The sequence below is a fragment of the Pseudomyrmex gracilis genome, unplaced genomic scaffold, assembly GCF_002006095.1.
Source record: "Pseudomyrmex gracilis isolate BER0280 unplaced genomic scaffold, ASM200609v1 scaffold_248, whole genome shotgun sequence".
In the NCBI taxonomy this organism is placed as follows: domain Eukaryota; kingdom Metazoa; phylum Arthropoda; class Insecta; order Hymenoptera; family Formicidae; genus Pseudomyrmex; species Pseudomyrmex gracilis.
The window spans coordinates 1-210,207 of NW_018020832.1; the positions used below are offsets into that span (position 1 = coordinate 1).

At 37.9% G+C, this 210,207-nt stretch overlaps 21 protein-coding genes across 32 annotated transcripts; 15 read left to right on the forward strand and 6 right to left on the reverse strand.

Moving 5' to 3' along the window:
* The first annotated feature begins 2,714 nt into the window (after positions 1–2,714).
* LOC109859223 (venom protease-like) lies at positions 2,715–6,459 on the forward strand. The gene is made up of 6 exons (XM_020437241.1): positions 2,715–2,871; positions 4,251–4,592; positions 4,870–5,172; positions 5,407–5,508; positions 6,018–6,169; positions 6,248–6,459. Exons 1-6 carry the CDS (start codon positions 2,811–2,813, stop codon positions 6,410–6,412), a joined length of 1,125 nt encoding a protein of 374 aa, XP_020292830.1. The 5' UTR covers positions 2,715–2,810; the 3' UTR covers positions 6,413–6,459.
* A 905-nt stretch (positions 6,460–7,364) lies between these two features.
* On the forward strand, positions 7,365–13,050 carry LOC109859219 (nuclear pore complex protein Nup214-like). The gene is made up of 5 exons (XM_020437233.1): positions 7,365–7,677; positions 7,821–8,123; positions 8,234–12,518; positions 12,600–12,771; positions 12,881–13,050. The coding sequence occupies exons 1-5, from the start codon at positions 7,645–7,647 to the stop codon at positions 12,906–12,908; spliced, it is 4,821 nt and encodes a 1,606-aa protein (XP_020292822.1). The 5' UTR covers positions 7,365–7,644; the 3' UTR covers positions 12,909–13,050.
* Positions 13,051–13,233: 183 nt separating this feature from the next.
* Positions 13,234–17,207, reverse strand: LOC109859221 (integrator complex subunit 4). Its single transcript, XM_020437239.1, has 7 exons — positions 17,115–17,207; positions 16,620–17,029; positions 16,068–16,394; positions 15,724–15,988; positions 15,004–15,466; positions 14,442–14,928; positions 13,234–14,316 (listed from the first exon to the last, which is right to left on the reverse strand). Exons 1-7 carry the CDS (start codon positions 17,163–17,165, stop codon positions 13,578–13,580), a joined length of 2,742 nt encoding a protein of 913 aa, XP_020292828.1. The 5' UTR covers positions 17,166–17,207; the 3' UTR covers positions 13,234–13,577.
* Positions 17,208–17,487: 280 nt separating this feature from the next.
* On the forward strand, positions 17,488–19,713 carry LOC109859222 (myeloid differentiation primary response protein MyD88). Its single transcript, XM_020437240.1, has 7 exons — positions 17,488–17,625; positions 17,725–17,921; positions 18,062–18,157; positions 18,243–18,370; positions 18,468–18,633; positions 18,727–18,886; positions 18,974–19,713. Exons 1-7 carry the CDS (start codon positions 17,510–17,512, stop codon positions 19,356–19,358), a joined length of 1,248 nt encoding a protein of 415 aa, XP_020292829.1. The 5' UTR covers positions 17,488–17,509; the 3' UTR covers positions 19,359–19,713.
* Positions 19,714–23,435: 3,722 nt separating this feature from the next.
* LOC109859228 (nucleolar protein 56) lies at positions 23,436–25,523 on the forward strand. The gene is made up of 3 exons (XM_020437248.1): positions 23,436–23,618; positions 23,861–24,456; positions 24,548–25,523. Exons 1-3 carry the CDS (start codon positions 23,616–23,618, stop codon positions 25,443–25,445), a joined length of 1,497 nt encoding a protein of 498 aa, XP_020292837.1. The 5' UTR covers positions 23,436–23,615; the 3' UTR covers positions 25,446–25,523.
* A 639-nt stretch (positions 25,524–26,162) lies between these two features.
* Positions 26,163–29,222, forward strand: LOC109859230 (succinate--CoA ligase [ADP/GDP-forming] subunit alpha, mitochondrial). 2 transcript variants are annotated; one of them, XM_020437251.1, is made up of 7 exons: positions 26,163–26,326; positions 27,165–27,400; positions 27,549–27,770; positions 27,832–27,936; positions 28,034–28,213; positions 28,349–28,483; positions 28,579–29,222. In XM_020437251.1, the coding sequence occupies exons 1-7, from the start codon at positions 26,290–26,292 to the stop codon at positions 28,663–28,665; spliced, it is 1,002 nt and encodes a 333-aa protein (XP_020292840.1). In that variant the 5' UTR covers positions 26,163–26,289; the 3' UTR covers positions 28,666–29,222. The 2 variants fall into 2 exon arrangements, with proteins under 2 accessions (XP_020292840.1, XP_020292842.1); XM_020437253.1 differs by lacking the exon at positions 26,163–26,326 and adding an exon at positions 26,440–26,485.
* On the reverse strand, positions 28,811–30,037 carry LOC109859231 (UDP-N-acetylglucosamine transferase subunit ALG13 homolog). The gene is made up of 2 exons (XM_020437254.1): positions 29,841–30,037; positions 28,811–29,694 (listed from the first exon to the last, which is right to left on the reverse strand). The coding sequence occupies exons 1-2, from the start codon at positions 29,925–29,927 to the stop codon at positions 29,278–29,280; spliced, it is 504 nt and encodes a 167-aa protein (XP_020292843.1). The 5' UTR covers positions 29,928–30,037; the 3' UTR covers positions 28,811–29,277.
* A 148-nt stretch (positions 30,038–30,185) lies between these two features.
* On the forward strand, positions 30,186–33,730 carry LOC109859227 (nuclear cap-binding protein subunit 3-like). The gene is made up of 8 exons (XM_020437247.1): positions 30,186–30,266; positions 30,530–30,657; positions 30,754–30,914; positions 30,988–31,139; positions 31,211–31,573; positions 31,720–32,114; positions 32,213–32,736; positions 32,817–33,730. The coding sequence occupies exons 2-8, from the start codon at positions 30,580–30,582 to the stop codon at positions 32,968–32,970; spliced, it is 1,827 nt and encodes a 608-aa protein (XP_020292836.1). The 5' UTR covers positions 30,186–30,266; positions 30,530–30,579; the 3' UTR covers positions 32,971–33,730.
* A 1,909-nt stretch (positions 33,731–35,639) lies between these two features.
* Positions 35,640–40,635, reverse strand: LOC109859229 (mitogen-activated protein kinase 1). 2 transcript variants are annotated; one of them, XM_020437249.1, is made up of 9 exons: positions 40,428–40,635; positions 39,052–39,178; positions 38,859–38,969; positions 38,494–38,745; positions 38,230–38,397; positions 37,921–38,109; positions 37,702–37,834; positions 37,375–37,616; positions 35,640–36,550 (listed from the first exon to the last, which is right to left on the reverse strand). In XM_020437249.1, exons 1-7 carry the CDS (start codon positions 40,553–40,555, stop codon positions 37,709–37,711), a joined length of 1,101 nt encoding a protein of 366 aa, XP_020292838.1. In that variant the 5' UTR covers positions 40,556–40,635; the 3' UTR covers positions 35,640–36,550; positions 37,375–37,616; positions 37,702–37,708. The 2 variants fall into 2 exon arrangements, with proteins under 2 accessions (XP_020292838.1, XP_020292839.1); XM_020437250.1 differs by having other exon boundaries at positions 35,640–36,553.
* A 633-nt stretch (positions 40,636–41,268) lies between these two features.
* Positions 41,269–48,021, forward strand: LOC109859224 (solute carrier family 23 member 1). Of its 2 annotated transcripts, none has more exons than XM_020437242.1 (13): positions 41,269–41,480; positions 44,052–44,183; positions 44,454–44,611; positions 44,706–44,911; positions 45,006–45,132; positions 45,341–45,461; positions 45,699–45,954; positions 46,070–46,198; positions 46,313–46,471; positions 46,556–46,635; positions 46,715–46,856; positions 47,149–47,299; positions 47,379–48,021. In XM_020437242.1, the coding sequence occupies exons 1-13, from the start codon at positions 41,448–41,450 to the stop codon at positions 47,431–47,433; spliced, it is 1,749 nt and encodes a 582-aa protein (XP_020292831.1). In that variant the 5' UTR covers positions 41,269–41,447; the 3' UTR covers positions 47,434–48,021. The 2 variants fall into 2 exon arrangements, with proteins under 2 accessions (XP_020292831.1, XP_020292832.1); XM_020437243.1 differs by lacking the exon at positions 41,269–41,480 and adding an exon at positions 43,759–43,775.
* A 383-nt stretch (positions 48,022–48,404) lies between these two features.
* On the forward strand, positions 48,405–49,849 carry LOC109859225. The gene is made up of 5 exons (XM_020437245.1): positions 48,405–48,659; positions 48,752–48,917; positions 48,996–49,125; positions 49,234–49,317; positions 49,427–49,849. Exons 1-5 carry the CDS (start codon positions 48,553–48,555, stop codon positions 49,654–49,656), a joined length of 717 nt encoding a protein of 238 aa, XP_020292834.1. The 5' UTR covers positions 48,405–48,552; the 3' UTR covers positions 49,657–49,849.
* A 768-nt stretch (positions 49,850–50,617) lies between these two features.
* LOC109859226 (CD2 antigen cytoplasmic tail-binding protein 2 homolog) lies at positions 50,618–54,335 on the forward strand. Its single transcript, XM_020437246.1, has 7 exons — positions 50,618–50,769; positions 50,853–51,110; positions 51,285–51,448; positions 51,687–51,861; positions 51,932–52,116; positions 52,187–52,298; positions 52,457–54,335. The coding sequence occupies exons 2-7, from the start codon at positions 50,975–50,977 to the stop codon at positions 52,684–52,686; spliced, it is 1,002 nt and encodes a 333-aa protein (XP_020292835.1). The 5' UTR covers positions 50,618–50,769; positions 50,853–50,974; the 3' UTR covers positions 52,687–54,335.
* A 71-nt stretch (positions 54,336–54,406) lies between these two features.
* Positions 54,407–78,261, reverse strand: LOC109859212 (carboxypeptidase N subunit 2-like). 2 transcript variants are annotated; one of them, XM_020437222.1, is made up of 3 exons: positions 78,178–78,261; positions 77,260–77,432; positions 54,407–59,780 (listed from the first exon to the last, which is right to left on the reverse strand). In XM_020437222.1, exon 3 carries the CDS (start codon positions 59,746–59,748, stop codon positions 57,844–57,846), a length of 1,905 nt encoding a protein of 634 aa, XP_020292811.1. In that variant the 5' UTR covers positions 59,749–59,780; positions 77,260–77,432; positions 78,178–78,261; the 3' UTR covers positions 54,407–57,843. The 2 variants fall into 2 exon arrangements, with proteins under 2 accessions (XP_020292811.1, XP_020292810.1); XM_020437221.1 differs by lacking the exons at positions 77,260–77,432; positions 78,178–78,261 and adding an exon at positions 74,980–75,547.
* Positions 78,262–78,331: 70 nt separating this feature from the next.
* LOC109859211 (leucine-rich repeat-containing G-protein coupled receptor 6-like) lies at positions 78,332–87,296 on the forward strand. 3 transcript variants are annotated; one of them, XM_020437219.1, is made up of 3 exons: positions 78,332–78,463; positions 83,346–83,740; positions 83,822–87,296. In XM_020437219.1, exons 2-3 carry the CDS (start codon positions 83,352–83,354, stop codon positions 85,458–85,460), a joined length of 2,028 nt encoding a protein of 675 aa, XP_020292808.1. In that variant the 5' UTR covers positions 78,332–78,463; positions 83,346–83,351; the 3' UTR covers positions 85,461–87,296. The 3 variants fall into 3 exon arrangements, with proteins under 3 accessions (XP_020292808.1, XP_020292809.1, XP_020292807.1); XM_020437220.1 differs by lacking the exon at positions 78,332–78,463 and adding an exon at positions 79,031–79,116; XM_020437218.1 differs by lacking the exon at positions 78,332–78,463 and adding an exon at positions 79,798–79,954.
* A 985-nt stretch (positions 87,297–88,281) lies between these two features.
* LOC109859215 (phospholipase ABHD3) lies at positions 88,282–93,062 on the forward strand. 2 transcript variants are annotated; one of them, XM_020437227.1, is made up of 7 exons: positions 88,282–88,526; positions 89,742–89,911; positions 91,410–91,620; positions 91,860–91,972; positions 92,065–92,296; positions 92,433–92,598; positions 92,705–93,062. In XM_020437227.1, the coding sequence occupies exons 1-7, from the start codon at positions 88,434–88,436 to the stop codon at positions 92,872–92,874; spliced, it is 1,155 nt and encodes a 384-aa protein (XP_020292816.1). In that variant the 5' UTR covers positions 88,282–88,433; the 3' UTR covers positions 92,875–93,062. The 2 variants fall into 2 exon arrangements, with proteins under 2 accessions (XP_020292816.1, XP_020292817.1); XM_020437228.1 differs by lacking the exon at positions 88,282–88,526 and adding an exon at positions 88,570–88,773.
* Positions 93,012–96,980, reverse strand: LOC109859214 (prolyl endopeptidase). The gene is made up of 12 exons (XM_020437225.1): positions 96,701–96,980; positions 96,244–96,467; positions 95,919–96,106; positions 95,585–95,810; positions 95,358–95,517; positions 95,078–95,278; positions 94,825–95,007; positions 94,586–94,699; positions 94,303–94,451; positions 94,005–94,217; positions 93,543–93,870; positions 93,012–93,316 (listed from the first exon to the last, which is right to left on the reverse strand). The coding sequence occupies exons 1-12, from the start codon at positions 96,767–96,769 to the stop codon at positions 93,251–93,253; spliced, it is 2,121 nt and encodes a 706-aa protein (XP_020292814.1). The 5' UTR covers positions 96,770–96,980; the 3' UTR covers positions 93,012–93,250.
* A 2,446-nt stretch (positions 96,981–99,426) lies between these two features.
* Positions 99,427–101,993, forward strand: LOC109859217 (lipoyltransferase 1, mitochondrial). Its single transcript, XM_020437230.1, has 4 exons — positions 99,427–100,131; positions 100,354–100,461; positions 100,660–100,873; positions 101,064–101,993. Exons 1-4 carry the CDS (start codon positions 99,619–99,621, stop codon positions 101,411–101,413), a joined length of 1,185 nt encoding a protein of 394 aa, XP_020292819.1. The 5' UTR covers positions 99,427–99,618; the 3' UTR covers positions 101,414–101,993.
* On the reverse strand, positions 101,991–104,100 carry LOC109859216 (leucine-rich repeat-containing protein 52-like). Its single transcript, XM_020437229.1, has 4 exons — positions 103,512–104,100; positions 103,135–103,368; positions 102,884–103,044; positions 101,991–102,626 (listed from the first exon to the last, which is right to left on the reverse strand). Exons 1-4 carry the CDS (start codon positions 103,746–103,748, stop codon positions 102,041–102,043), a joined length of 1,218 nt encoding a protein of 405 aa, XP_020292818.1. The 5' UTR covers positions 103,749–104,100; the 3' UTR covers positions 101,991–102,040.
* Positions 104,101–107,659: 3,559 nt separating this feature from the next.
* LOC109859213 (zinc finger protein 395) lies at positions 107,660–185,505 on the forward strand. 2 transcript variants are annotated; one of them, XM_020437223.1, is made up of 9 exons: positions 107,660–109,197; positions 135,490–135,573; positions 141,435–141,598; positions 154,513–154,727; positions 155,008–155,315; positions 157,710–157,781; positions 177,069–177,169; positions 177,736–177,988; positions 178,244–185,505. In XM_020437223.1, exons 1-9 carry the CDS (start codon positions 108,814–108,816, stop codon positions 178,454–178,456), a joined length of 1,794 nt encoding a protein of 597 aa, XP_020292812.1. In that variant the 5' UTR covers positions 107,660–108,813; the 3' UTR covers positions 178,457–185,505. The 2 variants fall into 2 exon arrangements, with proteins under 2 accessions (XP_020292812.1, XP_020292813.1); XM_020437224.1 differs by lacking the exon at positions 135,490–135,573.
* Positions 185,506–190,247: 4,742 nt separating this feature from the next.
* On the forward strand, positions 190,248–197,285 carry LOC109859220. 3 transcript variants are annotated; one of them, XM_020437236.1, is made up of 5 exons: positions 190,248–190,465; positions 191,465–194,474; positions 194,717–195,381; positions 195,635–195,753; positions 195,900–197,285. In XM_020437236.1, the coding sequence occupies exons 1-5, from the start codon at positions 190,343–190,345 to the stop codon at positions 196,858–196,860; spliced, it is 4,878 nt and encodes a 1,625-aa protein (XP_020292825.1). In that variant the 5' UTR covers positions 190,248–190,342; the 3' UTR covers positions 196,861–197,285. The 3 variants fall into 3 exon arrangements, with proteins under 3 accessions (XP_020292825.1, XP_020292826.1, XP_020292827.1); XM_020437237.1 differs by having other exon boundaries at positions 194,717–195,168; positions 195,900–197,283; XM_020437238.1 differs by lacking the exon at positions 190,248–190,465 and adding an exon at positions 191,100–191,373 and having other exon boundaries at positions 195,900–197,284.
* A 3,608-nt stretch (positions 197,286–200,893) lies between these two features.
* Positions 200,894–210,164, forward strand: LOC109859218 (probable histone-lysine N-methyltransferase CG1716). 2 transcript variants are annotated; one of them, XM_020437231.1, is made up of 15 exons: positions 200,894–201,133; positions 202,145–203,878; positions 204,391–204,996; positions 205,171–205,290; positions 205,418–205,546; positions 205,691–205,892; positions 205,980–206,077; positions 206,217–206,382; positions 206,491–207,151; positions 207,231–207,288; positions 207,405–207,766; positions 207,951–208,193; positions 208,325–208,773; positions 208,965–209,294; positions 209,368–210,164. In XM_020437231.1, exons 2-15 carry the CDS (start codon positions 202,170–202,172, stop codon positions 209,521–209,523), a joined length of 5,289 nt encoding a protein of 1,762 aa, XP_020292820.1. In that variant the 5' UTR covers positions 200,894–201,133; positions 202,145–202,169; the 3' UTR covers positions 209,524–210,164. The 2 variants fall into 2 exon arrangements, with proteins under 2 accessions (XP_020292820.1, XP_020292821.1); XM_020437232.1 differs by having other exon boundaries at positions 200,908–200,986.
* The last annotated feature ends 43 nt before the right edge of the window (positions 210,165–210,207 follow it).

The following is a 210,207-nucleotide window of genomic DNA, read 5'->3' on the forward strand; positions in this document are numbered from 1 at the left end:
TATTTTCCGTAGTGCTTGTTGACTCGATTTTAGAGTCTGGTTGTTGTAAAATTCTCTGTACAATTCAAATAAAAAGTACATTTCTACATATCGTATCTTTAACATACATATAACAAAGACATGTGAGTTGCGTGTAATTGTAATACATTGCTTTAAATATTTGTGATACTTTATTTTACAAAAAAAAAACAAATCTCAAAACAGCGAGGCAATAGTTTGATATACGTGAAATTTTTCATCGTGAATTAACGTCTAATATTATCAAAAGCGAAACTTTTAAAGAAAATATGAAGAAAATTCACTTAATCGCGCGTGTGTGTGCGTGGGAAAGTGATCGAATGCTAAAGAAGATACAATCTGGACAATATATATTCCTTTTGGACTTTTGGTGACGCTGATGGCGATGTTCCTGATGGCGGTGTTTCTGATGGCGGTATTTGCAGTACCGGAGGAGCCGGTTCGGGCAATAGAATGCTGGCGCGAAGGTATATTTCTGTTTGTAATATTATATATCTTACATATAAAAGTATTCAAGTATAATATATCTAATAAGCGGAAGTAAGCAAATCTTAGGGTACCCGTTTGTTCAGTTCGTTGAATACAACAAGTGTGCCAAGTTTCTAAATTTTCCGATCAAAAATACAACTTTTATTGCAAAAAACAAAAAAAAACACAAATTTTCTATCTCGTTTCCCTTACGCTACGTACATTTGCGCACCCATGTTCCTCATTAAAAGTTGTTTGTTTCAACGTCCTCTGAAACTTGGCTTGTCCAGTTTTCACAAAATTTTTGACTAGCCCGTTAATCTAGATATTAGTATTACTATACTTACTTACTATTTTTAAAAAAAATATTTTGGCTAACTTAGACTAGCTCTACTAATCGGTTAGGTACTAATACTTGGTTAGGACCTAACCAGATTTAGTTTACGTTAGTGCCTAATTCATTTAAATTTTTGAGACTAACTTTTTCGGGTGTTTTTGGTAGTGTGTGTAGGCCCAGTATTTAAAAAAAAATATTTTGGCTAACTTAGACTAGCTTTACTAATCGGTTAGGTACTAATACTTGGTTAGGACCTAACCAGATTAGGTTACGCTAGTGCCTAACTCATTTAAATTTTTGGGACTAACTTTTTTGGTTGCCTTTGGTAGTGTGTGAATTAGTCGACAGTTACTACTACATATATATATGTATATTCAAGCACATTTTCTGCATAACATCTTGCAAAACGGCCAAACAATTCGACTTGAATTTAATTCATTTCGTTATTCTTAATAATAATAATATCTATTATTTCAACAAACTAAACTTGTATTATATTGGAAATGTTTAATACTATAACAAGACAGATTTCTGTAGCTAAGTGTTTATTTAACATTTGTGGTTTATTTTTTGTCGAGTTATCGGCACAATACGTGAGATTTCACGGCGATAGACGAAAACATTGTATTGATATCATAATAATTAAATACAAGTAAACTGCAAAAATTTATAAGGTTTTAGATTATTGAAAAAAAAACATTTATCACATATAAAGAAAATGTTTAGTGTTCATTTTTATATATTTGTTTTGTAAATTATGATAGAGAGAAAGAATCTACGTTTTAGAGATGTATAATCATCAAATATTTAAATCATATTATACGAATTCATTAATATATTATATTCAGATAATGTTAAATAAATTCAATACTTTTAGGTTACGCATCTGTATAATGAAAATTCAATACTTTTAGGTTACGCATATGTATAATAAAGATTCTCTTTTTGTAATTTACAAATTATAAATATATTACAATTAATACTATAATATATTTGTATATATTACATATATATTAAATGTTTTTAAATTATATATTTATATATATTAAATGTATTTTCCAATATTCTCAAAACTTTCAAATTATCACTCGTATTAAAAATCACTAAAAATGTAATAATAAATGCATCTTCAGATGTTTAATCTATCATTATCAATGTTATGTACTTTTTACAAGACTGTAAATCTTGGAAAAGCGGTTTACGTTGTCGTATGCAATAAGCGCGCGTGGCGTGAACATGTTTCCGTCGCTTGTCTTATAGCGGGCTTGGTGCGAAAGAGACGGAACGTAGTATGTCCGCACTCTTCCGCAGAGGCGTATTTAACGTCGGTGCAACCGGTGCGATGCACCGACGGGCCCCGGGATCTGCGGGTTCTCGGTGCATGATAAACATTTATAAATTTATCATATTCATAACATTACCTATCGGATTTGCGAGTGCCGAAAGATCATTTAGTGTATTAAGGAGACTTAAAAGTTATTTAAGAAGTACCATGACACAGGAAAGAACATCTGATCTAACTTTATTATCAATTGAAAAAAATGTTTTGATTAATTTAAATTTGGAAGATGTTGCAAACAAATTTATGTCGGTTAAAGTTCGAAGAGGTGTTCGTTTCTAAATTTGCATACAAATAAAAAATCATTAAAAACTTTTGTCCAATTGCCTTTAATAAATAATAATAACAATAATAATAATAATGATAATAATAATNATNATTATTANTATTATTATTATTATTATTATTATTAATTAAAAGGCCCTCTCATCTTTGTCCTTGCACCGAAGTTTTACCAGTCTTAAAAACGCGCCTGCTCTTCCGCGAGCTCGAGTGCCGAGCGTGACGTCGCGCGCACGGACGGCGGTTCTCGCTTGTGTGCGTGCCCCCGCCACTTCGGTGCTCTTGGTGCTGGCCGGTCAAATCTTTCATTTCGTCACTGACTTCAGTATCCTTTTAAACGTAGTCTGTTACATTGATTTTTAAAAGATGAGATTTCCCGTCGTCGTCGGTTTGTTGTCTACATTAATACTGTCTACGCACTCTCAAGGTAAGAGGTTTTTTATATTACTATTGTGAATATAATCTATATTGTCACTCTTTACGTATAATCCTGTAACTCCAAAACGCAAATTTTAGAGGAGAGCGGTTTAAATGTTTAAAGCTTCGTATAGTTTCTCTAGTTAGAGCATCTTTCGGTTTTAAATTTTTACCTTACTTGTGAATAATTTCTTTTTTAATATTTGGTGACCGTAAAGAACGTGACTTTCTTAGTGTCACTGTGGAATAAACTGAAAATCCCGTATTTCACACTTATGTAATTATACGTAGGAAGTGACGATATGTGTCCGTAAATTCCATTACAGTCCCGTCATAAGTATGATTTGTTTGTCTCTCTTGTATACTTGGCGTGTAAAAAAGTGTGAGATTAATTTACATACTTGATCAATCGGTAATTACTTGTGCGTATATTATTGTTGCCGTTATATATGCGTGTCCTGTTTTACGTAATTATTATACGTACCGTTTTACGTAGTTGTACTCGAAAATAATCATAATCGCTTCGGTAACTTGTCAGTTTTTATTCACTTGTCTCACTTTACAAAAAGTATCGTTGTAGAAAGAATGTCGTAACATTTTATTTTATAAAATGTTATGACTCTTTTTATTGTATAAAAGTGAAAATTATCAAGTTTTTTGTAGATCTGCACATATGTAAAAATCTGAAATTTAAAACTTAGATCTGTAGTACGTAAAAAAAAATATTAATGAGAAATATTTTAATATTCCACTCTGCTTGTTGATCATGGTCGATGCGTGTCAATTAAATTAACATAAGAATTATATATATGTATATATATATACCTAACTATAGCATCCTGACTATAACTGTTCGAAGACGGTCAAGGTCGAGTCCTTTCAACCGCGAGTTTTCTGTCTCGTACGCACTCATCGGTGAAGGTCGTTTGGAGGCTAACTTGCTTGTTGTAATTCTGCATCTTCTTCTCAGGAATGTTTTTTTCGATCTGTAATGTGTTTCTGAGAAGAGATAAATGTCGTTGCAAGTTAGAGAAATCGGAAGTACGTTATCGTTTGATCATCGAAATCAGTATGACACGTACGATATGACGCGTTCGTTCGTTATACGTGTGCGTGTTGTAAAAATCCTCGAGTTTTCCGAACAAAAAATTCCCATCGCACATTAATGACAGTTATATAACTACAAAAAAAACAGACTGCTGCTGTAATACGTGGAAAAATTAATACAAAGATGATTGTTACAGAAATTCTCTGTTTTAACCGAGATTATTAATTGCGAGCATTTCGAATCAAACTTCGATACTCTCGCTGTACGTTGAACGCGCGCGGTATTCGAAACAAGTTTATATGTAACGTTATTTTAAGAAATTTAATTTGTACTAATTACAGAATGCGAAAATCCGGAAGGACTAATTGGTACATGTATCAATATCAAAACATGTCCGGTATTGCTCAATCTTCTCAAATCAAATGCTCAAGATCCATCGGTAAGAAATTTTCTCCGTTCTTCTCTTTGCGGCTTCGAAGGTAAGGATCCTAAGGTTTGCTGTCCAACTGGGAGGAATGACGAAAATATAGATAGCAATACAGGAAATAACAACGGCAATGCGGATGGCGATCGAGATCGCAAAGAAATCACGAACACTCGGTACGGTCCTTTGTATCCGCCTCAGTGCGGATACAGCAATGTAACGTTCCACAGAGTCGTCGGCGGCGAACCAGCTTCGTTAGGTGATTGAGTTTTTATTATTATTGTTATTATTATTATTCGAGAGAGAACACCAGGATGGTCTTACGTAACTGCCAAGATGATAATTGAGATGTTTCGGGTTTTAACGCGTCGTGATTTTGACTGAGAGACTGTTGAGAGTTCGGATCCGGAAGTCAGTTGACGCGAGAAGTGTAGTTTTTAGAAATGAGATGAGCATTCGTTCTTTTCTTAGCTCTCCTGGTGTGTCTCTTCTCGTGAAATATTATCTAACATCTTACTGATCGATTGATATTGCAGGTTCTTGGCCTTGGATCACCGCTCTCGGATACACGAACTCAAGAAACCCAAATGTTCCGAGATGGCTTTGCGGCGGGGCTTTGATTTCCAGTCGACATGTGCTCACCGCCGGGCATTGCGTACACGGGAGAAATGATTTGTACAAAGTGCGTATTGGCGATTTGGATCTCAACGATGATTACGACGGCGCGACTCCGTTTGAGGACTTCATTGAAAGGAAAATAGTGCATCCGGATTACAATCCCGCAACTTATACAAATGACGTGGCAATCTTGAAAACGACCTATGAAGTGCCTTTTACATGTGAGAACTTACTTTTTGTTAGAATATTAATTATACGCGATAGATTCAGTTGTTCACAAATGTATAGAAATATTGCTTTTATATTATAGTCGGAATTCAACCTGAAAAATATCATTTCTAAGCTCACAAATTCTCGGCTTGAATTATAAATTATAAGTACGGATTTTATTGGAATTGTTCAGCTTTTTTCGTCACTAATGCGCTTTATGCTGATATGTCTTCGTAAACTTACAGCATTGCTTCATCCTATTTGTCTTCCCGTGGAGGATTTCATAAGATATACAAATTTGAAAAATAAACATCCTTTCGTCATTGGTTGGGGATCTGTTTACTTTCGTAAGTAGAACATCAGATAAATTGTAAGCTTTCTGTACAAAATATACCCAAGCAACTAGCTGACGTTGTAATGACGTAAATATACGTGNTTTTTGTCACTAATTGGTGATTATGATCTCTAAATCTGACGTTATTTTGAACGTCGTAACAATGACGTCAGTATGTACGTCACACGTATACGTCATATATAATGTAACTATTGGTCTTTGGAGCAACGTCGGTTGAAATAAGTGAGTAAGACGTCATAATAACGTTATTTAAATAACACGGTTGTTAAAAGTATGTTTTTGAGTATATATTTATGTATTATATATAAAATTTTCCACATAACACGTAATATTACGGAAATACAATATCACAATTAACCTAACTTAACGTCATTGCAACGTCAGCTGGTTGCCTGGGAATAAGTGTACACACAAAATATAACACAATGATAATTGCATAAATGATTTATTTTTCTACGTAATATATATCAGGGATATGTGCTATACATTTATATGTTTCAGATGGACCCACAAGCAGTCGACTCTTGCAAACGCAACTTCCCGTGCGCGCAGAGGAAGAATGCAAAACCGCTTTCCAATCTTTCAAAACAACTGTGATAGATCAGCGTGTTTTGTGCGCCGGATATGCCGATGGCGGAAAAGACGCTTGTCAAGTGAGAGAACATATTTTATCTTCGAACAATTTTATAATAATATTCATTACGTATCGTGTAATATAAAATGATTTTCAGGGCGACAGTGGCGGGCCATTGATGTTACCCAATCCTAAAGATCAAAATGTATTTTATATTATTGGAGTGGTATCATATGGCTTTAGATGCGCTGAACCAGGTTTTCCAGGCGTGTATTCGAGAGTTACAGCCTTCCTCGATTTTATCACGCGTTACTTGATATAGAGATATCTAGTTCTGAGAGAAATAAATCTTTAATACTGTTTTATGTACATTTCGAAAAATTTGTTCCTTCTGCTTATTTGAAAAAAATTAAATCACTTAATTTTTTTACGAGCAAGCATTTAAAAAGGGTATCATATGACCAATTTAAGCAAGACAGCTTGGCTTTAACTTAGTATATTTTAGTTTATTTTATTTTTGTTTACTTTTTATTCCTGTTTTAAAATATTTAAAGCTTTTTTTAATTTAGCTATTTAGTTGATTAATTAGTATGTCAATGCTTTAAGTTTTGTTGCAATCCTCGTATTGCTTTGTATATTTCTCTTTGATGAGAATTCTTATTTTAATCTTATTTTAATCTACTTTTGGAGAATTATAAATTGTTTCAATAATACCATTGTTTTTTTGTCTGTTTTTGCAGATTGCGCTAAAATAATAATAATAATAATAATAGTAATATAACAAGTGACACATACTTGTTAGTTTTCAAGTAATTATTTTTGTTGGATTAATCATTTTTAAACATAAACAATTTTTCACCTTACATATCATTAACGAAGAATTTTTTATTTTCTTCTTTTTTTCTTTCAAGTGGCTACGTTGAAAGTTGTGCTAAAGTAAGATAATAAATAATACTAAAAAGAAGATAATTTACATATATTTCTGAAAATGCTGAAATAAAATTTATTTTGCTAGATTAATCATTTTCTAAAATATTTGCAATGTTTCGACTCAACAAATATGCAACAAATAATTGAAGAAGTTTGTTTTATTTAATGATTCCTCTTTAAAATAGATCGGACAAATGCGTGCGCAAACTGAGATGTGTGCGATTTATTGATGCGCGAAATATTTACTCGCAAAATTGCGAGTAATAACATTTTATTGGAATGGACCAGTCGCGTTATGTCGTTTAGCGGAATTGACCAATCACGATCGACACTTAATCGATTGGTGTCTTAAATCGTGGATTGGCCGTACAAGTTGCAATCCAGCAGTCGCATGCGCGGTAGCAACCAATTGCTACTTTCTATATAGAGAAATTGAAAACTTGTACGCAGCATTGTAATAGTAGCCTAATAATTGTGCGATTAACTGGTTGCGCTGCTGTATATATCGTGGTACAGGGTACAGTAGTTCGTGACAGTTTGGTTAAAGTATATTGAATAAATGTTGAAAGCTGCCTCTTCTTCATTGTTGTTAATTATTTATAAATATCATAAGGCTAACTGAGAATGAAGACAGCACCGGATCCATTATACGTACAGGTATTGCGCGTCATTTTTTATGTGACTAAAATCACAATTCACATTCACAGTGAATATGCACTACATATGTTGTAAAAAGTAACAAATTTTAATACATATTTATACAAAAAGGTCATATAGATTCAAATTCTTCTATTTTTTAGACGTTTTTATTTAAAGAGTCGAGTACGTGCCAAGTATTTGACATCAAAACATCCACATGTATTCCTCCTGCTTGCAATCTTCTTGTGGCGGACAAAAAACGTGGTTTGCTTTACATAGGACATGATGATAAACTCACTGTTTTCAAACCAGCGGAAGAAAACAACGCGGAATGGAAACTGGATCTTCAATTGCCAGGAATTATATCAAAAACTGCAATTAATTGTGATTGTAGTTATGTTGCTGTAGCACTGGCGCTAAAACCTACAATTCTGGTATATGATGCTCAGTCGCTAATTAAAAATGTATGTATATTTTTGCAAAAGTTGTTTAAAACATTTTATGTATATTTTCTATAGTGTGATATAAATTTGAACAAATTGAGTTATTATTGTGAACGCAAATAAATTTTCAGAATCTATTACTGTTACTTGAAATAGTATCGTCCAACAAACCGGACAGTTATGTGACGGACATACGATGGAATCCTACAATAGCCACGATGTTTTGCACTGTCACCAGTGATTATACCATTGGCACTTTCAATTTGAAACCAGAGGAAGGAAATTCCTTGTTTCCAAAATTATCCGTAGTTGCCAAAGTATCGAATGAACCGCAGGCACTGTGTGCAACTTGGAGTCCCAAAGGCAAACAAATGGTAGTCGGTTGCAAGAATGGAGATATTGTACAACTGAAGCCAGATACTCTGAAAGTTGCCAGAATCATCACAGGTCCTTCACCTTTCATTGGAGAAGTAATTAGCATCTTGTGGATCAGTAATTATCAATTCTGTGCTGCGTATGTGAACAGTGATCGGCACATCAATGTTCTCGTCATCGATGCGGTAAAAGGAGAATCGAATGCCACGTTTACATGTTACGAGGATATCACATATGGATTTTCTGACGCTGAAGGCGAAGGAAGTGTTCCTCGTTATTACTTCGAACACGTGCCAGAATGGGGTCTTATTTTAGCCGGTAGCAGCATTAGCAGTGAGATAGCTGTGTTGGGCACAACGGACGGTGGAACGAATTGGAATCAATGGCAATTGGTCGATAGCGGCAGGGCCCAGTTACCATTGATAAGAACCACAGAAATATATCCCATAGGTCTGGCTGTGGATAAATCTCCGACTAAGGTGTTACCGTGGGGTGCGGATTCGACATTACCACATCCGGTTCCTATCTTGCATATCCTTTCAACATCCGGAAGATTGTGCAGTTTTCACATGGTCAACTTGACGCCAGACTGTCCGGCCGTCAATTCTCCTCCAACGGAAGTTGTTACAGTTCCAGCTTTGGTTACGTCTTTAAATCCATCTCACTCCGCTGTTCCGTCTACAGAAATGTCATTCAATATAAACGCTGCGGCGACTAGTACACCGACACGTCCGAAACAAGCGGACGTGGTTATGCCAGATCGAACGCCCGCTCCGGTGGCAAACATATTCGGTAACTCTCTGAAAGTAGCAGGATTCTTTCAGCAATCTGTGGAACAACCAAAGTTGCAAGAAGAAAAACCAACATCGTTGGTGGTTACAAAATCACCGGTTGTGCTGAAAGAAACACCACCGGTTTTGGAGCCACCGAAGACGGAAACTAGATTAGCGGCAGATAAGGAAGTGAGCTCGCCACAAGCAGCGGAACAGAAAGCTTCCATAGATGATAGCATACGAATGCGAGCTTATCTGCAGGAGCAAGAGTTGTTTGAAAAAGAACTGCGGAATAGATTAGAATCTCACGTCTGTGAAATCAATATCTGGGAGTCGGATGAGGAGAAAAAACGGCTGAAAGAAACGTCTGTCGTTATCGAACAGTTTCTGAGAGATTTGAAAGACACGACGAACAGTTTGTCCAGCGATATAGCGTACTTAAAAGCTCTGTTGCTCCAATCATTCGCTTGGGTGGAAGAAACAAAATCGAAGAATGCAGCTAGCACCGATATCAGCAGAAATTGCAGTGAAAACACCAAAATAGCGGATCTACGGCGATGGTATTATTACACGCAGACGCAGCTCAACCAAATCGGCAAAGTCCTGGACCTGGAATGGTTAGAGCATAAAGATCTGTCGAAAAAGTTGAAGATGAAGATCCCAAGCTTGGAGTACGTGTATCAGAATCTTCTGTTACATCACAAGATTCTCACAAAAGAGAAGGAAAAAATTGAGCAAATCTCACGACAGTGGAAATCCCGTAATCGCTTAGGATACAGACCTGCCGACGTATCCAGTCTCAACTGTTCGATGGCGAGTCTACACGTAAGTTCGCCGAAATCGTCGGTGTCGGCCATACGAGAAAAAACCGATATCATAGACGCTCGCTGTAAAGCTATCGCCATGAAGACTCTGAGTTTCACGCACGAGAAACAGATCAAGTTGAAAGCGTTACTCACTGAATCATCTCCGAAAACCATTAAGTTAGTCAATCAATCAACGATCCAGGATCGTTTGGAGGCCACGCTCTTTTCTTTGGCATCTGTCAATCCCGCGCTTACCGAGGCTAAAACCAAACCCGAACCACCGATTGTTAGCAAGCAAACCACTGTCAAGCAGACACTCGAAAAATCAGCTAAATCATTAAGTCCCCTTGCTTCGTTAAACAGTATCGTTGCAAGAATCGGCTCGTCCGACACGAGCGGCACTATCGTGCAGAACAAACCCCAGCAGAAGCCAATTCCCGCAACCGTTTCTTTTCCCGTTGCAATTTCTACCAAGCAAACAGAAAAGAAGTCTGTTGTACTAGCAACTACCAAAGCGTCTCAACCAAAACTGAAACAAGATTTCAATGCCTTCCCATCGTCTATCACGTTTGGAATGTCAGTACCGAAGTCTCAAGAGATACTATTTCCGAAATCTCCTCTCATTGATGCAAGCGCGAGGAACAAAGAATTAATGACCAGTGATAGCATTTCTAAAGCTCCGGAGTCTGCTTTATTCTCAACTGGTTTGTTGAAGGAAGCATTGTCAACGAAATATCCGCTAAGTGCGGACACAGCTCGTGTGGAAGTCGCTCATAATCTACCGTCGCTTTCCGCAGCGTCAACTGTAAAAACAGATGCAGCTGCTACGTTCAGTTTTGCTGTACCTACGATTCCCCCAACTGTGACAAAAAGTTCTTCCGGCGCCGCGCTTGACTCGATGTCTTTTGCTTATTCGAAATCGCAACAGTCTTCTGTTATAGAAACACCTGTAATGACAGCTCCGACGTTGACTCAAGCGCCGATAGAATTGTCGGCTTTATCCTTGGGATCACCCGTCTCGTTAACTTTGCAATCAGCAAATCATTCGAGCAACGTCAACAATGGAAAAGTGAATGCGATTACTGGCATGAACTTTGCCATATCTACACCTGCATCCGTTACCACGCAGAGTCTCTCTATGACTCCTGTTGCTACAACCATTGCAACTATCTCTGGGGTTACTATCAGTCTCGTAGATGCAAATGCTGCTCGTAAATCGACGGAACCAATACCGTCTATCAATTCGATCAGCATCGAGAAACTTCCTGCACCTGAAATGAAAGCACCTAGTTTCGAAATCACGTCATCAGCTAACGTAGCCTCAACTTCGTTACCTGCGACACAGATATTTGGTCAACCTATTCTGAAGAACACACCTACGGTTTCAGAAGTGACAACCATCACACCGTCCACTGCGATTAACTTTGGCGCGGCTGTTTTTCCATCGATCGCACCCACTTTCAGCACGTCAACTTCGGCATCGACCACGTCGGTATTTAGCGGATTTGCGAACGCGCCTACCGGCGCCAGCTCTTTAGCTGCGCCTGTAAGCAGCACCGTATCTTCTTTCCAGAACTCCTTGAACAAACCGTTCGGTCAACTTGCCACCACCTCTAGTATGCCAGCCACGAGTTTTAGCATCAGCCCAAGTAATACTTCCGCGAGCACAATCTCATTCGGTTTGACCGCAATGACAACGACGACGACGACGACGACGACGACGACGACGACGACGACAACAACAATAACAACAACAACAACAACAACAACAACAACAACAACAACGACCGCGGTGTCATCGACGACAGCTTCGATCACACCGGCATTTGGTAAAAGCCCAATAACGTCTCCGACATCAAACGCGCAATTCCCAAGCGTGCAGACAATTTCATCGACGGCGAATGTTTTCGAGAAACCTATAATCAGCCCCGCTTCGACACCGTTTGGCAATTCTTCGTCCTCTGTGTTCTCCAATGTGCCCGCTGCATCCCCGAGTGCATCCTCTATATTTGGAGGCACCGGGAGCAGCAATACGAACTCTATCTTCGGATCAACTCCGTTGTCTTCTGCGAGCGGAAGTATTTTCGGCGGTAACGCGACCGTTGGTAGTGTGACAGGATTCGGCATGGCTTCCTCAAGATCTCTATTTGGAGACACCAGTGCTCAAAAGTCCGGTATTATGTTCGGTGAAACGACAAACACGGCGTCCACCTCTCCGTTTGGCAGCACGTCGAATAACACGACAGCCGGTAGTTCTGCTAGTGGCGCGAATGTTTTCGGATCTCCTGCGACTAACACGTCTCCGATACAGCAACCTATACTTAGCAATCAACCTGCTTTTGGACAAGCTCCCGCTTTCGGCGCCAGCCCGGTGTTCGGATCGGGGCCTTTCGGAGGATCAAAATCTGTCTTTGGAAGCAGTGGTTTTGGTTCACCTCCTACGTTCGAGTCTCCTGGTATAGGTAAGTGTAGCAGTTTGTGTTATTTTGAAAATTGTTTCAATATCTCAACACAATTATCTGTCAACAAACAAATGTCAACAGGATTTGGAAGTCAACCTATCATGCAAGGCTCAATGATGGAAAATGTGCCGAAAGTATTTGGAGAAGTAGCTGGTAGCAGCACGTTCGAATCTTTAGCTAATCAATCGGGTGGTCTCAGTTTTGGTAGCTTGGCCCAGAAGAGTCCAGAGTCAGAAAAACCGACATTCACTACGTACGTAGTTCATTTTTATCGACAGGTTTTCTTTTCGAATCGAAGATAAAAATCTATTCGAAAAAAAAAAGAGAAGCAACTTGCAACTAATAAATACTTCTTATTTCAGCGGCAGTTCGTTCTCTAGTTGGAGATAATAAAATACGGTCACACATCCATAGATTTCTTCGTAAAACTATCATGTCATCTCTCTTATATCGGCCAAATAAGAAGAAGAAAAAAAAAATACAATCGTGTGTACATTGTTTTATATGAAAAGTAATGACAAAAAAGAATAGGCTTTATATATTACATTTCTTATACTGCTGTAATAAATAAAAACAAAATTCTCTTTGTAATAAAAAAAATTTTTACTCAATTAGAGAAGATGATTAATAAAATAATTATTACACACAACGTTCTTTTATAATTTCATGTAGTAGATGTCCAACAAGTTTTGGAGGACGTAAAATAATAAAAATGTAATTATATAATTCATTTTATTGCTGAATCATTTACAAAACATTTTAATTTCTCAAATCATGTATACGTATAACTTCACTCAAATAATATAAAAAAAAATAAATGATAATAAAATATAAGTAGACGCAAGATTTATTCCAACTGTAGAAGCAAGATTTATTTGCAGTTTATTCGGATATGTTTTATACTTGTCGACTGTTTTTTAACCGATCAAGTTGGATTTGTTTACTTACTGCCAGTTAAAACGCAGACAGTTTCTAGAAAATAAACAAATTCGCTTACCGGTTAAGAAAATAAATGACGTTTACGAAGAACGCGGTATCCCGGTAGTCGACGATATAAATTTATATGCCTCTTTTAATGGCTTTTGGCGCAATTGATACCTTGGTAGGTTTACACAGATCAATCACGCAAGGATCGTCCAAAGGTGAGTGTATGCAAATCGAGGACGAAGGCACTAGCAGTGCTAAGGAAATCTCTACGTTACAAGGCTCCATCCATACTTGATGTGAGAGAAGAACCGTCGTCCTCAGCCGATAATCCTGACTGTTCGGATGTTGTAAGCGCAAGTCCGACTGTCGCGGCAAAAGTAATTGCACTTGTTGATCCGGATGTCTCAGTTTTATTCGCAGAGTCGCGGGATCGCGTAGATTTAATATTTTGGCATTCAAGGGAATTCCAAGCAAGAGGCCACCCGTGAATTTCAGCGCGGCGTCGGCATCACCTCTTGGTTCTTCAATATGTGCTCGACAGAAACGCGTTGTCACCGACGGTCTTGGCAATCGTTCTTCTCCTTGCGCGATCGGCGTCAAGAGCAATGGTATCAAAAGCCGCGTCAAGGAACCTGGTTTTATGTCCGCCAGGCTCGGTATTTGTAGAACAAGGGCTCTTGAAAACGGTGGCAATCTCGACGTGTCCTCGGGCAAAGCATCGGCTTCCGATAAAAAGTGACGAGCCAATGGTAATGCGCTGCCGGTAGCGCTCTTTGTTACTCTGACCAATTCTATGGCCAGCGCTTTCAGCCACATATCGTTAGCGAGTGTAATTTCGTTGTCGCCTAATCCGCTGAATAAACGTTGCAACCTAGAAGATTGATGGCATAAACGTTTTTTTTTTTCTCATTATGCACTTGACTATTTTTAGATTATTTATATTCAGCATATTTCTGAATGCGTATTAATTTACTCTGAAACTTTAAGAATACATACTTTTGCGCATGTTGAAGAAGAACGGAGACATTGTTGCTGGTAGTCGGTATCGGACTGACCGAGACTGACGTTGTCGACAGTATGGAAAATTCTTTGAGAACGGACTTCAACAACAATAGGCATCGAATATACAGAGCGGTAAAACGCACTGCACCCTCCATATGATGATCCATCTCAGCCAAGCGATCGAGATCAGTGGCAGCGGCTTCTAAGAGCTGCGTGTGAACTCTGCTTCCTGGTCTGGTGTTTTCGATACCGGCCACCATCTTTTCCAAGAACTCTCGACCACGTTGATTTCTGGCCTCTTCATTGTCCACATCTTCTATTTTAGTGCTCAAACTGCTGAGTGTTGGCCGCAATCGCGGAACCAGTTGTGGCATGGTATCACGCAGATAATGATAGTGCTTGGAAGCGTGTTCCGTGAAAAGAGCGTGCATACTTGGACAGTGTAACGCGGCGTTGAATATCAAAACAAGGACGCTTGCGTCTATTATTAAAAAGTTAAGGATGTCAAATGTGAAGCTTTAGAATTCATATTTGAAAATTGAGTCACAAAGGATACAAGACGGCTCGTCTACATCCGGCTCGGGTGTGTCGAAGAAAGGATGTCGGCCAAGAAGTTCCGGCACTAAAGGCAACGTTAAATACGGATGAGATGCGCCTAATGCCGCTAAACAGCTCCTGATGCTCTCCTTATCTTGAGGATAACGAGACAAATTATCCAACAAGCGGTTAACACACATGTAAAGACAATTCGTAGTGGCAAGATGACTAGCAGCCAACATAGCATGCAATCCTTCTCTCACTTCTCCTGAAAAATCCTCTAACGCGCCCAAGATTGTTTCTAACTGATCCTCTCGGAGAGTCACGCTTGCCGACATTGTCCTTAAAGATTCGATAGCTCTTAATCTAACGTCCTGAATCTCATCGTTGAACATGTCCACCATGAAATCTAACGAAATTCTAGCTATACTCGGCTGTTCTAACGAGAGTGTGCAAAGTGCTTCAACTGCTGCTGTTCTCACCTAAAAAAATTTTACTTGCAGTCGAAAACAATCGATTGTGACAAAAAAATGAGTAAAATGCAATTTGCGGTAAATTTTTGTAAATTACTGAAATATAACAGAATAAACTCCATATGATTTATAGTAACATTCTAAATATTATGCGTATATATCAAATGCACTTTTCTCGAAATATTGAACATTTATCACATTTCGAAATTGAATTACATTTAATAAATTTTACTTTTACACATTGCATTTGTGTGCTTGATATATACCTCTAAAAATTCATCTTCTAAACCGTGAATAAATGCTCCGCAAGAACCGCTTCGTTCCTCAACTTCAGGCCTATCCGCCTCAACTACTTTTTGTTTCTTATCCAATGCTTGTTCGATGTAACGATGTGATACACTCTTCATTGTTCCTAAAAGGGACATTGCTGAGGCTCTCACACGAGGCGATAAATCACCCATCAGACTGCAAATTTGTGAAAAAGCACAATCTACCATACGTATATCTTCTCCGTCAGATCCAACAACGATACTGTAAACATATATGTGCAATATTTATAATAAAAAGTTCATTGCCGAAATACATTTATATCTATGTTGCATTTACTGACTTTTCTGGATACTCTCTACCCAAGAGCCAAATAAGTTTGAGAACAGCTCGCCGTACAATCTCATAATCATCACGTAGAGCTGCACAAGCTTCTTTGAAAAAACTTGCAGGGAGTCTGCAACCTCTGTGAGAGTGCAATTCCGCCATAGTTTCAAAAGCTTGAGCACGTACTCTCGGATCTTGAGAGCGAGCATAATTGCTGATTAATGTCAAGATATTGTCAGCAACATTTGTTGTTAGATAACGCCCAATGATGGAAAGACACCGTGTTTGAACACCATGCCATGTATCAGGCAGATGTTCTTGGGCAATTTTCAATACCAGTGTCCTATATACGCACAGAAAAACAGTTAGGCCTATTAATTTATTAAATTATATATAGAACAAGTATTATTGTATTATTTGTTTTACAGTTAAAACAAGTATGTAAATATTATCTACACAATTATTTAGCTTAGGTAAATTCTCTCGTATTAAAGCTAGATAAAAATATATGAGACACAACTGTATTAAATAAATTTCACTTACTATACTAAATAAATATGTAACATACCTTTGATATTCTCCTAACTTTAATAGTGTTGCCAATCCCTGACTCTTTACTCTATGTGATTCTTCATTTTTCAAGAGTTCAGCTGTTTCATTTACAATGTTTGCTTTTTCTGCTGTGTCAGGGGTAACTTCTCCCAACTCAGCAAACACCCAAAAAATTTTTGTTCTAACTGCGGCTTCAGTTTCTACAGAAAATCTTTCTGCTAGCTTCTTTACGGCTATAGGAACGTCTTCTGGTGTTATGCATGCTATAGCATCTGAGATACGTACAAGCAGCTGTAATGCATCATTTCCACTCTTACATTTCTCAAGGCATTCTACGTAAACTAATGCCGAACTGCTTTCGCTTTTTACACCAGTTGACAGTAACCTGAGAGTCTTTAGTCGTTTGGCCGGTTGTTCATTGATAACCTATGCAACAAATTTATAGCTTGTAAAATGAGTTTTCACTCTTAAAACTAATAGAAAAAAAACGATAAAAACTATAATTTTGTACCTGGCTTTGAGTAAATTCAGCTAGTACTCGTTTCTTTATTAAAGCCGCCATTTAAAAAAAACACTTATTATTAATATTTGATAAAATAGCTATAGATATAATGATAATCAATATTTTTAAGTTATAGAGCCATATATGGCGCTTGAGTAAACTTGAATGAGCTCTTCTTATATGCTTCGCCGTCCTTTTATATCTATTTTGCGAGAGCCTACGAACCCCTCTACTCTAGACCTGAACAGAGTTAGTCACTACTTAACCTTAACTCTGCTTAACTCCATTTCTGACAAGTGGTGACCACTCATCAAATAAAACCAAGAAGACTAGTAAATAGGTAAATTATTCTGAAGATCCACTAGCCTCAAGAAATTAAACTAACAGAAGAAAACCTTGTCAAAATGGCAATTGATTTATCAACTGTGCCACTTGTTGCACTTTCTGTTATAAACAAAGAAGTTGTCACAACTATGCTAAATCCAAAGAAAGTTTTACCAAATGATAATGGCTTGCCAAGGTAAGTATTTATTAGTCAATGATTTTAATGAATATGCATTGAGAGAAAAAGAGAGAATAGCATATAACTTATAATTATTTATACATATACATATGTTAGAGACTGGAGAGGCTTTGCACATTTACTGGATCTGAAAGGTGAAATTATGTCATTACTTTTGTCACATTCTGATCCAACAATGCATATTTTCACAATATTGGAGAAAAATAAACAAAGTATTACTATGAAAGATTTTCAAACAATGATGGAACAAATGGACAGATGGGATATTATTGACGATACCGAAGAAATATTTGGTATGTATTATTAAAATCAATAAATATATTTCTTGCAATACTTCAAAGAATGTATGTGAAAGTTTACAATTATAGTCAAAATGAAGAATATATAAGAGACAATAAAACTTATATAATTATCAATTAACATTGTAATACAGAAAAAGATGCTGCAAAGTATCTGGAACAACAGCAAAGAGCTCAAGTGACTGCAAATCCAATAAATGAGCACATTGAACAAGAAATACTCACATCAGGTTTGATATAAGAAATTAATGTTCTTAAATTAGTGTAGCGATTGTAGATTTGTTTCACTTATATAAAACAAACTATTTCTTCTAGGTGATGTTCATAGAATAAACCAGGGCTTGGAAACACAATTGTATGATGCATTTCTTCTCTATGCGGATGAAGACATGGATTTTGCAAATGAGATAGTGCAAAAACTTGAAACAGAACAAAACTTGAAGGTAGTAACAGATAACTGATGCAATACATGTACACACATCGTGATGTGTATAATTTCTTCTTAGAAAGACTCAAAGTAGAACTATATGTTATTTTCAGTTGTTCTTGAAAGATCGAGATCTGATTGGTGGCATATTTGAATATGAAGCAATGATGAAGCTAATATCTGAACGATGTAACAGATTGCTCATTGTAATGTCACCCAACTTTTTAGGAAGCTCAGTCAATAAATTTCTCTTAAATTATACTCAAGCTTTAAGTATAGGTAAGTATTCACATTCATTAGCTTTTTTTCTTTTACATGTAGTACAATTAAAACTATATATTTTTAAAATATTTCGGTTTACTTTAATTTAAGAAAAACAGCAGAGAAAGCTTATACCGATTATATATAAAAAATGTGAATTACCAATTCAATTAAAATATATTTTTAACTTGGATTATAATCGTCAAGGACTATATGACTTCTGGAGCAAACTACATGATTCTATACAGGCTTCAAGTTCCATTACTACGAAGTAATGCGTAATCAATTTAATTACATGTACAGTAATGTGTAAATTAGACAATGCAGATTAAATAAGAATTATTTATTTTTTTTTTAGTGCTCTACCATCGACGTCGCAAAATATAACGGAGAAAAACGATGTAGGAAGAAGTGTCATGTCCGAAAAACATAGCAACGTGCCTGATATTAATAAAAACATAAGTGTCTTAGAAACAAGTGATATGAAAAAATTAAATACCGATAGCAAGAATAAGTTAAATATTGATAACGAAAACAAAGCTTTGAAGAAGCGATGGGGAAAACTCACAAATTGGAAAACAAAACCAAAGCAAACGAATCAGTTATTTACAGAGACAGTTCCGAATCTTCCATCAGTCGATAGTTTGGACAGCTTGAATCTATCGAGTACTGTTATATATAAGAATAAAAAAAAAAACTTATTCAGCAAATTAACAAAGAAAAAAATACCTGTAAAAGCCTGACACAAATTTCTCATGTAATTTTTGGGCAGTTATGGGTAAAGAGATAATTGTTTTGATGATCTAAAGATCAATCTTGTGAGATTATTGCGTGCTCGCGCATGAGAGCGCTTGTGTGTGTATTTTATGCATAAATGTGTACTTATTATGACTCTAATGCTGCATCAGAGCTACCTTTCGTAACTTTTTAACATACGCATCTTGTCTCTGGAAAAGTAACGTTTATGAATGTTGCAAAGACGAAATAGCTGTGCAATACCGAAAGTTTTGTTAATAGTTGCAGAATAACAAAGTTGATATCTTTGTATTGTTATAAATTTAAAGTTTATGTATATATTTATAAACTATCTCTTCAAAATATATGTGTACATACATAAATTTTGAAGATTGTTTATAAATACATGTATAACAATAAAAATGTTAATAAGTAAATGTTTAAATTGTTTATAAATACATGTGTATAACGATAAAATTATTTTAATTAAATTATTTATATTACATATTGAAATAGATTAAATATGTACATATTATCTACATATTTTATATTTATTTTATATATGCTATATATATATTATTATATATATATATTATTATGTGTATATACTACACTGGATCGAGGAGAAAGGGGAAAGAGGGAGGAGGGAGAGGAGGATGTAGGAAGGGAGGAAATTATAAGGGCGATTGGAAAATTGAGGGTAGGGAAAGCACCAGGGGGGGATGGTATACCAGCAGAGGTATCGAAGTTTGGAGGAAGAAATATGCAGGACTGGGTGTGGAATATATGTAGGAGGATTTGGGCAGGAGAGAGGTGGATTGATGAGTGGAATGAGGGGATAGTGGTGCCAGTGCTGAAAAAAGGAGAGGGAAATAAGGTAGAGGAGTATAGGGGTGTGACGTTGGCCGGGTCATTGTATAAAGTGTATGCGGAGGTGTTAGCGGAAAGGTTAAGGGAGGAGGTGGAGGGAAAGAATTTGGTTCCGGAGAGCCAGGCGGGGTTCAGGAGAGGAAGGGGTACGATGGATAACATTTATGTGGTAAATTACCTGGTTAGCAGAAATTTAAGTAGGAAGGGGGGTGGGTTGATTGCATTATTTATAGATTTGAGGGCCGCTTTCGACACGGTCAATAGGGAGACTTTGGTAAGAGTGATGAGGGAGAGAAGGGTGAGGGAGGGATTAGTGGGAAGGTGTGGGGACTTATATAGAGAGACGAGGAATAGGGTGGCGGCAGGGGGGAGGTGGGGAATGAATTTTGGACAGGTAGAGGGGTGAGACAGGGATGTCCGTTGAGCCCGTATCTGTTCAATCTGTGAACTTGACGGCGGATATGGAGGACTATTTGGGTAGGAACGGATGGAGTGGGGTGAAGGTAGGAGGAAGAAGAGTTTATGTATTGGGGCGTATGCGGATGATTTGGTGCTGTTAGCAGAGGAGGAGGAAGGGATGAGGGGAATGATAAGAGGGATGGAAAAATATCTGGCGGGAAAGGGTTTGGAAGTAAACGTAAATAAATCAAAAGTGATGAGGTTTAGGAGAAGAGGGGAGAGGAAGAAAAAGCTGGAATGGTGGTGGAAGGGGGAGAGATTGGAGGAGGTGAGAGAATTCACAAATATTTAGGGTATGTGTTTCAGAGGAACGGGGGGAGGGAGGCGCAGATAAAAGAGAGAGTGAGAAAAGGGACGGCTATTATGAGTCAGGTGTGGGGGATTGGAAAGAGGAGGTTCGGTGGGGATTGGGGTAGAAGGTTATGGTTGTTCGACGTATTGGTTTGGCCAGTGATTGGATATGGGGATGGAGAGAATGGGATAGCTTGGAGAGGTTACAAAATAGGTATATAAGGTGGTTGTTGGGAGTAGATTGGAGAACTCCGGGGTATATTGTAAGGGAAGAAGTGCAGAGGGATTTATTAAGGGGAAGGGCGGGGCAGAGGGCCTGGAGATTTGAGGAAAGATTGGAAAGAGGAGAGGATAGCGAAATAGCGAGGCTATGTTTAAAGGAGATTAGGGGCAGAGAGGGGAGTGGGGAGGGGTTGTCTGAGTGGGAGAATGACAGGATAAAATATTATGAGGAGAGGGGAGTAAGGATAGCGGAGACGAGGAAAAGTAGAGAGGCAGGAAAATGGAGAGCTCAGTTGTTGATAGAGAAGGAGAGAAGGATGCAGAGCGAGGAGAGATGGAAAAGGATTGAAAGTTCGAGGTACAATAGATGGTACGGGAAGATTAAGAAGGAAGGAGTGTATTTAAAAAAGGGGTGGGGAGAAAGCAGATGTCAGAGGGTGGCTAGGTTTAGGTTGGGGAACGAGATGAAAGAAGGTAGATACTGGAAAGGAGAGAAGGAAAGAGTGTGTAGAATGTGTGGATTAGTGGAGGAGGGTTGGAGGCATGTGTGGGAGGATTGTGGGGTATGGGGGGGCGGAGGGGAATTGGGAGGACATGATTGAAGTGGTGCTGTGGGAGGAGGGGGAGGGGGAAGGATGGTTAAGGAGGTTGGAGGAATATAGGGGAACGGAAAAGGAGGTAGGTAGGACAAGGGGAGGGAGAGGAGTGATTATGAAGGGAGGGATGAAAGTTGAATGAGTGGAAGTTGAGTGAATGGATGTGTGGAAAGAATTGTGTAATTGTATGTACGAGAGTGAAGAGAGAATGGGAACCAATGGCGGAGTAGCTGGATAGAGTTGATTGCCGGAAGGGGAGGTCCACATTGCGTAGAGTAGGGTAAAGCGATTGCGTGTGTGTGTGTGTATATAGGTATTTTAGTTTTAAGTTAGTTGTAAGGTTAGTTGTAAGAGTAGATGTAAGATTTTTTGTATAAGGTTTTGTGTAACCCTAAGGGGAATCAATAAACAATCTAATCTAATCTACTACACTGGATCGAAAGAAGAGAAACCAAATAAACAAAAACTTGACCATTTCGCGCATCTACTAGAAAGCTTCCATTTCCATAGTCATTGAGTATCCCGCCAATCCCGTGCGCAACGCTATTCCCAATTTGCTCTATTAGGGCGATGTCCCATTGAGCGNAAATCTATAGCGGAACGGAATGTGCGGAACCAGCTCGACCAATCGTAACCATAGAAAAAGCGAAGGAAAGAAAACGGAATGGCTATGATTGGTCGAGCTGGTTCCGCACATTCCGTTCCGCTATATATTTCCGCTCAATGGGACATCGCCCTTAGGATTAGGACGCTAGCTGTCGCCTCCGCTGTCCGCATCCGACCTGCAATCGTCGCAATTCTTGGAGCAGCTGCACCCATAGACTTAAGCCCCTTGCACAATGGATGGAATAGCGATAGCGATAGAAATAATACCAGTTGTAAAGAGTTTATATTTATAAATAACGGTAGGAACAGCGGAATCTAACATACAAAAATACACATGTATCAATGCAGATCAAAAAATCAGAATAAGCAACAGCGATAAAATTTCCAACGAGTTGGAATTCATGTGTCTAAAACTGTGTTATTTCTATCGCTATCGCTATTCCTTCCATTGTGCAAGGGGCTTTATATAATAGACGGAACATTCGTGTAAGAAGAGCTGAAGTTTCGTTAAAAGAGACAGAAATAGTCGTGGAGTAATTCTCTTCTTTTCTAGCAGTTAGTTGATTGGTGGCCGCGGCAGGCCGAGAGCAACGGAGATAGAGTTCGAGAGTCAGTTGAGAGAAAGTAATAGTGAAAGGTGATAGCATAGACTTGTGAGATGATTGGTCCCCTACCATCTTATTGTAAGAGAGAGAGACAACTACTCCAGCACTATTTAATGTTGTTCTCAACTTCGTCATATAAATGTTCCGTCTATTATATAAGTCTATGGCTGCACCTGAAGGTCGATTCTGTATCCGTACAATGTAGTGAAAATTAAACCTATGTCACACTACGGATTGGGATTGAGATTGGATTGAAATTTAACCAATCAGAAAAAAGAAAACCAATCCCAAGTTTAGTGATCTTTGCTCTGATTGGCCAAATTGCAATCCAATCTCAATCCTAATCCGTAGTGTGACATATGCTTTACAGCATGCTGAAGCGGTGGAAGAGATGCGCACAACAGCAGCAAGTTCATGCAGTTAGAACTCGCTGCTGTTGTGCGCATGCCCTCTACCGCTTTAGCATGCTGTAATAGAGCCAAAACTGAGAACACTGATGGCCGCTCTCATTCTTACTTCTGCTTCCACTTGCTGTTAAATGGTGCAAGCGTCTTAAAACTGGCATCTCTTTCTTTTGTTATTTTTTTTTGTTTTCTGGACGACAAATTGTGAAAAAATGGTATGTACAAGCAACAAGTTTTTATATAGCATTTAGGTTTATTTCTTTTTTCTTTCCGCATAAACACGTGCGCTCTTGAGCGTGTATGGGCGTGTGTGCGTACACGTGTCTGAATACATAGATATTTTTCATATTTTATTGTGTAGTATATATTATTGTATTTATTTAAATATAAAATCGAACAAAGTATATATGTTGCAGAATATATGTATTAAGAATCATATTATTTACTTGCTTTACAGACGAAGACGAAACATTACATTTTGTTTGAACATGCAGTTGGATACGCTGTGTTTCTTACTAAAGAGGTCGAAAAAATTAAACTGCTGTCATCTGAAGTGCAAAACTCTATAACAGATTTGTCACGTTTTCGTAGTGTAATAAGCCTTGTTGGAGTCTTACCTTTCAAAACAGCAGTAACAGCTTTACACAATATGAACTGTATATCTGAAGGAATTGTTTCAAAAGACTTGCAGCTTTTTTTAGATAGTTGCATACCAAAATCTACTGAGGAAGAGTCTGTTTTTCTTGGTATTATAGACCAGACACAAGACAAACAGTTTACTAAAAATATTAATGTAACTTTGGGTATACAATGTATGCCCGATAATGATACTGTTCTTGAAATTATACGAGGAATAAGATATCATTTTCATAATTTGATAAGTGATGATGTCACTGAGCAGAATGCAAAAATTGCTCAACTAGGACTTGGACACAGTTATTCGAGAGGTAAAGTTAAATTCAATGTAAACAGAGTGGACAATATGATTATTCAGTGCATAACTTTATTGGACCAGTTGGACAAGGATATTAACACATTTAGTATGCGTATACGGTATGTTCAAGTAACTTTATTTTAAGTACACTGGAAATAAAATTGATGATAGTGAAAATAATAATGAGAGATGTCTGTTTTGTAATTTCAGAGAATGGTATAGTTATCATTTTCCAGAGCTTGTAAAGATCGTTCCTGAAAATTACTTATATGCCAAAGTAGCAGGATTAATAAAAGACAGGAAGGAATTAGGAGATGAAGAAGCACTAAAGCAGCAATTGGAAGACATTCTTATGGACAGCCAAAAAGTTAAGGCAATTATTGATGCAGCGAAAATATCGATGGGAATGGACATAACTGAAAGGGATTTGACAAATATCGAAAGTTTTTCGGGACGCATTGTTGGTTTGGTGAGGTATAAAGAAAAAATGGTCGAATATTTAGCAAAAAAGATGGAAACAATAGCACCGAGTCTTGCTACTTTGATCGGGGAACATGTCGGCGCCAAATTAATAGCTCATGCCGGATCGCTTACTAATTTAGCAAAGGCTCCAGCGTCTACTATTCAGATTTTAGGAGCAGAAAAAGCCTTATTCAGAGCATTGAAATCTAGACAGGGAAACACTCCAAAATACGGATTGTTATTCCATTCTTCGTTTATTGGCCGTGCTGACCCCAAAAATAAAGGTCGAATCGCGAGGTTCCTCGCGAACAAATGTTCCATTGCTTCTAGGATCGACTGCTTCTCAGAAAGACCGTTGAACATATTTGGCAATAAATTGCGAGAACAAGTAGAGGAAAGATTGAAATTTTTTGAAACTGGGAAAGAACCGACAAAGAATTTAAATGTGATGCAGACTGCGTTGGAAGAAACTAAACAGGCGTTAGCTGCATTGGAAAAACAAGAGAAAGAAAAACAGAAAAAGAAAAGGAAGAGACGAAGTAATGAAGGTGAAATGAACGGATCCATTGAAAACGGTGAAGCAGAAGCGAATACATCTTTACAGAAAAAGAAAAAAAAGAAGTCAAAACACACTGACGACAATTAAAACATCATTTTTCTTTTTGTATGTGTGTATTATTTGCTATATATATATATATACATACGTAAACATTGATTTATATTTGAAGCGTACATAAAATATTTACAATAAATAAATGTATATTTTTTTCATACACATCCACATCTCCATCTACTCTATAATAATGTTATATCTTATATTTATATTTGTGAACACATGATTTGCGCAATGAACAAATGTGTTTGTATCGTGATATGTGCAAAACAACTCAAAGAAAATTTATATTTTTATACTAATTATTGGAAACTGCAACCATTGCGGATTTAATTTAATATTATTGTGTGATGCGATTGGTCATCTGAATAATCGACCAATATGGCAATACGCAAAAGAGATTTAAGGCCTATTCGTAGTCGAATCTTATATGTAAGATTGTCTTAAGTTTATCTCCAGATGCTCTGCAGCCAATAAAACTAATACTCGTATATCATCTGCAAATGAGACGATTTTAACTATACTATTGAGAAAAGAAATCGAATGAACGAAAACTCGTCCGATTTTTTACAAAATGGATTTTTTAATGAAAAAATAAATATTGCGTTTTTAAATAATCGCAATTCAATATCACCTGTTCTCAATTTATACAGTTGAAAGCAGAGAGATTCCTCTCTGCTTGGCTCTGGTAGTTCATGGTTCGTCCCCACAGTTTCAGTTTCATGCGATATTTGCCGACTGTCTCTGACTGTTCTGTTCCGTTCCCACCCTTTGGACTTGACCTTATTGTCAGAGTACATCAGACGTTTCTTTTCATGATAGTTTTGTGTTAATTGTATTTTTAATATTATTCTTCTCTTCAAACGGAAATTAGAAGATGGCCGTGGCTACCAGGGCGTTTTCAAAATTTACAGGTGGGAGTTTTTTTCGACGCATTCGTTTCTATTCCGTAACCTTCGCGCGTTATTGCTTTAAATATTCTTTTCAATGTTTAAACAGCTTATTCCCAACGTTTTTACTTGTTACGCCACGCGCACAGCTGATGAACGGACTAAAAATAATACTGACATCTCGTGCGTTTATGATAATATTTCATTATATAAGAAAGGACACAATGTTTTTATATACACACATTTTTTGCACTATATAGAAGAAGGCCCACTTTATCAATTAACAGTTAATAATGCAGAATATTGTATGAGTTTATTGCGCACAGTACTCGAAGTAATTGGATGATTTGCTTGCTGTAATAATCATGATTCCCCCCCCCTCTACAATTAAATTCCTTTCTCAAATGTCAACAGTATTATCTCACATGCATCTTTTTTGTTAGACTTTTTTTATACTTTGCAGAATATATTGTGTTTCAAGCCAAATATTTATATTGGTGTGCCTGTATAGTTTATTTTATATAACTATCAGATTTTTTATGAAGAGAGTTTTGTGTTAATTTAATTTTTAATAAGAGAGACAATAATAGAAAACAACAAATATGTTCTTTATCTTTAATTTATAGTATATTGGAACATATATATAGACTTAAGTTTAACATATTAAATAAAGAATAATAATTTGTAACACTAAATTATACTTTATAATATTCATTTCAGTTATAAGTATATAGAAATTCTAACAATTTCTTAATATACTATTATATTAGAAACATAGTTATAAAATAAATTCACATATTAACAGAGAAAAAAAGTGAAAATTCATATATTAATGACTTGTTATTTTTTTATAATTTTTCAGTCAGGAACTGTGGAAGTTTATTAAGATCACAAGTAAGATGTAATTATACAGAAACTAGGAAAAATTTAAAAATTGATGCAAATACTAAAGTAATATGTCAAGGTTTTACTGGGAAGCAAGGCACTTTCCATTCTCAACAAGCTCTTGACTATGGTACAAAGATAGTAGGTGGAGTTAGTCCAAAGAAGGCGGGAACAGAACATCTTGGAAAACCAGTATATAAGTCAGTAAAGGAGGTTGGTATCGTTGTATACATATACTTTGTATGTATATGCTATTTACTCAGATACAAATATATTTTTTATATATATATATTTTTTTTTATATATATTATAATCCTGTTATTATTTTGTAAAATATGTTTATTATACTTTTGTCTTATAGGCAAAAGAGGCTACTGGAGCTACTGCAACAGCTATTTATGTTCCTCCTCCAGCTGCAGCTTCAGCCATTATGGAAGCAATAGAGGCTGAGATGCCATTGATTGTCTGTATTACAGAGGGTATTCCTCAACATGATATGGTAAAAGTAAAGAGACGTTTACTTGAACAGAATAAATCTCGTTTAATCGGTCCAAACTGTCCTGGAATAATAGCACCTGAACAGGTAACTGTACAAATTTACATACTTAAGAATTTTAAAAATCTTATTTTGTATGATATTGCAGTGTAAAATCGGTATTATGCCTGGCCATATACATCAAAAAGGGAAAATTGGTATTGTATCCAGGTCGGGAACTCTAACTTACGAGGCTGTGAATCAAACAACTCTTGTATGTTTTCACTTGTATACTATATATGTTTGTATGTACGTGCATTATATTAAATACAATGCATTATCAAAAGCATTAATCAAATATTATATTCAAGGCTGGACTCGGGCAAACATTATGCGTTGGTATTGGCGGCGATCCATTCAATGGCACTGATTTTATCGATTGTTTAGAGGTGTTTCTTACCGATTCAGATTGCGATGGTATCATAATGATAGGAGAAATTGGTGGCAGTGCGGAAGAATCAGCAGCGGAGTATCTCATCGAGAAAAATACTGTTGGTTGCTACTCTGAATTGATGAATTCCAATCCATCCTGGCCAAATCCTGCCCTTTACTTGTGCTTGGAATCCATTTATTATTATGCTCTTTCACTCAAATATCTTTTTACATTGCGTGTCTTTATGCTGTAGGGTGCGAAATCTAAGCCAGTAGTATCGTTTATCGCTGGCATTACTGCACCACCTGGACGAAGAATGGGACATGCTGGTGCCATAATTTCAGGAGGAAAAGGTGGAGCGCAAGATAAAATTAATGCACTTGAGAAGGTGAGCAACACAACCTATTGGTCATTACTTTTTTAACTAATTTGTAAAATAAAATATTGTCGTTTACAAATCGAGAGTATTGTAAATTTTATCAGGCTGGAGTAATAGTAACAAGGAGTCCTGCGCAAATGGGCAATGAACTTCTGAAAGAAATGACACGATTGGGTTTAGTTAGTAATTAAACTCGCACTCCTATAATTCTGTGTAGTTTTCTTCGTGTCTAAATACGTCTTCATGTGGAATCAATGGAAAGTATGTCATACAGCAATAACACACAGAATATAGCGGTGTAATAATAATAAAGTACGAAAAAAAGTTATTCTTATGAATAAAACATTGAATTCTGGTCGTAATATAAAACATATATAAAACTATGCTGGTACCTGCTAAAAATTACAGTTAAAATCAGTTTTTAAAGACCTAACTTTATTTTAATAACACATTGTTTATATTATATTTACCTTATCTATTCTGTTAACAGATGTGTCTTGATAAATTACATCTTCATGTTATAAACAGTCTAAGAAATTGTTAAACTGCCATTAACTTACAGTTTTAACTAATATATAAAAAGATATAAATTTTTCTATATGTAAGTATATAAGTTTGAAAAATGGTTGATTATATATACAGTGTACTATTATTGTAAATTGTATTCAGCATATAACAAATATATCAAACATATGTCCTTTATGAATAACATGTTAAAAACTGAAATATATATAAATATTACTGCTTATTCTTCTAGCAATTTCATTCTTGAAAATTAATAACCAAGTTTTTTCCCAAATTATTTATCTGAATCCCATTATCTTATCAATAAACTCAGCAATAGCAACACTCTTATCGGTAATAAATGGTTTCAACTTTGCTAAATCTACTGTTATTATAGTATCTAGCAAATATTTACAAGTACAGTAATATAAGTGTTCATCTTTATACAGCTGCTCAGCCAGTTCCACTTGATGATTGTCCATAAGGAGATCATTAGTTACTACAATTAAATGCTTTTGTTTTTCCAAAGCTTCTAACACACTTCCTGCTCCTGCATGACTTATCACAAGATTTGCTAATTCCATGTACTTTCCAATGGATGGAACCAAGTTAAAAGCTTCTATTTTTGAGAAACCACAACGTGCGGTGCAATCTGGCTCTAAACTGCTATTTCCAATTTGCAAAATTAGACGTCTGTAACCACGAACTGACAAAGCCTAAAATTGTAACAATAATTGTAGCTCTGTTGAATGTATGTGTAAAAATAAACAATCCAATCCAATTTTTATGTTTAGCAGACTTTTTGAGTAATCTATGCCAGTATTTTAGAAGTAAAGTACATAAAGAAAATATTGTTTAGTACCTCTAGAACCTCGCTACTTAATACTGTAGTTATCAGATCGTCAAATTTTGTTGTGCCAACTGTGACAAATACAGTTTTACCTGACATTACTATTTCTTTTTATTTGTCGAAAAGAAGTAAAAAACTAGTTTATTATTTTTCACACATTTTTATATACGTATAAATATTTTTGAAACTATTTTGTTATATACATGTGTGAAGCATGTGCTGCAATATACGCAACATCGGCACATATGACATATGTAGGAGAGAAAGGGTTAATTAATGTCATGGCATGATGACGTCAGCACCAATCAGATTCTTGTCATTTTGTTTGCTACGGCCTTTACCTTTACGCAAGCGCACAGGAGACTTTCCATGAGATTTTCACGCTATCTCCCAACTGCATCTCCAACGCTGCTGCTACTCAGTCATCGGTGGTTATGTGTGGGTTATGTCTTATTTGTAAACTGTAGGATAGAGTTCGAGTTACATTCCAAATATTTCAGAATATCGTTCTGTCCTTATTTCTCCTTAACTGTAGACAAAGATAGAATGATGCTTTGAAGCATTTATCGAGCGACTACTGAACCCTATCCGTGAAGTAGTATCTACGTAATCTCAATGCCAATACGTGCTTGAAGAGTCGTTATTCGATATAGAACTGGATTGTTTTTACACAATACGTCGTATTCATTTACTTTTTGTAGCAATATTTTAAGTACGTTCGACGCATATCTATCTTACTCACACGGATGCGATGGACAATTATGAAGAATCGGACGTTGAGATGGTGCCTATCGAAGAAGAAGATGTCAATAAAAGATCGAATCCGAGGGTAACGAAGACTGATTAATCTTAATTGATGTTATGCATTGGATAATTATAATTAATGTTATTATGATTAAATGTACTTTCTATTGTAAATGTTTAGAAGCAGACGCTAGACAATCTTGAAAACTCCTTGGGTACATTTACAACAGGCATTGATGTATTTAGTAAAGAGGAGAGATTGAAAATGGAAGAGAGAGCAAAGCGTTTTGGTTTGACAGAGAAATCTAAAGTTTCAAATGAAGAAGAGGATTTATATAACGAGTAAGAAGTTTGCTTTTTGGAATGTAAAAGTGATAAATATTCAACTCTTATATGTTTCGATATATCTTTGTAGCATGGGTATTACCGATGACAGCGAAAATGCAAAAAATGTTAGACTGAATGTAATTCACATGAGAGGAACTGAAGAAATGAGCACTAAAGATGTGTTTAAGTACTTCCAAGACTATGCTCCGCAAACTATTGAATGGATCAATGATGTTTCATGTATGTTCACAATCTAAATCTGGAAAATTATTGATATAAATAAATAAAATTACATGTATACTTTATTACAGGCAATGTGGTTTGGTTTGATAATGTATCAGCAGCCAGAGCTATGCTAGGGTTATCTAAACGTATTCAGGGCAGTGTTCCGAAATATTCGGATCGAGAAAAAAATGTGGACAGCAAAACAGACAGTGATATAATAAAATACAGTGAAAATGAACTTACAGATGTGGATAAGGACAGAAAAGAGAATTGTATAAACATTAAAGATATTAATTGTCCATTACCTCCTGGTATATGGAGAAAAGGCATAGATCATCCGAAATCTAAAGGAATCTTTTTAAGATTTGCCACTAGAATGGACAAAAAGCAAGGTAAAGCAGAAAAGTCGAGCGAATATTACAAGAAGTATGGGAACCCTAATTTTGGAGGTAAAACTTCTATGTAATTTTGCATATATATGCATACAATATTAAATGTCAGACATTTGAAAAATTTTACAAGTAATTTTCACGATATATATACTCACTTTATTTTACAGCGAAATAGAATTTTACTCGTGTGCAAATATTCACAGGTATTAAAGGAATTTTGACAGAGTCTCGCAAGCGTGCGTACAGGCAGAGTCAGCAAGATAACCACAATCTAACAGACGAAGACAAACATAAAAATGAAGTGAAAAATCCGTGGGGTGCATTATCTGAGACATGGGGTTTGAATGATGTTGTTGAGAGAGAATTTCTTCCGAAAAATGAAAAAAATCCCATTCGAGACCAAGGACGTAATATAAAAGAGAGATTGGGTGTCAAATGCTCAAACAAAGATGTAGCACAGAAGGAAGAATCAGGAGAAGCAAGCTCGAATAGCGACAGTGATGAGGATTGGTGTACGCGGAGTAAAATTCCTCGCATGCGAATGCATGCCGACGATGAAGAAGAGAAGCTACAGAAGCGGCGATTAAAACAGTATCAAGTTAGTTTTATTATCATTATTATTATTATTATTATTAGAAGTACGATTTCTTTTATTCTTTTATTGTGTAATATATATATATCGATTTTTTTGTTTAGATGACTCTTAATAATTTAAATAACAGTAACGACTTAAGATCAAAATTGGAAAGACCGAGAATGAAGAAGCAATTCCACGAGCCTATTCAAGTAGTGGTTGTGAATACGCACCCAATACAATCAAAACGAAATAATTCCGATGCAATGCGTCAGCACGATCGTCACGTTGTGAGAGAAACACAATCATCGGAAAAAGAAGAGGGAGAATGGCAGGGATCAGAAGATGAAAATGGTCAAGAAGAAATAGAAGAAGAAGAAGAAAAGGAGAAACAAACACACGAACAACATGTCTTTATCGAGGAGGCGGAGGAAGATGAGAAAGAGGAGGAAGAGGAAGAAACCGAACACAAAGAGGACGAAGACAGCAGCGGTGAAGAAAATAATGATGTGCCTGCGAGGGAAGTTCAAGGTCCGCAAGGAAGTGTGATTAAAGTAGTTCCACCTAAGCCACGCATTGCGTCCACCGTATGGGCAAGATTAAATGTCAAAAGTGAGGTTTCTAATAACAGCTATTTGAGAACCAGGTAAACAAATATCAAATTAGTGCGTACACGTAATGTTTTTGTAAAAGCTATTTATGAGTTGTATTTTTTTTTTTGACCAGGGAATCGAGCAGCCGCGACTTGAGGAATACTTTAAAAGGCGGTGATCTACGGTCACGTATTGGAAAACACACCAGAGGACGTTCACCGCTAAGAATAGAAGTAAGAAACGATAAATACACAAAAGATAGCGAGAATGATGTGTGTACAAATTAATTTTTCACAAATTTAAAATTTGTAAAGAACACGTTTATTTTACGGACGCATCATTTTAAGACAAGTGTTACTTTTGCGGAATATTTGATATAAATAAGAAGACGAAATTTGTGTGTGCGCAAAAAAATATATGCAATTTACAAGGTTTTATCATTGTAATCTCTTTATTGAGCCGATACCTCACGTCCGATCACATTGGATTCTCGGATGGCTCACGAATACATAAAACTGGAGGATTTCTCACGAAATTCAAATTTTCGTTTTCAAACGAAAATCAACATCGTTGAACTTTATACAATATATTTTTCATGCGTGCAACAAAATCTCATTGTATATATACATATAACGTATATATTGTCGTATATATACATATTACGATCGCATGCATGACAAAATCCGATCATTGATCAGATCTGTAAAGTATCGGCTTTAGAAAAATTTCGATTATTTTTATACACGTGTATATCATCGAAACTCAGCGGAAAATGATTTAATTTGTAAAAAGAACTCTTCTGTTTTATACTACGTTATACATGTTTATGACGAATCTTTTAGCAATAATCGTTTATATGTATTATTTGTATCGCTAAACAGGCTGATGGATGCTTCCGATGCTAATGTATGTAAATCAAACACAAAGAGATTGTGTGTATATTTACAAATACACGATATTTCTTTAGCTAAAAACAGCACATAACTTAGTAATAATCCGATCACATTGTGCAATTATGAAAAAAAAAAAATAAAGATTTTTAATTAATCTCTTTATATTATTTTAAAAAATGATAATGTATACAAAACATTTTTTTATGCGAGAAAGCCGATGAAGATAATTTTATAAATTTCTGAAGCAGCAAAATACTGGTGTGAAACAGTTTGTGAGGTGAACATGAAGAAAGAAACCGAGTCATAAAAAGAAAATTTGTTTCTCTTCTTGCGGAACGATTATGAATCATATAAGTGTACTTTACCAAAAGAAGCGAAAGAAATAGTTTGGGATTAATGTAAAATCATAACAGTTTTTATGATTGATCAGATTTTATGACAATAGTGAGAACAAAGACGTGATTGCTATCCTGGAGAATATTATAAAAGCCATCCTTATATTGGCATATTAATACTTAAAAAAACTGAAATATAACAATCGATAATAATTTAATGTGAATTGTACAAGTTTCATTACTTATTTAATTTTTAAGGCAATAAAAGACCATTGGAGTAAAGAACACAGTAAGTATATCTATTTTTCAAATAACTATATTTAGTTACATTTATAAGTTCCAGAGAGTTAAATTCCCGTTACAAGGAAATTGTCAGAAGAGTCAGCTCGTTCGAACATATATATATATATATATATATAATATATTGAAATGATGTTGTTTGCGCCCTGGAGCCCACTTCGAGCATTTACTGTAAAGTAATACTTTAAACAAGAGTGGCTATATATGTTTTCCTATGCTGCCATAAAATATATTGCAACTTGTTACCTTCTGATATTCAAGCTGAAACTGTTTCTCTTTTAATATTCCGCTCTACCGTTTCTCTCATTGATTCTCATTTCTGATTTATCTCACTTTTAAAGTACCTCACCTCAAAGTTCATCTTTTGTTGCTTCTTATTACTCTTCTCACCAATTGTGCTAGTTTTCTCGCAACATTTCTTAATTTGTCTCATCAATTTGTATACGATAAATCAATTGTAACAAACGTCTCAGCGTGCATGTTAGAATTTGTTTATGTTCTCTACATCTCACAAATACTTTGCGTTTATATTTTATATTTTATTATATATATGTCTGTGGTAAGATCTTCAAACAACCTCATTTGCTTTACATTATCGAATCGCAATTTATCTCTGATGTTACTTGACTGATGTATACTTATATATATATATATATATGTACATATATGTGTGTGTAGTCACGATTTTAAATTGTATTGAAAAAGATATTATTGTTAGACACTCACGTGCGCGCTCTCTTGCTCCCACGTATACACATATACACACACATATATGTATTTATGTATATATTATTAAAAGTTGTTCTTTGTACTTGTATATTAAAAACTTACATGACAACAAAGACTGCGATCTATATCTGTAGATCACAGAAACAAAAAGTATATTTATTTCATTTTCAGTTATACACACAACAAAGAGCGTTTACAATGAATATGCTATTCTCACAATCGTCTATAGCCTGACAATTTAGTCTGTTGATCAGCTAAGGATTGTCACTTACAGTAATTTTATTTCGGAAGAAATTATCCACATATATGTATATGTATATATATATATATTTCTCGAAGTAATTAGACTTATTTGTCGCTTATCAAATTTTCGCGCGCGTATCTCGTCAATCGAAATTTGCAGCGCTCCAAGGAAAAATGGTTAAATTCGCGAGAACTCACGCTAATTGAATGCGCGCAATAGATAAATGCATAATAGAGAAACGATGAAGAAAGATACACATTATTACACTGTTTTTTTTTTCCTCGAAATTACGTGTGATGGTAACGAGACACAATAATTATTTTGTTTAATGCATCTCTGACGTTCTCTTTCAATATCTTCACGGAAAAAAAGTGAAGAGAACGCGATGTACCTTTAACGTGAGAATAATTATTAGAAATCTTAGATCTAGGCAAAAATCTTACGCATATAACGAATTGTTTTCATTAATCATTAATTTATTGAATACATCGAAGAATATGAAGATTGATAACAGTTAATATAAATATTTTATTTCCTTTTCGGCAATTTGTCTTTCTCTGCAGTTCCCGCATTTTAAATGTCACGATCAATTAGAGAACGGGAGAACACACAAGACCGAGAAAATTTTCTTTGTAGATTCGACAATGTAATAAAATTCAAAATACAAAGTCATCGAAACCACCTAGCAAAACTTTTAAGCGAATTTTATTATGGAGTAGAGTTTTAATTCCAGTATATTGACTCTCCAGAAGGTTCTTTAAGGTCTCGACGAGAGGTTTATCATGTTATATATAAAACTTGTATGAACTTCGAATGATGATAAATACACTAAAACGTAGAACTCTTGTATTTTTTTTTTTTTTTTTTTTTTTTTTTTTTTTTTTTTTTTTTTTTTTTTTTTTTTTTTTTTTCTATTGATATTTGAATTGTATTATTCAATCATATGTCTTAATTAAATCGGGCATCATCGTTACTATCACGTTTTTTCAGAAGATCACGATTACTTTCCAACATACGTAATTCTATTTTCTCGTAGGCTTCCCGATTATATCGCTTGCACGTTGTGTAATCACTACAACGATTGACTATCACGAACTGCTTATATATACATATCAAGAGGAATCTTGTCACACACATACACGCACACACTTATACGTCTTACACACAAAAAAGACGAAAAATCATACAAAGTAGATTACACAGAATCTCTACACAAGCGTCCGAAATTGATCGGACTTAACGTTTTGAATGTAAATTCTAAACGTCTTGACAAGAAACATCGAGACATGATAAATCGAACGTGTATTTTCGCCCTGACTTTATTCCGTCATACAAGTTACGCGATGCAATCTCAATGTCAGCCATCCTGCTTGAAAATAGAAAGTAGAGACAAGTATATATATGTATATAATATATATAAAATATATATTTATACATATATATGTATATACATAGAATATATATATATATATATATATATATATATACAAAAAGTTTTTAAGACCTCGTGAAAAGATTGATCAAAATAGAAAAGGGCCAATACAAGGCAAAACACAGGATGTTGGTGTGAATCAGCAAAATTTATTCAAGTGCCAAACGTTTCGATCACAAGTTTTGATCTTCATCAAAATACTCTGTACGAATTAAACTCTTGTTCGTTACTCACGTTACAAAATGTGTCGATGTGCTGCCTAATTTTTAATTTTTAATTTTTAATTTTCATTTTGTTGCCACTGATGAAGATCAAAACTTGTGATCGAAACGTTTGGCACTTGAATAAATTTTGCTGATTCACACCAACATCCTGTGTTTTGCCTNGTATTGGCCCTTTTCTATTTTGATCTATATATATATCTATATATATATATATAAACACATATAAACTGAATACTTGAAAAAGGAGACGATAAAATAAAAACAAAATACGCGTCGCACGTTATGCGTCGTCACATTCGCAATTCATAATTAAATCACAGATAAACTGTACAGTATGGTACATACTATGGTAAATAAAAGATAAGAATTGTACCAAATTGTGGTATTATGCTACGTTCGCGATATAACGTAAAAAAAAAAAAAAAAAAAAAAAAAACATTGTATTTCTCTTTTCCAGTAAGGAGATACAAATATACAAGCGTATGCGCGCGCGGACACTGTCTATGTGTGTGTGTGTGTGGATGTTTCACTCACCCAATTAACCGGTTTCGATTAAATCATTCGTTGATTGCTGAACTAAATCTCATCAATACCTTGGTATGTTTCGTCGGTAATTAGAGTGGCAGTGAAGCGGCGAATAATATCGCTAAAAAATACAAATTTTCTTCACGCCAATCTTACTGTTCTTGTTTCTTTCTCTTTTTTTTTCTTTGTTTTTTTTGTTTGTTTTTCGTTTATCACGAGTATCCACTATCACGATTTCAGCAACGATGTGTCTGATACAAAGGAGAAAGCGTTCGAATTATCGGAGATAGATCGCGAGATCCGGCAATTCGACGAGTAAGTCGAATCAATCATTACCAGTCAACTACGTAGCGTTTTCCTGATGATTTTGTTGGAACAACAGAGTCTCTTCGAAAATATACTGTTTCAATATTTCCTTTGGAAGATCGTCCAATTCCATGTCAAATCTGAACGGTTCCTGTGCCACAGGCTGTAATTCAAATGTTAATTACAAATGTAAATTCTAAAACGTGTTGACATTCTGTCTGTATCGTCTCATGATTGCATAAAACTTACTTCATCGGCAGGGTCGTAATATTGTTCCAAATATGGGTGTGCCAGCGCATCTTCAACCACAATACGTTTGTTAGGATTAAACGTAAGCATTTTGTCCAAGAGATCCAGAGCTCTCGGGTCTGAATCACGATAGAGAGACGTGAACGGTACTTTCGGTTTGTATGGTAATGATTGTAGATAATTGCGTGCCTGAAATCAGAAAGGTTTTTATCGCTATCAGATTGCAAAGTGCAATCTGCAACTATATATATATTGCAATATCAGGTCATAAAGAGATACAAAAAGAGTGTGAGCATAGTTTTCTCGTACTTTCTCGTTTATAATACACTCGAGATCTTCTGCCGAAGGTGAGCCGAGAACATTAAGAATGTAATTCAATTGATCCAGATAATGTTTTCCAGGGAAGAGCGGTCGTCTCGAGAGCATTTCCGCCAAAATACAACCAACCGACCAAATGTCTATAGATTTGGTGTAGCCCTACACAGAAAGGGTCGTGTTAGAATAAAAGATTTAACAACACTTATGTGCAGTTGCTATTTTTCGAATGCTTGTTTAGAATGAATTAATAAGTACCTTAGAATTAAGCATGATTTCCGGAGCTCTGTACCACCTTGTGGCTACGTATTCCGTGAGAAAACCTGCGTGATCGTGTTCTGGATCCGCGACTCTTGCTAAACCAAAATCGCAAATCTTAAGGTCACAGGTCGTGTTCAGTAATAAGTTACTCGGTTTCAGGTCTCTGTGTAAGACGTTTGCCGAATGTATATATTTAAGTCCTCGCAATATTTGGTAAAGAAAATAACATATGTGATCGTTACTAATAGACTGAAAAACAAAAAAGATTCGAATTAGTCACATCAATTTTTTAAATTGTTTTCTTCTTTAATTTGTGGCAACTTCAGAGATTTGATATTATTGTTACACATGTGAATCCTTACTTGTGTCTTTAATAATTTGTAGAGATCAGTTTCCATCAAGCATTGAACAATGTATACATCTTTCATTTGTTCTATGGTAGGTGCTCGTAATATGTCTCGTATGTCTATTATCTTGTCGAAGAAAATAACAGTGTTAGTACGATGCGAGATTTAATTTAAAAAAAAAAATTAATTTCACATAAATTAGACTTACATTTTCATGCTTAAACCTTGTAAGAATTTTTATTTCCCTTAAGGTTCTCTGACTGTATGTTTGATGCTCAAATGGGGAAATTTTTTTAATAGCTACTTTTGTTTTCGTTACATTATCATAGGCAGATCTGTAAAAGTGATAAAAAAAAAAAAAAAAAGACACAGCTTTAGTTTCATTTGTTATTTAAGTAGACATCCATTGCCCTTAATGCTTCTATATACTTTCTTTTAAATTTTAAAATATCTTGTGTGACACATAAGCGTGTGGTAGACTATGAATAAAAGACAAACTGCTCTGAGCAAGGAATGAAGATAATTTTTATTTCTAGAAGGAAAAATATTGAGATCTTGTCTTCCACTGCAAGACATACAACAGCTTAAGACAAGTAGGTACATGAATACTTTATTAACTCTTAACCACTATCGAAAGTTTCTTCAAAATCCCAAGTAATTTTTAACTTGACTTAATAACTTGCCATCGTATTAAAAAATTTACTCCTAAAAGCGATTTAATTACTAAATTTCAAGAGTTTAAATTATGTGTTCTCTTAGGATTTTATAACAACTGAACGGAGAGATAAAAAAGATAATAAAAAATAAAAAAAATAAATTAAAGATGCTTCAGGTTTTATTATAAATACTCTGAAGAATAAAATATTTCTTAACATATTTGAAGTAAAACAAAAACTTGAAGCATTTGCAAATAATTTGCAGCTGTAACACGTACAACCGCACATAATATAAAAATTATAAAAGCTTTAAGCGATAGTCTACGACGCTACGAGGAAACGTGTTACGTTAACATTTACTTTTTGTGTAATTCGTCACGGCTTACTAGGATGTGGGCTCTATCAAACCGATAAGATTACATCGTGAAACGCAATCTTATTATCGCGCGGCGATATGTAGCGGAATATGCGGCAGGTAAACGAACAAAAAGACAAAAGTGTAAGAACGATATGCAAAAAAAAACAAAAAAAAAAAACAAATTAGAAACGAGATGCGTAAGAAAATATGAGAAAAGTAAAAAGGGCGTGACATGTATTCGAAAGTAGCGGCGCAGAATGACGTACGCGTCGTCGCGTATTACAATTGATGGCTTCTACGCTCGCAGGACACTGCAATTTATTTTGACATGATCTTTGTAAAATCGCATCACGCACACACACATGCACATTTTCTCTCTTCGGCGCGTGTGTGTACGTGTGTAATCTCTCGATGCTACGCGATCTAACGCACACCGAATCGTAACGTCACGTTGTTATCACTGTTTATCTCAGGCCTGTTGGTCCTCTGTCAGATGGTTCATCTCGATGGCGCGGCCGAAAATCGGTCACCGGTTAACCGTAAAAGGAACTCGACATGATGAATACTTACACGACCATGCCGTAAGCACCCTCGCCCATGTACGCCAGGTTTGTGTAGCGAGGCCCGACCTCGAATATCTGTTCGCGCACCTTTTCACAATTCGGATTAACATTTACCGAACCTTCGCAAGCCGCCATTTTGACAATTACTTGGCGGCTTTCCTCCGGCAACGAGCGAAGTGCTCGGCAACAATCAGGGGGATACCGAACCTTCAAACTCGCCACTTGAAGGAAGGGCGAACAAGCGCGTTTCCAGCGCCGCCTGGACGATCGTCCCGTAAGTGACAGTCCGAAAGGTTGGCGCCAAATTTGAATCTTGCGCTCTCACGGAGTGGATTTGCTTCGGACACTTTGAGCATCAAGCCCGTCTTTAAAACTGTTTAAATGTATAGAACAAAGATAGCCCATGTTCAGCAGACTGAGCAGATCAGTGAGCGCTTAGTGATTCTTCAATATGATTGGTTTCTACACTTAGATCCAGACAAGATCTAAAGGCAAGATTCATTTAAAATTAAGTTGTATATATATTTAGATGGATATAAGTAACTTATTTTAACTACATATATATATATATATATATAGGAATGATATATCTATAACTGCTAATAAACTGCTAATGGAAACTTATTAGAGCCAGACAAACTTATTAGAGCTGATTTCGTAGTATGATTTCAACAAATATCCTAAGAGCTCTAAACTATATATATACCGCACAAGTTATATTGATATTGCTTTATCCATTCTATATTCTTAAACGTTTGCTTGGGAAGGGGAATACACTAGCTAAAATGTACATGTTGCTTTGATATAGCTGACGAGGGCAGCAGTATCATTGCAGTATATTATAAAAGACAGCACGATACAGTTTTCGTGACATGCGATCGCTTTTGCATTTGGACACGATTACACTTTATTGGAAGGCACGGGCGTGTTCGTGTTTTTAAACGTGTTCGATCTCTCAATGAGAATTCTCTCGAATTAGATTAGCGTTGAAGTCTCGAAGAACGTGTTTGTTTGTGTAAACGCTGAAATGGTAGAGAGTGGAATACCCATGTCCGAAATGGTGAGTGTTATGAACGGGATTGATTGATTGATTGATTTTGCTTTTTATTTACGCTCTGGGATGAGATCCCCTCAAGCGTTAAGAACTTTAACAAAATTTAATACAAACAATATTAATAAAAAACAAAACAAAAAGAGAAAATATATAAGAAGTGAGTAATAAAAGAAAAAGAAAAATTAACATAATTATGAAAACAAAAAAAAAAAAAACAAAGCTAGTTTTGAACATTAATAGCCAACAGATATTCAGAAAATTTTCCTTTAAAAAATATAAAGACGTTCGTTGCGTATGTCTACTAAAATGTCATTTCACGTATCAACGGAGATACAGATAAATGATCGTCTGAAGAATTCAGTACGACACAACGGGATAATAAAACATATAAGATATAAGATGGTCCGATAATCGTAGATCGATAGTTTCTGTAAAACTCAGAGATCTTCATTAGATGTGCAAGATAATACATTAATTAATTAATAATATATAAATTTAACATCGACCAAAAGCAATCAACAAGTTACAAACTGACGGATTAAAAATTCACGAAGATTGCTAAGCCGGCGTCTGTCCAATGTAACATAAAAAATGATCACGCGTGTCATGCATAACTCAAAACGCACAATGCATGTTCTTTATTAAGCGCGTACATACAACGGTAGCGAACGTATAGTTTTTACATGACATTAATGATACTTAATTGCATCGATAATACAAACGCGTTAAGCGTTTGTTAGATAGCCAACTGAGTGCAAGTTGTTGGCAACTTGCCACAAATATTATTCGGATGTTTTCAGCAATGTAACAAAAGGGTGTATCCTCTTTTCAATATGTTCTTGCCAGCAACAGTTTTCAAAATATAATAACAGCAAGTTCTCAACAACTCATCGGCAATAAACTTATATTATTTTTCTCAATTTATGAATAAAAATTATTGCTTATATATTGCTAATTAAATTAATAAATGTACGTAAGCACGTATATTTCGCTCGATCAAATGTTCTTTTTCTAGATAAATCTCGAAACAAAATGATAATGTGTCTAATATGAACAATAACGCTCTCTGATGTGAACAACAACGCGATTAAGTCTGTGTATCTAAGTCTGAAACATATCAGCACGTATTTAACTTACGTCTGTGAGTTAAGTGCATGTGACATTTTGAGTACAAGCTTTGTTTATTCAGCATTAAAATTGAAAATCCCAACATAAAAGATAAAGAACGGAACTTTGCGTGTAAAATAATAAGTATGTGTAAGAATAAGTTTGCTGACGCAACACATACATACATAAAGTTGTACGTGTATACACGTGTATATTAGATCTTCGTTTTGACGTTTTGGTTAATACGAGAGCATATTTCCACACGAATGATCATAAAGCTGATATTTTTGTAGACAATAAATCTTTGTTCTTGGAAACTAAAAAGATTAAAAACTGTGCGATTAACTTAGCTGCTCGAGTAAAAAACAAGCGCAGCGAGTTGCGTAATGGCAAACGCTCGCGTTTCATTTTACATTAATCCTGAGCAACTTAATGGTAATTGATGCTGAATCTTGCGATATCAATTTAGATATTATCGGAATACAGGTTTTGTAATGTGGAAATTAATGCGGTAGGAACGATCTAGAGAATTCACACAGAATAATGGAATATTTTTTATAGGTGTTTTTTTTGTGGCATTATCTCAGAAGATTATGCAACTTACATTGTAAATAATTTTGATGTGTGTAAAGCTCCAACAATTTAAAAAATATTTAACAGAACAATGGCTCTTAGAAGCAGACACAGATGTAGAGGTGCAAATTTTAACTTTGTTTATTCTAAAAGTAAAAGTAAAACGTTTTCGATCTGTGGTTTAGGTCATTTTCAATACAATAAAGAGTGCTGGTAATTAACGCCGATTTTGACAGACTATAAATGTTCTAGTGAGGCCGCAACGTACAAGTAAGAACTGACAACTATGTTTTCTTACTTGTACGTACGACACCGGCGTTAATTACCAGCACTCTTTATTGTATTGAAAATGACCTAAACCACAGGTCGAAAACGTTTTACTTTTAAATAATGATGTGTGTAATTAGCTCCAAGATTTTCTTAAATAATAAAGGTGTTGTTAAATGGCTGTTAGAGCAAACACGTTTTACTTTTACTTTTAGAATAAACAAAGTTAAAATTTGCATCTCTACATCTATGTCTGCTTCTAAGAATCATTGTTCTGTTAAATATTTTTTACATTGTAAAATTCAATGGAAACTCGAAACTAAAAAAGAGATAATAATTTTGAATAATATAAGGGTAAGGCTGTACGAGCAATGATACTGGTGTTGTTTGTGTATTATATAATTGTGACTTTATTCTTGTCAATAAGTAACATTATCATTTTCATAATATAGATTATCACTGAAGAAGATCTGAATCAACAGATCGAAACGTTTGATAATTATTGACAAGAATAAAGTCACAATTATACAATACATTAAAACCCCCCAATTTTTATAATAATTAGTTCAAGCGGACAAAAAAACTATATAGACAATAATCAGTTATATGTACATAATTTTTTGTTTTTAGAATACAGACAATAATTCGACAGTTATTTCGATGTCAAAGAAAAAGATAAATGATAAGAACAGAAGTTCTGAACTCACTTATGGCATCGATGACGTTCCGCCATGGTATTTGTGTTTATTTATGGCACTGCAGGTAAGGAGTCGTAATTATATTTACTTTTCAAATATTCTCTCGTATTTACTTTTATTATTGTTTTGAATTAAATTGTATCTCTCTTAATCTAAGAAATAAATTTATTGAATTTGTGAAATTACACAAACAAGTAAACGAATTACCAATGAATATTAGAAAAATAAAAGAAGATCGAACTTGCAATTTTGCGCGTATTGAAAGACATGGTTCTTTTATCGTCTGGCGTTTAATTAACTGAATCTAATCTAAAGAAAATTAACACGTTTCCAGCATTATTTGACGATGATTGGAGCCATCGTTTCTATTCCTTTCATTTTAACGCCGGCTCTTTGCATGGCGGAGGATGATCCTTCAAGGAGTCATATTATTTCAACAATGATCTTCGTTACCGGTCTGGTGACGTTCATTCAAACTACCATAGGATGTAGGTGCGTATATATAACTGTAATATTGTAATAAAAATCGTCAAATTTTATACATGTAATATGAAGAAACGTTTTGTTTTTTGTTGTTTTGCGTTAGATTGCCATTGGTTCAAGGTGGCACCATATCGTTTCTGGTTCCGACTTTGGCGATACTGAACTTACCACAGTGGCAGTGCCCTGCTCAGGAAGTTTTAAATCAAATGACGCCCGAGAATCGAACCGAACTCTGGCAAATTCGAATGAGAGAGCTGTCGGGTGCCATCGCTGTTTCCGCTCTATTCCAAGTAATCATCGGATTTGGAGGTGAACTTCAGATTTGACGCGTTTATCGCGTATGTACGTTTTTTTTTTTTTTTTTTTTTTTTTTTTTTTTTTTTAATCGAAATATTTTATACAGGTATTGTTGGATATTTGCTGAAATTTATAACACCGTTAACAATTGTGCCAACTGTATCGCTGGTTGGATTGTCTTTGTTCGAAAACGCAGCGGAAGCTGCGTCCCAACATTGGGGTATCGCAGCTGGGTATGTGCATCGAATGAGCGACACTAAATCGTTTTGCGAGAGAAGAAATAAGTTTCTCTTTTTATGTGCCGTTTTACTTTCCAGCAGCGACTCAAAGAGAAACAGCTTTATTCTTCTTTTGTAAAACGATTAAAGTACCGGTCAGAATGTTTACGTATAGATATTTTAAAATAATATCGTCTTTAAAGACGCTTGCATATTTTTTCAGGACGATTATACTATTGACAATGTGCTCACAAATATTGGTCAATGTGTCAGTTCCTTGCGTAATTTATCGTAAAGGCCAAGGACTCCACATTACTTGGTTTGAGCTATTCAAACTCTTTCCAGTAAGCAAAGATCCAAAAAAGAGGATCCTTACGCACATTGCTCATAAAAAATTTCTAAAGAATTTAAGAATTTTTATTTAAAAAAATTCAATGTCTTTTCTTTCGAATTTTTTTCTCTTTCTATTTATTCAAATGAGTGTTATGAATCATTCTGTTTATCATACAAATCACTTTTCTTCAACGTTCAGCGTGTGATGTTGTTGGTGAAATAATAATATATCTAAATTCAACTCACAGGTTTTGTTGACAATAATTACAATGTGGATAATCTGCGTTATATTAACTGTAACAAACGTACTACCGGCTGATCATCCTGCCAGAGCAGACAATAAATTGAGAATTATAAGTGATTCACCTTGGTTTCGAGTACCGTATCCTGGACAATGGGGCGTACCAACCGTGACGCTGGCAGGAGTCCTCGGAATGCTAGCGGGTGTATTAGCATGCACGGTGGAGTCTATCAGCTATTATCCAACCACCGCGAGAATGTGCGGTATGTGTATCGCACGTATTACTGCAAAATGAATAATATATATTTATTATTCATATGCGCGTATGTACAAGCGTTTACTTTGAAATGTTTACAGAATTTATTGATTAATTTTTAGGAGCACCGCCGCCTCCGGTTCATGCGATTAATCGAGGTATTGGTATAGAAGGTCTTGGCACGATGCTGGCTGGTCTCTGGGGTAGCGGCAACGGCACAAATACTTTCGGCGAGAATGTCGGAACGATAGGTAAATGATTAATTCAAAAAAGAGTTTCCGAATTTTTATATAACGCGCTCATCTTCTATTTAATATTATTGCGTTGTTGTTTTTGACAAAACCTGATACTTGCGAAACTATTAGGAGTTACTAAAGTCGGGAGTCGCAGAGTCATACAATGGGCATGTGTTTTAATGATCTTGCAAGGCATAATCAGTAAGTTCGGTGCGGTGTTCATCATAATTCCTGAGCCAATTATCGGTGGAATATTTTGCGTGATGTTTGGAATGATTTGCGCTTTCGGTGAGCTTGCGCACGTTGAAATAAAATAAAATCTATTCTCTTCCTCTTACACAAAATAATTTAATATTTTTAATTTCTTTTTAGGCTTATCGACATTGCAGTATGTGAATCTCAATTGTTCAAGGAATTTGTTCATTCTAGGTCTGTCTATGTTTTTCCCTCTGGTGAGTATGTTTCTATTTATATATAAGTAAACATATATGTACTCCTATATTTATATTTTACGCATATCGCTCTCTTCAGGTTTTGTCAAAATGGTTGCTGAAACATCCGAATGCGATACAAACAGGAAATGCTTTAGTAGATAGTGTACTTACTGTACTACTTAGCACTACTATTCTAGTAGGTGGTGTACTAGGCTGTTTACTCGACAATATCATTCCAGGTATTACATAGTGATATTCAGATAAATCCTTGTGTATATATTGTCATATAACCGGCGCGCAGCAGTTGCTCTCTGTCAGTGATTTAAATAAAAATAAGTTGAATATATTAGAGAGAATTAAAAGATAAATTTTAATGCACACAAAATTAACGGGTTTTTTAATTAAAATGTATGTACCATATGTGTATTATTTTGTTGATTTCATCGTATGCTTTTGTCTGATAGTTATAAATTTGCGTAACACTTAATTTAGCTGTGTAAAATGTCATTTGTTCATTTGTTTGATTTAAAGGTAACGCAAAAGATCGCGGTTTAGAAGCGTGGTCAAAGGAAATGGAGTTGACAAGCAAAACGGCTGATAAAGAAACTGACGAAGTGTGTCATACCGACGAGTACGTTTGGAATACCTTCGATTTCCCATTTGGAATGAACTTAATGAGAAAGTAAGTTATAAATATAAATTTTTATTGTTGCTTATTTATCAGTACACACACGTTGTATAACACGTTTGATATTTTTCAGATGGAGATGGACACGTTACGTGCCATTTTTACCTACATACAAGAGGTCATCTTAAACGTGAAAACTAGAAAATTGGCAGAGTTTTGCTTGATTCAATCAATTCTGTCTCCTTCGTTCAACTTCTTTTCGGAAGACCGAGAATCGATACTTCCGTGACGACGGTTACTCTATTGAGAATATGTAATTTTATTCCCAGAACAAAAACTCTATTGTGGCTAGTCTACAATGAAGGTAGTAAAGCTGTAGGAGTAGAGAGTAAACTATTTTTCGGTGAAGAAACAACGGGAATTACGAAATAGGCAATTCCCATTTCGCACTGTCTACTGCCTTACTGTTAGCCAATGTGAAAGACGTGTGTTAAAAAACGAAATAATTACTTGTATAGATAAAAATAAAATAACTTCAAGAACCTTACTTCTTACTCTATACTACCTACTCCCATTGTAGACGGCCCTTAACGGAATCTTTGTTCTGTAAGATATATAAATTACATGTATAAATTCTTTCTGTATGGATGTAACATTAATATAAGTAAATTCTAAACAATTATAACTTATATATTTCTATATTTCTTGGTTTTAAGCAAATTCTCGTAGACAATAAGTAAAAAAGTAAGTTTATATCTATAATTTAATTTGATAAATTGTACACGATAAAAATATAATACTTTTTATAATTTACTTGATTGTGTACACTCTGCATCTTGCTCCATAGTAATGTTGTACGATTGTTCAAGAAATTGTCCTGATGCCGCATGCTACAAACGTCGTTTTTCAGTTACTCTGCAACACATATTGTATAGTTTTTACATCGTTCTTTGTCACGTTCCTATTCCTTGAACACGTGTAGTCGCAACATTTTTGTTTCTCGCGCGCGCCTCACGAAACCGCGAAACAATTTTAACGTAAACTTGTTTTTCACGCAGTTTGCAGATTCGTACCGATTTGAGACTACCTATCGACAGTAAAGTAGATCCGCTCCGTAGTTCTTACATTCACTTTTGTGTATTTATGGCGCTGACATCAACAGCCAAAAGCGTCGTAAGAAATCACATGAGATTGATCATTGATGGGATAATCATTCTAACTTATCACTGGCTGAAACTGTCGTTAAGATTTTGTGGTTACGACCTTGGTGATTTTTTTATAAAAAAAATTAACTAATTTTCTACAACATGCCAGATTGCGTTGTTAAAGGTTGCAAAAGCAGAAGATGTCAGAACCGAAAAAACAAATTACAGTTAGAATGGGAACAAGCTAATAAAAAAATTACATTTCACAGGTAAATTGCGCTATTATTACTGTAAATAAGGTATATGCTATAATTCTTTGAAGTTATTGTTATTTTTTAATGTAAGTTTGGTAATTTTGCAGAATACCTAAAGAGCCACAGAAGCGTAAGCTGTGGCTTGATAGATTGCAGTTAAATGAAAATGATGTGTCAGAAACCGCATCATTATGTTCACTACATTTTGAGGAAAAATTTTTGGACAGAACATCTCTTGCTTGTACCAGACTTCGAGCTGATGCCATCCCATTTGTATGTATAGATATAAAAGTTAGTCAATGTCAAATATTTAACATTTTATAAGTTATGCATATGATTTTTACTTTATAGAAAGGAAATTCAAAAAATGTAGAATCTCCTCTGAAACGACAGAAAATAATGGAAGACCATTCGTATTATTCAGCAAATCAAGAAAATGTTGGTCCTGATTTGTTAGAAATTCACAAAGTAGAACAAAAAGGTATTTTGAAAAAAATCTCATTAGCAATATCATTAAGTCATGGTAATCTACTAAATATAATTATAGAATAAGTAATCATCTTATTAATGATTCTTTTTTACAAACTAGAATACAATGATCATTCTAATGACTGTACAAATGTTTCTGAACCAGCAGAACCCAAAATTACTACCATTAGTAGTTCTTGTCAAGGTATTTAGTTTATTTTTTTTAACAAAAGAATTACAGATATAAATATTTGATTAACTTTATTTAGTTGGTTGTAAATTTTATTTATATACATATCGATTGTGTGATGCAGTTTCCCAGCAGGATTTTTGTATGCCAAACAGCCCAGAAGCTATCAATCAAACATTGAGAACTGCACTGGTCAACACAAGAAAAGAATTCCAAAGAAAAATAAGAGCTTTACAGCAAAAACAACGAAGAACTGTACAATATGTTGAGAGGTTGAAAAGTATATTGGCTGCTGTAAAAAAGAAATATGGTCTTGATGCACTACAACTAAATTTCTTAAAAGATATAAAATAATTTTAATAAACAAATTATTGTTAAACACCAAATCAGTAAGATTAACAAAATTCCAATGTTTAGAAACAGGTTAAGTTTTGATAAAGTTTGCTTTATCTTTTTTTTTTTACTTGATGCAAGCATATACAGTTGTCTAAAAATGATTGAATTCATTGGTGTTTTATACATATAACTTATATGTTATTTAATTTATAAGTTATCACACAATTTACAAATTGAAGTTTATAAATTTATGTGTATAGATTAATAATCAGTTAGTTTTCTCTCTCTTCCCAATAAACTGTTATTTACTTCACTTGTAAATTGTCATTTTTTAAAACTTTTGTTTGACATCATATTTAATTTAATTTATTTTTATTCTTTTATTTTTACTCAAGTAGAAAGGCTATTTAAAACAATAGTAATGACAATGCTCCGTTCAATTAATCAGATATTAAACCACAGGCTAGAATTGAATTAAAATTTACTCAATCAATCAGAACAAAACAAGCAACTCTTTTTAGTGGATTTTCCTCCAATTGATCAAATTCTAATCTTTAGTTCGCAATTTGATTGAAGCATTAAATTATTGTTTATTTATTTAAGCACTTAACCTTCAAGCCATTTGATGCTGTCTATTCGATGACACAGGCCGGTATTCAAAGTCAAATCTTATTTAAGATCATCTTGAGTTTGTCTTGAAACTAATGAAACAACCTAGCATTGTAGATAAAGTGAAATATAAGAGATCGGATTATGAATAATCACAGAATGATATTTATATAATTAATAATATTTAATTCATAATTGATTAAACTCAGGAAACTCGAGCTGCGTTCCAAAACTCTACTCGTCGAATAAAATAGGGTTTGGTCGCGACTAATCAGGATACAGAAATATCTGTTCCTTCTATTCTGATTGGTCAGTCAACTTTACCTAACAGGGTTTCGGAACGCAGCCCAGGAAACATCGTTAATTGCAAGCAGTTGTTTAGAAGGTGGGGCAGAAGCAGTTAGTAGTGAATTCGTATGATTCGTGTGGTTACTTTACTCCAAGAAATTTTTGTACATATAAATTTGCATAGAAAAAATATCGTATAAATATTGTGTATTAAGAAATATTCTACAAACTGTTGTAAGTATTGGATTTGTAACATAATTCTTGTATAGTAAATAAGAAGTGCTATGATAACATATATAACCTCTCTTTTTATACAGAATGTGATAGTGGCGTCTTGCATTTTAAAAGCTTACAGCTGGTTGTCAAGCATTTTTTAAAAATATTATAAAGTTACATAGAATCGCGTCTAATCTAATAAAAACTCCATTTACCCAAAAACATGTCAAAACGTAAGTTAGAAGATATGGAAAATAGACTTGGAAAGCAACCACTTAAAAATTCATTGGATTCTGATGAAGATGATGATGAGATAAATGAAGATGCTTATAATATAATGAATGAAGAAGAATTTGAAGGTATCTAAATTTATATACATATGATCTATAAATATATTTATTATTATAAATGAGACAGTTCTTGTTGTATATTTAAATCATTTTTCACAACTATCAAAAACTATCTAAAAACAAAAAGATTATACACATAACAAACAATATTAAGAGATGTGTTATGTATATTTTTAAAAATAGGTGCAGAAGATGGACCTTCAGCACCTGAAACAAATGTAGGATTTACAGCTTTTAATATGAAAGAAGAGTTGGAAGAAGGACATTTTGACAAAGATGGCCATTATCTTTGGAAAAAAGAAAAACAAATCAGAGATAACTGGTTGGATAACATAAACTGGGTTCAGGTAAAGAAAATAAATCTAATAATCTTTTTGAGAACTAGTTAATTTATCTATTTAAAATTATATTTTATCTATATAATAAAAAACAAAAACATTAATATATTCTTATATTTCATAAAAACTTATATTATTTAAATAAAGTTTGTTTTAATATTTTGTAACACATATTTTTGCTAATATAATATAATGTATACTTTTTTCTTGGATATGTATAAAATATTAACGTATCTGTTTTTGCAAGATCAAATCTAGTTCTACAACTCAAGAGCCTGTTAAATCAAATAAAAATCATGGATTAGCAGATAGTGATAGTGACGACGATGGAGATGTTATGTTTGATCCCATTCCATTATACAAAACAATGTTAGAATATCTTAAGCCTGGCGAAACTGTTTCTAAAACCTTGTGCAGACTTGGTATAGCAATTACTAATACATTTAGTATTTGAGTAACTAAGAAAAGTAAATGCGAATTATAACAATCCAGGTAAAGAGAAAAAAAAGTTAACTACAGCTGAAAGATGGAAAAAGAAAAAGGAATCTAAAACATTTAAGGAAGAAGATCCAAAGGCTGTTAGTATAACAAAGTTGACAGAGGTAGCAAATGAATTATTAACGCGTACTGGTAATATGGATATATATCAAGAAACTTATGAACAAATAAAAAAGAAGGTAATAAATACGCACATGTGAAAGAGATGTAAGTATATGTGGTAATTTGATCGGAAAATTTATCTTTTAGGTTGAACAAGCCGATAAACATGCACATCCTTCGAAACAAGAAGCAGAGTTGGATATGTATGCTGACGATTTTGACGAAAAAGAAAAGGCGAAACTGGATGACATCAACAGTGGTATGTAATATATTATTTTCAATATATCAAATATTGATCAACATAAACATGACAATGTGTCAAATATTGTATTTTGTTACGTATACTCGCACAAAAATATTGTTTTTTTTATTGTGTATATTTTATATGATGTGCATACAAATGACATACACATTCAGGTGAAACGGTAGAAACTAGGGAAGACACATCCAACGTAAAAGAGAATGTAACATGGGAGCTAAAATGGTCACAAAATGAAGATGCGGAAATATATGGTCCTCATACTAGTGAACAAATGCAAGCATGGTCAAAAGAGGGATATTTCAAAAATGGCGCTTGGGTCAGAAGAACTGGACAACAAAATCAATTTTATAATGCTGCTAGAGTAGATTTCGAACTTTACCTGTAATTTTTACATTCGGATACAGAAATGCGTGAATAAACCATGTATTAGACATTGCAAGAAGAATTATATTCTACATGTAACTGATACGCGCACGCAATATATTGTGTATATATATATATATATATAATATACATATACAATATGTATGGCGTGTGTAAAAATACATACAAACTGTAAATAGTTCAGTTTCATAGTTTATATATCTCACATGTAGAGTTTTGCACAAATATCTGTACAAATATAAAAAAAAACGTAATCCGCGTAATTGCTTGTTAACAATTAAACATATTAATTTCTTTTCTCATTTCTACATCAAGATGCTAAAGGATGCCAACTCTTTCGTCTAGTAAATTTTCATACTTATTTTTTTTTACGAATGGTAACATTGGATTGTTTTGATATTAATCTAGAAATAAACAAATATGTTTGCTTTTCAATTTTTTATTTTTCAAGTTTTATTTTTTATTAGCAATAATTATTTAGCAATAATTAAGAGTAAAGAGATATAAATTGATCATTTTAAAAATGAATTTTTAACATATTATAACAAACAAATTTAATCTTTTGCAAGAACACAAAATGTTAGTATCTCGCACAAACAACACTTCTATCTGGTTATTAGTCTGCGCTTATTCATAAAGTGGTATCGTCACGATTTGATATATGGAAGAAGTAAAGTACACAAAAAAAGTGACGAAGATATATTGCGTTATATTTTTACCGTATCGGCGAAACACAAAGTACTTTAGTCTTTTTATTTTAAGATGAAAGAACGTAGCATTCGGAAATACATAGGGATTGGTTGAACGAAGGCGAAAATAGGGTAAAACGAGCTGATAAATTTATACATGCCGGTTTCATAAACGGATATAGAAGAAAGACTATTAAGGGTGTTTTATATTCAATGTATCTTTATCGTAATATGCAAAGCGCGTTATTATCATTCCAATTTCGAATATTCGTTCGATTATTCGAACATTTTGATAGTAATTCATATTTTTTTTCTTTTTTATGCAACCGGCATCGGGATGTACACACATATATACGAAGAAAACAAACACATACACATAGACATTTGCGCACGTGAGAAGACATGATTTATCGACGTCGGAATGGTTCAGATCTTTTTTTTACATAATATAGACAACATATATCGATTATACATGAGAGGAAGAAATTATCAAAGAGAGAGAGAGAAAAGTCTATGAGAGTATCAACAACTAGATTTTATTGCTGAAAAAGAAGGTGGCATCTACAATGTGATGCTGAACATGTTTGATCATACGCGATCGAGTCCAAGATTTATAATGTGATACGATTGGTTATTATTCTCAAGTACTATGCTATTATATAAGTCTTTTGAAAGATGGAAAACATTTGACTTGCTAATATTGATGCGCTCCGTATCGCTTACTCTGGAAAGAGAGTAACGCGTTCAATATATCACATTCAGTTAGGTTTGGTAATGGGATCGCGCGAGAAAGAAAAAAAATACGCGCGCGACCTTTACGTGTGTGGTAATAAAATTTCTATTCCGACGAAATTACATTGCTGGGATGTTTTACATCCAGTTCGCGTGATGAAAATTCAAATTAACAGCGCCGTACTGTATAAATAATTCATTGGCCGAAATTGTGTGTGTGTGTGTGTGTGCGCGCGTGTAATATATTATATATTAATATTTTAATATATATGTAACTTGTTATATTATATATATTAAGTATAAAATATTATTGTATATAAAATACTTATGTATAAAAAATGTTATGTATGTATATCCAATATAGAGGTATTCCCCACGTGGAAATTAAAGGTATCTCAACCATTCTGTAACGCCGACTATGCTATACATTCGACATTACACGGTCTGTGTATGTATATATACAAAAATAGCCGTCGAGCAGTTCGAAAGTACGTCTCAAACACGTCCAAATCCACGAAGCGAGGTTCCCGGATAGGAAAGGGGATGCGACGATTGAGAAAAGGAAGAGAAAAACGAGAGTAAAAAAAAAAAAAAAAAAAAAAAAACCGACGTCTGTGAGACTTTCACCCCTCTCAGAGAACGCCAGTCCCGTCGACCCCCTTTGCAAGCCTCTCCTCTCTTTCTTTTCCTCTCACATCTTCCTGTTGGTTGTTCTCTAGACAAGATGCACATAGCATGACTAACTACCGTGACTAACGAGTCGAGCAAAGTGCCACCAGAGAAATCTCGGCTAACCGAGCAAGAAAGAGGATAAGGGAAGAGGAATACGACAAAATATTTTTTTTCAGATCTAATATTTCTAGCGAAAATAACAAATGCGATTCATTAGCAAGGACTCAATTTCCGGATTTTGACTTGAGCTGATGATTCGCGAAATTGTCTCACAAGCGGATCCAATTAGAAGGTTTTGCATTTTCTGTTGGGTTTCGTTGGGACGCGTTTCGAGACGTACGCTAAAAATATGTACGAACAAATATTTCAGGACCGCAATCGCGAATTCGTGCGAAGACTTTTCTCATTGTCATTCTATGTGATATCAGGGATGTGCGTACGTGCGGGGATACACAAAGTGTCTTATCATGTCACTTGGGAAAATCGTTATGACGAATCACAAGTACGAGAGTCTGTGATTTTCATATAAAGGAAACGTATTGCATTCAGTATAATTTTTATATTCAAAACGTAACATTTTTGGTTTCAAAACTTAATATCATAAATTAAATAAATAAATATATAAATATTTATATTTATATATTTGTATTTTTGTATATATTCGCTTCGTTATATGCTCTTTGTATAAACGTGTGTCTTGTGTGTAATTCTTAATTACCTCGGTATTCGGTGTGATAAACGTGTGCTTACATCGTAAAAGGACATAACTATTATTGCTTCAATTTACAACAATTTTTTTTTACGTACGAGCGAGAAATTCTCTCCTCCTCGGTCGCAAAAGAGAGGAAAATGTCGGATTTGCGACCCGCGTAGAAACGTAATTTGCTCCCTTTAAGCGTGTGAAAGAACGCGTAACGCAATATTGTTCGGCAAACAATTCACAGCTCTTTTATTTAATAAACATTCTCGTCGCTGATCAAATGTGCGAACTTTCATTACCCGAGTATCCGGATACTCGCTCGATTTATAGATCCGGATATAGTATATAAAACAAAACAAAAAAAACAAACAAACACAAAATTTAGAGCATTACACATTTGTCTCTTTGTAACTGTTAGCAATACAAGTATTCAAATTAGTTTTATACATGTGTGTAGCTACTACTATATAAAAATCCAAATTGTTTATATTCGTCATCTCTATATTTATTAGTCAAATAATTTTACTTGTAAAATTTTATATATTTAAATATAATCGAGTTACTATATATATATATATATGTATGTATATACGTATATATTTCCCAAACACTCCAATATTTGGACGCGGACATTAGCGAATCGAGTCCGAGAAAGAGTGTCTTTCGAGAAATATCTCGGATACTCAGATACATATCCGGACGACAATACACAAGAGCCTTTTTATTAATTTTTTTCTTAACCGTGTAGGTGTTTGCAGGCGATTGCCGTGGCCGACGGTTATAATACATCATACTTGTGAGAGAGAGTTGCAAACTCTCGATCTTTCTCAGCCTGTGGAACGGACTTGACACAAGACTAAATCTCTAGGTAACTAGAAGAGTCTCTACAAGGATCTTTAATCGACTAACACGCGACGCAGCTTTGATTCAAATTCGTCACTACTACTACGTTCACGAACGGACTTGACGAAATAAACTCCTCGCCTCGTCTGACAAAATCGAGCCGCTGCATTCGCACTGAGCCAACAGATTTTCTACTAGCGCAATCGCGAAAATAAATACGGGTCTCCCGTGCTCTCGATCTCCACGAGCTCGTCCAATATAACGTGCTCTTACGCTCCCGCACAATTTACATTCCGAGTCAGATTGTGTTTCTCAGTGAGAATGCATTCTGGCGCTCTCTCTCTCTCTCTCTCTCTTTCATACTCTCACTCTCTCATTCTCTCTAGTAACAGTAGCGACACAACTATCTCGGAAGACATTTCATTTTCACTCGTCCACGGTTTGCTTCTGTTTGTCCCAAGGGAATAATTTCCGCCGTGTCGTGTCACGTAATCTGCCTGATTTCTTACGAACAAAATTGTACGACGCGTTATTCGTTCTCGCCTGAGCAATAGAATCTCGAATAATCCGCTTCTGTTTCCTCTCCCCTCATAGATGATGATACCGATTATTTAGCAAGTCGAAAAATCGATGTTACATGCTAAGGTCGATCTCGCCGGTCTCACAAAACCGATGAGACGTGAATTTTTCTTATCTTTCTCTCTTCTTTTTTCTCATATACTTGTCAATCTATTGCTCAAACGTTTGACCTAATAAACGCGATTACATTACTGGACAATGCCCGGTAACAACGATAGCACCTTAGTTGTACGTACAATAACAGCCCGAAGAGAATGTCTACGATTCTTCAAGAATGACGTTCCTCCGTAGATATCGAATTTGTTGTTGAATATTTTTTTAAAGAGCTGTCTGTTGAACCGCCAAACAGAGCGAGCGCGAGATAAGAGCGAACAAAGCTACATTTTTGTACTCTGATGCAAACAGCAATTGGGATTTGGTATTTTTCAATATGCCAGTAGAGGCTCACAGAGCTGATGGTCCGAGTTTGGTATCAAGCGTGAAAGAATAATCTTCGTTCCGGAGCGGCAAACGAGTGTCCGATTGTCTGAATGTGGAAAAAGATAACACATACGTACGTACAAACAAAAAGAATCATAGACATTCATCCCGTAGACACGCGGCGCTGTATCGTTCCAAAGCAAAATGTTTATACGTTTTGTGCAATTTTTACGATGTGTGTTCACGGAGTCGAGAATTTTTACACGAGTGGATGGGTTTTGTGTTTCTCGGCTTCATCACATTTCAGTATATTTGGTTCTTGTTACGTAACGCGCGGCGCGATAACGCCGATGAGACACCGACGGGAGTCAAGGCAAAGCTCTTCCCGAGATGTTCTGGACAGTTAAAAGCCCGTGATACGAAGTTAGTTTAACGATTATTTCATCCCCTGCGTCATCTTGGACTCGCTGATTATCGCTACAACTGGACCGCTTGTGTGTTACGACTCACTTTTCTCCCCCTCTCATACAAAGACAACGTGCGGTTTCTCGGACATCGGTGGTGGCAGCGGTGGCGGCGGCTGCGACTCGTAATCGTAATCGTACTCGTAATCGTAACCGTAGTCCGGTCGTCGCAACGAGTTCGTCGATCTCGAAGGGACGGTCGGACTGTGCGCGCGATACAACGACAACACCTCCGGCGGTTCGTCACGGAGATCGGTTACGTCCGCCACCGCGTACACCCCTTCTTCCGCCAACTGTTTCCCGTACGAGGGCGGCTCGTCGTAACGTCCGGGTCGGGCGTAACGCGGCGTCTCGTAAATGTTCGTGTCCTGGGGTTGCGGACTGCGCTCCGCCATCATCTTGCCGCGCGGCGAGTCGTACGAAATGTCCTCGTTATTTCTGGCCAGCAACCGTCGGCTGTACGACTCGGCGTTTTTGTCCAGCCCGTTGTTATCCCTGCCGACGTAGACCAGGAACTCGGGACGGTTAGGCGCGGCGTACGCCAGCGCGCGTCTTTTCCGCTTGGCGCGGGTCAGATGGGCGATCAGGGCGAGCACGGTCGCGGCCACCGCCAGACAACCGGCCGCCGACAGCGACAGATACAACGGGCTCAGACGACATCGCAGCGAGCCCTCGGACAGCGCGACCAACGCCTTGCCGGCGAATTCCTCGTCGATGCATAAAATGTCGTAGGTGTCCAGCTCGAGCCGCGTCTCGTTACGTCGCTGCTCGGCGCGTATCACGTTCCACAGCCAGTGCACCGAACAGTTGCACACGAGAGGATTGCCACCGACTCGCAGATGCGACAGTCCGTCAACGGGAAATTGCGTCGGCTGCAGAGTCGCCAGGTTGCACTGACGCAGAGAGACCCACTTGAGGTAACGGGCCCCGTAGAGAACTCGGGCCGGCAGCTCGCTCAATTCGCGATTGCCGTCCATCGAGATACGCTCGAGGTTCACGTTGTCGGCGAACGCCCGCGCGTTCACGCTCGTGATCGTGCAGTCGTTCAGCTCAAGATTTCTCAGCTCGAAAAGATTGCGAAAGGCAACCGCGTCCAGAGACCCGAGCCGATTCGTGCTCAACACGAGATTCGTCAGCACGCTCAGTCTGGCCAGAGCGGCCGTAGGCACGGACGTCAGATTGTTCCCAGATAAATCCAGATACAAGAGATCCGGCAAACGATCGAATGCGACATCGGCGATGCTCCGGATTACGTTGTTGGACAGATTCAGAGAGACCAGCGACGGTAATGACGGCAAAGAATCCCGCGCGAGCTCCAGTATCAAGTTATCCGATAAATCCAAATGCTCGAGGCTCGGCGCCAGAGCCAAATTGCTCGTTGGTACTTCTAACAGCGAGTTCTTGCTTAGAATCAGACGTCGTATTTTATGCAGATTCCTCAGCAGACCGTCGGGCAGACTTGTGATCGAGTTGTTGCTGAGATTCAACGTTTCCAATTCGCTAGTGTATTTGAACGCCTGATCGTCCATCCGCGAGATATTGTTCCTCGCAAGATTCAGTTCCTTCAGAGACGTCAGTCCTCGCAGAGCGTTCTTCGCCAGTGTTCGTATCGCGTTGTTACTGACGTTCAACACGATCAGGCTTTGCTGTAGACTGAAATTCTCCAAACCCAATGTGTGAATGAGATTCGAGCTCAGATCGAGGCTCTCGAGATTGCCGTAGAAACTGAAAGTGAGATGCACGCTGGCCACGCGATTGTTGGACAGATCCAAGTGACGGATCTCCGGGTTCAGTTGGATCGGCACAACCTCGAGACCGGCGTAGGCGCAAGAGACGCGCAGACTCTCGTCGTCACATCGACATCGCGCCGGACAGAGACCGCTAGCCACGGCTGTCATCACGGCAGCCATCGCTATCGCAGCGATCGACAGCGTCGACAGCGACGACGGTCCACGTGATGCCATTCCATATGAGCTCCTTCCGGACTGGAACTGCCCTGCAATATGCAAAAGCGAAATAATGGAAAGGTTTATTATCCATCATCGTGTTGCCGATCAATACGTGTGTAACAACAACGTGCAGGAAAAATGTGTGAGAAAGAATATCTGTGTGTGAAAGATAAACAAAACTCTTTAAATCTTTTGCAACTTATATTCGGAGGATCTTGTTACTCGGATCTCGTTAGAGTGAATTTTATCTCGCAGTTTAACTGTTTACAAGATTTGCGATAAAAATAAACATTAACATAAAATTAACGCGAAAAAGTGAATAAAAAGAGAATTTTGTTTTTAAAGTGAAAAAATATGTAAACATTTTAAATATTTAATATCTCTCTTATATCGTTTTATAAATTAAATTACGCGCGAATTACTGCAAAACGAAATATCAACCATAGCGTGAAAGTTTAATTTAGTAAAGGTCAGGTGTGCTACGCTCACACGAGGGGGGAGAAAGGGTTGCGAAAACATTCTTTGCGCTTTATATGACAATATGTATATGTATGTACACACATAGCGCGCGATTATACGAACGAACATCTCTGCGTGTATGTGTGCGACGTAGCTCCGCACTAAATGTTTCGAATAAAACCCGTCGTTACCTGAAAGACCTTTGTGAGCCGAGTAACTCGCGCGAAAGCGTAACTACCTTTTACGTTCATCGGTTTGCTGCGCAAGCTCGATGCAAGTTTATTTACGGACACCTCTACACTTATTTGTGTTCAGATTTCGCATTTGCCTGTGCATCGTCGCTTCTCCTACGGGATGTGTCCGACATAGCGCAGCTTGTGTGTCAACTTTTTTATGTCCGCGCGGAGTATAAGTGTAATAACGCCATCCGCTTACACACGCTCCCGCGTAACACAAAAAAAGAAAAAAGGAAAAAACATAAATAACAAACCGACTTTGAAAGAGAAGTGAATATATTAAATCGTGTTTCGTTTTCTATGCCGGATTAAATTCATTGCGTCTCTCGGTTAATTATATCGCGACGAAATTTTTTATTTTCCGTATTTTTTTTATTCAACAACCTTTCAGATGCGCGCGAATCGGAATAATTAATTTCCTAGAGAGAAGCGCGTGCGAGAGAGAGAGGGAGTTTTTATATCTGTAAAAAAAGCTGTTAATTTATAATTTATACACATGTAAAAATTAACGCTTATAATAGTCGGTCTTAATGTCGCCCGCTGTAAATAAGTTACAATGCATGCGGAGAAGTTTTTTATAGTATGTATTATCCGAGATGTTAACATATTACCAATATACATAAATATACATATATATAAATATACATATTACCAATATATATAATGTATAAAAAATATGTACACATATGTATGATATAAACTCTTTACATTGAGAGTACTTTATATTATTACACACAAACGTGTGTATTCTTTTTAATTTTATCTCCGGATAAAGAAAAATATATAGGTTAAACTATCTCGTGTAGCCAGTCCTCAAAGAAAGTTGGATGTAACAGGAAAACGATACGTTTGCCAACACGGCGCGTTTACTTCCTTACATAGAGCTTCTTTCCTTGGTAAATTTATCCGCAAAAAGAACGAGCAATTCGACGAGACATTGTTTCGTATTTCGTGTGCAAGCACAGCGTCTTGGTTTATATTGCGATAGAATTAAGACTTCCTGAGAAAATTTACCAGGCGACAGGATAAGCAACGCAACGGAGCCGTTAATATTTCGTCGAGACTCTTTACGACGATATTAAACTACTGTCTTTGTTGTGCAACTTTTGTTTCCAAGCGTTTGAAAAGAATTCGCGTTCTTGCGAACAGTTTAAAACAAACCACCGAGTTCGCACCTTGTGAGAAGGAAACTCGAAAAACACTCGAGACGAATTTGTATCAATTCGCAAAATACTTAACATTTGTATATTTTTTTGTCTAAAAAATAATATTCCTTTGCGTGTTATCTCCTGTGTGTTACATCGCGATATTATTTTTTTGCAAATAATACGAAAATATTCGGCGTGTTTCGCACTCGAAAAGGTTCCGGTTTAATATACGCATAACTCGGTCGACGATTTAAAAATCGATACGGAGAAAGACTGACTCGTTCAATTAACCGCGTTTTACATTGCAATGCAGCAGCTGTGCTGTAGTTGATCTCGAGTGAAAAAAAAAAAAAAAAAAAAAAAACTGCAGATAGAATGAAAAACGCAGTTTTCTCGCAGACGCGAACACATCTGAAACCATTACGCACGTTTGGGAACGCGAATTAATAAATAACGTTGCCGCAATTTATGCTGCAACCCCTTCCCAGAACGCACAATCGAGAGAAGATCGCGCATAACCGGGACGACGACGCGTATTGCGCAGTGCGCCAATGATAATTCCAATTCCAAATGATGAGAGATTTCTTGGCCAAGTTCCTCTCTTCCAACATTCTCCAATACCCTCGGTTTCAGTAAGTGCTGCCGCGTTAGTAATTTTTCACGTCTCTTTTTCTACGTTTTACCAGGGAATAACAAATGGCGCTGATCTCACTGTCATGTATAATGCACAGATTTACAGCATCCCGCTATCTGACACAGCTATATGTCCAAAAGCCTCCTCTCTCCCTCTCTCTCTCTCACACACACATCAGAACTACACCGTCGTGCCCACAAAAAAATGCAGCGGACGTTAATATCTACAGCAAGTAATATCCCGTACGGCAGCGTGCGTCATTTTCTCCGGGAAATCGGGCGCTTTTTTTCTCTCTCTCTATCCCATAACGGACGCGTCCGGGATGGGGATGTTTTTCGGATACTGGAATATCGTCGGGGAAGAAAAATGTTGTAAAGAAGAGGGTGGAAACTGAGAGAGGATCGTCGGGAGAGAGGAACAAGGAGAAAGAAGTTGATTGTGAGGAGAAAATTCGAGGATATCTTGTCTCGTGGCAAACATCGGCTCTGATACACACAAACGCTTGTCTACGACCGTTGGACGATAAAGAGTAAAGTACGGGAATTAGCTTAAGTATCGTAACTTGTTATCTGGGTCTCAACAACGAGTTTTGTTTTCGTTAAAGATTTACTTTCTCGCGCGAGACTAACTCTAATTTAGTTTCATAGTATACATAACGTGAATCTTTATAAACATTTTATATATTTGGAATACATATACATATTATATTATATAATATATAATGTGCACGCAAGCTCTTCAGCTAACTCCAGATAGAGCGAGAAAAGAGCGATTCCTCAATAAAGAATATCAGGACGACGAGAATTAAAGAGAATCGATCCTCTCTGTTTTTTGTCATTTAATAGTTTAACAAACGTATTACGCTATAATTTATACGCTACGTGATATTTTTGCATTAAAAAAAAAAGTCACAAATATAATACGGCACGTAATTTACACGATAATTGCGCGTTTGTGCACGGGGAGAAAGAGAGATAAAATAAGAGCTTGATTATTATACAGTATGAACAGAATATAAAATTTCATATTACAATATATGTATATATATATACATAGATATACATTAAACTTGATATTTTCCTCGTTAATAAATTATATACGCGCGGCAAAAATAATATCTCAGTCTCGAAACACGAGTGCGAATTAAAACAGAAAGAAGGGAGGGAAAGAGGAGAGATTTTCAATTCACGGTTGTTAGAAAAATATTTTGGACATTCTTAAAATACTTTTAAGATTTTCCGTTTATCGGCTTTCGGGAGAACATAAATAATAAAACACGACGAATGCTTGCCGCTTGTTCTGACAGACGACGAAATTTGCCCGGACATGCATAATACATGTGGAAACGGCATTGGACGTAATAGCTAGGTTGCGGGTGACTTCTTCTTGTCTATAATAGAATCTGCGTCGTTCTTGCTCGACTATTATACGTAAGAGCGAGGGGGGAAAAAGCATATAAAAAACATAAAGAAGTTCCAGATAACAAATATAACGGGCCAAAGTCATTCAATTTACAGAATCGCTTTTCTGCTCCCCAACACACACTCGTCTCTTTCCCTGAACTGAAAACGAGCCAAAGTCATGTACCAAACTTGGCCAAACCACCGTAGACTGTCTATACGGCGAAGAGAACATGACATACAGCGCGAGCCATATATTTATATGAACGAATACACACACACACACACACACATATCCACGAATAATCTTTACTGTGTCACTTTAATATGTCATCCATGCAGCAAATCTAATTTTGTGATCATAATTAATTGTGCTGTCTACACTTCTTATTTTGTTCAACTCGTTCAAAAATCTAACGAAATCGATAATGTGCGCTACGATTGTAATTATGTCGCGCAACACGGTGTTAAGTCAACTATGATAATTTGCGTTGGCGGAGCAATAAAAATAGGATAACAGCTGAACGAAAGGTCGCTGTTTTTATATTACCCACATAGTTATGAAAACTTTTTTCCTCCCGATCACATATCCCGCATTAAAGAAAACTTGAAGCAGATATTTCGTCGACGAAGAATAAATATTTGATGGAACTTACATACCGAATGTATCAAATCGATATGTACGTTTTGAGCGAAGTAACTGTCGCGCGTCAGTTTATCGCGAGATCAGCGAAAGTTTTTTTTTTTTTTTAATGAGGCGCGTCAACATATTCGGTTCTACGTCTTTCCTCAAATTAAAAAGCCGCGATATCGCTGCGGTTTGCGTGTAATTAATTTTTATTGCATCGCACGATACGACATTCTTGTTTATGTCCCGATGTAAAAAGCTCCACACACACACACACACACAATAAGAATTACCCGCCGTTATAAATATTCGAGAACGGTAATTAAACCCGCATCCGTGATTACGGTAGCAGATCAAACGTTAATATCGCCGACATTATATACACGCGAGGTAACCCAGAATTAAAGCCAAGCTACGGGGATCTAAACGAATTGCGCACGAATCGCTGCATTGAAATGCTAATTCAATTAATTCTTGGGAGTTAAAAATTCGGCAGTACCACACACACACACACGTACATGCGGGCGTGAGCTACTGTGCCGAAACGACTGATTGCATTACCATATTAATGCGCGAAATCGGAAAATTCGTTAAGCCGAAAGTTCGCTTTCTCGACGAGGTTCTCTCTTCGCTCGTCTTAATGAATAGTTTGTTCCCTTCTCTCTATCCCGGGACGCGATGCCAGTTGCTTGGGCATAAATTACAAGACACGAAACAGCGGGGACCAAACTAGCGTGTACTCACGCCCCTTATTTAATTTATGCATTTCTTGACCCACATCATCGGACCCCGGCTTTTCTACCTGTTGGCATACGTGCGGTTTAACTACGATCTCTGCCACCTGTTCGAAAAAAAATCTCTTTCCGAGAAAGAAACGCCTGGACGTTAACATTACTTAGTCAACGATCCTTCACAGAGTTTTCGGAATCTTCGGTACCCCTTGTTCATCATATACCTCCCCCTCCGTCTCTCGGCCTCCAACAAACGGCATTTAACGCCGCTTAACGAACTGGGAAAGCCATCAAACTTCGTTTCACGCGCGTCCGGTTTTTTTCTGACGGCTCAGCTGCTTTGGATCCAATCCGGTTTTGTATCGCGTCGTAAAGATCGAAAGGATCGTTGAGAATCGTGGACGATAACGATCAGTTAGAAGAAAAAAAATAAAGAAACAGCTGGCAATCAACGTCGAACAACCCGCTTGGAGGAGACCGATTGAGAGACACGCGCCGGTATCAAGAACGCGATAGATTCGAGCAATTATCTGTCACTTGAAAACTGTTCTTGTTTTTTTGTCTGTTTGTCCGCCGTGAGCAATTATGCATTATGAAGGAAAAAGATTCGCTCGTAGCTCTCGAGAGTCTATCGATCGAGAAAACTAAAACACGAACGATCGATGAGAAGAAGGTATTTTCCAAAAGGAAAGAAGAGGAGAGATTAAACGCACGTTAGTGGATAACCACTAATGTCCGTTTAGTATTTCCCCAACGTGGGAGATGGCACTCGATCGCGGTTATATCGAGCACGTCGAAATGAATTTAACCCTCCTCGGTTTTCTCGAGGCCGCGTATCTTCTCTCCTATAAAATATTGCCTCGCATTTCAAGTTGTGACGATGTATAGAAAGGAGAAGAGGAAGAGCGAAACGAGGATTCAAGAGCGAGCGAGCGAACGAACGAACGAACGAACGAACGAGAAAAGAAGAGAAAGAGAGAAAACTCTCACTCGGTCGAGTACAAGCAAGGCACAAGGGAAGCGAGTGGGAAAAAGCCCTCTGCAATTGCAATCCGGACAAATATCCGGAACCGAGACGAACGACGAATGAACAAAGAGAAGAGCGAGACAGAAAGGGAGAGAGGAAAAGCAAGAGAGAAAGAGAAAGAGAGTGTGTGCGGGAAGAAAGGAAAGGAACGAGAAGAGGCGCAGGGAACGGGGAGAGGTTCCAGTAGCGGAGAAATTGTTCGGGCTACTGCGAAACGAAACGAAACGAAACGCTTCTCCTACTGTTCCTATATATATATGTATAGATACATATATATATATATATATACATACATACATATATATATATATATATATATATATATATATATATATATGCAGCAGTCGATAAAGCGCGCCTGCGTAGCTCAAACATACAGAAGCTACCCCCTACGTAGTACAACGAGGACTTAGGGGGTTGCTTGCACGCATACTTCCACTCGGCGTTCCCGTGGGCGCCAAGGGTGTGGATTAAACATATTAAAGATATCTCACACACGCACGCACGCACGCACGCACGCACGCATGCACGCACGCACGCACACCCTTGCTCGTCTATCTACCCCACGGCTCGGTCGTTTATGTAAACGAACATTTTGGTCACGCTATTCTCTTCTCCCTCTCTTTCTTCTTTTCGTCGTTCTCGTTTATACTGCAGTCGCGTTTTCAAAGTTACGTCTTTCGTTTCTTTTCTCTTCGTTTTTTTTTTTTTTTTTCAATCGTCCGCGATATTTTTGGCTACACGCGTGACAAGACACGAATTTTCGAATTTCTAAAGTTAAGTCGCTCGCGAGTTACGTTTTCAGAGACAGCCGAGCGATCAAGGGAAGTAAATCCCGGAGAGCTCTGTCATTAAGACTGAAAGACGAATGACGCGTGTTGTTTCCTTCCTCGTATCCAAGTTGCACACGTGCATCGCACCCACGCCGTGCATCAAGATCGTTAGGACGTTATACGTATCCACTTTATCTCGCGTCTCTCTTTTATCGCACCCGGTTCATCAGTTACACCTCGTGTTGCTACCGCGTATTTCTCCTCTTTCCGACTCTTTTTCTCAATGAATACTACGTGCCGTGGAAGAAACGACGAACTCGACGTTTCCGTTCGTTGCTGTCGGGGAAAAAAAAAGTAGATGCCATTCAGCTCCGAACCAAATGACTCCGCATGCTAAGCGACGGGGTTCTTCTTCTCGAGCCCCGACGACGTTCGATTGTTCTAAATTTAAAAAAGCTCCGGCGGTTTTTAGCGATGCCGCGAGAACGTTTCCTGCATAAAGCGCGGTCGCGCGGTCTTTTTTCCTCCCTTCCCCTCCTCAAAATCCCGTCATCAAGGATATTGAAATATACTCTCAATCCTGGGATCGTATACTTGCGCATACCGGTTTCTTTCGATCGTATCAGACCGAACGGCAATGTAGACGGCGACGACGCGTCGACGACAACGCGTTCTCTCGTCGTCTTATTCTTCTTTCAACGTTCCTCGCTTTTCAGCAACCGAGTTTCTCATAAAATTCCCCCCGGGCTTCATAAAAATCGTCTGCCGATAAATCACAAATGAAATTCTACGGACGCGCATATAACGCGCGCGCGCACACACACACACACACACACTCGTACAAATGTCCGCTCCGATATGCAAGCGATTCGTTCGATTCGCACAGCTTTGAGCGAATTACGGTCGACGGAGGGAAATTAATCGTTTAAGTCTCTCGGTGCTGTCAACGTGCACGCACGTACATACACACACATGTACACACATATATAGTGATTATGTGAATTTCGTATTCACGCTCGTTTCTGCATGTAAAGGAGATATGAAAATAACTAGACCGCACTTTAATCCGCGCACATATATTTCTGAGTCGTGTGATATCATGGTATCTCACTCATTTGATCTTCTGAGAGTTACTTTACTTATTATTATAATTCACCAAAATCGTATATACTTTGAAAAATGGAATGATAACTTCGCATAGGTGGAACGTGTGTGTGTGCGCGCACGCATATGTGTGTTTCAATTGCGCGTGTTTAATGCGTTCAAACTTATTTCCACAGCATTTTATTACACTCTCCGCGTAGGTGTGTTAATAGTCTGTCTGTCAGTCAGCCTGTCTGTCTCTCTCTTTCTTATCTCTATAAAACTTTTTTTATATTTTCTAGACTATAGAATAAAAAAAAAACGCTTGAAACACAAACACACAGACATATGTTCTCGCGTTTGTGTAACGCGCGTTAATTTATTCACATTTCTGGCGTGGTCCAGGATAATAACGACGTTCAAACAAAGCTTCGAACGAAAAGCACAGTGACGTAGTCGAGTTAACAATATTAAGCCTGTTTAGTCGTTCGTTCCAGTACGAACCAGCCCAGCCATTCTCCCTTCCTGTCCTTTCTCTGCCACGTTTCCGGTTTACCAGAGAGTAACGACCTACTCTCCGTGTTTCCAGCTTTTCCACGCGGGGATTATGACATTACAACTGACAAGGAAACGTTCCTGATCCAATTACTGGCTTGTACGTAGAGAGACACGAGATACAGACTCGCCAAAATGTAATATAACAATTTTTGGCGCCGCATATCTTTTCGCGTTCAACAGTTCTCTCTCTTTTTCTCTCTCTCTCTCTCTCTCTCTCTCACGTTGTTAAAAACAATTGCGCTTCTTCGTCTCCAACTTGTTTGAGCGCACGCGATTAACATTACGTCCGTAGTTGCGTATAAATCCGCGCGCAGCGCAATTGATGGAATTCAGACAATTAGCCCGTTTCTTTTTTCGCTTCCTGTTCCGCGTTTCCTGTTTGCCGAAAACGCGGAGTTCCCCATTCAACGCCGAGCCCTCTTTGTTACACAATAGACGACGACGACGACGACGACGACGTAAAAGGGAAGATTCGATAGCTCGAATGACAGCGCACCTTGAGCACCCAGCAGCCTGCGGTCACGATAATCCACAAACGATTTATTCTCGCGCCAGGCCGTGGTTCTCACGCTCCCCTTTACAACATAAAAGGTGCTCTGAGCGAGCGTCTTATTAATCTTTTCATTTTCGTTTGCTCGCGTCTTTTTAGCGAGGTATAGATGTCGGCGTGTACAATTTAATCGAGGGAGAGACTCGTCGCAACACACTCCGTCTGTTGCGCTAATCAATCATGTGTTGTCCAGCACGTGCGCACGCGCGCGCGCGCTCTTTTTGTGACAAAATTTCGCTTTTAATAGAAAAGTTTCTAACTTTTTTTCGATTTCGATTGGTGATTAAAACAGGTGTGCAATTTCACGTATCGTCTTTCCAACGTTAGTCCATAAAAAAACGGAGCAGAAAACCGGATCTCCTGCATTCAAAGAGATTTGAAATAGGATTTTTGGTCTGAAAACTTGTGTCGGGGGCGCGGGGTGTTGTTTATTTTATCCTCTAATTCCGGTTTGTCGTGAGGAATCATTGTTTTCAGCTCAAGTGTGAACCACAAGCGGCGCGTTTGTTATGGTTTCATTCGGTTATTACGACGGACAAGCGGGACAAAAGAAATCTTTCTCAAGTGGATTTGCTGAACCGTGACCTACCACCTCTGACGAGGGAGCAGCTTCGTAAACAAAGGCGGCTGTGGCAAACAATGCGAGCTACAAGAGCAAACACGATATTCGCCCTTCACAGAACGCCGCACATAAAACTGAAGTGCAAGGTACAAGTTCAACGAGAGCAGAAAGAGAAAGAGAGAGACAGAGAGAAAGAAAGAAAGAAAGAAAGAGAAAGAGAGAGAAGGAGAAGAGGAAGACCCCTCCTCAACTCCGCAAAACTTAAGCCGCGAGAGAGAGAGATGTGAAAAGTAACGGGGTGCGAGAAGCGCGCGCGCGCGCACGCTATCCCCCAGCGTTTAACGTATGTGTACGTACGTTTTATATACAGCAAGTTTCGCTATAAATCATCTCGTTTCGCCGACTAAACGTGCACGCGCGTTTGCGAACGTACTGTTCCGTAACCAGATAAGTGGCTGGCGGGAAATCTGTCATGTTCTTCTGTAAAAGTGGCACGTCTCGTCCGTGGTTTCCTTAATGATAATTTAGTATTTCTTCGCAGGCAATCGGACGAGTTTTCAAACTTGTGTGCGAACACGCGCATGAGAAAATATTACACGTGTATCGCATTCTCGGAAATTGAAACGCTCATATTATTCAGCAGAGTTAAAAAAAAAAAAAAAAAAAAAAAAAAACGGAACCTTTATACGCTGTATATTACCTATTCGTCATCTCCAACTCTTCTCCCAAAAACAAAAAAAAACCAAAAAAAGAAGAAAAACGATCCGAACGAAAACTTTTCGAATGACAAACGACGATTTAGCGAATAGTTACATAATAGCCGCCTTGATCTATTATTTGAATTCGGGCCTTTCAACCGTTCGTGTAACCGAAGTGCCGCGCTCGGCGCACCAGTTCCGATAATAAGACCTCCGCAGTAAGTTCAGTTAATCAGGCATTGAGTAAACTTTCGTTCTCGGATAAATGGAGTTCGGCTAAATGCAGTTTCATCATACATATACGTACACATATTACACACACATATTACACATAGCTACTTATACTTCAGCACGTACAAGAATGTAAATATAAAATCTGTACCAATTTGTTACCCGAGCAAAAACTTCTCAAGTGTATTTCGCGTACATCGCAATATCGATAACGAATACTAATTACTCCGTGGAAACGCGCGAGTATATATCCGGATATAACCGGAGTTAAGATTGAATCCGAGTTCATCAGACCTAGTTTCCGAGCTCTTCTCGCAAGATTCTCGCGGCGCTTTTGTGCTGCTGGGACGCGTGCATTAAAATATCGGTTCTTGTTATCGGAACACATACAGACATATATATATATATTATACATACATACACATAGACGCGCGCGCGCGCGAGTATGTTCAAGTAGCGCGTGCAAGAAGTAACACGACGATAAAACATCACAGTCACTTTAACAAGAGTAACGTAGCTCTTCTGATATCGGGTCAATCTTTCCTCGCGCAATTCTGGCCGTCGACCAGACGTATGTCCCGAGGCGAGTACTTTACATTACCGATATATTTCTTGTTTAGATCGAAAAAAGAAGAAAAGAAAAAAACAAAGACGGTAGCACGCAACAAGGGATAACGTGTTGAGAATGGGATGGACCTTTATACGGAAATCGAACAGCTGCAGTCGCCACGAAGGAACAATTCGATGTGTAGGTAGGGGGATGAAGCGAGTTAGCCTCTGTCTTTCCCTTCCTTTTCACCGCGCGTTGTAGCCGGGAGATGGGTATCTCTGAAAATAGGATTGGTGCGGGCACGCATTTTACGCGCGGGGACACTGTCTTTCCAACCTTCGTCTTTTCTCCTTTTCTGCCAGCGACATTTCCTACGACCTCTTCGCCGCATATTTATAGGCTCTCCGCCTTTTCCATCGTCCTTCGCGCGCGCGCGCTTAATTCGACCGCTTCGTGGAACACGTTCCCTTTCCTCTCCTCTTCCCAAACCCCAGAAGTAAAGTAATTCAACGAGTATAAGCACGGGTAAATGCGTTTTAGAGATCTGGATGTGTGTGGAGCGCGGGGCGCCAGGTGTGTTCTGATTTATCACGACCGCTAGAAGGTGACTGGAGGGTGACCGATGGGAGGAACCGCGCGCGCCGGAGTTTCCAAGACTCATGTTAAAGCTACTTGCTATGAATCTCCGTCCGATCTGCTCCTCGCGCGGCTTGTTACAAATTTCTAATGTACAGTAATTTCTTACAATACATAGAAAGAAAAAAAAACGTGGTAGTCAATTTTACACGTACGCGTTGAAGCGAGGGAGCGTAAAATTATTTATTGCAAGAGCGCGTGATTTGTTCACGCAAGAATGCGCTCGTATGAATACGGAGTCCTCCGGTTTTATTTTCTAACAGCTCGGACATCATGTCGAGTTGTAAATCTTGCTAGCGCTTGTTTTCGGCGTACCGAGACTAACAATTAACTGTAATAACATACGTGCTTGTCTTCGTGCAACTTTTGTCCCTTTTTGAACAGGGATACAAGAAAAAGAACGGTTACGAAGAGAGATGCGACGCTTATTTTGATTTATGTAGTCCTTGTACGCGGACGAAGACACCACTGGGTTGAGTTTTTTAAGTACAGTGCATCTTGGTGTTCATCCCCCTCCCTCTATTTATACCCGCGAAATGGCGGCTCTCGCATAAACGATTCAGAAATGCGGGGGGGATATGTCACGTTTTAGTAAAACCAAACTGTATATCGCTCGCGCAACGTCTGACAGTGATGTCAGTTTTGTGTGTGTGTGTGTGTATGTGTGTATATGAATATGCGTATGCATGCACGTAGTTTCTCGTGCAGAGCTTTTTACGGCTTCGTTTATTACCAGTAACTCTCCTCCTTTTCTTCCTCTTTCCCTGTCTCTCTCTTTCTCTCTCTCGTAGAAGCATTCGCGCACCGAGGGATTGACGAATGTGTCGCGCGAACAAACTCGACGCGAACAAGCCGTAAGTTACAACGCTTTTCTACGACGAGGTAATGCAAATACTATCTGTGATTTCTACATCATTCACGCGCCGTAAGCTTTATGGACCGCTTTATTATTGGAGAAAGTGACTACCGTTTCTCGCGCGGTTATTGTGCGCCGTAAAAGCTCGAAACGAGCGGGCTATCCGCGAAGAGGAAACGCATTTGCGAAGATTCTGCCTGTCTTTTGCCTATATATATATATATTTTTTTTTTTAAATTTACGGATTTTGGATTTGACACGAGTTCCCGCGCAGCGGGAGTCTCTAAGCAAGATTTACAGCGTTCTTAATGACTTTGCCGCGCCGTATAGTCGCGCGCGCACACACGGGGATTTGGAGAGATCGACAGCGTCCTTTTTGTTAAGGTTGTTTGCGTCTAACATGGTTCGGATGTTCCCACGTTAGGCAAGCAGGTGTGGTGGTAAAACCGACGATTAATTATCCGCATCCCGCTCTTAATAGTACGGACGGATCGATTAATCACAGTACGACGACTGTTATAACCGCGAAAAAGTTTCGTATCCTCTCCCCCCTTCTCCCGAGAGATGACGATCGGAAAACCTTTAAATTGATTTTTTGATAGATTACTGTTTCCTATACATTATGTACGCACGCACACACAGTATGTGTTGCTAATATAATAACGTAGTAATTAGATATAATTGTATTGCCGACAGATGATTAAAATGTCATCGAAGTGTTTGTTTTCTGATATTTAAAACGAGAATATTGTGAGAAGTTTTTTAATGACGGTGTTATTTTTATCTTATTATATTTTACAACTTTAATATTTGTTAATGTTATTTTTCGAGTTAAAATATGCATTGTTTTTTTAAATATTAAATAGAAGCGGCAATAAACGCAAGATTAATAACTTACGAATATAAGCGCTAAACACACGAGCCAATTTTTCGATCCGTTATTCCGGAATTCGCTACCAGCCCCTAAACCGTCATATTTCATCGTTTGCGAACTCCGACTCATTAAGCAATCTCTCGAAAAGGAAAAGTAACTCCCCGAAGAAAACTGCGTCAAAATTTAATGCCGCTGGGAAACGTACGTGCTAAACGCGTACTTAATGTCTGTTCCGTGATATAAAAAGCCAACGTTATTAAAAGTTTTAGGAATGTTTTCCGAGACGTTTTAAAATACAAGCCAATTCGACGGAATGTCGGAGCACTTAGAAAAATAACAGCAACCGGAAATGAGAAGGGGTGCATTTCATTATTGTAGCTCAATCGACGACGACGACGGTTCCAACTTATTAGAGTTAGGGAATATCTACGGTATCGGAAAATTAATTATGAAAGCCACGAGCAAAAAAAAACGCACCGTAATGTGTTTACTATCTAGGAAGAGACGCGCGGATAACTTAATTTGTTTAACATCTCTCGAAATCACGAGAATCTCTTAATTATGTTCGTTATTAACTCTTTTGTGAATGAGATTTCGCTTTGTATTTTAATTCGTGTAAGTTCCTTTTTTAACGCCCTTTTTTCTCTCTCTCTCTCTCTCTTTCTTTCTCAACAACGAGTCGAATACTTATAATATTTAAATGTGTACACGTCGTTTTTTAATAATAAAAAAAATACATACAATGTCGTGTAATTTTGACATTAAAATTTATAAAATAATAAAGAGGATTTAAAAGTAGATTTAAAAAAAAGTATAGCAAATGTAGTAGATATAAAAAAAAGAGATAAAAATATATACATGGTATCTTTAAATATATATATTATATTACAATATCGGAATAAACAAAAATATAATAATATATGGCTAACGATAATTTTTATAAACTGATATTACACACAACTCAATATCTTTATTTCAAATTTCTTGTTCTGAGAGACCGCTAGAATAGAGCAGTTAGGTAAGAATGTTAGGGAAGAATGTATTTAATAAAAACACTCCTAAATTATTTCTTTTGAAAGAAAAACCGAACAATATATTTCAAGAATAAACAAACAATAGCTCGAGCGTCACTTTTCAGGTGCAATTCTTGTCGTCGCGATTTGATAAAACGATATACTTCGTTGAACGTTTTGTTAACTTGATAATTTCGAGCAAACCCGTCCGCGTAATGTGAAATACAAGGAAAATCCGTAAAAATATGTAAGTGCAATTTGACGCGAGTCGATAGAGCCCTATTTTAAGGGCAAGGCACGTCAAAGAGAATACATATTTAAACAGTCTATCGGATGCGATACACACCGTGTGTCGAAGCATAACCGGTAACCAGCTGACCTGAGAAATCTCCCGTGAACTAAGAGTGGCAGGTCAACGAAGGCACACACAACGTTTCCAGCTGACTTATCGCACAGACTTATCGCGTGTGTGACTCATGCTCGATGTAATAATATCGTATCGTATTTAGGAGTGCGTTCAGGGTGAGCGAGACAAGGGTGGTGGTTGTGCACACGGGTTGGGTGGTCGGGTTGAAAGGGAGGGAGGAGGTTATACTTACACCAAGCGGCGCAAAGTGTCAGTACGTTTCTTTGGATCTGTGCTCATCGACCCGATCCACGGTGAATTTTTTCACACACTCTTCCGCCAGTCACTCCGCGATTATACCGGGATCCGTATATATGTATATAGATACATTCGCACGGGCTTGTTTAGTTCAGACAATCGAGCACACGGAACACGCACGTCCCATAACGCGCCGTGTCCGAATTGAACTAACTATTGAGACTCCGCCGAATCACCGATTAGCCGTCGATCCACGTGACACGCCACGAAGACGATATCCCGATGTATCGGGACGTGTCCGATATTGTGTTACATCCATCAATCCTCTGAGGGGATGGTCAGCGCTCCTGAGCTCCGATCCGTTCGCCGCGCGTTGACAGTCGCGTGTGAAGTGTGCGGTGACGGACAGACTTCGGGTGAAAAAGTTAAAGAGATATCTTTGCGAGTAAGGGAAACGCGTGTGAGGAGCAAAGAAGACAGATGATAGGTAAAGAAAGAGAGAGAGAGAAAAAAAGAAAGAGAGACAGATCGGAGAGTGGGAGAGCTTAGAGAAAGAAAGAGAAAAAGGGGAAGAGAAAGAGAAAGAGAGAGAAAGAGAAGAGACGAAAGAACGCGGTCGCTCCCAGAGATTTCGAACTGCACTGCAAACGAGGACCACAGTCCTTACTGAGCTGGAGTGTGACTACGTACTCGCGGCTGAGAGACTTTGGGGTCTGCGCAGTTGGTCACTCACCACCACTACTATCGTTACCTTTTCCACCACCTCCGCCACCACCACCACCACCACCACCACCGCACCACCATATCATCGTTGCTGCTGCTGCTGCTGCTGCTGCCGCTGCCGCTCTGCCACCATCACTTTAACCCCAAACCTCCACCATAGCTGTTCTCGGCGCCAACCCTAACCTGCCTGCTCCACCCGGCAGCGCCCTAACTTCTCTCTTCGTGGGGAAAGTCCTCGAGTCACGTGTGAGTCGTGATTCTTATTCACATTCGCCCGAAATCGCGTTCTATATCTGAACGGATCTAAATCTGGGCCCGTTCGAGAGATTCTTTCGCGGAACATATTGGCCTATTTAACGGCTAGTGCATAAAAAATTTGTAGAAAGAGAGAGAATAAGAGGAAGAACGCGTTGAACAGGGATGAGTCGGGAGAGACGGCGCATTAGCAATATCGGCCTTATCATAACGTGAATCATAATTATGTCGTATCTCCCTCTTGCGACGAGTATATTCAACCGGAACCGTTTGCAGCTATATACAAGCGGTATAATATTCCGGTATAAATGCCGTGGGGAGGCGACACAACGTCCACGCGGCGCTCACGTAAGTGAGCGTTAGCGAAAAGCACGTAATCGCGCTTCGTTGTAAATTAATTAAAAATCCTCGGTTGTTAGCTGCCCGCTCGTGTCCTGTAATTATGTTGTTTAATTAATTAAGCGTACGTATAAGTGCAAACATTGCGGTTGCGGCTTATACGCGCGCGATCGTTTTGGAGTAATTATTAAACATTACACCGCATAAACTCGCGGTTTAGAAAGTTGTTTTGAGCGCGCGCGCACACAATTCTAATTTGTAATTATTTCATCTGACGCTAAAAGCCGTTTTTCCTCGCGACGCGACGTCTTGTTGCTTGCTCGTAGTATTACACGCCGGTAAATATTATCACGCAGCTTTTAATCTGCTAGTCAGTAAACTCCGTGATAATGATCTCATTAATTACAATATGGTAATATCAATGTTATCTGTACACACATCTACTGCTGAATCTCGCGTCAAAATACATAATAGAGTAAAATAACAGAAGAAAATCAGATTATATGTATTATCCGATGTGATACAATAGTGAAAACCTATATAAAAAATATATCCATTAAACAATGAAAGTATATTTCTCTCTTCTATTTATTTTTCATCACTTTTCTTCGTATCGCTCTTGTCATATAACGTAATATTTAAATATAACAACAATTTTGTGATATATATTGGTATATGATGTATAGTTTTTAGCTTCCTCTTATAAAAAATATTATGTATTTACACACGTACGTTTGCATTAAACATAAAAAATTGCATTTTCTATTTTACAAACTTTGAATGTTCCCAACACTTTCCCAATAGTAATTCAAAACTGTCTATCTAATTTCTCTTGGATAAAAATTATGTCTTGTAGGAAAAAATATATGTATATAAAATTTTGTATTTTTGCGCTGACAAAACTGTCGTGATTCAGGGGTCTAAAAACGTTTTCTATTAAAACAAAAGAATCTCTTACCCAAAGTTACTCCGTCTAAAGTTCGTTGCTCCGTACATGTTGTCTCCGTACACTCTGGCACATTGGAGGTTTGCCAAAGTCATTCTCACATAATTCCACGAGAATATAAGGGTCCAGAATACACACGTATCAAACCTCTATTTGTTTTTGACCGTTCTATAGACAACATATACCTGAAAATCAAAAGACCGGTCTCAAATATTTACATCAGAGCCGGCGCAATTTTGCGTTCGCGTTCTATATATTCTTCTTTCTCCATTCTTCTTGTTTCCTTAATTTGTTTTTCTTCCAATTTATACAAACCGCATACTAATACTCAACGTCTCGGAAACTGAGAAAACGAGAAGATTGAGAAAGTAGGCGTGAATGTGTCGCGAAAGCCAAGTGCTCCACAATCTGAACCGCAAAAATCACGTCGGCTCTGTATCCATAACTTTTTTTCTTCAATACACATCGAATATTGCATAATATTGCAAAATTCTTCGATATTTATGTACAACTGTTATTAATAATTATTTTATTATTGTTTATGTTTGCTGGACGCAAATACAGTGAATTAATTTAACATACGTGCGTTCCGTGCAGAAACACGTTCCTATTAGCCTTTAGCCGCCGATGAGCAGAATTTAATAATTTATTAAAATATAAATATACATATAAAACTTACTACAAACGTTTGTATAAATAAATATTTTGCAATTATATTTCTTTTGACACACCGTCGTGGTCCGCAATAAATGTATGTGAATCGCGAACGAACTATAAATTTTTCACAAAATATAAGCAAATTTACGCGAAAATCGTCTGGACTGAAAAATTTATTAGTGTCCCGCGTGTGACGTGATTTTCCATCAAAATCTGCAAAATCTATGTGCGAGCGAGTTGTCACGCATCCATCCACATATAAATTTTACGTACATGTGTGCGCACATCTCTGATTGCGAGGAACAAGGCGTTTTAAAAGGGTTAATGTCGCCGCGCAAGCGCACATCTGACATGTCATCCGGTGTACGTCTGCTGCGAGTTGTGTGTCGAATTGTGCGTGTTCAGCGTGCTCGTTAGTACATAAGTACGAGGGTGAGTTATCTCACGTTATCTGGCATTATTTGAACACCGACGCACGCATGCGGAACAATTGATAACGAATTGCGATCGGATGTGAAGGCTCTGCTCGCGAAGAAACGCCGCATTCTCATAAGACACGGTAAGACATGTATTAATTCTCTTGCACGACCGTAGACGGATTTGTCCGGTCGAGAAATTGGGAGGTTAGGAGGAGTGCGAATCGCGTGAGAGGTCGCGGTTAATCCGCGCGACAGGTCCGTCCGATGGTAAGGAGGTGCCCTATGCCATTGTGATATCACGGTCAAGGTGGATTGTGTGTGTGTATACACTGAGCGAACGAATAACGCACAAATTTCGAACGTTTTTAATTGTTATAATATTCGAGATGGTGCGCACGCGTACATATGTACGTCAAAAGTGAATACAAATGAATTTGTACGTCAATTTGCGTTTTGATTCGATTCGCTAGCGTGAGATAGTACATAAAAAAAAAAAAAAAAAAAAAAAAAAAAAAAATACACGCGCAAAAAATAAACAGCGAACGTTCGTTAGCCATTCGTTAGTCGTTCGCTCTGTGTGTGTCTAATCTTTAGATATTTGTTCTTTTTATTTAAATGAACAAGTATGATAGTTCGGTTTATAAACTGTTTTTTAAATGTCTTGATCTTGGAGATGATGCTATATACTTGGGTTTTGCGTTTTAAAGTCTTCTGAGGATTTGTCGAAAATCGATGTGAGGCTGAAATCGCGCGAAGAGACAAAACGACAGAAATAAAAACGGATGTAATACCGGTACGTAGATATAATTTTCTGTATTATATCGCGTGCAGTTGCGCAATATAAGATTGATTACAATTGTTTTTATTCAAATTCTGTGTTTGAAGTGTATAAAATTTCCAATATATCCTGTAACGTACACAAATATAGTTTTTAGTTAAAATCTTTTACGAGATTTAATATCCTTTTAGGTACATAGAAGTTCCATAAAAAAAATATATTAAATGGTAAGAAAGAAATAAAATTTAGTTCAAATTTTGATTATGCAAATAAATAATATTCTTTTTTTTCCTAGACATTTTTTTACTAGAACTAAAAACTTTTATCGAACCCAATCTAACGCATTCGAACGCGTTTGCCCGAGTCCAGTTGTATGCTTATGATATAACAGTGATCAAGAATCAAGATTATCATTAATTTTTTTTTTTTTTATCGATAAATGCGTCTCTACGCGCGTTAGTTCAGCGTGTATAGTTTGTGTTACGCGCACTACGGAATTAATTGCTGTTACACCTGTGTCAACGTTTTGCAAACAAAGAAACAAAACACGCAGGTTAAAATAAATACAGCGCAAAACAATCGGAGTTGTTTGAAAAAACCCGAGTTGTACAACACGCGTATATATACCACCACACGGACGGAATGAAGAGCGCGCGCCTCGATAGATTTTAACCCTGAGTTCACTCGGATATGATTTAATTTAACCGCGACTCTCTCGACAATCGGGCCCGCTCATTCTGTCATCATCCGCCGCGACGTGCGCGAGTTTGTCGTCACGACGTCGTCGTCTGCGATCACTCGCATCATTGGCATTCGTCGACTTCCCAAGCTTACAACACCTTGCTTCGTTTCGGTATGTAAAACACGCATGCTTCGATCAGCATTTCATTTATTTGGTTTGATTTATCAGCAAATTATTTGCTCGCTCTTTTCGACAAAGGTGAATAAGGTAGTCCCTCCCAAAAAAAACGTCAAAAGAGAAGAGTGTGGTTTTTTCTTTTAATATATTTACTTCTGTGTTTGTCCGCTGAAAAATATACGAGTGAAAGATCATATTTTTTAGAAAAATTGTAAATAAAATTTGAATTACGAAACCACTGCGAAGTGTCCGTTTGGGATTTTCCGCTATCGTGGGATAGAGAATTGAACGATTTTAGCGCAATCAGTATATATATATATATATATATAAACTGGTATATATTTAGTAAATGTTGGTAGATATTTTGTAAATGTTTTCACGACAACAGTATTGTCGTGACATAAGCGGAAATACAGAAACGTAAGGAACAACACGAAAGAACTTCTCCATTTGTACAAATATACGCGTTTTTCAATATCTCTTAGATTCTTTTAATGTTCCTAGACTGTTTTATGTTCGGAAAAATTTTTTGTAAATATAACTTGCTCCCCAGGAGTTGTTTCTTGCGTATCGACTCGCTATACGCAATGTTAGGAACAAATTATGGCTCATTGAATGATCCACTTGTCGTTCTTGTCATTATACACTACCGCTCGTCGAGAGAGCAGCGAAGACCGGAGACCTCGGTGCTCTTCTCTAATGAAATAGCCATCCTGTAGAGTACAATAATAAAGTGCGCGAGCAATGAATGAACAAGTTCAACGTGGGCGTGCATGTTATCCAATGTCACATTTTTCTACTTTTTACACAGTAAATACTTAACAAATATTTACTTTGCGCACATATGTGACTGTACAATAACTGACGACCTATCGTTGTATATAATTTATTGTTTAAAATATATACATATTTTGCGAACGTTCTTCTTTGCGTCAATTCTTTTCTTTGATTCTTCACTAGAATCCAATTTGTTAGAATATCGCCTACGTTTCTTATTAATCTTTTAACTTCTCAGTCGTGACTTTTAATTTCGATTACATGTACATTGTTCGAACAATTGCTAGTATTTATATATAAGATGTATACAAAAGACGTAAAATATTTTTTCAATAAGCAATTACTTATGTGAAAAATTTTATATTCATAAAAATTATTATATACGGTTCTTTTTTTTTAAATCTCTAACCTATCAAGGTAGATATAATAGTGCAGTGTACGTAGATTTATTGAAAATATATAAATATAATAGAAAAGCGATACAAGAACTGCAATTCAAAATTTTCCAATAGTATTGAAAAATTTTTCAAAAATTTTTTCTAATACAAGTGCTATGCAACAATTTAACAAGGCTCCAATTAAATTCACTAAACTTTCATAACTGAAGTCTGTGTGTGTACGCGCGCGCGCGTGTGTGTCAATAATGAAACGCAAATTCAATGTATTTTTAATCAAAGTCAATTTTTAGATTTGTTAGATCTCAACGTAAATGTGTTAACTAGTAACAAAATTATTATTTGATTTATGTTTGAATTATATTTTTTATATACGCGCTCTATCTCTTGCCCTAATAACATTGTCACGTATCAAAATACATTCATTTTTGTGAATGTAGAGGGAAACAGAGACTACATACACAGATACCTACGTCATATCTCTAAAATCGGTTTACGTGCTGTATGATAAGTAAAATGAATACACATTGTGTTCTGCATCTAGTTGTGAAACGTGTTTCAGTTGAAATAATCAGCTTTGCATTATTTATACAGAAACTTCTAGAAGTGGCAAACGTCGCAACCTATTGTACTCTCGTATCGTTTTATCACTTTTGTCGAAGAAAAAGACAATACTTATACGCGAACAGGATGTTATGGAAAGATATTTCAAAACTCTTCAAGCTTGTGTTTGCTGAATAAAAAAAAAAAAAAAAAAAACTGTTTAGTTAACATTTTAGTTCATATTTTATAGCAACTCCCTCTCCTTTCTCTTTCTTCAGTAAATTTGATCTCGTAAATTCGATTTCGAGAGATAAACAAGACGCGGTGATGACGGAAAAGGCAAGTCAATTTTCAGACACGGCGTATATTTGTTGCGACGCTTTGTATTGCTTTCTTTGGCATTGATCAACCGGCTGCTATAAGTCGCTAGAGGCTGGAAGAGATGAGAGAAAAGCCTCTTTCTCTTCCTCGTGGAACCAAACATATAGAAGGTTACTATATATATATATACACACACACACATATATGTGCTACCACGATCAGAGATAGGAAAAAAACATAGCGGCAATAGAACGAAAAAAATATTCCAACGTGTTGTAACTTATTGATCTAACAGGCGCGTTTGTCATCGCGTAAAATTCCATTCCGAAGAATCCCCGGAGAAGTCGTCGGCGCGCTTGAAGTTCCCTCGCCCTCCTCCCTCCGTTCAAAACGTAGTCACACAAAGGAAAGCGACACTCTCGTTAGCAAAAAAAGAAAAAAAGAAGCATCACCTAGTGCCTACTTCCGCAGTCTGAATGTAAATGACTTTTATATAGCCATCGCGCGCGCGACGTTTTCTTGCTGAGAGAAAGCTCGGAGGGAGAGAAAATAGCAACCGAAAACTAAAGAATCACGATGCCAAAGGCAAGCAAGAGCGATGCCGAGAAATATTGCGCGGGCGGGAGAGGTAGGTTGGCGGTTTTGAAGGGGGTAAAATGTACATCGATGGTATAATGGTGGTCGCGGCCGAATGCGAACTCTCTTCGTGACAAGGGGGTAATTCTCCGGTGCAGCCGAGCGTGCAACGTGTACTATTCTAGTGGAAAACCCCGTTCCGACTTGGACGGCGAAGTTGTCTACCAGCCAAAGGCGTCGACGCGTTTCTTTGTAATGCGTTCCGCCGACAGAAAAAGTTAGAAACGTGATTCGTCATTGCGATGAATAGAAGGATCTACTCTCGCAATTTAAGCCGGCGCGGACTCGCTCGGAAGGCTGACTCATTTGCGCTAATCTGGTCTATAACTCGTTGGGGAACTAGGAGATATTTTTCAGATAATATTCTCTCGCTTATCATTTGCAGTATATCTCAACGAACGGAGATAATTATCATTTTCAAACGTGGTGAATCTGCATTTATATTAATTTGTTGTTTTTTGACATTTTATATTTTTTAACACGCACTTCAATTTTATCGATTTTCTCAGTAAGTAAAAAAAAAAAAAAAATTCATCACTCATTTAAATCTTTTAACAAATGAAAGAATTGCTTTTTAAATGGCAGATAAAGACATATTGTGTGTGTAAATGAACAATTGTTTCAATAATTACGATACAATGCACGAATACATGCGGATAAATCTGATAAGATCTGTCTGAAAGACTTCATCATTTACCGCTGTATTGTTGCAGATCACAATGGCAAAAGCAACAGCGTTATGTCTGCTCGTGATATACTTGGCCACAGCGTTCGCCGTGAACGAACCCGAAGAGCTGCAAGAACAAGAGTGTCCTGAAGATTGCCATTGTTACTACTTTCGCATCAACTGGGTGACGGACTGCTCGGACAGCAACTTGACGACCATTCCTTACGACGAGCTCAGTCTCAATGTTTACATTTTAGATGTAAATGATAATAATATCGCACATGTCGGTCCGTTTCCAAGCGCGATTCACATGAGACGTCTCCAAATGGCACACAACCTATTAACCGAGCTGAAGTATGAATCTTTCGCCGGATTAACGTACCTCTTGGATGCTGATTTTTCGTACAACGCCATTACACGAGTGGATCCTGAAGCATTTCGGTAAGTCAATACTTAGCTCGATTATTTATTTTTTTTAAACAGACGATAGTGATTTTGCCAATGATTCTTTCAATTCGACAGGGACAGTCCGGGTTTAATTACGCTGGAGCTCCAACACAATCCTCTGGACGAGGTTGAGGGACCGTTTTTGCATTGTCGCACACTGTTGTATCTTGATCTGAATTCATGCGGTATCCGTCATCTCAACTCGCATTTCTTCGATAACACGCTAAACTTGAACACGCTTGATCTGTCGCATAATCCGTTGCAACGAATAGAACCGGGTCCCTTCTTTCATATGACTAGTTTGGAACACCTCAAACTTAACGGATGCAATTTAACTTACATATCCTCTGAAGCTTTCTCCCACTTGGAGAATTTGCGGGAATTAGAGCTGGCATACAACGAGCTGAAGATATTAAATTGGAGAAACGTTCTTAGGCCGTTGGTGCGCTTAGAACATCTAAATATTCGTCATACCGGTATCACGAGTTTACCGGGTGACGCTTTCGCAGAGAACTTGTATCTTCGAGAATTGAGTCTCGCGGACAATGAACTGGGACATCTGGATATCGAAGAAACGCTCGGTCACAACTTGCACAGCCTTCAGTCTCTGGACTTGTCAAATTGCAATTTACAGGATCGCTTGTCCGAGGAAGCTTTCAGAAATGCAAGTGTACTGCGTGTACTGAATCTAAGCGGGAATCCGATGTTCGCCAGCGATCTGACCGCTGTTCTCCGCCATTTGCCAAAACTTCACAAGCTGTCTCTCAGCAATTGTAATCTTCGAAGATTGCCGAATGCCTTTCATTTGCTGGAACATCTCGAAGAACTCGATATTTCACACAATCCTCTGAACGACGCGTTTATCAGACTTTTGAATCCTTTAAAATCTCTGGAATATTTGGACATGTCTTATTGCAATCTCGGTCACGTGGGAAGTCAAACTTTCGCACAGATGACTTTTCTAAAGAAATTGATTCTTTCGGGTAACGAAATTTATACTTTGGAAGAAGGACTGTTCGCGAATCTGACGAGTTTGCAGAGCCTCGAACTCAACAACTGTGACCTCACAACACCCATCGATCCAAAGGTATTCGGCGATCGTCAATCGACAAACATAATGGAACTCAAACTTAGTGGCAATCCGCTGGTGATACCCGACGAAGGCTCGTTGCTGCCGGCACAACTGTCCAATCTGGAAGTCCTAGATCTCAGCAACTGCAACATCTTACATTTGAACGAGAACATATTTTCCACGACGGGCAATCTTACTCAATTGAATCTTTCGGGAAATTCGATTTCCGGCATGGAAAATCTGAATTTTCTGAAAAAACTGCACGGATTGGAACACTTGGATCTGAGTTATAATCAATTGCGCACAATTCATCCGAGAATATTCAAGATGAATCCGCATTTACAATCGATCAATTTGTTAGGTAATCCGTTTATGTGCAATTGCTCGATTGTGGAGACTTGGAATTGGGCAGTGCAGGAGAAAGGCGATCTTCACGTGCTCGTTGGCAGTCAATCGGCCAATTTCGAAACTGGTTCCGAAAAACGAAGGAAGACTCTCTCATGCGCGTACGACGAGGAAACTTATCGGACCATGATAGAGAGTTTGAAAAACGATGGAAACGAGGCAAATCGCAAATACTATCTCGCTTCTCGCACTTGGGCTAAATATGTTCGAGAATCCAGTTGTAACAGGCGTTTGTGATACGCGGGGAGCAACCGTAAACACCCGATGCTGAATCTCTATCATAAAATACGTAAACAAGAACTTTAATTGAGTTCTACATTACTGAAATAATATGCGTCGTCATATCGTGCAAGCCATAAAGTGTAAACATGTATAACATTATAAAATTCATACATATATTTCCGTGGCATTATTTTTGTAGTCTTAGGATTAAGAAGTAAGTTATAATCGAAAAAAAAAAAAAAAAAAAAAAACTATTCTGAAGTATATATGTCCACACATTTTAAGATGTTATTAAACTCGGAAATACTCGGTTTTTTATATGTATATACGTTCTATTTTGTACATAGTATTACATATTATATATAAAATAATAATTTTTTGCCGATCAAATGTTTCTAAAAGTATCTAATGTAATAAAATAACATTCTCTTATAAACTAATGTTATATGAATCTTCTATTATAAAATATATTTTCTATTATAAAATCTTACTATAAATGTAACTTGAAAGGAAATCAGAAATACTTGAGATCAAATCTTCATCTCTCTCATCGCCGTACATATTCCTATGATTGAAATAGAATTTTGTTTAGTATTGAATAAATAAAGTTAGTATCTTTTACTTTTATATATTAATCACGTAATATAGACTCGTGCAAATATTTTACAATTACAATTTGTTATAGACACTTGTTGTTTGGAAGTTTTTATTATTTTGTTCCACATTTTAAATAATTTACAAATTGCGTATTATTTTTCTATAAGATACTGTATCAAACACCATAATTATTAAAGTATCTGCAATTGTTGTGATAAAATGAATGAATGTAATTAATTAACGCAATATTCTAATTTGTATAAAAAGAAAGGGTTATTTTTATAATATAATATGTAATAATATAACTAATATATGATGTAGTACGTAATGTTTACGGCATAAAACGGAGTTTGAATTAAACAATTTAATTAAATGTTAATCCATTTTTGTTACTGAAACGCGATATTTTTCATTGGTTACATGTAATTTTTGCCGTTTTATATTCAGCAAATAACGTAATAACAAAATTTAATATAATACATAAAAAAAATTTTCTAGAAGAATCAAATTTGAACTGTAGTTGGATTTTACGATCACAATTCCGTGTAGTTGCATGCTGGCACACATACACACACATATACACGTATGAGTAAAATTGCGCATCGCATCTAATAGCGCGCAAGTGTGTTTGTGCGTGGCCATGAACACTAAATGATCTCCCCCTATTTAAACTTTACAATAGCTACGGAAAATGTCTCATTATCGTCGAAAGCACATGTGCAGTTTATTTATAGTTTAATTTGATTTCGTCTTTAATTCGCTGTTAGATTACTTCACGCATCCTGTGAGACCAACCCAAGTTATTTTAAGCTTATGCCGGATTGACAATGAGTAGTAGTGTGTACGACAATACGTAATGCATGAAAAAAAATGGCACATAAACAAACCAGTATCAAATATAAGGTTGACCTTGTCGTAAAGAGTATCCAGCATTTATAAAGGACATGTAACGATCACTTCTGATTGAAATTAAGAATTACTTTTTACATCGTTTAAGCAATTTTTTCTTTGTTAAAAATAAATTCTATTTCAAATATTTAAAACTAGTCACGAGGAAAGAAAAGAAAGATGCAAATAAATACGCATTTCTTTTTTTTGATTTTCATAATCAAACTTTTGTGTATTGGATAACAATTGAAATTATTGTCAATCTTGAATGCTAGCACAGCAATTACGTAATAGTTCATTTAATTATAACCATAGAAAATGTGTAAAAGACTGTTCGAATAAAGTTGTCATCTTCTTCTCTTTCGATATGTGGTTACTCTTTCTCACTCCTGTTGCTATGAACCAACTGCACACTCAATAGATCAATTAAGATGACCCCTCTGACATATAAAACCTAAATTGCATCGATGCGTCGATCCGATGCAAAACGTTGTAACTGCGATATCGCGCTAGCTCAGGTGTGCGACGTAAATTTAAATTTTTTTTATTACCTATAAAAAGTTTTTAAATATCACTGTTTATTGCGAAGCAAAGAAACGGTTCGATAAAACATTTTATGTACAATTGTACATAAAATAAAAATGTGTATAACACATGAAGGAAAATGCCGGGAAATAAATATTCGAAAAAAATCTCAAGCAGGAAGAGATCACTTTATGTACATATGAATTGTGTATATGTGGCCGCGTCTATGTGTGCTGATTAAAGCGTTAATGATATCCCTCCCAAGCGCTGTTTTATTCCAATATATGCGCGATATTCGATTTATTTTATATTTCTTTATATAAATCTTACATATTTTCTAAATTATATAAAAAGTTTTGAAATAAAAAATATATATTTTTGTCGCAGAAACGAAATCGACGACACGTATGCATTTATTGCTTCGAGTCGAGTGCGCATGTGCGCTAGAGTTAAATTAATCGAAGTAGTGTATCAGTGCTGGGAGATGTGGAAAGATTTAACGATAATTCTCGAAATATCGCGAAATGCGTTCCTTTTTCCGTAAAGCACAAGAAATAAAAAAAAAAACAAAGAAAAAACACCGCGTGTTTGCGAAGATATGTTATCAAAATTCTACACACAACAAGTTTACTTAGAAATAGCGTTTCTCTACAGATCTAACAGATCTTTGACATTAAATTGCCGCTATATATTTTTATATATGTTCAGCTCTTGATATAAAATTGATGCGATATGTACTGTGATCGTATATTTTGCTAATTATCAGTCGATCGGTTAAATTAATCACTTGTATGCCATGCGCGTGTCAACGAGGTTTCCTTTCTTTCTCGGCTTTAGTTCGCGACTACCGCTTATTAAGCGCACGTTACCAGCGAGCAAGGTCCAACGACGCGTTGAGTCTGATTCGTCATAGGTAGTGTAGACTCGGCCGCGCGCAATCATATCGGTAACATCATTGTCTGGCGTGCAACAAAAAAAATGCTGTATCTCCTCGAGAACGTCCCTAAATTGTATTACGGCGCGCTGCTGGGCATTGGCTTTTGCGCTTATTATCTCTACGAGGTCGTCAAGGTGAGTAAAATTAAAACGCGCGCTGGACTTCGACCGTCTCGTGACCGACAATCGATTACTATCGCGTAGTGAATCTAGTAAGAGAAGCGCTATGTAATTTAGTTGTGTTGATAGAAAATCGAGTAATCGGGAGTGAATTAATGATAATGTAGTACATATGTCACAGATAAGTTGCGTCAACTGAGGAAGTATTTTTAGAAAAAACTAACACACATCACATGTGTTACGCGACAGGATAATAGAGCTTGTAAGTGAACTAGCTACGTACGTAAGTACATAGAATACATATGCCGTCATGTGTTGTATACAAAAAGCGTACGTATAATCATGAAAACAATTTTCAATTCATTGTTAAATTTATTATCAACTTGGAAGAAGTTAAAAAAACACACATCAATAATATATTAAGCACGACGTTTTCCTGGATCAGACTGTTTAGCAATTGAGAGTCTCTACCTGTAAAGAAGTCGGTTTTATTAGCATCGGATGAATCCGTCCGTGCTTATATATGAAAATTGTTACAGTAGATACTTATATTCGCTGAATTAAGAAATATAGAGTTGATTCTCGTTGAAGCTACAACCTGTTGCGTGTCATAACACACCTTTTCACGGCAGTGTAAACGAGATGTGTTCCAATATAGGTTTTACACGTAAAAAGTTTTTTATATGGGTAATTCTCAAAAAACGTAATCTCCGTGGACTGTAATCTCCGTGGTATATTGACATAAAAAACATAGATAAGTTTTTTATATTGCATAGTCACGTATTCATATTACGAATGGTGACTTAAAATGGTATGAAAAAACATAATTCACCCCTATCCGTTAGTTAATAATAATTATTTTTTATCAAAACTGAAAGTTGAAATTTACGCGCTCACAGAGAATCACCCATATGCGGAACTATACGAGTCTGATAAACGTATTATTTTGCTTTAGCTTATTTTAACGGGAATAATTCTTTAGATACAAAAGTGAGAAATGAATATCTCAAATAGTGTCGGAATGTTAAGAAAAAAAATCAATGTTTTAGAATAAATATGTTAATATTAACAAGATTACAAATATATCGCCGTCTCATCAAAGAGGTTACAAAATGCACGTGCGCTTTGCCAATAAGCAGAACAAAAAAGAAAAACGTGATTTAAAGAACAAGTATTTGGAAGCGTTAAACATTATGTATCATCACGCGTAAGTAAAAAATGCTATTTCAGACTCCCTTGCTTGTTTGCGCCGATGGACCGTTCCGCTTCTTTTTGGAAGCAAATATTCCGCTCTTGCGAAATAAATTCTGGCCGACACTGTGGTGCTTCGAATCACGAGCACAGACAATTATGGCCAGCATCTTGAGATCCCGGATATGGCCACTTGTGGAATATCGCAGGTCAGTAGAAAAGTTAAAGAAAATAATATAAACAAAAGGTATAAATATATTTTGATTGTCAAAGCCGTCTACTAATAATTTATCTTAAAACTTATGGCTTTCGATATTATAATACTAAATAATCTTCAGGATATTTTCATTTTGCTCCTATTTTATATCCATTATTAAATACATTAATAATATTATATTTCTCTCTCTCTCTCTCTCTCTCATCTGTTACGTATAAATAGTTTAGATAATAAATAGATTAGATTTTATACGTAGAGTCAATCGGCTATTGTGAACCATTGCGGGATGTATTGCAAAAATTATTCATTTTTTAGATTAGATTTTGTGTGTGATGCAAAAAATATTAATAAAATTGTGTGTGACTGCACGAATAAATGCGAAAATCTGAATTTTTCACGTTTGCGAAATTGAATTAACATTTTTCCGCTATAATTTATACACACATTATATTGTGTACATTATCTTTAAAAATATTTAGCAATATCTTTAAAATATTTCTTTAACATTTACACGATTTATATATTTGGATTGATCTACATTCTAGTTGCAATTTTCGACCAATTTCTGAAAGTAACGTCCATCAGTCATTCCCTTGCCGTGACTGTTCGTTGTAGCAAATGAATCGTCACCCGTCAGTAACGAGAGATCTTATTAACGATTATTGCGTTTAAGCCAAAGTTGTTCTACGCGCGTGTTCTACATCATTGATCCCATATTCCTCATTTCGTGTTAAAAACAATTTAAAAGATCGTCAAAAGGAAATTTTATTATTGAGCAAACGTTGTTTTTGAAATTGCAAATTGAAAGGAGAATATTTCTTGACATAAAAAAAATACTTTACGTGACAATAGAGACAGACGCTACGACAATATGTTTTATCATAACGTTTAACATAATGAAAAAATTATATAAAAGCAAAAATAATTTATTAATTTATTTCTTTACGTATTGAGCGCAAAAAAAAAACGCATATATTATCCTAGACAAACCATTTATTCTATGTTAATGGTTTTGCAGATTGAGACGAATGATTAATATTAATACGTGTAACAGGTAACAAAACTAAGTACTCACTTTATCTATAACTAATTCTAAAACAACAAAATGACAAAAGTTATTTATGAATATAGATTGTGTAATGAAAAGAGACCACTTGATAAAGTTGAAACAATCTTCACCTCCGATGAATATTTAAAATTTGATTAAAATACAAGACTGACGCTTTCCTCTACGACTAATTTATCTCTTTTTAAAGAAGATGAAGAAAGAAAAATCTTAAAGTTACCGGCCAAGATACACACAGATCAATGTACGAAAATATAATCTCACCAAAAGTGTATCAAGAAAGTTCGAAAGAGGACCGAAGGCGCGTTAAAAAAAATCACATAAATCATCATGTTCACGAAATAAATGACGTGGATAACATAATCAAGCTTCGGAAATCAGAATATTTACTCTGTTGTCTAATATTGTTATTATTATTACGTAGGGAAATTCTTACTCTATCCGATGGAGGTGAGGTAGCCTTGGATTGGGCCGAAAAAGATTGCTCTGCCACTTCACCGATTGTTATCATTTTACCTGGTCTTACGGGCGGTAGTCAAGCGGAATATATCAAGTGTTTGGTATCAGCCGCAAGAAAAATTGGAATGCGATGTGTAATTTTCAACAATAGAGGATTAGGTGGCATAAAACTCAAGGTATGCTTTACTTGTGAAATCGGAGAGAGATTGTCATTGAAATGTTCTAATAGAGCAAACGTAGTGAATCAATCAGGACTCTTAAGTGCTCGTTGTAATTTAATTTATGTCGTTTAATAATAACTGTAACCCAACAACTGAGAAGTCTTAAATACATAACTCATAAATAAATTCTCTAATATTATAAGATGATAATTTTATAATAAGAAATTCTTTTTTTTTTTTTTTTTTTTTTTTAGACTCCACGAACGTACTGTGCCTCAAACTGTGATGATCTAACTGAAGTTATAGAACACGTAAGGAAACTTCACTCTCACATTCCACTTGGAGCAACCGGAATTTCGTTGGGAGGGTAATGATGAACTTTCTAATTGTAAATTAAATTCTTGTAAAAATTGTATAATACAAAGCTTTCGCAAAACGTTGTGCACATATTGTTTATAGGCTAATCTTAGGAAACTACTTAGCACAACAAGGACCGACAGCAAAAACCAAGTTAAAAGCGTGCCTTATTATCTCCGTACCGTGGAATGTGTTTGCTGCGACAAAGAGCACCGAAGAAAATTATTTTAATCTAATGTTAAATAAGCATCTAGCTAGTAATCTGCGTCGCAAGATACAGCAACATACTACCGATATTGGCCATTTCAACATAGACATCGATGTACTTCTTAAAGTATGTTTCCTTTAAAAAATACGAGTATGTGCGTGAGAAAATAGATTAAATAATTTCGAATATAATTTGTTGAACGAGCATCTAAAAGTTTAAAAAATCAATTTCATTAACACGTTTGTCATGTCGTGTTGAACAGAGCCAAACAATAAGAGAATTTGACTCGCACTTCACGGCAAAACATTTTGGATACAAAAATGTCGATGAATATTATCGCGATGCGACGCTTCACGACAAGTTGCATCTTATCGAAGTTCCGACGTTGTGTCTCAGTGCTGCAGATGATCCTTTTCAACCGTTGCAAGGTGAATATTATGACATGAGATTGTTTATTACATATATGTATGTAAATAACTGTAATTAACTTGTCTCAATGTTTTCTTATATACACACATAAACATTAATTTTCAGCCATACCTCTAAATGAAATAAGGAAGAGTAAAACAGTTGCCGCAGTGGTGACGTCGCGTGGCGGACATATTGGTTTCTTAGAAGGCTTTTGGCCGATCAAGGAAGAACAATACATAGGAAAGTTTTTCTTGCAATTTTTTGAATCAATATTTACTAAAGGTTTTGATTGACGAAATAATAAATCTAAAGTTGAAATTTGAATAAACGATGTAAGAAAAATATTCTCTATCGACTCTTTACATGATCGATAATATATATATTTATAATATTACTGATCATGTGACCTATGAATGAAAGAAGCACTATATAAGGTATAAATGTTTCCATTTATATTTGACTATAAAGACATTATCAAGTTTACAGTGTTTGCATCATTTCTAACACCTGAAAAAATTTGCACTCAAAACACATTAGAAGAATTCGCATTAACTCATTGCAACATACAGCAATCGCATAATAGATTCAAAAACATATCACATTACAAGTTTTTGATATTTTCAAAGATTTAAAGTGTAAAATGTTATAATTACTTCAAAAGCATTATAATTACACTTTAAATTCCAAACCCAAGGATTGCACAATAAATGCTAAAATGTCAGTATTTTCTTCAATCTGTAAAATAAAATGTTTTATGTTTGATACTTTTCAAAATAGCATATATATATACAGGCTTATTAATTCATATCTCGTCAATTATTGCGAATCTTTCAAAGTGGTATAGGACTTTTCGTCTTAGAATAACTCCTTCTTTTTGCCTACGAGCGGTGAGACGGTCATTATGGGACACCCTGTATATATATGAAATTGTTTTAAGTGAAATACTTTACGAAATACTTACTATTTTCATAGTTGGTTTTCCACCTCCATGGCCCGCCTTAGTATCTATTTTTGCAAGTAAAGGATTTGTCTGTTTCGGTAAGTTTCCAAGCGTATACTGAAGAGTCGCCGTTAATTTAAGAGTATGTAAAGGTACGACGCGATCATCATGATCAGCAGTCAGAAGCAATGTTGCCGGATATTGTATGTCATCAGGCGGTACTCGCACGTTATGCAAAGGAGAGTACTTCAACAAATTCTGGAAATGTTTAGAATCATCTGAACTGCCATAATCCGAAACCCAAGCAGAACCAATGGTGAATTTATGAAAACGGAGCATATCCATGACTCTGTAATAGATTTTTAAAAACTTTTACTTGCAATTTTATCACTTGCCAATAAAGAAATTAATGTATTTTTTTGATGTCACATAGTTAAAAAAAACTTCTATAATATAAACATATGTTAACATATGTTAACTAACCCAACTATAGGTATAGCTGCGCCGAACAAATCTGGTCTTTGATTTATACAAGCAGCAACAGCCAAACCACCGTTACTAGCACCTTCAATTGTTAGTTTTGCCGAAGTAGTGTACTTATTGTCAATAAGATATTTTGCTGCATATTGAAAATCATCGAATACATTTTGCTTGTTGAAAAAACGTCCCGCATTGTGCCATCTTTCACCATATTCGCTGCAAAAAAGATCATTTTTTATACATGTACATATAAAACTTTTTAAACAGTTTCTTCGCTTTCTACTTTTTTGTCACAACATACCCTCCTCCACGAACATTAGGGATAGCAAGCACTCCATTTAAATGCTGTATAAAGACAAGTCTTGTAACGCTAAATGTTGGCTGGATACTAGCGTTGAAACCGCCGTATCCATAAAGTAAGGCTGGCATACTTCCGTCCAATATGGCATCCTAAGAAAAAATTTCTTCTGATTTCTTTTCTTTTACATCAATAAAAAAAAACAGCGATTTAGAAAAACACTTTTAAAAATTTCAAAAGATATTTATAAATCTTCAATAAAGATTTAAACTCAAATAAAATATACCTTCTTTGTTACTATAAACATGGGAATCTTTGTACCATCTTTGCTTGGATAAAATACTTGACTAGTCTTGTATAAACTCGCGTCAAAGTTCTTCACTTTAATTTCTCGCCATATCTGAAACAATAATATTAATTATTGAAGAATTTCTGATTTCTAATTTATATTTACTAAAGACAACGTTATGTCGCTGTGAATACACAACCATATCTGTAATTATTATTAAAAAGATGTATACTAACTCGTGGCTCTTGATCTTTTTGCAAGTCAATCGTGTATATAATGCCAGGCGTTAGGAATGATGAAAACTGATAAAATATTTCAGAGTATTTCTTTTTGCCGGTGAAACCAATAATAGTACCAAGATCAAGAGGGAATGTTCGTAGTACCTTACCAGTGTTCAAACAATGCAGTTGCAAAACATTCTGTAAGAAATATGTTAGATTGTCAATGTTGTTGCAACTATTATTCAACTCGGTTTATATATATTTTTACCTTAACATCTTGTATGTAACAAGCAATAAATTTATTTCCATCCACAGCATCAACCCAATCTAGCACATTGTCAGAATGTTCTGGTAAAAGATCTACCCATTTTTCTTGCCCATAATCTAACAAATCTACAGCTATCAACTTGTAGTTAGGTGCATTTTTATTTGTGCGAAACACAGCTTTATTATCAATGTTAGTTACATACTGAAAACATATAAGATAGCAATGATATAAAGTATATAGAAATTTTAAGAAGAATATTAGAGAGAGATTTCTTACTAACGTCATAATCAGCTTCAAGTTTATCAACAATTTGTGTCAATGGTAAGTTGTTGCTTATAGGAACGCCAGCTTTTAATGGCGCAAAATATATTAAATTGTCTCTGCAATCCTTTCGGGCAGTAACAATAAGCCAATTGCCACAATCAGACACATGTGCTCCTCTGATATATGAAGCAAAAATATATATATTAATTATATGTATCTAAAAATTGAAATTATTGAACTCACATCCTCAATAATGGTTCCTCCGGAAACTCAACTGCGACAACATCATCTGCTTGCGATGTGCCAACAACGTGATAACACAATTTGTGATTTCGATTGCTTGACGTTTCTGAACCATCAGTTTTTCCTTGTTGATCTCGGTACTGTCCATAAAAAATGCCACGATTGTCGTGAGTCCATGTAATTGATGAAAATTTTACTTTCTCCAAAATGTCTAGATATTTTTCCCCTTTAAAAATCAGTAACGTGTGTTTAAAAATATTATTTTATAAACATCATTGTGTGTTTGTACACACATAAAAGATCTGCATAAAAGCTTGAAAATCAATTCTTTTACCAGTTTTTGCATTTAGAAAATGGATTGTACTCCAATCAGAACCACTTTTAGATAATCCGTATGCAAAAATGCTACCATCTTCACTAAAACTACTATTATTAATTGCCACAGTTCCATCCTCAGAAAATGTATTAGGATCAAGAAATACTCGCGGTTCACTTTCAAGAGTATCTTGTACATATAAAACACTGTAAAAACATTTATTTTTTGAAAATATTTCTTGTATATATCCATATTCAAATATTCTTATGCATATTCTCTCTTATCATATTCTTATATATTCACTCTTGTATATTCATATGTATTTATATATTGAACATTGTACCTTTGGTTTTGTAAACCAGTATTCTTATAGAAATAATATTTTTCACCGTGTTTGGCAGGGCATGTGAATTTTGGAAAATCCCATAATTGTTTTAATCTTTCATGAATACTATCATACGCTTTGCAAGCAGCTAAATATGGTCTAGTAATAGCATTTTGAGCATCAATGAAAGCTTTTGTTTCTGGTGAATCTGGATCTTCCAGCCATCTATAAGGATCTGCTATCTAAAAATAAAACACATCTCCATATCTGCTGTATAATACAAGTGTGTATATATTTTTTTTAAATAACACGTATTTGCAATAACATAAATATTTACAATATAATTCTTTTTAAATTGTTTTTTATGTAATTTAATTTTCAATATTTCCTCACGTACTGCAATTATTATCTAAACATATTGTACAATTTGTCTGTAAACTTGTTCGTAAATTCTTCGAAATAAGAGTGTTCTAACCTCAACACCATGATAATTATCCACAACGCTTTCATCCCTGCGGGCCTGGGGATACTGTATCTTCGTCATACTTTTTGACCAACTTGTGTTCTCTCGCACACAGTTCGCAACCTAAATATATATGTAATCTCAAACTTTGTTCGATAAAACACGAGCAAAATCTTCCTCCGTGCAAGCTGAACTAAAGCTAACTATCCGACATCACCCGATCTCGATATCAAATTGTGTCACATCCGTCAAATCAGCAATGAGATAGGTGAGACCATCATGGAGGAAGGAATAAAGCCTCGTCTACATTACAAACATGCGAGATAAAATATCACTGGGTGCAAGTAGTAGTGGTGGTATTGGTTCAGTCTGGTGAGTTTTATTTTGTGTGCACATTTGTGATTTCTGTCTTGCTAGACGTAGACGAAGTTTAAACATCATAATTTAAATAAGAGAAGTGTCCGCACGATGAAAAGATACAAAGTAACGAATTTAAATAGCTAGGTAAATCACAGCTGTCAAATTGCCATGCTCAATGTGATGTTCGAAGAAATGCGAAACATTTTAACTTAACTCTTATTATTATATAACTATTGTTACATTAACTTATATATTATTGTCTATTTGTTATTAGTTGTTATAAAATAGTTTGTGCATTTACATTTTTACATATATATATCACAGTTTGTAGTTTTCCTCCTTTTATCTATATATTTTATTTTTTACTATTTTCTCTATAATTTTTTATGCAATTTTGCAAATTATAGCTCAATTGCGCAATATGTTATCTAATATTTAAAAAATCAATTACTGACAAGTCTATTTTTTTTTACACGAATACTGCACACATGGAACTGTGTCCTTGTCTCAGACGTCTGTTATCTTATATTTGTTAAGTGTTGTAATCAAAATGTTACATATGTGAGATCTATTATGTAAAATTAGATTTCTCTTATCGAAGCGTGTGTAAGCACGACATTTTGGAAGAAAACGAGGGGAAAAATTATGAAGAGTTCTGTTATCAGACCTCAAGTGCTTCTTCTTACTCTTCTTACAATACGTGATAATAATTGACACGTGAATATTGTATTTTGTACGAATGATATCAAAATGGATAGTACGCGTAGTGTCATATACTTCACTACTACGAACATACTTATAAATAAAATTAAAAGAAAATGTCTCTGACATATTTATGAGAAACTATATCAAAATTGTTTGATATTTTACTCGATTTTCAGTCTTTTTCTCTTAAATATACAATTTGTACTGCAAATCGAGAGAGAAAGAGAGAGAGAGAGAGAGAAATTATTCCGCACTTCGGGATAAGCGAGTAAATAAAAATATATAAATATTAAAATAGTATACACGATTTCAAGCACTTGGAAATCACGTTCGAATTACCTAATCTATTCAAATTAGATTCTCCAACGATATATTGTTCTGATAACATAATTTGCAAAATCTTTCAGCTGGTATTTAAACTTGTTTTTTTGACATCTGTTTGACAAGAACGCAAATTATATATTACTAAATATAATTATTAAATATAAATTTTAAATTTTTTATGTAATTATTTTATGTATTAAATTATATTATGTATAGAAATGGGGAGGAAATAAAACGGACTGTTTTTGATTTTTTACAATATTATACCCATCTTCGAATTTTACGAATTGGTCGAATGTAATTCGACTGATCAAACAATTTGAATTATTTGAGCGAACAATTTGTTTCAATGTATTGTCTAAATTTCAAAGTGAATAAAGATTCATAGAAAAAAAAAAAAAGTACAAGTGATATAGGTAGTGTTGTGATGCTTGCTTTCTCCTTAATATTAGACAATCACTGAAGAAGATCTGAATCACAGATCGAAACGTCTGATCAATATTTAGAAGAATAAAGTAATATTTACTAAAAAATACACAAACACCCAGTATAATTGCTCGTATAGCCTTATATATTTAAAAAAATTAATTTTTGAGAAAAATGGTTTGCAATTTCTCGTGCGCTTATGTGATACGTGGTTGTGCACGACCACGCCACGTATTGCCATCATTGCTGTCCGATCGTGTTGGATGTAACGCGGCAAACAAGTATACGCTTTAGCGATAATGTGCAATTTGAGTTCCCCCGGCGACGGGGGGGCCTGTTATCGTGATGTTTACGCGTTTGAATCAAAATTCGGTCGCACGCAGAGACGAGAGGAGCAACAAGGAGAGCGACATCGTGAGTGTATCACGCGCTTGTCAGCTTGTACTTTGTGCTCGAACTCAGATAACCTCTTCCGAGAGACCCCTTCTTCGCCTTTGCATCGCGAAAGCGGAGAAAGCGCTTATATAAAACTCCGAACTCGAAGACTCGGCTTTATTCTATATTCGCGCGTGGACAAACCTTGATAATTCGTACTGTACTGCGGCAGAAGAGTTTGCGCGTTGTCACCAACATCATTAGCAGGCAACTACGTAGCCGACGGAAACTTATTCCGTGCATAATCTAAACGGTGATTTGTTAGTTCAAGAAATCCTCTTCCGATCGCGGGTGAATTTGATTCTTGAGATTGACCTGTCAGCACACAGAGGAATGCAAAAAGACTGTCGAGATTGTATGGGTATTCGATACCGCATTAATTCCCTGGATCAGACCTGGAAGTGGTTGCATCAGACCATCGCCCTGCACGATTACCTGATTTCCGTAACCGCTAACGAGACCAACGCTCCGAACTATTTCTGTCATTAGGAGTCAACCTCTGGTCGATCATCAAGAGGAATCAACTCCGAGGCTGATCTCGTCACGAGGTATTGATAGAAGAAAACCTCGTGTCTTGTGTTCACAAAGACTGATATAAAAAAAACAAAGTTGACATTACGGTAACCTCAGGTAATCGGCGGCGAATAAATTGCTTCTCAACTGAGGAATACCGCTTTTCTATGATCCACGCAATGTCTCTGTCTGCCAAACTGAGCGCTACCATCAGGCGCTGCACATCTCTGGACAGTGTTTGGTTGACCGCAAACAGATATGCGTCAAGTTACACCGCCAATGACATCGAGAAGTCGGTGTTCATATCGCAGTCCACGAATATATTTGTTAATCTGGCTCTGGAGCACTGGCTGTATCGCAACTTTGACTTCTCCAAGCACCACGTGTTGCTTCTCTGGAAAAATGATCCCTGTGTAGTATTCGGTCGTCATCAGAACCCGTGGCTAGAGTGTAACATTCAGACAGCTGAGAAGAGAGGCATTGCCTTGGCGCGCCGAAACAGTGGTGGCGGTACTGTCTATCATGATAAAGGTAATCTTAATCTGACGTTTTTCACTCCAAAAGAGAGATACAACCGGAAATACAATCTAAACATCATCACAAACGCCTTGTTTCGACAATGGGGGTTGGAGAGTACGATCAACGAACGTGAAGACATTGTAGTCAATGGAGACTGCAAAGTAATATATAGTATATATTTATATACAATTCATTTATATATCAATTTATAAAATGTATCTTTAGGCAATTTCTCTGTTCACATGTAAACTATAAACAATTTATCAGAGTGTTATCATTTATTCTGACGAGGTCAAATAGTATCCTTGTACTGAAATCATAGCTTTTAGATGATTATATAAAAAAATAACATTGTCTTTAGTTGTTTAACTGTTATGATTTAGATATCCGGAACAGCTGCAAAATTGGGGCGACCAAATGCGTATCATCATTGTACACTTTTGGTTAACGTAAACAAAATCAATCTGAGTTTAGCTCTTGAAAGAAAAGAGGTAAGATCTTTTTCGATATAGCGTGTGTATTAGTCTTTCTTTCATTAAATATTGCGAGTGAGTTATAACATTTTCACAACGCGATAATGATTTGCAACTGTCAAAATATTTAATTTATGTTATTATTGAAATTTATTGCATACTAACTTACGTGTAAATACAAAGAAAGAGAAATAACGATTTGCACGCACATTTCAGAATGACATCATTACGAATGCGACAGCGTCTGTACGTTCTCCAATAAAAAACTTGTATGACGTAAACAGAGATATCCAAGTGGATAAACTTTTATCAGCTATTGGCTGGGAATATCTGCGAACGAAAGCTCTCGTTCTTGAAGACGGAAATTACGGCCTGGTTGAACAACAAAAAGGATTTAAATTTATTAATCCAACTGAAGATTGGTTCCCTGGTACATTTAAAAACCTGTCTTTTATTTCACAAATATAAAATATTTTATACGTAATCTCATAGAATTTTACATATATATATTTAAATTTTATACAAAATTTATATATACATATATATAATATTGTAATTATTTTTATGTATATAGATAGAACTGTCTCTTTCCTTCTTTAGAATATTTGCGCAAATTACAGGAATTGACGAGTTCTCCAACGAATTTCGTTCTTGGGATTGGAATTTCGGCAAGACGCCGAAGTTCACCGTTTCTCGTACAGTCGATGTCTCTACTCATGACGGTAAGACGCATCGTTTGAACTTGAGTTTGGAAGTGCAGAACGGCATCGTGGAGGAAATCAAAATGAGTCTACCTGTCGGATTAACTAACTTTGGCCAGGATGCATGTGTGATCAGTAATCTTCGTGGTACGAAATACAATCACGAAGTAATGGAAAATATAATTGCCACAATTGGTGGCAAAACTGTGATAAATACACAAACCGTAGATGAAAACAATGTGAGATGTGATGAAGCTACGCTACAATAACCAAACATGTCGTCAATATAGTCTGATAAATTTTGTTGACAACTTTACAAAGTTTGAAAGATGTTGATAAAATTATATATATATATATATATATATGTGTGTTTTTTTTCTGTTATATAAATATTAGATCAAAGACAATCTTCATGGTAAAAGTAATTCATTTTTATGTATATATTGCGAAATGCGTTTTGTATCGAATACTCGGTAATAAAAAATAACAGTTTGATCGAGAGTTTGGTGTCGACACAAAATGTATTCTGCAACAATATATAAATTATATTAAAAAACTTGTAATATGCATAAAATGATGACGCCATTAAAAATCTAAGCAAAATTATATCACGTACATAATATCATGTGTTCAAACATAAAAGTGTATATAAATAAAATATTAGTATATATATAAATAAAACTATTCTTTACTCAAACTTCATTTATTAAACTCAAACAAATAATTTAAACGTAATTGTAAATTTTTGACAAAAAAATTAAATTTACTCACGGACTCGTGCTTCGTAAGTATGTATGTATGTAAAAAGCATTCTTTCAAGAATAATAAATGCGAAAAGATGTCATAATATTTTAAACATATTTTTTATTGTTTGTAATATGATTATCGTATATATTTTAATTCATGGCAGATGTTTGACGATAAAGTCCTGGTCGCAGCATAACTTCACGATACGGTGGAGGTGGAGTGTCGGGACAAGAAATTCTTTCATCGCAAACGGACTCTTCAAATTGGTATGAATCTTCCAATAACGAAATTCTCTGAGTATCATTTGTTTGTCGGTTGCGATATCCGCGGCAACAAGTTATCTTTCTTGTAAGCCAAATGTAACACGCCAACATGCCGCACGCACTACCGGTTAAAAATCCAATCGCAAAGAACCAATACGCCGACATGGCATTAAATACTTTCGTGAAACTCGTACTGACCGGCGCATTGATACATGCGGTTGTATTTTGTGCCCTTGTGGATAAAATAGTTTTTTTTGTTGTTAGCATAGTTTTCTTGTTCGAGTCTTGTTTTTTCTTGAAAAAAGTTACAAAAGGCTGGTACTTTTCGGACTTTATCTGTGGATTGTAGGCAATTATTTTTTCAAACTTTTTCGGTTCCGAATCTCTTTTGCATATTGCTTGATACTGTATCTTTCTATAATTGAGATACAACTCTAATTTGTGTGTGAGACTGTCACACGGCCAGGGATTTCTAAAAAGCAAGATATATCTTTTATGTGAAAATATTATATAAAACTAGTAGTAATAAATATATGTGCCATTAAAAATTAAGTTTAATTTATGTGAATGTGTTTGGGAATATATGTGTATAATATTCTTATAATACGAACGAGTTTGTGAAAAAAAACTTTATACACGCTTTTTAAAAAATGCCTAAAAATTGTTTTAAAAAACTTACACATATATATATATAAAATACAAAAACACTTAAAACTTTGTCCGACTTACTTCTCTATTGATAATTGTCCTAAAAATTGCAATTTGTCGAAGATTGCAGTATCCAATTGTATCAACAAATTTTTCGAAAGATCAAGGTAACGAAGATGCGAGAGTCCGACAAACGTATCTACGGGCACATGACTAATTTGGCAAGAGTCTAAAAACAAATCCTAAGAAAAAAATGGTATTTCAGAGTTAATGAAGCGATCTTTCTCTGTCCATACGGTGTCTGATGTTAATTAATGTTTTCTATATATTACCGTCAGCCAGGAACGTTCCAACTTCGGTACGTGAGAATTAAAATTGTTTTTCGACAGTCGGAGAATTCGCAAACTAGTCGCTGATAAAAAAGTGTCCGACAAGAGGTAGTAAAGATGATTTTGCGATAAATCGAGAACCTTCAACTCAGATAATCCATCGAAAGCTTTCAGATCAACTTGGCTAATCGCATTCATGGAAAGGTTGAGGTATTTAAGATTCACTAATCCTGCTTCCTGAAATATGATTTCTTTATTATTGTCTACAACCACACACAATACTTGTCACAGATATCTGATGACAGTAGTGGATCATCGGATATAAAATACGTATAGGATTTTTATACGTATGTATATGTATAAATATTATATATACTCACTGCCAGTTCGTAACTGTTCAAATTCGATATCGAGTTATTCGACAAATCTAAAGCTTGTATTGTGTTCGGAGCACCGGTATGAACACTGTAAAGATGGCGCCCGGTGCAAGAAGCATATTGCAATCCGTACCAAATATCACACACGCACAAAGATGAACATTTGGAATGCGCAACGCCATTTAAAATTAAATCAAAAGTAAGAACAATGAACAAGGATGCGGCGATCTTGCGTGTCATGATAAAACCGCATGAATTATATACGTGAAAAAAAATAAATATTTGATAGATTTATAGAGCATTATATCGGTGCCTATGTAATGATTTCGCGTTTGATACACATCGTCTCGTCTTCACAATGCACGCTTCACAACTGCCGTGTGCCAGGACGTAATCTTATCTTACCGACATATACGTACAAACGCATATGACGAAGCAGTGTGTATATCGAGACGTATCATACAATTAGTCATTGCTTATGTATACATATATGTTAGATACTTATTATGTACGTTTCTTCTATAAATCTCATATTTATAGTAGTCGAGAGACTCTTGTCAAAACAGATCTGTTTTCCTCTCTGTTCAAATGATCCTGTTGTATATATAAATATTAGAAACATTATTTCTGTAAAACCTGCGAAGTTATATGAACAATTATTCAAACTTATATAAAAAGCAAAACAAATTATTAAACTTATATAAGAAATAATATGTATACGTAAAGTCTGATGTAAAAAAATCTTAATAGAAACTTTTTTTCACAAAACTTTTCTTATCGAAAGCGATGACCGCGATATGTAAATTCATATAATCTAATATTTACGAACAGCATTGTGCAAATAAACAATGCAGTGATTTTAATTATACACTTGAGAGATACGTACAAATCTTTTCAAAATGAAAAGCTTTCTAATAATTCTTGCGAAACTTTCCGTAAATAAAATTGACTGATTTTATGTAAATGTAAAGATTAGATTATTTAAATGTAAGGAGAATATTTATTTTTGTTTTCTCATTACGCATACTTTAATGACGTTAACATAAAAAGTAATTTATCTTTGAAATTCACGTTTTCTAAAAATGTACAGAAATATATAAACACGTGAGAACAATTGTATTTTAATTAACTCACTTAATTGTTATTTAACAAAATTCAAGAAGACGAGCAATAATGAAGATAATAAAGGTATCTTTCTCGATATCACAGATATATTTTTCAAAAAAGAGTTTCAAGATTATATAGATTGATATTATGAACAATGTGACTTCTAATAATATCGTTGACAAGTGGCAATGATACAGCGAACAACGGAAAAGTTTGTATATATTAATTACGAGGATTTGAAGACAAAGAGAGCGGCTTCTCTTCCAGTCGACTTTACCGATTAATCGAAACTATTATCCAGTTTTGACAAGAAAAAATAGCAAGCAAAAATGTGAATAGTAACATTATCGACGCGATGCATCGTTTTAAACAAGCGATTGTTACAGTTAGTCGGTAAGACGCTCGTTGGCGTTACTAACAGCTGTAGGAAAAGCCATCCTTTTTGTCCTTGTTCTCGCACCTATTCTGTGAATTTCTGTTGTTTCACTGTACGTAAAAACAGAATTGCATATACGCGTGGTCGGTAACTATCAGAAATCTAAAGCGTGGGGGTTTTGCGCGTCTCGTCAGCAAACTGTTTACCTCTAATTCATACGCTAACGCGTAATAACCAAATCTAATGATAAATTTGCGAAACTGTTTGTCAATGTCATCACTGGTTTTGCGTCGCGAAGCATCGAAGACGATCCAAGTTAGGAGGGTCCGAATTGATTGTCATTTAACTTACGTAGATAAATAAATCTTTGTTATGCATCGCGCGTCAACATCCGCGTTTCGGTCTTCTTATCAGGTCTTTCATTCTTAGATATAATTACAGAGACAGTTATTTTTGAACAGCGCGTAATATATAATTATATATTAATGACACATTTTTTAGCTACACGCGCGTATCGGGAAAAAGTCATAATTCAAGAAACATATCTTTGACAAATTAATCACTAATTGGATTATAAGTGGAAGCAATAATAACTCGCACGCTTCTCTCTGTTATATTCTCAAATACATGCTAACAGTATTTTTCTTTATTTCAGGCATTTTTAATGCAATTAGCTTCGAAATATTTTTATTATTGTAACGTAATGAGGTCAACGAATTGTCGTGGCATCAGAAACGACAATGAATCCAAATTATTATATTATTTAAAGTCGATCAACAGTAAGACAATACATCTAACGCGGAATTAACGCGCGAGCGAAATAAGAGATAATAAATTTCGAATGTAAAATTCGGCGAATAACGCGACGTTTATTGCGCCTTTCTTCCCGACCGGTTTTTCTCGCACTTGGAACCGGCGTGGTTACCGCCGAGAGCTTACTTACACAGAGCGAAGCGCGTACATTGCGCAATGTCCACGGAAATAAATCTAGGATAGGCTGCTGAGAACGCGGCGGCGCGTGGACCGTTGCCTTCTATTTCCCCGGTCCTCCTCCGCCGATCTCTCCCCCTTCTCTTCGCCCCCTCCTCCCCTCTAGCTATCATCCGGCCATTTCATCGTTTGTCCTCCGCCATAAGTACCTATCGGAACGCAGCCAGCGTTGGTGTTTTTTTTTTTTCTTTTACCTTCGCGAGTATCTATCAGGCAGCAATCGATTAACCGATGCGAGACAAAGCGTCTTGCGTTAAACCCATTCGGCAATTAACGAACCCCGCGCGTCCTCGAGGCGACTCCGCTGCTGCGCGCTTCGACAGACGCGCGAGCATGGAGTCGTCCCCTTTCATCAAGGCAACGTATCTCGCACTCCGTCCGTTTGTCAATTGAGGAAAAACGCGTTACTACGCATCAGACGCATTCCCCGTGCCGGCGCGGCACCCGTCGTCGTCCGGCTCTCTCTCTCTCTCTCTCTTTCGTAGACCGTTCACTCTTTCGCGTTTCGTCACTGGCGCCTTTAGCTGCTGACGAAAGCAGCAGCTCGACGTTTTGCACGCCGCCATCGAAAAGAAGAATGCGCGTACAGTACTTCTCCCCGTTGCCGATGTAAGGCTGCGATATAAAGACATATTGAGAGAGAGAGAGAGAGAAATGCGCGCATTGCGTCTCGCATCGCGACGAACAATAAAACAATACACGATAATGCGTAAAATGCGGTTGTCGCGAGCTTTTATAAATGTTTGCCGCTGATGTAAACGACGCCTCTCGTTGTGCGAGAGAGAATCGCGCGAAGCGTCCCGCACGTGCAGACTTTCCACTTGTCGCGTGTCGTCACGAAGCGCTCAGCTGACGGCAAAATGGCCGCCGACCGACACTGACAGCTGAAGCCGAGAGAGAGAGAATGGCCCGCGATCCGCGCGATACAGAGCGCAGCTCGCGGGCCGCGCGATGTCGACACTCGATGGGCGGAAACTCCGTTTATCGGAGGCGACGTCTCGGCGACCTGCAGCAATGTGTTTCACGAAAAATTTAGAAACTTGGCGCGGAGCGTCGACAGGGAACATCTTGCGAAACTCGCCGCTTCGCCGAAGCGACCGGCGTCGCTTCGTCACTGGTGGTTCTCTCAGCTGATGGCAAAAATCACCATCTGGACGCGTTTAAAGCGTCAACAGCTGATCGCCGGTCGCGACTACGTACGCGCCGAAAGGGCGACGTGCACTTATTAATTTTTGTCGCTTAAATTGTGTCAGAAACCGTTCGCGAGAAGCATCTGAATGTCGAATTGGCCAGCGCAAACGACACGTAAAACGCTCAGAGAAAAGCCGGGCAGAGCCGGGAACAGAGCCGGGAACGCCGACCGGAGTACGCACGCTCGCGCTAGTACCGGCGGGGAAGAACAGTGGTAGGGGCAAGAGAGGGCGGAAATGGAGTGGAGTGTCTCGTCGAGCAGGCGCTCTTTGCCTAGGCTCGTAGCCTGCGCTTTTTTTCCCGTTTCACTCGTTGCGGCCGGGCGGAGGACCAATCGGAGTAAGTAGGTCAGCGCGAACAACCAATCGGTACTCGAGGCCGGGTCACGTGGCTTTGTTGTTATCTATCAGCTGTTTTTCCCTGGCAAGCGGCCGGCCGGCGCAGTGAAAGCCGCCTTGGTAAGTCTGCGATCTCAGTTCTTCTCGGTCGCTCAGCTGTGCGTTATATGTCGGCTGCCGCGAGTCCCACTTCCGTGCGTATCGCTGCGAAACGACGACGTATCACAACTCCAGCTACGGATTTCCGTCTACTATTCGCGACGCGCATCAGTCCTGTATTATTATGCTGTCAGCTAATACCGTGCGCCGCACGTATCACCACGAATTATCAACAAGCAAGTGCCTCGACGATGCGGACGGCGTGACGAACGCGGGCGACGGTGCACGCCGCTTTGTTGATACGTTGATTTCTGTGTTCAGGCCGCGGAAGCCGCCGCGTCCCATCAGCGTCTAAGAAAGACATCCCGCGGACGACAATCCTCCCCCTCGGTGAAATCGAATCGCCACCGCAGGTGGCAGGGTATATTGTACGATCGGTGCGTGTTACAAAGCCGGTCGGTACGATGACCTAAGACAAAAGAAGAGAGAGAGAGAGAGAGAGAGAGAGAGTGAGTGAGTGAGAGTGAGAGAGAGAGAGAGAGAGAGAGCGAGAGAAAAAAGGAGCAATACAAAAGCGAATCTTCATGGAAGCAATCACGATCAGATGAAGAAGCTCAATTTAAACGAGAAGTAAAAATAAAGGGACGCGCGCGATTGTCGTCCGTCTCTCGTCGTGAGTACAATACAAATGTGTGCGTTTAATTGCGCTGTAAACTTCGAACTTTGTGCACGTGCTTCTCGCCTCGAGAAGTGTGACTGAGAGGAATTGGTGACTGTGTTCCCTCGGTGCATTCGTGAAACACGCGTCATCACGGAGACGACATCGCAACGACCGCTTGGTTTATTTTTTTTCTTTTCGAACACTGATCAGAACAAAGTGTCGCGCGAGTGGACGAAACAGACGTGAAGGCTAAAACCGGAGTGTGTTGTGTGTTGCGATTCCGCCTCGCGGTGTCTTTCATTACCGAGAAGTGCGGTCGCGGGAATTTCCACGCGACGACGGGAGTAACGACGACTCCTCGGTTAGGTAGCGAAAAAATAGTTAGTACGGCGCGATTTTGTGTGATATCTCTGAGAGTGTGAGGCGCGCGCGGGAACGAGAGTGGCGATTTAACAAGATCTCTACGTTTGTGAAACACACAGAGAGCGAACACACACACACCGGTCGAAAACGATCGCGTTTTTTCCACAGAAATTGCGAATAATGTCGACGGGCAAGCGGCTGGCGAAGCGTAGCATAATCGGCACCAGAGTGTGCGCTCCCGGCGAAGACGGGAAGTATTACGGCGGTGCCATTTACGCCGTGAAGACGCCGCAGACCGCGTCGTCGGGCCAGACCGTCACACCGAAGACACTGTACTCCGTGCGCTTCGACGTCGCGCCGGGCGGATGCCCGCCAAGCCCCAGCACCGAGTACTCGGACCGTGACCTTATCGGTCCCGGCTTCGGATCCGTCACCAGCGCGCGATTGGTACCCGGTCAGAAGGTGTATCTCACGTACAACGGCCGAGAGATCCACGCGGAGGTTACGGAGCACCGCCAGCACCTCGACGAAGTGGACGTGGTCATTGCCCCGAACGGGCAGGAGGTGAGTCCGCCGACGAGCAGCCGCATTTTGTGCGAATGTGTGTGCGTGCGTGTGTTGTCCGTACGCGCGTGTGTGTGCACGTGCGTTACGAACTGATCTCTTGAGATCGCCGTGCGGTCGCACACATGCGACGGGTACGGGGCAAAATTTATCGTTGCGCTGAAATTACGTACGCTCCTTCTTTGTTGCGGGGGAAAAAATGTTGTGACTGCGAAGATAATCGCTTCCGAAGATAATTCACGTTCTGTTTGAAGATATCTAACGCTTAGTTTTAGATTAACACAATTGTTTGTTTAAATGTAAATTTTACACGGAAACGTGTAAAAACAAGTTTCATTGAACGTATCAAAAGAACAGCTTGTAAAATTTTCACAAGCGTACAGTTTACTCGACATAAAGAGCACACACGTTTCTGACATTTTTTCGAGTTCCGTATATGGTTTTCTTTTTAAAACAACCGAAAACGCGCTCTTCCTCAGATATCGATAAGCCTTGAGAGTTGAAAATGTACTCTCTCGCGCTTGTGTGTATTGAGACAGAAAATCCATTTGAAAGTAAAAGTTCGTAATGTTATGCCGGCGTCTCATGCACCGGAGAGCCGGTACGCGCGCGTAGATAAAAACTTTTCCGTCACGGAGAGATTAGAGTATTAGTGAAATATTCAAACGGGTCAACGATCAGGTTAAAGAAGATTAACTCGAAGGCGTGATATCGTGCGGGCGTACGAAATATGGCGTTTCCCGGGGACGCTCGCGTCTCATCTGTGATCTTACACCGAAAGAGAGAGAGAGAGAGATACGTAGGTAGTGAGACAAAAGTGAGCCGAGTGCGCTTGCGTGCACGCTAGTTAGCCGGTTCGCGCGACGATTGCGCGAGCATTCGGCGGCTTCTCCGTATAAACCGGAGAGCAACAACACTCGTTTATTGATAACCTTTTCGCGCGTCAAGTCACAGAATCGAAACGTGATCTAATTCTAACGCGGAATTCTCTAATTCGACGATAATTCATCGCGCTGTTTACAGCGACATGTATATATGCTACAGTTGAAAATAAAATCCATCAACGCAGACCTCGTTGCGTTTTGCTGTTGGACGACAAAATTGAGAGATAGGTACGCGAACTCTGTTGAAACGAAAGAGTTGTATTCGCCGGCGGCTGCTCGATGCGCGCGCACTTGTGTGTCGTTAATCAGAAAATTTAATTTTCGTGACCTCGTTCCTAAAGTGGACGATCGAGTGGCTGGCCTATTTACGCGGTGCGCATGAGCGCGATGTGTTCTCTCTCTCTTTCTCTCTCTCTTTCTCTCCTCGTTGACGGGATAGATGATAGTAAGAGGAAAGAAAGCTCCACTCTTCGCGCACACGTTGCATCCCATGTCGAGCGTGTTTCTGAAAGAAAGACGCAAGTGTGGTTGGAAAAAATCGATTTTATTGCAAATCAGAACAGAATCTTTTTATCTTCTACAGTTGTCACAAATGATGAGAGATGATGAGACAAGATATGATAGCGGAGCAGCGAACTTCTCGTTCCAACTCCCAAATGCTTCGCTATCCGCTCTAATATTATACAATAATAGAATAATATTGCGGTTTAAATTATAAAAAAATAAAAAATTCTAGGAGTTAAGGTTTATGAAATTTCGATGTTGGAAAGAAAGAGAGAGAGAGAGAGAGAGAGAGAGAGGAGAGAAAACAAATAACCGTGCTGAAAAAATTAACTTATGAATTTACTGAAGTAGTACCGTAACAATGAGTCCAACCGTGACAGTTGTTGAAAACGTAACATTAAACGCGCCTTATTATATTGTTAACGTCAATATCGCTGCGTTAACCGCAGTAAATTTACGAACCGAAGGAGATCGTCTCGTTACGGACCCTAGACGGTAAAATTGAAAGTCGATAAGCGGGCGGGTTAACGAGTAGGTTAACAGAGGGAAACGCTCTTCGTGTCGTTGACGTCACACGATCCGTATACGCGCGATCCGTCAATTTTATATCCCGGAGCCGGGTTCGAATTACGTGTCATCTCGTCGCACGCATTTTTGCACTCTGAAATGCAATACAAGTATCGTTCATGCGTTTTGTGCGCGCGCGCGAAATAAACCACACGATATAAACACCACGCCGCAAAATAAAAGTTTGAATACGCGAAATACAATGGGGAGAAAAAATATAAACTGAAAGAAAAGTTGCAAAAATCGCAATGTGATTTTACATTCAATAACCACGTAGCTGCAATGACAATTACTATGAAAATTGATGATTCTCCTGGTGCGTAAGCGGAATTATTTTATTAATTAATTATAGTTCCTTCCAGTAACCTTTTCTCTCCCCAGAAACATACACGACGCACACACACACACACGATTTTCTTTCAGTGTAACATCCGAAGTTGTGTGCTCACGTCAGAATTCTCTGACACGGAGAATTTTATCCTTCAGGTAATTTTATCCTTCACATACACTATTACGCTCGGTGAAGCGTGCCAGAGGGAATACGCGTAGTCGCGATACCGCTACGTGGGCGCGGTAAGGTTCGTAATGAGAGGCACTGGCCGGCTCGGCACGCACGTAAAGCCGGGTATGCGGCGAGCGCGGGCTTTATGCCGAAGCGGATACGGTACTACTCGTTGGTGCACTGGCTACCGTGGGGTGACCCCACGTGGAACGCATTAACGCAATATCTCTCTCTTTACCTCCGTTAGACAGCTCAGGCGTGACCGCGCCGTGTTGGCTCCATTTCGCAGAAACTGACCGCCCCGTGGAAAAACGAACCAGATCTGCGCGTCCGGCGCGCGTATCCGGTTTTTCGTGACTTTTGTGTTTGTATCCCGGTGTTTTTTTCTTCTTTTTTTCTTTTTTTTTTCCGCTCTCGTCTCACGCGCCGCCGTCGCATCGCCGGGAATCGCGCGCGGCCCCATTGCAAACAGCGGCGGCATCACGTCTATGATTTATACGATCAACATCGCACGACAGATGTACGCGATATATATCTCGTATACGCAAGCACGTAGGTATTAAGTGAAGTTCTCTTATTATAACTGCATCCGGTTGTGATTTTTGCAACGAGCAAGTAAAGTTAGCGGTTTCACATACGAAACCCTATTTGCTTCTTTCGCTGATGTATTTTTGTTCGCACACGCGTGGCGCGAGCGATCATAATTAATCTCTCGTGGTTCTAGAAATCGTGCGAGTCTCGGAGGGGAGCAGGAGGAAGAGTCTCTGTTGACGCTTCTGTGTGTATATACATGTGTCCCCCTACGCTATGGGATTCTGCGTACGCGGCATCGCTCGCGCGATTAATAGCTCGATAGAATTCCAATTCGCAGTAATAATCACTCAAACGATATCGCATTTATATTTACGCGTGTATGTAGATTAGCATGTGCGTATATATGTGTGTGTGTGTGTGTGTGTGTGTGTGTGTGTATGGAGCAGTCTTTTAACAACGCCGAAGGTTGCTAAACCGTGAATCGGCAAATAGCGGAGGATGTTTGCTCGCTGGTGTAAATAGACGTAGGTGGTAATTTTCCAAGCTTCCGTACATCCCGCGTAATGGTGTGTCCCCTTCTTGCGTTTTTTCCGTAACAACGTTACGCAAAGATACCGTGACGCTTTTGCGCGCTTACGTGCCGCGGTAAAAACATGTTAATACGTCAGTTAACCCTTAATCACGCTACGTAAATCACAGCGTTCGGACCGCGCTTTCGAGTTAATCGTAACGCTCGATTGTATGACAATCGAGCAAATTACGTCACTTTTCTAGTAACTTTTGCTACGTCGCGTTTTGTAGGAGGACAATTTATTGATTCACGCGAAAAATGCGTAATTGCAGCTTAATGACGTCAAGGCGGCTCGCTCGAAAGTTACAATGTGTGACGTCAGTGACTCAGAACGGACGCGTAAAACGCTCTGCGATGCGAATTGTGAGCGAAAATGAGAAACATATATTCGAAATAATGAAAATACAAAATATCCGATGACAATTTGTTGATCTTTCGTCGCATATACATAACACGTGTGTCGTGTATAAAACACATAGACGACACGCGGAGTTATGAATTACGAAATATATTAATATTGAATGCTCGGGACGAGAAGGCGTTGGCAGCGTCTTAAGAATGAACACGGCGTTTGTGCCAAAAGATCTCAATGGACTGTCACTTCGATCAGTCGTCACGTTTCTACGAGACAGGTGCGGGAACTCTCACCGTGCATACCTTACGTACATAACGCGTCGCCACATTAATCAAAACGTTCACTCGCGCGGATTATCAGAATCTAATAACGACATCGGGGAGAGAGGCGTGATTACAAGATTAAACTTCAGAAAATTACAGTCTACAGCCAGATTAAGTTACTATCAATTTCTCAAAGATTGTTTTACGGCTCGCTCGAACGGTGTTCCGTGTGACTTTATTAGCGCGCGCTGACAAGAGCAAGACTCTGACACGATTGCCGAAGATATTCTCGTCCGAATGTGTGTTTGGCTCGTTCGCGAACTTCCGCATGAGCGAAAGAAAGCGTTCCGCTATTTTATTCGGCGCAGTGGCACACATGAGAAAGAGAGAGAAAGAGAGAGAGAGAGAGATTGAGCACCGCTGGGTATACCGAGCGTGCATTTCACGCGGCGACGAATAGACGATGGCGGAACGCGTTGGGAGTGCGTTTCGCGGAAAGTCGAAAGTGCTTTTATCGGCCAACCGGCCGGCCGGCCGGCCGGCATTATCTACGGCCGTGTGCGTGGCCGCGCGGAAATATAATATATCCCGAACCTCGCGCGCGGCCACGTATTCGAAATAATGGCCGCGTTTAACGGTGTCACTGATCACCGGCCACGGTGCGCGCGCGATGCGCAACGACGAACGAATACGTGAGCCGATTGAGTAAGAGATCTCCCGCACACTCATCCCGTACACATCTCTCGTATATACGTAGGATCCAAAGATAGACCGCCCGGCACCGTGCGTTGCCGCGTCGCAACACCAAACCCGACTGGCCCCAATTATAATAACACACGCGCGCGCGTGTACAGCAATCCGAGACGTAAACAATATCCGCTCGATCATACGCGTGAATCTCTTGTCTACAAAAGTATCAGACCGCGGAATACTCTTGGTGTTATAACGCAAGGTCGGAAAAATTATTGAACGTTGTACTGAGATCTTCTAAGCAAAATAAAAAAAATCACAAAAATCTTTTTGCTTTTTTTATTGCACTTATAAGAGAATAAAAAGTTTGTATAAAAAAAGAATCGGAACGAAAGATCCAGACTTCGCACAAGAAATGTTTGATGATGAAACTTCGTATTCGCTTTCGGTGACACACACACACACACACACAGGGCGCGTGATGCGGATGTTTCTTCATAAAACCGCGCAATCGGGTCGCTTTATCTGCGCCGGACTAACACGCTTCCGGCAAATATGCCCCGTCTTATCTTCTCCGCCGGTGCGACCGCGCGGTTTTAATATCTCTTTGTTTTTCGCCGTGATCTCGTCGCTGGGGCTCGTTCGATTGGTGGAACGCGCGCGCATTTGGTGGCCGAGATGCCTCGTCTATCCAACAGCTGCCGACAGCAAGATCCAAGATGATATCCAACGTGTATATACATATATATATATATATATATATAATTCATCGTCCTAGTTGCTCTCTCACTGCGACGGCAGGTGGCCAATCTTTCTCGTCTTGTCAAGGTTATCGCGAAGTTGGAAGCTTGAAAATCCATCGCGAGACCGGGCTTTGCGCACGACTCACGGAAGTTTTCACGGAATATATATGTATACATATGTGTGCCGCGACGGACAAATATCCGGTTTAGAGATCGCGATCGCGTGCTATTATTCGTTTTTGGTTTTCGCGATTCAAGAAATATATACGCATTGTGTCGGTCGGGAAGAGAAAGTTTTGCATTCGCGCCGGTTATACGAATATCTTGAATAAATCATCGGGTGCTCCTCCTCTCGGACTATATCGCGACTCGGAGCTCGCTGTTGTATGCGCATATACGACATGTTCATAAAACATGCGCTAGTGTCGTGGTGACGTTCCACGGGGTATTCATGGATATACACGGTGTGTATATTGAGTGGATGGAAGGGTATGATGAACAGAAAAAATTGCGCGCATCCCGCAGATTATTCACACGCCTCGGTGTGAAAAACGTCACAGAGACTGGCGCGCGTGCGCGGCATGGGAGAAGAAAATTCTCAAAATGAAAACGTTTAATTGAAACAAATGCGACAAGATATCGTGGAACGTCACCACGACTCTCCCGTATCGTTAATGGCGTTCACGATGATTCGAGATATTTTCTCCTTCCTCCCCTCCCCCTCTAAGTGTATTACGTTGAATTACATCACACGCGCTCGCATCACTTAGTCGGTAAATAGGTTACGCAAGATGGATCACGGATATCTACTCAACACGCTATTAACTAGGCCGGCATCGCCGGTATGTGTACGCGCGTTGTTCGCGAGTAAACGGCGAGGCCGTAAGCGCGCGTGATAAACTGCAGCGCGCGGAGAAGTCGTTCCCTCTCCCTAGAGAAGTGCACCGCGGCGACCGCCCACGTTTCAATATAACTAGACATCGTGTAATATACGTCTCAACGTCCTCCGGATCGGCGCTTTTTTCCCGGCTTTTCAGATACATATCCGTCTTAAAAGTTTCTGAGTTTTCAAAATATTCCAGTCGCCAGTCTAAATAAGTTTGCGCGTGCCACACACACTAGTACGCATATTTCGAAATTTGTATTGGGTCGCTATAATTGATATCGACGAGTTCTCGCCACAAGTAATATTTTTTCACGTGCCATTTACGAGCGTGCTACAGATTTATATTGTACAAATATCAGCCGCTTGACTGTGGGGAATTCCCATCAGGCAACTGTGAGGAATTCCCATTGATAGTTCACGTCTCATTGTGTGCTGACAATTATTGTACAGGCCAGCCGAATGGACCGGTCACTCTCATTTCAAAACATGAGGATTCGCATTACCGGAATAGTTTTTGGACAGTAAAACTTGTATATCGAAACCGCACAACACCACTGTGCGTGTGGACAAGTCTAACGTTTCCAGTATAATGTTACAAAAAAAAGAAACTATTATTACGGTTTTAGGAGTCACACTTTTGAAGAAGGATTAGAGGGATAATGGAAATTTATACATATACATGTAGACATATTTAGGTCTCTTCTTAGTGCGAGTTAAAATTTACACTTTCAGCTCCGTGTTACTCGCGCTAAAACAGCGCGCGCGCGCGCACACATGCGCAAGACTTTCTTTTTATTAATATAATTAGACCCGCGCGCGTGTGTGTATACACGTTACCGCGAACCGAGTAAGCTGAGAAGTCGGTGAACCCCGATTTAAGCCTCACGGATTTTCTGCTGCGTTCGATTTCTAAATCTTTCTCTCTTAATTTCTTTCATCGTCACGATGCGAGTCGAAGCGTTTCTTGCAACATCGTGAGAAAGTTGGCGATTATTTCGCGACGTGCAAAAGTCTTCTGCGATCATCGAGCTATCCGTGTCGGCTTTTAAAGATTTTTTTCCTTCTTTCTTTTGGCGAAAGGTCATGTAATCAGGGACAGACTGTTATTTACAAGAGTGGATATAAATTCTGTTTTTATTTTTGTTTTTTAATTTAAAAACAGTAAAGAACTTTCTTATGTGCGCAATTATTCGGGAATTAATTCGGGTTAACAATCATTTGGGAGAAAACTCAAGAAATATATTTCAAGAGAAGTTGAACGGCCGCGGAACAGATCTTAAACACCGTTCGGACGTCGTAAAAAGGAGTCCCGGTGCAGCCGACATAAGTTTATGACGTAATTATAGCGGAAGTTCATCCATTCAGGCTCGAACAACGAGCGTCACCGATATTCCCGGAGCGCGAGCCGCTTCAAACGAGCCGCCGCGCCGCGCCGGCCGCGATACCGATTTCGTTGTGCACACAGCGCGTATCAAAACCAGTTTATCCGCGAAGAAGCGATTTTTTTTCGCGAAAGTCGCGCGCGACACAACGCCGTCAAAGCCGCGAGGCGGTTATATAGTTCACCTTTCTCTCTGGACGTCGGGAGTTTGGAAACAACATGGCGCGTTCTCCCCATGATCGCGCCCGGTAAACTCGATCGTAGGGTCCCGGACAATGCAACACCGCCTTCTTCGATTGCCCCTCTTTCTCCCTCCCCCTCACCTTTTCTCCACCCTTCTCGGTCGCGATTTGCAGCACACTCATTACCGATAAACCCGCACACCGCGACGCCGTCATTGGCGTCCGTGTCGCAATCATTAGCGTGTCCGGACACAATCACCTTGAATATTAGAACGGCTTTGTGACGCGGTGCGCACAAACGATGCATATGCAGCACGCGCGGAGCTCCGCAAGGTTCACCTCGCGAAACGCACTTGAAACGTTGCTGCAGGGCACAGAGAGAGTGCTTAGTCCGGACGAAAACTATACGATGTCTCTTTCTCACGTGCAATAAAGTTTGCACATCGCCGAACGAGTCGGGGGAATTGCGAAATGGAAAACGCGTGGCGTGTCGACATTTACACGCGGCTTACCTCCGCCCGGCATTGTCGTCGTCGTCGTCGTCGTTGTCGTTGTGTTGTTCTGGAATTCCATCAGACAAAATAATCACTGCTGACTCGCCCACATTCGTGCGAGAACATAAACGCGCGCGCGCGCTCGTTCATATATCGATGAAATGCGTTACGACTCCGTTCGATCACGAACGAAAATTCAATTCGTTGACCAACGCGCGGCGACGAAATTGACAAAACTCTTTTATTTAGAGTTCGTGTAATCGGAATGCGTCTCTTGTCGTTCCGAAAATAATTCGCCTTGAAATTTACGCGACTTTATGTAGCCAACTCGATCGTCGAGAAAACAAACGCGCGATTCTCTTCTTCCGTCTTCTTCGGATTCGAGCGGCTTCGAAAACGCATAATGACGAGACGTGATAAAATAACATACGATCACATAAAATGTCGCGCGGCTGTGTGAAGGTTGCGACATGACTTACAGATATAATCGAAACGGGAAATTAAAGGCGTATCCGAGACATTATTAGAATCGGTACTTGGATAATTGCGTTTTGAAACAAAGCGATTAGTTTTTCATAACATATATCCGTACAGATGTGTACATAAAGCTCTCCGACACTCGATTCAACACAGCACAACGTAATTTCAGTTTAATTGTTTCAATTAAAAATTATTGTAATTATTTTTAACCTTTCTGAGAGAGAAAGGTTAAAAATAATCATTATCATTTAATAACATTATGTTAATTATGTAATAAATCGTTTTTTTTTATAGACTGATAGTATCATTTAATGACGTATCGCCTTTGTAACGCCCTACTTGTCACATATTTTTTATTCAATCAGAATAATTTCTGTTTTCTGCAATCTTGTTACGCGTATATCGAGGAATTCGCGTAACCAGCAACAAGAGAGCGCGATGTACGTACTTCTCGACGTATTTTGCGAAAACGCACGTACAGCTATGCGTATTGTCGACAAAACTTTCTCTCAAGTTTAAATTTAATTTTTTTTTTAAATAAAAGTCAGCTGATGCGCTTTCGCGAAATACGTACGTTTGCACGCGCTCTCCGGACCGGCGATAATTCGCTCGTACGAAGTCTCAATGACGTAACGATACAGTATGCGTCGTAAATTATGATCGATAATGTAACCTTGTGCGTGCGGAGGTAACACATGGATGGCAAGGGGAGTGCCAAGAGGGGAACATGGCATGCATGCATGCGGCTTCCGCGGGACTCCTTGCCGAGAATATTTCTCTCTCTCTCTCTCTCTCTCTCTCTCTCTAATGTTCACTCTTCTTCTTCTTCTTCTCTCTCTCTCTCTCTCTCTCTCATACACGAGCGGTCATTATTATTCCTTACACTTAACCGGTAAGGAAATCATCTTGCTGCGAAGCGATACGACGCTTTAACCACGCGTGTTGTTTTTTTTTCTTCCTCTGACTGTCGTGCAACCAGCAAGAAACGGAAATCGAGATGCGCGCGGTGAAGCGATTACTGTAGAGTGAAAAATTGATCGTCGACTGAATTGGTTTTGCTGCACACAATAAGCCGCGTTTCAGCATGCAGAAACGGTACGTGGCAATTGTACAGATAGAAGAAAGCGGCCACGACTGTACGCGCGGAGTTCATCTCGCAAATTATACGATTGGTCGCTCAAGGGTAACATTTATCGATTTTCCAAGTACTACATTTTATTTCCAACAACGACAAGCACGCGCGCGCACACACACATACACACGACCGATTATATTTTTTGATTCGTTAGACCAGATATAATTTATCTTTGAATTCGTGCGCGAACGATTTTACTCGAAGAAAATTTCTCTTGAAAATTGTCTCCCGTGTGAAGAAAAGCATCCCGGACACATCGTTTCGAGATACATATACTCTCTCGGCGGGAAAATAACGTTAGACGGTGCCGCGCGTGTTCGTGTGTTTGGGGAAAGGAAGTAAATTACGCCGCGCATAGAAGGATGCGACGAAACGCGACGCGTACTCTTCGCTACGTCGAGAAGAGAAAAGCGAGGTCGGACCTTTCTCAGTAAAGTAGGTCGAGAAGGTAGTATCCGATTGTATACACGAATGCGCGTTCCAAACGGAGAGGGAAGAACGTTCGCGCGGGAGAGCTTACTGTCGTAAGCGAGATGATGTGCCGGTCGCCGGCTGCTACGCCGCGCCGCTCTCGTCTTCACTAAAGAAAAAAGCACGCGTGCCGCACACACAAGTAACGCAGTCTTGTAAAATAGAAATTTTGCGCTCCTGCTTTCGATCTAAAAAGTTTTCATTTCGCTTTAGATTTTGGCGCAGACAAAAGGAAGGGGGGTTTACAAGTTCTCGATGAAATTTTATTAAAAACTCGAATGATACTTTTTTTTTTTACTACTAAAACGAGCAGAAAAAAAAACGAACTACGGTTATAGTGACCACTTGTGTGTCGATGATTCAAAAGTGTACTCCGACACACACGAGGACTATAGACTAGACTTTTTCACTAGACAGTTCTTCAAATGTGCAAGAGAGGAGAATGCACTGACAATAATGGCGAGCTAGACAAAGCCAGACATAGCCCGCCGGCACAAAAACGGTCGGGTTCGAAGTTTTTTTTTTTTTTTTTTTCGTTTTTCATGAGGTGGCGAAGAACTCGCTGATACACGAGAGCGGTTTGTACGAACATACCTGCAAGTGGTCTCTTGTATTGTTCGCGTAAAAGTTACAAAAAAAAAAAATAGAGATGTGGATAAAATTCCCGCAAAATTCAATTCTTTCCCAAACTCCGTAACAAAAAGATTAATTGTTCTTCTGGTATGCAAAAATGAAACAACAAATGTTTGCGGTGTAACTATTTATATCGCGTTATGAATTTATGACCAGTTGGAAACAGTTACACAGACTCACCGCTGAGATTCACATGAGAAACGCGCGCGCACGTGTGTGTGTGTGGGGGGGAGGAGAGGGCAATTATGCTGCGCCAGGTGAAAACAACGTGACGCGCGAAAAAAAAAGAATAATTCGATTTTTTTATCGTCGTGATATTGTAAACTCGGATTATAATCGCGAGTCGCTTCTCGGCGCGATGTGGAACGCGAACTCCCCGGTCTTCCGCTTCATCGATTGAGCGATTTTACGCGGATGCGCCGCAGCGAAGAAATTGCAGGTCGCGCGGGAAAATAAAACGGAATCGGAGATTTGCGCAGTCGAGAATTGTGTTTGCGTGTCGTTTTATTGGACGGCGATCCATCGCGCCTATGCGATTTTCTGCCGAGTATCTCTCGAATGTGCGCCCGGAAGAATCCGCTAGTCGGGAAAAGGCGTGGTTTCGACCATTGCGCTGAAGCGTGAATATAACCCACTCTTATTGCCGCGATGTCTCTTCTTATATAGCTTCGATGACCGAGGAAAGAATGTGTGTCCGGCGATAAAAATCTCCGATTCTACTCAGATTTCGCGTGCGAATATGTAAACTTTCGACGAAACCGTTTGTGCGTTTTGATTGTGCGAACTCATGTAACGAACGAAGTGAAAACTGCCATTTTCATGGTGTTATGTCACGCACGCGAGTCGCGGCACATCGTGTGGGTCACACAAGATGTATGTAATCTTTTCAGTAATTTGTGTACAGAAAGCTCCATAAAAAAAAAAAAAAAAACGACGTAAGAAAGTAGGAAGTTCTTATAATTACGCGTCTATATTTGCATCATTTTCTCGTGATGTACTACATATCTGTTGTATTAATCTATCCACGGTGTATATTTACGATATTAATATCGCTTTTGCTTGGTTGCACTTCGTTAATTTTCGAATGCAAGTGCGCGTGTATATCACGCGTGGAATCAGAAGCGTCTATGCGAGAGAAAGAGAGAGAGAGAGTCAGTCACAAACGCACGTAAGTTTTCATCTTGATACACTTTGGTCACTCGTTAAGTCACAAAAATATTCGCCTCGGTCGTTACAGGTGTGTAACACCCTTTTAAACATTCTGTCCGATTTTATATCTGTTCATCGACAAAGCAAAACAACTCTGTCTCTCTTTCTCCGTCTCTTTTCCTCTCCCTCTTTCTCACCGGATGGGTGGTGCGAGTTAGCTCGCACGTTAAGCGGGTTCATTCATCGAGTTCCGCTCTAATATAGGATATGTTCTACACGTCCTGCTTTTCGACACGTTTTTTTCTCGTTTCGATAAAAATGTCCCCAAGTGTATCTCATTTCTCTTTGTTGGCAAAGCGACGTATTTATATCAAACAATTTTTTTTTTTTTTAATAACCAACACGAACGAATTAAATTAAACAGATGCAACGGGATTCTTTGATCGGAGTTCTAGCATCTTCTTTTTCATCTCCAAAGTGCGTGAACATTGTATCACTCTGTTATTCCTCTGAGATATATCACTTTCGTTTCTTTGCCTCGAACCTCTGACAAATTGAATCGTTGCAGGTTGTTCGTCCGATGAGATAGGTGGATTTGAAAAGAATTCTATTAAGAAGGACGCTGGGTAGAGAATGCCGAGAAGAGAGAGAGAGAGAGAGACAGAGAGAGAGAGAGAGAGAGAGAGAGAGAGAGAGAGAGAGAGAGACAGAATATTTACACAGAGAAGAAGGTGGGGACGAAAGGAAGAAAAACAAGGTCCGGCAACGGGGAAAGAAGGAACGAAAACAAACTTTCACTGCGTATGACGAGGAGCTACGGTGCGGTTTTATACGCGAGCACGTATATAAAGGAGAGACTTAACGATAATCGTGTCGCTGCTGCGGGCGGCGGTGAAGAAGAGAGCGCGGGTGCGCGCAAGGGAGAGAGAGAGGGATCGCGCGAACGGGATTTAAAAGGGGGCCAGAAGAGGGGCAAAAGGCGGCCAACGATACGCACTCTGTAACAGAAGAGGAGCGTGTGCCAGGCGTAGCAAGCGCGTGGTATTTTACGCAACGTCGGCTGTGATATAACGGCAAAGTATAGCTTCGTCCTCTCTCCTTCTCTCTTCCGTCCCCTCTCGGTCCCCTTGGTTCGCGCGAGAGAGCGTACTACACTACACACACACATACACACCCACACGTGTTGCAACATAGAGACACGCAAATGTACACGCGTCAAAACACGCATGAGAACGCGCCGAAAACAGCTCGCGAACGATTCAACATATATGTAACGAGGACATTCGCAAGTTCGCACGTGTATCAAACAGTAATAAATAATTACCCGATGCGCATCTTCTCTCGTCCTTGTCGAAAAACGATTAATCGATTCACCGCGTTTGACTTTACAGCTTGACATCCGATTGTATCAGATACATATATAGCGTCGCTATAAACAGAAAATGGCTGTCGTGGCGGCGCGAATAAAATGAGTCGTAGAGATCGTATATGTGTGTGTGAGTAGTTTTTAGTCAATTATCAATGTTTAGTTCATACGAAGGAAGATACGCAGATTGGAAACATATACGATGCGCACTTATGTACATACCTGAGAATCCGGTAACACACCGGAGAGAAACACGCACGTTTGTTGCCGCATATCCAAGCGTTAATTGTAACGCCGCACCTTGCTTTACCGCACACGCGCTGGACCGTATGTAATTTCGAAAATACATTCGAAGCGCTCTGTTTAATTCGACGAATTCTCTCAAAAGGTTTGTGAAAAGTTGAACTTGATCCTGCAACAGCCGCGCAACGATGCTCGGTGCGATCGTCTTTAAATTTACAAACGCATATCATCTGTTTGTTTTTTTTTTTTTTTCCAACAAAAGAAGTAGATTAATTGAAACGATTTTAGTTACAACGATCCAAACTGATAATTGATATTGGCATTGTGCATATAAAAATACACACAAGTGACATTATCGATCGATCGTGCGCAGTTTGCTTTAAGTAACGCCGGGACGTCTGTACATTCGAGGATCGAGCGACGCGCACAACGTTCGCTCGATATCGAGCCCTTGCCGGCTGCTTTGCATTTTGCGGCCGTTGCATGCCATTTCGCGTCGTCAATGAGCCGTTCTGTGGTGTGTGTTACGCCGAAGCTTCGAAGCACACGGCGATCTATCCAACGTGCGCGCGCGGCCACCGCCGGCTCTCCGTGTTTTATAGTGCACGCGCGCCGCCTTCGCTCCGCGAACTCATGGCAATGGGTGTGGGTCGCGTTTACCCGGTTTCGCTGGACCCGGCCGAACCCAATGACCTAAATGATATGGCGAAGCGGGTCGCAGCCTAGATTCCGCCGCAGGGGCCGACCTTTTGCCGCCACCGCCGCCGCCTCACGCGCGCCGACAATGAGCAAACGTAGCGTATCAGCGCCGGGCGCAGCCTAGATTTTCACTTTCGCGCGGGAGTTGACACTCTCGTCTCGGGTGATAACCGAGTGTGTCGCAAGAGTCGAGGGGGATAATATCCGTTGCTGCACCTTCTGGCGGCAGCGATCGCTCTCTATCTCGCGTAAGAAAAACTGGTTCTCTGCCGAGCAAAAAAAAAAAAAAGAAAAAGAAAATCCAACAGGTACATATCGTTTCTGTTCGCGTTTTATTATCGTTACATCGCATGATATTATTGCAATAATATCGCGCGAAAAATATATGCATGGTAGATAATTACATAAAAATATCGCGTACACGTGTGTGTGTGTGTGCGCGCGCGCGTTCTATAGAATTAAAGTAAACAGTTCGTTTTCTCGGTAACGTGTTTGCGATAATACGCGACGATACTCTGGTATATCCAGACGCCTGATATCGAGATATTATCTTATGCGAGTTCGTTAAAGAGCGACGACGATACTTACAATCGCCGTGGCGTTTACAACAACCTAGATTTTCACTTTCGCGCGGGTGAACGTTGACACCTTCTTCGTTCGTCCTTCGATACAGACACGCGCGCGCGTGTGTGTGTGTGTGGAACTTCATTGAACTGTTGTATTCTCTCAGAAACACGCCCACACACGCTATGCGCAATGAAGGAGAGAAACGTAACGATTACGTCAATAACGTAGTATATACGTCTCGCCATTAAACGCAGCGCGAACTATCACGTGTATTCGCGTATCCGCTCTGCGTGATTAAAAGCATCGCTTGGTAATTGGCCCTACTGTTACACTGGTGTTATGTGAGGTAATAAATTGCTGTTGATAATGTTATGATCTATTGCGGAGTGTTACTTCTTACACAAGCAGAAAACAAGGATAGAGCTCCGGGGGACTCCGTGCTGGACTCTGTCCCCCTTTCCTTTTCCCGCATTCGAGGGCTCGCGCTAAGCGATAGCGACTTGTCTAACCGTTGTCAGTTTCATTATCGTTCGCGATAATGAAAACGAACGAAAACGTCAAAGCTGAGAAATTATCTTCCGAAATCTTTCTCGCGTGCGCATGTGTACTCGCACGCGGTGACGCAACGAATAAGTGATTTCTTGTGTAAAAATAGAAATTAAAAATAGAGAAACGACGACATTTGTGGAACAAAGTTATTTTTTACACGGAAGCTTTGTTCTTCAGTAAAGTGACTTGGCGAATTGAATGATTAATCGTGGATTACACGCATCTCTCCCGTGTGTAAAATTATATCGAAGAGTATAAAAAACTTCACGTATTAAAGTGGCTGTACATCAAACGATGATGCATGTACTTCAAGACCTACGGTTTATTACCAGAACTTGTTTTTTAGTTTTAAGTGGAATACCACATACTTTTGTGGTACAACAGAATTTCACTTCTTCCGTATGTGTGTGTAAGAGAGAAATTTTATCTCGTACATACAAGAGGCACTTCTTTTTCTTCGGAAAGTACAAACAGATACAAATCTATCGATCGTCTTTATCATGTTTTACATATCTTTCTCTTTCTGGCATCTTGTATCTCTGTGTATAATTTATCTCACAGATCTGCCGCAACATCGCCGCTTATTTCAAGGTCGAGTTCGATCATTTCGGGAGTCGCGAAAAAAAAACCAAACACGCGAGTGTGTTTCCGATTCGTGCGACAGCCGAATTAACGGCCGAATTCGCGGAACAATCGTATTCAGGATCTCGGACTTTCCAGATTATGCAGTCAACTTCGTTAACGAGCTGTAATGACGCCCGTTGGAAAAGCCGGCCCGTAATACAGTCATTACAATGTCGCGCCCTTACTCTCGCGAGTAAGTAATTGCGAGCGACGGTTGGTCGCGGTTGTGAATAAGAGAAGAGAAGCGCAGAAAAAGAAAGAAGAAAACCTACCTCTCTTTCTATGCCGCCACGTACAAACGCCATCCGCGTTGCACCATCGCCGCTGTACCGTTATCGTCGCGCGGTGACCTGCTTTTTGGAACGTTTAGCCTCCTTTCGTCCTCTCTTTTCCCACTGCTGTTTACTTGAGTGCGTGTGTGTGTGTATATATATATACACGCACCGGCACGCCCGCGAGATAGACGGAAATGAAGAGAATTTGAACGGGGAGAGGGAAGGGCAGAGGGAAATTAACGCGGTCAATTATTAAAAATCGACGCGAACAAAATTCGCGATCCGGAAAATCACTCGCTTGTGCCGCGTGCCACAAATGGAATGCGGAAATACCTTGGCGTGCGTCGTCGTTCCCCTGTGCGTTCGCCAAGTATCACGTATTGCGTATATATATATATATATACACATCCGTTCCTGCTAAAAGTGCCGTTACCGCGTATATATACGCGATTGATCGACTCCGAGAGATTCCTAACTAATTTGAAAAATCAACAGAAAAAACATCGTCCAATTACGAACATACTCTGCGTACACGCGCGTTTTAATCATCGCTCTCAGATTCGCTGTGTTGTTACGTAACACAACGCGCGTCGTGAATTTACGATAAATAAATTCAATCGTTTAAAAAAAAAACAAAAACCGATTATGACTTGTTAATGGCTTCTGATAAGAGCGCTCATAGCGGCGACCGTGACGATTTCCGCGAGGCAACGATGACGTTGAGGCCAGGCGCGCGCGCACAATAAAAGACCGGTAGCGCAAAGAGAATCCGATGACGCCGAGTGTGCGCTAAGGTCACGGAATGTGGAATTATCAGTTGCGCGTCCGATCGAGACCAACTAGTCGTTTCGAATCACCTTGAGCGAGGCTAATAAAGCGCGAACGCTATTGTGCGTAGAAAAAGTAATTTCCTTTTTTGCACGACACGTTGATAAGGTACGAAGTTTTTGTTTTTTTTTATTGAAGACACGTGTGTGTGTGTGAGAGAGAGATAACAGTTTAATTTTAATCGGTATTCTCAGCTCACGCCAAGAAAACAAAAAACGTTCGGAAATCGAAAATGTATTTTTTTTTATCGCAACGCACGTTAATAATCGAAACAATTTGAGAAGAAATTATATCGCGTTTACGTTTAGTGTTTTTTTGTGTGTTTTTAGAAATCAAACGCTCGTTTAATCACATTGGTTTTTCAATCAAGGAAAACCAAAGTGAATGTTTTTTGTTGGACGCGTTGTTTTGCTCGCGCGCTTTACGCGCGTTTCTTATAGACTAAGTGGCACGTGTCTCTCGCTTCTTACTGTTTCAGTGATGGCGTTCTTCTCGCGGAAAGAAGGACGGGGGAAGAGGGGAAGGGGTTGCAAATTGAACAGCGCGAATGACATCGTCGTAGTAACTCGACACGGCGACCGATTGCCGGGAATAACCGGGCTGGCCGAATGAAAAAAAAAAAAAAAAANATATATATATATATATATGTCGTCACGGCGATTCTCATTACTACGTAGTAACCCGTCTTTGTCGTAGTGGCTGTCATTGATAACGAATTATGTAGACAGAAACCGTAAAGACTTTCACTCGGTTTGTTTTCTGAATCTTTCCTCTCCCCCCAGTCTAGCATTGGAGTCTCGAGGCAATACGTCGAAATACTAATGACGCAGAATCTAGCGTGTTTGTGAAATCATTCAACATAACGCACTTATGAAAACAACAACCGGTTAGAAACAAAAACATTTTAACATGCGTAAACAATAATTGCGTCATAGATGATTCACTCAGAGAAAATATATTTTCTCACTATTGTAACACGTGCGACGTGTGTGTGTTTATGTAAAAAGAAGTAGCGGAAGATTACAAAAAATAAAACAGGTGTAACTATTTGTTTTATCGACGAATTGCGTTAGAGGCAAACCTGGGACATGTGACAAGAAAACACACAGCTGCGGCGATACACGCTTGGCGGCACGCCGGTTTTACGTCCTAAATTAAAAAAAGTTATCTATAAATGATAAAAAGGCGTTTTTTTCTTGTAAACAGTGCGAAGAAGCGTATTAGTTCCAACAGATTGTGCCAAACGTATTCTTGGGCGCGCACTACTCTTGATAAGATGCTGATTGTACGATTAAATATCTATAACTAATTTCTCGCTTAAATCTCTTTAGTTTTTTTTCTTTCGATATAATGTCGAAATGTTTTGTTATCTTTTTTTTCTATCTCTTTGTGATTATACATCTAAATTTCAACTTTTCATATTTAATTTATATAAGAGTTAGGTGTGTAACGTTAATGGTACTCGTACAAACTTGAAAAACATTGCCGAACACAAAGTGAGATTTCGACAATTTCACGGTATGAATATAGTCATATTAAATAAAACCTTTTTTAACACAACGCGTATTATATCTCTCTTTGTTCTCGTTATTCCGAGAACACATCAGAACAGGTGATTTGTCACGGACGATCTGTATAAAGCATCGATCAAACGTATATGCCTTATCTTCGCAAGATAAGACATCGTTGTGAAGGTGTCGCGAGTTTTACCGTACGTACTTGATATGACAATGATGAAAGACGAGAAATATTATACTGAAAAATTGCATTTCTGTGGTTGCGGCAATCGTATTTTGCATACACCTGTTGCAAACAGTGCATATATATTTATATATATATAATAAATATATTAAAGACGTTATATTAAATACGTTATCTGATAGAGTGTAAATGTGAAAAAGATCATTTTTGTAATGCGCTTGCGCGCATAAATACCGCGCATTATTTCATACAATTGAAATTTTCGTCGATTTACTTCTCCATCGTTGAAGATGAAAGAAAATGAGGGAATCGAGAGCGTTTCGTCAATAAAAAAAAAAAAAAAAAGAAGAACGAGACGGATTTAAAAATAACTCGCGCACAAGTAACTACTTCTCGCAACAACGACGAGCAGTAACGAGAGATGTGAGATTTCAATGTCAGTCCGTTACGCCACCGTGAGAGTTGTATAGATAAGCGTTCTCTTCTCGCGACAGGAAACGCACAATGCGAAAGAAAAAATCACGGCGCGTAAGCGCGAAACCATCTTACGCGCCCGCGTTATATATATATACTTGCTGCGGCTGAGAGCGAGCAAGGTGCTTTATCGATTTGTCAGATACGAATCTCGCAACACGCGGCGAGTAAACAGGAATGACGTTAAAGCCGAGTTTCTTATTGCCGTTCGAGTAATTTCTTATTTTGTTATGTTAGAGAGACGCGTTTCTCACCCGGTTTGCAACTCGGCGAGAATGCAGATATACGCGTATTCGTTTTAATCGATCTTTGATCGCGGTAATCGCTTAATTGCCGCAGTTCTGATCGATCAATCGACGAAACAAATTTTCACACATTGCATAATGAGATGAGCTTATCTTCTTTTCAATATGAGTTGCTAAATGCAATGTAACGTGTACGACTTTACGGAGATATTTTTCGGACACCATAATGTTTGTGTCTTGTTCTTGGTTAAATCAGAATCACGATCGAAGATTAAAATTCTTCAAAACAAAAAAAAGAAGCTCATCCAAGACGCATTGGAATTATTTCGAGAAATTAATAAAATCCGCGACAGTAAAGGATACGTTCACGGAAAAAAAATAGTTTCTACCACAGCTAATTACGGTTTGCTGAAACTGAATTTGCTGCTGTAGCTATAAAATTTCCTATTACATAGAAACAGTTTGCTGATATTCCTAAATATGTCGACATAATAGCAAAATATGTGTCTTGTAGCACTAAGAGCTTAGGTGTCCATAATACTACCAAAATTTAGGAACCAAACCTAATTTTTAGCTATGAGAGCTAACTTTTTTTTCCGTGTTGCGCGAGGCTTTTTCTTTCTTCGTCGTGCGTTTGCCGCGCGCGGTGGGTATCGCGAGAAAGAGCAAAAGATCTCATTCCGTTCTCGGGAGGAATCCTTGATGCAACCTCGTAACAAAGCTCTCCGGCTTTGTCCTTTTCCGCGATTGGCGGAATCCGTCGTCGATTGGCCGTTTGTAGATTCTCGTGCGGCCGCTTTCCACCAGGAGACACACTCGTTACTCACGTTCAGGTGCAGTCTGCACGTGGAAACTCGATTACGCAGTTGCGCCACAAAAAAAGAACGAGAGGGAATGAGAGAGAGAGACAGAGATAGAACAAGGCTGACGCAGCAAGCGCGGTGCGGTGCGGCGAGATGATGAAGATCGAGCCGATCCGACGGAACAAAGAAATCCTTGAAACTCGCTCGCGATGCAGATAACAGATTCGAGCGTCGCTCGCGTTGTTCGCGCGCGCGTCCCCTTTAGATAAACCGCCACCCGTATTACACTACCACTCGCCAATTGGATGCAATTAGACGCTTTCTCGAACGATCGCGTCGCGGAACACATATTTCCTGGAAAAGTTATCGCGTGAGCGAGCTGCTGTACGTTTGAAAATCACGAGGAAGTTGGAAATTCTCAGCTGACGGATACGTGTGCGCTCGACAGACGTATATACATGTACCCGTTTGAATTACATTTCGGATTACATTTTCCGGACAGAAGAAGTTCCCGATTGCTATACGATGAATTGCGAATGAGAAACATTCCGTCCTGCGACGATTTCAAGTTGATAGACACTTTCTCTCCTCTTTCTCTCATGTATATATACATATATATATGCGTTTAAAACTTCAAAACTCTCACGACTATACAAACGAGCTGTTGGGAACACAAATTGCATTGTTGGGAAAACTTATAAAACTGCGAAAAGAGAGAACAATTACATTCTGTTAATACAAATACGACTACATATGCACACACATTGGGAAGAGTTTATTACGCGCAACAAATGTTATTGCAACTCACTTACTGTCGGCGAACACCGCCAATGAAGCAAGAAAGGGAACTCCAATCGATCTAAAGCGTCGTCGAAGAACAAAGGAAAACGTGACTTATCTGTCGAGGAAGATACCGTCACTTGTGTGTGATGACAAGGTACATGCGCGTCAAAAGCGCAACTGATTCATCGGCACGCAATGATTCGCTGCAAGCAATGACAAAGGTTACCCTTGAATCGCGGTCCCTATTTGGCTAGCGGGAGTTGTAAACCGGTCCTTATTCGCGAACGAGATATTTCCAATTTTGCGTCGCGAAACACCGACTTTTAAATACGCGCGACTCTCGTCCTTTTCGCACCGACAGCGCTTTGCAATTTTTTTTACGCGGTAAAACACAATCGTAAAAGCTGGCGAACATGCTTTAAAAAAAAAAAGGAAAAACACGACTCCTCATACGCGATTACCGACGCAAACAGGCTTCTCTCGTTGACGTAACGCTTGTTTTGCCAATGCGACTATTAGCAAGAGGAATATACATCTATTGTCATTATAACGTGGACGCCTAACGATGGAAATTTCAATTTACGAAGACATAAATTAGATATACCTGTACGTGCGGTTGAGCACGTTTTAACAGAATTTATTTGACGCTAATGTAAAATTAATATATTGATATCATTATATAAAAAAACAAATTTAATACCGACAATAGTGCAATATTGTATCAGATGACGTGTTGGAAAAAAAGCATCTGAGACTTTTTGGATTTTTTGTTTTTTTTTGTGCCTCGTCACAGAGTACATTGTCCGGGATTCGAAGCAGACTATAAAGACAGCACGCAATACTGCCACAGAATTGTGAGAAGTTTCCTGGCGATGTGTTTCGGAAGAAAATTTGCGCGGTTATATTTTTAGTTTTCTTGAAATATAGCAACAATAGACGAGAGTTCAAGGTGCGACAAAAATAAAGCACAGAGAGCACGACTGAAGGCGCAACCTTGGGGTGTTATGCAAGAAATGAAGCATAAAACAGTATGAATGACGCCAGTTGCGAGAGACAGAAAAGAAAGAGAGAGAGAGAGAGAGAGAGAGAGAGAAAGAGAGAGAAAAAGAAAGAGAAAGAAAGCTTCAGTTGTACAGAGGAAGTTTTCATTGTTTGCGAGAGATCTGCAACTCGTGGGCGATCGAAGTCGTGACGTCAGAGAGGCTTGTAATCCCTACCCTAACACGTCGTCACGATTTTCTCTCGTAATGTCATCCCACGGACTCTCTTTCCATGCTCTAAACATCGTCCCGCCGCAATCGCCAACGCGGGATGAGGCAAGATTATAATAAAAGCACAGAAGCGCCGTTAATAAGACCCGTGTAGCTAACGTGTCGCAAATCAAAGGATATTGTCTACACGTTGACTACACGTATAAAAAAAAAAAATATGCGGATCCCGTATATAAGAAGCTAGAAAATGAAAAAAAAAAAAGACTTTTCATCGATGATAATAATAATTTTTAACGGCGAGAGTTTTATTATAGTTGAATTTATTATTATAGTTGAATTTTTTATAGTTGAAGTGATGTGAAAATTCAGTATTTTTACCGCTTTGCTTTGAAACGAGCGAAAAAACAACATATTGTTATATTCACAAAATTAACCAATCGGTTGTTTCTCCACGGCGTTATTGCTTTTCGAATAAAACCACCAGAAACGCCGTGTCGTGCCGGTATGGCAAACAAGACACGCGCGTAAAAATCACATTACAAGAGAAATGTCGTCACGCTCTTTTGCTGCTCCGGCGGCTCGTACAAAATCAGACTCTCCGCAGTAAAGCAAATTTTGTGCGTCCCGTTATAACATCGACCGAATCTCAGCGCATTCTTCGATCCGGGTCATGGCTTCGTTTACAGTGGCCAATTTTTTGCTGACATTCTTAGATCACACACTTGTTACTCGTTCGGAACCAAAGTTGAACACACTCGTTCGCGTGCGAACTTGGTTTGTTCGAGAGTCTCTAAATGCTCACTGAACGGTGACGGTCTCCGTCATCCGTGAAATCGAATGAAGCATTTTATAGATAATAACGAAGAAAGATCGTTGTACTACAGTTCGAATAAATTATTTGGTTCATTTATTTACGCGTTCAAAATCCCAGTCACATGTAAATGTTTGCTGTCTTTTTATCTCGCGCGTTAGAAGCACGGGATTTTGTTATATCGAGATCCTAGTTTTGCCACCCCCGGCGCAATCGCACAACTAGAAAGTTATGGAAGGAATAAAAAAATTCAGCCTTAACTTCCCTTTCTCCGGCGTTACGTAATAATTAAGAGTTGAAATAGACATTACACACACACACACATACAGTCTATCTAATATATATATATATATATATAGCGCGATGATACGTTGTTAAAATAATTCTTTGTAAAAATATAAGTTTTCTTGTTGCAATACATGCAAAAATAAATTTGCTCAATAGCGAGATCTCTTCTACGCGCGCGATCCGCTATACAAATTCTGTACAATTTTATCTGTTGAGCTCGAATTTACAGTTATCATTGTTTTGATGGAATGCGGCAATCCTTTCCTGTTTTATGGCAACGCCATGGGAGTAGGACCGTAGCGCAGCCAAACCCGGAAAGACCTCGACTGGTTTGTAGTACGACGCGATTTGGCGACTATATCTCGCGATTCCTTGTGCGCGCGTGTATATACATTCCTTTCGCGATCAAACAAATCAAATTTATGCGCAATATGAGAAAAACCTGGGAGACCCGCGATTTTTACTTGTCGTAAAATATCTCGCAGGTGTTGTCAATAAACACATTCGTCGGACGAACACGAAAATTAGAAAACAGATGCTAATTTTTGTTTACATTATGATTTTACAATGCATGATTTGTATCGTCCGCATATTTACGAAACTTTTTTTTGCGCACGCGTCTCATTTTGCAATCATTATTATTGCGAAAACGTTTTTCTTGCGACATTCGTAATTTATTTTTAATTTTATAAACGAGTATTGAAATATTTGTGGAGAAAAATAATGTGTTTTGTGATCTAATTATTCCAATTATCGTGCAGCTTGTATTTGCGAGATGTGACGGAAATAATAATCTATTCGCAGAATTATTAAGCGAAATACAACATTAAATATCTAGTCAAACAGGTTGAATTAATTCGCTCTTTCGCTCAACTCACTGTTTATAATATCGTAAAAAAGAATATACATACATACATCTACGTGTTTAACGACAACTGAGACGTTTTAACGCGCTTATGTGCACGCTTTCAAGATATAATTTTTTTTTTAAGTTGATGTGAAAAAAAGTCGGTTTGAGCTTTTCCAACGCGAGAAATTATTACACTCACATATCGCGCGCTCTAACTTTATTTATAAATTACACTTTCTTACAACAAAGCTGATCTTTTTGCTGTTTCTTTCTGTATCCTGACCTTGTTTGTACCGTTTTTTTTTGTTTTTAAATCATTTAAATGCTATTAAAAATCACATGTATATTATATGTGTTTTTCAAAAAGTCGAAAAAAAAGACTACAAAATAATCCGGGACACGTATGTTGTTAATTATTGAAGTTCTCTTAGTTAATTAATAAAAGATTGGTGTTCTATACGTTTGCTTGATCAAACCGATGCTTCGAGTTGCGGCGCGGCGATGAAATGGAATTATTACTTGCCGATAGAGGGTTAAATGCGCGTTTAACACAATAGCATATTCGCGGCACGGCGGTTTTAGCCGGCGGTTGCATTCGATTTAATCTCGACGCATTTTATTGTCTAAGTAAATCCCGTTGCACAAGCGAGAGGCGATTTTGTCGTTGCAACACGCTCTCTCGGTCTAGCGAAACTCTTCACCGGCGGCGGCGCGAGCTCGCGCCGCGCCGGTTGCTTTAGGAGTACTTGTGAAATGAAGCAAATGCACTTTCACCCGGCATTTTGCGTTTCGCAATCTCCTCACTTACAATCCGGTCGCGCGGCATCTCCGCATCGCTCCGGCCGCAACGCGTGGATCGGTCTGTCTTTCTCTTGCTCGACGCGAACGAAAGCAATTCCGCTCACAAACGGAATGCACGCGTTTTGTTTGTTGCTGTCCTAAATTTGTCACACGACGATCACCGCGGAATGAATTTTCGCCGCTTTACCACTACACGTTAACGCTTCCACTCAAGACAAGACGATCAAACACTTTCGACTTCAACGTTACGCGACTACGCCGCGATACCTTCGTAATTATATGCGAACGGACGCGCTATTCCTTGTGCGTACACACATACATTTATTAACATAAATACATTTTATTACTTTGTATAGGAATTATTCGATGAAATTAAAGATTAAACTTAATTCGAAAAACGCAAGTTTTAATCAGATATTGTGAACGCGGTGTGGTTTCGGATCGGCGAGCTCGCTGAAGACGTCCAGATTGCGAACGTACGCGTTAATATAAGCGCGACGAGACTGACTTTTAACTTGTGAGAATACAAAACCAGAGAAAACTGTGTTAATTGGCACGTAAGTTACACGTATCCTGTCGCAAATTACCGAAACCTACGCGGTTTACATTTTCTGATTCGAACAATTATAACGGCATCGCGCCGAGTTTTTTTTCTTTTTTTTTTCCCCGTTCGCGAAATATTTACCACAGTCAAACGGAATGATGTCATCGGGTTTTGGTACCGTTATATCTAACGAACGTATTTTTCAGACGTTTAACCGCGGACCGTACAAACGGAACATGGAAGGAAGGAGGAAGCGACGTCGGATGCAAGAGTTTGAACGAGGAGCGAAGGTAAGGTCGTCGACTCGCAATCGGTCTCTCCCTTCCCTCTCTTCTTCTCTCTCTCTCTTTCTCTCTCTCTCTCTTTTTCTCTCTCTCTCTCTCTTTCTCCCTCTTGAGAAGATATAAACGTTTATCGACCGCGCGTAAACATCGAGCGATATCACGAGTAAGAACGAGCGGGGCGGAAAGAAATTCGAAAGTGACCGGTGAAAGTGCTTCGAACCGCGCGCGCCTCTCTCGCGCACAGGCACGTGGCTTGCAGCGTCAGCGAGCGTGGCACAACTTCACACGAGCGAACTTCCTTCACCATCATCTCCTCGTCGTCGTCTTCGTCGTTGTTGTCGTCATTCTTCATCTGCCTTCACCTGTCGTTGCACCTTCCTACTCGTTGTCCCGGATCATGTCCCGCACCGCCGAGCGACCTTTATATTTTCTTTCTGTACCCTGACCTTTGTGCGTTGCGGCGGTCGTGGAAGCAAGAGAAGGAGGGGGTTCAACCGGAAAAATTGACTCAGAAGATCCTCGTGCGCTTCTCTTCCACCGCTTGAACTTTGCTCGTCAGACAGGAGGTGCTATTTCGATCGCGGATCTTTTGCTATCCTCCTTTTATTGAAATTTCCGCCTCCACGGAGGAACCGTTACTCGACGCGCTCTGTACCCTATTATGGTGACACGCCTTAGTTCATCAGCGAGCGCGCGTACTGAGGGAAAAGTTCTCGGCGTTAAAAAAAAAATACTCATGCTTGTGTAATAAAATATACTCATATATATTCGGAAATTAATTATAATTTATGATATATTCAGACAAAATATGTTTTATAGCTATTGTAATTCGATGTAACATGTGTTTTTCGACAATAAAAGTTTTATGACGTGGCGATTTCCATGACAATGTAGTTTGCGCTGAACACTGCTACACACGTGCAATTGCACGTACACACTGCACAGTGTTTTTTTTTGTCGACACGCATCTTTTGTACCATTTCGAGCGCACATGGTGCGCCTTTGCAATTCGAGCTCATATTGCGATTTTAATAGAACGTATGTCGTACCGAGAAAAATTGCGAGTGAGCGCGTTGTCATTAATATTGCGCCAACAATGAAAAGAAGAGGAAAGCTATACGAGCGGTAAAAAAAATGCTCGTAAACGAATATTCACATGGGACTGCAATTACAAAAAAAATTTGTTTCTACTTTATTCGCTATTACGTTGTATATTTCGAGAGTCTTGTGCTCTGCAAGATCAAGCAATTCAATTCAGCTTCTAGAGTCTGAAAGTCGCAGGCTGAAAGGAACTGCTGCTCCTATATACAATTTCGCATAGTGCAAATCTTGCAAACGCAGATAAGCCGGGAGTATCGAATAACGCTTGACAGCTGCATATATAACTGTAACCAGCTGATGAATGAGGAACGCATCAGTGCCGATAATACACACGTTAGGCGGACGCCCCGAAACGAAAAGTCTCCCATTCCCCGCGCACCGTGTCTAATTTAATTGCTTAGTAATTGCTAAAATTATCATTGAAGTAATGAAGTACACGGTGAAGTTGTTTGGGGAAACATGGGCACATGTACATATCTGTACACAACATTTTATTTAGTTACTGTGTTTATATGCAGAATTTATTCGCGCGTGATTCCTAACTTCCGCCGGAGTTCATAGATACGCGCTATGATACTACGGCTACCGAAATTAATTAACTTTCCAACCGACTAGTCCCTTTTCCCTTCGTCGGCATAAAGCCTTCAGCGAATTTATATTACAAGAAAAAACATGACGCGCGCGCGTTGTACGTGCACGGATTAATTCCGTACTATGAAATATGTGAAGCTTCTCGATATCGAAATATTCCGATATTCGGATTTTATTATACGATTTTATTATACGGTATGTAAAAGGCTGGCGTAATACCATTAGAGTAGTAATAGTAATGACACAAGCGCGGAGCGGTTCTAAAACAGAGATCCCGACTACGACACGTCAAAACATTTCGTCCAGTTTCTCGTTATTAAATTTTTAATTTGATCTTTTTTTCGGTTTTAATTTTTTTTTTTTTTTTAATCGAAACTCGGTCGATCATTGAAATTGAAGTGTCCAATGTGAAATTGCTAACTAGTTTTTTTAAAAGTTGAAATGCAAAAGTAAATAGTTTTCTAGCGGGATAACGTGACTATTTTCAGATTGTACGTAATAGATGAGATTTGCTGTGTATAATAGATTAGGTTATGCTAGAAATGAAGATTTGCTATAAAATTTGCTATAAATTAGCAATTGCCACGAGGTTCTTTCTCACATTGAAAAAAAAAAAAAAAAACAAACTTTTTGACCAACCTTTTATATGTTCTACACGCATGAGAAATTGTTCTACGTACGAGAGAATTTTTTCTTATTGCGTCCATTTTTGCGAAAACCGACAGCTTTCTATCGACATTGACAGAATCGACAGAATCTACACGAAGAAGCATGTCATTGTCGAACAATCTGCGCATGTGTGTCGCAGATAAATTCCCGCGGATGTTACCCACATTGTCGCGCTTCTCGCTCCTCACGGCGATCGGAGTTGAAGATGAGCGAGATTGTTGTCCGCAACTATTGAGAACGGTCGCCCGTACGTTTACGTCGGAATTCCCAGATTGGGATTCCCCGAGAAAACGCCGGGACCCATTATTATACCACGGGCAAAGTGGGCTGTGATGTTATATTCTCGTGCGAAATGTCGAATGTCGGCATACACTACGGTGCATTAATGCCTTCCGGAGGGGAAATTCAACATGCGTAGAGAAAGAGAGAGAGAAAGAGAGAAGGAAAGCCTCTACTTTCTCTCCGAAAAAAAATTAATGCACACCGCAGTGTGCCAAAATGTTTGCAAACTTATTTGCAACGATTTATATATAACATATTACAAACATTTCAGTAGGAAAATCAATACTTTGAGAAATGACATCATAGATTATTCTGGGAAAAGAACAATTATATGGATGTGAATTTTATTTCAGACAAATTATTGAGCTGCTTGAGTGCGACGATACATTGACAGTAAATAGATATTCTATCTATTTATTGTTTGTACTAATTTTTACTTAAATAACAATTCTGTTATGTACAATAAATTTCTGTTACGATTTAAGAATTAAATTTTCAAAGATTGCACCGCCAATCACGCAGTTCGCGCTTCTCACTCGAGAAGATGACGTGTTGATCTGTCTACTACAGAGCTTTCATGCGGTACATGGCATCCAATATGCGAAACGAGCAATTCGTCTCGTGTATTCGCGGATTGCTATGTATTTTCAGTATTACATAGTTCCAGCTTGACGTCCTAGTGTTGACGTCCTGGCCATAGTACCACACATTAACCGCATCAATCAGTTCCGTGCGAACTATTTACACACGTACGCGCACTGACTATAGAAACGCGTCAATAAAAATTAAATGTAAAGCCAATGTGTGTAACACACACTCCTCTAAATGTGCATTACCGCGTGGTTGATGCAAGCTCAATATTTGTGAAAATTCTAATTCCGGTGACAAGTCTGAATATAAAGATACATATATGCATATGTGTACCGAACAAATATGCAATTTAATTTAAAATTCACGAAATATCGATTCGAGGTCCATATGAACCGGCATAATACCGTCACTTCGCGAACAATCGCGATAAAATGCGTGAATGCACGCGTATATACATGTATACACGCATGCGTCGTCGTCGCACGCACACGAATGGAGTAATGATAATGTGAATATAATGACGACATTGCCACGGGTTAATAGCCTGCTCCGTTGGCTACGTTTCGTGATCGCGCGTTTGTACACTGGCGTGTTGAGCATATATATATACACACACACACATACACACATTATATATCATATATATATGATATATAGTGTGTTGAAATTCGATACCGCGATGCAGCGAACTGTCTCGAACGGTTTTTTTCGTGCGAGAAATACGTTCCGAAGATCACCGACAGAAAAGCGTGACTTGGTTCCGACTGTGACACGCGCGCACGTGCTTTTTTTCTACGTCATATCATCGATCGAAACGTTGTCGAATATTAAGCAAAATGTTTTTATATTCGTATCGATATATTGGACGGACTTAAAAGCGTTTAGTTTCATTTGTTAATTAAAAAACAAAAAAATTCTTCTTATAACAATGTTTTACAAAATTCTTTTTATAAAAGAATTTTAATCAGCGATATGTATTTCACATTAGCTTGTATTACTCAATTAACTCGTCAGATAATTTAAATATAATGTTTTGTGTACACGAAATTTGACTTGTCTTTAAAAAAAAATAATTAATTTCCTACAATGCTTAAAAAGTTTCTTTTTAAATCATATACTGCAAAACGATCTTTTAATAAACCGTTACTGGGGATCGTTACGCGTACGGAAGATTATATTTTGCTGTTTTTCAGCAGCATTGCTTTCAAAATTATTATTACTCCGCGTTGTTTTTCGCCATGAACATAAATGCACGATATTCATATACACATATGTACGTGATTTTTCGACGTATCTGCATTCCGTAATTATCGCGCGTTAATCTTGTTTTGCCATTTGCGTTCCACCGTGCAACCCAACGATTTGAAAATATTTTGGCAACCAAATTACGTTACGATAAGATAATACATAGTAGACACACGTGTGTGTGTATCAAACACGGATTGAAAGATTACTGAACTGTCATTCCGATAATGCTTGTGAATTGTTTATAAATCGAGTAATTGCAAGAAAATAATCATTTAATTGCAATTGACTGTGTCGAGAATACGAGAGAAAGCTCCGGGATTTATCCGTAATTTCATACTTTTATATTTTTACTTTCTCCCGATATTATGGAAATATTTTCGCGCGATGATTACACAAGGTCAATATGGAAATTAACTTCTATTTTTATGCTTAACAAAAGCCGCAAAAAACAATTCTCGTATAAAAGTTGCAATAGAGAATTGTGGAGAAAGAAGATTTTGCAAAACCTAAATTTCTCTGTGGATTTTTTTATCTCCGTATTTTTTTCTCATACATTTTTCTCAAGCAATATTATGTTACACATATTTCATATTACTCCGTAGATTGCGGTGAACCACGGCAAATGTTTTATTTATTTCCTAATATGAGATGATTTATATTCTTGTACGAAAATTTGTGATCAATGCGGCTGTATGTCGTCTAGTTATTTCAACTGGTGTGCGCTTACGTATGTACGTAGCGAACTTCGCACACAAATCTAATAACTTACAACAATTGTATCATCAGCGAAAAGAAAGGTCTCTCTGTTTTGGCAGAGATAATGATTTCAGGACGACGAACTGAAACTGTAACTTGAATCCAAGGTTAAAAGAACGTCACACACACAGTCATTAGCATTTAATGTAGAACTCAAGCTACATGCGTCGCTCATACCCTCAAGTTTTGTGTGTGACGTTCTTTTAAGGGTTTCTCACATTGCAAGAGAGAAAATCTCTTGGAAATCTTTTATCATAATCTCCTTGCATTTGCATAACTAGCTCTTTGTTCTATTGAAAGCTGTGTGAACACGCTTTTACGAGATTTATTGAAAGAAAAAAAAATCTAAGTTGCTAATTATGCTGTGAAATTGAATTTAACGAGTAAACGTGCGCGCACATTTACTCCTTAAATAAGATTTGCGAGAGAAAGGTAGATAATGTGTGCGTATGTGTGTGTTATTTTACATAAGTACAATTTTTTGTAACTATTATTGTATCAATATTGTCGCGCGATATTCGAACAAACGTGTAATGATAAAGGAAAGATTTACGTAAGACTTACGTAATTGGGAATGACAAGCACTAGCTTGCGATCTAATCTGATTTTTCTCTGGTTTTCTGTTGCAGGGTACGATGAGCTTAACTAAACGCATAGACGAGATCAGATTGCTCGAATCACGCAAGAGCGCCCGACTGGCCGATCAGGACACAGATTTCGCCAGACTTGCCGATATGGCTGGCGATCGTAAGCGAGCGTCCTCTCACTCTATCGACGTGCCACATGTAATGGCGTAAGTTTGTCTCCTTTTTCCTATCACTTATGTCTGGAATGCTTTTATATCGGGACGGCAGATAAGATCGCACGTAACAGTCTCACACCGTTTCGATACAAATAAAAACTTAGGTTTTTTTTTATAAAAAAAGAAAAACATTGTTTAGAAGCAATTCGCACATCGCCACATGGATAGAGATATACGATTTCACTTTGATAATTGTGTAAATTTCACGCATCTACTCGATTTTAACCTTAAAAAAGCCATTCAAACGCAACGTCTCAAATTTCCGTGAAATATTATATCTCTCGCTGATGTCATGTGTATCGTATGGTAATACTATATGTAATATTTTGAAGGTAGTTTTTGTTTGTTTGTTTGTTTGTTTTTTTTTTAAGAGAAAGAGAGAGATATTTCTCGGAATTGTGTTGCGGTATAACCGAAGTTAAATAAAACGATAGTTAAAAGATAAAACATATACGGTGAACGTGTCACATACGTTTCGGAACTATAATCATTGCCTTATCCATTTGTCATATTTATCATCAACGCCTATTTATCTTATATTTGATTGTAAGCAACGTTACCACTTCTTTACGTTACACACACGGTGTGATAATATTATCGAATATATATACGTTTTCCCAGAGTAAACCCCGCTGGCTCCTGTACCTTCTTCTTTCACAAACGCATGCATTCCCTTCTAAAACCTCTCCCTTTTGCGAAGATTCAAAGTAACGTGAGTATATAATTTCTTCAGCGCATATATTCGTATACGCAATAGAAGTAAAGACAAATTTAAGTAAACTGCGGAACAAATTGAGTTCGACAAATGAAAAATATTTCAGGATCGACTTTCTATTGATCAGTTTTATGAAAATTTGTTGCTTTTTGACACTTTGAAGTGAGAACAAAGAAGCAGAATTTGTTTTTTCGTATTGTCAGACAATAAAAATGCGCCTTGTCGGACACCCCCCAAGTAGCTATATTATTTTTTTTTTTTTTTTTTTCAAAAGTAATTTCGTTTGAAATTTTTCTTCTCTTTGCCACAATGAGACAAAAAAATTCCGTTGTTGATTCTTTGTTTTGTTAGTTTCTTTGTTGTCACAATAGGAGAATAACCGAAAAGCGAAATTGTTTCCATCAATTTCAAGTTGCAATGTTTTTTTTTTATTTATTATGTTGACATTTTCCTAGATGCTTCACATTCAATGTGAAATGTCACGCGATTTGTTAGTTTCTTTCTTTTTCTTTTCATGAATAATCCTACTTAAATAGAATCTATTCTTCCTCTTTCTCTCTTTTTCTCTCACATCCGCTCCAAGATAATTTGTAAGATTACTTGTCTGAAAAACAGTTAATTTCTTATTCCACCTATAGTCTCATGCGACAGGAAGTTTTTCTAAACCTCATTCCTTTGAACTGTGTCTGGAACACAGGACTTGTGATCCTCATTATATCAGAAAAAATTTCCTTGCCATTTCTCTCTATCGCGCATTGTCCATATTTCTTCAAAGGGGATACAATGGCCACAAAAACATGCCGACCGATGAATTCTCGGAAGGTCGAAGATCTTTTCATTTTTTGTTTTTTTTCTTAGTTACATGCAATCAATAGACGGAAAATACTTTGAAAAAAAAAAAGACATTTGCATCCGGCGAAGGTAGGAAAAAAAATCACTAGTATTTTTGGCAGAATATGCACGCACTCGACCCTGGCACGATTTGTTCCATGTGAAAGGTCATTAAGAGAAGTGAAATACCTGCCTTTTGAGGAAAGTCCGATGATTGATGACGAAAAGCGTCGTCACATTTAGCTATTATTTGTACTAGTAAACTTTGTCTACGTTTGTCTTTGTTATTCATTGTTGACTTTAGTGTCAAGTAACAAAATCTGGTCTCGCGTAACATACATGTTATATTGTGCATTTACTGACAGATTTAATCAATCTCGGAAACGCAACCTCATTCGGGATTTCAACTCTAGAATTGATCCGTTTATTTTACAAATAGTTTTTTTAAAGGTTTGTTTAGTATTTTCTCGAGTATATTTCGGATCCGTAAAAGAAAATAGCTTTTAAATATGGAGTTCACTTGTGATTGTAACCATATAAGAGTCGACAACCAAGTTAAAAGAAGCTGGTTTGCATAAGAAGCCTCGAGTGACTTGCGCCAAGGTATTTCTCCGTTACGTCGCGTCGTATATAAGAGACTCCGTTTATTCTTTCCATACCTTTCACACACGCGCGCTCTCTCGCGCGCCACATGGAATACCTGAGCGGGTGCGGGTTAGCGATAATTGATGCAACCGGTGGTGACTTGAGCAACGTAGCATTTTTTCTCTCTCTCTCTCTCTCTCGCTCTCTTTCTTTCTCTTGTCTCGTTACGTAATTTCGGTGTGATCTCGGTGCGAAAACAATAATCGACATGTGGCACGCGAAATTTTCGTACTCGATTCTTGGCCGCGCGACCACTTTGTTTGTAACCGCTAGCCCGTGGCGAGAACAATCAACGTTGCGCACGATAAACGGAAGCGGCAAGTAGCCACGCCGCGCGCTAATAAACGCGAGGTCCGCGTGCGGGATGCACGCACGATTTTACGTCTTCTCGCGGAATACACTTTTAGACCGTCGTTGCACACGTTACTCGTTCCCGATAAAAAGTAAAACGCGAGAAGATCGAGAGCGCGCGAATGACACGCAAGATGGAGACGGACAGAGTAGGTAGATAGGTATGTACGCGCGCGAGGAAATATATACAGTAAGTGTGTGAACGGTAGTCGCGAGGACGAACGACACGAATAGACGCGGGATGTGAATAATTTGAAATATAACTTCCTCGGCTGTGTGTGCGCGAATCTCCTAAGCCCACGTCAACAGTGAGCGCAGTGAGTCAGTAGGTTAGCTTACGTAATTTCGGACGGCGGTCTCCTCTCTCCGCCGTCGTCGGTGAAGCGGCGGCTCGACTTGGTCGGGAATTAGGTCGATCAATACCGCGACCGGCTATATAGGTCAGGTGCACTACCACGCGCCGCGTATGCGAGGCGCTTGTCCCCCTTCCCCGACACCCTAGCAACCCCCGAGTACCACCCATACCGTCACGAGCCATCCACCCGTTTGCCGCCGGGACACAAAACCTACCACTCCCGCTTTCAACTCGAAACTCGGCCATTCCCTACTTTCGTTCTCTCGCATCATCTCTCCCGCTTTACTTCCCCCCGCGTTATGCCGCGTTAACGCGTTAATTGACTCTAATCAACGCCGGAGCACCAATTCCCGCTAATTCCTGCGAGAGATCGAATTAGGTGGTTCTTGGTTATCTGTCGTCTCTGCGTGCAGCGCGCGAAATTCGCCTGGAATGCGCCTCGAAATGTTCATTGTTGCTTGTTCTGATAAATCGTTCGGGAAGAATGCGGAACGGGAGAGATTGAACATCTGTCTCTCGTTTATTTGTGTTTCCGTTCGATCGAGTTAACACTACGACATTGAAAATATTTTCGCGAAACGGAGGAGATGTACGTGAGGCGCACGTCAGTATAGAGCGCTTCGTACGCGAATGCTGTGTATGTCCGTCCCGTAAGTCGAATCCGTATTAGTCATTAAGGCATCGATAGAGTCAGGTAGAAAAAAACGTTTGCGAAAAAGATTTCGAGCGATCATTCGTCAAATATGAATGATCGAGCGTCCGAATTCGCAACCCGGTTGCCTTCATCCGAAACGCGCTGAAGCACAGCTATATTGAGACCTGACCTAGACCAACGGCGTTCTTCTCGAGCAACACGAAAGTCGTGTGGAGCTACTCGAGACCGAAGAAGCTAGAAACATTACAGAACTATCTGCAGCGAATTACAATCTAGATATACACGCACACACACATTTTGCCAAGGTCCCGGCGCGACAGACTATGCCAGCGTTTGATCTTGACCTACACCGCGTGCGTCATGCAGGTGTCATTTTTAGTCATACAGCGGCCTCGCGAGAGCCATTGTCTCTTATTCGCAAGAGAAAAAGTGCAGATACGAGCGAATTATGTAAAAACGTCGCGCGCGGACCGCATTATCAGCGTGTTGCAAAGAGACACACATCTATAAATCCCGAAGTTGGAAGCCGAGCTATCGCGCGACGGAACCGACCGACCGAGCGTCAGTTGATACAGCACCATAGATCATTCGTGCAAGCCAGCAAGGTGTAATACCGGTCTTCGCGGTTGTTAAACGCCGCTCCCTCATTCATATTTCACTGTTTCGCTATCGGCGGTAGCGTGACGTCATCCATCGACCGCGAGTAGACAGGTGGACAGTGCAACGTGTTTTCAGTTTGTCGAACATAATCGCTGGTATCTGTGAATACGGAAGTCGCGCGCCATCGCCGTCAACGCGCCTTGCAGCGCGATGAGATGTTTCGGGGTGTCGAGGCGGCGGTGATGCGCGCGGTGGGTGGCGTTAAGGTGGCTAAACAAACTGTGTAGGTCGTGCCAGACTGGGGCCGCGGATCTAGGTCGATCGATACAGCTACGTATCTACCGGCGCGGAGAGTCGTGTCGATTAAATGGGTCAGGTACACGACGAGGAACCGCGCGCTTTGTTTTCATCCCGTTTTATTCTCTTTTCCGCTGCCGCCGCTTTGTGGCATATCGTGTATGCATTTACGCCTCGGCGTTTACGCGGCGATTATCTGACGAAATAGTATCTATTTTTGTTGACGCGCGAAAAATGGGGAAGAGATGATGAAGAATTCAGAGAAACGTGGAGAGCGAGAAGATAGGGACAAAGAAGAAGATTTGTGTTACGATGTTCTCGGTCTCCTTCCCTACATAGGTCAAGGGGTAGGTTACTGTCTAGCCGATGGCAAATCTAGGGCAATGAAACGGCTACACGTGCCACCCAGCACATATATATATATATATATATATATTGCAACATTGTGTGCACCCACGACGTCGCGTGCACACGGAGGTGTGGGAGAATGCGAAGACCTTGTTCGGAGAAACTTTTCTTTCGAAGGATCACTGAGTGCATAAGGTGATTTCTTGTTTGCTACTTGGTGAACTTGTGCTTAGAAAGAGTGCACTCACGGAGAAATATATATTTTTATAATAATATATAGCGTCTGTTGTGCTAAAGCTCTCTCTTTCTTTCTCTCTTGCTCTTTTTCTTTTGATGATAATTCCTTGAAACAGATCACCTTGTTGATATCAATATCAACGGTGAAATATAGCTTTTATCACCTGTCAAGGACAGGTGCATTTTTTGAGAAAATAAGAACTGAAAAACGATGTACACATTTTTATATAAAAAATTATTATATACAATTAAATAAGATTATAAATATATTTAGTATTATTTAATAACAGTTTAACAAATATTCATTCTATTCATATGTATACGTTATACATATGTATGTGTTTGTAACTATATTCAACTTCAATGAAGCTGTTCCTCGAAGGTTACACAGCCACTCTGTATATATTTTTAGATTGTCGTCTGACATTAAAACGTTCATTATCACATTATTATAAATAAGTAATTCCAGAAAATTAATTACAATTATTTTTGCGATCAACGACGGTCGAAGAGTGTAACTTGGTCTTACAGACGATTTTCTGCGAATTCTACGCATATACAGATGCAGTTTACGCACACGTGACGTAATATCGGACAGTGATTTAATGGTTGTTTGTAAGTTTTTGTAAGATATCAATTATATCTAAGTTATGTATTTTCTTCGAGAGTTAAATATTTCTTTTCGTTGTCTTTTGTTTTCTTTTGCGAGTCGCAAACTTGTTTTATCGCTTACCTTTGTGTGAATTGTTGCTTTTATAAATATGGGCTTTTTCTCTCGCAAAGAAATCAAGTAAAAAACAATGGTGTCGTAAATTTTGCTGAGAGTTCTGCGATGAGACTATCGCAGGCACGTACGAGACTGAGATATACATGTAACGTGAAATAAAAATGAGTGAAAAATAAAAAAGTATAAGAAAATGATAAATTGTCAGTCGTCATTGGCGCGGATTTGTTCTTGAGATTTGTCAAAAGACGTGATTCACGACCTGTCTGGACGGGACACTCGGAATATTCTGAGAGATTGCGGGTCCTATAGCTTGTCAAAAGAAATTTTCTCTGACGTACACCGTAAAGAGCTTACACTTTTAATGCGGAACGAGGTTCTTTTTTTACAATATTCTATATTGTATCCCGATATACCACAGCATATTGAAAGTATTATTAAATATTTCACATGATATTTTGAAGTCGAGGAGAACGTAATATTAAAAAATAAAGATAAACAGAAAGATAAAAGAAATTGTGTGAATAAAATTGTTCTTATTGTTATTGTGAGAAAGAAAGAGAAAAAGAGAAAGAGAAATTTATGACATTTTTCCCATACCGAAAAATACCGATGAAATATGTGGACGATGTGTCAGTAGAACGCCGCGTCCCGATTTTTACTTCCGCAAAAGGATGTCGCGACATAGAAATTCCCATGTTCTCTACAACGAAAATGGGATTCTAGCACAAGGACATCGGCAACGGGGCCGAGTCCTTCGAGCGTGTTCCCGTAACGTAAAACGGGGAATTGGGTCGGCAGAGTGAGGTCGGCGAAGTTGAAATCAGGCTGTCCGGGTTGTCTTGCCGCGGAATCGGGTCGCTCGATACAGGCCACCCGGTTGCCCTGTTTTCCCGTATCCAACGTGACTATAACCCTCTCGCTGTACTACTTCGTAACCCGGATATCGTCGGAAACTGGTTCATCCCGTGTACTCGTCGCCGGTGTGCGTCTCCCGCGGAAGCTGTTCCCGCCCCTGCCACGATCTTGTTTCCTGCAATCCCCATAGGGAAGGGTACACACCGTGTACTCTTCTCTTCACGCCAATTTTCGCTCACATTGTTCACACGGAAACGTGTTTTTTCTCTTACACTCACAGATAAGGAAGGCACGGATAAGTAGTCGCGTATCTACGCGCGATTTTTGTACGCACCGCTATATGCGCTGATGAGAATACACGTAGCGCGTGTATGTCGTACACACACTGAGAGGAACGTATAAAATGTTTATATATTATGTTTACAATCTTACTTACAAGAGAGAAAATCTCTAGCGTAATTTGTAGCACGCGTCGATGTGATAGAACGGTATCATATCAGTTGTTTACGAGTAACACACACACACACACAATAAGTTACCAGTTAAATCTATCTACGATTACGATCGAAAGTACGCGAGATAGCGCGATTCACGAAAATTGCCATTCTCGAGTAGTCGGATATTTATGTGTGTGTGTGTGTGTGTGTGTCAACTCCTCTCTCTATATATTATATATTATCTCTCTTCTATATATATTATAAGGAATATTGAAATATTACACGCTACGCCTGGCGAGCTCGTCGCAATCCTTACTGTGAACGATACTTAACGAGAGCCCCTCATACATGTAATGCACATATATATACATATATATATATATAATACATACGTGCACACGGAGCTCTATCGGACCGTTGGATAGTAACCTAGTTTTGCGTGCGCTCAAACACATATTTACCAACCCAGTTACCTCGGCAGCGCGAGAGATACATTACCGCGCGCCACGAATACGAATCAACAAGCTTCCCGACCTATATAACGTCCCGGATCTCACGAGCTGTGACTTCCGCGCGCGCGACCGGCGCGTGTATTCCGGGGAATCGATCGTTCTCTCGCGCGCGCGGCCGGCGTCGTTGCATCGCGCCGTCGCGCATCACCGTCGACGAACTCTGTTCCGCGCGAAACATCTCCAGGCGTCATGCCTCTGACTTTCTACATGAAAACTTACGACATTAATGCGTACCCGATTCTCGAATTGCGTATCGCACTGATGAAAATACACTACGTGCGGTTAAATACGAGAAAATTTCTCACCGGTAACGAACGCGCGCGTTTCTCAACGCGTTGCGAGCGTATTAACCGGATACGAAAGCTCGCGCGCTCTGTCGAAGGATACTTCGTCACTCCCTGCGTATAATTACATAAGTGTCACATATGGGATTTTCAGTTTATTGCATAGTGACACTCAGAAAGTCATGTTCTTTGTGGTCACCAAGTATTAAAAAAAAATAATCATAAGTAAGGTAAAAATTTAAAACCGAAAGATCTCTTAACTAGGGAAACTATATGAAGCTTCAAACTTTTAAACTGCTCTCCTCTAAAATTTGCGTTTTGGAGTTACGGGATTATACGTAGGGAGTGACGACTTCTAAAGCCTCTTTCGCCGCGCTACTGTAACGGCATCGTTGTTAGAAGCGAATTGCAATCTCTTTGGCCGCGCGGTGCGTTGACAAGACACAATAATTGATCGGAAATAAAATTTAAAAAAAAAAAAAAAAAAATCGCCGTCGACGAACGTGCACTTGGCGCGTTGCAGACGCGTAATTCACACTGTCGTTCTCCAAACTAATCACGTTGCGTAACGTTATGTCACGACAATAATGGCAACCGTCGGTCGTCGTGCAGGTGTACGCATATCATTTTACAATTTCCATCAACAAGCTCGATTGATTTGTCGGAAGGTGCGATACACGTAGCGATACGCGTTTCGCGGCGACGTTTGCCGCTGTGACGTTACCGTGAAATCGTTCCCCGTTAATGGTTTTATGATCACTTCCTGATTGTCTGTTCCTGAATTGTGCGTCAATATTTACACATCCGTTGTCGCTGTGTAACACCGTGGGACTACAAATTCATTTAGCGACTAACAAGACTTGGAAAAAGTCGCGTTGTCTGACGCTATCGAAGGACACGTACACAGTTGTACAAAAATCCTGATGCACGTTCAACACAGATTGAAAACAATTAATTTCATAATACTCAAGTTTTTTCTATAATTAATTTTGTATCTTTTATAAATAATCGGCCGTTCTGTAAAAAAACGAAAAGGACTGTTAAATTTATACGTTATAAAACATTTCCATGGATATATCTGTAATTATCGTCGACGCTCAGGTTTTATTCATGTATCTGAACTTCTGCCAAGCGAAGCTTAGTTTTTATCTTACCACACGCGTACGACAAACGTTCTCATTATCATGCAACGGAACGCAAAGGACAGTTGGTCGCGGGGCCTAGTTCAACTTATAGGCGCGTATTATATCCAACAAGTGGGGCATTGTATCAACATAAGACAAGAAGAAAGAAACGACTCAATAAAAAAAAAAAAAAAAACAAAAAAAAATTGTCTGAATTTGTACGCGACCCAATTTTGTTCGTCGCTCAATTTACTTGTCATTTTTGCACATCGAAAGATGATTAGCGCTAGTTTTCCAACAGATCACTTTTATTACGACGACTGCATGCGAATGTTATTTTCTCTCGGTGCAAAAAGCTGTGAATTATAAAATTATAAGTTTTCACAAGTAATTGCGATCGAGACTATTAATTTTTTTTTCCAAGTAACGCTCGGGTATACGTTCAAGTCGCGAATGACTGATGAATCGCGCTATCATTGTTATTGACGTAATTAACATTTTTTATTGTGGTTTTACAAAATCTTATTCCGTCATGAGTGATATTACGTGGTGTTGTGAATAATCGTTATTATATAATGCGTTTATACGACTGCCCGTATACACGTTGAGAAACATCTGGTGGGCGTGCAAAGTGTTTTTTACATGTTAATTTTCAATGTCAATCGAAATATACTTGAAAATATTCATTGTGTTACATATTTATCGGATATACATAATTCCATTCTTGATTAGAAATTACGATAATTTATTATTCGTACAATTGTCTTCCGGTCTGTTCTCTTGACTCTTTGACACGATAATTCATATTCGTGATTTACATCTCGTTGCTTCAACATTTTTCGATGTTTTTCTTGTACGATACAATAAATAAAATTTTTTGTTTATTTCGTGCATACGGTCGAACATTTGGAGTGGAAAATATTGAAATATTGCATGTAAAATGTGATCGGGGAGTTCGTAAAGAGATAAACAATTCCTCTCGGCAAACGCGGACGCGAGAAACGCTCGAGTGAGCGTTAAACGACGCTTTCTGTGCAGCGCGCGATGTTTCTTGTTTTCAACAGGATATTCTCTCGAACGAATTACAGTGGATTCTCTTGCGCAAGAAATACACTCGGTTCTTTTTAATTGCCGACCGCGCCGATTATCTCCAAGCTCAATTCCTCAATCTGTACCGCTATAATTCACGTACGGGGTAACGGTACAGCTTTGCCTCGAAAGTAAACGGTTTCGACTCGTTTCCCTTTACATCGAGCAAAAGAGAGGGAGAGAAAGAAAGATCTAAGCTGTTTTAAATTAAACTCACGTAGATTCGTTGCTTTTGTGGTGATCATAAGTCGATCGTGTAATTGTGATCGACAGTTACAATTAGCGAGAAAAATCGCGATCGTATGAACACAGTAATATTTACTATCAATCTATATTATGTCGAAGAAATGAAAACAAAATCAACACGTAATCAAAACAAATAAGAATTACCTACTTTAGAAGTAATTGTTTTTGAGATGATGTAAAGTCACTTTTTCTTGTTTTTCTCGAGCTTTTTTCGCGTAAAACCGAAATCAATTTTAACTAATTTTTAAAATAAAATTTAGATTTCGGTCAATTAAAAACAAAAGAGCAACAATTGCTCTATTTCTTGATGTAACAGCTTTGTTGAAGACACGTAAAAAAACATGACTCTGAATCAGTTGGTAAAAGTTGATTTGTTTCGCTCCAACTTCGAGTTCGAAACGTTATGCGTATTAGTTCAAATTGGTTTGAAAAATTAATCCTCTTTGTGTTTGCGCTTGCTCGTGCTCTAAGTGGCGCGACACATAACGGGTTGATACACGAGGAACGGGACAGCCGCGAAGTGTGTGCAGCCTGGAAGGTGTTGCTTTCGAAATACCGGCTGGTACGTGCGTCATTCTCTACGCTGGCCGACGTTCTATGTTTCACTTTCGACTCTCGATGTACCGCTCCGCGTAGCGCGGAATGGCCGGCTTAGCGACGGCCTTGACTACGTCGTCGTCGTTTCGCGTCCCCTCTCTGTGTGGTGGTTTCACACTTTTTGTCCTTCGTGGGCTTGCGAGAGGGCTTACCTCACATTCTCCCAGACGCAGTCGCTATTCCCTAGACCGCGCTCTATGCATGTTAGCTCTCCAGAGCTGCCGTCTTGAACGTCTAAAGTGACCACCTGTACCCCTGATTTCATCACGGACAGATCCAATTTTTTATCTTTCGTCCTAATTTTTTATACAAACTTTTATCTATGCACGCGTGCAATAATAGAGTACAGAAATGTAATAGCTTTTACTCCTCTTATACATTCTGTTTTTTTTATTTTTTTTTTATTTTTTTCTATTTTGCTTGTCAAAGTGGAGTGTCCCGAAATCGGTGACGAAAAATCTGGTCACTTTACGTACTATTTCAAAACTCTTGTTAAAAGTAGAAATTGTATAAAATTACAGATGAACTTTTTCTCTCTCAGCAATTTTTTTATATTTTTCAATACTTAAAGATAAATGTTTTTAACTGTTAGTATATGAATGTCTGTACCGTCGTAGGTAGCAGACTGTTTAGAAAATCTTAAAAAGACAACGTAAAAAATAGTATATATACACGTAAAACATTTTCATAAAAAAAAACATTACTCTACAAATCTTATTTTTTTCACTTCAAAGAAGTACCGTCTAATTTTTTATTCTTTTTATCGCAAAAAATGCGCGCTATTCGTGCATCACTTGTTTTCTGACACTCTTATACCTTTGCGGAGATTTTGATTTATTGTGGACATTCGTTTGCGAGTGTTGTGTGTCTCATCGAGTGATTTTGCACACGTCTGTTTTCACAATTATCTGCAGATTTAAAAATGACACTGTCAACAGTACGGTAGTTTTATGCAAAGCATAATAGTTGCAAATGCTTGTTAGCGAGAAAATCCAATCGGCGATACTGACAAAGAAAAGAGAGACAACAATTGAAACAACGGAAATAGATGCGAGAGAATTTTATTTTCGTTCGAATTTCGATTCCCGTGTCTTTCTCAAAGGTGGAGAAATAAACTCGCCTTAAGTTCTTAAAAAAGATCGCAATCGAATTGCATCGCGTCTAGCTCTCTTTGTGTCTCTCTCCCGTAGGTTCATGTTGCACATTTACGTTTGTACATTTCACTCGGTAACTTTGTCCGGTCGTCGGAGAAAGCACCTCGTGATTGTGAAAAGAAAACGACGTCGTATACGCGGGAGCACACACAGTGTTACGGACGTACACTGCACCTGCAGTATTTACGCGGAAATCCATAGTCTTTCCTGGAAAAGTGACTATACCCCGCCGCTGGGTATTACCGTACGACAACGCGCGGTTTCGCTCGATGCTTCGAGCGAAACAAAGTGACGTATCATTTCGTGCGGTTTCAGGAAAACGTAATTTCAGAAACGCGCGTAACTTCGGCGTCGATTATCCCTCTGCGCTATTATTCGACGAGCGCGCTCTTAAGAAAATTACTTCGGTCCCATTTTGCACAATGTAATCTTTCGCAACCTGTGCCGCGTTGTGCCACAACGCCTAAAGGTTTTGCCGTCTCTCGGAGCAAAATCGGATTGAAGTATAAAACTAGCGTCATATACACATCTTCGCAGAATTCAAATTGGTCTAATGTTCATCGAGAAGCAATTATCGAGATTCGAGATCTGTTTCCAGAATGGAAATTTTCAGAAGGAAATTGAGAAACATTTGAGAAATACTCTTTTCAATTGAGATAAAAGGTAACTTCAATCCGGTTGTCGAAAGGAGAAGTATCTTTGTAACAAATAGAATTGTTATTTTTATCGCGAGTATAAATCGTGTAAAGTAGAATAGTAAGTTTATAATTCAAATGAACGTTGCGCGATGCACGTACGTATGTTGTGATAGCGGAAACTATAGCTTGCGATAATGTAACGTTTCAGATCAAGGAAACGACGACCAAGCTCGAACAATGATTCCGAACGAACGTACAGCGGTTGGGGCGACAGGATGCTCTCCTGTGGACGTGAGGGTTGTCGCAGCAACGAGCACGGTGATTGCATGGACGAATGCGCTGCCGCCTTAGTGTTAATGTCACTCTCATGCTCACCTCATAGTCCTCACAACACCCCGCAACTGCACTGCCAATATAATTACGGTATAATATACTTCAACATTTTTGACATAATATAGCATAAGCTCTGGAAAATTCTTATTTACATCAGTGATATAAAATAAATACTATAGAACATATATTTTTATACAAATAAAATTGATCTGTTTTAGTTGTTGTAATATTAGTTTTGTTCAATTGTATATTCAACGCGATTCAACGACTTGCGAAACGTGACAACAAGTTGTTGAATTAATCAATCTCGTGCAAAATAAAACGATTTCTGGTCACGAGCGGAATATAAAAGAAATCTGATCTGCGACAGGTTCATGGGGAAGTCGTGGAGGCGGAGGCGGCAGCATGATTGCCGGCTCACCGGGTGTCGGCGGCATGTCAAACAGTAGCAGCAGCAGTGGGGCTTCCTGGAGAAGCGGCACCCCGAGTCCGCCCCTCAGTGAAGAGGGTGTGCCAACCAGGAGTTCTCCTTGTCCGGCATCCTCGCATCCTTCGCACAATCAACCGCACTATCCGTACAATGCGTCTGGCTCATCGTCGAGCAGTACTCCGGGTTCGACCACGTTGGACGAGGGAATAGTGCCCGACTACATCGAAGAGCAGCACCCCCGTAAGAAGGTGAGTAACCTTTTCCAATGTTCGTTCACCTTATTCCTCTCGGGCGCGAAAGCATGCCGGCGCTGCCGTTTTCACGCTCAACTTTCGTCAGTACACACACGGCAAGTTCGTTGTTGAATGTGCTAATCCACTCGGCGGAATTTCCGAAATCTTCCGAAATTGCCGACGAACTATCGAGGGAGTTTCTCGCGCGATAGAGAATGCAATTAGCACACGTGCGTATTTGAACAAGAAAATATCACGAAGCACAATTACAGCGATACTTCCGCTATGTACATCTTTCTATCAACACTACCGTGACCTTTGGAACTAATTTTCCGAGTCGCGTGTTCGCGCTACTTGTGGCGGTGCCCGCCCTCACCCGCTGTCTTTGAAAGTCTTCATTGACCTTAATCTTCGTGAATAACGTGCACTCTCGCGCAACCAACGCGCGCCCAATTCAGCTTACTAATAATCGAGACGAAGACAAATGATTTTTATAACACGACTAATGTTCGGCAGCGTCGTTTCTTGGGCTCTCGCGACACGCATCGCAAAATTTCTGTTACGTCTGTTTGCGTCTTAATTCTGATATTCGTATGCTCATTTAATTTGAGGAAAAGCGATCAGGATAACGACTCAAACGAGATCACTTGCTCCAATAATTATTTGTTAATATATTTTCATTATCACGTGTATATTTGTTGTCATCAGTAAAAAATTTATTGCACGTATAATCGAATAAAAACTAAGTCGTCAAAAGATTCCCCATGATCAAGTCACAAATTGTTCATAATTTCATACACATTTAGTCGGTTCGAATTGCCAACGCAGCGAATTCTGACGCGCATAGATAAAAACGTTTTATACTTTAACGATGTAAAAAAAAAAAAAAAAAAAACAAACTGCATATGACGCTTCCTTGAAACTTGCATTGAAATTACACGCTCGAGAGACCTTCGCGATGGGAATACAAGTTCGCTGTGATAAAAATCGAGTGTGGCCTTCGAGACGTCGCTGCGCGCTTGTGTCTCCGCCGATTAATTCTTTCCGTATCCGCGTAGTATTACAGATAGCTTATAGTATGCTTAATTAACATCAACAACGGATAAGTCTTTTTGCGTAAGTCATCGGCATGGGGAGTGTTAGGGGTGGATTTTGCCGTGTTGCGTACGTGTACCGTTTGATTAGATTAAATTGGCTTCCCAGAGTCTCATTTATCTTTCATGTACATGATTAGATAATTGTGTTTCGAGATTGAATCTCGAATCTGTTAATGTTTAGAAAAAAATCAATACTTTTTTACACAGCAATTATATTTGCATTATCGCGAACAGAAAATCTCGATCCGCTGCTGTTTCCTCGACAATCGATCGGACGTGTGTATCGAATATCGTCGAAAGTTGAGCGTGTCGCCATTTTAAATGACGCCAATCACAGATTTTCAAAATCAGGTCAGCGTCATTCTGAACGTGAATGGATGGTATATTTACGTTATAGAAAAATTAAAACTTTGTTTTTTTTTAATCGCACAATTTTAACCAATCGATATTTTTCTGACGTGTCATAAACGTTGTTTTTAACATAGTAAACTAGTTTTCTTTTCCTTTTATTTTCGAGCGCAAACAAGCCAGTGAAAACGAACGTCGCTTTCGATCGTTTCGTAACGTAACACGTTCGATGTTCGTGCATTGCAGTGCAAGCAGTCGGAGAAAGAATAAAATATCACTCGTAATATAATAAAAAAATTTATAATTCGGAACAAAATATAAATATATAACAAAAATACGATATATATACATGGTTGCGATCTTCGAGAAGTAGTCCGAGACGATTTAAACCCGACGAATACTTTTGATCCGGGCTTACTATAATATTGTTGAAATTCCCCGTGTGAGATAAAGCGTGGATTTAGCGCGCGCGCTATTGTTACATGCTGGCAATGACAACGACGCGAGTCGGCCCTGACCGGTCAGAGATGCAAGGCATAGAGAGAAGCCTGCAGATGCGACCGTATAGACGTATTAGTAGCTACGCGCGAGCCAAGTCCGTACTCGCCAAGTCGCCGTGCGTGCGCGCGCTCGCGGACGGTGATGACATAAGCGCGCGCCGGCCGAGCCAAGGATGTAAACACGCGCGGCGATTTTTTGGTATTTCGTAAGACGGCTAACAAGCCTGGACCTTGGAGGTATTATCGCCCCGCGCTAATCTTAGGTGCACACAGCTAGTCGCTGCTTTCGGCTGCTTGCACGGGAAATCGGCGAGCGTGGTGGCAATCGGTGGCGGCGGCGGGTTCGCGCTTCGCGCTCCCGAAATAGCCGCTAAAAAGAACGTGGAAGAAGAAGAAGAAGAATCTAACGGATCGACACACAAACCCGTTGCTAAAACATGCTTCTCTGCTTTATGTCTTTTCAGATACGGGCGAAAGTCAACCAGGATCCAATCGAATCGGAACCAGGCGCTTGCGCGACTTTCGAAAGCGAACAGGTAAGCCCGATTTCCTTCTCGTGTAATTGGAGACCCGTTCGAACGGAAATCTCGCAGGTGCGAAATTGCCGCTCGCTCCATTTTACCTCGGCAAGGTCATTTTTTCGCAATCGCAATTTCTGCAAGTACGAGAACCGAGAGAGCGTTTTTTTGTGTGCGCTTGTGCGTGCTGTTGCATCAAATCAAATTTTATCGAGCGGCTTTTAAACCGCTTCGACAGACTTCTCTTCAAACAGGTTGCGAACCTGATAACAGTAATACGTAACTTGTTGAACTAAGACTTACTACTTTAATATTAGATGTGTATTATTACACAATTCATGTACTTACAAAGCAATTATTGTAACGCAAATTACACAAACCAAGCGCGGCTCATATATTTCGATGATAAATTTGAACAAATGCACATACACATTTAGTTGTGCAGTTTTATTTTATTTTATTTTTTTGTATAATAAAGTAATTAAACTTTCGATACGCAATAAGTAATAGAACAATAAGAGTTCGGTAGTTCTAATTTTTATACTGGTATCTTTTTTCGGAAGTAAACTCGATGTTTTTCGGGAATTCTCCAATTAATAACATGGATAAAAACCAAATTTTTGACGCGCCTTTTTGTCGCACAACTACCTATTGCTCTTTTCTCCTGAGATACAATCGCTGCGACGTTTGAAGAACAACAAAGAGCGAACGGGAAAACTTTTCGTCTTAAAAGGAAACTAAAACTTTGTCCGCGATCATTCGTGTAGGTGCAACCTTACGGTTGAACCTTGATTATCGAAAATTCGCGTCGTCGGTGTGTAGAGCATGCAGAAGAGTTTGTGTGTGCGCACGTAACGCGGGCACGAATCTACTACTATCTCAAACCGCCACCACGCTACACACTCCTCTCTCGCGGATCAATATTATTCGTAACCTAGTTTACCGAAGGTTCCTACTTTCACCAGATTGCAAACGCGCGCGGCCGCCGTTTAAAGTCATTCATCTTGATTCGCGCGAAATCAATAATAATGTCATCATGCGCATGCACGCATCATCCGTGATTCTAAACAAACACGTAGTCGCAGTCAATCAGATTCGACGTATGATTTATACGTGTATATACATATATGTATATACGAGACGTATATCTCGCACACACGGTTTCGACTTTCACTCGCGCGACACGGACGCACGTAGAATGACCGATTTTTTGAGGACACGTTCTCTTTTTCGCGCACTTCCAATGTCGTATGAATATTTTCAAATTGAAACGACAAACATTTGTGCTATAACTATGTAACAGCGCCTCTTTTTCGCTTCAATCTCGTATAGTTTAATTTTCTCGGTATATGTTTCTATAAAGTTATTATTAATTATCTTGTAATTATTATAAAGATTGCTCAGGGCAATTAGATATCTAAAAATTGAGTGTCCTGAATAATTTACTTGTGTACAGTGCACTACAACTTCCTACTACAAGACACTTTTCTCTCGGCGTTACATTATCTCACGTTACATAATACCGTCATCGAGTAACTGACGATTAAACGATTTCAACGAACAGTATATACGTGTATGTAACACTTTATTTTTCTTTAAAAAAAACACTCGCAAAAATGTTCATCGGTTTCTCTCGGTTCAGCGTGAAAGAGAAAGATGGCCACCGTGTATTTGCGCCTTGTATACGCGCACCTGACCCAAATGACCGACTCGAGAATACCTTCACGCGCGAACACGGCGACCAAGGTTGTCGGCGTCGTTCCATAGATTCTCTCATCGCCTAGTGCTCGTCATCATCGCGAAAGGTCACTCGACCGAGATAGGGAGAGAGACGACGATGCATCGTTTCCATATCGCGACATCCATGAACGGCGATTCCGATAGGCGATACAAGGGGGAATAGGTGGCGGAGGGAGGGTGGGAGCCAGGAAGTTCCAGTCGAGACTGTATCGCATTGTGGAACGACTGCGACAGAGAGTATACTACGCTTCCGTCTCCCCGCCGTCGCCGCGATCCGCTCCCCCGACCGGCGGTAACACGTGCGCAGTGCCGTAACTGCGCGAGTAGATCGACCAAGAGCGTGGACTATGTGTTTCATACAAGAGTAGATAGATTTTCTTTGTCTCTCTCTCTCTCTCTCGGTCGATTGTGTCACGTTAAATAGATAGGATAGATTTTCATCCGACCAATCGACCCGATCGAAATCGCGATATCGCGACAAATTTTGCTGATTTATTCGCTAAAATCGCGTGCTACTATTGAGATAATACGTAGTGAAAACAAAGAAAAAGCCAAACTATTGGAAAATGAACATTCATTCACAAGAGAAGAAAAGTTGTTTGAAAAGACGAGAGAACTAAATTCTCATCAAAAGGTCGTGCACGCGCGCCGTAAAATATCCTTGGGGCGCGCGATTCAGATAACGGGCACAAGTTGAAAACTGATATTTTCGAACATTAAACTTCCGAGAAGACAATTACAAACTTGATATTTAATCTATATCCTTATACTTAAATATAATATTTTAAGTTACGGCAGTTGATAGGATGTTGCATTTTCGCCGAATCTCTGAAATTACGATGATCTACGTACATTTCTTTTTTTTGAAAGAATCAAAACAGCAGCTCCCAAATTCAGAGAGTTGATACAGATTTATACAATGATTCGCTGAAATCTCTCACGTTTCCTTATCCGTTCGCCGAATTCAGACTGCATCTTTAAAAAAGCAACGACGATCGCGTCGGTTTGCACGAGGAACAAAATTTCTCATTGAAACACGTCGCGCCACGCACCGTAGAATATTCCTGCACGTACCCATAAACGCGCTTGCACATGGACCTAGATCTCCGGGACCGGCGCTGTTGGTGCATCGCGTCGCAGTGCACACCACGTGACGTCACCACGAGCGGCACGTGCCCTCTTCCCCTGCCCGCGCCCCCCGGTGCTCCGAATGCGGCCTTACTTGGCGACGAAAGAGTGGGGCGGGGCAGGACGGGAGGGAAACAACGAAAGAGGGGGTGCGGAGGAAGGTAGTTAAGGTCACCGTGGCCCTGACTGCACGCGCGCGAAATAATATCGGTGTGCTATCTGCTACGTGTGTGTGTATGTATGTGTGTATGTGTTGCATGTATCTGTCGGCGCGTATATCAGTGCACGTGTATTCGCGCGATCGTGTGTGTGCAGCGCGCGCGGAGAAACGCACGGAAGATTTATTTCTAGTTCCGCGTACTGTCGCTGCTTTTCTGACCAAGGTTTTGTCGGTTGGATGCACGAGTCTTGCGAGTGTCCCACGAAACGGACCTTGACCGTCGGCCTTCCTGATGTTCGGACGGTCGTCATACCGTCTGCCTGATCGGTGTAGATCTTCATCAGCGATACGTACTGCGATGACGCGACGGTTTCTCGATTATTGCTCGTACTTCGAAGCACAAAATAAAAGCTTTCAGTTAACCGAGAGAGAGAAGACCGTTATGACGCGCAATGCACTTTACACTAATGCCACCGGATTTTATTTCGGAATAAACTTGCTAGAGAATTTCAAGAAAAAGAGACACACGATCATACTGTTGCATACGGTCTAGATCGGAAGGATTGAACAAATTCGGTAAGTTTGTAAGTTCCTGAATGCAGCTAGATTACCTAATGCACAGAAGTGTCTTGTCATAATCATACACACACACACGCGCGCGCGGAGTATCTTCCGCTTGATTCGCATGGAACTTGCGTACTTGCGAGACGAGGGAAAAGACTATGACGTATATGATCTAAATTCGAAAAATGTCAGCACAGCTTATCGGCTATCAATTTAACGATCGTACCGCCGGTATTTGCGTATGTTCTGGGCCGCTAGGTCGTGTTCTGACACGTTCGTTCATCTTACGTAATACTCGGTTGCGTAAACGGTTGACGTTACCCGGAATACTCACCATACATACATTTCTGCCCGGCAACAGCTCCGTACGTAATCGTCTTTTCGCATCATTACCCGATTTTTTCGCTAATATTTGCATGTCTTTTTTTCCTTTTTTTTTCTTTTTAGAAAGTGACGTAAACGAAATGTTACTTTTGTCAAGATTATTTATAGTACATGTTAGTAGTTTTGCTAATTACAGACTCGTGAAAAATTGTGTACATGTCTGCTTTGTACATATTTTGTCTCTAATAATAATATTCTGTACTTTAACAACTTGCTTTACAATTTGAGTAACAATTTAAGTTTGCCAAATCAACAGAACGCGATATAAATCTGATATTTTAAGCTCATCTGAACGCGAAAGCACGAAAAAAAGACATTGGATAAAATAATCAATGATCGAATGCACTTGTGAGAAGTTGAAGGTTAAGGACGACCAGTATATTTATTTGCGACAGACGTCATCCCGACACTCTTTAAATGTATCTTATTAATAAGTTTTTTACATTTGCACGTAAATTCTGTACACAAATTAACATATCTTAATTAAAAAGACAGAAAGAGAAAGGGAGAAAGAGAGAGAGAGAGAGAGAGCTTCCGCCTTTCGTATAGTAAAAAAATTTTTTTTTGAAATAAAACATCGCGCATTAATAAAAATCGATCGACAATTCGGAAATGTTAATAACAACGATCGGCAGAGTAAAATCACAATTATCCGCGCTGATTGTGAGTTAGAAACAAATCTTTCGTGCACACCACGTCCCGCTCGTGTTGCATAGATTACAGACATCTGTCGCGCGTAGTCAAGGTCAGAGTCATCGTATGACAATGTCATTTCTGATCTGTAACGTCGCGTGTGTAATAATCTCTTTTTCACAATAAAAAAAAACACGATCTCGTGAAAATTTTCAAAACTCTTCTCGCCTTTCCCTTCGTAGTGTGATTCGAAAATTTAAGCGTGTTTGCGGAATTTTTTTCTTTATGAAAAAATATAACGTCAAAGTATATGTAATATTTTTCTATGCGGGAATTCCGCAAATTGACGAAGAGATCTATCCATTCCGCATAAACTCGCTAACGCTTCGCCGCTATCAGTTGCAAGCATTTTTTGTAACACAATGTCAAACAAGATGTTGCTTTATTTCCATGATGCGCGCAGGCATTATGACATAAGTCAGCGACCATGACACCGTACGTTATGCACGTACATAAGGAAAGACTCGTCTTTCTTCTCTCTGTCCGCATCGCTGTAATTCTCGCCAATATTGCGTGTAATCGATTATTTTCTCGAAACAATTAATTACTTCGCTTTGCTTTCTCAGCGCGCGTAATCGCTTGGATCGAATTAAAAACTATATTTGGTCTTATTATTTGTTTTAATGCAAATCCGACAAGAAGTTCAAATAATAATTCAGCGTAAAACAAGCATTGTAAAATTATTTCATTTTCATTGTTATATAAGAGATAATTAGACAGTAATTTGATTATCTGAAGATAACGTGTAATAGCGAAAGTTTCTTTGCAATCGAATGGTTTGTCGTTAATTGTAGCAGTATCACACGACGAGACTTACTTCTTCTAGCTTACTGCGACATGACGTCATGTCTAGAGCATTGAGCTCTTTATTGCAGTCAATGTTAGATCTTCTCTCCCTCCTTCTCTTACACTTTTCGGCCGGGAGAAGAACCAAGGACGCTCATTCGCAATTTTCAGCTTGTAACCAGACACAACGACCTGGTGGGGATGAGATATGCCGTGCAGCTCGTTGTCCTAGGTCCTGACTGTCTTTCTTTTTTTACGCTCGCCGAATTGACGAACCGTTTAACAGCGTGTGAATAATTTTTTTTCTTATCGAGCGCTGTACACGTCGAGCATATATAAATATTTACTCGTAATTAGATCCAGATTCACCCATTATTTTCAAACAGGCAAAATCATTCTTAATTACAACACTTTCGAGGTGTGATGTAAATAATATTAGAATTTCTCTTTTTTTTTTCTATTCTTTCCGGCTGTTTTCTATATTTGTAACACGAGAGGAAGTTTGTTTCATGTATTTCTCTCTACGAAATCTTTCGAGAATATTTTCACTTTTGACAAAGGAAAAGTTTCTTTCAAAGTAAGTTTTTGTAAGAAATCATTCTTCGTATTTCAACGTTATAATTAATAGTTGTCAAGGATCTTGCACTTTGGTTTGTGACGATATTGATTAATCGATCGCGGGTTCTATATATTCTTTAAATACTGTAATTGCTCGAAATACTTTTGCAGTTAGAGGTCAAGGTAGAACACGGTGAGAACGATCGATACGGCATTCGCGCGGGCGCAAAACGAATCTCGAAATGCAATCGAATACATCAAAACGCTGATTTTTATCGAAATACCGCACGTAAGTTTATCCGCTAACGTATCGTTTTAATCAATTTGATAGTTTAAAGATGTGATAAAAAAAAAACGCTTGTTTCCCCGTTAGGTGGATAAAACAAATAAATTTGACAACGATAGTGAAATGAAATGATAAAATATTACAGCATTCGCAATAAAATCGCGGAGTCACCTTGAATTTAAAATAAATATCGCGCTACGATAAACGTATAGCTCTATCACTAGTAGTCTATTATTGGAGCAGGATGCCACTTTATATATAAACCGGGAGTCATCAAGTTATGAAACAGGCATCAGGTAACTACATCCATTTAGAGAGAGCAAAAAAAAATGCTTGGAAAGCTCGGCAAGCTGTTATTATAATATATAATAAAAAAAAATTCTTTAAAAAGTGTATGTGTTATCAAAAATGCAAAACTCAATGTTTTGATAAAATAATGCAAAAAAATAAAAAAAATAATTTATTCGCTTTCATAGAAACTTTCTAACCAGCGCAATATATTGCGTTTGTTTTAGTATTATAATTAAAAGTTACTTTAACGCGTATGCAGCAAGACAAAGCCTTATTGATCGCTTAATGTTCGCGATAAGCGGATAGCTACGTTATCGCAATTGCACACTGATTAGCGTCATTTTTCGACACAAGTGAGTGATGCACGCGACAATTTATTTCTATATATATTTATTTTGTGATAAATATAAAAATGCAGACGTTCAAGCCTTTCTTTCAAACCGAGACGTGTGACGTGCAATTAATCCCTAAGCCAGGATTGTCCCCAAGCTAGCTGTGTAGAATTTACATAAGCCGTTTTTACATCCGCGTAGATTGCAGTAAGTAACTTTCTCTTGGGATCGATCTCGGATCAGAAAGTCGTATATCTCTTTGCGATTCTCTAGAATCTGTCAGGTGAAACCGGTATTAAATTATAAAATTGATGAAAGTGCAAATTGCGGCGTTTTTTTCTTTACAGAAATTGCACAAATGTCGTTATCTTCTGTAGCATGTCAGATATGATATAAACGATTCGATTAAATAATTGTTTTTATCCATTCTCTCGCTAAACAAGAAATATTGACAACCGAGAGACCGCACACAGCTATCGTTACAAACACGAATGAAAAAATGCGTACTTGTAAATTGTTTTTGAGACACACACACACACACATACATGAAAAATAAATTAAAAATATAATTTTATGATAAAAACAATTTCTGACCTAGATAAAATTATTTCGGCTGTTCTTTGTTTAAATAATAAAACTATGTTTTCTTTATGTGAAATAATTTTCGCATTTTTGTCGCTTCTCGTGTAAGTCTCGATAAAGTGTAACGATTGAAGAATGTGTTTTACGATTAAAAGAATTGTGATTACATCGGTTTTATTTGCGCGTGGCACGTAACTGTAAACTGGTCCTAACACAGACCGCGCCCACTTTGTTGCTCAACTTGTATAAACCGAAGAGAACCGGTGTGTGTACGGCGTTGCAAGGCCGTTGACAGTGCCGGCGAATCAATCGTTGTCACGCTTAAGCAGACCTGCTTGCTCGTTCGCTCACACTCCGCTCGTGCGTGCCCAGCTGATTCGCCGCGCCGCGAGAGACCGGCAACCGTTCACTGATCGAGGGTGAGAACGACGAGAAGAAAGGAAAGAGAGAAGTTTGATGTCATAACCCCCACCACGCGCCGCAAAAGTTACAAAGCGTTTTTTTAACAATTCAGTAAACAAACGTCAATGGTACCGAGTCAAAATTTCACTTTTGAATTAAAAATGTTCAATTTTTGTGTCTTTACACTCTCCGGTTCGCGTACAATAAAAGCACGATCCGTCATGCAGTTCCACAACTGACAACTTGACAAGACCGTGGTCTTTTTTTTTCACGGCGGTTTTAAACAGAAGCTATATTTCCGTTTCTAAATGCAAGGCCTTATAAGCTGCCAGAAACTAGTGTTAAAAGTTCTTTAGAAAGCGCGCACACATTTTCAGTGTTTGGTATAAAAAAAAATAATAATAGGAGAAAACTTTTAAATCGCGAGGCGATATGTACAGTGCGCGACAATGAAACGGTTCCGCGAGAGGAGAAGGAAATGCCTCCTCCACGCGCCGCTCTCTTTTAGTCGTTGGAGAAGTTAAAACAACGCGCACAGAAAGCGAATCCTCCCTTGTTTCTGACGAAACCGATTCGCGGCGTTGAGAGAAAATACAAGAGAACGGAAATAAATAACAGTATATCCAACGAGACACGCAAATGAATAATGCAATTACGAAAAGTAGATAAAAATCCATAAAAACAAACAGATAAGTTGGCACATGCACAGCTTAAATAAGATATCAATTCAGTTTGTGAGAGATAAGATGCCAGATGCTGTTAAACAAAAAAACAAAAAATAATTGCTTAAAGATTCGGACTCTCAAATCAGTAACACGATAACGAGTTTCATCATTGACATGTCTCAATAATATAAGAGAAATGTGACAAATTGCACCGCAATTATAAGAACAGACACGCAAAAGATGAGAGAAAGACGAAGTACGATAACACTTGCGGTTTTCAAAAACATTATCCTACCCTATGGGATAAGGATAACATTCTTCGTAGAGCACCTTCTTTGTCTCGTTGATTTTATTCAAGTTAGCTGACACTGATTGGCCAAATGTAATTCGTTCGACGTGCTCAAGTATTTTCCTTTGTGCAAAAATTCACGGAAGTAACGACCTTTGCCGTGCCGTGCCCGATATATTTTAACATATATTTTAACGATCTTTGAACACACGAGACTGCCAGACTATCCATATCTGTATTCGCTTTTGCGTTTTTTTTTCTTTTTTCTTTTAATGTGGACACACATTAATAAACGATTCGCGCGCGCGGTCAATAATATAGAATTTGCTGGTCGATACACACAAATCTCTCGAATGTGCATATCGACGATCGAAAGAGACGACCAACGATTACGGGTGTTGCGAGCAAGATCACGTGAAGCAGGCGTGACGAAACGATTTACAAGTGTTTTTATTGCATTGATTAGCACAACCGAATGACGCGTCTAAATATGCATATCCTATCAACTTTATACATTTTTTATTGTGATTGATACGTATAAGAACCTTCTGCAAACGAGATTGCATAAAGAGCGATATGCTACATTTCAAATATCTGTAAATATAATTGCAATGTTCACGGGAAGGTCTTCCTATTTGCTATTCACCGTAGAGATAGAGAGATTCAAAATGTCGTCGTAGGTCGTAGAGTGAACGACGATTTTTAAATGGATATTTTTACTCCGGTACGGTGAAGAGAAAACTATTTTTTGACGAATTTTCGTGTCTTCGCGGTATATGGAAAATTATAATTACACTTAATCGGAACAAACACACAAGTTTGTTCGGAACAAACACGACGTCTTTAAAATATTTGATCTTTCGATGTGACGTAGATGTGCATATGTTTTTTACGAATCCCATGCGCGGTATTATATTGAGCGCAGACATAAACACACCATCTCTTGAGTAAATAATCGCGTGCAGATTTGACGTGTGCGCAATCAAGTGATTCTTATTTTTTCAAGTGTTGAAACTTCCGTCTGCTGCGCGATGACAAATTCAGCTGGTTTTTTATTTTTCTATAAGAATGTAATAATTTCTAAATATGTGTATAACGATTTCTTTATCGAATATGTCACTAAAATTGTCTAAATTGTTTAGAACTAAATACTAAGATTGAATACGTTTCGTTTTCACTCACTTCCGAAAATGTATCTTATCGCAAGAAGAGTTGCACCATTTCTGAACAAACCGGATAATCCATTCGCTGATTATCCGGTTAAACTTTTGTATGCGAGTGTAGATTTTTTGATGAAGAGCGAAAGAATATACATATGTATATATTTTTTCTAATGTACTATTAGATTAGATTAGAAAAAGTTTATGTATTTTTTTTTACACGAAAATGAAACTAATTGTAATGAATTATTAATTGTAATGATGATTAGGTTTTTATTTCTGCTACTTTTATAACGAACTTTACTCTCTTGCAACCTTTAAAAGTAGACAATTTAAATTTTCCGCTATCACAATTTATTTATAAAACTATACTCTACATATATAAATATTTAAATGCACAAGCAGACGCGATATCGTGCAAGCCGAAAGTTCGCCGCCTATCGAGAGAGAGCACTAGATCTTTTTTTACGCAACAAAATCGGCGTCTCGTGACCTTGAATCGGTTATTGAACTCCGGCTGTCCGATACAAGAGATGCGTCGGCGCGAAATATCCGTCGAGTTTGGAAACAACGTTAGTACGTGCGCGTTTTCTCGCCTCGTCGCAATAAACACGCTAAAATAAATATTTCTTCCTTCTTTTACACACGCCCCAGAGCTGTCCTTGAAAAAATGTAGCCTTATCCGAGAACGGCGGCTGGCAAGACGCGTGTGTATGAAAAATCAATGAACGGTAACCGCTTCGGTCTTTTATTAGTTTCGGCATGCATTAAAAGCGCAACGCACGTGCTGCTTCGTGACTCAGCTGGTACGATTGCTGGTGAGAAAACTAGTGCTAACTCGTAAGCAACTATTTCCACGACGTTAATGCCACAACATCCAACCCAAGTCAAAAGCTTGCTACTTATTTTTTATCTCCATAATTTTATTATACGTTTTCTTATCATTTTTTTTTTTTATTACATATTTTCATTCTATACATACAAAATTTTTTACCTGTAGAGAGCCGGCGTTTTTCCATTGAAATCTTGAACTTTTTTCACGGAAAAAATTTATGCACATATATATAACCTACCATACAGTTACTAGGTCTGTTGCTGGCCCAAAGAGGGGAAGGTCAGTCCGGTTCTCTATAATTTAAGATTTCTCTTCATTTAGATTTTAGACAGTCAAAATAAATACAATGTTATGTGGAAAAAATGAACTTCCACTTTGTGCGTGAGAAATATAGGCGGAAAATTGGTCCGAGTAGGATTTAAGCGGTCGTAAAAGCAACAGGGTTTATACAAGAACAAACTGTTCGAGGAAATATTCGAATATATCTATTGCTGAGAGAAAACGATAGTTTCGGCTAACATATTGGCAATTTATCTCATTGCGCGCAATTTAAAAAATTACTCTCGCGGCAACTCCTCTCTCAAACCCATTACTTTAAGTCATATTTCCAGCTGAAACGGTACTACCGGTTTTCGGCTGTAACTTCTTTTATATGCGACACAGGCAGGCAGTCAGGGAGACGAGAAAGGGAGCGGAGGTGTTCTGGGTAATTGCTTAACGAGGCCTGGCTGCGCCGGTATTGGATACACTCAGTACATAATAAACGGCGATGCACGGCCTTGAAAAAGAAAGAACAAACTTGAACTCTTGCGGATTTTAAGTGTCTTGTGAATACCCGTCTCGCTCGGAGACCTCTTCTCTTCTTATTCTTCTTCATATTGTTGCACCCATCGCGTAACGCGCACTCGCGAGCTTTGCGCTTCTAACGCGCGTTTCAACACAACGTCTCTTTTTGAAAAGATATTTTTATTAAATAGTCGAAAAAGATTACAAAACACATTCCGTGATTCGAAACCGTCAATCCGTCTTGACAGCTTTGACTGTTTGACAGCTTCGTTTATAAAAACAGTTGCTCATGTTTAACAAAATCTCTCGTAGAGACGACACAGTGACCAAATCTAATTTGCAACAATATACACCTGTCACTACGTGTGACAAATTGAATCGTGTTGCGCTTGTGCACGAATAATAAAAGGCAATAAGGATAATGCGATTTGGGATTCGTTGACGACTGTTTAATGCACATTCAGTCCGAACAAAGCCGTTCTAATTACCATTTATTCATGTATTGTGCAAGATGTGCATTCACGGTTAATAACAATACATTCTGGGAACCTCGCGGAGTTATTCATCGCGAGCACACCGCGAGCGATGCGATCTGCACAAGATTGCCATTTTCACAATTGTCACATGTAAGCGCCGTCTTGCTCTCTGCAACTTTCTACCTTTCACTGCGTTTTCGCTGAATTCAAATTTGTATGTTGCGTATGTGTGTGTGTGTGTGTGTGCATATATATCCGCACGTGTGCGTGCGTACGTACATATAAGTCGCGTGGGAGCTTGTTGAACGGTCGTTCCTTACCATTTCAACAAACGCCGGAGCCGCAACGGCATCCACGCGCTGTAACCTGGCCTGGCGACGTAAACAACGCATCTGCGCAGGCGCGGCCATTCCTCCCGCACCGTCGTCGCTTCTCTCTCGGTTCGCATTTTCATGCTTCCGTCCTTTTCTCTCTCGCGTCGTTCCTCTTTCTTTCGCTCGCGCACACGTTGTAGGTCGATTCTCTTGCTCGTGAGCATCGAGCAACCATCGCTTAGCAGTCTTCTTAGTGACGACGCTGACCTTCATAAAGTCCAACATACAATGGCCGGCCGCGCAAAACCCAACATTGAACATTTTTCTATGCCTAAAAACAGCTTCTTCGTGCGCTGCAACAATGCGAACAATGTTGGTATTTGCTCGTTTGGTGCGGTTGCAACATAGCGATGGGCAATGCTATGTCGCTCTCTCTCTCTCTCTCTCTCTCTCCCGCCGAGAGCCATTAGACGCCATTGTATTTTAAGAGAAGAGAGAGATAAAGAGAACGTTCGAACACGCACTAGCGGATTTGTATGTAATATCGATAAAAGACGACGCAATTTAAATCCACACGCTCAGTGAACGAGAAATATCGATTTTGTTTGTTACTCTTGTGTAAAACAAAATATTTGTTTTAAGTAATTTATTTCCAAATTGAAAAAAAAAAGATTTCTTTAATTAGCAATTAATTTTGTACAGCATAACTTACATTACGAGATTGTATATGTAATAATTGTTTTTTAATGTGTTATTTATTATATTATTAATGTATCATTAAAATGTAATTGTCATCTCTTGATTGGCAGAAAATTTTGTTCTTCAGTATTAAATGTTCGAAAGAAAATAACATGTAAACTATCTTGAAAAGAGATAAGAATCATATTTCTCGACTGATTACAAAATGATCGAATGTGTGTGTGTGTATGCTTGCGCGCGCGCTTATAGATAACGAAAAGTAACTAACGACAGACACTGGATAAACAAGTTTTGTTCTTTATCTGTAGATACAACGAAAATCAGTAAATTAGATACGTCGACATCCTGGTAAAGTCCTGTCGTGACTCACGGGGTACTTACTGCTTCCTCCTTGTCTTTCTGTATATTCTCCGTTTCTCTCGTCTGTGTCAACGACCCCCTCCCGGTTCTTTCTTGTAAATTGCACCGAATTGCGTGCTGCGCGACGTGTCCCAGCGCGTTTTTTTCCAGCTCGCTACTTTATGGTCGCATTGTTTCGCCGGGGGAAAAAAAATTGAATTTTTGCGTTTGCTCTTCTTCATTGCGTTGTCGTCGCAGTGAATCACGTGTATGTAGGCAATAATCATGCGACTGCAAAACTTGTTAAGCAATTTTGTTGTTGCGCGATGTTTCTTGAAAGTTGGTTGTTTATACGCGAAATTTGTATTCCGAGACAAAGTATAATTCTGCGCTCTCTTGGATGTTAAAGTTTTCATCTGTGCGTTGGCAGCGTACGACATACACACACGCATACACACACACACGCATCGTTATGTTGTGATAAACTATCCTACACCACGACGTCCCCCGAAAGCCCTTGCAGTTCGTGCCGGTGCACTGCTCGACTACGTAGCCGCGCAATCGGCCTTTGTCGTACCTGCTGCATCACACGTGGATCCTCTGCTCTCTCGTTGCGGTCAGTCCCCTCTCCTCCCTATTCTCGGTCGCGTTTCTCCCTCGTCTACGCAGCGATATTCTGAAATTTTCTGCCCCTTATTACTGCATCGTACTCCCTTTTGCTCGCTTGCCGTTGCCACTACCGCCGACGCCGTTGCCACCGCCGCGACGTGAAGGTCCTACATAACCCGTAGATTTTTCTCCCGCCACCCCGTATATACCCCCGTGTACTCTCCGTGCGTGAGGCATCGGTGTGTTCGACAAAGGGTCAACGTCCGACCCTCACCACACGCCACGGATCGACGCGCATCGTACGCGCCAACACAGAGAAGTCTGGTTTGTTTTGGTTTTCCGGGCGTTACCCGGCTTCTCCACCTCTCTCCAATGACTCCAACTCTTTGCACACACAATCTTTCTCTTTCTTTTTCTCTCTATCTTTCTTCTTCTCTTCCTTATTCGTCCATTTCGTACTTGCGTTCTCTCTCTCTTTCTCTCCCTACTTCTTTTACGATATATATCTCTACGTCCGTGAAATTCATTCGCTGCGTAGAAAGGCGGCATGGTTCCGAAATGAAGATTAACGGATATCAGTGGCCCATGACGTCAGAGACGCGCATATGAAACGGTATTTAAAGAATTTCACCATTTCTGGACACAACGCAATTAGTTATCTTTCCAAAATTTTTATATTAAATTTGATTTCGTGTAAATCATAAAGAGACACAAATACAGAGAAGATAAATAATTCGAGTGTTGTGCACCATTTGATGACATATTAAATCAACCTGAAGAATCGTGTCTTAAAAACGATTTTTCGCGTTAATTTAAAAAATTAAGAAATACGTAGACAAGAAGAAATATGACAGCGAGATAAACTTTGTCTCTGTAATAAATATTTTATATAACAGTAACGAATACTTTATATTGATGCGCACAATATTGTTAGCACAATACTCGATATCATCCACGTTGAAGAAAACGTTGAATCAAATCATTACAGCCGGTGTCTTAATCATCGCAATTCAAAAGGCGAGTATATAAGCTGGGGAATAGTTCGCGTGTGAAAATCACAGAACTTGTGGGAAAAGGAAGATGAGTAACGTAGAAAAATATAGATACACACGGCGGAGCACAAGCTCCTTTGTGCAAGAGCCGGCTCGACGCGAATCTCGATTTACGGAGAAAGCGAGAGCCGCGTGAAAAGCAGGTGGTTCTGCTGTAGCGTGTAATTTAGAAATCGATTTTTATGCCCGCGCTCGGGTTGTATCCATAGTGTTCGTCGCGTGAATTCGCGAGCAAACCTGAATTGGCCTTGGTGAGCGGCATCTCTTTTGCACGCCAATGCGGACGCGCGAAAAATTCTGATTATTCATCAATAATCGGACGACGAAAATAACATTGCGAATAAAATTCTTTCGCGCGGACGCACGAACGATTTCGAAGCATTCATTCACTCTAATAAACCTCAGGACATTGAACCTCGGCGCATTCCCGCGGGACGAATCACGAAGTTCGTTGTCGTCGAAGTGCTTTGATGTTTATACGTCGCTTATCGAAGATGCAAGGGACGATGTCGCGTCTCGATGAGTAATTGTACGCATCACTTTTTGTTTTCACGATGCGTGAACCATCTACAAGACATGTGCGCACATGCGTTTTGTATACACACGCGAATTAGCGCGCATGCCGCTTTGCGCTGCGCAGTCGAGAGTAGCAGAAGAGCAGGGGAAAAGACGCGCGCGGTGTTTGGCGCGCGCAGAAGTTACAGTACAGGGTGGTTGTCCTCCTAGCCGGTTGTGCGTACACTGACCGGCATTGAATTGTTCCGCAAGAGGGGAAGAAACTTCTCCTTCTGTAACACACCATTTTGCTCCGGTCGTCAGCGGCTAGCCGACTGAAAAAGAACGACGCGCAGAAGAGGAAATTTCTTCTCTCTTTCGTGGAACGATTCAGTGTCGATCAGTGTACTATGACCAGTCAGACCGTGTATGTGTATGTGTGCATCCCCAACAAGCCGCGGCAAATCTCTACCACCGGCAACGTCGTATCACATGCAACGCGCTTGAACACACCCGCGAAACGCCGCTCGCTGCGCAAAATCCGGACGCTGCGCAGATGCCGCTCTATACTGCGCAACACGCGGTATAACCCCGCGTCGGCTGATTCATTTCCGCACGAAGAACACTGTGAATAATATAATATTCGCACTCGCGCGTGAGCGCGCAAATAACTCCGGCAGATTTATATTATACAAAAATAAATGGAAAAAAATATTGCGATTTATTTTGTGCAATCTTTTTAATAGTAAAACATCTTTTTAATCGAATTTTATGAACATATATTCTCTTATAACGATCTTGTAATAAATGTATTTTATATAATGAGAATATATAACTAACATATATATATATATATGTTTTACATTTATATATTTATGAAAAATATTTATACACATATAGGAAAATAAATTTATGTGTACCGGATCAAAGAGTGGCCGATGAATGCGCGCGTGAAAATACTCACTGGGATACGTGGCGTCCTCTACGCGAATGTTGTCGGAATTACCGCGACGTATCGTAAATGTCGTAAAGAGAGGGAGCGAGGAGTTGGGAGGAAGGGAGAGAACTGTGCCTGTGCAAAGTTCTCTGAAGTACGCCAAACCAACGCCGAGGTATTGCAAGGCAAAGGGAGAACATTGCCTGGCATAGAAGGTCTGTGACCTCGGCAATAGCTGCGCCACGCCGTACACACAGCTTCGCGTGTACTCGGCGTGTACCGTTTTCAGAGGTGATGTCACACACCACGCTGTTCCGTCACACGGTGTTTTGCAAAGCTTATCTTTTTCCCAAACAGTTCTTCACCCGTTATCATTTTTCGGATACGGATATTTAATGCATACGCGTGAACACCTCACGCGACCTTCACTGACCGCATACGCGTTCTCCCGGTTGCCAACTTTTCGTTACGCTACCCGGTATATATCCCGCGTACACACCCGGTACACACCGGCGCGTATCTTCGGTGTACCGTTTCAGAGCTGATGTCACTCCGTTACTGAGATTCTCGGAAAAAAATCTACCGCCTCTTTCGAAATGCGTGTTCTTGTTTATCACGCGCGTCCGTACGATCGAGTGCCTTTAAATTTTTATTTGGTGCAATCTCTCTCTCTATCTTGATACAATGCCGCGTGAGGAACGAAACAAGCGAATGTAATGTAACATGGCGTAAATCGCTCTCTAAACACATTTGTTGTGGTCATTCCTATAATCATACGTACTCATCAGTGTACGTTGAATAATGTGCTCTAACAATGCTGCTATCGCGAGATTGCACACTGAAGGAATTTATATTTTTGTCTGTAGACCGACAACTTATTAATCCGGAATGCGCTTTGAAGGGGCGTTCTTCGCCGCGATGCATTGACGATATCATAATTATCTTCTTCCGAACCGTTATACATGTGTGTTTGTGTATGTTGGAAAATGCGCGTGTTGCGTGCACTTGCTAGACAGATCTTACAGGTCTGTTAACAACCGATTACAAACATACACAACCACACGCGCCTGGCTACTTTGTCTATATTGATTTTTTTTTTTTTTTTCATTAAATCAATGAGTAGAAACTCTATATGCATATAAACTTATTCGAAAAATCGGTTTTCAATATATAGGATTTCAGCGGAACCGGACTATGCAAAATCTCGTGCTGTATATTCTATCATCAGTTTTAATCAATAACAAAAATCAGTAATTATATTTTTGTGCCAACTTTTGACATATGTATTCTATATGCAATCTCGACCTAAACTAGATTGTTTTAATTATTTGCACTTAGCGTCTGCGTTATTAATTCGCGGTCCGAATTGCAATTAAATGATTCACACATGCGCTAAAACGTTCATAAATATATAATCCGTAAATGTGTCCTTCAGATAAAATTTTATATACACGCAATTGTAATTCTATTCGTGTCCAAAAGACACGAGGATCTGGGTATATCGGATCTCTGTAAATATTATCCGAGAGAATGTGATTAAAAACAGGTAAGGACACGCGCATTAAGCCTTTTTTGAAAATCAATTTCGTATGTCGTCGTCCTTCGCATATTCAAGCACGCGATTATCGCAGGACCGCGTGTCCCCGCGTGAAGGCTTGTTTTCTTCGCTCGCGCTCGGATCAATACCACGTGACCGTGCGCGCGCGCGAGTCATGACCGGCGCGGCGCGGCGCCTCCGTCACCGGCTGATGCCGATGTAAACAAAGAAACGTGCGCGCAGCGATGCCGTTGCCTGCCGCGCGCATCGATTTTCCTTGCCGCCGGTTTGACATGACTCTGACGTCTACATGCAGGGATGTCTTAAGACGTCGTGTCCTCTTGCTAATTTCGTAAGGTGCACGTTTACAAATCCGAAACGTTCAAGCGCTTACGAATCAAGAAAGGACACGTCGTTCGCAATTGCACGATTACAGAAAAAAAGAGAATTCTAAGTTCAAAAAAAAATTGATGTAGAATCAGAAATATATTACATACGTTCGCGAACTTATTTTTTCACGTTAAACTATTATTGCAAAAACAATTGTCATAACTTTTTCCAGACGGACAATAAAATTTAACACGAAAAGAAATTTAATTATTAATAATGTTGTATATAAAAGAGTCTTTCTCTGAAGAAATCAAGTAATATTGTAATAAATTTTGAAAACCAGAAAACAAGCGCGGATATTCAAATTAATATTTGATTGATTTAACAGTTTGATTAATTTAACGGTATTGGACAATATTATCGTGGGACAATTCGTAGTTTAAAGCACGATCACACTCATTGGTGAGATCGTAAATGTGCTTGCTTTCTCTGTGACCCGCGCATCTTTCATTTAACGACTGACATTAAAATTTATGAGAATAGTATAAGAAGCTACAGAATAATTAATTCTTTTTGTGAAATAAAAAAATAACGAGGAAAGAGTTCGGAATAATAAACTTAAAAGACGAGTATGTTATGCTTATTTAGCCGGAGTTCAAGCGATATTGTGCGTTAGTGCGCGCCCACGCGTGTCAATTGATACGTGACGCATATGACGCAACGGGATTTGTTGAAATCCCGGTCGTCTTTTGACTCCCTTCCGGAAACCCTATCGTCAAGTCACGTCTCCGGACGTGTGAACCCATCGAACTCCCATTTATCTATTTACACTGACGGTTGTGCGATGGCTAATGACTTTCGTTTTTCTATTTGCAGGCAAACGCGGCAGTGGTCTTCAAGTGCACTTGGCCGGGCTGTCTTGAAATCAGAGCAACCGTCACGCTTATTGAAGAACATGTGCGGCAGTCACATCTGGGGTGAGTTGATACCCTAGATATAAAGCGTCTCGCGTGTGTAAGAAGCGTTATCCCACATTGCACAAACTGGAGCACAACGCACAATGTCAAAATAAATCTCAGCCGGTGAAAGAAGCTGTTGACATTTAATGTTTTGACGCGCTTTGAAACGTCATTGTAATGAGATATCGTTAAGCGGTATTTACAAAAAAAAACAAACGGTTAAGAAACGAACCACCATCGAGGACGTATCGTATTTTAAATAAACTCTTCAAATTAACAACAATTCGATCTTGTAACGCGACCTTGATTTTGAATTGTTAACGATGAATATTCGTGGAGCATACGTGCGCGATCGATCTACTTGATTGCACTTTGATGTTTGCATGAATCAGAACACGTTGATAATAGTTAGAAATTATACGATTATCCCAATAGTAAAATAAAAAATCTACTAGAATATAGTAGATAATATAGAAGGTAATATAAAATATAGTAGATAATAAAAAAAATCTCAATCGACATCACTTTATTTAGACATTAAACAACAAGAGCTAAGATCTCTGGTATGTATTTGTTTCATGTAGTCCAAAGGAGTCCAAGGACGAGGACTACATGTCTGTTAACGAAGAGGAATTCTATTATCAAGAAGTTGCCGTGGATCACATGAGTTCACCGCCGACAATGTCCCACCGGGACATGGCAAGACCGCCGCACGAGGATCCGGAATATCAGAAGCAGCTTCGTCTGGAAGCAACTCCTATCACAAGCAACAACTACATGGAGAACGTAATGGTCAATGTCAGAGAAAGCAGCACATTTACGATCTCACCGTCACCAGTAAGTGCGATCGGCGTTTATTTAAACTACGAACTGTCTCACAATAATATTGTCGATACTGTTAAATCAAACATTAATTTATATATCAACGTGAATATGAACGGACAAACTCTATATTGCGGAAAATAAGTTTGTTTATTCACGCAACAAACAAATCTGTGTGCAATTAGCAAAGAGACGCTCAGCGCGTTGACGCCCGATTACGAATTTCTCGTGTAAAAGGAACAGCCGATTGAAATGTGTTTTTCTTTTCAGAGTACACCCAACAAACACATCAAACTGTCTCCTCGACCAATTCAAGCGTGTCAGCAACAAAGTATCACAGCATCTACGGGGAAGCCGTCCTCGCCGCGGCGAACGCGCAGCGATGTCAAGAAGTGTCGCAAGATCTACGGCATGGATGCACGCGACCTATGGTGCACCCAATGCAGGTGGAAGAAAGCCTGCACTCGTTTCTGCAGCGAATAGGCCAAGCGTCCGCCCCGTTCGTACGTCCGTGGGCGGAAACCCTTGTCAAGTCGACCCCAAAGTTTGCCAATGCTACGTTGAACATTAGCGCCAACTGCCAAATGCCAATCATCATCGGAGAAACGGCGTCGTAAAGACTCACACTCGGAATATGCACAAAATCGTCGGTCATCGCTGCCCGTAATACGAAAGGAATGTTTTATGATAGAATGAGGAATTGTCCTTGTATTGTCTGTATTCCTTTCATAAAGAAATAACAAGCGAGAAATTCGCGTGAAAGCAGCGTCTCTTTTTTCGTTAGTTCTCGTTGTTTATGCAAAGAGATCAAGATCTATGCAGATTGATCCAGACGACGAGTCGATCAACGTGAATTTAAAAAGAAAACAATGATGGTTAGCAGGTGATTCTAAAGAGCCAATAGTCATATGCGATATAATACCTTTCTCCCAGTCTATATTACTCATAGACGAGGTTACGACGGAAGGTTTATCTAAACCGATTTCCGCCCGTTCGTATTTTGCACTTGGCAAACTCCCAAATTGGGTCCCCTAATCTATCTTACGCGTATCGAGAGACATTTCGATTAGCCGGTAGCGAATAAACTGGCGTGCGAAGCGAGGTGACCTTAGACTGTTACATTTTTCGCATTCGGTAATGAGCGTAAAACACACACACATACACACCTCGCTTCCGCGTGAATTCGCAAAAAAAAATCTTTTTATTTGATCCGAAACACGCACTCGCACTCGGAGCGGACACGCATGTCCTTCGAAATGCTGGTTCCCGAACCGTCTCTTAGGTCATTGCAATAGGTCTTTCTTCTTCCGCTAAGAGCGCGAATGTGATGCGCTCTTGATAATGACAGAATTAAGAAAAGGTTGTCGTCGTTATCCTCAGGGACGACGCCGTATCTGTCCGGTCCCTGAGGAATAAATGATCGAATCTAAGAAGCGCGAAAGGAAGAGCGGCGTGTATTGACGCCCGGTCCAATCGATTACGTTCATATAAGAAAATGGACATGTTAGAAAGTCTTGCGTAGACCGCTATTAAATGTGATATTGTATCTAAAATTTATCGGATCTATTGTGGTTCTATCTCTCTCGAACAGGGAAACACATGTGAAGGTAGACGAAAAAGCGTGAGGGAATAAGAAATGAAAAAAAAAAAGAAACCAAAATTTTATACACCAATTATACTGCCAGATAAATAATTCAAAAAAAAAAAAAATTGTTGTTCAAAATACCTCTCTTACGCGTTAGAGAGGCATTATATGTTGCACGGCATGCGTCGCGCCGTATAATAATATGTACCGGGCTTAGCCTTGTTAGCCTTCAAACGACCTAAGATCGTATTCGCCAACAGAGGAGCTGCGCATAAATTGGAGTAGGCTACGTAGTTGAATCGATCGATCTTACTAAGATCTAGCAAGAGTCTCACACATAACACGGCCGCCACTGTACTATGTTATGTCGTCACGCTACAACATACCATCTCACCACCATACAACGCTACACACATACACACATACGTAGACATATACAAATTGCGCGCGAAAAGAACGATGACATCACATTTGTATGGTCTACGTCACTTCTTTATACTCCTTTCTCGCTTTGGATCGTTTGCGGGACAATTTCTTTATTTTTGAATCGATTATGTTAAAGTACGTTTTGATCTCGATCATAATTTTAATGTAGCAATAACGGACGAATACTTTGACAAAAATTTTATACCTTGACGAAGGCAAAAATGTTTCGCACCAAGTCGTAAAGAATGATAAAAATCTTTTAAGGATTTATGCTTCATCGTTGCAGTCACTTCAGATTATGAACAATTGTATTTAGATAGAATAGATTTAAAAAATACAAGTTTTCTTTATTTCATTATAACTAATTCTAGAATATACACGTGGAGTCTCTGTCAGAGCCTCATATGTGTGTATCTAAAATAGTTTATGTAGCGGCAAATATTTCCAAATCATTGTGCAGAAATCATATTTGAACCATTATTCCAAATTCATTGTTCGTTTGGACACGGCCGGACCTTTTATTTATTTTCAATTAGCTTACTCCTCGACTGCTTGCAAAATAATTTTTCTTTGACTGCAAAAAATTTGTAAGATTACGTCGATGCGTCGACATTATCGTGAGAACATGTCGAGTATTATCGCCGCTGCCGGCGCTACCGTGTTCCGCGATCGCGTCTTTATTGCAAGCTGCAACTTGTTTTAATTTATCTCAATTATCTCAATATAATCTGTCAAATGTAATACTTTTATTCAATTTTCAAGAGTTTTTCTCTCAATTGTACGAATAAAAATAAAAGAAAATATAGTAAAAATGCAAGATATTTTTTTTTACACATTTTTTTAGCAGTGTTGAAAATTGACTCAATTTTATCTACTTAAATAATTTATAATTGTTTTTGGAACTTACATCGAATAACATCTATATCAAGTGTAAATGAAATATTAAGTATTTATGACGTAAGTCGTCATTTATTTATCTTAATTTACATACAAAACTTTTCAAGTTGTGACTGCATAATCTAATATGACTGCAGTGATGTAATCAGGAATGTTAACGTTTTTTTAATGCAATAAATGACGAAGATGTTGATTTGGTGGAAGAAAATCAGTGAGACGTCGCCAACATGTACTATATTGTAAAAGTACTATAAAAGAAAACGACACTCACTTAAAAGTTTCTTCCAATTTCCCCGAAAAAAAAAAGAATGTTTATAATTTAGTCTAATTATCTATATATATTTAGTATATATCAATTACTTTGTACATTTATGTCTTGTATATTACGTGTATTATCTCTTGTATAATACATCTCTCATTTTATATAATTATTGATGAATTCAGTACGTAGTAAGAATTAATATATTTTAATGTTGTTTTATTGATAATAACGTCACGGGATTCAGATTTTATTAGCATAATAAAATGTCAATTACAAAATACGTTAATCAAGTTACGATTCGAGAAAAAAAACGAAAAACTATTAACTTCGTGCGAGATATGTCAATCATTTTAAGTTGCGTTCGAAAAAGTAAAGACATCTCTTGTTGTCAGTATTTCCCGACTTTTTATCAATAAAAATTTTTATCTGTAATTAAAATCAAATCGCGATTGTTTTAAAAAAAATTATCGAGCGCAGCGATTCTTACTACTTGACGTAATGTTGTCGTCGCACAGAAAATTTAAATTTGTTTCTTCCATTATGAATTTGAACGCTGATAATTGTTTAAGATATGGCTGACGATAGGCGCGGTATCGAATTATGTATTTGAAACATCATCGTGTGTTAGATTTTATGAAATTAAATATAATACTTACACACAAGTATTATATCGTTGAAAAATAGTGAGTGTTGACATGTTGAATGCATTCAATTTTTATACAGACAGTATAATAGATAATCACGATAATGTAGAAGATCATTGACAAAATAATTGCAAACTGAACGGTTAAAAAGTACAGATAGCATAGAAAATAATTGCCGTCCATGCAGATTCCTTCCCCTGCGATCAAAATTGTTATATTCTCGATATAAATGTTATATCGACACACAATATACCAAGGACAATATCTAAACGGAAACTATTAGAGAGTGATATTATTATTTAATACTTAGTTATTAACATGACTCTTCTGTCGTGATTTTATTCTATGCCGTCTGTACACGCATGCAGTAAATATAACGTATTAAAAATAACAAAGTGTGCGGCGGTAACATTGAAACATATAAAAGTCAAAAATTACTTTTTAACGTTTTTCTACGTACACACACATACACACACACACACACAAGTTTTTTATTATAAAATATTTTTTTATAATTATTTCAAGATCATATTATTTTTAACAAAATTTTTAGTTACATTTTTCCCTTAATAGAGTGCGTGATGTGTTTTACGAGATATTGATCTAATCTTTCTTCGAAGGTCGCTAGTTTCTTATTTATTTTTGAACACTTAGTGTCGTGTATGTACCGCTTTTCTTAACGTTAGCAGCACTTTCGAGTTAAATACAACATCAATTGTATGTACAAACTCTACAGCTCGAAAGTTGTGTCTAATAATCTAATAAGCGAATGTGGAAGAGAGAGATTAAATATACATATATAGGATTATATACATATATGTGTATATATATGTATGTATATATATATGTATATATATATATATCTGAATGCGTTTGGCTCACACACAGAAAAATTGCTAACTTTAGACGTGAAGACATACAAGATGCTGAGTATACATGAAAGCAAAAAATGAAAACTTTTATGACTATTTCTGGACTGTACCATTAGCGTAAAAATGCTGATCACCGTTCTACGAAACTTGCACAGAAAATGGTAGTTGTCAAAGCTAAATATATAAGCTGCAATAAACATTTACGAAACAGATTAGATTTTTATAATTATTTATTTACGTCATTTGTTATATGTCTCCTCGATGTATCTCACTAAAATCATTGGTCTACAGATAATACAACACAAAATGTAATATATGATTTAATTTCTACTAGACTAGAAGTATAAAAAAAATTATACAACATATTATAAAATGTGATTTAAAAAACATTATTTCTGCGGGGTGTTATATATTAATGACCAACGTTATATTTTCTCTAGATACATAATATGTGCTTAAAAATAGTTAATAATAATTTAAATCGTAAATTACACAATATATATGTATATATTTTTTAATTGAGTTAATATTTGAAAATTACTATTTCTGAATGTGTTTTTCAAATTCAGAATATATAAAACTCTTAATTTCCGTTACAATTGATGTTTATCTTTATTATGTATTTTTATTGTTGCCTATGTTCTTATAAGTTTAGTAATTTTTACAATTTCTTGTTTACACGTTAATTAATTCGACATCTTATATGCACAACTTTGACAGCTACCATAACGGCTTTCCCAAGTTCCGCAGACAATGTGATTCGTATTCTCATACTAGAAGAAATGTTGCATTCTCAATCGTTTTGCCCCCAACTATATTTAAGCGAACGTTAGGAAAAACGATAAAACGAGACTCAATCGCCAATCGTAATTATTCGTAAGATAAACAATACAAATCGACTTACATTTCGCGATAACAATAATGATAATAATAATAATAATAATAATTCAGCTTATTCGCTGATTGTTTAAACTTCCGACTCTCCGTTATGATGCGGCGCGGTGGTGCGAGATCGCGCGACTGTCATCATGCGCATTGCAATAAAATCTCGATAATCACATAGAAAACTCGTATAAATTTATTGTTGATCCTATTGTGCACAATGACACGAGCCGACAGATCGCACAACAAGTGCTAAGAACGCAAGTTTCGTGTGTCGAAACGAAATGTCGCGACGGAAAAGAATTTTGGCAATTATCTAAAACGTGGAACATGGCACTTTTGCGAGCGTAACAACAAGTACAAGCTTATTAACTGTGCCATTATTACGTATGCCAAATATTCTCCACTTACCCTCACCGTGTAATAGAAACAAGCGAGAAAGGAAGAAACTCCTCTTCCGCGACGGGGAAGACGAGATTCCACAAGCGTGTGAAGAAAGCGAGTGGGAAAAGTGCGAACAGACAAGATTCATAAACATTTGTATAAACGGAAAAGCTTTACAGATTATAAAAAGATATACCTCAGGTTTATTTCATACAAACGTACAGCTTATATAGCTCGTTGTCCCGCTCTAAGCGATAAAACCAATCGGGATAATACATTTTTTGTATCGTTCCATTACACGAATCACCACGTTAATTAATCGCTTCGACTTGGACGACCGACTGATCAACATTGAACGTTACAAAGTAATATGTATTTCTCGCAATGTCGATGTCAATATTACTTAGTCTAATCTCGCAACGAAAGTGTGTTTGTTGCGACGGTTCGGGACACTTGTTGTAACATACATATAGAGAATGCATCGCAGTTTTGTTTTGTTTATTTCTTTTTTTGTTTTTAACGGCAGCCTGAAAGTTTTCGAGATCGCGCGTCGTTGTCGTCGTCGTCGTCGTCGTCGTCGGCATATCTCTGCTATGCAGCCTATAAAACTAAATATTAACTGTCGGAAATGAAGTCCCGTCACCCCATTTCAGGCACGAAATCGTAATGTGGACATTGGCGTCGCTCACCGAGATGTTACGGTCGATGTGTAAACGAGTTTTACGTTTGGAGTACGTCGAATGTTGTTAAGCTCTCAATGCATCTCTTTCAAAAGAGCCAAGCCAAACTGCACACATTTGCGGCAATCCGACGAATTCCGCAAAATCAGATTAAAAGCCGAAACTTTCGATCGATTCGACTTATACGAGTAGTATCGGCAAGAGATTCGTGTCCCTTTTTTCAGAGGGCACCCAAACACACGGAAAACACGATGATCGCTCCTCGGGGTTAAAATCATATATATATATTATATATACAAAGCTCTGCCCAGCGCGTTCGCCGAGATAACCGAAAGAAGGATTACGTTGCGGATTCGAAGCTAATGGCCGGGATTATCATACCAAAACGATCTCATATCGATTTAATGAAGTGTAATTTTCACCAGTATGTACGGACGAGCGGGGTTGATGTGTACTTCAGATTATGGAGTAACACGGGAGGAAAACGTCACGTCAGAAAAAAAAACTTACAAATTTTTGAACAAAATCAAGAATATATTTGACCAAATGAGAAATTGCATCTGTAATAAAAAAAAAAAAAAAGAATTAATCGAAACTTCATTCTCGATTTTTTAACCAATAGTTTACATTTGAATGAACAAAAAATAAGAAGACATGTTCCAATTTGCCTGTGTTGTCTTTGCCCGCAGGTTCGGGAGAAGACACCGCAGAGACGGTTGTAAATAATGTGCAATGTCTCGCAGAGCTCTGTTTGGCAATTTGCACAACATAGCGAAACATGTGATCAAGCGAACATCTACTCTTCAACATATTTACAATTTTTTTAAAACGTTCAAAGTTACGTCGAAACTAGCACGTGAAAATGACTACATTACATTATTTAGTAAAAAAAAAAAAAAATCGACACTTGTTGCATCTAAATATTGGTTTCCTCTCTTTATATTTACTCGATATGTTCTCTCTTTTTAATTGAATAGCTAGCAAAAGATGAGAATATTTATTCGCGTTCGCGTGTTCGCTAAAATATTTTTACAACACAATTGTTTTGCTTCATGACGTCTTATCCCAGGTTACCCTATCGTAAAAAGAAAGTTATTAAACAAACGATAGTATCTGCAGTATACGACAAAAAATGGTATTTCTAACAAATGATTTTTTCAAATTTTAACTCATTTGCTAAGACCATTTGCGCTCGGCCGACCGTACAACACAAAGACGTATATAATATTATTATTAATATTATATTATATATATTATATATTATATATTATTATATTATATTATATTATATTATATTATATTATATTATATATATATGATTATATTATTTTTATTAATTATTATTAATTATATATTATTGCATTCATCGTCGTCATTTTCATCTTAACCCTTAACACAAAATGATTTAGCGTTACTTATATGGTACGTTAAGCAATTGTTAAAACGCAAAATCTTTATTAATATTACATTAGGTGGACCGTTACTATTACTCCGCGTTAAAAAAAAAACAAAAAAAAAAGGTGTTTTAAGATGAATCGTGTGTTTCAAGTGAATCACAAAACAAACATTGAGCAAACCATGAGATCGGAACAATCTCGCAACAAGACAGGTGCAACCAGCGACTTTGTCACTCTTATATCTCTATATCGCTACAAGAAGAAGCTTCTATTTATCAATAATGCGTATAATTATTAACGCTGTGGTTATGTCGCATTATTTGACATTCGATTATTCTAACATATATGACTGAAAACAAATTACGATGCAACGTTAATTAATTACGTTTGAGTGTAAATTTTATCGTTAAGACATCGTAATAAAGATATCTATAACAAAACCGTACATCCACTTAGTGATTTATTTTACCAGCTTTTGTTAATAATAATAATAATATATAGGATACACGTTTTGTTCACATACGAACGTGTAGATAAAAACTTTCGATAAAATTTTACGACATAAACGTTTATGTATAGTTTGTACGTTACAAATTTAATGTTATTTAGAAGAATCTGTTTTGTTTTTTATTTATACACATTTGTACGTTAGCGCATTTTTTATGAGTACCTAATTATAAAAATATTGATATGAGAATTTTTTAATATACTTAACGAACAATAAGCTGAAAAAGAAAACATAGATAATGACAGTCTTACGTGATAAATGACGTATCTTTACTCCTTCTTGATTCTATACATACATACATACATACATACATACATATATATATATATATATATATGTATACACACACACACACATATATATATACACATAACATTATTTTAATAAACAGAATAATAAATTGTAAAATCCTAAAATTTAAGTCTTGGATCCGCAAAATTTTCCGTAGACGTACCGCGATATCGACGCTAATACTCACGGAATATTGAATAATGTTAAACAATTTAGGGATTAACAAATAAGTATTGTAAGTCGCGTTTTAATAAGTACTTCATGTTTTTCCGAACATGCGCTGTGAGTATCTCACAATACTTGTTCTTGCTCAATGCATATACACGACTCGAGTTTCGTGCGCAAATATCGTCACCAAAAAGTAGTTCATATTCATCGCGCCGGTCGTCAGTACCTCGGTACTTACACGTGATAATGAGACATAATCGCAGCTTTCCATAAATCCTTCACATACTATATACTATAATCTCTCATCGCATAATTCTTACTTTAAGTCTGTATATACACAATAGCGTAACCGATACCTCCTTGTTTTACGCAAAAAAAAAAAAACAACAAAAAAAACTATTTTGAACACTCAGACTATGGCGATTCATTTGAGTGTGAAAAACTACCCGTCGAATATGACGGACGAAGGTCTATCCGTCTACGACGATATTGCTGAAACGGACTTAGAGATTGTAACTTTCGTAATAAAAGCAAACAAAAAACCTACTGTTTCTACACGATTTATATAAGAAAAAAAAGCACAACAAGCGCAAATATTCTTTTGCTAATAAATGCATATCTTGTGGATATTTCGCTATCCAAGATTAAATATGCGTTTTAAGATATTATATTATACTTCGAAAGCACGTACAATATTTCCCGGATAAGAGTCGTTGGTTTGGGACCGGCGTGCGATAATTAATACCGGGGTGAAAGATCGCTTGTACATTCCTGGGATTAGGCCGTAAAATTTTTCTCGGCCGCTTACACCGCCGCGAATGAGAAGAGAAAAAGAATTAAAAGTGTGAAACGCGATTGCAAAGCGATTGCATCCACTCAGCACCGTGACAACGACGCAACTATAAGAGCGAGTCAAAGTGAATAAATAGATAGCTCACCTCCGCTATAAAATCGGGTCGGTCATAAAACTGTCAAAGTTTTTATAACTGACTTATTTTTCTTAGCGGCAAAGAGATAGATGTAGGTGTGCGACTGCGATCCGGGATAAATTCGCGACTACTATTCGGGTGATACTGTATACATATCGCGACTAGTAGTTTTGTAACATACAGAGAGATACCTGTTGGACACTATACTGCCGAATCTTTGTATTTTATCCGTTCGTCGGTGTTTCTCTTCTTCATTGAAAATGCATATATTTGTAAATCACATATATAAAAATCCAACGTAGCACGACAACGAAATAAACTCGTGGTCAAAAGCCGATATATGTATAGTAATACTATATAAATATTAATGTATTACACATGCGATAAACTCAAAGGACGAAGTAGATAAAATCACGTTCGTTCGTGTATAGTGTCGAATCGGATTCTGTATCGTAGCCGCGACCCGAAAGCTCATGTGAAAAAGATTTCAGAGAAAAAATTTCAATGGAGTCGCGCGCAGGTGCGGCATATGTAATTGATCGTGACGAACAATCGTCGTTGCGTTAGAAAAAAAAAAAAAAACATAAGAGTAGTGTCTTAACGTCTTAACGTGTAAACATATATTGATATAATAGCGAATAGTAGAAATGAATATGCGCGCAGAGAATATAATAATACACGCTGTAAATTGCCTTCTGCAAAACTGGCATTTTTGGTTCGCAAGATTTAAATAATGTAGTTTGTCACCGTGACCACCTCTAAGAAACCGGAGAAAAATCGCATAACTGCTTAGCAAATAGAGTATATGAATGTATATGTATATAAAGTGCAAATAGTGCTACGATATGTAAAGTGATAGCGCAAGCTCCTTAGAAACCCCAAATTTGATATTTTGTCGCTGTACATGCATTGAGAATAGGTAATATGTGCAAAATATAAGTATAATCATTATCATTATCATCGTGAGAAATTCACACAAATTCGTGCAACGAGATCGAATTCCTAATCTCTCAAACCAAATTTAACGTTATATATATAACTCTTATTTTTCTCTCTATTTAACTTATATATTTATTAAACAGATATTAAATTATCTTTCGACGTAAATAACGTTTCTTAGAAATTTACAAAGGAAAAAGTTTATCTCTCTTCTGTCTTAGTTGTAAAAATTAAGATGAATATTTCGCTGATGCGGGACGCATAGTTTTCTTTTTGTACGGATATAGCGCATTGTAGAACCGCTGCGCGTATTATTATTATTATTAATATTACGAGTAATGTCTTAATACAAAAACATCACGTACAATTCGGGCGTGCGATAAATTTAAAATAGATTTTTCCGAAACAGAATTAGCGTCCGTCCAGCGAAGTATTGATGTATTCGGAAAACAAGAAATTAAAAAAAAAAAAATTTTTATAGTTAAAAAAACAGACCTTATTACGTAATTTAAATGTTTACAAATTTTTTCTATAAAATACAATTATTTGGTTTTTGAGAAACAATTATGTCGCTGGTAGCACTTACGATCATCCTTATATTATTACACGCATATATTTGTATGTGACAATAGAATAATATTTGCCGTTAACAAATGTTACATTTATTCATCTTTTTAATTTCTGCGAATGGTACTTCCGCGGTATTTCAAAGTTTTATAAAAATAAAACACTTTACCTGCGTCTCAGAAATGCACGAATATATTCTGAACTACATAATTACGAACTATAATTTCTCGTTTAAATAATAAAGATACTTTATATTTTTCCGAACGATATCCCTATATCTATATAAAAAATATGCTAAGAATCGTTTTATCGCCAAGCAACTTTTCTTAATAAAAATCCATACAAAAATCAACGTGACTATTTGACTTTTTTTTATTTCCTTGTGCATTATATATGTGATATTATGCAATAAAGAAACAAAACTAGATTTTAAATTAATTCTTCCAACGCGCTTTTCCTATTTGTATATTCTCTATAAGTTTCCCAGTAGAGTTTCTGTCACTTTCCCGCTTTTTATTTGTAATAGCAATGCTCGATTTATTTTTTGCGCGCGCGAGGCACTGGATTCTTTTCTTTGCACTGAGGCTGAAAGAAACTGCACTGTAATTAGCTCGTGCAGGCAACTTTACCCTCGTTTGTCCAGTACAGTTTAAATAGAGCTTTGTGCAGTCTCAGTGCGGAAAAAAAGACAGTTTTTTGCGTGTCGCAAGCAATAAACACGAAGTGCCTAAAGACTGCACTTTTTTTTTAAATAAGTGCATATAGGAATATATATAGGGAGTTTTGCCGTCTGTATTGTCGGTCATGAGCCATTTTTTCATTAAAATAGCCGTTCTGGTTGTTCCTGTCATTTTAAATTTGAGTTTACCTTGTAAACAATCAGAACTATATTGACAAAAGCTCATGTGGAGGGTTTAACGCTTAGTTTTTAACAAAATATGTCAATAAACGTTACTATCGGGAATCCTGTACATGTACGTCGCGCGAGAATGGTATTATCGGACTTGGATCAGATCAAGAAGAACGAACGTGATCGTCGACGTAGGTTACGTCTGGAACAAGTACGTAAATTGTGTGTTTTATCTGAAAACTGATCAGATTTAAAGTCCAGTATAAAGTGTAAATAAAAATATAAGTTTCTATTGCTTCTTTACAACTTCTTAGAGTTTGTGTATATTAAGTCGAATTGTCAAAGTTTTGCATTGTGAAATAAATTTTATGTGAATTATAACTGTTGTCGTGTATAATTGAATAAATTGACACTCTACGGATAAAAACATTGTTTTTTGTTATGATTAGACAGATTTATATTTGTAAATAAGATTTACAGCCTTCAGAAAAATTACAATGTGCCAATAATAGTGTATGTACAAAAATTTAAATTAATTATGTATAAGCTATGATAATAATTACATATAATTTAAATTATATACAATATACTATCTTTTTTCTTTTTTTAAATTTTTATTATAATGATGTAATATAAATATATGCAATGAAGGAGAAATATCGACGTTTATAAAATTATTTGATATAAAGTTTTATTTGTATTTTATGTGTAATTTTATTAGAAAACTTTGGACTTTTACACTAATATAGAATTGCTCGAATCTCAAGCTTAAACATTCAGTTGTTCAGACCTCTCAAGCTTGAAGATATATTCAAACAGTTTAGATTTTTTTGACAACTATTTGACATGGACAAATTATAAAGTTAGGCAAAGAAAAAATGTATAAAACCTGCTTTTTTCTGCTTGCTTGCTATTTTCAAACATTACGAACTGATTGAAATGTTCGGACTGTTCGAACATTTCGGACTGTCCGAACTGTCCGAGCAGTTGTTCAAATGTTTCGACTTGTTTGAATAATTCAAGCGTACAGTTTTTTTGAATCTGTGTGTTGTCAAAATCCAATTATTCACATAATATTCAAACTTATTATGGTCTTATAAACTGATACTTTCACAATATGTATGTGCAAAATTGTATCGTGTATATATCGTGTATAAAACATAAATTACTCAAAGAAAACTAAAGTAATTCTGTAAAATGTATATTACAGGTTCGTCAGCAGTCGAAGGAAATATCAAATCGACTTTTAGAACGTGCTAAAAAAATAGCAAAAGAAGAATTTAGCAAGCTAGAAAAAGATGGATCAGAACTCAAGCAAATACATGAAAAAAAGATTATGGAAGTACAGCAGAAATATCAAGAAGAATTAGATGATATTGGTCAAGCTCATACTTCTGCTGCTTTGCAACCTGATGTCGATGAAATAATAGAAGAAGAAAAAAAAACGGACAGAGTTATGGCTTTAAAAAGAGGAAAGGATGCCATAGAGCGAATGAGAGAAACAAGCCAGAAGGATACTGCGGAAGCAGCTCATCAGAAAAGATTACGTGAAGTACGAGAAATAGAAAATATGAGAGCTGCAATGATAGCTAAGCTTTCAACACCAATGTCACCGGGGAAAAAAAGCAAAACACACACAGAAATGAATCCTTCTCAAGATGCTATAAACGAAGAAAACGATCATGAAACATTAATACCAAGCAGAAAAAACAAAACTCTGAGAAAGTCGCCAAGAAAAATTAAGAAACTTAATTCTAAGGAACACAAACAAACATTATATATATTATCAAAACCAGGACCTTCAGGGTTGAAAAGACAAGTTCTTAAATCTCCACAAAAAGAGATATACAAAAGTGATCGCACCGAACATCTGATTGATGATGCAACTGATGATCAACTGCCACGAGGAACCGTACCAACCATAAGCACTACACCAACTAAAGCTGACAAAATAGCAAGGTACAATCCGGAAGATTATACTCAAGATATATCTGATAGTACAAGTAGTATAAGCAGCAGTAGTTCCAATTCGCTTAGCGATGATTCGTCATATTTTTCTGATCCTGCAGAACAAAATATATGCAGTAAATCTATTAGAACACCTTTGATAGACGATAGTGACAAAGTGCAATTATACGATTGCAATATGCGTCAAAGGAATACTTACTGCAGACCTCTCGGTATAGTACAAAGAATTGATATTGGAAACGAGCCGAATGCTGTACAAGCAGCGGAAGCAGTGAAAGACGCAGAAAAAACAAAACATCACGTGTGCAAAAGTCGCATTCTGAATGCTAAACGTCATGGCGAAGATGCTATTTTGCGAGAAAAGGTGCGGCGGGATTACCAAACGCTCTTGAGAAATCTTGATTACCTTACTCAAGAAGAACGCAAACTGAAAGCTAGTCAAATTCCATCAAACGCGGAAGAAGATACGCATATGTTATTACACCAGAGAAACAAGTGCCACGAGGAACGTCAAAAACGGATGAATCGTGCGACTAAAAAAGTTCTGGACACATATTGCACGCCAGCTCAATACTCTCATCTTACGGAAAGAGTAATCACTTCGCCGCAGAGAAGAAAATGCGTAACTACCTGCGACGTGCCTCATTCTACATGGCAAGAAGAACCTCCTGTCGTCGAAGAACAGACAGAAGTTTGTTACACGGAGTGTCGACGGGATAAAGATAGCGAAATGTCGCGCGAAGAACAAATATTAGATATGTTGAAAAAAGTCGAAAGACAAAAAAGACTACTGCTACAAGAATTTGGTGCAAGTTTGCCAGATGACATATTTAACGCCAGTATAAAGTCGCTCTTCGAAGACAGACCGACACAGACGAGAGTATCACAGGCCGCAAATGCTGTCAGACCTTTGTCACCTGAAATCCAAGTTATAAATATGTCTAATAATGAAGAATCCGCAAAAAAAGAACGTAAAACAAAAAAAGTAGATAAACCATCTACAAAGAAGATTGAGATTGCTGTTCAGACAGAAGCAGACAAACCTGATCGAGCCGAGAACAAAAGCGTACAAGTAGAATTACCTCAAGAATCATCTCAAAAATGCAAAGAAAACACAGACATACATTCCATACATAATAAGGATACATCCGTACAAGTACCTCATCCGCTCGAACCAAAAGTTACTATTATTACACCACAGACAGATGATAGTAGTAGTAATGATTCCACCAGCTCCGAGAATGGTATGATTATTGAAATAGATGAAAGAGAAGTGATCGTAACGCCTAAAAAAAAGAGAATTGGCGTAAAAGCATCGAAGCGACCGTCACCTCGAATTTATCAAAAAATTCGCTCAAAATCTGTTAGCTCGAAAGCTACATCACCCATAAAAAGATTTTCGAGATCTTATTCGAGTTCCCGTTTACCTAGTCCTCAAAAGAAAACGAAATGCGTGGATACGCCGGATGTAGCCAGTAGAAAAATCGATATACATGTGAGCAAATCTTCGTTCAATGATGAGACAGATCTGTCGCAGGAAACGAGAGTGTCGATAGACGCTAGTGCAGAGAGTTCTCAAACGATCTCGGGTACGAACGGTCAGGATCAAACAATCGAATCTCAACTATCCGGTAAACCATATCGGATTCGGACGCGCACGAAAAAATGGATTCGAATAAAAGATACTTCTGACACCACAACATCGACGTCGTACGCAAGTCCGCCACCTATACAGCCTAGGTCAGTGTTCGAGGCTTTGAGTAATGTTACGCCAATCTTAGAAATGTTGGATACTCCGGGAGCTGAACAACTAAGAAGACTGCGACACGAAGTTAGCCCAGTTTCTACACCTGAAACCCCTTCGCCGCGTACAATGATGATGCCGTCCAATATTCCACACCGTCATAGGATTAGTCGAATACTTAGATATTCTACCGAATCTCAAACCAATGGCAATAATATGTTATCGTCAACAAGAATTGATCGAGCTACTCTAACAGAACCGTCGGATATTCAGCAACAAGAGCTAGCACCACCGTCAGAATATCTACCTGCTTTACAACCAACTAAAGTCTGTGTATGCAAAAATCCTACATGCAAGTTATTACATACAAAGTTCGATGATATTCACGAGTATGCTTTAAAAACTTGTCCCGAAATATTGCAAAAATATGAAGATTTGCAAACCTTGTGCACAGAAAGAATAGCATCTTTGACTGATCTCATCGAAAAAGTGCGAAATGAACAACGTGGTAAGTGTGAATAAAATAAAAGTATTATTTTTAAATTATTTAAACAGATTTATACAAAATATTATATGTATAAAAAATTTGTTAAAATTTTACATGATTTTATTATCGCCCACACGATAATTGGCAATGATTTTTAATAAGATTTTACAACAAATGCAAAATCTTATTTGTACATCTACTAGTAATGAATGTGTCGATATAATCTTATTTTTGTGTTAAGGCTAAAACAATACTTATTTCAGGTATGGATCTCTCACTAATTATTCCAAGCAATGAAACCAGCTTAATGCAGTTACCTACATCAATATCTGCTCAAACCGATGAGCAAGCAGTGCGTCGACTAATTGAGAGTATAGAAGCAGTTCACGCGCAACTTGCAAAAACTCTTGTGGAATCGCAAAAATTTATAGGAAGCAAATCACTTTCGGAAGATAAATCTGTGCAAGATGAAGGGATTCAAGCGACCACGTCTACTCCTAGAAGTAAATTAGTAGATTCAGTTATAGCAGACATACAAAAAAAATGCAAAGTAATGGAAGGCACGGTTAAACCAAAAATTATAAGTGATGAGAAAGTTAATGTAAAGCTTAACCGATTTAAAATGCAGCAAAAACCCGAAGCAACGTCGGCAACAAAAGTGGAAGAGCATGATTCCCAGACCCTGTGCACAACTCTCCACGAGAACGAAGAGGAGGTAATAGACATATTGTCGAAAGAGTTTTTAGAACAATGGAAAAGTTTAGATACGACAAACACACACAACATACACATACCTATCACTTTAAAAGGAAATAGTGAAACTTCTATACAAGAGTCGTTTTCTAAAAATGTTAACTTAGAAAATGGAATTCTATTGGATCACGAAAAAGACAATGGCATTTTAAAAGAAATTACATCTTTCGAAGAGGTTTATTATATATTTTTATTTTTTATGTATTCTGTATATATTTAATAATATAAAAAATGTAGAACAAGGTAAAAGCTTTGAGAATATATATATATAGAGCACTGTTATTTTATGTATTGTTACGTAAAACGTTTACGTAAAGTTATCTAATAGTTATCTAACTATTCTTAAAAAAAAAGAAAAAAAAACAATAGCAAAACAATTTTGATATGTGATTTTGATATGTGTTTGATTGATTTCTTTATATTTTTAGGCAACAAAAGAGACTAGTTTTGTTCCCATATTAACTGGCATTCCTAAAGTATCGCGCAATCACGGAACTGTATTAACAAGGCCTAAACCTCCTATCACGTTGCTAAATGGACCATATAGGTAAATTTAATGTAATTAATAATAATTCTAATTTAATATACATATATATTTTTGCTTCTCTTTTAACATATAATTGATGTTTATCTGTAAAATAATCTTTACATTCTATATCTTTCTTCTAATCACATTCTTAATCAAATAAATAGGCCAGAATTGGAATCATCAGGGCACGAACTATCAACTATAGTAGAATTTGACACAACAGATGCAATCAACAAAAGCATTAAGAGTCCAGCAAAATCTAAGCCATCAGTACATGTGGCTCCTTTACCAATACAACAAAGTAACAATTTCTTAGAATTAACAGACAAAACATCTGATGTGAAACATTCTGTTGAAAAAGAGACTTTTGCACAGAGCTTACAGAAAGCTGCAGATATTTATAGTTTCCCTGAAAAGGTAAATAGTATGACTGATGACATCGTTACAACGAAAACTGAAACTGAGCAAGAGTGTATGCTTGACAAGTTTAATAAACAATTGCAATGTAACACTACCGCTGAAGAATCTTCTTCTCAGGCAAAAGATAAATTAAATTCTTCTGAAAATACTGATCACATACGACACAATAATTTACATAAAGATAGTAAACATAAAACAACGTCAACTAGTTTGTTTAGCTTTTCCGGATTATCTGGTATTTCTGAAATAACAAGTTCCCCGTCATCAGATCTGAAGAATGCTTCATCTCCAGAAGAAATGGAAGCAGCATTGACGAAGCTGGGTTTAGGTTGGGCAGTTACAACATTGAAAAAAACTCGAGAAGCGAGTGCTCTTAGTTCATCTTCAAATTCTGATATCACGCCTGTAAATACAGCTAGAAGAATGATTTCTCCTACTAAGAAACATCATGATCCAAGTGGCCTTCTGGATATTAGTGATGTGTCATCGATATCGATCAAAGAAGCTAGTAAGAGTACCGAGCAAGTTGTACTTTTAAAAGGAAGAACATCTACGCCTAAACTTCAAAATTCAAATTCGAACAGTGAAAGATCTAATACTACAAATTCATCTGGAAGTATTCAAGATGCAAGTGATAGTTTAACCGTTCCTAATGTATCACTCACAAAGACAAAATCTGATAATAAGCAATTACAAAGTTTCTGATATAAACTATTTTATATGTATAATTTTATTCACTTATTAGGGGTATATATTAGTATATTTTTATGTAATTTTATAAGGGACTATAGAGTTATGTGTATAATAGGATATCATAGTATGTGGGACCATGTATGATATACGATATATTAAATAACTTTTATCTTGAAAAGTAATTGTTATAATAAAAAATGTGCTTGTACTTTTGTTACAAATAACTTGAAAGCAGGACTATATACAATCCTAGATATAAAAACTAAAAGACGTTAATATTCTGCAAATGTTTTATATTTTTGGAATATTCATTCTTAAATATTACTATTGTAGAGAAGAATATTACAAAAATATTAAATAATTTAGATGTTTTAAACGCGAGAAATAGATTTAAATATTCGATTATTGTATATGAAGTTTTATATGATACTTATATATGGAATAAGATGTAGCAAATACATCTTTATTTTATATTATTTTATAGTAAAGGATAAAAATAATTCAACTTTGAAATTGTAAATATAATATTTAAACTAAAATTTGATTATATGATTGAACTTGATCAGTTATACTGTGATAATTTATATACAAATATGAGAATATTAATATGTATTATGTGTTATAAAAGAGAATTTATATATTATAAAATAAAGATTTTGAAAAAGTAATGTATATTAAATATGAAAAAAACATTTTAAATGTTTATTATATTAGCTGCGGTTAAAATAATACTAAAAATACTCTAAAGCACCGTTTTACCTTTATTTTACATAAATAAACCACCCGTAACTTTACGTTATAGTTTTATATTTTTTGTTTTCTTACATCATGCATATATTATTTTCAAGCACTTTTGTACGCGGTGGTGCATATTGAAAGTACGATGTAATCATGTTCATGAATCTTTACAATCGGTTATCTAGTTCTGTTCTCGAAACTCCCTATGTTCTCGAAATATTAAATCGCATTTCGATATACTATTTGATTTTTAGCGCACTTTATGTGGTTCTCTGTTCTTGAACGCCGCAAAATGCATGTATTATATTGCAAACAAAAAATTTGTATAAAAATTCTTTGAGAGATTCATAAAATTCAAAGAATAAAAAAATGTAAGATATAAAAACAATCCTTGAAACTAGAGAGTTTCAAATAACAACATATATACATAGATTTGTATGAAACTCAATAGCGCACATAGAAAAATTAATAAATCAGCAAAAATAGCATCAGAAAGATACATCAAGTATAAAAATAAGGATGTATATATAATGTATGCATGCAAAGTATAAGAAATTGTTCCTGTTAGCTATATTAAATATGTATATTTGTATAAATTACACAAATAAAGTCTTTTTAGAGATAGAAATTTTTTTTTTTTAGTATTAAAAATAATAGAAGTTCTTTAGTCAAATTACAGTAAGTTGAAATCTCTTATTACAATGTAATTTACTTCTGGAAAAAATAATTACTTTGCTTATAATGTGTAATAAAAATAAAAAACTCTTTTTGCTAAAAGGAACAAGAGATGAAAACTGATTTTAGAACTCACATTTATGCGGTCCCTTCGTCGTCCATCGAAGTATCTTCCTCTCCAACCCTCTCGATAGTGATCGAACAGATTGTGCGTCGTTCCACGTAGCACTTTTTATCACTCGCGACACGAACACAAAGTATACACAAAGTATACACACGCGACAAGAACACAAAGTATACACACACGACAAGAACACAAAGTATACACACGCGACAAGAACACAAAGTATACACAACACATACACACGCGAAATTGAATATAAATGTAATAGAAACCATCAATAATTACTATTTTGAGTGCAATAAATGTAACACGCATTACAAATAAATCAATTAAAAAGATATTAATAAAAACAAGTCGTTTTTAAATTCAAAATGCATCCTACAACGGACAGGAATCCATAAAGTAACTTGGAAGATGACGACGAAGACAATAAACTCTTTATCCACCATCTGAAAATAGAAAACAATATAAAGAAAAAATTAATATTGTTACACTTAACTTAACAAAAATAAAACACTATTAAACGATGTGATATAAAATTTCATCTAATAGAATATTTTAGTGTTCAATACCTGAAAATGTTTAAATGTTGTCGCGCTTGGTATGTGTGTGTGTGACACGACACAAACGACCGCGATTTCGTATTACATTACCGGCTATATCGATTGCAAACGCCCGACACTTAGCAAATACACATATACCTATTACTGTTCGCGCGCGAGACGATAATAATCACTAGAAATGCGGAATTCAAACGTGCTTCTTCTCCGTGTTGCGCGACGGCCATTTTGTGTCTTGCGCACGGGAGCGATCGCGAACAATTACATCGTAAAACTCGCCCGTTAGCGAGTGCGCGATACTATTTATGTATTACTCCAAACGTCCGACACTTTATAGCACATATATATTATCGATATTTACGCGCGAGAGATAACAAAGAGAAATATACCCGATAATTCGAACGAGAGAATTCCGCCCGCGTCCACTACGTCTGCCGCCGAAATGAACATATCGAAGCGCGCGATATTGCGATTCTCGAAATATCGAATCGACGCGCGCACGGCATCAGCCGCTGTATTCACATCGCGAACTTTACACACCCGTAAGAATGTATAAGTGAGACATGTAGCGATAATATTATTATTTAATTTGCTTTATTATAAAGCAAATTGTATGATTTAGGGAGATGTACTCACCTAATTACGCTTCCCGTCGCTCCGTAGCGATGTCGCACGATTGTCTGGATGCTGCTTGCTACCATCTTATATTTCTTTTCCAGACATCCCGTCACACATATTATATATTATTTCGGACGCCGGATACATTACGATGAGCACGCACTACCGATATTTGCAATCGAGACGATAATAATCGCGACAAATTACGAGAAAAGACAAACGTATTTCTGATTCGTGTCGCGCGTCGGCCATTTTGTGTTTTGCGCGCGCTTCGCGAACGCGATCCCGATACAATTTTACCGTAAACTCGCCGATTAGCGGTACCGGCGAGTGCGCGATGATAATTACGTGTTACCGCAAACATCCGATACTTCGCGACACAAGCGTATTATTATGTATTTGCACGCGAAATCATAATATATTCGCGAGAAATGCAGATCTAATCGAACGTACCTCTACTCCGCGTCGTGCGTTCGCGAACTCTGTGCGCCAAAAGCTGCAGTACGTCGTGCGTTCAGTAAAACACAAGCTGCTTTGTGGCGAATCGAACGTGATTGGCTCTACTTTTAGAACCAACATCGTTCTGCTGTCAGAACGATAATTCAAAAATTGTTGTGCTGAACGCGGTCAATCTGAAAATATTGAATATTGCGATTCTCAAAATATAAATTATAAATGACGATTGAGTTTCTCTCTCTGGTTTTGGCGTGAATGTAAGTAACCGAGTTTAAACTGATCGCAAGTCTCAGTCGCAAAATCCTTAGGCTGTTTCTACATGAAGCGTAACTTGCGTAAGCGTATGTACTGCACATCTAGGGCGTATGGGTATTAACGGGCCTTTAGCCACTACAAACACCGAACCAAACCGTACTGCACATTTAACGTCACGACCAATCAGAAAGTGATTTAAAAGTCACTCCAAATGTTAAAGCCGATAGTTTTGTATACGTAATTTTCGTAACAATTACAAATATTTTGAGTAAAAATGTATAGAATTATTTGTTAAATTGAAGTCATTAATTGCTTCGGGAGTGATTCAACTCGATCGATCAAAAACGCTATAAATTTGATTGGCTGATTAGTTCTATCTTACGCACATCAGCAACCAATAAAATGTGTTTTTCAATATATAAGTCAAAAGTTATCTTCTTCAGTATCCAATAGGAAATGTATTTTTTCTAGAGATTTATTATACAAATGGTTATCCCTAAAGAACAAATAATTCTATTGGATAACAAAACTGACATTTATTAAAGTCCGAAGTATGAATTTTATCGTTTACAGTATTTCTATTATTGCTCGTCAAGAGCGCTGGTTTTATTTGCGACAGTGAGGCAGTGCAGTGAAGTATACAAGACCTGAGAAAACGATGCTCAGTGAGGACCAGTGACGAAGGTGTACACGCTTAGGATGTGTGCTGAAGGTATACATTTTCCTGAACGACTTCTCTTCGCTTTTTGATGGAATGTGCTTCTTCCGATACGCATGTCTGCCGAACAAAAATTACAGAAGCTAACGTGAAACAGAACTCGTCAACTAGAAGATTACAGAATTTCGTTCAGTGCTAAGGGTAAAGAACGTTCCAATCTCAGTTATTTTCAGGCTATTCATCAGAAATCCGCATTGACAAAAATGGATATCAATGTTGCAGCGTACTACGATTGTGCATCGTCGAAACACACACTGAATTCTAATGATACTTAGATTCGAATGTTACATGTAATCGCCTCAGCTACTTATCGCTGAGAATTTGTTGTCTTGTATTCCAGTTATGTCGGTAAATTGGAAAACTGAAACAGTACTTATTTGGAGATAGATATTGGTAGTATGTCACAAGCAAAATGCATTTTACTTTGGAATTGTCAATTGTAGTTTGAAAAACATATGGTGAGTAAACTGTGTTTTTCTTATTTCTCAACTTAAATAGATGCACAATCGTATAGATGCAATATCAATTGCTTCCCTATCAACAGCTATAATAATTCCTGCTTTGTAAGTCTGTTTTTTAACTCTAATTGACTGGAACTGTGCTGTGGAAAGTCTAGAAGTTATTAGAAAACTGTGAGAAGCACATATGCATCATATATACATATATATAATTTCTTATTAAAAAATCAAATTTTCTAAATCTTTTCTGTAAGCGAGAAGGAAAAACAGAGATCAGTCTACATTTGTTATATGACATACAGAGTGCTATAAGAAAAACAAAGTAAATTGTGTTGAAGAATATTGACCTTGATACTTATTTACTTTCTAGCTTTTATACTTAATGTCACAAGCAATAATTCTTTTCATTCTTTATATATGTGTATATAGAATTTTTAAATGTACATGCCTTACATGATAGATTTCTATTTATGACAGACTGCAATTTTATTATATGTATAGTTTATTATATTTTATAATTTATAATTTTCAAGATTATTATTACAAAAAATTGATCCATATGAATAACAGTATTAAATAGAACAACATAATAATATTTATATTATACAATTATTATATATATAATAAGCAATATACAAAAACAAATCAGTATTTTTGCATCAAATTATACAAGTATTAATTGTTATTATTCTAGACTGAAAAGTATATATGGAATCAAAATGGGACGCAGACGAAAAACCGAAGTAAAAACATCTGAAAAAACATCGCATAAAAATGTACCTGTACGTAAGTCAAGCAGACAAATAGCTAAAAAGCAGCTAGAAGAAAGAAAACTAAACGGTGACATTACACAAACATCTTCAAATAGTTCTGATGACTTCAAGTCTGTCAGTGAAGGTCGTAGCCAAGTTACATCTAAGAAAAGTCAAAATCATCACAAAAAACATAGCAAACATAAAGTTACTTCTAACGATAGTGTTATTGTAAATAACTACATTTCTCAATACAAGCAAGATACTGGTGAGAGTGACAGTCAAGACAACATAGATAGCATAATCAATGAAAAAGAACTTAAACCAGAAGACATACAAGCAATTGTTGGTACTCCAAAACCAAACAATGAATCTTTATCTGCCTCTACATCTATATCAAATGAGGTGGAAATGTGGTCGGAAGATGTTATAGAAGAAACGATAATTTGTGAAGAAATGGAAGTAGAAGAGAATGTTATTAACAATAGTTATTCTCTGGCACAGAATAATGTTATGGTTGATCAAGTACTACTTGTAAACAAACCGGATATAGAAGACAAAAAATTTATGGATTTTATTATAGAAACTAAAGATGGTGCTAAATCTGCAATTTCCAACTCAAGAAATATTTTAAACAATGATTATTATGTTACTTCAAAAACTGTTAACAATATATATACAGATGAATTGGAAAAGTCCATATCAAATTTGCACCAAGATGAATCTGTAATTCAAAGTGAAAATTCTAACACAGATTTCAGTATGGATAAACCTTACATTAATAAAAAGAAAATAGTATTGGGAGAACAAAGTGATAAGAAACAAAAAAGCAACAAACCAATATATGACAAGATAAGAAGAGATTCAGAATCAGTTTCTAATGAAATACATATGTATTCTGTTAAAGACAATCGTGGCTTTTCTGCTGAGAAAGAAATTAGTGAACAAGAAAGTAAACACTTAGAAAGAAACAATATGTGTGCAGATTCATCAAAAGAAGATACATATTGTAAAATAGATAGTAAATTGGCAGATATGCAAATAAATGAATGTTCAAAAGAAATACAAAAGTTGGTTAACGATCTCTCAAGTGTGGACAGCAGTGACTCTCCCATACAAATTTCTTTCCCTACGGAAAAAATGCCACCTGTGGATATGGATGATGAAAGCAGTTCGTCGATATTAGACAAAATGGAGCGATTGCACCATCCGAATTCCGTCAGTCCTTCTGAGATATTGTCAGGATCAAATAACGTTATTCGAAGTCAAGATCAAGATATCTTAAAATCTAATTCATGCAATGACAAAATACAATGTGCAGATCGAGTTTCTCTAAAATCGAAAATTTCACAGGATATAATAAATATAAGTCAGCAGAAGAATACTGAGCATTTAGCAGTTATTGATGAATTTCAAGATAGCGAAGGAGATAACAACAAAGACGCAGATGACAAATTGTGCAGTAGTAGTGAAAATAGTAATGACACATTGTTATCAATTAGCAATGGCAAAAGACAGGAACCTGATATAAAAACGGCTAGTAACATTGACAAAAAAGTCGAATTCAGAGGTCGTAGTGGCAGCACGGATACAACGGGTTCTGAAAGTGGCTCGAATAGTTCAGGTGTAAGACGAAGTAGTAGAATTCGATCTAAGATTGGATTAATGAAACAAAGGTATATGAAATTAAAGAATTTAATCTTAAACTATAATAAATATTATTGAACTACTATTTTTAATAAATAAATACTATTCAACTCTTTTAAAGTAATAACTACTATTCAACTCTTTTTAATATGATAAATAAGCATACATAAGATATTTTTCTGCATCTGATAATTACACATTATTTCTTAGTAAAAATCAAGATAAGTTATTCTTCTCAATGATGCAGTTCAGTTTATCAGTGCCAAAAAGTAGTAATACAACGCGGTAGAACGTTTAATGTATAATTAATTAAGCATTGCAAAAAAAAAAAAAAATAAATCATGACTTAGCAAAATTTCCGAAATATCTATGCTTTAATTTATCTCAAGTTGTTTTACTTTTTTTTTAAATTAAAAAAAAATGTACAAAATTTTGAGATAAATTGGATCATTAAAGTGGAAAAACAGCTCGAATTGGCGCTTGAGTTAATTTTTCTAAATTTAGCTAAAGAATTAAATGTCAAAGAACAAATTTTTTTCAGATCTCGTGGACGTGGCTTGGTTACGAAACTTAATGACAATTTGAAAACCACTCCTCAGCAAGAAAAGGAGAAAGTAATAAATAATGTAAATCCTTCAGCTACACAGGAAATAAAGATGAATTCTGAGATTCAATGCGATAAGGAAACTAGCTCTGTCAAAATATCAACGTCATTTGATACTTTGGCTCCTTTAAGTGCTAGTTATAATACTACAGGATATGATTCTGATTCTTCAAAGCCAGTTAAAGTAAAATCTCGATGGCGAAGATCAAGTGAGCTTGAAATGGGTGGATCAAGTGCGGGATTTGTTTCTGTCATTGCTCCTATGACATCTATAGCGTCATCTGAATTAGAAAATTGTGCATCAATAATCACAGGAGAATCTACATCATTGGAATCAAAAGATAATAATACGAATATAAAATCGGAAACAGAACAAGATAAAGATGCATCAATGACGTCTAATAACTGTTCATTAATAGAAATTCCGAAAACTATAGGTGCGAAGATTCCTTTGCCAATGCTTCTTGAAGCAGAAAATAGGGAAATGGAGGAAAGACTGAGTCAATTTGAACATCTGCGTGAAAACTTGTATCTTACTGAGAGGTAAATAGAAAATCGCGACAATTAAATATAATTACTAATCAGAGATTATAATTGTTAATATGAAGAACATTAATAGAAAAAATTAAAACAAGGTTTTCATTCAAGTAAATATTATATTTTTTAAAGTTGCTAAATATGCGTATATACAAGATATTCATATTTTGGTTACTATAGGTATACAAATAAAGAAACTAAAAGAATGGTATGTGATTGTTTTCTAACTGAAGAAGACATTGAGAGAGGTGAACATGGTTGTGGAGAAGACTGTCTTAATAGACTTCTCATGATAGAATGGTAAGCATTCATTTACACTAGCCATTTTACTTTTTATCATTTATACTTATATACTGTTGAAATAGAAATAGCAAAATGAAACTAATTATTTAATGAAAATAGTAATAATGGTTTTTGTTTATTACAGTGGACCTAGATGTGTAGTAGGTGACAGATGTACAAATAAAAGATTTCAAAATTGTGAATATGCCAAATGTGAAGTGTTTCGAACAGAAAAAAAAGGTTTTGGATTGCGCGCTGTTGTCGATATAATGGCGTAAGTAAACTTTTATTATTTTATATATTTCAAGTAAATAAATGAATAAATAAATAAAAAGATTTTTGAATATTAAATGAAAAGAAATATATACTCACATATATAAAATGTAAAAAAACTTATATTTTTATATTGGTTTTTTAGGGGTGAGTTTATAATGGAATATGTGGGTGAGGTGGTAGATCCAAAAGATTTTAAACGCCGGGCGAAAGAATATTCCAAAGACAAAAATAAACATTACTATTTTATGGCATTGAAATCAGATCAGATTATAGATGCTACCATGAAAGGAAATATATCCCGATTTATCAATCATAGTTGTGATCCAAACGCGGAAACACAAAAAGTAAGTTTAGATTTTATGCAACAAGACAAAAATAATTTCTTGATATTAAAATGCGTATGTTTTATTGATTGAACAAATGGTTTTTAGTGGACAGTAAATGGAGAATTACGAATAGGCTTTTTTAATACAAAATTGATAGCTGCGGGTGAAGAAATCACATTTGATTATCATTTTCAACGTTATGGGTATGTTTTTCTTAATGACATATTATTCTTAGTAAAACAAAATAGAAAATAGTTATTGTTTAACTATTTACATAGATTATATATATGCAAATATAAATCTTTATTATGCTATTTATGTATGTGTTCAATAAAATATTAGCAAAGAAGCTCAAAAATGTTATTGTGAGGCGCCAAACTGCCGAGGTTGGATAGGTGAAACACCTGAAGAAGAAAAGGAAAAGATTGAAAAGAAAGAAAAACGTGAAAAAGATACGAAGAAGAAAAAGGAGGAAAAGAAACCTGCCGATTATATGGAAGATGAGGATGTAAGTATATTTCTACAATTAAATGATATTACAAATGACATGATTAATGCAAAAATAAGTCCTTGTATTTTTAATAATGTAAATGTAATCTTTATTTTTTATTCGTAGTTGGAAGAAGAAATAGACAAATTATGTTTGGGCGGTTTTAAAAACCGTGCACATACGCTAACGTTGAGCAGATTAATGGTTCGTAGCAGAGAGTTAGAACACAGAACGCGCTTGTTACGTCTTATACAAGATGGTGAACAACCTTGTCGAAGATTGTTCTTGGACTATCACGGTTTACGTTTGATTTGGAGTTATGTGATGGATATTTCTACAAACGAATCAGAAGAGGCTCAACATTTCCGTTTGGAAGTTCTAAAGACTCTCAATACACTGCCAATACCGAATAAGACAATGTTAAAAGATAGCAAAATATATGAGGTAGTTGAAAGATGGTCGAAAAGATTGTATCTTTCTCCAAATGGCGATTCTCCAGAAGACGATCAGGTTAAATCGAAAACGATTTGTGAAGACTCAAACAGTACCTCTGATAGCAACGAGAAAAGAAGCCCTGATGAACGTCTGAATGACATTCCAGATAAGCATAATAACAATGCCGAAAGTTGTTTGCCGATTAATGAAGCTAAATTAGAAACTATAGAGCAGAATGTCATTCCTGATTTAGCTTCTAGCCTTCTGGCTGAATGGTCGAATTTAAAAGAAGTTTTCAGAATACCAAAAAAAGAAAGGATTGAGCAAATGAAGGAGCACGAACGAGAAGCAGGTTATTTTCCGTGACATATTCATAATACTTAAGAAAATTGAATTCCTAATTAACAATTAATTTTTCATTTTTGTCGCAGATCGGGGATATAGAGAAGAACTCGAAAAAGAAGAGAAGAGAGCCACATCGTACGATAGGTATATAATTCTTATATAATAATAATAAATTCTTTACAATATTCAACAATCCATGCAACAGATAAACAGATAAATGTTCTATATGTAATTTATTAACTAATTTTATGAATTCCCAGACATAGATCTGATAGATACAATCGGAATGAAATAGAGAAACGTAGTGACAGACGTCGTGGTCGAGAATCGCCAGAAACAGAATATGGCAGAACAAAAGATAAAAGAGTAGAAGAACGGAGTAGCCTAGTTCCTATACCACGTATGACAAAGTATGAGCGTAGGCAATTATTCGCATTGAAAGTTGCGAAAGAAGAAGAGGAGAGACAACGTCGTCAACAACAAGAATTGTGGCAAGAGCATGAGAATAGATGCTTAGCATTGGGTATAGATCCTCATACCACTGCCATGGTTGATCCACAAACTGGTTATCCTGTGTTTTATAATCCGACATTAGGTCAATGGCAACATTATTCCTCTCAAGGTTATTTAAATATACATAAATTATTTATAACAAAAAAAAATTTATTTTGTTAGTATATTATGTATATTTTATTTAAATTTATACAATATAAAATACGTATGTATACTATATATATACGTATAATATATACGTATGTATAATATATATTTTCTTCAGAAAAATATATAATATTGTTTTTTTGTAGATGGAGGAGACGTAGCGCAACAGTGCACTTCTGTATACGTAGAAGGTCCTCAATCTGCCGGTATAATAGGCCAAAGTCCTCACGTATTACCGTCAACACCTGACATGTCATCTGGAATTCCACCTTCTGGCGTGCCACCTGTAGCATATTCCTTAAGTCAAGCGCCTGGATTCAACCAAACATCTTACTCTTTGATTTCACATCCACAAACATATCCCGAAGGACAACTATCTCTTTCAAATAGTTTAGTATTTTTTTTATATATAGAAGTATCTCATATATATATATATATATTTGTATATTTGTTTATTATATAGTTCAAATTTTTACTTTTTCTACATAAATTTTGCATTATTGCACAAAAACATTTGCAGATCAACAGTTTTCCAACATTACACCCGTGGAAAATGTTACGAGTCGACCGCAACCTGAAATTCCACCAATAGATCTACCACCAAAATGGAAAAGTGCAGTAGACAGCAGAGGTAGAACGTACTATTATCATGTAAAAGAAAGAATATCACAATGGTTACCTCCACCACCCGATCATATCGGAGTACAGCCGGACTCGTCATCTACTTCGGAATCTAGCGAAGAATCTAGTTCGTCAAACGAAGAAGACGAAGATATTGATGATGATCATAACGAGGATCAAAAGAATGATGATATGGAAATGAGTAACGTTTTATCAGAAAATATTGTGAGTGCATCTAAACCAAATATAACTAAAAAAGTAGGTAATCTTAATTTGACCGGAAGTTCGTTACCATTTCCTGAGTCTAAAAAAAGAAGAGATGGATTGGTCCAAGAAAGAATTATTAGTGTGAGTATTATTTTCTTTAGCAAATAATAAATTTAAAATGAGAAAAATTGCAGTAGTCCGTAAAAAATGTATTAAGTTTTCCATCATATAAAATTTCTCAATTTTAAGACGTGCGGATTTTATATTTCTAGCTCTTATATTTTTCCAATCAATTAATATATATATATATATGTATATATATTATTTTACAGCCACGTAGAGAAGAGGACCGTATTGATTCTAAAGTTTATAAAGAAATAAAAGAGAAACTACGACGACAGAAAGAAAGAGCAAAACTGAAAGACCAACTGAGAAAACACAGACGGAGCATAAAGGTGAAGACTCATTCCCGACATGGACTGAGCAAACAATCGATACCAATATCAGGCGAAATGTCTCCTACATCTGAACGAAAGATTAAAGATGCATTTAGAACAAACATGGCGAATGTAATGGTTCACTTCTTGAATCCGTATAGAAAAACTGATTGCAAGCAAGGCAGAATAACCAATACTGAAGATTTTAAGCATCTAGCTAGAAAGGTACGTTGCGTCTAATAAATTTATCCTAATGTCTTGTGACAACGTTCTTCAACGATTGTAATGTCTGTTACAGTTAACACACTTTGTACTAGCAAAAGAATTAAAGCACTGTAAAAGTGTGGACGAGTTGCAGTGTAATGAGAATGTTAAACATAAAGCGAAAGACTTTGTACGTAAGTACATGAGCAAGTTCGGCGCAGTGTATCAAAAGAGTACTGATGACGATTAACTATGTAATTTATAAAATGGTGACAATTGTTATTTATTGTGCGAGCTCTGTGCGCTATTTCTCTGCAATCTCGGACTATTGTGAGATATATTTAGATAACGTATGGGAGATGTTTGTAATTGTATGATTGTAAAATAGAAAAGTTTGTATATGTGCGTGATACACGGTTTTTTATGATTTAGCAGTTAATAAACTAGCAAATTTTTTAATTTTCAATATTTTTTGTGTAAATTGTACACACGTTTGTATGTACATGCAAACTATGCACACACAGACAGACACAACGTACACTCACAAATGTACGATATCTTTTATAAGTAAATATAACTTATGTGCTTCTATATGTATATTAGCGCTCGGAAATTTTAGAAACGTTCGAATTTAATTAATTAAGAATTGCTCAGAAGTTCAATTGTTTGGAGAGTTCGAATCTGTTTGACGAATTATATATACATATATATATATATGTATATATATATGTATAAAAGTAGACGATAAAGAAATTTATTTGTTTCTTTCTCTTGACCTATTTCGAACTGTTCAAGCTAGTTGTTCGTGTTTCTGCTTCGAACTGTGAGTAATTTGTATTTCGTTCGAATCTATTGTCTCTGAGCTCTAATATATGTATGCCTATATGTACGTACACGCATATATATATATATATATATATATATATATATATAT

Excerpts from the sequence above, each read along its gene's own strand:
- LOC109859223 (XM_020437241.1), top strand. The coding sequence starts at position 2,811 with ATGAGATTTCCCGTCGTCGTCGGTTTGTTGTCTACATTAATACTGTCT. Across the intron at positions 2,872-4,250 it reads ACTGTCTACGCACTCTCAAG|AATGCGAAAATCCGGAAGGA; the intron begins GTAAGAGGTTTT and ends TACTAATTACAG. Across the intron at positions 5,173-5,406 it reads CTATGAAGTGCCTTTTACAT|CATTGCTTCATCCTATTTGT; the intron begins GTGAGAACTTAC and ends GTAAACTTACAG.
- LOC109859219 (XM_020437233.1), top strand. The coding sequence starts at position 7,645 with ATGAAGACAGCACCGGATCCATTATACGTACAG. Across the intron at positions 7,678-7,820 it reads CGGATCCATTATACGTACAG|ACGTTTTTATTTAAAGAGTC; the intron begins GTATTGCGCGTC and ends TCTATTTTTTAG. Across the intron at positions 8,124-8,233 it reads CTCAGTCGCTAATTAAAAAT|AATCTATTACTGTTACTTGA; the intron begins GTATGTATATTT and ends ATAAATTTTCAG.
- LOC109859221 (XM_020437239.1), bottom strand. The coding sequence starts at position 17,165 with ATGGCGGCTTTAATAAAGAAACGAGTACTAGCTGAATTTACTCAAAGC. Across the intron at positions 16,395-16,619 it reads AAGTTAGGAGAATATCAAAG|GACACTGGTATTGAAAATTG; the intron begins GTATGTTACATA and ends GTGCGTATATAG. Across the intron at positions 14,317-14,441 it reads CTTCTTCAACATGCGCAAAA|GTTGCAACGTTTATTCAGCG; the intron begins GTATGTATTCTT and ends TCAATCTTCTAG.
- LOC109859222 (XM_020437240.1), top strand. The coding sequence starts at position 17,510 with ATGGCAATTGATTTATCAACTGTGCCACTTGTTGCACTTTCTGTTATA. Across the intron at positions 17,626-17,724 it reads AATGATAATGGCTTGCCAAG|AGACTGGAGAGGCTTTGCAC; the intron begins GTAAGTATTTAT and ends TACATATGTTAG. Across the intron at positions 18,371-18,467 it reads AAACAGAACAAAACTTGAAG|TTGTTCTTGAAAGATCGAGA; the intron begins GTAGTAACAGAT and ends TGTTATTTTCAG.
- LOC109859228 (XM_020437248.1), top strand. Across the intron at positions 24,457-24,547 it reads ACATTTAGTATGCGTATACG|AGAATGGTATAGTTATCATT; the intron begins GTATGTTCAAGT and ends TTGTAATTTCAG.
- LOC109859230 (XM_020437251.1), top strand. The coding sequence starts at position 26,290 with ATGGCCGTGGCTACCAGGGCGTTTTCAAAATTTACAG. Across the intron at positions 27,771-27,831 it reads GAATAATAGCACCTGAACAG|TGTAAAATCGGTATTATGCC; the intron begins GTAACTGTACAA and ends ATGATATTGCAG. Across the intron at positions 28,484-28,578 it reads AAATTAATGCACTTGAGAAG|GCTGGAGTAATAGTAACAAG; the intron begins GTGAGCAACACA and ends AAATTTTATCAG.
- LOC109859231 (XM_020437254.1), bottom strand. The coding sequence starts at position 29,927 with ATGTCAGGTAAAACTGTATTTGTCACAGTTGGCACAACAAAATTTGAC. Across the intron at positions 29,695-29,840 it reads TAAGTAGCGAGGTTCTAGAG|GCTTTGTCAGTTCGTGGTTA; the intron begins GTACTAAACAAT and ends TTACAATTTTAG.
- LOC109859227 (XM_020437247.1), top strand. The coding sequence starts at position 30,580 with ATGGACAATTATGAAGAATCGGACGTTGAGATGGTGCCTATCGAAGAA. Across the intron at positions 30,658-30,753 it reads ATAAAAGATCGAATCCGAGG|AAGCAGACGCTAGACAATCT; the intron begins GTAACGAAGACT and ends GTAAATGTTTAG. Across the intron at positions 32,115-32,212 it reads GGCGATTAAAACAGTATCAA|ATGACTCTTAATAATTTAAA; the intron begins GTTAGTTTTATT and ends TTTTTTGTTTAG.
- LOC109859229 (XM_020437249.1), bottom strand. The coding sequence starts at position 40,555 with ATGGCGGCTTGCGAAGGTTCGGTAAATGTTAATCCGAATTGTGAAAAG. Across the intron at positions 38,398-38,493 it reads AAATCATGCTTAATTCTAAG|GGCTACACCAAATCTATAGA; the intron begins GTACTTATTAAT and ends CTTTCTGTGTAG. Across the intron at positions 38,110-38,229 it reads AGTGTATTATAAACGAGAAA|GCACGCAATTATCTACAATC; the intron begins GTACGAGAAAAC and ends TTCTGATTTCAG.
- LOC109859224 (XM_020437242.1), top strand. The coding sequence starts at position 41,448 with ATGGTAGAGAGTGGAATACCCATGTCCGAAATG. Across the intron at positions 45,955-46,069 it reads AACCACCGCGAGAATGTGCG|GAGCACCGCCGCCTCCGGTT; the intron begins GTATGTGTATCG and ends ATTAATTTTTAG. Across the intron at positions 46,636-46,714 it reads TGTCTATGTTTTTCCCTCTG|GTTTTGTCAAAATGGTTGCT; the intron begins GTGAGTATGTTT and ends CGCTCTCTTCAG.
- LOC109859225 (XM_020437245.1), top strand. The coding sequence starts at position 48,553 with ATGCCAGATTGCGTTGTTAAAGGTTGCAAAAGCAGAAGATGTCAGAAC. Across the intron at positions 48,660-48,751 it reads AAAAAAATTACATTTCACAG|AATACCTAAAGAGCCACAGA; the intron begins GTAAATTGCGCT and ends GTAATTTTGCAG. Across the intron at positions 48,918-48,995 it reads GAGCTGATGCCATCCCATTT|AAAGGAAATTCAAAAAATGT; the intron begins GTATGTATAGAT and ends TTTACTTTATAG.
- LOC109859226 (XM_020437246.1), top strand. The coding sequence starts at position 50,975 with ATGTCAAAACGTAAGTTAGAAGATATGGAAAATAGACTTGGAAAGCAA. Across the intron at positions 51,449-51,686 it reads ATAACATAAACTGGGTTCAG|ATCAAATCTAGTTCTACAAC; the intron begins GTAAAGAAAATA and ends TGTTTTTGCAAG. Across the intron at positions 52,299-52,456 it reads ACTGGATGACATCAACAGTG|GTGAAACGGTAGAAACTAGG; the intron begins GTATGTAATATA and ends ATACACATTCAG.
- LOC109859212 (XM_020437222.1), bottom strand. The coding sequence starts at position 59,748 with ATGGCATCACGTGGACCGTCGTCGCTGTCGACGCTGTCGATCGCTGCG.
- LOC109859211 (XM_020437219.1), top strand. The coding sequence starts at position 83,352 with ATGGCAAAAGCAACAGCGTTATGTCTGCTCGTGATATACTTGGCCACA. Across the intron at positions 83,741-83,821 it reads GTGGATCCTGAAGCATTTCG|GGACAGTCCGGGTTTAATTA; the intron begins GTAAGTCAATAC and ends TCAATTCGACAG.
- LOC109859215 (XM_020437227.1), top strand. The coding sequence starts at position 88,434 with ATGCTGTATCTCCTCGAGAACGTCCCTAAATTGTATTACGGCGCGCTG. Across the intron at positions 89,912-91,409 it reads CCACTTGTGGAATATCGCAG|GGAAATTCTTACTCTATCCG; the intron begins GTCAGTAGAAAA and ends ATTATTACGTAG. Across the intron at positions 92,599-92,704 it reads TCCTTTTCAACCGTTGCAAG|CCATACCTCTAAATGAAATA; the intron begins GTGAATATTATG and ends ATTAATTTTCAG.
- LOC109859214 (XM_020437225.1), bottom strand. The coding sequence starts at position 96,769 with ATGACGAAGATACAGTATCCCCAGGCCCGCAGGGATGAAAGCGTTGTG. Across the intron at positions 95,518-95,584 it reads GAGGAACCATTATTGAGGAT|AGGAGCACATGTGTCTGATT; the intron begins GTGAGTTCAATA and ends TTCATATATCAG. Across the intron at positions 93,317-93,542 it reads GAAAACCAACTATGAAAATA|ATTGAAGAAAATACTGACAT; the intron begins GTAAGTATTTCG and ends TTTATTTTACAG.
- LOC109859217 (XM_020437230.1), top strand. The coding sequence starts at position 99,619 with ATGATCCACGCAATGTCTCTGTCTGCCAAACTGAGCGCTACCATCAGG. Across the intron at positions 100,132-100,353 it reads TAGTCAATGGAGACTGCAAA|ATATCCGGAACAGCTGCAAA; the intron begins GTAATATATAGT and ends GTTATGATTTAG. Across the intron at positions 100,874-101,063 it reads AACTGAAGATTGGTTCCCTG|GAATTGACGAGTTCTCCAAC; the intron begins GTACATTTAAAA and ends CGCAAATTACAG.
- LOC109859216 (XM_020437229.1), bottom strand. The coding sequence starts at position 103,748 with ATGACACGCAAGATCGCCGCATCCTTGTTCATTGTTCTTACTTTTGAT. Across the intron at positions 103,369-103,511 it reads TGAACAGTTACGAACTGGCA|GAAGCAGGATTAGTGAATCT; the intron begins GTGAGTATATAT and ends ATCATATTTCAG. Across the intron at positions 103,045-103,134 it reads TGGAACGTTCCTGGCTGACG|GATTTGTTTTTAGACTCTTG; the intron begins GTAATATATAGA and ends TTTTTTTCTTAG.
- LOC109859213 (XM_020437223.1), top strand. The coding sequence starts at position 108,814 with ATGTCGACGGGCAAGCGGCTGGCGAAGCGTAGCATAATCGGCACCAGA. Across the intron at positions 141,599-154,512 it reads GACGTGCCACATGTAATGGC|ATCAAGGAAACGACGACCAA; the intron begins GTAAGTTTGTCT and ends GTAACGTTTCAG. Across the intron at positions 177,170-177,735 it reads GTGCGGCAGTCACATCTGGG|TCCAAAGGAGTCCAAGGACG; the intron begins GTGAGTTGATAC and ends TGTTTCATGTAG.
- LOC109859220 (XM_020437236.1), top strand. The coding sequence starts at position 190,343 with ATGTCAATAAACGTTACTATCGGGAATCCTGTACATGTACGTCGCGCG. Across the intron at positions 194,475-194,716 it reads AGTGCGAAATGAACAACGTG|GTATGGATCTCTCACTAATT; the intron begins GTAAGTGTGAAT and ends TACTTATTTCAG. Across the intron at positions 195,382-195,634 it reads AAATTACATCTTTCGAAGAG|GCAACAAAAGAGACTAGTTT; the intron begins GTTTATTATATA and ends TTATATTTTTAG.
- LOC109859218 (XM_020437231.1), top strand. The coding sequence starts at position 202,170 with ATGGGACGCAGACGAAAAACCGAAGTAAAAACATCTGAAAAAACATCG. Across the intron at positions 206,383-206,490 it reads ATTATATGGAAGATGAGGAT|TTGGAAGAAGAAATAGACAA; the intron begins GTAAGTATATTT and ends TTTTATTCGTAG. Across the intron at positions 208,774-208,964 it reads TCCAAGAAAGAATTATTAGT|CCACGTAGAGAAGAGGACCG; the intron begins GTGAGTATTATT and ends ATTATTTTACAG.